The sequence below is a fragment of the Boleophthalmus pectinirostris genome, unplaced genomic scaffold (assembly GCF_026225935.1).
Source record: "Boleophthalmus pectinirostris isolate CB_2022bp ecotype Guang Dong unplaced genomic scaffold, ASM2622593v1 HiC_scaffold_7, whole genome shotgun sequence".
Taxonomy (NCBI): domain Eukaryota; kingdom Metazoa; phylum Chordata; class Actinopteri; order Gobiiformes; family Gobiidae; genus Boleophthalmus; species Boleophthalmus pectinirostris.
This window is the reverse complement of record NW_026571473.1, coordinates 17,787,361-18,075,718: the sequence shown is the minus strand read 5'-3', so window position 1 is coordinate 18,075,718 and position 288,358 is coordinate 17,787,361. Positions and strand designations below refer to the sequence as shown.

The window sequence follows — 288,358 nt, the reverse complement described above, 5'->3', positions numbered from 1 at the left end:
AAGCAATAACTTCTCCAAGACAAGCAGGTAGCGGACCCTCTATCAAAAAAGTTGCATAATGCATTTTTAACCTTAAAAGTAGAAGAACTTGCTACACCATGGGGAGTCTCACAACATCTGACACAACTTTGGATTCAAATTCACAATGGGCAACGCAGTAGCCCAGGTAAATGTTTTTTTTTTTTGCTGAACATTACTAAAACTTTGTGTAGCAATTCAGTTCACTTTCTCTGTGGGAAGCAGCACAGTCAAAGTGTTTTGGATGCTCAAATTTATGACAGCTACTTTAGCACTGTAACCTGTTCAATTCTCTGAGGTCACAAAACAATGGCTCTTCACCAGGTTTTACAGTTTGTACCTGAACGTCACATTGTGCATTGTGTTGTTCACCTCTCTGTGTGACACAGAGCTGAATGTAACCAAAAATAACATTAGGGACGCTAGAAGTAGATGGTGTATTATGTGTGACTTCAAAACAAAAGTATCAAAGCAGAAACAGGTAAGCTAGGAATATTGCTCAATTCAGATACTCTAAAATGATTTAAAGATGTGATGTTTAGTTTACTTTTCCTTGTTTAAGCCAGAATGAATTTATTGTATTAACTGAGATATGGCTCAAAGTTTCCACTGTCTGGTGCAATAATTGGTGAAACAATGTCTAGACTCAAGAAAGGTTAAAGTAAGAGAATGCACTAGAACACCACATGCCCTCAGATGCCCCACATTACAGTAGTATCTGTCAGAATCCTCCCAGAACAATAAAGCAGCAGTGGACAGACAGCCCCAGCATCAGAGCCCTGGCAAATTACAGGCCTCAGCCTCATCTTCCTCCTCCAGGACCTACTCTCTCATCTCCAGCACCAGGAGAACAATCTGCAGGGTAATTAGCCTGTACCAACACACACTTACACCGAGAAGGAGGACGTTTGGCTTGATTAAATTATTAAACCACACAAACAACTAAACAAAAGCAGCATCAAAGAGGCACTGCGGCTCTCCTTCAAATGCTCCTCACTGTACCCTAAACACACAATGCAGGAAAACGTGTTCTCCCAAGCCACCAGTTGGCATAATTAGCTAAATGTGTGCATTTGTGTGTGTTTGCTGTGATTGGACCTTCCTCCCACTGCTATCTGAAATAACCAAGTGTTTAATGACAGTGATGCCAGGGAACCCTCGCCTCGCTCCCTAACACGTAAGCGCATACTGTACACACATGCATGCACACACACAAACATGCACACACAGACATGCACATTTAACAATGCTCTAATTACAACATTTAGAGCTCCCCCTTGCCTTCTGCCTTCATGACTGAAAATCTGTGAATCTGAATTGAATTTAACCCAAGTTGAGGGCTGCGCTGGCATGAAAAGACTATTTGATTAGTGCGGCAGTTGTTTCATTTGTGCTGCAGCAGATTGCACGGCCTCTCTATCTACTGTGCAATCTGTATTCATTACTTTGTGCAAAAGGATGATCCATGTCTCCTCACCAGCATCATCTCTGTGCAGATGTGACAGCAGCAGGTCCTCACATTTACATGGAAAACTCAGGCAGGACACTCTAACACAGGTTACATCTGCAAAACAATAGATTTCAGAAATAAACCAAACCAACCAAACCAAAACAATAAATAACTGCACATGTTCACTGTCTGTTTTCTCTTTCTTAGGCTTACCATAATGATTATAGTATATATTGGCCACTGATCATTGATCAGTCAGGATGTCCTATCAAATGTCTTGGCACAAACAAAAATGCATCAATCAATCATTCAATCAATCAATGTATGTAGAATAACTCATCCCCCACAGTGGCACCCATAAGCACTTCTGACAACAGGATGAAGTCAAAGCTCGAGTTGCTCACTTCTGTCAATGTAATGTGCTCAATTGCAACAGAAAATAAAAAAAAAAGTATTCTTGTATACACTTGACTTAGTTTGGGTATATCATTTATATCCACCCTTCAGAACCTTTAAGATTAGAAATCACTCAACTCAAAGTCAGTTCAATTTGAATACAGACGTTCTAAATAGCTAATAAAAAGTCTCTCTGCTTTATTTCAAAACATGCCCTTGGGTCTGAGCTTCCCTTTTTAAGTGAATCAAGCTAAAAATAAGGCAATGAATTTTGATAAGGAACCTTGCGTCAGCAGAGATAACCCAGGGAAAACTCATTTTGCTATCAGGAGGACAATTTGAAAATTCATTCAGTGCTGTTGTCATATTCTTTTGTCCACGTCATTACAGTGTGATCTGTGGAGCATCAGTTCTGACAATGACTTCCCCTTAACAGCGAAAAGGTCACTGGTGATACCCTAACCTCACACTCATGTCAGGGCATCTTTTCAATATTGCTTTAGTATTTCCAGAAGTTTCTGACTTGATTTCAAAGTATGAACCTTAAACTTTTCGGTCCAATGCAAAGCGTTTGAAGTGCAATAATCCTTTTGGCAGAGTTACACAGACATGTCTTTAAGTGTGGGGAACACTAGTTTCTTAGGAAATGCCAGTCTACACACGTGGGACACTTGCCTATCTACCTTACAGCATGAAGCAGAGCCACAGAGGAATAAAAGGCAGTACTTCACTCAAACTGCAGACTGTGACACAGTCGGACACACATTTACATACATGTTGGAGCATGTTGCTGTGTGTCGTGACGTATGGATGGACCAGATAAGAGAGGTGGATTAGCCTAGCTGCACACACCATGTAGCTCTCCACAGGCAGTCTGCGGGCCCCCAGCACAGAGCAGATGTCTGTCGTGAACACTTCTGGCAAAGCTACGTCACCAATGATTAAGGCGCCATCATACAGCAGCGCTCCAAAGCCCTGCCTGTCCTGCTCCTCTCAGCAGTGAAGGACACAACATGGTGCCACGGCAACCCACAAGGGTCCAAGCAGAGGAAGACCACACTTTATCAGGCCAGTTATTTTTTTATGATGGTTAATAATAACAATCCAGTCTGATTTTTTGATGATCTATTGTGGCAAGTAGTAGTAAATATACTCCAAGTGCTCTGTATCTGCTAGCATTTGTCAGTATACAGAAGTGTTAAATGCAGATGGACATTTAAATGGGTAGCCTCAGTAGGCTTCAAGGCTGAACTGAGCATAATTAAGTAATCAACCAAGCACAAGTAAATCTTATCATAGGGATTCACTGAGAGTTACACAAATCTAGTTTATCTTACTTTTTCATACTTTTTAAGGTGTGCAATGAACTAACTGTGCAATTATAAAACATCTGAGTAAGTAAGAACTCAGTACTTCTACAGGAGAAAATGTACCACCCCTCTGGATGATGAAGTTATGTCCATTATAGAACAGAATCCATGGCTGATGGAGCCACAAACTCAGATAAGCGCCAATAATAGAGACTGGCATTGATGTTAAACATGACAACCAGTAGCCCACTTCCCAGAAGAGCAGTCATTGTGCTGTATTTAGACGAGGAGAGGAGGCTGCATGAAGCAAGCTTTTCTGGTAAGTGCAGCCCCTGGACCTTGTGCTGAGCCCTGACTGTCTCTTTGTACAAAGAAATCGATGTGGATCACATCCATTACAGCATTTTGGCCTGCTCTGTTGGACTCCGCTTCACTTTATCCTTCAGCGCTACATCCCCAAAAAGAGACATCACAATATTAATATGTATCTTTCAGTGTGATAAGTAAATTATACATTTAGAAATGTCACACCATTAAACGTGTCTGAAGGCCTTTTAACTCAATTAGCTCACATTATGTTATATTACCGACAAGGAATGTTTGAATCATAATATTGTTCTCTTTGTGTCATAAATGTATTCAACTGAACAGAAAATGTGCAAAGAAAGTACAAAGTCTTCACAAGCTTCATCATTGGTTTGACACTTGTTTAGACATTTTGTGTAGTTAATAATAACCACCTACAAGATGTAGGATAAAAAGAAATAGTACTAATTTAGTTCACTATTTACTAATCACATGACATGTTCCTGGTAAGAACATGAGGACTTGAGGACTTTTTACCATTCAAACAAGTGAATTGTTAACTGCTATGGTAAAAGTCCCAATTTGTCATTGTTCTAAAACCCATCAATACTGTGGCACTAGATAACCACAATATACTTTATTTACCCTCATAGTGGAAACATGCCTCATAAAGTTTAGTTTTCAACCAGTTTCAACTAGTTTTTTTTCCAGACCAGACCTGGCTGATGTTACACACCACATTCTGTACAGTGTCTTAATAAAAACACACATTATTTGTGTTCTGACTTAGAAAATGTGTTGCTGTATCTTGGAACACAGGTGGTCCACATGGACCTGCCATGTGAGGTAAAACATAACTTTGCACCATCAATGACAATTAAAACCACGTTCATAGTGGAAAGGTTCTACCATTCTGATACAGTTTATTGAACAAATTACACAATGCGTGTCTGCAGTGTGAAGCTTTGAGACAGAGACTGAGCTTGGATGTAGAGCACTGGCTGGCTCCTCTTCAGAGCTGATCATACAGCGTGAGCACTGTGCTCAGTGCTATCCCTGGACAGGAGAGGTGCACAAATCAGCCCTGCAGCAGTGGCTGGAGTTGAAGGCACTTGCACAAGGTTTTACTGCCTGTCTTCCACCAATGGCTCCCCGAAGGCTCCTATGATAATAGCTCACAGCCGTGCCCTTCACGGAGCCTGACATCAAGCACAGCCCTTCAGCAGAATGGAATGGCATATCAACTTACCCAATGGGGTGTCATATCAACTCATGCACCGATTCTGCTCATAACAGACACACGCTGAAAGGAGATACACAGGGTAGGACTTACATGTAGAATTCACTGCACAAACCGTGAACAACTTTTACAGAGCTATTTTATTTCATATGTTGTTTTTTTGGTCTATTTTACTCCCAAAGATGTCACAACAACAAAAAATAGAGGTGAAAATGTTTTTGTTACCTTGGATGACTTTGCCCTGCTGCCATTCCTTGAAATTTATAGAAAAATAACAGATATCAAACTTCTATACTGCATAGATTCTCCAGTTTATTCTGTATCATGTACCAAATACAACATTAGATAGGTTAGATTAGATACAAGTATGTTCACCAGCTCTTTGAGTCAAGCCATTAGCCAAAACACAGCAAATAATAAAACACATTTAAAGAGACATTCATCCAACTAGCCATCCATCATAACCGGTGCCACTGTGAAGCCAATTTCCACAAAGCTGCTAAGCTGATTGAGGCCAACCAAATCTGTTTCACCAGCTTACATTCCTTCAAAATAGCCATCTCACTTCCAATATCACGGGCTTTTACTGTTCCCCATTCCCCTGGCTCAGACTAAGAGTTAGCAAGGCTTAGCTGGATGAAACACTCCAGCAGCCCGGCCCCCCTGGAACCTGCAGATATCTCTATAGCACATTCTCTCTTACATAGCTACACACACAGCCTTTATTTACTATTACCCTGCACTGTTTAATTTCTCTGCACTTTTGGTCTACATATTACAAGCATTAGGACGCTAACTAAAGATTTATGTGGAATCAGATGATTGCAGACACAAACTTAATTGAGCCACTTGCAGGCACCTTGAATATAACCACAAGACTATGCACTGAGTACATTACACTTCCATAGCTGATGAAGAAGGGTACTGGAGGAAAACCAGGTGTGAGAGGGAGCCTCCAGAAGAGTGTTCAGAGGAGCAATAAACTGTGTTAATCAGAAAAATGGTGCATGTGTTTTAATATTTTTTTGTTGTCTATCTCATTCTCTGCCCAGCAGTCACTTTTTCTCATACATTTTGTGTTATTTTGCAACAACAGCAAATATCCTGTTGGCCTGAAATGCTGCCTGCTGCTTGTGGACTATCTGGCCCTGGGATCGATCCGGCTTCAAGCCTAGGCCTCCCATTCATCTCACAGCCATAAAATGTGATTAGTGCTGACTACAGCACTGCAGGGAGATGGGCAGATAGGCTCCGATAGCCTCTGATAGGCAGTGGCTGTACAGGACACTACAGCAACAGCAGCAATAGTATGCTCCACAGGCATCCTCTCACTGTGCCTTTGGCTTTCATCTTATCTGTGCGGGGTTCTATCAGACATTGTGCTTCTGTCATTGGCTGCCTGTGTCTGAAAGTTGTTGTTTTTTTCATATAGAGTATGCACTTTATAGCACATAAGTGCCATGTGACATGCAATTGTTGTCTTTTTACAAAATGTACCAAATGTGTGTGATGTCAAATAACTTGACTTGGTAGATAGAGATAGATCAATAAAAATCTTCAGCTAATATTTTGTTTGGGCCAAACAATTGCCTATGGTATGCATATTATTATTATTTTATTTAGTGCAAGGGGGTACTGCACAACATCTGATTACGAGGCTTTCCTGTCCAGTTTGTTGTAAAACAGGGTTGTGGAATTATATCATTTGGGGAATATACTCGGGCCAATAAAAAAAAAAAAATCATTAGAGCTTACCAGCCATCCTTTTTTCTGGACTTTAAACAACGGGTCATGAAAAAACAACAGTGCAGGTTGTTTGTAGACAAAAGTCACTGAGCTGACCTGTGTTTCTCGGACATTCTCCACAGTGAAGTTGAACCAGACTCTGAAGCGTGGGTTGCAGGTGTCAGGCCGAATGAAGAGGTCGAACTCAAAATCACTGATGTAATCCACATGACCCAGATTTCCTGCACAAAAGGATACAACATTCATTCAACATTATGAACAATACAAGAACATTTTATAAAAACTGCAATCCACTGTCCAGTCTTAAAGGATATTGCCAACATAAACATATTTTATAGTAAGTTTGTTTCAAGTGTCTAAGTTCTGACATACCACCCACCAATATCTGAGTATGCCAACCTCAAGACGAATACATCACATAAGAAGAAAGAGAGTGTGGTTGTAAATATAATTAGTCCATTGGGAACAGTGTCTATGCATCTGATTCCCTGCTGTCTATAGGCTGTCTAAGATGACTTGGTAACACATGACAAGCATGCCAAATATAACTTTCAAACACACAACAGTATCCATACAGATTGAGTAAAACATGAGAGAGAAGCATGACCATAAAAATGTGTTTACACTGAATGATAGTTCCAAAATACAGAAAATAACCCTATAACCCTAACCCTAACCAACATTCCAGCATAGAAATTGTCCATAAATATATAAAAGCAAGATACAGTACAACTTCACAAACCTAATATGGTGTGCAGTAGTTTTAGTAGCAGAATGCACACTGATTGCAATGTGATAATGCTTTGAAGGGAGAGTGACTAAGCATGGAGAGCAAAGGGCGGGCTCAGAGAGTCAAAACTGAAAAGCTACATTTTAATGCATTTTTTCTGTGAAAATAGCATTTTAATTACGAAGTGTGTAATACCCCCTATTTGAACAATAGAGAAACCAGATAAGTAGAAACTTCTCTCATTATCATATAAAGGCATTGTCTTTGAGACTAAACCTGCACAGTTCAGCTGCATGCTTTGGTTTTGTGCTGTGGTGTGGGTGGCAGCAGACAGCAGCCATGGGCAGCTGCATTATTGAGCCTAATGCTAAAGCTTGACGTGAGACATGGCTGCTGCCTCAAGGTTAGAATTACATGTGGGGAGCACAGAGCTGCAGCGCTGTGACATGTCATTGATCCATGCTTTAATTTTATGATGGCTAACTCCAGATTCCAACTTGACCCTTTTAATCAATCTGATATCTTACTGGTTTTTAAATATAAAAATGTTCAGTGTTCTGTGATACCTCCGTTAGCACTTTTGGAAACATAGTCTTGTTCTGCTGTAATTTGTTATTTTGCTACAGGTGTAAAAACCTGAATAAAACCCAATTGTTCACAAGTTTACTCTTTGTGTTTTTCTGACTCTAACAGAAGAGGAACACCAGAATGTTGGTGTGAAAATGGGAATCAGTCTGCTTCATTACACAGGACCACAGGCAAGTAAACAGGGCGCAAACAGGAGCCTAGTGGACAATTCTCAAATGTGTGTGTGTGTGCGTGTGTGTGTGTGTGTGTGAGTATGTGAGAGAGAGAGAAGGAAAAGGAGAGCGTCTGGAGGAACCTGGCTAATGTAATCCCATTACAGGGGTACAAGGGGGAGCAGTCACACTGCTCAGGCCACACAATGAGAAGCTGTGTAGCTGCTGGCTCTGCTCTGACTCTGTTCTAACTCTGCTCTGGCTCTGCTCTGACTCTGCTTTGGCTCTGCTCTGGCTCTGCTCTGACTCTGCTCTGACTCTGCTCTGGCTCTGCTCTGACTCTGCTCTGACTCTGCTCTGACTCTGCTTTGGCTCTGCTCTGGCTCTGCTCTGACTCTGCTCTGACTCTGCGGCTCAGCTCTGGCTCTGGCTCTTGCTCTGGCTCTGCTCTGACTCTGCTCTGGCTCTGGCTTTGCTCTGACTCTGCTCTGACTCTGCTCTGGCTCTGGCTCTGCTCTGGCTCTGCTCTGATCCTGGCTCTGCGGCTCAGCTCTGGCTCTGGCTCTTGCTCTGGTCTGACTCTGGCTCTGGCTCTGCTCTGACTCTGCTCTGGCTTTGCTCTGACTCTGCTCTGAGCCTGCTCTGGCTCTGGCTTTGCTCTGACTCTGCTCTAACTCTGCTCTGGCTCTGCTCTGACTCTGCTCTGGCTCTTGCTCTGGTCTGACTCTGGCTCTGCTCTGACTCTGCTCTGGCTCTGGCTCTGGCTTTGCTCTGGTCTGACTCTGGCTCTGCTCTGACTCTGCTCTGGCTCTGCTCTGGCTGTGCTGTGACCCTGGCTCTTCTCTGATCTGCTCTGACTTTGTTTTGTCTCTGCTCTAACTCTGCTCTAACTCTGCTCTGCCTCTGCTCTGCCTCTGCTCTGCCTCTGCTCTGCCTCTGACTCTGCCTCTGCCTCTGCTCTGACTCTGCTCTGGCTCTGGCTCTGGCTCTGCTCTGGCTCTACTCTGACTCTGCTCTAGCTCGTCTCTGGCTCTTCTCTGGATGATGTGCTGATCCATGCAGAAACGCCTGAGGTGACTGCATTTACACAGGGTGCTTTTACTATAGTACTTAGCTGTTAGTTTTTGTTTTTTGTTTTTTGTTTTCAAAAAGCTCCAATCTGTAAATATGTGTATACACACTGTTTACAATTATTATTATTATTTTTTGTCTTATATTACCAATAATTGCTAACAAACCTCACAATTATAACCAGCCAAGACTGCATGACTCCTTACTTGATGAAGACAGGGCTAGATGTGTGTTTAGCCAGCAGACACTAGATTAAAAGAGTGCAGAACTACAGGGGGAGAGCAGCTAGGCACCTTTTTAAACTTATTTTTGCTGTGTTCTATTTCATTATTGGAAAACACATCAGTTTTCCCCGCGGCTGCTCTGCGGTGAGAGCAGGATTCCTGGACACAGAGGAGAGGGACTGATAAAGGTAGAATTGATTCCCGCCAGCAGCCATAGTAGAGGGGTCTGAGCTGAGACCAGCAGCTAAACATCTCTCTCTGTTTTCCTCTTTCTCACCATTTCCACCTCTCTCTTTTTTTTTGTTTCTCTCTCTCCATTTCTCCTTCTCCCCTTTCTAACTTGGTTTCCCTCACTGTGTGTGTGATACCCCCCCCCCCCCCCCCCAGCCTCTGTCTCTCCTGATGTCGTATCACTTCATCTGTGGTGGGCCAGATTAAAGAGGTCACTGAGTTTTGCACAAACTAACGACTAAGAGGTACTAGAGTGCACATAGTGCTAGCCGCTCACGGTGCAATTTTGTTTTAACAATCAGTGTAGGCTAATGTGGAGAGAGTAACACTACTGAGTAAGAGTACAATACTGAATAAACTGAATATAATGAAACAGGATAAGATGAGACAATCAGAGCAAACAATAAAGGAGAAATTATTTTGTTATGAGTCCATCTATGCTCCAGTGAGCCCTTGTTTCAATAGAGATGAACAGTCTGGGCCTGAGGACTCAAGTGAAATAGTGACAGCAGATATCACATGATGAACCACAGTGCCTGCACATTCAGAGGAGAACACATTTCAGTTAGTCTTTTAAAATAGTATTTTTGCCCCCTGAAAGGTCCTGGGGCTGCACTGTGCTATGCTGATATAATTGCCGATATATTTAGTGATGTAAAAATTCATTGTAAATCTTGAATTGTTTAAAAAAAACTTAGGTTTGGCTTTGGTGGATTTTAAATTGGGTTTATTTAGTCAACATTTATTGTTATTCTGCCTCTTTACGTCATATTTACGGACAGAAGGTCAGCCTAATGGCATTTTTGCATCACATTCTAGTTACTAGTGATCGGTATTCCTGCTCTTTTTAGAGAACTGGCTCTTTTGGCTCGGCTCACTAAAAGCAGCTGGCTCTTTCGGCTCCCAAGCAACTCTTCAGATTGTTTTGTAGCAAGCAGGACTAAACCAGAACTGAACCAGGACTGAGTGTCGGGACTCAGCGTCTCTCTCCCTCAAGGCCAAGATTAGTCCTGGTTTATTTATTTTATGCTGAACTACAGCCAAATATTCACGTTTTTTTCTATCCTATGCTCACGCATATTTCTGGAAATTTTGTTTTCAGCCGCTGCCGCTGTCAAACTACCATGAGTCTGCAAGCGGTGCGAAGAGAAAAAAAGTGAGAGAAAGAGCCGGCTCTAAGAGCCGCTTCATTTGCGACCGACCCATCACTACTAGGTAGTAAAGAAACTACCGCTATTAGCCTTTAGCCGTAAATGCGTGCGCCCGCGGTAATTAATTATATGCATAAATGTGGATCATTCACACCTCTGTTCACAGCTCATTTACATATCGATGCAGGTACAGTAACAAATATACGGCCAATATAGTCACTTTACAATAGGCCAATAGAAAACAGCCTGTATATGTGCGGGAGCTACAGCAGCTAATCGCTACCCAAAACTAGCTTCAAAGTCCACGTATTTCCAACACTCACCGCTCACACAGGCTCCTCCTTACGGTGGTGTATTGCTCTCACTCCCCAAAAAATATTTCGGCTCAGTATCACGTAATTACGTGAAAAGTTTCACGTTATAATGTGATATTTTTCACGTTATAACGTGAAATTATCACGTTATTTCATGATATGAAATTATCACGTTATTTCATGATGTGGTATTTTCACGTTATAACGTGAAATTATCACGTTATAACGTGAAACTTTTCACGTAATTACGTGATACTGAGCCAAAATATTGCCAAAATATTTTTTGGGGAGTGAGAGCAATACACCACCGTAACCGTAAGACTCAAACCGATTTTCCAGAAAAAGAAAATAAGTGTTGCGCACGGCTGCAGGTGCAAACAAGAACACGTGAATGAAGTGACTGTGGGGGTGTGTTCAGTGACAGTACGGACACACACACAGACAAATGATTCCACAGATAAATACTGATGCAGAGCCACATATTAGGACATTTATCTGTCTGTAAATATCACAGACATATCGACATATCGGCCAATAGCCGATATGTCTCCAGGAGCCCATATTGGCTGATAATATCGGTGAGTGTGGGAACCACTGTACAGGATGAAACATCCAAGCCCCTTGAGTACATCAAGGACAAGGCCCCGATAGATGACGTGCTCAGAGAATGTCTCAGACAGTGGAGTTCAGAGGAAGAGGTGCTGGAGGGACCATCATGGCAGGATAAGCCCCTACATAGGGCATACCACCAGAACATAACTGAAGTGACTGATATCAAGAAATCCTACCAATGGCTTGAAATGGCTGGTCTGAAGGACAGCACAGAGGCACTGATTCTGGCTGCTCAGGAAAGGCCCTGGGCACTCAAGCAATAGAGGCCCAGATCTACCACATCAGACAAGACCCACGGTGTAGGCTGTGCAAAGAGGCTCCTGAGACAGTTCAGCACATAAGTGCGGGGTGTAAGATGCTGGCAGGGAAAGCATACATGCGACATAACCACGTGGCGGGCATAGTGTACAGAAACATCTGTGCAGAGTACGGGCTGGAGACCCCAGGATCAAGGTGGGAAACACCTCCAAAGTTTGTGGAGAATGACCGAGCCAAGATCCTGTGGGACTTTCAGATACAGACTGACAGGATGATGATGGCGAACCAACCAGACATAATGGTGGTGGGTAAACAACAGAGCAGAGCCATGGTGGTGGACATCGCAATACCAAGCGATGGTAATATCAGGAAACGAGAAACTAGAGGCTAGTGGCTACAGCAGATACCGGGAAAAACAATGGACATCTCAGTCCAGATGAAAGTGAGAGAGACCAATCACTGTGGAAGGTGAGACACATGGTGAAAACAGGTGAAACACATTAATATTATATATGTGTATATACATATATATATATATATATACACACACACACACACACACATATATATCAAATAGAAAGGTCGGAGCTCCACTAAAGCGACAAGTGATCTTTGCTGTTCTATAGTGCATTTTGTGCTCAGTGGCAGCATTTTTTCTCCTTATTCTCCTGTCCTCTGTCCTCTCAGGTTGGTGCAGAAGTAATCTGTTCAGGGCTCTGGTGCTGCAGGAGCAGCGTCTGGAGCAAGCAGAGATAAAAGTGTAAAGCTAAGGAGTCCTTGGCAAAGCCTGAGGCACACAGAAGGTCAACAGGCACACTAAGAAGGTGCATTATCGTCGTGGTAACATGTTATTGAAGAGCCCGCAGTACTGTTTATTTACAGTTATTGCTCCCTCTGGGCGCACACTTCAACGCCTGGGGCTGATTGCTCTGTAATGAGTTTAGGAACACAGGGAGCCACTGTGAGAAAGGAGCAGAAACAAGAGAGGAAAGAATCTGCGGCCAGAAACCAGTGGGTCAGCAAGGACAGGAAAGAGAACACTGGAGTACACAACAGACCAAGGCGCTTATTCTAGTGAGTGTGTTTGACCAAGCAAGCAAATCACTTCAAATAGGACAGCACCGGTTTAAACGAGCTAAAGCCCTGTGCAACAAAGCAGTAAATGCTCCTGACCAGGACTCAGCAGCATCTCATTATGAAAGAGGAACATGCTCTGCTCCAGGGGCACTTTCACCTGTGGAGTTCAACAATCAGTGTTTCGGCCCTTGGTCTTCATCAGGCGCATTGGATTCCTGTGGAGTCTAGAACAATAATGTGATTTATAAAAGTGCTGTGTGTTAAAATATAAATAATTCAGATTAAAAGGTTTTCTTGTTTCTTAATACTTTTGAAGCCCAAGTACAAACTTTCTTGTGGAATTTCTCTAAATGGTGTCTTTTTTTTTAAATATTCAAATTCTGCTACTACTGGTGCAATAAATTCAGAGGAGGATGAAGACTGAATTTTACAGTTTGAAACAATGCAGATGAACCCAATGAGGAGCAGCTTTTGAGTCCAGAGGAGCTACTAGCAAATGCAGCAGCACATGTTACAAGCTCCTGAAAGAGCAGAGAGAGGCAGCTCTCAACGCCATTCAGGGACCTGGCACAACATCAATGTATTTCTCAGCAATCATTTTGTAAGGCACCCCACCAAGAGATATTAAGTAATACATGGAGCTCAGTCTGTAAAAAATGTGTAAAAATAAAAGTATAAAACTGATCCCATTATTTGAAAAAAAAAAAAACCTAACTAATCCCTTTCATACCGGGGGATATGGAATATTTAAATCATAATTTGACAAATTTGAACACAGACAGTCTTTTGAGATGGGATTCTCTGTCTAAGCAGGAGTGTAAGGATGGTGCCAAATTTGGGTGGAACATAAATATAAATGCTGCTGCGGCATCATTTACACCCAATTTGTTTTCATTTTAGAAAATAAAATTATAGAACAGATTAGCGGAAATGTAGTGTTAACCATTAAATATTAACTATTATTATGTAACCTAACTGTATCTTGTCTTTATAAAACTAGTTACAGATAATTCTGATTGTACAAAATAACATTGTAATACACATAAGATTGAATTGTTGTTGAACATATTTCCCATACACACCTACAGCACTTATGTATACTATTTGAAATATCTATAGACCCTCCTGATGACTGATAGAGCCCCCAAGGAGTGAATTTCAGTGGTGTTTACTGTGAGCGGCAGCAGACCTACTAGACAGCTGCTTGGAATCCCACCAAATACATCTGATCAAAATCCCTCCTCCTGTCAGTATCTCAGCCTTCACTGTGGAAGTATATTCTGTACAAGAATTTGTGCTATCAAACAAACCTTGGCACATCAATGAAGCTCATCTCGAAGAGAGCTTTTCAAAATAAATCAGCAGAATAAATACAGACAGCTAGCAAAACACAACTAGTAAAGCATTACAAATCCGGCCTATTTTCCCAAAATGCATGATCTGGGATGACAAATGAAACGCCAACTCCAAAAGTGTTGATGTCGCTGGGAATAGGATGGATTCCTGGATGAATCAGTCAGAGTCTGTGTGGAAGTGCCATTTGTGTAAAACTGAAAGTTTGGTGTTTTTTTTTTTAACACTCTCGTCACAATGCTAGAGGCGGGCCCAGAGCCAGAGAGAAGCCATGTTCCAGAGTACATTTAGAACACCAAATAGCCCTGAGCAACAAATTTAAAAATATCAACAAAGTCAAACCTGTTTATGTGACATCATGAAGTAAACAACAGTGCCATTTGATTTCATTTCTACAATATTTGTCCATCAACCTTTTCCAGACCTGATACAATTCCCAATCGAACACTTTCATTACTGACCATTTCTCAGAGCAGCTAACATTTAGTGACATTTGGAGAAGATGAGATGCCGACAGGGTCTCCTGGCATTATATCAGCCATCAACAATTTACTTTACAAAACGCTGAGATTGTTTGTGCAGGTTTCTGCTGAGGGAGGTATCTACAAAACAGTGCAAGTTAGCTGTACGTTTGCTAAGTGATTAGACAGTAGCACAGGCCAGAATAGATAATAAGAAGCTGCTTAAATAGTTTTATAATGGTTGGATATAGGATCAGGATGTACAGGTTAATTTTATGGCAGTATTCACAGTGCTATTTTATCAGTTAAAACACTATAGATTAGTGGCTTGCCCACAAGCTTCTTGACATATCAAAACTCATTTGTATCAAAAGTATCAGTTCACAAAAAACAACAAAACCGGGTCCTTCCTAAATAGTTCTTGAACTACGTCAAAGCTTGTATAAGTCCACACGATAATGTTAAAAAACTATTTCAATATCGGTAATGAGCCTTTTCCGTGGTATAAAAAATGAGAACATTTTTGTATTGTGACTTATCTTTTTTCACACCCTTATTTTCAGTGTACCATCAATCAAACACAATCCTGAATGGTTGGTAATTGCACAGTTAGACCCCAAAAATTTTTGGTACAGTTTGTTACTTAGTAGATTTTTACATGAATAAAGCAGACATAATTTAAGCAAACTAGAAGAACTAAATGTCAATTTCAAGCTGCACCATTTAACAATCATTTTTGTCAAAAACTCCACCACAAGCTGCAAAAAGCTTCTGGTGTGATATATGAAAACGGATATAAAAACCTGTAATAATGCCTGCAGAAAACAAAAGATATGAGATGACAATAATAAAAACCACAATAATAATAAAGAGTAATCTCTTATGGATACAAATGGCCTATAAATAACATAAATCAAAAGCAATGTTCTTGCCAACAGTCTCCAGACAACACAAATTTATCTCCATAGTGCATGGCTGTCTCAAAAGAAGGAGAGAAGAGAAGAAAAGTGCTAAAAGGGAAAACTGGAGAGGCCATTTAGTGATTTGAGCAGTGAAGCTGCTCCACTGCCAAGGACATGTAAGAGAGACAGAGAGAGCCAGAGTGCCTCTCAATACATCAGACGTCAGGAGAGCCCCCTCACACTCACACCAATGCATCTTCTTTTGGAAATCGTCAGCGCAGCCGCTCTCAAGTTGGTGAGCAATACAAAACAACAAAGAGGTGGACACAATCGGAGGCAGCAGACTGTGCAATTGCCAGCACATTGATAAAGTTAATGCATTTAAGGATATTTAGGAGAATCTGAGCTAGCTCTGGTGTCATGTCAAGTCTGAAAGTTTAGAGAAAATAAAAGAGAGATTTTATACATTATTTTTTACATTACACTCATTTACAGGAAAACACAAACCTATGCAGTAAAATCTTCATGAAAGGTGCACTGTGGAACATTGTGTTATTTATCCTCATTACTTATCCTCTGTCAGCCACTTCTGGGTTGATTTATTTTTCTCTTAATCTCCACAATAGAGAATAGCTTCATTAATTATCATTACCCCAGAGTAAGGTAAAGCCCACAAAGGGCACATACTGTACAAGGAGCTCAGACCAATTCTGTCTCTTCAGGTATAAGTGTCCTTATGAAGACTTGAAATGTTCTATGTTTATCTGTTGTTTCTAATAGGAGAGCAGAGTGGCAGGTGGCAAGAGCTTATCCTCACAGCTGTGCTATAGGTGGACATATCATGGATGTTATTACTCAGTGCCTCCCATACAGCATATTACCATATTTATTTATTAGGTATAGGTTCAGTAAAAATTACTGTCACTGTCATTCACCACTGAAAGAGAAGACAGATGGTACTATAGGTAGTGCCCTATGAGGAGGACATGCACACAAAAGAATTTGGGATTTAGTGGAAAATGTCAATAGTTGGAGTGTATGACGAAACAAATGTGACAAGACAAGATAAGAATGCCATTTGGATTTCACTCCAGAAACAATTAGGCTTCCCTTATCTCTTTCATGGATCTCTGCCTCCTGACACAACACACAACAATAGACCATGACTTAGTGTTTACAGATTAGCCAAATCTTCTGTTCACCACAATGATTATATGCACTGTGCTAAGTAGCATAAAAATCATATAAATGAGAGTCAGAGTACATTTGCATTTCATTGAGGGTTAAAAAGAGCAGCACGATTGTCACAAAAATCATGCAACACATTAAACTAAAGCATTGAAATAGTTAAGAAAATAAGCTAGAAAAAAATGCCAACTTAACAGTTTCAATCCAACCTCAATACACTGAAGAAAGGTACTTTAATGTGCCAGAGGGCCTATGTGTCAGAGGACCTTTAGCCAGTATTCTAACTGTGAAAAAATCTGAAGACCACCACTGACTTGTTCGGTGTAGAGCTGACAATAAAGTGAATTAAGCCTCATCTAAATGCAAATGAGGCTTCAGGGCTTTGGCAAACACATTACATTACCACTGTCTATTTTAATAAACCAATTATATTGTAGTCTGTACTGCACCATACAACAAAATAAATGCTGGGGTACACAAAACATACATAGGGTAGAAACTGGTGTTAAGCAAGCAACCAAATTGAAGGAAATGAAGCAGGGCTTTAAAGCAAAATTTTAAATGAATGCCTCTTTACAAAATAGTGCCCTGCTGTGTAATCACTTTTGGATGACTAACATATAAAGCTGCTGTCACAAAACACCATTCCAATAGCTTTGAGGAATGTTCATTTGTACAACATGCAATGCATAGGATCAAAGCTCCACAGTCTCCAATTTTATTTCTGTCACTGATACTGCTAACCCTCATACAAACCTAATACATGGAAAACTGTCCATAAGCCTATAGACCATTCCTTCAACATATGCAAAATACATACTGGACATTTATATTCTTGAGTTTACCTATTGCAACTATCTGGTTATGGTAAATGCATTCATTGTATATGAACCTGTCTCTCAACAGAATTAAATACATGTTGTACATAAAAGTGCTCTGCATTCATTTAACATTGGATGCCAAATGTGCCTTCATATCTCCTTGCTAACTTTAGTAAAGCATTTACTGGAAAGAGATTAATATCAGTTTCATAAATCATTCAGAGGATACATCCGGAGCCAGAGATACTGGTATGTTAGCTGATCTCCATGTGGGGCTCAGGGCCCATTAATCAATGTCTGTGCTTCTCTAGCTTTTTTTTTTATCAGAACAGAAACTATAATTTCCAACACGGTCTTATAATGATGCACAAGTATTTGCATGATTTAAAGTAAAAAGCAAACATATCACCTGTTGTTCAGCCAATCCCACATTACCACATTCAGTGAGAGCGCTATGTGCAGAAGGCACATATATTTGAGGGCAAAAACAAAGGAGCAATTGCACTGAAAGGCTTGTATTACATATACATCTTCACTTGTGGTACTCACCACTCTCAAAGCAAGCATCAAAAATCAGATGACCTTTCCGTGGCGATCCCGAGAAACCAGGAGGGCTCACTGTCAGCTTGTTGACATTCCCCACCAAAGCATCCTCTGCTCCAGTGTCACTGCCTGAAGAAAAAACAAGAATATACTTAAAATGGAATACACATAATAATGGCTGCAGTTTCACTCAAAATCTGTTTTTGGAGTTAAAATATAATTAAAATGAAATATAAAGAGCAAAATCATCTGATTTCTTTTTAATCATTGTTTCTCTGGTCATAGTCCTTTTGATTACTCACATGAAATTGTGCAGCTAAGAAAACAGATATTGATCAAATTTTAGTGATGTAATCGCGGTCAGTGATGCTGATAAAAAAGATGCATTATGCATTTTGACGTATTATTGGTGCATAATTAATAATCATTTTCATTAACATTCACCTGAAATATTTTTTTTTTAAAATAAATCGTTCTTGGTCAGGGACTTGTCTGTGCACATAGAAAATCTAGACCTCCAGCAACTAATTTTTGCGCAACTTCTATTCAGGTGGGACAGCTGCCTAATCCAGGTAATTATTGAGCTATAGCTAGCACTCGCCAACATCCTCTCTAACCTGCACCACACGATCTCTTCTAATAGACAGGCATGAACATGGTAAAATAAGTGCATGGCGTCTCTTTTATTTGGACAAAGGCGACGGCAGTGGCTCTGGTGTTAGATCATAAACAAACCTGCTGAAATTAGGTTGTTTACATGCAGCTAACCTAGCTAGAGTGGATAGCATATAGCATTAACAGCATCAGTATCATGCACAGAAATATCTAAACAGGGATGCTACTTATGTTGGAAAGCAGGGCGATGTTAGCTCAATTTAGCCAAAAATAAAGCTATTTAGGCTGAGTTATTACACACCAGTGTCGCCGTCTCGAACAGGGTTCTCCTCCATCTTCTTCCTCTGAGCTAAAGCAGCCGACGCTCTCCCCGCGTTGCCAAGACAACAGAGGAAGAGCATGCAGCGGTGAAGTCCTCTCCATCAGCACAGCGCCCTCCGATACACGGCTCTTTCAGGCAAAACCGGTTGGTAAGTTATTTTTCAGGGACAGAAGTTTAATATTTTTATTACAAGAAGGATTTAAAGAAAAAAAAAAAAGTAACCTATCTATGATATATAGCCTAAGCACATGCCTAAACAGCACCCACGTGTTTAATTTGACATATTAGCAACACAGCTAGCTTTTGTTTAAATTATCAATATAGGAGGCTATATATTTATATCGATTCATTCATTAATTTCTATTGGCTATACCGGCCTTGTCCTATGGCAACAATACCTGTGAAACATGAGTAATGAAGAAAACATGATTCAGGGTTACACATTGATTAGAGGGGGATTTCTAGACAATTGGAGCATAGATGTCATCAAGGCCAATCAAGCCTCAGTTGATTCCTTTCCCATCACTTTGGCTGCACCTGATTAAGTACATAAAATGAGAGCAGCAGTCTGAAAACATACTGGCTCATTCTAATTTTCAGCTTATAACCTGTGTAGCAACACTAAATGAATCAGGGCTGAGAAAGACCAATGACTTTTTTTTTTCTGTGTGTGTGTGTGATCTGTATCTGATGGTGAGCATCAACAGGCTGGTGAACAGATAGGTCAGGCTGATTATTTTTCTAATGACAAGGAGAGGAGATAGAGTCACTGTGTAAAATCTCCTTAAAATTGAAGAGCTGTCTGTCTGCCACACTTTATTTAACAAAACAATGAAAGCACATATTTTTTCTCAGTGAATCTATCTGAACTGATGATAAGCCGCATTGTATGAGAAATGTTCATACAGACATTATAACAAAAATTGGCTAACTAACAAAACACCATATTGCATGTTTTAGAGACCACGCATAGTGTTAGTAATTGAAAATGAATTTGAATGCAGTAAATTAGAGCTGTTGTTTTTATAAGTTGATAGTTCACTCTCACTCACTGTCTATAAGTCTGTCACAGATCTTAGAAAAGAGCAGCAATGATTTGATGAACACATTAATATAGTGATAGTGTACACTATAGTCTCACATTTTGATGATCTAATCATACCAACACAGATAACTTTCTTTGGAGGACAAATGCGGAACACATCAAAAGCTCCTGGGGAAACTGTGGCTTTGACATTGCAAAGGAATTTCTTTCTTTCAGTCTTCTCTGTAACTGCAAAATGATCATGTAAACCAGCATTTGTGGCTAGACAACAGGATACCAAGAAAAAAATGTAACGAATATGTCTGTATTTGAAAAATAAATGTTATTTGTTTGGGGTTTTTTGTCTTCTAAAGTTACAGGAAAAATCACTTTTGCTGTGACCATCCAAGAACGTCCACACATGGAGCTCATCATCAGTGTAAGGGGGAAGTCAAGCACAAATCAAAGTGTAAGTATACAGAGAGCTGGAGCTGAAGGGTGAGACAGGCTGGTGCGAGGAACAGGGGCCGTACACACAGAATCACTATGGTGACAGCATTCAGGGGCTCAGGGGAGAGCGTGGGTCAGAGAGGAAGCTTTGAGAAGCAGCTGACTGAGGAATCAGAGCTCACTCTGCATCATTCATCTGACAGCTCCCCTCAGGCTTCAGCACAGCTCTCCCCAGAGACAACTATCCTGAACAGGGAGGAGGAGGCCCGCAACTGCATATGGAAAAAAGCTAGCACTTAAATAATCGACAGCTATATACTAAGTTAATGAAAAGTTCAGTTGTTGAACTAAACATAATTGAACTACTGTGTGTTTTTTCCCTTATGTATAGAAACTATACCAGAAATATATTTTATAATACAGTGGGATCAATAATAGCTTTGTCTTTTATCCTATCTTTGTCTCTAAATGTGTCACTTCCTGTGTGTCTCTCTCCCTCCCTACGCTCCACTCTGCTGGACACTGTCCATCTGAGCAGATGGTCCAGTGTCAATAGGCTGCTATTAGCTGGTGGTTTCTTCCATTCTGATCCAAGAGCAAAAAAGCACATTCAAATCAGTGAGAATAAATACACATTAATAGATTTTGACAAATGCAAGATAAAATCAGATTTGTGGTTTACACATATCTACACATAGCAATGACATAGTGTTAATGGGAGTCACCTACACTTGACAGTAATGTGGTGAATCACTTCCTTGGCACAAGCTGACTTCTCTCTGTTTACTTAGTGCAGCCGGGATCTCCTGCCTCAACAGTGAGTGGCTGCTTCGTCATCACAGTGCCACACCCTGCTGAGGAGCACAGTGAAGGACCTGACCTTCATGTCCACAGTCAGTTACTTCTCCCAGAAACTCTTCACCTAAACCTGTATTATGCATTCTCACGGTATCTCCTTTCATCAGGTGATTTTACACATAACTTAAGCACATAAAAAAAATGTTTTAGGCTTTAAAACCACAACTTTTTTTGATAGATCATCCAATTAACAGATAATGTATTACATTCTGTGTGTTTCTCATCAAAAAATCAATAAAGGAGTGGCACAAAGAAGGTATGGATGTATGAGGTGGCAATATCTTTGCAGTTGTTAGAACAGTCTTCCCACCTTGTGGTCGCTTGGCGAACTGTAGCTGCATAGATGCGTGAGCACTTGGACGACGGCGAGTTGAGCGAGAGAGAGAGTGATGTGGGGAGCGATGGAGTGAGAGAGGGAGGAAAGAGCCAGGAGGAGTGATGCAGAAGAGAGAGAGAAAGAGCTAAAGGGAGGGCAGTTTAAACTAACTGCTATGTTTTGGGACAGGCTAATCTGCTAGCGAGCAGTGTGAGGATCGGAGCGTATTGTGTGAGCCAGTGTGCGGAGGACAGATAAGGGAGCCAGCCAGCCCAAGCCACCGCCTGCCTGAGTGCCTGTTTTAATGTGCTGACTCTGAGGAGATTAAAAACAACATATTGACTCCTTAGACGTGCGCGGAGAGCGGGCAGACGCCACCACAGCCACAGCCCACAGCGGTGAACCTAGCAGACAAGGGGCAGACAGAATAGGACTGAACAAAATTACCATTCAGAAAATTAAAAAAAACAATACAGGATTTTTTCTTCCCCTATTTTTCAATTGATTTAATTTTTCTTTCTTTCTTTTTTCGTTGCTGGGACTGACTCCGCAACTGCCAAGAGATAAACGCCGGAAGGAGGCAAAGAACTAAAGAGAAACTGATCATTTCAAAAACAGGACTGAACCACCCAAATCACTGAATATGTTTGAAATAAGCCGAACACTCAACGCCGCCTTGTTGAGCAATGAGGTAAAGACACTTGCTTTTGCTTATCTCCTCTTTCTCATGCCACCTCTGTACATCTGCTGCCAACCATTCTGTCATGTGTGATGTTGTGTGCTGTCCGTGTGTCCGTGCTACTCTGTGTGCCCGTAGCCACTAGACACTTATATTTGTAAAAAGAAGATGAAGTGAACTCAGGAGGCAAGAAACCAAACCAACTACTATGCTTCTCACGTGCATCCTCATGAATTTAAAATTAGACTTTGTCCCCTTTTGTAACTACCTGTGTGCCAGGAAAAGTGCCTTCTTGGGAATACCTGGAGTGTCTTGAGTGCAAGTTTGCATTACATTATTACTACAAATGTATTTAGTAAAAACTGTTACATTCTGCTTTGTTTAAGTACCTCTTTGGAGTCCTTCACTATCCCTTCTTCCTTTCTACATGCTCTTTCCTCCCGGATCTTTCCATTTCTGAGTACACGTGTGTGAGTGTGTGTGTGTGTGTGTGTGTGTGTGTCTGTGTGTGTGTGAGAGCAGCATCTCAAAACACTGGCATTCTATGGACAGTAGCTCTTAAAACATACTCCCTCCCTTTATTTCAGTGGCTTCTTTATTGAACATCTCTTTAAATTGGCTTCAGTTCACTTCTAGTAAATCTAATGATATTCCCATAAATGAGCAAAGGCAGACTAAATGTAAAACACAGCACATATGGGAAAAGTAGGCAGACAGTGTGCATGAGGAAAAATGGCAAAAGGGCAGAAAAAGACAAATCGATGTGGAGCTGGAGCTTGTATTCCCAGTGGATAGTATTAGTAAATATTTACATTGTTATGTTTGTTCAATTATGAACGCCTACTCTGTATTTAGTATCTGCCAGTCAGACTGATATCAGGGGAATGAGGGCAGCCTGTGAACCAGTTTGTGCACATTTGTGAGTTTTCTATTTAGCTTTCAAACTAAATTAAATGTTGGATTTTGTATTAACCAAAAATTATAAAACACAGTTTTAAGAATGTATATTATGAACAACATAGTTATAGCAAAAGTATTTAGAATTTTAATTCATAGAGGTTATTTCCTTCACAGTAAAAACTTTCAGGTCATCATTACCCATTTTCTTCCTGTGTAAATGACCATTTATACAAGAACACCCTGAGCATTTTGGGGAAAGCCAAAATCCCTGCCCCGCTGCATTAAGGCAACACGGAGCGGTGGGTGTCTAATGGGCTGTAGGCTTGTGCATTGGTTCAGCTGTCTTCACACTGGCTCAGATCCACACCCTAGAGCCCCCCGGAAGCCTCCACATCCCCCTGTCATGTGCTCACTGTACCCAAGGGTGCCCCAACAACTCTATGCAAATGTGCGGATAAGGACTGAAATATGTCCACCAGGAGTCGGGCTTTAAAAGTCTGTTTTGATTTGAGCTTTTGAATTTGTTCAGCGTGTTGTTGTCATTGCAGAACACATAAAATGAATGTTTGCCTTATTCAGATTCGCAGCCATCCTTATCAATGATTTGCTAAAAGCCAGTGGGCTATGAATTATTTGTTGCAACCAAAGGAGCCAATTACCTGATTTTATTACATAAATATGATTACCATTTGAAAATATTTGATGAGAGAATAATTTTATTTAAAATTATAATTTAACCAGATTCTTTCAGTCACTCTAATTTCTCTACAGTTTATGCTATTTGAAAACAGAGAAGCAAATGTGTATTTACAAATGAAAATGGAAACTGGCTTTAGCAGAGTCATTCTGCCCAGTTTCTGGTGGTTGTAGTTGCCCATGTGATGGAGCTGGTCATGGAGCATGCCGTGTGGTGTGTAGGCGAGTGTGTATGTCCTGGTCATATGCTTGTGTGAGCACTGGAGAGGCTGCTGCTGCTGTGTGTGCATGATTACCCTGGTTAAGAAAGAGCATCGTTATAGTGATTAATGGTGCCTTCATTAAGCTCAGCCAGATCATTTGCATACATTAGATAAATGCGCTGGAAGATTCAGTTGGCTTCAGATTGTTGAAGCTTAAAATACTGTGTTTTTACCAAATTTTAAACTTGAACAACCAAATGTATCTAAAAGTTTTGTAGATAAGTATAAACGTTGATATATTATAAATAGTAAACCTATCTGAACTTCTCTTACAGTTAACTGGCAAAAATAAAATATTTTTAACAGTTATGTATGTATGTGAATGTCTTTTTGGTGGTGGTCAGTATGACATGGAATCTCATTTGTGCTCATTTGGCTACAAGCTGCTGGACACCAAAGAGCCTCCACCAAATTAAATTCAGAATCCATCAGAGCTGAGCCACACATAGAATATTTGCAATTAATAAAATTTTAGCCAGCGTTCCTCTTTAGACTGCAGTGTTAGTTTACAGCACTGAGATGGCCAAGCATGCACAGAGAGTGCATTTCAAATTATATTGTGCAAAGGGAATAAAATTTTTATCTCAAAAAAGCTGCATTGCGCTATGCTTCAGATCTGAATGTTGTTAATTTGTAGAAAGCTTCACTGATTACCAACTGCAGGCAGCTGCCGTTCTCCATGTGACACGCGCCTTTGTTTAACAACTCCAGTCAATTCTGTTCAAACATTAAAAAACACAGTTGCATCTCAAAGTTAGGTTCATCTCAACAAACAAAGGAGATTTGTTTTTGTGTATGTGTGGGAATAGCCGGTGCAGCAGCGTATCAGGAGCCAGCAGATAGTTGGAGGTCATCTCTATTTCATAACAATGATTAGCTCCCTTCCATCTGCCGCTCCCCACATTTCCTCGCTTTCCTTGATTGCGGCGTTCTCAATATCCAGGAAATTAGTTCATTTTTGCTCCACAAGCCTTAGCGCTGTCACTGAGATACAAACAGGTGCAGACAACCAAAGTGTACCACACCAGGGAAAATGGTGTATAATGGAAGAAAGAGAGAGGGAGCAGAAAGCCAACTGGCATGTACAATAGAAGCTGATTAATTGGACATTGCCATGTATTTGGATTGTGTTGAATAATACTGTATTGCTAATTTGCTATTAAAAACAATATCAAGTCTTTCCCCCTCCATATTGTTTTTGGCACATGTCACACGTACGTGTGGCATGAAAATCACATCAGACAAAAACCTTGTCATTTGTTATGAATATCGGTTTTGACAGCTTTCATTGAGGAGCATACATATACACCATCACACCAGCTATATTTATAAATCTGCACTGTGCTATATTATGGTATTTTCATGTAACATCATATGGAGTTTGGCTTGGGCATGTGTGTACATCATGTCGTGTTTGCTCTGGATATGAGCACATGCAGTGTGTCAGTGGCAGTGAACACAGAGAGGCTAAGAGACACTGCAAGGGGGGCCTGAAGGGTTCACATTTGTTGGAATAGCTCGGTGCTTGCATGTGTGTGCGCATGTGCGTGTGTGTCGGCCACTGGTGCTGCAGGGAGGGCCTAGTGATCAGCAGCTGAGCCTCTGTCCCGCTGGGAGCCATCACTGCAGAATGGAGCAGGTGTCTACGCACACACACACACACTAACACACATACACACCACTGTAAACCCCACCAGTGTTTTTATACACATCCAGCCCGCTCATTTAGACCGACTGCAGGGTGCCTTTCTATGTGGATTTCATTGGATGTTTGCGGGCTTTTGATCATTACCTATTTTTCATACCCACTGAGTCAAATAGGAACACATATCTGAAGTGCAGCTATAAACAATAGTGTTGTAGCCCTCACCATAGTAACATGCCCAGTCTGACGCCAGCCTTTAGCATTTGAATATTTTGACCTAGAAGTAATGATCCTAAATTCTACAGCAACACATTTTAAAATACATATTCTGTCTTTTTAAGAAACCCACTCTTTTATTGTTTGACAAAGCACCGATGTGAAATATTTGATCCTTGATATGGACAGTACTATGAAATAAAATTTTATCTTGTTCTAGTTACAGTATAGTGTGGACAGCTCATATGGTACATTACTGTACAAAGTATGCAACGAAAGAGAAAAAAAAATTGCTATAATAGCACATATGGCACATATTCAGAGCAATATTATACAGTACTATGCAATTTTGTATTTATTTGCAATGGCAATTTTAAAGTCATTTTAATTTACTTCTAGTTTTGCTGTCCCAGGTTAGTACAAGAATTTAAGGAGACAGGTAACTAACTAACCAAACTTAACAATTACAGGTTTCTGCTTGAAAGGATGAACAGAAAATTCCTACACTGACAAGAGAAAAGCAAATAATAGCAGTGAAGAATCAATTTATGAAGTCATATTACAAGCTCTTTAAACAATGTTAACTGTCATTTCAGGTTGACATTATCAGCAAATGGTAGGCTGAGATGTTACGCAACACAATAACCGGCAGATAGACTAAATTAATTAGAAAAGTGACAGTGATATGAAATTGTACAACAGATATGTCAGCCTGGTACAAGCTGACAAAAGAGGTATTAGTGAGTGCAAGCCCCTGTCTGACCTGCAATAATCCAATCAGACGCCTCGGCTCAGTCTTCTCTCACAATACACACAAATGATCACAATGTTTATTAAATAAACAGCATTGTATTTTAATTTATCCACACATGACATAGACATACTGGAGCAAAGGCAAGAAGGTAAAAATAGGTTGCTGTAATTTAAGAATGCAATGTCAACTCTCGTAAGCGGCCATTATTTTCAAGAACAACATTTGGACAAACAGTACGATCTTTTCCAATCTCTTTCAGAACGGATGGTTCCTGTTCCAATGAGCTTTTATTGATTCACTAATTGCTGTGGATGAGGCAAAGTATCAGCTGCCCCCAATAATAAATGATGTATGACTGAATGTAGTCATTCAAGATGTAGCCTTTTGGCTAATTCCAGAATTTGTCAAATAACTTAAATCTTACTTGATAATTTTTTATGCAAAATTTTAATCTATATTTTCATAAATTTATTATATGTGCTTTTTAAATGTATATACATATGGAGCTTTTTTTTTTTGCATTTTGTTCTTAGTATCTTCATAGTATTTTTTAAAAAAAAAATATATATATATATATATACTATAAATAAATTAGTAATAAAGTAATAAAATTAAACTCTTATATCTGTGCACAAAAAGAAAAAAAAACTAAGGAAACTTTAAGCTGATTATCAATGCCATTTTACAAAATATAAGTATAATGTAATATTTATGTCCCAATTGGACACGCTCATAAGGCATGCATTTTTAATGCTAAAATAAACCTGGGGATACCCTGTGTATAGTGCAAGAAAATCCATGTTCTTGCTAAGCTAAAGAGGCAGACGAAAAGAGTCTGATTTCTTTGAACAAACCAGGGTTGAACTGCAGCATCATCACCAGAGTTTAACTCTCATTAATAATACATGTAGTCTAACAGGATTTCCATTTAAATTTATTAGCATCAGTACATTAGCGACAAGACCATAAAGAAAAGCTCATAGCTCAGTGTGTTTGCCGAGGAAACATTTATCCTCGGCTAGTTTAATTTAGTGTGACATTATGAACTGTAAACCAACACAACACATTTATTCATTGGGGTTTATATGCTGGCATTATTATTACTCTTCTCAATCAGCTAATGCTTCATTTGCACAAAGTAAGTGGAACGTGTCTGTGAGCGTGTAGGCATTTAGACTGGAACCCGTCCGAGCTGTCTCTTGTTTGCATTGCCCGCACGCTTCTCTTGGAGCATGGGGAAAAGGGCGCTTAAGCATGAAGTGACATTTCCAGAGCTAGATTTGTGCTTTGTGGGCTCGTGTTTTTGTGTCCACAGCGCCGCGGGCCAGTGCTGTGAAGAAATCTGTCTTGTTTTCCGAAAAGGTTATTCTTTATCAAAAGCCGTAGTGCCGATCTCTCTGCTGATGCTGTTTTGAAACATTATTATCACTGATAGCAGCTTAGTGACAATATTCACTTGAGGTCAGCACAAGAAAAAAGATGTGTTGTTCAAGAGTATAGTGTGTGCACAAAGCAATAATGTGAATAAAAGCTTTCTGAGATGAGCAGCAGTGGAAGGCATCTCGAGTGCTTGTGTTTGTGTGAGGTAGTGATTAAAGCCTCGAGCAGATGGACCACAGTGGTTTCCCTGTGTGTTGCATGTACCCGACTGGGATCAAACGGTAAAAAAGGCTCCTGTCCCCACACCCAAGCCCTCCCTACTACACCGTGGTCATTCTAGGGCGACACTCTACATAAGTATCACATTGTAAACTTGCATATCATTGAAGGACAACATGCTATGCTAGCCAGCAGTAATTTTTACATCAATGCCAAATGTCAGCTAGCTCACTTGTTGGAAGTCCTGCCCTTGCTCCTGTCGGGCATCACCTGTCGCTTGGTCACTGTTGTTTTTGCATGTACTATGCCCACTAAACAGTGTCACGACAAAGACGTAATCTCTTATTTGTTGTTATGTTTGAAATGTGTCTGTCAACTAATCTCCCCCATATTGTTACAGCAATAATAGCCCACACCTTTCACATTTTTGTGCAGAATCTTGGATTACATAAACAACTACTAATAACTACAAACTACTAATAACTAGCCTTAGAAAGCATGAAGAAATACTTAATTCATAATGAGCTAATGATTTATTCATAGTTTTTAAAGAATGATTAAGGCTTGCTTACTCATTAAGGAGCTACGAGTAGAGTATTTAAGTAATTCTCCTAGGCCCTATTTGAACCCTCCTTATGGTTAGCTGTAAGATTCTGTCAAGTGCTCAGCCCACCACCCTACATCACCGCACAGTGAGGGCTGTTTTTCATGCTTTATTTATGCTAATTTAAGTGCAATTATTATTATTATTATTATTATTATTATTATTACTTATTTTCGACTGCTGCAGTCTTTTCCGAAAGTATGGAATACAAACATCGGAACTGTTGGGCTACTCAAGTTGAATGTCACCCCAAGCTGAGGCCTACACTGTTGGTCCAAATGGACACTAATCCGCTGCTGTCCTGTTGAGAATACACACTTGATGCCAGAGCATGTGCCAGCCTGCGGAGCCAGTGCAGAGCTAAGCCTCTCTGGGCACCTCCACAAACCTTTGCCCACTGTTTCAAAGACCACCGCTATCCCTGGCAAATTCAACATCTTTTCTTACTAAATGAACAGTGTGTAGTTTCAGACAGTCGGGGGCTTTTAGTTAGAACAGTAATAGCTCACTAAACAAACACAGGTGAACTAACCTGTTGCGGCATAGCAGTGGTGCCTCTTTCAATGCAAAGGTCAAAGGTGAAACTAAACATTCCAATAATTGTTTTGCTTAGAATATCAGTATCATTAGGAAGAGAACAGTATTTGTATAATTTGTGTTTTCTTTTACGTTTGCTGTCTGGGTTGTTTGCGCGGTAATGGATCAGGCATGCAGTGCTTACTCCACACAGTGAGCCCTGTCACATCTCTGCAGCATGCGAAGCGTGAGCTACAGCAAACATCTCGGAGTTCAAGTGAGAGAAAGTGGCTGTGACAAATGCACCACCAACTTGTTCTGGGATCAGCGTGAAGAATTCATTTGTGATCTAAGCAGTTCAGGCTGGGGTTTAGATGACTGACGCTCATGCCCACTGACATTCAAGAAGAATATAGAAGTGGAGAGCAACGACAGCTGTTAGAAGACTACCAAAGCAAATCGTATATATTTAGTGAGTCAAGTTAATGCAGTCTTTGAATGTTGTAAAACACTACTGGATTGAAAAACAGACACCAAACAGAGATCTCCACACCAGAATATGGAATTCCTTTAACAAAACATATGCCAAAAATAAATGTTTCTATTTATTTCACTTTTACATTTCTGTGCTCTCCATAAATGTCACTGATATTCCAGCAGTTATTTACCTCATGGATTACAGTTAACCTTCGAAACCATTTAGTCCTCTTGTGTTCATATAAAATATACTTATAGCATTCGTGGTCCTCTTCTCTCAATGTTTCTTCTTGAGGTATTGTTAAGTCAACTGCTCCAAGCATCCATTACAAAATCGTAAGCATACTGAGCCACTCTGCTTTTGAAGAAAAGAAAATGTATTATTTGATTAAAACTACAACTGAAACGCAGGTGCTGCTGTGCCTTGGACTGTGAAATTACCCCCAAATCAGTATCCACTTTGTGTGTGACATTGATTCATGCAAATAAACCCTCTGATCTTAACAATAAAAGCAAACAGTAAATCACAGGTCTAAAGCATCCCATTGTCCGGATGCAGTCACATTGTGTTAATAGCTGTCTCTGTCTGAGAGCCAGTGCTGTGTCTGACTTTGTCTCTGGGCAGAAATGCAGCAGCATTTGGAGTTGCTGTGATTCTCATTTGTTTGATTGTTACCGGCACAGACTGGATACCTGCCAGGAAGAAGGCGATCATCAGTCTGAGTAGCACAGCAAGATGCTACTACTGCCAGAACTTCAATAGAGCAACTAAATCTATCCTTCAAGGGCGAATCAAAAAGAGCCTAAGTAAGCTGCAGCATGCTGAGCAGCAAGCTTTACCCTATTAGATATATTGGTGCTTCCACTGCAAACTTCTGGGTGGAAATTGAAGTGCATTGTATTGTTTCTGTCACATTTTGTCTCTCTTTATGCGCCTGTGTCAATCAGGCATAACATTTAGTGCCATCATTTACAACTATAATGCGCTGTGTATTATTATAAAATGGAGGCCCTTCTTTTGTCCACTTCACAAACCACTGCAGGCCAGAGCTGCACTTTTGAAGATATTCTCCCTCACTGCTCTGAACAGTATAACCAAGCCCTCCAACTCGCTTCAGCCACTCTAAGAAATATTGACTTTTAACTGATAAAGATACCACTAAAACAGGTTCATTTTCTCCTGTTAATCGAGGTATTTTCTTCATGCACTTTGATGCAACACTTCGCTTGGCATCTTCACTTCACCCTTTAAATAGAAGTCTTATTATGCAGAGTGAAACATAAGGCAGGTGTTGAAACTGGCAGTTAACAAGAATCAAACTGAGAGCACCCACAATTATCACTGTCTGCATGCTGCATATTCAAGTCTTCCATGCAGCATATGTCAGACCATGCCTGCTTTTTCACACTTCACTATTTCAATAATAAATGGGAACAAACTTAACTGTCAGCTGAATACTTTAAACTGAAAACTGTAATTTGGACCAAGAATATGCAACAGAACTTTGCTCAAAATAAGGACTAAATGACATCCCATATGTGTAGAAGAATACAGAGAGAGTTAAATTGTTTTTTGCCTGCCCTAGGCTTACTGCTGCTGCAAGATTTTAGTCTCACTGTCTCGTGTGTGTGTGTGTGTGCGTGCGTGCGTGCGTGCGTGTGTGCGTGTGTGTGTGTGTGTATGTGTGTGTGCGTGTGTGTGTGTGTGTGCGTGCGTGCGTGGGTGTGTGCGTGTGTGTGTGTGTGTATGTGTGTGTGCGTGTGTGTGTGTGTAGAGTTCAAAATCATGTTACACTATAGCAATAGGTATCAAGCCCTGGTTGGATACATTGGCATGGAAACGTTTATTGTGCTGTCTTTGTGATTATGCTTGAATGAGTGATCTAATATTCTCATTTTGATGTTTGCCTTTTTTGTTATCTCACTTTTAATAGTAAATGCATTCACCCTACTATTTTATACTTGTTAATGGAACATGCCCTCAGACTGTAGCTGCTATGGGAAGGTGTGTGCATGTGTTTGAGGAGGCAAGAGCTCCCTCTTCTTGTCTGTCTGCGATAGGAGCTACTCACAAAGCAAAGCAGCCTGAGGCTCAATTGCTGCTAGGCAAATTGAATTAAGATTACCATGATGTTTATGTAAAATAATCAAAATAAAATAAGCTTTTTGAATTGTAAATTTTAGTGAAATACAAAAAGTTAATATTTGCTCTTGTTTTATTAATTACACATTAATATTCAAAGAGAAATTAGGTAAGGCGTGACATGAATTCAAAATTTGGTAATTATGAAAAACTAGCCTACTGTAACTGGAATTTGGAATTCTAGCTAGTTTTGTTGATTTTGTAGGCTACTGGCCAGGATAGAGTAACATATTTTGTGTTTATTTATTTATTCATTAAATGTTAAAGATAGCCCACGTTTTTTTTTTTTTTTTTTTTTTTTTTTCACACAATAAAGTGAGGTCACAGTTCCCCTCTGTGAGCACCTGCTTCGGTCCACGGGAGTATGATGGACCGTCTCCGCCTGCGTCCGCCCGTGCCCCGCCCATCTTCCCCTCCTTGGCCAATAGGAGCTCGCAGCAGGGATGACTGGTCCTGGTGTGCGCGGAGATTTTGGGGCGTTTGTGAATCTAATGATTTCACTTAGGGTTTCTTTATCACAAACAGTATTTGTTTTAGAGGGCCTCGGCTCGTCACGTTCATACTACGTTGTTTTTATGTTTTTCTCCTCGCTTCCATTTCGCTGTCAGTCTGTCCGATTTTCCGCGCTCACTTGACCGGTTTTGCACTTTGTCCGCTTCCAGAATCGCTACTGACAAACTACGATAGCCTCATACAAGAATGGTCATGGTGAGTAAAAAGCGTGCGATTTCGACTGAAAAACCAACACGAGCTGCTGTGTCTTTTGTTGTGCTTCATTTGGTTGCCGGGCCCCGCACTAAGCATGCCTCTTCAGACGGGTCGTCCCTTCATAATACAGTCTGTGGTGGCAGGTTCCCGAGTGTGACTGTCACCTGCACTTAGAGCAGTGGATATTGAAGCTATATGTATACAATGGAATACGCTGGACACTAACTTCCGCAGGGTTTTGTATTCCAGCGCCTAGCCCAAATTTAAGATGCAACTGAATGGACAGGTGTGTTCATGAAAGTTAGGTCTCTTGTTGCTTTGCATTGGCAGCCTGTCCTATAGGGCAAATACCTAAGCTATCTTGTAAAGATATTTTTTTACTATTTATATTCGTTTCATATAAATGGGAGCATTCATGTTTTATTCCATGGTTACATACTTTTATTATGTATATATTTTTATAAAGTGCCCATTATTCATTATGAATAATTTGTGTTTGAGTGTAAGAAAATCTGAAGTTGGGTAGTAAAAAGTACACAGCTGTAGATGTAGCTGAGATTTTTATTTTTATTTTTTTATGAGTCCAGAAAGAGCTAATTTATATACACAGTGCTGCACAGGCATCCTATTACCATAGTGCCTGAGGCTGCAATCACTCTCCATACTGGGGTCCACGCTCGGCCGGCTCACTCAAGCACACACCTCAGCAGCCATTGATTGCTTTGCTGGGATTCAGAAAGCCTTTTCACTGCCAAAGCAGGCTGAAGCTGGCGTGTGCCGACCAGGGCTCGGAGCCAGCCGGAGAGCGAAGGTGTTAACACTCAGGGAGGGGGAGGTGAAGCCGGGGGCTGATGAGCAAGCCAAAAAGCCAATCACAGCCTGAGCAGCAGCATTGGGGGGGGGGAGTGGGCGGGCTCTGACCTTCCAGCTGAGCAGCGCACTGGGCGGGTGGCTGTGCGGAGCAGGGAGGAGGGGTGCAGGGAGGAGAGACACACTGCAGCCCAGCATTCTCTCATCCTCACCATTCTCCTCTCAGCATCTGTGGAAGAAGGCGATGCTCGCTCCGTACGCTTCTAGCACCACGCTGCTCTTGGCTCACTAACACTGAAGGAGGAGTAAAGGTAGCCCCAAAGCACGGAGCAGGCAGGGTTCTTCAAACCAGGACTATCAGAGCTGTTCTGTGAGGAGAGTGAGGCAGAGCTGAGACCACGACCGGCGTCTCCCAAATGGAGTGGAATGGGTTTAAGATGGTAAGGAGAGCTGCACTACTCAGAGCACATGGGAACACATATGCATGCAGTACCTAGTGTATGCTACTATTCAATAGTAGTATCTGTAGATTTGAATGTAAAGTTAATTTTTCCAGCTGTATGAGTATGAACAGTTATAGATTGTACAGTGCATTTAATGGCTAAAAGGAGTAAATCATCCATAGTAAAGCAAAGGTGTGAGCATAGGTAAGGAGCTGGAATGTGCAGAGTAAAAGAGAGCTAAGGGTTAAACTGGGAAACAGCACCCATTTTATGATGAAGTCAGAAATGTACGTGTCTACCCCTTTTTATCGGCTTGCACCACTCGTAAATATTCACCTGTCTGCTGCAGCAAAGAAGGAATTGAGAGTTGTGGATGAAAATAGACTTGATCATGTTTTTTTTGGTGAAGGGTAGAAGTAGCACATTTGTATTGGGAGTAGACACGTTTGTGTGCCATGCTTGTTGTGGAGGTGTGTGCTGTGGAGGTGGTGAATTGATTACTACGCTGTGCATTTAAAAGGATGAGTTACAAGAACCTTGTCTGCCTAAGCTCTCTTTTTTACATTCATACTAACTTAATATTATTGTGGTGCAGCAAAGTGCTCTCCTACAGAAGCCATTCATTTCCTTTTCATTTAAGGTCTGCTTTTGTTGCAAATATCGCAACACATTTTCAGACCATAAATTCACCATTTATGTTGTCTCAAAGCTTTCATCTATCTTCATGCTTCTCTGGCCATCCCAAAGGACTGACTCACCAGTATTCATCATTCGTAGACCAGTAAATGTTTGCTTGTAGGCTTTAGTTCACTGGCTCTAATCAAAATGCTAATTGAAATGAAAGGCGATTCCTCAGCGTTAGTTGGTTATACAGTTTTCTGTGTACTAGCTAAAAAAAATACATTTTGCACATCTTTCCCAATGATTTTATGTGCCAGCACCAGGTATGATTAAACAGAGAAGGCTGCATCTGAAAGCAACATCTACTATGTCAAGAAAAATTTAATCTACAGTAGATGCAACTGGCTGCTTGTTAGTAGATAGACAAACATGCTGTGGCCCCACAAGACGGCCAAGAGGAAAAGGAATTTAACAATTGGACAATGCTATTGATATCGATGAGAACCAGTGGCCCTGGACAGGAGGCAGGCCTGTTTAATTTGACATAAATACATACACAGCAGTGCCTATAATACCCTGAGGCAGAACACCACACGCCCCAAGGTTACATGTCAATGCTAATATGAAGGGTCGGAAAGGAATTTATTACCAACAGGGTACCATCTCAATGACTGGATTTCTCATGTATGAGGGGCTACTGGACAAGTTTATAATTGGAGATTCAGTTTTGAAATTGCCTGCTTCTAGGTGTCCCCATGGAGAGTGCTGTGTTTGTCTACATTAGTCTCAGAGTGACGCGTGTCCAGATGCAGAGTGACATGGTTAACTAAAGGCTGATTAAACCAAAGCTAAATGGATGAAGAGAAGAAGGCAGAGTCAGAAGTGGTACTGACAGGGGAACAATAGACCGCTAATCTGCTTTACTCTGCTGCTGTATGATACAACATATCTCCTTAAGATTTTCAGATGAGAAGAATGTATTGCATATTAGCTAATTAAATGTCTTTTCCTGAATTTTGATTGTTACAACTAAGTGATATGGGTGGGTCTATGAGTCCTATGTCCGTCAATATAGAAGCATGTGGTTTTGGGCAGAGTTCAGACTTTTGAGGAAGAAATTTTAGTTTTTTATTTAGTCTGTATCTTTTATGTTCATGGAATTAATATGCAGAGCCATATTTATTTATATTGATTCAGTGCTTCATTGTTGAATGCAGCTCTGTTGAATGCAGCAAATAGGTATGTCGGAACAATACACTTGTTCCGACATACCTATTTGCCATCTATTTACCAACTCTGAATGACGTATATTTAATTCATTAAGTGTACATTTTCAAAGGAGCTGGCTTTAGGGACCTTTGAAAACAGTACAAAGCTCATTAGTACACAACATGAACTGTGGGAAAGTTGTAGTCTTGGAAAAACTGATACCGTTTTGGCTTATTGTCCCCTCTTTGAATGTCTAGTTAATTTCTTAGCTAATTATCTTGAAAACTGTACATTAAACGCCAGCAGACGGTGCTAGGCCTACAAGTCACTCAGTGTAAAAAGTTTGTAAAAAATTTAAACAAAGCTAGTGGTAAACTGACTAAGAAGAGAAAGTGAGATTATTAGAGCTTTGAAGCTGAAGTGATCAGAAAAAGTGAAGATGTTTGGTAGGGCTGCCAAAAGTAATTGGAAAAATCGGGACTTGTCAACTACTAAAGTAATCATAATTGTATTTATTGCTATCGTCATAATACTATGCAGACTCTAAAACATATGCCAAAAGACCTTTTACAACATCAGCATTAGTAAATCATAATGTCATGAAAAGAATCATTTATTATTTTCATTAATATAACATTATTTGTGATTATTCTCCATCTGAAAGCTTTCAAGCTCCATATTTCAATTTGGTTGTTTGGTTGAAAAAGGTTAGAAAAATGTAAATGTACAATAATGTGACTGGTCGACTGATCAGAACAAGTATTGCTGACTAGTTGAATACTGAGACAGCTGTTATTTGCCCTCATGTATGCACTGAGAAATCCCAGAGGAGTTTTGTTGATTAGGACATGCTGACAGAGAGTAATCCTGGGAGACATTTTGAGCTCTGAGGGGGAGTACAAATGTAAGATTTTTGAAATATGGGCAAATGAAACAAAGCCCAATGAATGTTTTCTGATGAGGACAAGACATAAGTTATATGATTAAAAGCTCATTTACAATATATATATATATATATATATATATATATATATATATATATGTGCATGGTGTACATGTACAACATCTATACACTGACTTATCTGGATTATCTGGACAGTTATCATACAGTTCCAATATTGTACAATAATTTACCTGGCCACTGGAAAAAGTCCTGGACATCTGATCTAATATGATGATATTTTCACACTTCATATAGCATTCATGTAATACCGAACTAATGCACGTCAAAACATATTATCCATAGAATGTGAATTTAACAGTATCTGCTTTCCATTATGAAAAGTCATTTACATTTACTCTACTACTTTATACGAATTTCTCTTTTACTGTATTATAGCTTTTTTAGTATTATTCTACGTATACAGACTGACAGACTGGAAGAATTATTCTACTTAAACATGACACACAAGACTGTAACATTTATCTAATGTGTTTCTTCATTATTTCTTGTTTGATTTAGTTACTAGTGATGTTATAATAATGCTCCCAAGGCATGTTTTCTGTAAATACATTTGGATTCCTTTATCTCATTTGTGCTTGTATAAACATTATTAAATATTGCATTGTCTTTAAATGTCTTTACCACTTAAACAAAGGGAGGATGGAGACAGCTAATGAGCCAAAAGCCTGTTTGAATAAGATGCTTCTGTAACTATCTTTGTCCCAATTAGCACGCTTTGGTGTTTTAAATATTCCTTTTGTGTGGTGCCTAAACACACATGAAGACTCACAAAACGGTCACGTTGAAAATTTAATAGGCTTCCACAGCGATTTCCTTCATTTATTTAAGAGATTTCTTCTTTTTCTGTTCCTCTTTTTGCGTAATGCTAGAAATGGGAGAGTGGCTGTTTGTTAGACCTAATTCCTCTGGCAGCGGCTCAAACTGCTACAGACAGACACATAATCAGCTGGGGAGTGTTAGCGCCTCAGCCCGCTAGCATACACACGACCGAAGCCCTTGTTGTGCATTGCCGCTTTTCAGAATAAATATCCCGATGGAAAATACAGTGGGAGGAAAAGAGCCATTCATGTGCACAGAGCTTTGTTGGGTTAAAGAAACAAGAAGAAGAAGAAGCCAGTTGTTAGCTCGCGTTTCGTTTCATTCTATCCCAACCGTCTTCCTCAATCATCTCTCTCGCTCTGCTCTGTCTGTGTGTTTTAGTATTCGTACAGATGTTTGGATTTGAGTGGCAGTTTCTCCAGAGACGAGGCACAAGACTTGTCTCATCTGCATTTTGCATCACCAGGAAAAAAGGAGGAGAATGGCAAGCGGGTAGACAGGCAGTGTATGTGTGTGTGTGTCTGTGTTTGTGTGTGTTTGTCTGTTGTTTAACTCAGCTTAACTGGGCCCCGTGCTGTCGACGTGTGATGTTTCAAAAGGACATTTCAAGGTCATGTTTTCGACAGGGCTCACCACTTCTTGCCTATCAAACATTGTTATAATTCTGTAGTTGGATGAATTACAGAATCAAACTCACAACAGATCATGCTCCAATAGGATTTGTTGTGCTCGGTAATAGACACAATGGAGCCTGCAAACATTCAACCTGACGTCTCTTGCTGTATTTCTTCAAGAGAAATACTTAACCAAAAACACTGAAGCGAAAAGGGATAGAAGGACAGATAAATGTTCTTCATACGTTATTTTCTGGTGGTTTCCCTAAGGCACAGACACAAGTAGTTTGCTGAGATGGGTCCTGCAAAAAAGAGAAATCAGATCTTCTAACATCACTCAACCACACAGGGAAATCACACAATCCACAGACATACAGAGATCCGATGTTTATAAAAGTCATATAGCAGGAGGTGATAGACTTAACCTGAGCCTCATGAATTATTAGAGGGAATATGGCAGCAAGGGAGATAGCAGCCAACAATCTCTGTCTTCGGTTAGAGGCTGTTTGACTTAGTGCATCCCAAGAGCTAACAGCCACTGGCAGTTATCAGGCCACAGCTTGAGATGGTAATTCAGATAATGTTGGTGTTTGTCCCAGGCAGAAATATGGATTTACACAGTCAAAGCATATTTCCTCCAATCCACGGGAATACTGGCCATTCTATACAAAAAGAAGATGGCACTGTAATATCCAGGGCTTATGGTGTCAGATAAGCGTCAGCAGCAGGCATAAATGGTACCTGTGATGTGGATTCTGTGTTGTTTGTGCAGAAGAGACACAAAATGGACCGTGTGTGATCTCAAATGCTCCGTTCTCCTGCTGACACACCCTGGGTTTCCATGGCCATCATCTGCTATCATGTTTTTTTTTGTTTGTTTGTTTTTTAATATTTATAATCATAATAATTCTTCAAGTGCTGTTTTCGCTAGAACCAGGCAATACAGCTGATACAGTTGATATGTTTTATGCCATAAAATCACAAAGTAAGCCATACAAACTATCTGTGATAGCATATACAGTTTAAGTTATACTTAAAGGTACACTGCATAACATTTCTAGTGGAGGGTCTGCCACCTGCTTGTCTCCATGGAAATGTTAGGGCTTTGTCTAGAATCTTCCACAGTATAGATCAAACCTACCTATCACTAGAGGGGCAAGGAGATTACAGCACTTGACTATTTTACAAATCAGATCTGTGGAGAATCACCCCTATTCATCTAAAGAATAGTTTTGAGCAATAGAAACATGTGTTAAAAATAAATATATATGGATATGTTCAAAGTCATACAATGGAATATTCCAGGGAAAGCAAAAACATCTCCATGGAGACAAGCAGGTAGCATACCGTCCACCAGAGAAGTTGCACAGTACATCTAACAAATAAACAATGACAAAACACACTGACGAAACAAAATAAAAATAAATATGAATTAGTGGTCTGGCATGGGCATGGACACAACTATTATTATAATATATTGATAAAGTACTGACATATAAAATCACACATTATTTTGCATCCTTTTTTCTTTGTTTCCCCTATAGTGCACATGCCACTGTATATGGGTGGAAATATCCTGTGGCTATTTTGAATGAGTCTCTGCCACCATAGCGCAGTCGGGAGAATAAACTGCTCGTTTGAATGCACGCCACACTTAATGTCTGTGCGTGTGTGCCCGGGGCCATGACTGTTACATCTGATGGTATAACACATTTAGGCTCTTCTCCTCCTGCTGCATTCACACTGAGTACACCAGTCTTAAGTTTCGCACAGATCAGACTTTTTGAGCAGATGGGATCAACATAAATTCCGAAGTCATATTCTGAAATGACATGCGTAACACAACTTAATCGTGTTTACCAAATAACAAAATCTTTTAGCGACTGAGATGGCAGCTTGTTTTACAGATCCAATATGTTTCGGTAGATCTTGTTAACAGCACGATTCATCCAACTAAATGTTAGATTAGCTCTTTTTTAGGTAGACACATACAAATGATTTAAATAAAAGCGTAATTATTTAAGTCTGTTTGTTTTTACAGTATTGTGAGAACTACTGTTATATTACTTCTAATACTATGAATACCATTACTGTACTGGCTACACCTGTACTTCTAGAAATACTCAAAACCTTTTCAGTTGCACTTCATAATAACTACTTCTTAATTAATTAATTACTGCATTTATATAGTGCCTTTCAAGGCACCCAAAGTGCTTTACAGTTCATTGATAGTGGTAAGCTACTATTGTAGCCACAGCTGCCCTGGGGGAGGCTGACTGAAGCGAGGCTGCCAATCTGCGGCATCGGCCCCTCCAACCACCACCTTCACTCACGCAGACACCACTTTCATACCAGGAAATGCAGGTGAAGTGTCTTGCCTAAGGACACAATGACAGGTTTTGCCACTGGCGCCTCAACTGTGGCACCTGGGATTCCCAGTGGTCTCCCATCCAATTATTAACCAGGCCCGGCCCTGCTTAGCTTCTGAGATCTGAGGGGATCAGGTTTTGACAATCTGTAATGGCCACAATTTAATTAATGAATGAATTAATTAGTCCTAATAAAGAGTGAGGAAGGACTTTGTTCATAATTCACTTTTTTAAGGAACTAAGGAATTATTCAAATTTTTAAGGAATTATTCAGGCTCATTTCTACTTAATTAAAGGCTTAGGAGTTTGGGAAGGTATTAAGTATTTATTAAGCCTGAATTATTCGTAATAAACTATTTCTTCTATAACTTTCTTCCTGTTTATTAAGTCTAATTAGATGTAGTATTTATTATGTGTTACCAACTTTTCTTATTATTTATTTTTACAATTAGTACATTTCTGTTACTGTTGGTGTTATGGTTTAACAGCATAATATATTGCGTCCTTTTTTCAGGTCAGAAGCATAAATATGTCTTTAAACTCTTTTAACATTTTATGTGCAGCACCATTAGTCATTACGGCAGATGACAGGGCATTGTTCTTTTCAGAATTTGATTACACAAACTCCAGTCCAATCAATAACCACATTAGGTCTAGGCACACAGACCCTTGGCAGTAGGACGACTTCTCCACCATAACCGCAGTCTGCTGTTGTGTGTGATCAGCTTGGTGACTTTGCTGGAGGCACATACACACTGTTACATACGCAGTTACACAGGGAGGTGCAGCTGATGGGGAAGCAGTGATTAGATTAGCCAGAGCAGCCTCCTGTTCTCTTCTTCCTGCTTTTCTGTGTAAATGCTTCGCAGTAGGTCCAGTTTTTATGGCTTGAGGCTGTTTGCAGTTTTTAAATACCAACAAAGCCAATATTTCTAAACTAAACAACTTTAATAAGAGCTTTTCTCATATTTGGTTGATTTGGGATTTGATAACTAAGATCCAAAGATTTACACAATCTTAGGTGGTGATTGAAAAAGGACTCTAAATTTCTGCTCAACATTCTGGTATCTTGCGCAACAGTTACTGTCATACTGTACCATGTTTCCCATAGATTTTGCTGAGACCAGGGTGCCTCAATTAATGTTGCATATATATAATCCTTAAGCAGTCTTTTTGCCCAGTATAGCCATGATGTTTATGATATAGGAATTGGGCATGGGAGAATTTTAGAATATAAGGTACTATAGCCTCTTTTATTTATGAGAAACATTACTGTACTTGGCTGTGCATTATATGTAATTCACCTTTGTTCAGCGATATACATACTAAGTAAAGAATACTGCTGAATTGACTTTTCAAGACCTTATATGTAACACCTTTATGTGCCAAGCAGGTCATATCCCAGCGCGTGCATATGCAAAAGCAGTGAGGTGTAGTAGAGGTTCAAACTAAAGATAGCACAGAACCATGCAGCTGCCTAGCCACACTGACCTACACTATTTTCCTAAAGATCTTTGCTCTTGACACTTGCTGCTGACTCAGATAAATGGGATTCTCTGCTTTCTAGCCTCCATGTTTTTAATGCCCCTTTGCATTATTCCAGTACAGATTAAACAATATTTTGGAAAATAATAATTGTTTTATTTAATACATTTGCTCAAATAGGCAAAGGTTGAATCTTGCTGTTGATGAGGAGTTGGCAGTTGGCAATGCAGCAGCGGGGGAAGCCCTTTGTAAAGTTGGTCGTACTTAGCTGATGTGCTGTGTTGGACTGGTGGTAGAATAATAAGGGTGAAGGTCCTGGGGCAGGAGAGTCCTTGTGGCCCTGTGGGGGACCTGGAGGAGCTGTGATGAGGGCCAGAGAGGACAGGCTGAGGGACAGACCTGACAGAGGCCAAGGCTTCTCTTCCAAAACCCAATCCCCACGCCCCGGGCTCCAGCCAAACAGCCAGGCAGGTGTCCAGCTGATCTCACTCTGCCACTAGGGACACACTGCAGTGACACCCGCTGAAGCTGCACAAGTGTCATGTCCACACTGAAGATGCTCACCAATTTTCTGCCTGTCTGGTGCAGAGCTGGGGCTCGGCCAGTGGGAAAATGGACCCAGTGTATACAAATATATGAGAGTCATTGGCTTTGCAACATGTTCAGAAGTGGTGATCTTGACCTGATCATCTGACTGTGATAACTGTAATGTTGATTTAGAGCAGGGGTTCTTAACCTTTTTGACACTAAGGCCCAATTTTTCCAGTGCAGAGGGGCCCGGGTCCCATTAAATAATAACATTGTATAGGAACTAAAATTTGAGGAGGTCCAGTTAGAGAAAATCTGCTCAAGCAGAGGTCCAGGACATCATAATGTCTAACTTGTGTTATGATTGTGACACAGAAGTAGCCTACATTTATCAGTGTCTGAATGTATAAACAATAGACGAATCAACAAAAATACAAATTAAAAAAATTTCAACAAAATCTATTGTTAACACTGAAACACACTGTAGGCCTACATTAGGTACGGGGTTGCAGATTAAAATTAATTACAGAAAATAAATGAAATGGCTAAATTGTGCAACTTAAAACAAAGTGCTTAATTTCAGGGGGAAAAAAAATAGCAGCTTGAGTTTCCCTTTTTCTTTAGCTATCACATCTCGACTTAACAGTCTTAATACATTTTTCAACAGATTCTCAATACCTCTATTCTCTGTGTTTGTGTTCAGAGCTGTGATCGATTGAATGCACAGATTTGAATGGCTCAGCAGCGTCACGACTGGTTTGTATGTTCCTTGGTCTAAACTGAATAGGCCCTATTCAATTGATTCAACTTATAAAATGAACTGCATTTAATCTAGTGTGAGAAATGCTGCAGTCAGAATAGATTCACACCAGAGTCCTGACCCAGCGGGAGCAGCTCTGGTTCAGGCCGGGCTCAGATGAATTTGAGCGGGGAGTGGTGTGCTGAGGACGGACCGCGCTCAGAACAACATATAACGAACCAAACTGGATTCATGCTTCTGTCCGGATGCTTTGCATCACCTTGGAACCAAGCACAGTCGGCGGCACAGAGGACAGAAGCAGCACGCCCAGACCGGTAGTCCACAGTGCATTCTCACTTTCCCAGCACGGAACCAGCATGCAAAGGACGGCATGGAACTGCTCAGACCCAATCCACTGCGTTCTGGTCTTGCTCGTCCCCGTCTGGAACCAGCACATGGAGGACAGAGCCTCTGGACCTACCTGACCAATGCGCTCAGAGGACGGCACAAGACCAAGGATCGAACCCCCAATCCCATCCTGAGGGGCTGCGCGCGACGGCGATTGCTCCTTGTGTCTTTATCACTGTTAATTGAACTCAGAGCTTCTGCTCCGGCCTGATGTGCGGTGAGTTGCGTACTTAGTTCTACATGCTGGTTTTTTGTGAGTTCATGGTGATAACTTGAGATGAGGACAGCTCACGGTGTCGATACATTTCATAATTAAAGGTACCTCTGTTCTCATGGGTAAAAGAAGTACAGAGTACATCGGGCTGACCCTGTCCGGGTCTATGAGATGGCGTCTGGGTCCGGACTCGGAACGCGGTCTGCCAGTTAGCAATCCTGACATAATCTCGCGGCCCAGTGGTGCAAAACTGAAAGGTTTTTAGGTCAAGTTTGGGCCACAGCTCTATGGTTAAGAATCACAGATTTAGAGTATACCTGCATCTTTTTCATATTATATACTTTTTGAAATTGCAAATCATTTAACATTTAAGCAATTTGGAAGTTAATCTTTAAAACTACTTTAAAGACCTGAGAGTGCCTATTCTATCCTTATCACTTGCTGCTCACCTGGTCTGCTTTGCGTCTTCCCAGCAACCACCCAGTTCACATCAATCGGTTTACCCACTCAAAATATTATCGCATTTTTGGAGAGCAGGTCCTGAGCCAATTGAGAAAGTGCTTACATACTACTTGCCTAAACGGTCTGAAACATGTATTATTCCACGTCACACTGAGAATAGGTGGAGAGGGAAAGAAGAGGAGAGGAATCCATTTGGTAAAGTAGATGCAGATCGATGGGACTGGAGGCAGGCAGGCCAGAGAGCAGTAGAGGCCTCAGTACGTGTGTGTGTGTGTGTGTGCATGTGTGCGTGTGTGTGAGAGACCAGATTATTTTTCCAATTGATCCAACCCAGCATCCATCTGACCTACAGGACGTTCTAAGTCATGGAAGATGCCAGTGGAAGTAAAGAGATGGAGATGGAAAGAATAACAAAAAGGAGAGGGAGAAAAATAGAAATCAGTAGAGCAGAAAGTTTCATAGGAAAATCTAGTTGGTTCAAAAACGAGATTATAGATATCGTCAGGACAGGTCTAAGTCTAAATTCACTTTTGGAGAGATATCGCCTTTAGTGTCAAAATGATGATGTAAATCTGAAAAACTTGACAACTTGAAAGCATTGTTAAGTATAACGTACAGTGTATAATGTACATTGTTGTGTAATGATTGCATTTAAAGTATATGATTGCATTGTATTGTCCTATAGCCTCTAAGGTACTCCTTACCACTTGTGTCTAGATAGTGCTGCTATCTAGATTATGCTACAATGTGATGCTTGCACTGTATTTGTCCCTATAAATACATATTATAATACAAATGTACTGTTGCTCGTCATGTAAAATGTGGGGACCTACATCGATCACAAAACTGAATGAATAATTTAAATATTTAATTGAAGTGAAAAAGTAATTTGCTTTGGTCCACGTTAATAAAACATAATTTAAATTAAACTCACTGTAGAGAAAGACAGTAGAAATGCTCAAAAATCACTAAGAGAGGACTGTCTAAAGAATAGATAATATATAATATATACAGACAGGCTTTACAGTACAAGTTGTATTTTGAGGAGTGATAGAAGTAAAACAAATACATTGTGTACGTTTAACCTTCTTGCTTGAGGCAGCACACTGTACAAACCAGACAGCTCCAACCAGGAGCCTGAGGAGACAGGAAGCACTTTTGAGCCATCAAATATTAATGGCCTTATAGAGTGTATTGATTATATAATAACTTTTCCCAGCATCAGAGCTCTGACTGAAATGTATTCCCTGAATAATTGAAACAGTATCCATGAGCGCTTTCTCATCTCAGTGCTGCCTGAATGTAATAACGGTGCATCTTTTTCAATGTTTTTTTTTTTAGACTTTATCTGATAATGTGAGTTCATGTGAAGAATGCTCTAATGAAGGACATGTAACCTCTGTGTGTGTTTTCATGTGTGTGCATACATGTGTGTGCATGTATTCTTGTGTGTGCATGCGTGTGTGCGCGCGCACGTGCGTGTGTGCATGTGTGGTCGTTAGAATGGTTGAGTATTAACCTATGACATGGATATTGTTTTACAGATTATAATTTGACACATGTATGTTACTGCGGCTGAATTAACACTTCATACACATCTGCTTGTGCTTCTGTCACCACATTTGAACCACACTGTCTGCGCTCCCTTCAATATAGTAATGATATAGTATGTGTAATTATGAAAAGAGGTGGAAATGCTTTTGATGATTCACCTCAGCCTAACTCTTCCTTTTCAGGGCAATTGACCGTCTCCTACCTTCAAAATAACATAACTTTGTTTTAGCTGATCCATATAAATGTGTATTATATAGATCGAGGACACAAAGAAATTTGATAATTAAATAACACTTACCTATTCGTCTAACATGAGTGACATAGGAGATTTGTGTAAGTTACCTGAACATCATCAGCAACTGCAGCATCTAACTTTGTGTCTGCCCAGTCTCCATAGTTTACAGTTTGAAAAGCTCCTGAAATATAGCACATTTTTTATATATTTTTATTGTTTTCCCTATAAAAATCTGATAAAAATTGAATAAGAATGCTAGCTTGTATTAAACTATAGCCCCTCTACCAGAAGGCAATGTTCTAATTCACTCAACTTCTTCATATGAGACAGAAACTCTATTTTGTCTGTAAGGCGGACCACCCTTCATCTGTATCTTCTTTTCCTCTCCTCCCTGACAGAACACTCTCATTTAGCCCTACATTATGCATTCGCTCCTAAGTTTACACGACACATTGACAACAGAACATGTACAGGCGCCCTCCCCTCCCTGTCTCTCTGCGAGCTATCGAGAGTGTCTTCCCTATTACTCAGGCCTTGCTTTTTCCACCTCCTCTCTTCCTCCCATCAGATCCGTCTCACTGTCTCTCTGGAGGAGTAAATGAAGGCAGAGGTCAGCTCTCCTCTTTCCCCCCTCTCCTACTAAATTGGCTGCTTGTAGCTTCCATAGATAGCTGCGGGCTGGAGAGCTAGTGAACAGGCTTTCTGCTCATTTGTGGCCTTCTATTTCTTCAACTACGGGCTTGTTTACCCACCGCGAGCAAGAGGGAAGCCCTTATTAGAAGCTCTGCCAAGGTCGCTGCAGTAGTCACACAGAGATCACACTTTTCACTCTCATTCTATAGCTCTATCTGGGCTATTAGCTTCCATGACTTGTTCCACCTGTGTTTTAGTCTGAAGAGTATAAATGATCAGAGCTTCACCCCCCCCCTCCTCCTGCCCCCCGATACCCTCCCTACCGTAACAGTATAACAGTCTAACCTAACCCTGTGCAGTGGTGTGTGATGCTGATGGCGACTGTGCTCCATAGGGCTCGACAGAGACACAGTGGCGTCAGGCAGAGCTCCCGCAGCTCCAGGGCTGGGCAGAGAAAGGATTGCTGACACAGCCAAAGATGGTAAGGAGACTGTTACTGCCAAAACCAACACAACCAATAAGTACAAAGTCATGTGATCTCATATTGCATTGTTTTCACTGGGGATGCTGCTGCTGCTGCTACTGGAGGAGACAGTAATGGAGGTGGACATATAGGTGTGGACAGGAGGAGATTTAGTAAAGAATTACTTTAACTTTTTTAGTAAATGCATCACTTAAAACTGCTGACATTGTCTACTTACATAATAAAGACAAAACAATGTTAGTGCTTCAATGCTTCCTTTAACCTAGTTCTTTGTTTTTGAGAATTGTACTAGAATTGTAATTTTGAAATACTGCAATTATTAATATTTGCACACATTTTTCTATATTTTTTCAGCTCAGTTTTACACTTAATAATATATACTGCTTAAGCAACTATCCAACACTAGGGTTATATTCCAAAAACGTTATAACAAAATGTAATGTTCATACAACTGATAAATGACATTATGTTTACCAGTAGTGATATCAAGGAGTGAACTAAAGGTTCAGGGCAGAATAAAGGGATAGTTTGGACATTACCGGACACATGCTCACACATAAAGCCTCTAGTAAGGTAAACTGCCTGAGCTACATGCTCTGAGCTGCAGTCGCACTGTAGTGGATAAAATGAAGTGCAGCAGAAGAGGCGGTTGTATCCAGTCAGCAGGAGCTGCACTGAGCTGTGTCCACAGCACTGGGCTCCACAGTGGGGGAGCAGGACAGCTCGAGTGTGCACTACCCTCGTGAAGTGGACTGCTGAGAAGCACAAATGCTGTTGGGCAGGGACAAGGAGAGGAAGATAATTGGCCGCTGGGACTCGGCAGGTCCCTGTTAATTAGAGGCAGCCATTTTGGTGTAAAAACTCCACTGAAAATGTCCCATGGAGTTGAAAGTCGCTCTGACAGAATGGAGCTCAGCAGGGAATGTAAACAGATTTAATAAGGCTCTTTCCAATCAAGTCTGTTAGCGCTAGATACTGTGTGCTTCAGAGTCGCAGTTGTGCAGTGGTGACCAAGCAGGTTGGATACTGTCTGAAGAAGTATTTGCATGCAGCTCTCATCTGGAGAGCTTTTAGACATCTGCATGTTTGTTTTCTCTCACAACCGTGCACCATTGTTGGCCTGTGCTAAAGTGTGTGCTTGTCCACATTAAAAGCGTGTGCAGAACTGTGTGTAAATGAGAAGATAGAGAGAGATGCAGCGCAGACATGCTGATCTTTCTGCTCCTATGAAAAAGAGAGGAGCAGAAAAGAGAATAAGAAGCACTACCACCTTATTTAGAACTGGAAAGCAGGACAAAGGCTGGTGCCTACACATGCGAACACTCAGCTACACTATTAAGAATATTAAAAACATTGTGCTTTTCACCATCTTTTACTGTAGGTATTTTACAGTAGTTGTATTAGACTTACTAGAATTGCTTTGTAAACAGGTCTCTGTAGAGCTTTTACAGTATGCAGATGTTTTTTATAAGTGAAAGTTAGTTTTAGTGACAGACAAAATAAGATAACATAGTATGTGTATGAATGTGCTGCTTGTACTTAGTCGTGCCTCTTGTAGAGTGCAGTGAGTTGGGATGTGTGCACATTTGTTAAAAATAGACACAGCTGAATGGCTGAACAGGGAAAAGGCAGAGACCTGACTAATGACTTTAAATTTTTGATTGGAGTGGATTAAAGAATATTTGCACGTCAGTTAGGGTTTCACATGAAGTCATGGTTTGGATTACAGCTTGAATAATTACTAATCTAGTTATGTGACTGTTTTTTTTTTCTAATTATGAGTTGAATTGATTGATTGGATAGTACATAGGGTCTCTATTTCTCCATATGGTTTTACATCAGTCATGTGAGAGCTTGGGACGCAAAGTGTAAAAAGTACACGATGCAGAGTTCTAAACAGGATCTCGCTGTCCCATCTGAGGTCCTGTTTATGCTCAAGGACCACTTTCTCTCTCTCTCTCTCTCTCTCTCTCTCTCTCTCTCTCTCTCTCTCTCTCTCTCTCTCTCTCTCTCTCTCTCTCTCTCTCTCTCTCTCTCTCTCTCTCTCTCTCTCTCTCTCTCTCTCTCTCTCTCTCTCTCTCTCTCTCTCTCTCTCTCTCTCTCTCTCTCTCTCTCTCTCTCTCTCTCTCTCTCTCTCTCTCTCTCTCTCTCTCTCTTTACTACTATTTTACTACTATACTAACTAATGTATTGTAACACATTATGGCCTTTGTTTATAGAATAGTTGATGTGTAAAAGTTATGGAATTAATGCTATGGAGGCTGCATCTGCTGTCCGAATGTAAAATAATAACTTATAAACCAGAACTAGGAAAATCTATTGCCAAGGGTTTTGGTAAAAATTTGTAAAATGTGTAGTCTGACCTGTCATATACGTTTTAAGATTGCACTGCAATACAGAAAGGTATTTTATTTTTTACTTTATTTGTAGTTTTCAGTAGTTTTCTAATAGTATAGGATATGTAGCTAAGGAACAAGAAAACAGAACAAAACAAACATTATATTAAATACCAGGTTGATCAGTTATCATGAAATAGGTATTCGATTTATCCCAGAGGGTGTCACACGCAGAAGGGTGTGTGGCCTGTGTTTTATATGTTTTTTATTATTTATTCTTAGCACATCATGTTCCTCAATAACAAATATACATGTTTTCTCCAGCATACTACGTCAAAACAAATCCATTCATTTTTATCAAGGTTTTATGCAAAATATTGCACTTTCCTGTTTTTATTCGAACAAAGAACAAGATTCTCAAATATGTGCATATCAGCAGAGTGCTCAGAAAATCAAAGTGCAACCTGCTCCCCTCCTCCATGATGTATTTTCTCACTTTTATCTCAAAAATGTTTTATTCTCTGAGATGTTTTGCATACCAAGTGTCTCTGTGTCACAGCAGCAGCATCAGCAGCAGTTGCCAGCTGAAACGCTGCCCACCACAGTTACTGACCTCTCCTTCTGACATTAGCAGCCATTAGCCATTAGACTAGATTACTCTCTTAATGTCCTCATAAATATTTAGCTGTTTGTCCCTCTTGTGTCAAGTGATTGGTCTATTATTTACTGCATGCTCATTGTGTTCAGTTTGTGATCCCATGATATGAATAAATGTCAAAAACAAAAATCAAACTTTCTGAAATAATGATTTTTTTTTGTTTTCATAATATAGCAGCATATTATGGTAAAAAAATGCATTTTTAAAGTAGTTTATTTTGTGCTTCAGATCATCAGTAACATGGAGGCTCCAGTAACAAACGGCCCGAGTGGAGGAGGTAACACGGCCAACGGTCCGACCTCCAACAGCCGCGGCTGCCCCTCGCCCATGCAGACTGGCTCCTCTAATGACGACAGCAAGACCAACCTCATTGTCAACTACCTGCCCCAGAACATGACCCAAGAGGAGTTCCGCAGCCTCTTTGGATCCATCGGAGAGATTGAATCCTGCAAGCTAGTCCGCGACAAGATCACAGGTAAGAAGAAGGACTAACATCGCTCCAAAAGCTTGCCAAATCAAATGAATTATTTACAAGAATTCTTTCTCTAAGGTAGAGGCCCAAGTTCCCTGGAACATTTAGTCTCACTTGTTTTACATTCATGAAAAAATTTCCCAGAATGTGCAACATGGCATTTTATATAATCCCTAGAAGTATCCCAAGTGCTAGAAGTCAGCAAAGTGCACCCTGTTCTCTAGAGGTGTTTAAATTAAGCAGCACTTGGCTGCGCTAATCATGGCTGTAGCCTGGGTGTAGTGGTGTTGTGTGGGTGGCCATACAGCAGATGGATGGGAGGGGGGGCAACTCTGTGATAATGCTCCATAATGGCTTTCATTTTAGATCCTACTTACTGACACTCTTCTCCAGATAATCTCATTAAAGAGCAGCGGGCAGGCAGAGGCAGCTGAGAGCACCAAGCTTTTCTCACACGGCACAAGAGTAAACAAACACATGCTGCACATAGGAGAGCTAATGTAATGCTGTTTACACAGCATCAGAAATATCAACCAAAAGTGCTTCAACACCCAGGCTCATAGTCACCAACTGTGGCCACAGCTCCAGTTACATTACACTGCAAAGAACAAACATGTAGTATGGTACATGTAGTATGGTCCAAATTCAAATTAAAACCAGAATATTAGTCAGGAATAAACTATGGTTAGTTTTGTAATGCTAATGTATGAAATTGAATATTTTATTTGCTTTAAATTTTTACTCGTTGCAAAAAAATATAGACAGATAAGACAGTCATTTCTTTCACTAATCTGTTAGCTGTTCTCATAGTGGAGTTGGTTGCATGGTTATTTTGGGGGTCCTAGTATGAAAAGTTTAGGAACTCCTAATATAATTTTTGTAGTCATCTTTTACTCTGTGTGCAGACAGTGTAAAATATTAGCCTTGTAGGGCTGCAATGATTATTAATAATTGTAATTATTAAATTGTTTATTATTTAATCTTTAAGATTGAAAACTATGCAGCGGAGGAGTGAAATTAACAGTTTAGGCGGTGGCATTTGGATTCTCTGTTCTGTTCTATACAGTCTCTTAGATGAGGTGTGTTACAGTGCAAAAGGTTGTTAATATAAATATAAACAAAAGTCATTTATCACTTTGCTGCTGTGGAGTTTACCCATTTGGCTGTCCCATGGGTGCAATTTCCCTGCGAAACTAATTGGTTCACAAGGGAATGTCAAGAACACCCATACCTTCCAAAATACTCTCATTTAAACCTAGAGTACAGAAGATAAGTTAAAGTAAACACAATACAAATAGTAATTTGACTTTAAAGTAAAACCCAAACATATTTGAAGCAGAGACAGTACTTTGTATTGTCTTTGCATCTCATCGTCATTGCGTTGACTAACCAGAGTATACTGACTGACAGGTGTGAGCCCCTACCCCTCTCTATGGAAGGAGACAGACAGGTCCGGAGTCTCGTCTGAGCTTCCACTTCCTGCTCCTGTCAGCTCCAATGACGCCGTGAAGGTGAAGCGGGTGCATGCAGTCTGTCACCCAGTCTGACTTCAGCCACCTCTGGGTGTCTTCTCTGCCCCACAAGCAGAGCCTTCCTTCCTCCTGCTGTTGCACAACTAAATGTAGCTCTGCTCTCATAACACACTGGGGACACACAGGTTAATCTTTTATTGAAGACTCTCTCACACGCAACTAGACGCTGCCCACACACTTTTGCATAAGCCCTGGGCCTTCACCTGCGAATGCTTCTGTCAGTCCCTGCTTTCGCTTGCACAGATATCATCAGAGTTTTGTTGTTGGAATTAAGTGCCTATAGTGTAGGTGTCTTTACATCCAGCCTGCTCTATTCCAGGCACAGTAAGCAGGACGAGTTCTCAAGGACATCAGCGCTTTGTGACTGTATATGCTGCAAATAGATCCTTTTACATCAATTTGTTTAGTCAAGCATCTACTGAACACACACACGCTACACTGCACAAAAGCTATCATAGTTTAGTTATGCACAAATACTATTAAAAAAGGCATAGATAAGCTATGTATAAATAGAAATGTATTGAATGGTCATGGTTATTTTTTTGGGTTCATGTTTTTAGCATAAGCTGCATTTAATCAGGAGATATGAAGCCATTTGTTTTTCCTATGAAAAAGAGGTAATGCAAAAAGATTTTTGTAAGGTTTGTAATGGTAAAGTAACACAAATTTATTGTGGTGGGCTGTGAATTTCTTTTTACTGGAAGCCTGCTCTTTGCATTTTCAGGTGGGTTCATTGAAAGATGATTTAGATGCTGTGGCATGAAAATATTTTCCTGCTTGTTTAAGTAAGAATGTTCCCCACACACATTTAAGCAGCTTTTTTCTGTTGTTCACAAATTATTAAATTTAAAAGCATAAAAGTGACCTTTATGACAGAGTAGTCATATTGACACAGGCATTTGTATGGACAGCTCATGTCACTTCTGTGTGTTCAGTTGGTTCATGCAATCTGGGAGAGCCATGCAAATCATAGTGACAAGGTAGCAAGCCAAGCAGATGTGGTCTATAAAAAATAGATGGAGCATGATGTCAGGCTTGGAGTGGTTTTGCCTCGACAGGAGCTTGTGTACCATATAAATGTCCTATGTGAGTTTCCGTATTTCATAAGGACAACTTTACACCTCACTCGTACATTACGTCTTCTCCACTTTGGGCCTAAAAGCCTGGGCTTCTGCAGCATGTACGTGCCATTAAGGTCATTGTTGTGCTTGGGCTGGTTGGGAACATCGAGTGAACCCACAAGCCCCACATACATCAAATATGCATCTAACCCTGAGTTGCAAGGACAAGTGGGCGGGGCCTTGTTTTCTATATAGTTCAGTCAGTAATAAACTATGCTTCACCATCCTTTAAGATGTCAATAACTGGAAATATTCTTAAATTACCAAAACTCCAAATTGAAGTTTATTTCTTCCAGTCTGTTTTGAAATCCATCTGGTTAATCAACTCATAAAATCCTTGGTTTATTACTGACTGCTGCTAAAATGTATTTTTTGACAACACCAAAAAAGAATAGTTTGTTTAGTGAAGCATTTTCACACCCCACTAAAGGTTTGCACAAAAGTGTACCTGAAAGAAAAAAAAGCTTTTACCTAGCTTTCATCTTTAATCACTGTGAGTCTGGTGCATTTTGTTCCTAACATTTATGTGAACCTGAATTGAACTGAAGGCAACACAGCACGTGAACAAAGCTGACAGAGGTGGAGATGGAAAAAGGATTTGACATATGCAGTGCCAGGTATTAGGAGAGCTGCCAGCCTCAGAAGTGCACACATAGATGGGCATACATTAAAGTTTCAATGTCCCAGGTCTCAAATGTCCTGACACACTACATGGCCCAAGATGTCCACAGAGATTTCTACCCCGAATGACCTCTCCTTAGATTCTTCTTGCCATTCCACAGTGAATGCCCTTTACACAGAGCGCAGAGGCTGTGACCGTCCCAAATGATGGGGGCCATACCTCCGAAGGCAGTGTATGCCTCCGGGCCCGCACCCGCCCTCTGACCTACTGTTCTTAAGGGTGTACCTGAGCCCAAGCAGCCGAATGAGGCAGGGAGCAGAAACTTGTCTTTGTGTAGCCAACAGGACTTCAAACTGATGGAGCAATGGGGCGGATTTTTTTCAATAGTATGGACTCTTCCAGTGATCTTTACCATGATATGTGATGGATTTATAGATGTTTTAATATAACTGTTTGTCCTGTTATTGCTTATTGATTTTAGTTAATCCCCATTTAACCATACTTTTAGTTTCTAATGCTGTTTGATTGTATTTGGGTTTAGGTTGCCAAAACAATACTGTCTATTATATAAATCATTAACATTAACACACCACTAAACATCTCTATTAGAAATAAATATACAACACATAGTAATTATGTTTTGGTAATATTCAGTGTTGTATGTTATATTATGCTCTTAGCTCCTGGTCTATTTTCTCCGCTGCACCAGACAAGGGGGGCAGCCCACACAGTAGGCCGCAGTCCACTGGCCTGAAGGCCCAGCAGCCACCATCATGAGGGGGTGTTTCCATACATGAGGATGTGCACTTGTCCCTGGGCTTATGTGGGCTACTGTGTGAGTATTAGATGAAGCAGGCCTTGGGAACAGAGAGTGGGAGCCTCCAGAGTGCAACTGTGGCTGCTACCTTGGCAACACAGGACAGAGATGATCTGAATGAGTGAGTGGGAGAGGGAGCTGCACTGGATGCATGTGTTTATGAATTTTGTTATTTGGGCAAACACATAATGCACATTGACTGTACTCCCAGTGCTTGTGGAAGAGTGTTCTTGCCATGTTATAACATTTTTGACTCTCTGTGTGGTCTAAGTGACGTGTATTGTGACATGAAGCCAGTAGGGCACCTTTCTAAATGTTGGCCCATCAAAAATAGAACTACCTGAAGTCAGTGCAGCAGCAGTAGCAGCAAGGGGCAGAATGAGAACAGCACAAGAGCACACATACACTATGTCACATTTATTTTGACAAATTGAAATATTTTCCCTAGCCATTTCCTATTCTTAAAATGTCACTAAATTTAAGTCGGACCAACAGGTTTGCCAGTTTTTCTCGGAAACAGGAGAGGTACGTTGGAAGTGTCACTGACTCATAGCTCTGAATATCCTCTTCTCATGCACCCAAGTTCTCACATTTTCCTACAGAAACTAGACAGTAAAGGTTTCCTACAAACTGATGAAGTAGTTATTGTAAAGCAATCATATTAATGAACATAATATAATGGTGTAAATGTGCTGAAGTCTTGCTCTAGGGCACATTAGTAGGAGAAGAAATCTGTCCAAGTTAGTCACAAACGATTCTGATCTCATGAGAATGTGCGGGTACTTTTGTTCTGTTTGTTTGAAACGTATTTCACAATGATGTTATAGTAATACAGTCCTAATGGGATTTTCAAATACACACAATCAATGTAAACAACAAAAGTCAGGTCAATGTGTTTTTGCTACCTGTGAGATCAAAGTACCTATCTGTGCTTTGCCTGATAAAAGAACAAGGGGCTTTCATGTCTCTAGTGCAGGTCTCTTTGTACAATCATTCACTATAATGACGTACATACTGTGGCCATATGGGCTTTTCACAGCACACAAAGCATATACACTAAATAACAATAGTTAGCAATATACTGTAAAATCTTGTACTGTTTAGATATGAATGACGTAGAGTGGAAGCAGCAGGCAGGACCCCCTCATGACGTAGGCTCTCCTCACACAGTGGGCAATCCGCTGCTCCATAGGAAACAAACAGTGGCTTAGTCATAACACCTCACATGCCAAAAACAAGGCTAGTGCGAACCACGCACTAGGAATAGCAACAATATGTTCTCAAACAACAGACTCAGACTTCAAGACATAGAAATGAATTTAAATGATTATGAGCTTTTGCTTTCTTCACAGGAGACATTTATTTCTAAACTAGATATCCTTTCTTGACTCAATCCGTCCATCTTTGGGACAAGCACTAAAACTACACAGGCTAGTGACCCCCCATCGCTTTAGATATTCAACAGAACAAAACGCTACATCTTTTGATATTTGCGGAGCACACTTTTCCTACAATTCCCAAACGGGCCATTTCTCGCAGAAGGCCTATTATTTTATTAAGTCTATCTTCAAAGCGTCTTGGTGCAGTTATGAATGCTGTGTGAACACTGTCTCTACAAGCTGCCAAAGGATTCAAAGGCAAATGAATATCTAACCTCATTAAAAGATCATTATGGAGAGCAATGCATCATTTAAGTTCTCGGTTTTAATTGTCATTATATATATGTAAGTTAATGTATCCATTAGGCTAATTGATCAGCACAAGGATAGTTTTCTGTCAGCTACAACCTCATTAGACTCTATTTATCATTTGTTTTAATGGCTCTTGTGTTGACCCAGATGCTGTATTGTGTGTTTTTTTCTTTCTTTTAGCAGCCTTGTAAATAGCTAATCATATCTTTAAACCTATTTTCAGCACTGTATCCCAAATTAATCTATAAAAACACACTTAAGCTTTAAAAAAGACCAAACCATTAAGTTTGTGTATTTAAATATTTTCATGGTTTTAAGTGTTTAAACAACACATTTTTATTTCTCACAATTTTAGTAACATAGTGTATCAATTTTCTTCAGTTTTCAGTGCATTTTTTATAGAACCTCCTACATAATAACACAGTGAATACAGCACTGCCACCTCTGTAAGCTCCACTTTTACTCCTGTTTTTGTTTGTGTGTGGTTCAGTGATTGAGTTATTGCATGTTTACCGTGCCTGTGTTTGCATCTGGCAGTATGGTGCGTTGGCGTGGTATACAGCATGTGAATGGGAGGAGGTAGGACAGGTTCCCGGTGACTCCCCACAGTGTTTGGCTCAATGGTATGCTGGAAGAGGTGGGAGGAAAGGCCCACGTGGAGCTCCCCTGATGCTGAAGGCAGATGTCTCACCTAGGGACCAATGCCAAGATCTCAGTCTAGTCCTCAATCATCAAACCCTGTAGACGCTAGGCCCTGCCAAAAGGAGTCAATACAAGGCTGCTAGCCAAAGGGAAAGCTAATAATTGTGGATACTGTTGTCTACTGAGCCTATACAGACACATTACATTGTGCGGTTTGTCTTCTTTAAAGGTGTATTACGTAACATTATTGTTGTAGGCCACCTGCTTTTCTACATGGAGATGTTACTGCTTTGCATGGAATATTCCTCACTATAGCATTAAACTTCAATGGACAAAAGCAGGTGGAACTATGCCAAGCCAACTTACAGGTCAGATTTGTGGAAAGGCGTCCCCATTCACAGAAGATTACATTTTTTGAACAATATAAACATTTGTAATTAAATGAGTGATGTATGGTTAATGTCATACTGTGGAATGTTCCAGGCAAAGCAATAACATCTCTAAGGAGACAAGCAGATGGTAAACCCTACAGTAGAAAAGTTGAATAGTGCTCCTTAAATTTTTCTTCCATACACATCAAATTACAATGTATGTTTTTATTGTAATTTTATTGTAGGATTTGCATCAAATGCTTTTTTTGGACACCGTGGCCTTCCTTGATTGGAATTAGCATGCCAAGCATCTCTTTACATCTGAATACACTACTAAAATCAAGTCACATTTCCACTATATTCAAATGTGCTGGTGTGAGCGTTGTACATAAACACATCATTTACATTTACGGCCATAAGTGCCCTGAAATACATTATGTTGAGGTTGTAGTTCAGTGCTGACTCATGTTTTTATGCCCGCTCGAGTGGCACCCACACATGCACATAGACATTTACAGCAGATAATCGACCTGCTCTGGGGACGCCTTCTCTGTCAGACACTGCTGCCTTTGGCCCTATTTGGCCCAGAATGCTAATGTCGCTGCAGCATTAACATAAGCCAGTCCATACAGAGATCAGCGATTCCCTTAACTCATTGCTTACAGCTAACCTTCTGTGTCTTTATTGCATAGTCCAGTTTGGAAATTTAGACATAATGGTAATAAAAGTTAAAATTTGAACATTTAAAACAGCACTCATGGTCATTCAATGTAATCCTTTTCAAAGTGTCCTTGAATGTCAAAATGCAGTGATAAATTATAAGGAATGTCTTAACATCTACTTTTAATACATAAGCCTAGGGTTTTTTTTTGTGTTTTTTTTTAACAAACAATGTCCATTCAGCATCAAACCCTAATAAAACCACATAAGTGAGTATTACTATATATATATATATATATATATATATATATATATATATATATATAATAATAGCTTGTTAATTTCGGTCTTTTGTCCAGTTGACAGAATTCAGCTGGGGCCCTACCTGGACAACTGAGGGATTAAACACAGACATTGTCAGTGATAATTCTATAAAATCTATAAATGATGATTGTAGGTTTTTACTGTATTAGAATATGGTTTCAGCTCACTGTTTTAAATATGTCATTGTACTCATCTGAACATTGTCTCCAAGTGCCTTTGCTCTGTTGTGGTCTTCACTTTTCCTTAACTCCTGACAACAAGAAACATTCTGAAAAGTGTGTGTTGTTATATTTAAACGTCCTGACTTACCCCCTGGTGTCAAAGTGGAGTTAGAGGAGAAGAGCAGTAAAGAACAAAGACGGGTAGTTAAAAATAGCAGTCTTCTCTGCAACGTCAGGTTTTTAATTAACAATAGGAAGTGCCTGATAATCCAGGGTAAATCCAGAGTGCATCAGCTGTTTGAAGTTAGGGCTACGACTCCCACTGGTACTGTCTGTGTGGTCTGAAATCCTACATTTCCTTTTTCCCTAAAAGTGTGATTCATAACTCGTGATTCACTTTGTGTCTGACTTACGGCTGTCGGGTTGTATTAGAGTGAACATATATCTAATTGTGATTTCTCTGACAGAATTTGTGATTTATGTTTTGTAAGAGGATTCTATTCAAGTTCACATTTAAACATGTCCAGAAGAACTGATAAAAAGACTGAAATATGAATTGCAAAATTAAAGCAAGATCAAATTTTTGAACATATTTGTTCAGATCTAAACTACAGGGTTAGCGTTTTTTATGTAGAGTAAAACCAGATATTTTGTTGTATGTGGGGGAAATATGGTACTTGCTACTCATTCTGTTAGGACCCCTCTAAAGGCTGGGGACCCTGGGGGCTGGACACATCAGCTCACAGGGGTGTGTCTGTTGGATGGAGCTCTACTGGAAACACTTTGTTGTGGTTGAGTTAGCATCAAGCTCAAAGACACTGGACCGACAAGTGTTGCTATATCTTAACTATAATTTAGAGGATGATTTGACTATCTTTATTCGTACTGAAAATGTAACTTATTGTCATTTTTAGGACAACAGGGAATATCTGTTATTATAATATATAGTGCACAATCCGGGATGTAAGAATTTTATAGTTCTACAGGATTATTTGAAAGACAATATTGTTTTATTTTTTGTTATTTATTGTTGGTAAAACACAATATATTCTTACAAATTACCTCTGTGGCCAGGGTGAAGAAGTTGGTGAAGTAAATTTGCACATGAATTGAAACAGCAGGTGGCAGATACAAATTTGAGACTGTGATTTAAATAATGTTATTCTGTTGATTCTCGTCTAATAAAATGTTTTATTTTTTTCTTTGTGTTGTTTCAGGACAGAGCCTGGGCTACGGCTTTGTCAATTACATTGACCCAAAGGATGCAGAGAAAGCCATCAACACGTTAAATGGACTCAGACTTCAAACCAAAACGATCAAGGTATCTCATCTCCCACAGCATAACAGATTAACCACATGCACTGTCAATCACCAGACAGACAATAAAACATGAATACTTTGGATAAATAAACAATTGGAGGTCATAACAAGCTTCAAATGTATTTTCTCAGTCTATCTAATCGAAAACTGTTGAAAACCTGCTGCGGGGTGGTTAGGATTAGCATACATGATGCTCAGAAATGCAGACCATGTAATTCAAAGAGACATTATAAGGCCTTTGAATGTAGCCGTTATGCTAATTGCAAATGTCAAATTGGAAAAGGTAAAATTGTATAAATACATGTGAGTGAAAAGGAAGAGACTTGTCCATCACTGCACATTTTCCACAACAGTCAGTTCTCTTATTACTTTTAAATAGCATGACTAATACCCAGCCTCGGTGGAGGGGAGAGATAGGGTATCTGAGTCAAACATGTCTAAATGAATGCCTTCAGGTTTCTCTTTTAAATCAGCCCATCTCTGTGCTCTGCTCACTCTCTGTAAAACTGTTATTGCCTTAAACATGACTAGTAGCCTCAGTAATCTGCTGTGTGCTGGTAATCCAGGATTCAGAGCGCTGTCATCTCATTTAATCTGATCTAATCTAATCTAATAGGATGGGATTAGCCAAGAGCTGTGAAAGGGGAATCCCTAAGGGAGCAACACACTCTGTCGGACGTCTGCATAATCCAATGCTACATATTTTTTTTGAATTACTGACCTCGTACAATCCAAAAGAAATGGTTATCTTGAGTGTTTAGCTAGATGTTAGCATTATGAGGTATATAATATACAGCAGAAGACCTTTAAGACTTTTTTTTACATAATCTAACAATGAGAAATGGCTATATTTGAACTAAATGCAGCTTTCAAGAAAAATGTTTACCATGTGACATTTGCTGTGTCTATGATTCTTAAGAATTATCCCTTTTGTCATTAGAAATTATAAATATGCACCAAACAGATCTCAGTGTTAGGCCACGTGGGCTATTGAACCTCCCTAAATTCAAAAGCATATATTCCTACAAATCCTATTAAAGTTAACTACAAAAAAGTTGCAAAAATTACCTTGAATAAGGTACACCACTGTTAACACATAACTCAGTAAACAGGTATCATGTATAATCATAGATTCAATAGGCTCGATTCATGCTTACAAGTAGACATTTGGAAACATGTGAATGACAACTTCCAGTGTAGTAGTTACCGACACTGGGTATGTGATAAAACCACGGATTCTGCAGCAGCGGTCTTCACAACCTGCCTAAGCTTTTCATGGGGGACATCTTCGCGTCTTCGATGTCACAGCTGGTTGTAACTGTTGATCTGCTGAACATAAAGGAACACGACAATTACATTGTCTCAGCCATTTTCTCAGTTTACCCAGATTGTGTCAGAGTTACTAGGAAAAAGTAAACAAAGTAAAACAAAGGAAGTCATCCACATGTTTCCAAACATCTGCCAGTTTTCTGACTTAAGCGTGACTAGAGCCTATTGATACTAAATACTGTGGCAAGGTACTGTTCTGTAATGATGACACAAGACTCCACACCTCTCAGTTTAACACCTCACTTCCGCCTTACCACCACCTCCTCTCTCCTCTCCTTTTGACAACAACCTCCATCATCCCAAGGGGTAACAAGGTCAATTAAAAGCAGTCATTCTAAAATTAAACTTTAGGTCACACTCTGCACGCTGCACACACTCTTGGGAATATTTTCTGTGTGTAATGTCTGTAGAAGTGCTGCAGGTTTACCACTATGACACCTCAGATTTTATCGGGTTAGACGCTAATACTTTTTCATATTGAGGTGTGAGGAGAGGGGGAGGGTGCCAGGAGCTCACTGACACAGATGCACATAATCAGAGATGCATTTATACAGCGCCTGCTCACTAACACTTTCATCTTCACACTTACAGTTGGAGAACTTTTCCCCAACGCACACACAATAGCACTGGAAGCTGAGGAGGTGTTGATGGATTAGGCATCTGGACTTGGCTGACAAGGAGAGAAAAGGAGGAGAGGAGAGACAGAAGTGTGGGGGGTGGAAGTCAGGCAACCAAACGAGGAAAAATGGAAAAACAGCAGGATTTGGGAAAACCTCAAACACTGATGCTTATAGGGACATATTTCTGTTTAGATACTCATTTGAAGAAGATACATATATTATGCTTTTTCTAGTAAAACTATGTCACTGTTTTACATGTATTTATTGAAAAATGCAATATTGATCTAAAATGGCTTAGTAATAGAAATGGGACCATTGACCACTGAGCACTCTAATCTTAAATGCAGGATAGTACAGGATAATGCCAACATGTTTAAATCAATTCAAATACAACTTTGAGTAAACTAGGGAACACTACTGTAATATGGTTAAAAGGTCATAATAGTAGAATATACAGAATATGTCTCCTTTAGTAATGGTGTCTAAAAATGACAGGTCAATTTCCAATGTATTTGTTCTAGGATAATTCTTGCTCTTCATAGTTCTTACCTGCTGCCTTTATTTGTTCAGGCAATGGACTGGCCTAAGTCTTAGAACATAATCTTGTGCAGTCAAAAAATATGCAAAAATTAAACACCCTTGCTCAGAGCTTCTTGGAATGTTGATTGATTTAAGTTTTTATTTTGAATATATATATATATATATATATATATATATATATATATATATAAACAAGTGGGAGCATAGTAAACCTGTCCTCTCTAGTGTTGGTGCATCTATACAGGTGTTTCAGGTATGGTGTAGCAGCCATTTCCTGTGTGATTACTGCTACACAACAAGGCTAGAATTTACTTCATTTGTGTGGTGTTGATTGCATGTATGTTACTGTCAGGAGCTTTGCAATAAAACCATAACAAATGACTTACCTCTAATGGCATGAAATGGAACACAAAGAAAGAAAGTATTCAATAAAACCATGGTAAAAAAGAAAGAAATAACACAGCTTAATAGCTTACATAATATAGTGAAATTACTAATCTTGTCATGACTAATGCAGGCTTCCTCCAATAGAAGCTGTGTGTCCCTTTTTAATGCAGATCAAGAAAAGTTTCTAAAAGTTACAAACGTGAGTTACACGTTTTGACATGGTTCTGGTGTCTTTCATCCCAGTCTCCCTTTAAGTCACACACCTGTGGTTCCCAGTCTTCTCTGAGTCTCGCACAAATGACTCTAGAGCTACAGATCTGTGCTATTTTGAGATGAGGATAATTAAGGACACATTAGAAACATGCACATGATGTAAGGCATGTTAATGAGGAGTTAACTATAAGGCTTTGTTTCTTTGTAAATTCCTGTATCTGTGTGTGTGTTGTAGGTGTCTTACGCACGGCCCAGCTCAGCCTCTATCCGTGATGCTAACCTGTATGTGAGCGGCCTGCCCAAGACCATGACCCAGAAGGAGCTGGAGCAGCTCTTCTCTCAGTACGGACGCATCATCACATCCCGCATCCTGGTGGACCAGGTCACAGGTATCCATGGGGCAGGGTCTCCTCTCTCTCTCTGCACATGCACACACACACAACACTCACATACACGCACACACACGCTTACGCTTACATAGTAGACTGTATACTTATAACACAAACAGTCGGTCAGTCTGCAGTGTGCCGAAGCACAAATGTGTGTTTAACGATGAGTTGTACAAGAAATTCCACGCTTTCCGTTGCGTTCGGGACAAGTGTGAGTCCATGTGCACAGTGGGAAAAAGTTTTACCAGGTGAGAGTCGTGCAATGTCGATGACGAGTCCCCACCTCCCTCCCCCCGTACGCTGTCCTGGTTTTGACAAACGCAAATCTGGTCACACTAACCTGTATTCCACTGAGTCGTGTCTTTTAATCCAACAGAAGTTGACCGCATCAGCGACACAAGAGCTGTAGTTTTATCTTCGCTTTGTTTATGCAAATTAGCGATGCGGTTTTAAGTTTCGTTTCTGTGAGTTGCGCAAAACTGAATTAAACACATTATAACGTCAAACGGATTGATGTGGCTCTAGAGTCGTTACGGTTTATATGTGGTAAAGTTGAATTTATTTATGCAGATTAGTAGTGCAGATAGTAATAATAATGATGATCATTTTAATATAAAAACGTTAATGATTAATCGATAATCGACGATTGATTAAGAAAATTTCATCAAATGCCCATCCCTAGTTCAAAGTTCAGTTCACACATTTCAAAATGAACTGGTTTGTTCATAGTTCATAATTGTTTATAGTTAATAGTTTGTCCATAGTAAAAAACATTTTTCCTGTGAAATTTTACGTTGCTGTGAGCTATTATTTTTCAATATCATTGCCAAAGCTAATATAGAACCACAGACAGCAATTATTTTATGAGTTTTAACAATGAAACTATTTGTTAGATTTGAATCCTTATCCAACCAGGATGCATTAGCATTTAGGGAACAGCATTTTCCCATTGTTGCTGTCCATACAGTCCACACTAGTAGCAGCTGCAGCTTTCACCCCACAGTACAGACAGATTATTTGTTTATCAACCATAGACTGTATATATGTTATCAACACAGCAGATGCACAGTGCGAGTGCAGAAAACTCCACTGTCTGTGTGGTTAACATGAAGTTGTAGAGTTGTAGAGTTAGCTAGCACTGTTGTCAGTGCACTAAAACAGTTTTATCACCATATCACCATCTGCTGAAATCCTATAAGACACTGACATGATACCAGACAGGACAGCGGCTCTTTCTGATGGAGACATGCGCAGCAGAGTGCCAAATGGATAATCCCTCTATATTCTTTTTAGTTTTGACACAACGACGCATGCGGCGATGCGACGCTGGTGGCTAGTGTTGTTGCCAGATTTAATGTTTTTGCGCTATATATTAAGGGCTCTTTTCAGTGTGTTTCGCCAGGTTTTCACCTGGAACACTTAAGAAATCTGGCACCCTACAGAACGAAGTAGATAGCGCATGCCATTCACAGACACTAGAATGAACGCTTTCACAGTTCATTCATCAGGTAGTAATACAATGCGTTCAGTTCATGTTTGCCCAAAATATGAACACGTTCATGAACTATCAGGTACAACACTGATGTATACTCTATTTGTGATGTTTTTCTGCAGGTCAGGGCCTACTTTCTCCCCCTGTTTGCTGGAATGCTTTTCTTTCTACTTCTGGAAACACAGAATCTCAGACTATAATAGTCGCCACTCCTGTAACAGTTCTGGCTCACACAGCACAGTATTACTAATTGACAACACATACTAAACTCAAGACTGAATAAAACACCAATTAGACGTTCTATTGTTTAAATGAGGTATTGTTAAATGAGCTAATTGTTTCTTTTGATGTACTCAAATTACACAAAATACTTTCAGTTAAATTATGGCTCCGTGTTTACTTGTGTCTCCACATATAATCTATATGTGTTTGCACATTGAGGTCTCCCAGTGTTTATTGACTTGAGTGACCACTGTAGTCTTGAGCACAAGCTGTGGTGCTGTACTAAAACAATTATTACACGAGAGCCACAAGCTGTGTAATGTACATGCTCAATTACACCTTCCACTCCATCCAAAACACAGGCCTGAGTCACATCAGTCCATTGTTCTGCTCAAGGAGCCCACAGCGCGCCTCTTAGATCCATTTCAGGCTGCTGTCTGAGCCTCTAGGCTGCAACCTGCTCCAATGTTGTGTGCAATGTGTTCTGATGAGGCAGAAACACACATGCCCGCTGTAAAGCACGCTCATTTGCCTAAGCAGAGTAAATGACTGCTGGCAGTGAGGTGCATGGTATCTGTGTAAGAGCCAAGGAGAAGAGGAGACAAAGGCGCTGAATCGAGGTGGCAGGAGCCGAGAAAACAAAGAGAAAGCCCTAACCGAAGCGTCGATAAGCTCAGACGTGGGAAGACAGTCAAATGAGAAGAGGGAGGAGGCACAGAAGGCCAGGGAACAGGGCAAGACTGGAACATATAGGATTTTGCCCTCATCAGCACTCATATACAGTGTGCTTGCATGTCTCCAGCCTGTTTGCACTAGCAGATGTGTCATATACCACCATTCGATGGCCACCCAGGAGACTCCTGACCAAGCAACATGGCAACCCAACTCTCAGCAAAGCCATCCAAAACACACTGTTCTGAGCACAAACACACGCTCGTCTCACACTCTGTGCTCTGGCCACATGCAATGAATAAAACATAACAACACATGCTGCAGCGGTCGCAGCAGCCACAGCCCTCATGCATTCGACTCGGCTCCACTCACAATGGATCATTCAAAGTGCACGGCAGGTCTCACAAGTGTGGCCACAGCAACTCTCACTGTGGGCAATGTTATTATTCAAACCCAGGTGTGTTATAGGGATTTGCATTTTCAGGGTTTGAAGTAGTGATGAGCGATTCAAAAAAATTAATATAGCAATTTTTTTAAAACCAGATAGTAATTTTGATGTTATGTATGTCATGTAGACTTCCTCCTAGCTTTATTTTGCCTTCAAGAGATAAATAAAGTAATCTTCTTTTACTGAATGTTCACACTTCATTGTGATTGGTTAAATCCATCTGTCATTCACTCAGAGCATGATAGGATAGAAGTTGACCAGTAGGAGGAGTGAGGGAGGAACAGCGCTTGTGTTTGAGCATAGAATTTTTTTTTTTATTAGTGAATTAGGATATGACAATTTCACCAACATAACATATAGTCACAGGGATACTGACCTACCCCAAGGTGTTTATTTCCTAATTTAAGTTATAATAGCAACCTCCATAATGAAGTTGTTTCATAAGAGGTGGTCTTCAGGTGGTCTTCAGTCTATGCCAACACAATAGTATGTATACTCACCATGAGGATAATGTGGGAGAGGAGGAGAGGTTGAGCGGGTGTCCCCAGACCCCTGAGGTTAAGGATCAGCAGGAGAAATGTTAATGATTAATTAGATGTTGGAATATGTGGTGATTAAAAACATGGCTGACTCTGAGAGCAGTGCGCGAGCCTCATATTTCTAACTGTACCATAGCGCACACAACACACACTCCCACACTCTCACCGCTATTAGGAGAGAAATGGGCTGCAAATTAAAACTCTCCTGTGATTGCAAAAGTGTAAGTACAGAACAAGGGAAGAGAGCAGAGGCCCACGGAGAGACAGAGATAGATTTGTGCTGTGTGCTCCACAAAGCCCTGGTTCAATAAGTAATGCAGAGCCCAGGGAATCGGCCGCACTGTCCAGCCCCTCGCCAGGCTGCAGTCACTGTCTGGAAATAGCTGCTTGGAGAAAGAAAATGTACCAAACATCTCATATTTGATTTACATTTATGGTTTTTAGTCTTATTTTGATTATGTTTTACTGCCTTTTAAGTGTTTATACTCGCAAAAAATATGTTACTATGTTTACTAAATTGAAAAGCATTGCAATAGCCAAGACCACCACCAGGATTAGTGCCTCATCTTTTAATTATTGGCAGTAAATATCTACATTATGACACCTGTTACTGTTTGTACAATACACTATATCAAGCAGCATTAGGCTTATTTTTCATCAAAGTTGTTTTGTTAGATATAGTATACGTAGATGGAATTATCAGTGGTGAGCATTTATCATACGTTGTAAGCAGTGGTGAACTAAACAAATAACTCATTTGTATGGGGCTTGCTGGTCATATATGTATTATTGTAGTGCCTGGTTAATGTTCAGTCTATTAAAGACTCTATATTATGCTATTTTCTGATCTATGTTATACTGTTGTTTCCTCATCACAAACATACCTGGAGTTATATTTGCTCATGTTTAACACATAAACCTTGCTTATTTAAACAGAAAACACTCCACCTTGTGATGTGGTAAACTCTGTACACCTTCACTAGAATAATTTGACGATTTTGATTGTTTCAGCCCTGGAATTTCTAGTAACTACTGAACAAAAGCTAAAAGGTAGCTGTTAACTTGAAAAATACCATTAAATCACATCACATAGTGGAGCAGAGTATTTTGACCTTTGGAGATGTAGACAGTCTAATAATAAAAGCTTAATAAAACGTGTGAATGAAACACAACTTCAAGTATGATTTTGATGAGCAACAACATTATAACATGACTTAAAACTCACAAGAGTCAATTAAGCCTAATATAGAGCCTTTAAACACAGTAGTTCCATTTTGCTGGAGTCAGTGCCTGGAAATTGCAAAAGTAGAAAATGTTCAAATGTTCGTGTTTATTAGTAGCTTCTTAGAGTGGTGTTCATAAATAATGGAATTCAAGCTGCCGGTGTGACATTGTAGAAATCTGTCGACATCAGTGATTCATTAGCGCTGCTGTGTATTTATTCATTCATTGACGTACACAACTCTGATTCAGATGCAATACAAAGCAGGGGGAGATCGGAAAAGATCCCACACACAATGTAGAAAGACAAGAGTATCCACATGAAGTTGCTGATGTAATTGATGTTGTTGGCTGACCAATGGCAGATGGGAAAGCTCGTCTCCAGATCCCACTAGGCTAAATTGGGAACGCCAAGTCTGTTGTGTCCGACCTCCTCATCAACAGCATGCTCTCTCCAGTCACTCTGGTGCTCAAAAAGACAAGAAAAACTCAGCTGTTAGCATAAATCAAGCCAAAATCCCCCCCAGAAGTGCCAAATTGTCCCGAAGACTCAACTTGACAAAGGAAACACTCCATTCTCTGTACTCTCTATTCCTTCTGAATAAATCCGATTGTATGTGGTAGCTATGTTTTGAATCCAAATACTACAGAATTTTTATTTTAAGGATTACAACTTCTTAATCAGAGTCTGGCACCAAGTTATCTGAACACTGATCTGCTCATTTGAATACTTGTGACTTGATGACCAGTTTCAGCAGTTTCGGCGTAATTGAAATCAACATGGACACCCGAGAGGCAACATGAGATAACAAAACAGGAATGGTTTTGTAAGTGGTTGCTGCTGACAGATATTTTTTCATTTAGGTTATAAAAAATAAAATTTGCCCATTTGAGTGTTTAGCTCTCTTGTTTAGACTGTTGTCTGTGTGGGCGACTCAGTCCTGTAATTGAATTATTTTCTTCCCTTTTAGGTGAATTAACAAAATAAGCAATTAAAGTTCAGTGTTTGTTTTTATTGGTAAACATGGTTCTTATATGTTAAAGTGGCCATCAAGAACAGGCTTATTAGCAGCTGTAAACATCTACATCTCAGTGCACATCATCATTGCACTACCAGCATGAGAGAATATGCAGGCAGTTATAAATGATACTAATAACTGGCTTCATGGTGTCCCGGAATAAATCGAACAAAAAACCTCTGGGGCATAATGTTTTGAACCTTGTAGTGCTGCCAAGCTGGACGCCAGACTGAGCCGTGATTCAGTTTCAACAATATGGACTAGTCTGTTGCAAAATGTCCATATTTTGATTTTGGGATCACTTTACATTCATCCATCAGTATGCTATCCAGTTAGTAACCTTGGACAAATTTCAGTTGTGAAGAATTTCTAGATAACGTGCAGAATGTAAGCAAAAAACAAAATGCTGAACTTCCTTTCTTATTTACATGTGCAACAGAGCGCTTAATATTCCACACTTCTTCATCTACCACTAGGGAAGACTTTAGTTTAAATAGATAATATCCCAAATGTGCTTTGAATTTTCAGCTAGCTATTCCTGCTATTACCTCCCACCCCTGTCTCTGAATAAAGGTCAATAGTTGAGCGATCAATACGTGCAAATATCTTGGATCCACTCTCTGGTCTGGTGCCAGCGCTGCTCTGTGTGCAAATTTAATTGCAGCTTAGTGAGTGTAAGGATGGCTGCTGTGAAAACGCTGAGGCTGCGTTTCCTTCATGTGGGATGGAAGAACACAGCAGGGAAGGTTCTCATGGTAACTCTTTAATGCGTCATATAACTGTGGATAGAAATGTCAGGAGTTGTATTACACTGAAATCCAGCTAACGCAATTGACATTATGTACAGTTCCACACATAGGTAAAAGCTTCCCCTGGGATAATTACTACATATTAATCCACCAGGTGAGACCAGGTGACAAGATTTTTTCATCCAGGATTTTTTTTTTCACCGATGAGAATGTCAAGACTCAAACTGTGAAAAAGTATTACAGCAAAGTCAAGAAAAATAAAACACTTAAATTCTGTTTTACTATCCCATAAGAAAGTAACTACCACACTGCATTACTCATCCCAATTGTGCATTACCATTGCAATCATAGCTCCAAACTCTACGTTTGCCAGATCATTTGGTAAGGACGTCACAAAACAAGCAGCTGTTGTTGCCTGTATTTTTAGATGTAGGAAATTGGCTGTGTGAGTAAAAAGACTAGTCCCTGGGAAGCTGTAAGCCACTAATCTCATGTGTGCACACAAGCTTTTCAATTTAAAAGTATCTGATTAAACACACATTTGGCCTGATGTGTGCAGAAGACTGTAGGGACTTCAACAATTTAGGCAAAAAATATTTCATTTTACTAGGTACAAGCTGTAGAGCTCTCAGTAGAATAGCAAGTTATGAAAGTTAATTGAAAAACAAAATATACTTCAGTTTTAGACAAAGCAATATTTGATGTGTACCACACAGGTTGACTGTAAAACATGGCTGACAAGAGTAAAATTCTAGCTCTAGTACTTCCATATGGTACGTGTAAAAGTACAGATGTTGTCATGATGCTAAAATTTCTAAATCAATTTCAATACTAAGGGAAAGATTTGATATTATTTAATATTACCTTGTGGATTTATTCCAGCTCTGATATGAATCGAGACCAGCTCTTCAGAAAATGTAAAATTTTCTGCTTTTTTTTAAGTATCAATTCTTTCTCAAATGATTCTAGTTTTGAAGCTAGTATTATTATCGCTTAGTATAAACTGTAGATATTGATACTTTTGAGAACCCTAATTACATTGTTAACAAAACATGTTATAGCACGATAACACTTATATTTTCTGCTTTAAACCTTTGGTCTGTGTTATCTTGGGCTTGGAAACATCAAAGCCATATCAACTCCAAGGTCAGAAAAACACCTCTCTTCTTACCGTGGTGGACACTCAAGACTCCTCAATTCACTGCATGGCTCCTGCCCTGAGTTTTAGTTCCACCAAATCATTAATGTAAGCACGGTGAGCTCATGAATTTCAACAACACTGACTTTTCCCTCAAATGAGTTCCCCTTTTTTCTCTCTATACAGTTCCCTCCGTCTGCTGGCTTGAATAATAAACGCTTCCCTTCATAGCTGTAGTGAATCTCATTTGTAAGAACGGTCAAGGTAAGACTAGAGGAGAGGTGACCGCAGCCTTGGCTTGTGCTATCATCTCCTGTCTCGCCACTTCTATAGCTGTAATCTTTTAGTTGCTAGAGATATGCACATCCAAACACTCACCCACACACAAATATAGCAGACAGATGGTTGGATCTGGGCTTTGACAGAGGCTAAAGCACAGGGCACCTAGCGCTCTTCAAAGTCTCCTCCACTCTCCTCTCATCGTCGTTTCAAATGCCATATGTAGCCACGCACACTAATGTTCCTTAAAACAAGGACATGGCTCTTTTCAGCTTTGTTCAAGTCTCTTTAATTAGCAAATGGCACAAAGAGAGTGTTTTCATTTTGCCTTTGCGCTGCTATGAAAGGGAGTGGAGTCAGCGTGTACAGTTGGCAGCTATAAATGATCCTCCAAAATACATAAAGCAAAGGAGATTTAAGTGAATTACGCGTGGTTACTGCTGCATGGGAGATGATAAAGTAGGTCTGCACAATAGAATGGAAAAAAACTGAGAAATGCAATGAGAAAGAATGGCCAAAGCAAAGCATAATTATGTTTTGACATTAAAGATTCACTGCATAACATTTCTAGCGGAGGGTTCAGCACCTGCTTGTCTCCATGGAAATGTTATTGCTTTGTCTAGAATGTTCCACAGTATAGATTAAACCTATCATGAGGGATACAAGCAGGTTACAGCACTACACTACATTAATTTCAGATGTGTGGAGAATTGCCTCTATTCACTGAAGAAACTATTGTATTTTTGAGCAATAGGAACACCCAAAATTAAATATGGATATGTTTAATGTCATACCATGGAACATTCCAGACAAAGAAATAACACGCTCCATATATCCATGGAGATAAGCAGGTGCACCTTTAAATTAACAAAAGAAAAAATAAATAAATACAACTGGTGATGGATACATTGGGCATCAGCTGTGTATAGAAAACACACAAATAAAAACAATGATATTAAGGTGTGGTACTTTAAACTATTTTTTTTTAGACATTCTTGTATGAATGAGGTGTGTGAATGAAGATCAGATAGGGCATTGGGGGCACGTATCAGCAGCCTCACTTTTTTCCGTCTGCCCCAGGGCTTATCATAAGGAGGAAGTCATCTTTTGTGCATACCTAGCTTAAATATTTCTCTTATTTTACAAAGTTTTTGATTCAGCACTGCCAACAACAACTCTGCGATGCATTGTGTGAATCCCATATACCAGATGGTGTAATAGCCTGCAGTCAGTTCCCTCACCTTGCTAAGCTGACTTCTTCTCACTCGTGTTTGGCGAAATGATAGTGACTTTTAGTGCAAAAGAAAGAGGTGCTTTGTTCGGGGCAGGGGCACACCAGAATAGCTCCTAGTTTGCTTTCATCATCCTCCCTCCTAACATCCTCCACTCTGGCTTTGTCCTTTCCTTCTCTACTCCTCCACTCTTCTCTTTCCTTCACTTCAGACCCTACCCCCTCCCCATGTTATTAGTAAGGCAGCCAATGTGCCCGTCTGTGTGTGCTAGCTGCAGATAAGCGCAGGTAGGGAGAGTTACATAAGCCTGCGTTGATTACTGTGGAGGAGAGGCACTGGCAGAGGGGCGAGCGAGCCGGAGACGAGGGACAGGAGTGAGGGAGACAGATTGCTGTACCTTACTAAGTACAATGTGCTCTAATGCTGGCTGTTTGGCTGGCTGGTGCTTGATAAGTAACCCTGGCTTCTGGGGCGGCAGCAGAGGACAGTCATTAAGTTGGAATGACAGCTCGCCTTGTAAATGGCATCCTGTTTTTTGTTTTCATGTTGAACGAATAAAATATGCTCTTGTCAGGTCTGCTTCATTAATATGGCCGATATTGGCATCATACGGAGCTTTCATTATTTTTTTCAGCATGTGGTTGTTTGCATAAATTAGGAGCGTGGAACAGTCTAGGAAAGGTGCCATGTATTAATTGTTTTTATGATGTGTCAAAAAATTCATTTAACTAATAATTGAAGACCGCTGAGCACCGTGTTCAATAGACTCCAATGCTGTAAATTATTTCTTCAGGGCCCTAGCTTCTTGAAATATTCAGAGAATTTAATATATGATTAATTTTTTTATTTTTTACTACACATTTATTGAAGTTTTAAACCCAACACCAAATTGCTAAAACACTTAAAGCTTCAGCAAAAAAACAGACTATACTAAAAGCATGTTGGTTTTTGTTTTTATTTTTTGCACTGAAAACTCTAGAATTACATGTGTCTTTACTGTGAGCAGGCTTGCATCTCCACAGACCAGACTTGTGGCCTGGGGTGGATCTCCATCTGCTTGTCTCAATGGAAATATTTTGGCTATAATATTCCATGGTCATAGATAGACTGATATTAAGATATTTATTTCCAAGAATGGTCAAAATTTGTTGTAACTTTCTATTCCAATAGAATTATGCAGGTACTATTCCATTTCCAGAAAGTTACATGATGTTGCTTTAGGTACATTCAATAATTCTTTAACTATTTTTTTAGCAATAATGACATTATTTAGCATCAATCAGAATTTTCACCTTTTTATTTCTTTGCTATCATAAGCGGATAAAGGGTTAAAAGGTCTGTCTTCTTAGTGTTGTCTCCACTCACCCTGAGGCACAAATGATGATTGTTTATCGTCAAACAGCGCAGGAGGTGATGGGGTCAACCATCACCTCAGCCCTCTTATCTACTTACTCTATGACTCCACAAAGCTAAGGGCGCCTGATCCAACTGCCGAGCTGATACATCTCTGTCTCGAATGCCTTTCACTCAGGAGCACTCTGGTCACGGCCATCTCTACTGCTCTTTCACACCTCTTTCTCAACAGTCTGCCTCTCCAAAGCTCCGTTATGTGCATGCTCCAGCCTGCATCTGTATGCCAAGCACCCATCCAGGGGCCCTCCAGCCAGATACCAGCTTAGGAGACGCTCAAGGCCAAACAAGTGTGTGGATTAAAGGACGAATACATCCCTCTCCCTTTCCTTTATGTTGTCTCCATGGAGGAAGTGAACAGACAACTCTCCCACCCTTAACCTACTGTTGAGGTGCCATTTAGCAAGGCTCTTGAGTTTGAAGAGCAATACCGCCAAGGCTCTTGAAGTCATTACTAATTAGCAAGGCAGTTATAGGTGCAAAAAAAAAAGAAAAGTGTGCAGTATAAGTCCGCCATAGTTCACCCTTGTTTTCCACCTATAACTGTTCATGCGTTACAATTGCAGTAACAAATTACACTTGCTGCTGTGTGTTGCATAGAACCCAGCTGTATTATTTTGATTTTTTCGTGTGAGAAGCTAATTAGACTGTACAGTAACAGTGATGGCGTGAGGCGAAGCGAGAGGTGGGATTGGGAAAAGCAAAGCAGAAAGGTAAAAATGGGACTAAAACAGAGCCATTTACTTTGAATAGCAGTTAATGAGAAGCTCCAGCAGCCACAGACACATGCTGCTGCTCTGCTGTGTGCACCGCAGAGGCGCGTGTAGACTACTGAAAGTGATTAAACCAACTATAATCATTTTGGATTGGTCTTTTTGTAGTGTGTTTAACTTTTTACGTTAAGTCATTCAGAAATATCAGCGTTTTGTGTAGTAATGGTAAATGTACAGCTGTACCCGTCCCAAAGTTGTTGTTTTATATTGTAGCACATTGGTGTCCTACAATACAAGTTCACTGAGCCCATCAACTGAAAAATCCCCCCAAAATCTGTATATATTTATTTCTTCTTAATTATCTCCGACCAATAGATTCCCAAATTTTTTGTTGGCCATGCCTGCATTTTTTGCCAGAATCATTTGCTTTCAAAGAATTAGTTCACACTGGTGCTTAGGCAGAATGTAAAACTCCTGATCCTGCTCATTTTCCAGAGTAAAAAGAAAAGAGCAGTGAGAAGTGGTCAAGGTGCTTTTTAAAATCAAAATTCAGGAAGTGCACGCATCATGAGACAAGCCAGCAGCAAGAGTGAAAAAGAGATGGAGAGAGCCCTGGCATGTACAAAAATGTGGAATAACAATAAGGAGAGCTTTTTATGTGTGAGGAAGACTGCACAGAATGATGCTCACACAAAATTCCCTTTTTTTTCTCCATGGCTTCTTTTCTTCAGTGCAGCGCACAGAGATGCCTGTGTGCACACAGTATTATGTAAATAGTCTCTTCACCAGAGTGCCGCTGTCACCGAGCGAGCATCCTCTGGGCTATCGAGGCAGCCTCATTAAAACAAGGCACCACATCCATTAATAGATAACACACACACATACATACACATACACACATACACGTATACAGTCAGCTACATGCAGCGCACTCACTCCAATAAAAGACCTCCCAGGAAGAGTGTCTTTAAATGCTTCTCTCAGGTGGCAGTCAAAAAATATCACCAAGAAAACCACTCAAATGTCAGTGTTCAGCATGCATGAAGAGAAAGGACTGGTCTGCTTCAGAAACAGACAATTCAAGCCTGCTACTGTAGAGACTTTGGGGCTGTGTGTGGCTCTGCATCATTATCATAGTCTGTCATAGTCATAGACTGTAAAGGGGAGTTAAAAGTTTGATGCTAGTTTATCATTCATCTAGATGCCCATGTGAAAGAGACTACTATTTCACTCTATTTCACAGGTGCAGCACTTTGTAAAAAGCTCTGTTTGTAAACTGTGCTATAACAGAGTGGCCTGAATATATATAACTTTGTCAAGGCCTTCACCACCTCTATTCTGATGTTATCTGTGATATACCTTCCATCACAATCTTAACTCATTTGTTGAGGATGTTTTTAAGCCCACAGTTATACCTGTCATGTCATTCAACAGTCTTCATAATGCCTGCGTCTGTGTTGTGATTCAACCCCGTAAAGTAAAGGGAGCTTGTTTGTTTGTGATGTGCTGGCCCCTCAGGTGGTTCCCGAGGTGTGGGCTTCATTCGCTTTGACAAGAGGATAGAAGCAGAGGAGGCCATCAAGGGTCTGAACGGACAGAAGCCGTCCGGAGCTGCCGAGCCCATCACTGTCAAGTTCGCCAATAACCCAAGCCAGAAGACCAGCCAGGCTCTTCTGTCACAGCTGTACCAGTCCCCAAACCGCAGATACCCAGGCCCCCTGCACCACCAGGCCCAGCGCTTCAGGTCAGTGTCTTGCAGACACCACTACATGGGAGGGAACAACTGTGACCAAAATGTTTTATTTGTGTATTTGAATATATTCCCACCCTTTTAGGAGAAAATCTTGTTTTTTGAACTTGTAAAATGATTGCACCACAATTGACTTTTAAATGTTGTTTGCCAGAAATGCCACTGAATCACAGACCTTTCAGCCAAGTGCACATGATTCTAGAGAAAATATGACGCAACAAAGTGAAACAAGTGTAAAAGACTATATTAGTCAATATTACACTGACAAAAATAAATCTACCATAGAAATGTATATATCACATATATCCAGAACTTAAACCAATGAGTTAAAAGGTTGGGAATTGTCTTATTATTAGCTTTTATGTTCCTTTCTCTGTACTATGCATTCATTGAGGTGGTAGAATGTCCCCTACAGAAAACAGGTGCTTTGCTGCACCTGGCACAGGTGTGCGTCATACTCAAGCCCAGCCCTCATCAAACAGGAAGTGTTCAGAAGAGACTGTGGGGTTCTGTTCTTCACTGTGTTACATTTCACTCCATTTCATCATGCTCATAGTGGCTCCATTCTCTGATGACTCGAGCAAAAACATGCATTTATACGTCTACAGAATAATATTAGGCAAACAAGCTTCATGTCTTCACAAAAGGGCTGTTGTTAAATTGTCAATTTGTAAATTATCAAACCAAGTTTATTATTATTACTGTGTACATTTTGCACTATGGTCAATTATTTAAGACATTAAATATTTTTAAAGTTTTAAAGTTAGTTTATGCTGCATTATTGCATATATCTTCCTGTCCTCTCAGAGTTGTGCATGCACCTTTCTCTCTCTCCTTCAGGAGGAGTAAGCTCATCATGCTGTTTACTCTCAATCAAAGTCAAAGCTTAGAAAGTATTTTTCCTTGTGGAGCAGCCTCCCTGGTGTGACACCGCTGTAGCATGGCTGTGTGTCTGTGATACGCCAAGCCAATTTACAGGCTCTGCAGGAGCGCTGTCGCTTCTCATCACAGCTCACATCCATAGGACACTTCCTCAGTGTTCCCCTGCTCCCAGGATGCCCTGCTTAAACCTGCACTCACTTTTGGAAGTCACAGATGTGCCTGATGCACCCGCTTCCTTCTGTAACTGTCCAGAAGCAAGTTCACAGTGGAGCAGAGGACACTCACACATCTGATATGTCCTCTCAACAATGTCATATATAGGGCAGGTTTTTAAGGCTGCACAAGAAACACATTTGTATCAACATTCAAATAGAGAGAATAAAATCCTCCTACAGTTCTAATTATACCCATCCTGTGTGACTTAATCATGTGGGCCTGCTGTAACTCTAATTAATGTATAATGTGCTTGTACGGTCCCTCTCCAAGACAGCAAACATAATCGACACCAATAATACACCAAGCCCTAGATACCCACTCGTTTCCGATTCTCTGCTGTTAACTAATGATACTAATTAGCAAATTAGCCTTATTATATCCAGGGCAAGGGCCAATTTTAATTGAAGTCATTTTTGTCAAAAAAAGAAGACAAAAGCCTCCATTCCTACATTGTGTAATATGAAGGTACAAAAGCCCTATTGTTTGTGTGGAGCTTGGAGAGGCGGTGTGGAGAGCTGGCAGGTGAGCGTGCATCAGAGCCTCAGTGTGCCTCAGTGTGCCTCAGTGTGCCTCAGTGGGAATGGGTACATGAGAGGGGCCAATGGGACAGGAGCACAGCAGCAGGTTGTTTTGTTGTAGCCCCTGGGCCCGGCAGCCAGCAGATATCTTTCCAATTGACTCATTTACCTACAGATCTGCAGCTTGTTCTGCTCCTTCCACTGTCATGGACTAATTAAAGCACCAGTAGCCCTCTAATCATAATGTTTAGACATGTGTGTCCATCGACTCATACTATAACCATGAACAGGCAAACCAGGTTACTCACTAGGTGCAAGCTAATGATTTTGAATGTTGTGTAGCACTATTATGGACTTAGGTACATCTTACTATTTGCCTTTAAAACTTAATGTAAAAACACAACAAACACCACCAAGAATGTTATCCTGTAAGTCACCTCCAAATCTGTAGGATTCTCAAAATGAATGGCACGTCAGTAGCCAGCTGTTGGCTCAGTTAGCTGTGGCCCTGGTCCATTAAGCCAGAGAAGTTAATAAGACATAAGACAGGCCAGACCCGCGTGAGTAATGAAGGTCATTGAGTCACTGAGCCCACTGCGTCCGCACAAGAAGGCCAATCTTTCAAACTGCCCACATAAACTATCCTAAAAACATGCAGTATTGCTCTAGCTAAACGTGGAAATGTATTGAGTCTGGTTTATTTGCTTGGATGTAGAGTGTCAGACATTTCACTAAATATGCCTGCTTCAGACCCAGATTCATAGTGGCTTGCTAAATGTTGTACTTAGTTTAATTGTTGAGTTGGGTTGCCTCATCAACATACCAGTCCCCATCCTGTGTCTTACTCACTCACCATTATTCAAATACCAGCCATTACACTGACAGAACTCTGACGAAGGGCATTTCCCTCTTCTCCGTCATCTCAGATGTTCTCAATTTGTTAATTACTTAATTGAGTTAACAAATTACTAAGCACTACGTGTCTCCCTTTAACCTTTTATTGTTTATCACATTATCTCTGTGGTGACCGTATACCAGTGTAGTGTGTTATGGCTGTATTTAAACAGAAGATTTGTGCAGACATAAATTATATTATGGCTAGTATACTGTCTGACTAAGAATCAAGAGTAGCATTGGAAATAACGAGCGAGTGAGGCACTGCAATTCAAGTGTGCCTTGATGATTTTCCTGCAATATAACTGAGCTAGAACAATATCGATGAATAGTTTGGGAAATCTGACCGTAGTGACTGTGTGGTGCACGACACAGTGCCAACTACAATGAAGATAATTTTCAGTAATGGGCCAGTTATGTGTGTTTGTTTGCTGTGGAGTGAGGAAGACCATGTAGTTCCTAAAGGGACTAAAACATTAGTTCCATTGAGTGACGCGAACCATCTGCCCACCATTAACCCCAGAACCCTCCTTCTCTTTACAGGCTGGACAATTTGCTTAATATGGCCTATGGCGTAAAGAGGTAATTAAAACTTCACCCAATGCCAGATGTCCATGTTGACTCAATGATTTTTCAATATTGTTTTCTTTGGTTGTGGTTATTATTTAGTTTGTGTTGCCTTGTATTTTTGCAGTCTCTTGTTTGATTTGTTTGGTTTTGCCTCTTCAGCTTGAGTTGGTTTCTGACTCATTTTAGGTATAAAAAGAGAACATAATCTCTTTATTTTCACTGGTGATGAATTTGCTTTGTTTTGATTATAGTGGTGGTGTTGTGTGTTCGGAACAACTTCTTGGTTGTAGTTCTTATTTTGAGGTGTATTTATCTGGATTTAGGGTCTCCGGCCTTGTCACATTTAACCAATTTGAGAAAACCTATTTTAAATATGTCAGACTTATAACACAATACAAGTTCAGTTAAGGTTTGAGATGTATGCAAGCAGATATTTGAGACATAATCAACATTACTGACATAATATTATCAAAATGACAAATTCCCCTAAATGTGTTGGCAGCAGCCGCTTCAAAGCCGTGGCATTTGGCTGGGACATTGACAAGGCTGGATGATCCTGAATCCTGCTGGAAACAGGAAACTGTTTCACTGCAGACAGCTCCAGCTTTGCTCGGCACTGCTCTGCTCCAGCTCCTCCCGCTCACCTCCATGTTTCATTTTGCTTTGGGCTGCCATAGGTGTTACATAAGCCCTAGTAGACAGTCTGCAGACAGAAACTTCATATACTGACAGTGTGAAAGGGCATGTTACAAGCACAAGGGTCACTCAGTTCCTTCTTAACACCCTAAACAAGCAACTTCTGGTGTTGTCTTTGTCATACGCTTGAACATTGCTCATCATTGTGTGAGTTTCTTCAACAGTGTTTTCGGAGCACTTTTTATTGCCTATCACCTTATTAATTTCCTGTTTCCTGGGTTATTATAGACAGAAACAAAAGGTGTAAAAGCTGAAAATGGTTGGGTTTTGAAAGGAAGAATAGCTATCTGGTCAGCCACACTGTTGCTATGCAACCTCAGGGCCTGTGTGTAACATTGGTTAGTGTCCGGACCCTCTCTGATGGGTACAGCCACATGCATTTACCCAGTGCTCGCACTCGCATATAGAGACAATCATCCTCACAGTATTGCTAACCTCCAAAGCGCCCCTGCGTACTCGCATGCCCCCCACTCTCTGCTCGTGCATACCAATGTACCCAGCGGGGTCCACCATACACAGTTGAGCATGTCAGACAGGTCCTGATATGATGAGGCAAGAAAGACTCCCACACGATAAAGAAAATATTTTATTCATCTTACTATGTTGCAAAACAGGTTGCCACAGACAATGAACCAAAGATAACCTCAAACTATTTATTTGCAAACAGTCTGCAGTGGACCCAGAAAATGCCACCAGATGTGCTTTTATTATGCCTGCATTAAATTGTGTTTAGACCCACAGGAAATACAGTCATTTTTTGTGACTTAACTCATGATAAAGCTCCCCACACGTTGAAATTGAAAGCCCTTGAAGCCAATGTCACCAGGCCTGTTCTTGTCTAATAGTCCTGGTACCACACAAAGCCAGCAGCAGCCTGTGCATGACCAAAGTCACACAGGAAGGTCGTAGTGACTGCTGGCCATATATAGTCATTGGAGGAAAGGGGAGGGCGGGGCCTGAGCAGTGAGCAGTGCTATTGATCGGTGCCACGAGTAGAAAACAGAAAAGGCTGCAGACTGCACGAGGAGTGGGAGGAATACACTTTGTACCTTAATGCCACTGGGCTGTAAAGTGCTTCCATTTTCCTTTTAGCTCGTTCTCTGTGCCCTTCACCTCCTTCCCTTATGAAAGCTGCACTCTTCCAGACAACTGCAGCAAAGCGGAAATCTCAATTAAAACACAGCCAATAATGCCCTTATTTGTTTCTTGGTGAGATGTGGCATAAGAAATGAACCTTTTTATCTCATTTACCTTTTTATTTAAAAGTGGGGGATATTTTCCACTTTTCTCAGTCGCTTTGAGCAGAAAAGCAATTAAAGGAAGTCAACTGAGGACCAAAATCTCATCTGAAGAAAAGCAGCAGATTATGAAGTGAATGAGAGCAGATTTAGCAGGATGGTGCATGATCTCTGATGATTTCTTCCACCAACTGCTTAATTCATCAGTTTCCTGCAATTTAGCCCTTAAAAGAGCCACTCAAGGACACACAAAAAAGACAAAAAAGTGCCGTCTCCATCTCCTTGAGCAGAAACACAGCTCAGCACATTGTCGTCAGTCGCAACAGGAGGCCTTTGAGGAGTGAGGGGATCAGGCAGGATTTGAGAGCTCACATAGGCACATATACACTGGGCTGCATCTCCAGCATACATGCACTGAGCAAACAGCTGTGCATGCCTTCTAACTCATTTATTATTTGCTTTGGAGATCAGTGTCTGTGCTTGGACTACTAAATGCAAATAGTTTAAATCAGGCCTTTAGGCGAGGCATTTGAGATGCAGACAAAGCTACTGCAGCCAGCAGCTAACAACTGAAGGTACAGTCCTACATCAACAAAGTAGAATATGACTGAAGTTAAACAAACTCTCTTCATGTATGCATTCACTTTTATTTAGTACATCTACAGTATATTGTAAAAACAGATGCACAATGTGCCATATTTTCATTGGCGCTTTAATTTTTCTTTATACAGTATGGCATGTACCAGTAATTTGCTAAAACAATTTATTTTTGCTTCTAGCATGTCCCCTTTTTATATCAGATGAACTTCCTAATACATATCCTCCATTTATTTGGTCATTCGGGCTTGGGACTGACACCAAAAATACAGTTTAATAAAAAATGTTCTAGTATAGTAAAGTATTCTATAGTTTGATGTAGGACTGTGGGTAGGTTACTTGGTGGTTGTAGCCTTTGTTTTACATGTCTGATGGACCATATTGTCTTATTTCTCTTCTCTCACAGGTTCTCCCCCATCACTATCGACAGCATGACCAGCCTGGTGGGCATGAACATCCCAGGCCACACAGGGACGGGCTGGTGCATCTTTGTCTACAACCTGTCCCCAGACTCAGACGAGAGTGTCCTGTGGCAGCTCTTCGGCCCATTCGGCGCTGTCAACAATGTCAAAGTGATCCGTGACTTCAACACCAACAAGTGCAAAGGCTTCGGCTTCGTAACCATGACGAATTATGACGAGGCGGCCATGGCCATCGCCAGTCTCAACGGCTACAGGTTGGGTGACCGCGTCTTGCAAGTCTCCTTCAAGACTAACAAGACACACAAGTCCTGAACTCTGAGCGGAGCGAGCAGTGACCCCACCACCAGGGGTCAAAATTGCCCCTCGACCTCCACCCTTCCCTTAGGCCCTTCCACGACCACACTATAACAGCCATCCAACAGCTAACTCCAACGGGAACAACACAACCAACAAACCAACCAATTGAACTCTACTTCTATGGCTTATACTATAACTTTGGACCTATAAGCCAATGTTGCCTAAGTATTACAAAAATGATGAAAATGTTCATAAGTTTTTGGAAGCTCCTGTTATAACGCAGGCTTCTCTTTGTTGTATATTCTGTTCGTTGTGGTTGTTCTTGATGATTTCTCTTCAGTGTAAACAGTAGCAAACCCCCATTCCCTAATTTCAGAGAAGAGAATGTCCTTTTTAGATTGAAACCTTTTCTCTGTCCTGATTCAGGATGTGTTTTTCTTTTGTAACTCCGGATCCACTGTCGTTAGTACTCTGACCTCCCTGACGGTGAGCGGGAGGGGGCTCTTTTATAAATTAGTGAACCATCTCTCATTTTTATTGTGTATTGAAACTTCCCCTTACCGAGGACGGGACAGTGCCATCCCGCTTACTCTAATGTAGAAAAATAAATTTATAACATGTCTTTGTTTTGTATCGCAAACAAAACATAGTCTTTCCTCACGGGTTCAGGGAGATGGGGCGCGGGGGGATGGGTTAGCTTTCCTGATGACACGTTCAGTAATTTAAGAAGAATATAACACTGTTGCCAAAGAGAAGATCTCTTTGCTTGGAAAAAAAAACGTGTTTAGAAAAAAGATAAAAATAAAGAGAAATAAGATCTATTTTTATAAATGATAATTAAAAGAATAATATTGAAGAATTTTTACAAGAATCTGGATTTGAAAAAGAGAAAAATATTTTGACTGGCTAACTATGGGGGGCTGGGCGGGAGGGGGCGGGCGGGGGACACCACCTTGTCTTGTCGTTCTGCTATGGTACTTTATAGGACAAACGCTCAGTTCGTTTTTTGGGGACTCAAAGATGGCAGTGATTTTTTAGACGGAAGGTTTTGTGAAAAGGGGAGGTGAACCAGAGGCAGGTGATTTTGGTATTTTTCATGTACTAGTGCGTAATTATTCAACAGCGACACCCAAAAGGGAAGGGAGAGGGGTCTTATACAGAGGCCTAACCATCCTATAGTCCAGAGCCCAAAGCAAGAAGACTTTGTCCACTTGTTTTCCTGTTTGTCATCAGTCGGTAGAGAATCTCAGTAAATACATTTAGATGTTTCTCATTGGGAAGGCATATTATACACACATTTGTTTTCTGGTTTCTGTGTTTAAAAGTTACATTTGAAAAGAAACTTCCTTTTAGCGATCAATGGTAGGTGCTATACTACATTATTCACATATCTTAGATATCCAACTTTGTTGTTCTATGTGTTGTTTAAAGAAAAAATACTTCAATGTTGGCATTGAATTGAGCTGCTGTTCTTTGTTGAGTATTCATTTTATTGTGGGCCCAAATCTGGTGAGACCATATCTTTGCTAAGAACCAGATGATTGCGCAGGGCCGTGTAGAATCACTGAACTATACTTTGAGTTTTTCTGTTTGGCTTGCTGACATTTTGGTTTGTTGCTAAGCGTGAAACGTTTGTCTAAACTTCTTGATGATTAGCTAGTTCTGTTAGTCTAGATATTTGTTTCCTTAAAGGATCTATGACAACTGTGTCTTTCTTTGCTGTGTACAAATAGATGATATATATAAATATATATAGTCTACATTTGTTTTACAATATCTACTATCTGAGTTGTCACTGTTCTTTCCTTTGAGCTTGTCTTTTTCATATGACAACTTATTATGAAGTGGTGGTTCAGTTACTTAGAAAAACTTGTGAGGAACTGTTCAATTGTTGTCATGTTGCTTGTGGAGAAAAAAAAGTTTTGGATCGACTTTTGAGTTTACTTCCGCGGCAAAAGAAACAAAAGCTTCAACTATAACTGTACTTGTTGATTTCGGATTAAAAAATATTTATTTTTCTATTTATTTGTATTTATTCTCTATTTATGACTTGATTAATTTATGTGTGTATATTTATGTATTTATTTGGTTCATTGTCTGTGTATTGCGTATTCTGGTACAGGGAGGGGGGCGTTTCTGAGCAAAAGGGAACAAAGCGACTAGTGGAGAGGCTCTTCCAGTAGTCCACTGCACTGAGAGAACTTTTAGTACGTTTGTGCTTTGTACCAATATATCAAAATGACCATATAAAAAATCTAAAAGTCAAGAAAACTGAAAAAAATGTCTGGAGGGTTGGGGGACGCTCTTCCCTTATTATTAGAAACAGTTACTCGCTATGCATAACCTAGTTAATAGTTCAATTTGCTATTGCTTTTTTCTTGTCTTGTTAAAATGATATCTTAAGATCTTTTTTCAATAAAGTTTAGTCTTAATAGAATGTTATACAGTTGTTCTGGTTCAATATAACCTGTGATAAGTTTGTGTAGTTCAAAAAGCCACTTCGTCCACACCCTCCCTCCACTTACTACCGCTTTGTGATGAAACCTTATGCAAAAATGTGGGTCTGAAAGCATTCTTTTTCAGTTTTCTATCTTTTCATTGAGCTCTGTTGAACACTTTATAGGAGCTAAAGCCCATTGTGATATGAGGGTCATTCATTGCACTGGACTAAGGTCGATCAAAGCATATTTTTGAAAAATGTCGTCATCATGTTTTCAAATGACCTACCAACAAATATTTAAATTGTACCATTGCACACCAACTGTTCTTTACAGCAGTTGCTGCTCAAATATAGAAGGTATGAAAAAGAATTGTACCAATTCTATATTTTATATACTCTAATATGATATATATTATATATTTTGAATGGTATAGGTAATGGAATGGTTCCAGGAGTTAATACAGAATTGGTTTGTTGTTAAGACTTGAAAACATGAGGAGGTGTGCAGAGCATCTGGAACACTTCCACTCTCACCTCAGTCATGTGACACTTTAACCATAGACTCATCTGTACCAGATCTGAATCCATCACCACAAACCAGACCCCTTCATGCCCCGCTGTCGCCGGGAGCTGAATTATGCAACGACCCCAGTAGAATGTTCTTTGTTGTGGGTGTTTCCTCCACTGTATGACCTCTGACCTCTTGTGCGTGCCTGTTGTGTGCTCCATACAATCACATATACTGTGTACACAGGTGGTATATGTGCGTCTCTTCCACATGTGTGACTGTGTTTCTGGGCGTCTGAACTCGGGGCTGTGTCACCTGACTCTAGGCCGCCCCCTATGGCTCACATCTCCCTGTAGCGCCTTATAGTGGCAGTGTGCCAGTAAGAACAAGCAGCCTGTAGTGGAGGAGGGAAGGTGAACAGAGGAACTCGGCTCCTTTATCCTTATTGTCAGTTTTCAGTTTATCCTCCTGAGATGTGTTTGTTTACTATCTGAAAAATCTATAAACAAAGCGTTAAAAACAAAAAAGAGATTTAAAAAAAGTTGTCGGGCTTCTAGACCACAGCTCGCTCTATCTCTCCTGCTTATGTTATTACTTAAGAATTATCGATGATGATGATTATTATTATTATTGCTATTATTCTTAGTATTCTTATTCTTCTTATTATTATATCCAATTACTGCGATGAATGACTTCATGTTATCCTTGCTAGTTTAGGTCATTTCTGAAACTGGAAACAAAAATAAAAATCTTGCTGTAAATGTTTGTTTTTTCTTTTTCATAAAACTGTTGTGTTTGAATTATTTGTACTTTTGAATGTTGGGACAATAAAATGAGGTGTTAAGAGCTTGGATGTTTCTTGTGTTCCTTTAAATTTTGACAAAAGCTTTGATATTAGTTTTATACAAGCAAAATTTAGAGTAAGTTTTTATTTTAAATGTTCTTCACATAAACGGATACAAGCTGAAGAGGTTTGCACATGTGAAAGTCTTCAAGGAGTCTACCACTTGATTAACATAATGAAGGAGGTGCAGTAGTAATATCACACCGCTGAATGTCTGTAGAGCCATTATTTGCACAGCACTAGTGCAACAGTAAGTCACCACTGTAACATTGACCTTTCAGAAGCCTACACAGAAAGCAGACAGAGACGAGTTCTTCTAATGTCTGTACAAAAACACTTGTACAATAGTACATCAAACTGTTTTACTAAGGGGAAGACAAACAGTATCACAGTTTTCTTAGACCCAGATCACATCTTTATTTTATTTTTCTATCACGATTCATGTTAACTCTAAAATTTATTTAAAGGGCTATCTAAAGTCACCTGCTTCTTCTGAAAGTTCACATTTCATTCCCCCTGTCACTCAAAAGATTCCTGAGGCCAGTAGGAGGTGAGGGAAAAGGTCTCGTGTAACATAGAGCTGCATTCAAGAGAAGTTTTACCAGAAAAGTACAGCATCAATGAGATCACAATCAAATTTTATTTTTATCACCTATTGGCCAGCCCAGTTCTCAAAAGTATTCTAAATTAAACAAAACACAGTGAAAATTGACAAATGCAGTAAGCAGCTTATCATAGTGAATGAGGTTTCACCCTGCAAATCTGTACCATACAAACTTAATACCCACATGTGTAGTGATAACATAAACAGTAACATATTGTGGTATTTGTTGAGCTAATTTTGAAGTTGCCCTAAAATGCTCAAAAAAAGTCAGACTATGTGGAAGGCGGTCTTGTGAAAGGAGTTGTTGGGCTGACTGTGCTCACACCTTATGTGTCACCAGGTGTAAACATATGATTGTTCCTCTCACTTTCTATATAAACCACTTCTCGACGGTCTGGTGAGAGCTGATCACACCCGCCACTCCGTGTGAATATCGGTTTCCTGCTGCGCCGCCACCAAGACTGAAGCTCTGCCAAATACAAGCACCAGGCTCAGTCACAAATACAGGAACATTTCAGAGGAAAAGTGTCCTCTTCGTCAGCTTAAAGATCACATATCATGCTTTCAACTGTGTAGCATTAAAGCAGTACATACGTAGTTCACCATTATACATTTTTTTAATAAGCTCTGTGGACAGCTAGCTGGCTCACTTCATCTCAATGCATTTGCTTACTTTTTAGCATGTTGTTAGAGATGTCAACCTGCAGCTCCCTGCTCATTGTTTTATCTTTAAATATTTATTAATAAATGTTTGCATGACTCAGCAAAACCACATGGAGATAAAAACTGGACAGGAAGTATCAATGCCAACAGTGAGGCTGATGGGTGCTGTTTTGCACAAAGCCTATTGTAATGCTTAATATTGTTTTAAAATGGCTTAGTAATAGAAACTGGTCAATTGACGTGTTTTTATTATTGAAAAATGTCAGACATCTGATCTCTACATATACACATCAGATGTCTGAATTTTAAAAATTATTGTAAGTAAGTACAAAGCACTTGGCAAAGATAGAGGGTAGGTAAGCCTCAAATACAGGATATAGGATTACTCAAACATGCAGTAAAACTAATGTTGAGGGAGTACAGTTATGATATGTTTAAAAGCTCATAAAGTCAGTTTTGACCCCTTTAAAGATAGGAACAGTCGCTGGCCTCCAGACAGGACACCTCCTCAACCCCCTTCTCTGCTTTTACTGGGAATTATTTATGGAGCTGCACTCTCATGATTACATGAGCCATTTAATTTTCTTATTCCAATCCACTTTTCAGACTGAATGAACACAGCATAAATTATCAACTTTTGGATACTACATAGAATGTATGAAGTATAAAAAAACATTTTAGAGATTATTTAAAAGTTATTAAAGGCCTGACTAAAATGATCCCCAATCTAAACTGAACCCTGTGGAGTACAGACAAATGGCTGGGCTCTTTGTGGAGCTGAGGCTCTGTAGTTTTGTCCTCTCTCTGATCTACTCTCATTATAAGTGAGAACAAGCTCTGCACTGAGGAAAATCAGATCTCAAATCCTGCCTAGATTATTTTTGGTAAATATAAGGAGAGGTATAGCTGGTGTCTGGTAGGATCACCTGATAGACAGTAGATTGATTATACCTAAGATAAAGTAAAGATGAAGATATAGATGCTACTGATATGCCTTTGTCAAAATTATTAAAAGCCCATATTATACTAAAATAAATCTAAAGATGAAGATATAGATGCTACTTATATGCCTTTGTCAAAATTATTAAAAGCCCATATTATACTTTTTACTGATCTATGTTATAATGTTTCCTGATCACAAACATACCTTGAATTTTGTTTTGTTTCATTCACACATGTTTAGCACACAAACCCTGCATATTTAGGATGAGTTCTTGTCTCCAACCGAAACACTCTAATGTCATGTGGTAATACAGGAAGTGCCACACTTTGTTTTTAAAGGGATAGTTCAGAATTTTGGACATACGGTCTCATTTCCTTGTGAGCCAGAGTACTGTAGATATGTAGAGACACTTTTTGAAATAATCAATCCAGTCCTTGTATTTGCAGAGTTTGTTGGTGCTAGGCTAGCGCAAGTCAATGGCCACTGTTAGCCTGCCACTACAAAAAAGTCTTACCCACTCCACAGTGCACCTGATGCAAACCTATTATTACCTCAGACTGTCCATGTGAATGTCTGTGTCATAATTTTAGAAGTAAAACTAACCTTGTATCGCATGAATCGTCACATGTTGAGGGACTATTTTCTTATCAGCAGCGGAGTTTTACTCTGTTCTAGTTGGTTGTGGTGATATGAATGTGGCCATAACTGGAACAGGCTTCTTCCTGTGCTCTATGTGTCACTATGGCAGCTGCAGGTAAACAAACTATTACAGAGCCAGTTGGTGCTAGGTGATATCAGTCCTTCGCTGCTGAACTTTCTGTTGCTCAGACATAAATCCTTCAAATGCAATGTTGGTTTTACTTCTAAAATTATTCTATCGACACAGACATTTTCATCAACAGTCTGGTGTAATAATAGATTTGCTCTGGGTGTTTTGTGGAGTGGGTAAGACTGTTTTTAGTGGCAGGTTAACAGTGGCCATTGACTTGCGCTAGCCTAGCACCAGCAACCTCTCCAAATACAAGGACTGGATGGATTATTTCAAAAAGTGTCTCCACACATCTACAGTACTCTGGCTCACTAGAAAATGAGGCCCTCTTTTCTTCCGAACTGTACCTTTAAACTCCATTCACTTTCACTAGAAGCATTTGGATAATTCCAGTCCTGGAGTTGCTTTACTGAACTAAAGGTAAAAGATAGCTGTTCGCTTGAAAACTACCACTACATGACATCACAAGGTGGAACAGAGCATTTTGAGCTTTGGAGATGTAGACAGACTAATAAGAAATGCTTATTCAAATGTGTAAATGAAACAACACAAAACTCCAGGCATGTTTTTGAGGAAGTAACAACATTCTAACATGGCTGAAAGTTCACAATTTTTCACAGTTCACAGTTTTTCTTAATATAGGGCCTTTAAATACAAACCATCTTAATTTTTTATTGCAGAAGAACTTAGGACTTTGTTCATTTAAGACAAATTGTTTCCAGATCAGAGCACACTGTTATAGCTGTAGCAGAGTTCACAGACGTTTGCCTCTCTCTTTAGAGCTTAAGCAAGCTCTGCAGCAGTAATAATAATGTTATACAAGATTTTTATTTTTCGGTTCCAAGTGGACAGTGGAAAGCTCCATATGTGACCAGCCACTTTCGGAGCTTTGGCTGTGTCCAGCGAGTCAGGGAGAGATTCCAGATCAGTAATAGTGATTGGCGCAGCGGGCAGTGTGCAAATGCAGAGGTATTGTTTGTGTGTGTTTGTTGATAGTGCTGGCCGTCTGGCTGTTGTTTTTGTAACACTGATGGTTGTGATAATGACGGCGGTGGCAACAGCTCGCAGGATTAGATGACATATTGGCCACTTCTCTCAGGCAAAAGGAGCCATATTGTTTACGTGCAGAGTTGGTGATTGGCAAAAAAAGGTTTAAAATTACACTTAGCGGTCTGAAAAACAGCACACAAAAAGAGTAAAAACACTATTAGCTAAGGTGTGTAAATTCTAGAGTATAAGATGCTCAGGGGAACTAACTCCAGGATTATTATGGTGCTTGTCAAAATAATGTAACAATGCTTATCCAGTTCGGGGGCTCCTTAACCCTCCTCTTTTTAAATAGTTTCAGGGAAGGTCTATGTGAGGCTGCATGGGCCAGTAAACCCATAGATCCTCAAATATATTATATGCCATGGTAACACATCTGGAGGAATCACTAACAATAATGCACTAGTCTTATATAGCACTTTTCCAGATACTCAAAGTCGCTTTACAGTTTCATGCCTTATTCATTCACTCCAGAGGTGGTACGCTACTGTTGTTGCCACAGCTGCTTTGGGGTAGACTGATGGATGCAAAACTGTCAGTAGACCTGTCACAATAAATACTATATTGACTTATTATTCAATATATGGCAGATGGAATAATTTAATTTTGGAGTCAATAATGTGTACTTTTTGTTTTCATTGAATTCTATGACTCATTACAGATGCAAACTAAGTCTTAGTGTAAGTGTTTCTTTCTGCTAATTATTTATTGCAGCTTGTGATCTTTTTAACAATACTGCACCTTTAGAATAGTTTTTGTGGTTTAAATCTGCTCTTGGGTGATTGTGTCAGTGCCTAAATTACTTCAATATTATCATTTATCATCTATATTTACTTCAGCAATATATGGTACTTCAAAATTTGTTATCATGACAGGTCTAGCTGCCAGTCTACGCCATCGGCCCTTTCTACAGCTTTCCAATTACATTTTTGTCCATAACAAAATCTTCCATTTCAGAGATGGTGAAATAAATCAGATTAATCATGCTAAAATCACTAAGAAACCCCTGTGTATTTTGAGTTTGTTGTTTCCTTCCTTGCAGGCTCTTGAGTATTGCTCTTTTCCACACTGCGCTGCTGTTGCTCCCTCCCTGGGATAGTAGAGTAATTTCCTATGAGTGAAGACAATAGCTATACATATATTCCAAGATCATAGATTGTATTCTAAAACAGAAGGCAACAGATTGATCACTTGATCCAATAGTGCTGCAATTTTGGTTTAAGAAATTCTATTGCTACTGCCCATCTAAACCCTGCCCCCATGCCGTGATTGGTCCAGCAAGATTGAGCAGGAAGAGATGAAAACATTTCCTGACCAACCAGACTATAATGAAACATATGTATGTATATTTTAAGTCTTCATCAAATTACATTTTTGGCTGGACAGAAAAAATATAGTAGCCATTTACTTGAGATTTGATTGTCTTTTGGTTAAACTATTAAATATTTAATCAGTGTCGATGCATTTTTTACCTTTATTGATGCCTCCAAGCAGACTTCCTTCTTAAAATTTACTGCAATCCCAGAGCTGCAGTGTGACTGGAGGAGGGCTTTACACAGAACGTTTTGTTATGGATGAATACATAATTATTTGTCCATAACAAAAATATTCCATTTTAGATTAACCATGTTATAAGTACCTACTATGAAAACCCTGTGTATTCTGAGTTTAATAAGATCTGTGTGTTGTTTCTATCCTTGCATATTCTGGAGCATTGCTGCTGTGGCTTCCTCCCTGTTTTTTCCTGGATGCTTCCTTTGGCTAGGCTCCGGCTCTCACTGCGGCGGAGGCTCTTCTCTGTTATGTTGCTGTTATGTTACTGTGCTGTGATGGTGGCTCTGACAGTGAGAGCATTTTGGCCATTGCAAACAGCAGGCACCAGAACCCCTCCTGTTTATTCACACACAATCGGCCCAAAGCTTTTTCTCTATTCCACCAAATGCACCAAAAAAACGCCACCGCCATCACAACACTGGCATTGGAGATGGCGTGTTTTGTTTTCTGTTATTTCGCAGAATTCACAAGGCTTGTTCGTGCAGCTGTGCTTGGCGTGCTAGTTTGACACAAGTTTGTCCTGATTTAGTCTGTGATGATAATCTGTAGCCATCCAAAGACTGTGGTTGTGTGTAGGCATGTGTGAGTCTACATATGTGTGGGTGGGTTGGTTTTAGCTGTGCAGGCCCAGGATCCAACCATCTGTTACGGAGGGGCCACCCGCTTCAGAGGACAATCTTCTCCCACCAGCCGCTCCTCCTGATTGAGGATGCTCACAAGGCCAGTCCAACAGCTCTGTGTCCCACGCCAGCCACACATTCACACAAACAATGAACGCGCCTGCCACTGTGATAACAGCCCAGACAGAGGCACATGGGGACTCTAGGGCCGTAGGACTCTAGGGCTTTAGGGGTGTAGGGCTGTAGAGCTTTAGAGCTGTAGAGCTGTAGAGCTGTGGGGCTGTAGGTCTGTAGGACTCTAGAGCTTTAGGGCTGTAGGGCTGTAGAACTGTATGGCTGTAGAGCTGTGGGGCTGTAGGGCTGTAGAGCTGTAGAGCTGTAGAGCTGTGAGACTGTAGGGCTGTAGAACTGTGGGGCTGTAGAGCTGTAGGGCTGTAGAGCTATAGAGCTGTGGGGCTGTAGGGCTGTAGAGCTGTGGGGCTGTAGGGCTGTAGGTCTGGAGGGCTGTAGGGCTGTTGGGCTGTAGAGCTATAGAGCTGTAAACCTGTGGGGTTGTAGGGCTGTGAGGCTGTGGGGCTGTGGGGCTGTAAAGCTGCAGGGTTGCAGGGTTGCAGGGCTATGGGGCTGTAGCCTGACCAGAAACATGACTTTCTCTGTTTGTATGTATTCTGAGAAAGTCAATCTAGCACTGCTTTGATAGAATGTTATTTCAGGTTGGTATAATAGAAATTAGGGATAGTATTGATTAATTTCCTGTGACTGAAGACAATAGTTATAGATTATAAACTAAGATCATAGATTGTGTTGTAAACACAGAAATGGGCAAAAGATTGATCACTTGATGCAATAGTGCTGCAATTTTGGTTTAACAAATTCTATTACCCCGCCCCCATGCTGTGATTGGTCCATCAAGACTGAGACGAAAACCCCAGATGTTAATGAAACATATGTATCTATATTTTAAGTTTTCATCAAGTTACATTTTTGGTTAGACAGAAAAAATCACAGTAGCCATTTATATGAGAATAGTGGTTTGGTTGTATCCATGGTATTTTTTTTTTTTTACTTATTAATGCCTCCAAGCAAACCCCTTCTTACAATTTCCTGTAGTCCCAGATCTGCAGTGTGTGACTGGAGGAGGACTTTATACAGAGTGTCAGAATATACAGGGCAGAACAACAAACATGAAATGGATGGAGTGGAGCAGAAGTGGCAGCAGCTGTCAGACTCAACTGGAGGGAAGGGAAGCACTACCACCTACGACCTTCAACCAAATCACATGTACACACTGTCTCCATTTATTTTGGAGGAAGAAACAAGAAACAGTGCACTCAGATCGAAGAATTCATATTTCATATTCTAAGTGTTAAAATTGGAATTAATATTATAAAAGAAGTGAAAAATAAAAGAAGTGATAAAGTGGTTGATGGCTCACTGATCACTTCAAAGTAACTTGTGTGGGCAGCACATTATTTTGTCAACATCCTTCATATCTCACTGGAGAAAATTGTCTGTTGGTGCGTGAGCTGTTTCTTAAATGTTTAACTTTATAGGGAACCTAAAATAATTACCTCTGAATAGAAACAATCAGCAGTTTTAGGCGTGCAGTCTAAACATGTATGGTAAAGCTATTATCTGATTTCAACACAACAGGTCTTTTAGAAGTAATATCTATATGTCATATATATTTTTGTGTGTGCTTGTTTTATAACATTGTTTGCACTGCAGTGATGCAGTCGCGGTATCGGACCGTTGTGTTGAAGAGGGAGCTGAGCCGAGAGGCAAAGCTCTCGATTTACCGGACAATCTTTTTTCCTCCCCTCACCTATGGTCCTGAGCTTTGGGTAATGACTGAAATGACAAGACTGCTGATACAAGAAATGAGTTTCCTCCGCAGGGTGGCTGGGCGCTCCCTTAGAGATAGGGTGAGTAGAGCCGCTGCTCCTCCACGTCAAGAGGAGCCAGCTGAGGTGGCTCAAGCATCTGTTCCAGATGCCTCCTGGGTGTCTTCCTTCCGGAGGTGTTCCGGGCATGTCCCACCAGGGAAGACCCAGGACACGCTGGAGGGACTATGTTTCTTGGCTGTCCTGGGAATGCCTTGGGGTCCCCCCTGGAGAAGCTGGAGGACATGTCTGCAGTGAAGGAAGTCTGGGAGTCCCGCTTAGACTGCTGCCCCCAAGAAAATGGATGGATGGATGTTTACTGTGCTGTTTACATCTTGTATCATTATGATGATATCACAATACATAACTGACATAAGCATCTTGGCTTTATTTCATTTACACTTTATTCAATAACAATACAGAAAAAAAATTCAGACTCATCAGTGGCATTTGTAAATTCTGACTTTGAGAACATTTGTAAGACTGTAAATGATGAGAACATTTAAAAAGAACCTGCATCCTTTGTTCTTCTATTTTTTATCTGAGTGAGGCTATTATACAAGAGATCAATTTTTGTAATTTTGTATCACAATTAAATTATCCACAGTAAGTAATGGGCAAAGAAAGACATATAAAACATTTATGGAGCATGTTGTGAGCTATATGAGAAATTAAGTAAAATACCTACCAACGTACAGAAGGTTGGTAGAATATATATATTTAAAGGTGCGCTGTGTAACTTTCCAGGTGGAGGGTCCATCACCATGGAGATGCTGTTACTTTGCCTGGAATTGTTCACTGTATGATACTGAAAATATCTATTTGCATGGAGATGAGCAAGAAGCCAATTTACAGGTCTGGTTACAGTACAATGCATATTTTTCAAGGCATTGTTCTATTAAAATAAATAAATAAAAATTCAATTTGAATTATAAGCAAGTTTAATCCTGTACCATATCACCATGGACACACCAAAAATAATACATGCACCTTAAAGTTAATGTATATCAATATATCTTTTGCTCTCCTGGACAGATGAAAACAGACAAGAAATAGTAACATAATTAAGACATCCATAGAGATCATGTCTTAAATTCATATTTCGGTAAATCTTCTCCTGAGTCTTTGTCTGCTGTGTTTTTGTAAAAGGCCCAGGTTCTGCTGCTGACACATTTGACAATTAGTGAATGGTGGCCTGGGCAGGAGAGGCCTGCCTGTGGACCCCTCTCACTGTGGGTCAATTAGAGCAGGACTAAGTAGTGCACTTAACCGATGGAGCACACTAAACTCTGTGACCCTCCTGATTGCTCTGTGTGTCCACTAACTGTATAATGGGCTGAGAGTGCCGGACTCCTCATCCACCATAAGTGCTGACCATTAAAAGTTAGATGCACCATATCTAAGTCCATGTGATCTATGAGAGACCTAATAGCCACTCAAAATTTAGATTCATTCACAGTCAGAGCACAGCAGTGCTCTTCATAGTGGTAATAGATTTTATAAATTGTAGATCAGCAAAACGTGAAGCATTTTCTCCAGCCATCCTGTCCCTTTCATATCCTAATCTATCACATTTGAGCAGTTTATTGGTTTTTCATGGAGTTTATCGGCATCCTACAAGATCAGCGAAAAGTTACAGACATTATACCAAGTGGAGATGTCTGGAAACACAAATAGTTGAAAATAGATTCAAATCGGGCTTCTCCTTCTGCATTTATAATACATATCTACTCAGCACCAAACTGGCCCGTCCTGTGCAATGAAATGGGATGCAGGGATCAGCTCTTCTGTCCCATCTCGGCGCACTCAAATTCCTTAAACACATTGGGAGAGACACGGCTCCCTCAGCAGTCTACCTTACACAGACCAGCTCAGCTCCTGCCCTCACTGTAGTGCTGTTATATTGAACCAGCCACTGATTCACTGACCTTCTTGCTGCCTCATGCCTTGCTAATGTAATCTAGTGGTTTTGCTGCTGCTGCTGGCTCGTGTCCCTCACCGATCTCTCATTCTGCACAGGCTCAGGCTTTTTTTCTTTAAGCACAGTCAGGAGCTCACACTATCACTTAGCTGCACTTCAGTTTACTGTATCATGACGTTCTTTCTTGCAAAGGTCTTTTTATTAAACAAAGTGTTAATGAAGTGTACAATTGTGTAACTTTTCTTTTTCAAATAACAAAATAACCTCACCAAACACAGACCACCTGCCGAACAGAAATGAGATATACATAAAAGATAATAAATAAATAAATAAGAAATAAATAAATACATTCATGAATTAAAAGCTGTGTAAAAATAAATAAAATAACAATTGTTTTTTAGTGCAACAATTTGTATTGAAGTTTGATCAGAAACCAAATCTCATCCTTTGCAATTCTTTCTATATTACACCTGATTTCAGGTTTCTGGGGATGTGTACCACAACTCTGCCTCCATCTTTTCAGTCTTTTTACTCATGTGGTCCAAATGTACAGTTAGTTTGAATAATCAAGTCCATATGTGATGTACAACTCTTCCATGAGGTGTATAGGAATATAAAGAGTAATTGCAGGTGGGGTTTTGCATGCATGGCATCCTTGTGCAATGGCCACCGTTGCTAGGAGATGGTGATTCCAGTGTGTGGAGGGGACCTGATATTAGGGAGAGCAAATTGACCACAGGAGGCTTTAATCTGGTGTGAAACAGCAGCTGGAGCACACACACAGTATATAACATCTGCAGGCAGGTCAAGAGCCTCGACCATCACATAGAAGTCTTAGGTCACAAATACTGTCACAGGGACATCTGTTGACACACATGTTTTTAAAGACGTAGACATTCAAAATGAAAATGATGTTATATTTTAGATAGGCAGCAGATGGTAGTTTTTGAGATTATGTCTGAGATTTTAGTTGGAGACCTCTCTGGTTTTAAACTAAACTGATAGCAAATCCTATCTCAAATTATGGAGCCTACTAAAAAGAAAAAAAAATCGTTATTTGTTTATGTATTTGAGCACCATTTTCTATATACTGCAGTAAGTGTGTTGTCATTTGTCAGTAGGTAGAAGTTAAAAAACATACATTGTGCTACTCCTCATTCCAGAATTTAGTATCGAGCTGCTATGTGTACTGTAGAATGTAATTAGAATTTAGAATTTATAGAAATAAAAAATAGAGAGAGAAACATGTGACAACATGTATGATATAGTAAATGATTCACAAAAGCACACAGCAAACAATATAATCTAACAATATTCAGTTCAATTAAATTAAGTTCTCATGATTTACATATTTTTAACATGAATAATTTGTTCTTTTAAATTCATTAAAGTAACCTTGTGTTAGATGGTTAGCCCTATCTTGCAATAGCATCTAAAGAATTCCAGGTCAGGAGCATAAATATAGGCTACATAATCTAACAGAAGTGGGACCTGTTTTCCTACACCTGCCATGAAACAGATTGTAAAGCAAAATTGGTTTAAGATTGTGGTCAAGACCCACTTCATTACAAACTTTCTCAAATCATTAACATCATACCGTAACATAAAAGTAAACAGAACAAAAGCACTCTATTCATAATGGTAAAAAAGAATGACATTACTCAAGTTCTGCCTTAGCAGATAATACACCAGGAGGCTGTAGGCTCCTCCTCCTGTGCCCCAGACGCAGACAGCTCTTTGATAATGCCTTTAACGTATTCCTGTTCCATCTTTTGAATTTATCACAATTATGGTGTGTTTGGCCATTTTCTCCATGTCGACATTATCTCCGAGTCTCTTAAATGAACCTGTAATGTTATCTGATTTAATTGCCTGTGCAGCTGATTCTGCTTTGAGCAATAACCCATTCACCCCAGAGGTATATCAATCCTAATGTATCTATTAAAGTCTGTCTATGGCATTATTATGATTAGTCACTTTGTTTTTGTCGCTCAGAATCACTGGATCTAAACAGGAACAGAGAATCCTGACATGGTTTTCTCTTCAGTGCTTGTTCATAAGGGCTGGAAGAGCGTCCTTTGGGACGTTTCACAGATGGTATCAAGTAGTGTTTAATCTGACTGCAAACAATGCCTCACAATATTCACCAGAAAACTAAAATAACTGATGAGAAAGTAGAAAGTGAAGGAATTCCCAAAAAGACATGTTTTTTTTAAATGATGTCTCTACAGGCTGTTTATTTGTGTGTAGTAACCACACATGCCACTGTGCCCTTTCACCTGAAGACAATAACTGGACCTACAACCCCACCCAGTGGTCAGGTGTGTAATATCCACATGTCTTTTAACTGTACATTTTCACTTTATCACAACATTTCTTCCTTAATAATACATGACTGGTTAAAAGGACACACTCAACAATAAGTGTAGAAATTAACCAAATTTATAAAAATAATATAAAATAACTGGTTTGCAAACCAGTCTACTTTACTGTAATCATCTGACTAGTGGATAGGTTTATCTAAGTCTCAGTCTTTGACCTTATTTATTTATTTATTTATCATTCAACAGTTTCTATAATACATATCAACTATTAACTACAAACCCACACTCTAAAGTTCAGGGCAACATTGGCTCCGGCTACAACCTATCTACTTTCTACTTCGAGGTTTGATTTATCAAATCAATATGGGACTTTCCATTACAAACTAAAACGTATAAGTGCCACCACAGGAACTGTATGTAAAATTTAGAGTTTACATTTCATAAACTTGACCCTTCTGTGTCCCAAGATACAAGGTGAATATGCAGATTAAATATAGTTTTATAATTCTAACAATGCTAATGCAGATGTAATTTTTATTACAACAATTTTGCACATGAAATTTGGTTGGTTTTAATGTTTTAAAAAGGATCTTTCTGATCTGAATTGTAATTACCCATGGCCCCAGCATTTGCAACATTAAAAAGTGCTAGTGCAGCCTCTGACGCTCACAGAGTGAACTCTGGAGGTCCTGAGCTTTCACATTAGGTAAAGCCTGTTTATATTCTGAGAAAAAACTTGTATGTAGGTTCAGTTGTGACTGTACATTTTTCAGAACAGTAAGAGCAAAGGCTACATGCAGTTCCTTTAAGCATGTTATAATAATAATTTATCTTTGGTCCTAGCGCTACATCTAGAAGCTATAGACTTTATGACTGTGCAGCTGCAGTTCAACAGTCTTCCTGTGCATATCCAGCCTGCTTTAGGCTGAGTAATTACTGCTATATACAGTACTAGGCCATTTAAAAGACTGCTGCAACCCGAACAGATCCTACTCAGCAACTTAAGAGCAGCAAGAGCGTCAAAGAGCAATCACACCAACCACTGGGTTTAAGAATACAACATGACGTGTCTGTGTAAACTGCAACTGCAAATTATGCTCTTCACCAGCTGCACAAACAGGACCTCCTCACAACATAGAACTCATGATTCACAAAACATAAATAAATTACAAAATACTTTTATACAACATGCTTCATATGACAAATCTCCAGGATATATATTAAAAAGTATGTGATAGGTTCTCACACTAAATGCCTCTTGGGGTACATTTGTTTTGTTTTGTTTATTGATTTTGATTATAACAAATGCCCTTCCTTCTCTATCAATTTATCCAAGCTTGGCACTGCCACAAGGAGCATACTAACCTGTAATTACTTATGGAAGAATTCAAATCAGTAGTTCAAATAATCAGACTTAATTATAACATATGCGGTGCAGTCACCAACACATGGAGTTTGTTCCTGTTATCATCAGTCAACACTTGGATTTGGCCAATCTAAAGCACATCACAATCATATGTTGAGTAATATGTTGAAAACTCACTAGCACATGTTTTTACTTCAACTTTACATTATAACTAAAGCAAACGCTCAGGCCAAATGGCTTACAAGGAGAAAATAATTTGTGTAAGTGACCACTGGGTCACTTACAGTAGGTCACTGGGCAATAGAAGGTGTCCTGGGGGGTCTCCAAGGCCAAACATGTGCACACATCAACAGATATGGTGAAATGAAAGTGTGCATCTTGGTGGGACTGGGGTCATTATTGTTCTAATGGGGCCATATGGTCACCAAACAAACACAACTTTTCTCTTCCTCTACTCATAATAAGGTCATGAAGATGATGCCTTCATGGGGCAGAGGAGAACAAAAACAGCTAGAGGTGGTTGTATGCACCAGGGTCAATAACCCAAAGGAAAAGCATTGTGGAGACACACACAGTAAGGTTCAGTGCTGCAATAGAGGCAGGGATTTAAGAGAGCATTTTAACAGTTAAATATGATATACTATTTCAGGCCTATGAGAGAAAACATTAAATGAATATCTACAGCAAAGAATCTAATACACAGAATGAGTTCATTGAAACAACAATGTTTGCTTTAGCTGTTAGTTTGTTTAGAGTCTATGTAGGGATCACACAGGCATCTCAGTAACTATGTCTATGGGAACACACAAAAAATAACTTATCTGTACCTACACATAAGAGGATTTGAGTTAAACTGCCAAAGCAAAACTGTGATATGACACTGAAGAACACTTGCAAAACTGCAGTTCTTAAGTTACTCGTGGTCTATCCGTATTGATCCACTGAAGGAACAGGTGTGATCCAACAACACTGAATGCATTTGGGGAGTGTATGCGGTATAGTGAAATATAGTTTCCATTATAAAGGTGTCAAAGTACAATAAATCTGCTTGTTGTTTTATAGGCCAGTATGTATCAGAATGTTACACATGATCTCTATGTATCTTGCTGAAGATTTTCTTGTAATTTCTGACAGGGTTTACAACAGTCCAATGTGGCTCTTGTTTAAACACTTCATTTAATTCTGTCTAATGCAGTCCAGATTTGCATTTTCTCACTCTGAGCTTTAGCTGTTTAACTGTTGACCAGCTGCTGTGTTTTTGATGTTCATTTCCTCTTCTGGGTACCAATTAGGCCACAAAGCCTGAGCCGAGTGAGCACATGCTGTAGGTGTGTGAACGCAGAACAACAACATACAGGACTCCACTGTCAACAGGCTCTTCCTCTGCCCATCTGTTAACAAGACTATTATATCTTCTCAACAAATAAACTAAATAATGTTGTTATAAATATAATATATGTACTGTATTTGTCATAAGAGAATATATTTGATCCATGTGAAGCCATATATTCACCTGAATTATATCTTTCATGAACTATTGTAGAAATTATCCATAACAGCTAAGTTATATGGTAGAATAACACAGAATAACAATCAGAAAAATGCATTGTCTGTCATGGCAATACAAATATATGAGGGGGGAAAAAAGTAAAAATAGGGGACAGCAAAACAGATTTCAGCAGAAACCATGTGCAAAGCACTAAACTCAACTAGAAATAATTCTGTCTGACAGGTAACCAATGAGCTATATTCCTCTGTAGAGAAAATACAGAGAGATCATTGTGGAATTGCAAGGGGTAGTTGATGGGCACAGGGCACTGAAGTATTTGATAGATGACAGCAGTTGGTCCAGAACCCCTGTGCAGGAGGTTATTGAGCTGCATATTACAACTTTATTTGATATTACACACATTGACCGCTATTGTACTGCATAATGTCATGTAGAGGATGACTACTATACCAACAGCGCCGCGGCTATGGGGACTGAACGGCTTATATTTATAGAGAGGTGTTCTGTTCAAACATATGTTTCCTTTAACAGAGTTGTCATTGTCAAGGCACACTCGGTGGGACAGCAATGCTACATTTAGATTACATATAAAACAGTACAAGCATTTTAGATTGTTATATTTTTTTTACTATAAGGAAAATGCACATTAGCTTCTGTACATGTGTATATGACCGATTGTTTGTTAGAGTTAGAATGGCCGTAATTATATAATGATCATTAAAATGCCCGTAGGGACCAAAGGGTTATAAAAGAAAAATAGGATTATTCATTCTAACACAGCATACAGATCATGTGTATCAAAGCAGAGGCCTACACTCAGCAGATGAGTACAGGAGATGCATATGACAATAATGAAGCTGTGACAGGTGGAGATGATGGAGCAAATCTGTGTTGCAGAGGCGTACTTTTCCCAGCACGCACCTCTTCTCTACTAATAATGCTCTCAGTCTTTCAGTTGCTTTAGTTCAAGCACTTAAGTGAACTATTTACATATTCCCACAGGACAAGAAATGTTTAGAGAGCTGCAACACATGTTCTCTGATTTTCTCTTCGTTTTCTGAAAAGTCAGTTTGAGACTGCTTTGATTGAATGTAATTTTAAGGCACAACAGAGACATAATCTATAAGAGGAATATAAAGTACAGTTGCCATTTTGTCTGTTTTTATTTATGTTGTGCCTTGAAACCCCACTTCATCTAAACCTAAGGATATTAGTTAAGTTTACTTGAGTTTCAGCTTTTGTATATTTGAAATCACTGTATATTGCATAACAGTTTTCCGGTCTAAATATTGGCTCAACATATGTCTATTTTCTTCCCAAAGATGCATCGACAGGATGGAGTAACAGCATCAAAAGTGGACATCTAAATGAGATTCTTGGCATATGTTTGTGCCCACTCACTGAAAAATCAAACTTGAAACACTGTGACAGCATGACATCCAAAAGCCTTTTTCTGAAAATGATGGCATCTCTCCAAGGACACTCTCCGTCTTTCCTCTGAATCTCAGTTCATCCATCCAGCCTTGGTGACTGTGGGCAGGGGTCACTCAGTGTCTCGCGTGCCCTGTGGCAGCTCCATGAATTATGTATTAGGCATTTCTATGTGGATAATGTGCTAAAAAGTGCCCCCTGTCTGCCCTTGTTATTCGAAACTCTCTCACGATGAATGATGACAGACACCGGGCTGCCAAATGTCCCGTGCAGGACACCGTAGGCATTTTTGTGCTAACAGGAGGGGAACAACATCTGGCTGCTGAATGCTATGCTGATTCGTCAATCTTAGCAATGCATTTGGTCTTATAGTTATAGCCGTCAGCTGTTTCCTAAAAGTACCGAAGGCTTATGTTAAATGCAATGTCAATCATGAAGTATAAATACTGCCAATAATGACTTTTTCAACTTAGCTTGGCGAAAAGTAAAACAAGTGTGGCCAGTTCTACTGATGACTACAGTTTGAATCATGACCTATGGTGGATCGTTTTCTTGATCAGTGACAAATATGATGAATGCTTGACCACTGGACTGCTTTCAATACTTGAGGGAAAATCGTAAAAACAAATACATTTGCACAATTATTATTATTACTGTTTTATTTGGTTTATTCCTTGTAACTGACCTTGAGTGAAATACAAAGATATAGTTATTATTCTTGTTTGTTTAGATTTAGGAAAAGCTTTCCATTTTTAGAAAAGTTATCTCATCATGTATTGATTCACCAATCAGCATTGACCCATCCCATCACCTCTGCAACAATGAGCCACACAATCACTGCATTTGAATCTGAGGGTTGAGCATTGTTTTAAATTTGAATATATGCGTCAAATACCCATAAAAGAATAGGTCTGTTCTTTGTTATTTAGAGTGGACCAGCATTGTTCAGATGCTCAGATCACTTCGTCAGCCTTGTCTCCACCATGACATCTCTTATCCATCTTGTGTGGAGTGACCTTGGTTTGAACAATGAGAACGATCAAGCTTTTATGTGACATATGACATTGAGATTTATAAGGCAACTGAAAAGTGGTTCTCAAACTGGAAATGATCAAATCCTCTTTAACACTGGCCACCACAAAACTTGACTTTGACTATGAAAAACTAAACACACATATTAAAAGATTTATCTGGAATCTGGACACTTTCAAATGCAAATTAAACAAGTAATGAAAGTTGTGGAGGAAAACACACTTTTCATATACTGTTTCAAAGACAATATTTTAGAGCCCTACAAATGTTTACTCTTTTTCTCAACACAAGTTTTACTATTTCTTGAAAGTCTCTCCCTGCTCTTCAACCCTCTTATACACTTACATGTCAATGAATAAATAGATGCACTTTTGTTTTTAAAGCATTTTGATCCCAAAGAGTTGGCGTTGTCTACAGATGTGAGCATTACTGTGTGTCTGTACTTCACTGATGATGCACCAGCACCAGAGCACAGCAGCATCAGCAGTTTATTGGCTTCGTCTGTGGCTGATTTCATGGTCCTGAATGTTAAAGAGGCCCTTCCTTCCCCTGTGACTGTTCTGAGCTGTGTCAGAGCTGGTGCGTGGAATTCAGAACACACACTTCATTTACAAACATGTGAATCTGGTCACTGGTGAATCCCCCAGTTCAGATGGGTGTGACTGACAGGTGGATTAGCCAATAAGAGGTGCATGGTCCATTTGTGTCAAAACAAATATGGACACTTACAAAGAAAGCAGCCAAGCAAAGAAATGTGAAAAATCTATCACAAGGGACTGAAATGTTGTGAATTTCTGTGGAATCAGTGTGTGAAGCACTAAATTCTGTTCATCTGAGGTGAGTTACATTTGATTTAGGTTGTAAATGATGAGTGACCAATGAGCTCCTTTGTTTCACATGCATCACTGAAAGAACAAAATCTGAGTGGATGATCAGAATTAGTTCTGGCTCCAAGATATAACAGAGAGCGTGAGGACCAGACTGATCTCTGTGTATTAAAAATACAGACAGATGTGATTCTGGATTTGTCAGGCAATAAAAGCTGTGAGGCTCTGACAGACAGGGAGTATATGGGGACTGTAGGGATTTAGAGAGGGGGTGGTTCAGCGAGACATAGGTCAAATGTTTCAGGCTTTATGGTAAAAGTAAATAACATTCAAGCTAAAAAGACATAGGCCTTTTTAAGCACAGCAGGCAAATGGACTTCCAAATCCACTTTCATATAGTAAGAAGCTATTTCTATTTTATTTATATTCGTATTTCTTTCTTTTCTTTCTTCATAAGTCGTAAATAGATTATAGTTTGTTAAGTATATTTTAAAATGCTAAACATTAGTAATTTAGTGACCTGATTTCCCTCCTGCTTTTTAAATATCAGCACTGTTGACTTTCTGAATAATCCCAGTGCCACTATGTAATGCATTCAGTCAAACCTCTTTTACTTTATCCCAGATATACTTAACATATCCACAGATTATTACACAAAATACACAAAATGTCTCTAATGATCTCTCATCCTTTGTGTACTGTGAAACTTTTCAGACAAAGCAATAACATCTCCATGTGGGCTCCTGGTGGGGGGATGGTGCTTGGGCCTCATCTCTCCCCTGAACTCTGTGACAGTTCCTGGTGGCGGTGGATGACTCTCTGCTCCTGGTGTAGACGGCTCCTCTGATGGTGCTTTCTCAACTGTTTTGCCTGTATTCAGCCTCACATTCTACTCGGTGTAGTTTTGTGTGTGTGTGTCTGTGTGCATGCGTGCGTGTGTGTGTCTGTGTGCGTGCGTGCTTGTGTGTGAGTGTGTGTGCATGTGTGTGTGTGTCTGTTTGAGTTGTTTGGTTATGTGGGGTCAGGCAGCTGTGGGGGTTGGGTTGGTGGGTGGGCGGAAGGAAATGTGGGATTGTTTTTAATCACAGTAAACCACTTTGTGTTACATATTGTATGAAAAACACTTTATAAATAAAGTTTGATTTGATTTGATTTGAGAAAAGCATTTGACACATTTTAAATACATACAGAAGACATCAAATATATGAAGCAAGATATGTGAAATTACTCAGCATAGTTAAATAACTGTACTAAATATTTTTCGATAAAGCAAATAGTGGCTAATTGGATGATTGGAGTTATTTAACATTTTTTATTTGCTCCATAATTCCATAGATCTTACTTCATATATTTGAAGTCTTCTATATCAAATGTAGAAAGAAATTAATTAACATATAGAAGAAAAAAAAACACTGACTGGATGAGAGGGTGAGTCGAAACTTTTGACTGGTAGTATATATCAATGCATATTTGAAGAATATTACTGAACAATTATTTTTTATCAGTAATGATGATTAAAAATTTACAATAACATTTAGTCAACAGCTGACATAGTGCTGGCCTAAGACTGGATAAACAGGGAAGAATTCAAGTGAAGCCAGATCCTAACTGTACTGCTAACATTAAATATCGTTTGTTGCTATGCTTGTTACTGATGCCGAACTTTGAATTTCCTTCGGGATCATTAAAGTATCTATTTATCTAAAATTCATTTAAAGCGTGTTCCTCTGTCTCCTTCCACCTCTCATCACTCCATCTATCAGAGCATTTCTTTATCTGCGTGGAACATTTTGCAATGACGAGCACCCAGCACAACGCCACGCTCAGTCGAGCCAGTTCTGTAGAAATACGTGATGGAGTGCTCTGCTCAGCAACCTGGCAGGGACGTGAACAAATTGATTTTCTGACAGATTAAAAAAGATGAAACCAGCCATAAAAACAAGCAGGAAAGTGCCTAATGGACCATATGTGCACAATAAGCCTTCATATGTATTCTTTTGCTGCCTCTCGCTGACCTATCCATCATATTTACACTGACAGGGCGGAGGGCACACTAACGCCGTTGTCCTGACACCAACGTTATGTCCTTGGAGAGGTTTGCCCCACAGTGTACCAAAAAGTGCTCTAATGCTTATCAAGGACTGGTAAATCACTGCCTGACTGCTCTGATGTCTACTTAAAAACAGATGTCCGGGTTTTACATCAACCAGAGTGTTCAAAACAATGTGTTAAAGGCATGGAGATGTCAGAAGATGGCTATTCTGTGTGATTAAAAGCACATCAATAAAACTGGCAAGAACGTTGTTGTAAAACGTCGAAAGCTTTTTGACCTTTTTTTTATAATGACAAAAAATAATAAGGGACAGATGTTGTTCCTTGGAGATCAAATACAGCACATTGCTTTAAAGCTTTGGTGGTTGCAGCATACAGATCGCTGTGTTACTTTTACTCTTATGTTTAAAATGTGTGCCTGTGTGTTTAGTTCATTCCAGTCACAGCAAAAGGGGCTTCACGTGTAAAATCTGCCAAATCATGAGCAGCTGGTTTGCTGACACGAAATATTGTTGGGTTTCAGATGACATCACAACATTTTATAGGTCAATATTATTTAATACGCATTAATATTGTTAGCACAGCCTACTGGATCTCTGTTATAATCATAGACAGTGTAAAGAAGTGGGAGCGGGAGTGTGACGTCACCCATAGCATTCAGCTCCAGTCAAAAGACGTTCACAAGGCCAGCAGTTATATGGGCAAATTTGGAGCCAAATTCCATATTATTCCATATATTCCAAAGAATTTTTTTTACAGACAAAAGATAGACAGACAGACAGATAGATAGATAGACAGGGTCTGACTGGTCCGACAGGGTCAGCAGATCTGTGTCAGGGCAGTCTGAGGAGAAGAAAAGCCGTAAGTGTCCCTCGTCTGTGTCCACAGCAGTGTCCAGGTGAACGGAACAGGAAAGGATTCTTGCTTCACTCTAGTGATTAGGTTGGTGATTAAATGGGCATTTCCTCTGGAAGGTATCAGAGGCTTTCCTCTGCAAAGTCCTCTGCTACATTTTAAGACCAAAATGACGAAGCTCAGTGCAGCAGCTACAAAGATAGAGGCAACATTTTTCAATGTAAAGTCAACTGGAACAAGAGTCGATAGAGCTGGAAGAGTGCCTGTGCTCACTTCCTATTTGGAATGTGAGCACTGGTGGGTTAGCCATGTCCATTTATATGTACAGTCTATGCCCATCATCACTTTCTAGAATCCGAAAAACCACTAATGATCATCAACTCCCTGATTTAGGTCCTGTTTTGAATCTCATGCAGCGTGGGGAGTACTGTGGAGTTTGCATGTTCTCCCCGTTTCCCCTGCCACTACAAAAATGCACAATAGGGTCCCCGCCAGTTAAGTAAAAAAATAATCAAACTAAGAAAATGGTCAGCTCAAAATGGTGTGGTCCAGTTTAAATCTTCATTCCCATGCCTCTTACAATACATGGGTTCTGACAGCAAGGCCAATCGGAAAATGCTGAGGGACATAGGAGCCAATCTTCTCCAGTCCAAAAGCACCAGAGCATATAGCCAGAGCAGGAGAGCAGAACAACTTTGTGTACTTCTGGTGCTAGAAAGTGCATATAGCGCCTGCATATAATCCTGCCACACTTTCACAGTTTTACTCTTATTCTTATTCATTCACTCCGTCTGCAACTCCCTCCTCACTGACTCTCACATACTTAACTCCTATGAGGGCAGATGGGGATAGTTCTCTATTCTGACATGCCTTTATACAGACTTGAAGAAATCTTAAAACTTCATTGGATCAGACTAAACTGAAAAAAGTTTAACTATTAAACAAAAACTGTATGCAAACTGCATGTTTCTGTGTTTTCTAGTTCACACACAATCATCAGATTTGTTTTTAATCATGTCAGGACTCAAATTGCAACTAAACAAAAACAACTAAATTATGAGAAATATTATGATCCTTATTGTTCACACATGTATCACACATGGTTATTAAAGGTCCTATATTACACAAAATTTTGTCTTGTAAGCTTTAAGCCATGTTAGAATGCTGTTACCTCAGCACAAACATACCAGGAGTTGTGTTTTGTTTCATTCACACATGTTTGAGTACAGTGGTCCCTCATTTATCGTGGGGCTTAAAAATAACAAAGCAGTCAGCTTTATATTTTACAATTATTATATATGTTTTAAGGCTGTAAAACCCCTCACCACACAATTAATACATTTTTCTCAAACAGGACAATTATCTTTCATCCTTCTTAAAATTTATAGCTGCTGTCGTCCTTATGTTATTTTCCTGCTTCTTTATGTAATGAACCGATGATGAATTTATTCCATAATGGAGCCCTGCAGCACAGTCCTGCACGGGTTCATTTTTGGAGACCCACACCCGCGCACTACAGCACCACACTCACACCGGACCCGTTTACATTCCACCTGTTACCTGCCCATGCCCCTGATAAAAGCATTCTAACTGAAGCCTTTATCAGAATACAAACTGAAAAGTTAAGACTTCATAAAATAAAACAGTTACGCTTTCTTCTGTACGAATACGAATTCACAGATGCAACTTTACTGTCATCACTTCACAGGAATTATTTACTGAGCAGGAGGAACACTGATCAAGATGCCAGACTTTTGCGCCGCACACGCCATGGACTGAACCAGGATTAACCCAGGACTAATCAAGGACTGATTCCAGGACTCAACCAGGAGGACTAAACCAGGACTAAAACAGGACTAAACCAGGACTACACCAGAACTGAACCAGGACTCACTGTCAGAAAGGGCGCGCAGGTGTGCCCATGTAGACTGTTGGGTGAGTGCAGGCGAAAGGACGGGTGGAGGGCTTGGGGTTCTCTCACTTAAATCCATGATTAGTCCTGCTTTAGACCTTGTTTAGACCTGGTTTAGACCTGGTTTAGACCTGGTGTAGTCCTGGTTTATTCCTGATTTAGTCTTGACCCGCCTGTGTGTAATTACTACCTGCCCACATAACCGCCCGTAAAATTCCAGAACATTAAAACCCGCCCATTTCAGCAACTACTTGCCCTTACCCATCTGGTACCCGCGGGTACCTGACCTGGTGCAGGACTCTGGTCTACAGTCCCTTAGCCAATCAGGACGCAGGGAGAGGAATGTAATGCGTGTTCATACTCTGTAAAAAAATTAAATAAAATAAAAACGCATGCAAAATTGAACTAAAAAAAATCTATAAAACAACAAGGCCACGAAAGGTGAACCAAGTTATAGTGAGGGACGACTGTAGCCCTTCATTATTATCTGTTTACATCTTCAAAGCTAAAATGCTCTCTTCTACCCTGTGATGTCATGTAGTGGTATTTTTCAAGTTAACAGTCATCTGTTACCTAATCTTCTTTTAATTCAGTAGAGATGGGTAATTCCAGGTCGGAAATTTTCCAAATGATACATCTTAAAGTGTATGGAGCTTAAAGCAGTGGAGCACTTCCTGTATTATCCTATGACATCACAAGGAGAGAAGAACTCAGCCTAAATATGGACAGAATTTGTGTGTAAAACATGTGCAAATGAAACAAAATACAACTCCAGATATGTTTTTGATGAGGATAATATAACAGATCAGAAAAGAGCGCACTATGGGCTCTATTTTCATACAGTGAATATAAGGTCACACTTACAGTACAACATGTCTTTGGGAGCGTTTGGTTTTCCACGTCCTTTAAATCTGGCTCCCCTACACACTAAATCTGTTTGTATGGGTTTTGCTTTGAATCCCGCTCCAGTTCTCAGCAGTTCTGGGCAAATCATTAAAAGAGGCTCATTTTAGTATGCAACGCTTGAGGGGCATTAGTCTTGTGTATACTGTAGTGTACAGTAAAGATGCCTGCTGATCCTTATACACACTATGTCAAAGATACACTATGTTTTCTATAAGCCCTGTTGTGTCATCACCATGCAGCGCACTGCTGGCATTCAGCCTATCACAATGCAGCAGCCCATTTCCTGGTGCGTTAGTTCCTGTCCTCATGTTGATGTTTCACTTTCCACAAAATTGTTTGTTGTGTGAAGGCAAATGGTTTGAATATGTTTTTAAAATATGAGGGTAATTTTCCCAAACACCTCTGTGGCTATTGACTCTAAGACGGATTTAAAGTCATTAGGGTTTTGTGCGGTGAGCTCGTTCTGGCAGCCACACATCAAAACAATGTAATAGGATTTTCTGACATTTTCCTTTGAAGTAGTAATTAGTGCAGGTAAATATGATACATGTAAAGTGAAAGAGGCAGAACCAGTTACATTATGAAGGCTTCTCCAATATGGTGTGAAGCAATTTCACTATTTAAGAAGGTCATTGGATTCTTGGTTGTTAAGCCTCTGTAAAACTAACCTTATCATATATTATCTGTGGTCAATATGACAGAAATTTCTGTATTGTATAAGAAACCAGGGAACCACTTTTGAGCCCTGACTTTGATGAGGCCATGAAAGAGCACTGAAAGAAATCTGTCCAGGCAATTTAGATAAAAAATAATGACATTGCTCTGCAGAAATCGCCAGCCCAAGCCTTCAGGGGCCCTAAAATTTGCAGAGGGCCTTCTCATCACGGTCATTCTCTGCTTTATTAACTGTTGATTCACATTAACATGATCTGTGATCACATTCACTAACAGTGTTTGTATTGCCAATATAAAACAGAAGTACAGTAAAAAAGAAAATGTAAGGGCTAAGAGTGCTAGTAGCCACAAGATCTACAAATCTTGGACAGGGGGGTGTGGGTGTCCTCCCCCAGATTTTTTTATGTAATTTTTTTCCATTTTGTGATTCATTTTAAAGTTATCCAATTGGCTAAAACACAATGCAACAATTGTTTCATCATTTGATTTAATGTTAGGGAAATGCAGAAAAAACAGAAAATAAAAACAGCCTAGTAATACGTCTAGAGTTTCATATCCCAAAGTTGATTCTTGGTGAATCATAACAAACTGTAAAGTACAGTAAGCCATAATAAGGTGTTCACAGAGCCACACCCAGAGCCACAGTGAACTCCTGTTCTCTCATCACACGCTGCCAAACAGGGAGTTGCCCATACACCCACAGTATTAGTGACAGAGATCCACAGCAGCAGGATTCTCCTCTGGGTGCTGCGTCCAAGGTGAGCATGCGAGGAGTTGGGAGGAAGAGATAGCTGAGCGAAGCTATTAAAATACAGGCAGGAATTTCCCTTATCTCTCCTGTGAAGGCAGCTCGCACCGCTTTGTGCTATTATGGAGATAAAATGCACCGAGGTTTGGAATGAGGCAGAAAAGGAGGGAGGACGTGGGGAGGGCAAGGAGGAAGAACGTCAGATTTATGGAGCTAGGGAAGCTTAAGGTTATTAAATCGGAAGATTACTCGACTGCGAAATTGTTGAACTTTTTACAGGAAGTTGAGGGACTTAAGTCGGTATTAAGCATCACAGCATTGGGATACCAGCAGTATAGCCTATATTATTCACAGTTTATTTTTGTTCCTTTTCTCTATCTTTTGTTTTCACTCTTTTATTCCTCTGTTGTTTCATCTGCAGTTTTACAACACCTGACATGATATAAGGAAGATGCATAATTCCTTCATAAGAACCAGCAGAAAGGCAGAAAGCAGACCTATGGGTTCCTATTGGCACCATCCACAGGCTGAGGGAATTTTCCCATCCAAAACATTTGTCACTGTCACTTTAGGACACAGACATTGGAGGGAAGATTTTAACAGATGCGTAAACAAAACTTCATGCACCTCTTTTTCCACACAACAGGCAAATAAATATACCTGTTTTATAGATGTCCAAATACAAACCCATCCCTGCCATATAGTCCCCTGATGTTCCTGATACATTTTTATAAATTAGACTATACTTAATGACCATGTACAGTCATACATAGTTGGCTACTTAATCTCCACACTGATTCCACACAACCATACAACTCACAGACAGTCACATACAGTGTCTCACCCACATGTGTGCACACACTCACACACACACACATGCACACACACACACGCACACACACACACATGCACACACACGCACACATGCACACACGCACGCACGGACACACATGCGCGTGCGCACACACACATTCACACATTGGAATACATAAGGCTAAGTACAGATGGATGAGGCTGAGTACAGACAAACAAATAGAAGAAGAATCATCATAAGAGCCATCTAGCCCAGGAGCAGAGAGTGTAATGTTATTACACCTTCACAATCTTCTGAAGTAGGACTCTTTTCATTCTACTTAGTCATAGCTGCCCTGGGATTGTTAAATGGCCTCTGCATCCTCTTCAATATAAGTCACATAATAGATTCACACATGTAAGGTGGGGGAAGTGCCTTGTCTAAGAACACAAATGACAGTAGAGTATGCAGCCAACCTTTCAGGAAAGTACTCACTGAGCTATTGCCATCTCATTCGTTTTTATGAGCATTTCAGTTTATCTTGCACCCCATTTAGATAATATCTTCTTCACTTGATACAGCATACAGTATCATTAGGGAAACTAGACCAACAGTGCACATTTGTCAACACACTGCTGCACTTTGAATCCACAGCAACTTGGAGCCAACATCACGTTTTTATTATGAAATCCTGTAACACTCGCTGTTGTCTCTGTCTTAACTGCTCGTTTGCACAAGTTGGTGTCTCTCCTCACTGACTGCATCCACTGTAGGCAGAACGCGTGCACCCCCAGCTGTGATCTGAGGACTGGGAAACTCTTTTAAGCACTGCTACATTTATTTGTCTTATCATGGTGAATTTGTTTGTTTGGGAAGTGCACGTCGTTATGTATTCTAGCCCTCATCTCATGTATGATAGATGTGTTAAGCTCCGGCTCCACTGCTGCAGTGTTGATTGTATTTGCAGTAAACAGTGGGAATATTACAGACATCATGTCTGCTCTTTGATGGGCACTGCTTGTTTGTCAACACAAAGAAAAGCAGCCCTCTTGTGCTTGACTAGATAATTCTGCAGTGTGGTGGAACAGAGAGAAACTTCATTAACCTCAGTGTCGTGTAGATGTGCATGTGTAATGTGCTTGAAAGGAACCTCTTAACGCACTAAACACTAAGTTGCTAAACGTCAGGCTTTATCATACTCTATAAATAAATGGTGAGAGGGTCTATCTGCAAGACACAAGAAATGAAAAACAAATCCAATGGACTCAGTCTGCATGTTGACATTAAGCTTCAGCTTGTAAGTGCTAAACAATTCTCTGTATTAAGTTTAAGTTTTCTGTAATCATATTTACACAATGAAACTAGTACAATGTGTCAAGGTGTACTCCATTGTCCTCACTGGAAAAATTGGCCTATATATTTGACCAATTCTTCATTGCCACTGGGGCACCCAGTTAGAAACAGTGGGAGCCACAGTGCCACAGCTAGGTTTGGTCAGGCCCATTGTGGTTGGCATATTTTACCAATGCATGGTGGATGTTTTGGATTGGTGCTGGAAACTGAAGTTCCCGGTCTTGGGATCTTCAAGCAGTGAGTACAGAATTACAGATACTCACCCAGTCACCGTTTAGCTAGATGAGAGGTCTAATTATTTTTGGTTAATTTTTTATGGGTTTATTGAAATAATTTGATCATTTGATACTTTAAAGGGCAATTCAGCTGCCTTTATATTACTCTGTGCTGTATATGCGTTTGTAGTGTTTATATGTTTGCCCACTAACCAACAGTCAAAGTTTGATTCCCAATAATGGCATTGCATATTTACTTTAGTTGTGTTTTGGCCAGGATTTTTGATCGAACACCCAGTTTTTGGATTATAGCAAATGAAAACCAAGGGGGCAAATATGTTTTGAGGGGAATTTGCTGCTGCTGTGTAGTGGGACTCTCTCGTACTTAGGACAGCATTTAATAGTTTCAAGACAAATAATGTCTTTTGGCGCGCAGAGTGTCAGAAGTGCCATCAGTGGAGGCACCAGCGTACGCTGTGAGCTGGGCAGCGCTCGGCACAACATTCATTTTCTCTGTATCTGACTCCAGCACACGCGGCTCTGCGGCCAGCCGCCTCCTTCTGCTCCTTTATCACTCTGCGATATTCGCGGGCCGCAGAGCCAGAGCAGGAAACGCACAAACACACGCGTCCACACAGGGCACATGAAAGGCACGGCCACGGTGACACAGACACAAATGTGAGACAGCACCGATTTTCTGCTGTACATCACACATTCACATAGATACACTCTATAAATATGAAAGACAGGCCTATAGCCTATTATGAGTACTGCTGTACCGTTATGTGTCCCAATGACTGTAAACAAAGTAGGCTAACTCAATATAATGTGAGCTGCAAAATCAGCATATAGTGGAAAATGTGCTAACTTGATACAGCTCTAAAAACAATAAAAGGAACGTAATTCATTTAGCAAGATTATTTCCAACTGACATAATAATACAAGTAACGAGTTATTTCAAAACGTGGGTTCAGAAGAATAATAGGCCAACTTCAGTAGCCTACCAATGAGTAGACCTGAAATGTTAAACTAAAAACGGTATGCTGTTGCTTCTATACTAACCTACATGAGCGCTATGTTTACTCTAAACACTATTGAGACACATGTAACAGCGTTAATAAACTCACCCTTCAATAAACGTCGGTGCGTCTGCGCTAAACGGCATTTCAGAAAGAGGTATATATTGTTCAATAGCTCCCTCTAGTGGCCACTACAGTGCTGCACTCCAATGCGCCTGTATCCTCTTCTCACCTAAATCACTGATTCCGAGTATATCCGCCTACTCCTCACTACAGGCCAGTGTCCTCTACACCCCGATCCATCTCTGTCCCTCTGATCAATAATCAATCTGCAGGGGCCGAGACCAGGGGCCCTGCTTCATCTATCTCCATCCCTCTCCCTCTCTCTTCCTCTGCAGTCAGGCCCTCAGCTTGTATAGATCATCATTTGGAGGGTGTAATTGCTGGTCAGAGAGAGGGGCAGACGGGGGTGTCAATAATGTTTCCTCAGTTCAAATGTGCCCACTGCCTGACCCACATTCTCACAGTTCCTTCTCTGCTCTCACTGCACACTCTATCTCCTACAACACAACATTGTAACTCATGTTCTTGTTCTGTAGCCTATTCTGTCTTAGTAAAATGTAGAACTGGTTTGCAGTTGGAGTTATCTTCCATACATAAGTTATACAAACAACATAAACATAGACATAAAATCATATTTCATAAGGCTTCTAAAACTTCTGAACTTCTAAAACTAAACTACTAAAACCAAAACTACTAAAATTTCACAGATGAGAATAAAAGAATAACACATATAAAGAATTTACAGCTTATTTTGCCAAGTTCAATGGTCGCACATTTCGTACACATGCACATCAGTTTTATTAAAGGAGACATATTATGAAAAATCAATTATGAGCTTTTGCAGAAATGTTCTGCAATTTATTCAGCTTTAATTTGGCTTTATTTTTTTTATCAAGTACGAAAAATAACATTACCCAACTGGTACATTTATTTACTTCTTAATTAAAGATAAGAGCCAGTATATACTTCCCCTTGAGAGAGGTCTAAGTGGTCAAAGTATTAGCCCCCGCACATACTACAATAGTCACAGAGATATGCTAATAAATTCTGAACACAGTTAAAATGATGCTGGTCTGTGCCATTACCCTGTTCATGCTGTTCCTCATCAGTGCTTTCTGCTGAAACGTACAATTTGCAATATGCAGTTAATGAGTTGTTGAAGGCAAAGAATGAACTCCATTCCAGACATAATTGTGTAAGTTTTCCCAAGGGCAAATATGTATGTGTGGTGTACCCCAGCTGTGTGTGTGTGCATCGCACATTTAGATGAGTGCAGCAATGTCGAAAAAAGGAATCTTAATTTGATGACTCCCATTTGAAGCAAGTTAGGAGGCAGAATGCTGCAAAAATGAGCAACGTAATATGTTAAACATCACCAGTAAATAAGAATACTATTGTACAAGAAAAAAATAGCTCCACCAACCATTAACACCTGACAGAGAAGTCCTGTGACTATGGAGGAATTCAGGCAAGATATTTACTTAATTTGGCCAATCTGAGTACTGTATTCTGAATACTTCAAAGCCAAAATTACATGATGAAGTACTGCCATGTATTGCTTTTGATTTAGGAAAGAAGTTGTATTCTGAATTCCACCACAACTGTACTGGAATACAGTTGCTCAAAATTAGTATTCAGAATACACATTTTCTGTACAGTATTATATTATGTATCCAGTTATTTCACTGGACATGGGTTAGCCAGAGCCTCTCCAATAGTTTACAGGGGTTGTTTTTCTTCTGTAGGTTTATGTGTAATCCCTCAGTCCTTCAGTCGCCCAGGTATGATCTACAGTAAAAGAAAAAATTCAAATCATATCAACTGGACAATGGTTGCAGAGTGAAGATGTTAGGAAAATCTTAGAGTTCAGAAATGTCTATATATGATTTTCTATATATGAATAGAAGGATAGAACATTAAATAATGCACAATATCTGATATTTTTAAAGGACAAACCACACAAAATTCATATCTGAATGATCGGGGCAAGAAATGCAAATGTAAATTTTTTAATATGGTCAAAATAAACCTTTTGTCCCTAGTAAACTCACAGTAACTCAAGCACTCAAATAAAAGCACTGTTACACACTGTAAAATATAATACATAGGAATAGTATGGAGTCTTAAAACTACTCTCAAAATTAAAGGCGCACTGTAACTTTTAGTGGAGGATCTACACTTGCTTGTCTCCATGGAGATGTTATTACTTTTCCTGAAATGTTCCAAAATATTTGGCATTAAACTTGTCTACCTGGCATTGTTTTGAAACGTACATTTCTAAAGGACTTATAGGCTTCCACAGTAGTAGTACACTTAAAGGCATATACCAACGTTTCCCAAACTTTTTTTCTGGGGACCCATGGTTTAAAAGTCACAAACCTTCGCAACCCAAGTCAATACTCAAAATAGTCAAATCATACACATATACAAAACATGCAGATACATGCAGATTGTGACAAGGTGACCCAAAATAAATCTCTTGCGACCCACCTGACTGTTGTGACCCAGTCTTTGGGAAACAATGGCGTACACAGTCGTACTACACTTACAGGTGTACAGAGTAGTACTACACTTACAGGTGTACACAGTAGTACTACACTTACAGGTGTACACAGTAGTACTACTTATAGGCGTACACAGTAGTACTACACTTATAGGTGTACACAGTAGTACTACTTATAGGCATATACAGTAGTACTACACTTATAGGTGTACACAGTAATACTACACCTATAGGTGTACACAGTAGTACTACACCTATAGGTGTATACAGTAGTACTACACTTATAGGCCTACGCAGTAGTATTACACTTATAGGCGTACAGAGTAGTACTACTTATAGGCATATACAGCAATACTACACTTATAGGTGTACACAGTAGTACTACACCTATAGGTATACACAGTAGTACTACTTACAGGCGCACACAGTGGTACTACTTACAGGCGTTCACAATAGTACTACACGTATAGGCTTCCACAGTAGTACTACACCTATGGGCGTACAGAGTAGCACTACTTATAGGTGTACACAATAGTGCTACACTTATAGGCGTACGCAGTAGTACTACTTATATGCGTACACAATAGTACCACACTTATAGGCTTCCACAGTAGTACTACACTTATGGGCGTACAGAGTAGCACTACTTATAGGTGTACACAATAGTGCTACACTTATAGGCGTACGCAGTAGCACTACTTATAGGCGTACACAATAGTACTACACTTATAGGCGTACATAGTAGTACTACTTATATGCGTACACAATAGTACTACACTTATAGGCGTACACAGTAGCACTACACTTATAGGTGTACACAGTAGTACTACATTTATAGGTGTACACAGTGGTACTATTTATAGGCGTACACAGTAGTATTACACTTATAGGTGTACACAGTAATACTACACCTATAGGTGTACACAGTAGTACTACACCTATAGGTGTAATACAGTAGTACTACACTTATAGGCCTACGCAGTAGTATTACACTTATAGGCGTACAGAGTAGTACTACTTATAGGCATATACAGCAATACTACACTTATAGGTGTACACAGTAGTACTACACCTATAGGTATACACAGTAGTACTACTTACAGGCGCACACAGTGCTACTACTTACAGGCGTTCACAATATAGTACTACACGTATACGCTTCCACAGTAGTACTACACCTATGGGCGTACAGAGTAGCACTACTTATAGGTGTACACAATAGTGCTACACTTATAGGCGTACGCAGTAGTACTACTTATATGCGTACACAATAGTACCACACTTATAGGCTTCCACAGTAGTACTACACTTATGGGCGTACAGAGTAGCACTACTTATAGGTGTACACAATAGTGCTACACTTATAGGCGTACGCAGTAGCACTACTTATAGGCGTACACAATAGTACTACACTTATAGGCGTACATAGTAGTACTACTTATATGCGTACACAATAGTACTACACTTATAGGCGTACACAGTAGCACTACACTTATAGGTGTACACAGTAGTACTACATTTATAGGTGTACACAGTGGTACTATTTATAGGCGTACACAGTAGTATTACACTTATAGGTGTACACAGTAATACTACACCTATAGGTGTACACAGTAGTACTACACCTATAGGTGTATACAGTAGTACTACACTTATAGGCCTACGCAGTAGTATTACACTTATAGGCGTACAGAGTAGTACTACTTATAGGCATATACAGCAATACTACACTTATAGGTGTACACAGTAGTACTACACCTATAGGTATACACAGTAGTACTACTTACAGGCGCACACAGTGGTACTACTTACAGGCGTTCACAATAGTACTACACGTATAGGCTTCCACAGTAGTACTACACCTATGGGCGTACAGAGTAGCACTACTTATAGGTGTACACAATAGTGCTACACTTATAGGCGTACGCAGTAGTACTACTTATATGCGTACACAATAGTACCACACTTATAGGCTTCCACAGTAGTACTACACTTATGGGCGTACAGAGTAGCACTACTTATAGGTGTACACAATAGTGCTACACTTATAGGCGTACGCAGTAGCACTACTTATAGGCGTACACAATAGTACTACACTTATAGGCGTACATAGTAGTACTACTTATATGCGTACACAATAGTACTACACTTATAGGCGTACACAGTAGCACTACACTTATAGGTGTACACAGTAGTACTACATTTATAGGTGTACACAGTGGTACTATTTATAGGCGTACACAGTAGTATTACACTTATAGGTGTACACAGTAATACTACACCTATAGGTGTACAAAGCAGTACCACACTTATAGGTGTACATAGTAGTACAACACCTATAGGTGTACACAATAGTACTACTTACAGGCGCACACAGTAGTACTACTTATAGACATTCACAGTAGTACTACACTTACAGGCATACACGGTAGTACTACACTTTGTTGAGACTCAAGCCCTTGGCTTTCAGAGTAAGGGCACCTGTTTTTCAAAATTTTCAGTGGAATGCACACGTCAGAAATGGAAAGAAAAAAAATCTAAATTTTTTGTGTATTTTTGCTTAAAACAAAAGGTAACTGTGGCTTCAAGCAAGTAGTCTAAAAGTTTACACAAATCCTATCAGCTCTATTAGCGCGCCCCGAGTGAAAAAGGTACGATACAACACTGTCATCTAGTGGTATATCAGCCATAGTACAGACAGTTGATGTGATTTGGATGTGATTTCCCCTCATATTCTTTCATGTATTGGTAGCCTACAGGCCTATGCATCTCAAGTTTATATTTTATATATCTTGTGTTCGTTTGTTACTACTTGTGCACAATAGCGCTGGAGTCATGACAGGGATGTTTAAAGTCATGAGTGGTCATAGAGTGTTTGTCCCACAAGGGGCGCCATAGCTCTTTGTCAGATTCAGTTTGCGCCGTGTTGGAGGAGTATTGCAGGTTAGGGCCTGTTTAAAACAATTACATTGGATAAGCTGTAGAAAATGGAGACGCACTGATTGATATTATTGGCGCAGTTGAAATGTTTAGCGCAAGGGGAATGTTGTTCATCTGGACTTATGAACTATGTGGAAAAAAAATTGTAGGCCTATGCAGCTATTGTGGCGCTTTCATATGAAAATGATTAGCTATAGGCCTATATATCTAGACTATTTCAAATAACAATAAAGGCCAAGTTTAACAATGGCCTACCCTCACCCAGAAATGTTTCTTCAACAAGGAAGAAAAATATTGGTTTACCCGAACCTGAGCGTGTTGCGTGTTTTTCTTGTTAATGTTGACTATGCATCTCTGTCTCTGTCTCTCTCTCTTTTTTTTTTTTTTTTACAATGAAAATGGGATTAAACCATATATTTAAAAATGTGTCTATTTTTTACAAAAGACAATTTATTTGCTTATAGTTATGAATTAATTATTTATTCAGACTAATTATTTTTAGGCCTGTTTTAAGGGTTTTAAGGATAATCAATATAATGTCAATACGCCGCAATACAGTTATTTTTTTCTATCTGTAAAATAGCCTAAATAAAGCGCGTTTAAACTGTTACAAAGTTGTCAGTTTAAAGTAAGTTTTATTTAGAGCAAAACTCGGCTATCGCTGACAAAAGAGGGGTAAATATATCTATGGCCTATAACTCTATAACCTGAATTAAGACAAACACGTGCCATATTAATTTAATGTTGCCATTAGGCCCACTATGGCATTTTCCCTAATTTGAAAAAAAAAAAAAAAAAAATACATAAATAATAATAATAATAATAATAATAATAATAATAATAATAATAATAACGTTTAGCCTATAATTTTTAAAATAACATTTATTTTAGTGATTCAATACAATGTGACAGCAAAGCTTCAACATCTGAAGAACACCAGACAGCATTCAGCACTTTGTCACAACATTTTAAAATGACCCAACGACATACGAAAAGCCAGAGCATTTCGCTTTAGCAAATCTATTATATAAGCTATATAATACAGCCAGGCATTTGGGAATAAACTAAAACTGAAGAAATAAAACGGAGGAATGGCAGCCAGTCACACATCATTATTTCGTTTCACAACAGCAGTCTCTTATAGGGTTAACATTCGGGAGCTACACGTTTAATAATAACTTAAGCCTCAGAGTGGCCACATTCAGAGAGAAGGGAATGTTCAAATGAACGATAAATCCTGCAGATTCACATGAAAACTGTAATAAATGCATAGCCTCCGAGTGGCTTATTGGTGTTTACTCTTCACTTCGCCAGCTTGCAGGATTTGGCATCGTTCAGATTTTATTGACAAATGCGCTGAAATGGAATGTCTTTCAGAAATAACTAGAACAAAACAAAATTATATCAGTAAGGTGGGTTTGTCCATTTGAACAATGTCACTATCGGGCGGATATTCCTATTATTTACAGCTGTAAGTGGCAAATACACATTACACACGTTGCCAGAGCATTTAACACTACAGTTCACATGACAAGTGTCAATGAGGTGCGTGCAGGCCTTTCACTGTTTGTCCGGTGTGTTGTTGACCAGGGGACCATATAGCCCGCTGTAGCCCTGCTCCTTGTGTAATACTGTCCTGTCTCTGATCAGGTCACTGAAAGCATAGTCCATGGGAGGTCTGAAGCCAAGAGTGGGCACGAGACCTGTAGTGGAGTAGGGGGCCATGAAGGCGAGCCCGCGGCTGTGCGCAGAGTACGCGAGGCGCAGCGGGTTGAGTCCCAGGGGTGTGCCCAGCGGGTAAGTGCTGGGGTCAGCGCCAAAATGCGGTGCGTTGGGTTGAAGTGGGGAAAAGGCCGAGCGGGTACTGAGCGTCATGGCCCCGGGCAGCATGGGTCTAGTGGGTGCAGTGGGTGTAGCGGAGGATGGAGGAGGCTGTGCGCTCTGCAGCGCTTTATCTGCTGCCCATGGTTCTTCGGGGCCCGTCTTGTTGTTAAGTATCTGCTCGATTGCTTGCACCACGTCTCGCCCACAGCCCTGCAGGACCAACTCTAGTACGCTGCGCTTATGGCTAGGAAATACGCGCGTCAAGATGTCAATTGCGTTCATGTGTCGCGAGGCTGCAGATGCAGAGGGCTCGTGCTCGTCCTTGTCCGTGTCAGAGCCAGAGTCGGAGCCCAAGGAGCTGATGGAGCCGGCGGTGTCCTCGCTATCTTTCACCGGTTTGGACACCGGAGAACTAATGAGAGACTCGCTGTCCCCGTTCTCTGAGCCCGAGCCCGCGTGGCGCCCATCCGGAGAAGACATACCTGGCGCAGGGTCACTGTCATTGCACGCGCCTTTGCCCCCACTTTGAGGCGGAGTGGAAGGACCCGATAGCTGGCTCTTCGGAAAAAGTTCATACTTCTGAAGACTTGATTCTGAAATGTCAAAGGGGAGAAGTTAAAGTGGATTGGAGAGAATACATTAACAAGACATTAAGACAAAATGTTGCGTCGAAATACAAAATAATACATAACCAACCACTGAATCGTTGTCAAATGATTAACTGTGTGATTCTATTGCAAAGGCTATTCTTTCAGAACTGTAGATTATTTGTTGACAAGAGCAGGCGGTGATTACCTGAGCTGCTTTCGTTGCTCACAGAGCTAAACACCTCGTAGTTTGGTCGAGGGGGGATGATGCCATTTGCCGCGGCCAGCGCTAGTCCTTCCGCGGTGCCGTAGAGCAGCTGAAGTTCTCTGGCCTCGTTTTCCTCCTGCGCCTGCTGCCGCCTCAGGGCCACCTGTGCTGCCATGACGCGCTGCCGCTCCGCAATCAGTGTGCACTTGGCACACATACAGTCTTTCCAGCGGCAGTAGCGTTTGTGGCCCTTCAGTGCGGACACCACGCCGTGGTTCCGGCAGCGTGCGCACTTTGGGGTGCGCGGGTATTTGTCAGCGGCGCGAAGTAGAAGCGGCGGGCCGCGCAGCAGGTTGCTGGCCATGGACACTGGGATGGAGGTCGCTCCAGGGTGCACCTGTGAGGCAGAGGAGACTGTGGGAAGCTCCGGTCTCAAATCCATGGCTGACGTCTTTCGATTAAGCCTATCTGTGAGGTTTACGCACAATAAAATAGCAGAGGTAGAAAGTATAAGATGTGCGTTGGCGAATGGATCACATCTGGTCCGCACTGGTCATGGCACAGAGCAGGTTTGTTCAGATGTTGAAAATCTAAGATCGATCAAACGACTGGAAACTGTCCAAAAAGAGCAGGGTGGTGTGCATACACGCGCGCTATAGCCAAAGAGGATCCGCACTGAGCCGGAGTCGGTCCGAGGAGCAGCTCCTTCTTCAAGTGAAGTTTGGAGTGTCCGCGAGCTGAGGTTGTTACACGGTGCAGCCTGAGACACTAACTTCCTCCAGAGATTGTCAGTGGATACAGATCCCCTGCTCCCTCTCTATTGTTGCTCCTACGTTTTCATTAGACAAATTTGACAACAATGTGGCGTCTGTCATTGGCCGACGGAACGGAGGAACCTGATTGGCTTGTCTATTTCTACTGTGTCCACCTGAGTTCTCCTCCAAATATCAAGTGTTAAGATTGTGAAGGGAGGTCCCCGAAAGCTCAAATCGATGCTCTGTAGCCCATTTCTAAAATATATGAGGGACTTTAACAAACAATGTTATTTCATTAGCTTTTTATTTTTATTTACTCTTTGGCATAAAAGTGTATACGCATGCAGGGCTGTTTAGAACAGATTGGAAATAGTGAATTAAACGTATTATGAACTCGTACAAACACGGTCATCTAATGTCATAATAGTTCAGGGTCAGCTTTTTTCAAAATACTCTGGTGCATGAAAACATCGTGGAAGGTAAGTATAATTCTTTCTGTTGTTTTGAGCGAACTGTCACGGCTTATCCACGCGCGCCAATGTTGAACGGTTGTTTTCTGCGTTTACATTATCGCAAGAAAAGTCTTTTATGTTATAGTAAATTATAATTCAGTTATTTAGAAGAAAGTTGTGGATTTATTTAAACGGACTATATACCGTAACAAACACCGGGTTCTGCTGTGAAAACAGTTTTCATTCTTTAAGACGAACAGACGAACCTCTTGTTGCCGTAAGCGTTAATAATACCGCCAGGTTTTTACACTCTGACAGTTTTATAGGCCAAATTAACGCTTGATGTTTGCTCGTTAAAAATAGACGGGCGACAAGCAGTGTCAACATTTGGCCAAACTGAAGGCACCACTTTTATGTGTTTTCACCCCTTTTCTACTTTTGAAAAACGCAGAATGACTTAAACTTTTTGGTAAGCTTGTGTTTTCTTTGTTAACCACTTTTGAGCGAACCAAGTGAGAACCAACTGTGGATAACATGACTTGTTTTATTATTAAGTATTGTATGTATGTATGTATGTATGTATGTATGTATTATTATTATTATTATTATTATTATTATTATTATTATTATTATTATTATTATTATGTTCAGTCCTTCCACTTTATCCAAACAGGTTTTATTCTGTAGCCTGATGAGACAGCTGATGGACAGGGACTTCAGAGGCGGCATCTCGCGCGCACGGCGGCGGTGGGTGCGTGCAGCCGTCCTCTCTCCTCCCAGCCTCATTGTTTACTTTCTCAATCACTCGAAGCAAATGCCATCTGTTTCCCTCACCACTGTCATCCGCACCTTAATTACCTCGCCAACCAGCTAAAAGACGCGATATTAAAACTACATCTTTTGACATTCAGAGTAATTATGAGCACAAGCGGACGTCTCGTGCGAGTGAAACCGGTGACAAAGTGCTAGTTACAAACATACGTGCGTCTACTTCCACTTGAGTCAGGCGGGATGGGCGCACTCCACTCTCATTACAGGAGACATTTTGATTGTGTTTGTGGAGTGCAGGTATAGAGCCAAAGTAAAGAAAGGAAGACTACAGTTAATTAAAAACACAGCATCCCTTCTCGTCTCACATTTAGCTGAATCTTTGTTCTATTAAAACAAACCAATGGCAGATCAAATACAGATTATAATTTATAAAGGCAGCAATTACTTATTCCTGATCATTTATCGGAAATATATATTTCGTAAATTACTTAGCCTATTCCCCAGTACGCACGATCATTATTCCCCAGAACCAATTAAAACTGTCCCACGCGCAATTAACCGTGACGGTGCGCACGTGAATCCAACATTCTTTTACGCACTTCATTAGGCCTATGCATCATAAACTATGAGTACCTTTGATTCCTTTGATGTCGGCTACAGACCAGTGAGTTTTTACACCCTTTTAAGAAGACAACAATGGCCATGCTTGACCCTACATATGTAGCAGCATGTTTCCGCTGCCCTGCAGCCCCAGCGCGCCATTCTAGCGGCCTCTCCCACTGTCTGAGCCCCGCCTGCAGCCCGCCGGAGCCCGGGTCCCCTCCCGCGCTCTCCCGCCGCAGAGCCACAGGTTAGAGTAGCACTTCGACAAGGAGCCGAGGAGAAAAGCAACGCACGGGCCTTTTCACACAACTATTTACACGCTTGACGGGTGCACCAATAGGGCACTTCACACAGGGAATAGGTTTAGCATTACTGTGATGCGAAAACACATGTTTTATAATTGCTGTCCATATAGTTAGGCTACGGTAGGCTCAATAAAAATATATATGATAATATATATGATACGAAACAACTTTTTTAGGCTGTATGCCTAAAAAATTTGCATTTTATGTTTAGTTTTATTATTATTATTATTATGATTATGATTATGATTATGATTATGATTATTATTAGTTTGAAACGGAGGCTATTTGTTACTTAATGTTAATTTAAAAATAATATTAACTTGAGTAAATTAGGATAAGATACATGCCATAAAGCAAAGGCTGCAGGGTAAATTTCTGGATGCGTCAAAGAAGCCAAGTTCGCCCTTAACAGTAAATTGGGGGTAACCCTGAAACGGCGTATGAATATTTTAAAGATGTGATAGGCCTCTCCGCTAAAGCCGTTGTTGGCCTGCACTCAGCGTCCCTGTCTCACAAACTAAAATACCGCTTTTTTGCCCCCGAGGTACGTTGGCAGGGATTATCTTTGTTTAATGAATGGGCTACAAGTATTCATCAACACGATGAGATTATTGGGATGCCTCGCTCTCCTTCTGCAGGGCCCTAAATCCAATGTGAACACATTACACACACACTACACACCGCGCAGCCAATTAAAACGCGCTCTGCCCAAATCTATCCCTCCACATCTGCCTCCTTTTCTCCAGCAAACGAAAGGCGCAGAAAAGAAGCAAGCTCATGAATAGGCGCTCATTGAGATCACAGATGGAGTATGGCTTTCTTTTTGCGAGAAATTTGAGAAACACCATTGTCCTCAATCAAAACTCAATGTGTTCGCCCACAATAGCTCCGGCTTTGAGCTCGGCCGCTTCAATTGGCCTTGTTTTTGAAACTTGAAGTGTTCTGTACAAAGACTTGGCCCTCCTAGATGTCACCACCATCATAGCTTTGCCTCACTGCCCGAGTGTGCGGATGACTTAGAAAGGGGAAAAAACACAATTAATATGAAGCAGTAATTACTCCCCTTCACGCCTCTGCGCCCATTCAGAACCCCACTGGCCCATTTATTGCTTTGGGCCCATCCCACGCGGCTCATAATCCGAATGCTACAGGTTTTAGAAGGCACCAGGTCTCAAATAGAGAAAATTGACAAATACAACTAATTATGGCAGCTCTGTTAAAACGTTGTTTTTGTGTTTGTTGTTTTTCTAGTATGACACGCTTTAGCAACAATTAGATGTACACATTCCAGACATTCGGACAGCCACAGAAACAGGGTTTTTTTTTTTTTTTTTTTTTTTTTTTTTTTTGCCAAATGTAATTACAAGGTGCTGCGCATTACGCACGGGTAGTTGATCGCGATGGAAACATCTGCCTTTCACTTAAAGATGAGCAATAGCATGTAAAATAAAAATAGGGAGAAATTCATTAGACTACTTTAGCCTGTAGTTAAATAGGTAAACTATTATAAAATTCCAAATCGGCAACTTCAACGCACAATCAAGGTTGCGCAGGGTACGCACGTCTATGAATCTCTTTTCAAAACTCATGTCATTTAAGGCCTACTCACTTCCACCCCCCGCCAAAATAAATTCATATATTAAATGTAGTTATAGTTGCCTTAATCATTTTTGAGGGGCATGTTTTTACATTTTTTGGTCTCTGGTCTAAATTTGGCCTGCAGGATTTTTTTTTATTGCGTTGAAATAAATCAGTATAATAATAATAATAATAATAATAATAATAATAATAATAATAATAATAATAATAATAATAATAATAATATCATTATTTATTATTCACAAATTGTATGACTAATTATTAATTCACGTTTCTCCTCTGCCAATTTGTCGTCAATGGCAGCCAGAAAAAGTTGGCCATGTTTTTTAAATCCGAGGCACTGAATATAATTCTAGATATGCAGGAATTTTTATTTATTTACTTTTTTTTTTTTGTTAGTAAAAGTTAACAAAATGTCCATAACTTGCACTACCTTTTAATGGGCCCATATAAAAGCAAGATTTGATGTAACACAGAAGTCCAAATACTGTTTTTACCCTGATTAAAAGTCACTATTGTCTCATTCACAAATAGTACTGTGAATGGGTCTGCATAGCCTGAGAGAAAGTGCCCTGCCATTGTGCCCATCCCAACAGTTTTAAGCCTCGTAGATTCTGTTTCTTTGGGCACTCTGAGAAAGTAAACTGGGGCTGACCCTCCAGGTTAGCAGAGTCTGGGGATGTTGGAGGAGATGCTTTAGTGGAGCAGCCTTCACTTCAAAAGGAGGGAGGACTGTGTCAGGAATTCAGTGAGCTGCATTCTTGACCCCGGCGGGAGCTGGTTAAACATCATGGACGCCTTTTTCTTTTGTCACCCAAGAATCAAGACAGAAAAACCTGATGCCCCTCCACTGGATCTGTGCATGTGTGTGAGGGGAGACGCAGTAAGCACATTAGCACACAAACACTTTCTCATCTTCCTCTGACACATCACAGGACCACTGCTGATTAAGACATCTAGCTGGAGGACAGAAGTGACACATGCTAAAAAGGAAGGAAGAAGGAAAGTAGGTATCAACTTTTACACATATACTGAACTACAAGCACATTTTAACCCAAGTAAGAGTAAGACTTTACTCTTTACACAAATAGAAGTACAAAATTTTGCTCAGAGAAATTACTCAAGAGTAAAAAAGTACTCCAATACTCATGAGTAAAAGTAAGAGTAACCAACTGACTAACTGACTTTATAATTCAAAGTTAATGTAATTTCAAAGGACCAAACTATAAATACGACTCAAATGGTGTATTTCCAAAGTATGGGCAGCAAAAATGGCAAAAAAGACAGTTTTTGAGTTGCAATAGAGATGGACTGGATTTAACAGTGGTACATGAGCCTTGGAACTGCAGCATTGTGCTTGCATGGTAAATGTATGGTAAATATAATTTTCTACATTAAATAGTCAGGTGTATTGAGAACCAAACTCCAGGTCAAAACACATTAAAATGACAAGTGTGAAATATCATTTTGTGTCTTGGGCGTTTCCAGCATCGTCATCATCACTGTAGGACAAGCCTGAGCACATAGAGGTGGAAAAGCTGCGTGGAAGAAACAGTAATGTCACACTTGAGAGGAGCTCCACAGAGTTCAGTGAGGCCTAAAGCAGATAAGATGTGACAGAAGATAGTAATGCACCTGCCTGTCTATTGGCCCACAGTTATACACAGGGTCTAACCACCCTCGCCCGGAGCTGTACCAAACACAGCATCCAACTGCACTCTGCCATCAGCCATATAACACTGACATTTCCCATATGGTTCAGTTTTAAGAGGGTCCTGGTCACAAAATAAGAATGTAGAACGAGGGTAACCAGAAATTCAGAAAAAGACAATGATAATTCAGGTGAAAATGTATTGAGAAGAGCTATGAAATTAGAATTGAGATAGAGATTCAATCAGATAATGGGCATGTTTTGTGATAAATGGCACAGACTGTGTTGATGGTTCAAGAAATTCATTTTGAAAGCGTTTGTTTTATTTATTTTTAATGAGACAGAATAAAAAAATCTAATCGATTTGTGATAGATCAAGATGAAATTTTTTTTGTCATTTCTTATATTGCCCAGCCCCAATGAGAGGTGTAATCAGAATAAGAGGCTTGTCTGATTCACTGTAGTTTATACACTATTACTTGAATGTGGAGACAAGAATGACCCTTAAATATGTAAAATCTTTGAGGGCACGCAAATGGACTCAAGACAAAGCTGAAAAAAGGCTGTTACTGATGACTTCTCTTGGAATTATGTAATAATAATAAAAAAGACATGTTTAATTTTACCCTAAAAAAAGAAGGGAAAATACACAAAAATGTCATTAATCATCGATAATTACAAACATAACTAAAATGATGGTGCACCAATATAAATGAACATCTAGCAACATGACTTTGGGTCCATAAGTTAATTTAAAATAAATGTTATTCTGTACAAGGAATTTCCATTTCTGCTGGAGTTGTCCGTGCCCCAGGTTTAAACTTTGCCTTTAGTTGATAGAGGAGCCGTGCTACAGATGGAGGTTTAAGCCCTGTGATCTCTGTGAAGACTGGAGCTGAGCTGTTGTTTGGTGGATAATAGCAGGTGGTGTGTGAAGGAGAGACTTAAGGCATTAATTAGTTAAGAGAAGTAAAAGGAGTACGTTAAAGGTCTGCGCGAACAGGCAGATGTGAAGAAAATGTACTTTTATATTCAAAATAAAGCTGATAGAGATAGTTAGAAATGAACTCAAAATATTATAGAGTAAATTATGTTGCCTTTCATCAAAATGGTACCAGTAAAACCCTAAATGACAGACTAATGGGTACTCTGTTCATAAGTGTTAGAAAAGATTTGGGGGCAACACAGTTTGTTGTCAATATTCATATACTTTATATAATGTAAATCCAACTAAAACTAATACAGCATCAAACTTAAAAAGGATCAAAAGAATTGGAGCGAAAAGAAAACAGAACTAATTGTTTTGGAGAAGCTGATGAAATCAAGACAGTGCGGTCCAGAGCAACACTGCAGAATTCACGCCCGTTTTTTTTCTTTGTGGCAAACATGGGCAGAAGGGTGTGGGCTGGAGGATGAAATCTGGAAAAGATCGAAACCCTTAACACAAGTGCAGAAGATACACGCATCACCTCTTTTGGACAGCGTCTCTTCTTAATTTATTTATTTTTTATTTAGGATTTTGTAAATTCCAAACACAAAAAACAGGTTTTTATAAAAGCAGCCTTGGTGTATTCTTGAATTATTTTTCCTATATGACAACTGTGAGTCCACTCAGTTTCTCAATGCTCTGTGCTCCGGTTTCCATCATAAGGTTGTCATTTAATGTGAGTTGAGGAGGATAGAGGAGATCAGGGAGGTGAAGTGTTTGGCTGTGTGCTTGTGGTACTGCCCGAGCTCCACTCAGGCTGTCCTGTAGCATGGCCAGACCCAGGGCTAGCCTCTTTGCACTCTGTCACTGGATGTGCATGCCGATGCGAGGTGGGTCTTTGGGGTGAGAGGAGGAGAGAGAGTGGCAGGGCCCATGCTCAGTGACTAGTGTGTGTGGAGCCAGTCCAGTCCAGTGTCTCTGTCCTACTCTTTAGCCTCCAGAAACAGTGTCTCCTGTGGGAACAACTTGGCCTCCACCAGTGTCGAGGCAGGATCCAACTGTGTAATCTGCAACAAGAAGAAACAAGGATAAATAAATCATAAAAACAATATCAGACTGGCAAAAATGCATTTTATTATTGCCATTTAAAGTATTTAGATTCAAACCTATGTCAGGTGTACCAACAACCAACACAACACAATTATAATTTAACACTAATTATATATTACTAATTATAACTTAACACTAGTAATTTTTATCAGTGTTTCTGTGTAGCCATTAGCTAATGGGCTCTGGGAATGGAAACATGTCACTGTTGGACACTTATGTGACACAGAAGCTGAACTATTGTTAAGAGCATAGGAATAATGCAGTGCCACCCACATTGGAGCTGATTGCATTAACAAACATTTAGGTCGTCTGACCTATGTTTTTTCAGAACAGGACAATCTGTGTGGTTGGCTGTAGCAGACAGCGCTACAGTGGGCCCCTGAGCTTATGTGACCTAATCGCAGCAGGCTTGAGTTACAGGGGCCTCCTCACACCTGGGCAGACGCTGCTGTGTGACACTGAGCCTGTGCAGGGCTTATCTATGACGGCTGCACAGCCTCTGATTAGAAGCAGTCAGATAATTAACCTTCCTGTACCTGCTGCAAAGGTCAGAGTGCAAGCTAAAGGACAAACAGGTTTCTTCCACAACAAGGAAAGTGATATGTCCAAGAAAAAAACAATGTATACAGAGTTCTGATGTGTCTCCCAACCAAACAAAACATCTCGATTTATTGCTGTATACAAGTGAATGTTTTTTTTTCTATTTGATTTTTCTTATTAGATGACCATTCATATGGACTGAAAAGGCAGAGCTTATGATGGCCTGTTTGCCAATCCTTAGGTGGTGCCTATAATTAAAACAATCTACACATTTAAACTTGTGCTAACTACACCGCTCCAGGTTTAAAGGCAGGGTGAGAAAAGACCAGAGGAGCAGAGTAAATTAGGAGTGGGTGCCTGTGACAGATCAGCATCAGGCACCTCTCGTCTCCCATGGGAGTTTGGAAATGTCACACCATGTACACACCAGTGGTCTTTGACTCCCTGTCTTTATGTCCCCGTCCTCATTTCAACGTGTCATTTAAACTCTTGACTTCTCAGCGGGTCGCTGTGAGCTCAGTATGGGCAGGGAGGGGCTGTTACATCAACCTTGCACCCCTCACCTAGGCGACTGCCTCGGAGCACGGCAGGGAGCCAAGCGCCTTGAAGAGACAGGAAAATGGTGTTTGCCTCAAACATATTCTATCCCTATGGAAAGCACAAGGCTGCTGCCTCCTGCTCCCACCTCAGGAGCTGCACATGGCCGATGGCACCATGCTAATGAAGCCGACAGGCTGTGGTGACACCATGGCATCAGGTAGAATAAATGAGGCTTTGGGGTGGAGCAGGTGTGTGTGCGCGCTCCGTCATTGGGAGTCTGAGCTCGCAGTGCACAATCTGCACCAGGGAGTGCGACAGGGGCTGAGCAGCATCTGACTCGGAAAAAGAAAGTAGGGAAACAAGATGCCACACTGACACAAGAGACGGGCACCATCGGTGATTGTTTACATTGTTATCCAATTAACAGACCATAAGTACGAAGGCATCTGTCAACAAACAAAGCTGTTGTTTTTCCTCTGCTCTGCAGAAGCATAAGCCATTTCCCCCTCCAGTCGCTGCCGTGCATACATACATAGAGCCATACATTCAAAAGACAGACTAGATTTTAACTTTAGTCAATTATATGCTATATTGATTTACAATTGTGGGAAATATGAAAGGGAAAGAGCCAAACCTTATAATTATTCTTTTGCTTAAATTTTTTGTAAATATAAAAAGAACCCTCCAAACAGGTCCTAATGTACAGAATAAAACACATTGTAGTTGAAAGCCGAGTCTGAACAGCGACACATAACAATCACGGAGTTCCACAGCGAGTCTAATTTTAAAACTGGAACCAAACAAAAAGACAGATGGTGTTTCTAGGCACTGTTTGATAGTTTATCTTTCTTTCATTTTGAAAAATTGTATGACATAAAACATTCTGCTAATATCACCCCCATGTATTTGGCATTATTGGACAGCAGACTTCAGTAAACTAAAAACCAAATAATTAGTACTTTGTGTAAATTTTAAAATAAATATTAAATTGAAGATGAATAGCAGTTGGGAAGGCCACACTAAGGCAATACACGGCAATGAAAGAAAAGAAAAGCAAAATAAACACTGCGCCTTGAGATGTCCGTTTCCAACACAATCAGCGCGCAGCTGAAATAACGCATTTTTAATGAAGCCATTACAGGCCCGACTATGTTAATTAAAACCAAATAACTTGTCTGTTTTAAACTAGTGTTGTCAAGTGTTTATTTGGCCAATTACAAAAGCAGTGGGAGATCATTATCCGCTGCCAGGAGTGTTGACAGCACGTTGAGTCGGGGCGTGAACAGAAAAGAACAGAGCCCAATACGCCACTTCAAAGGAACAAGCCCACGATCACTGGACAAGGAGGGGCGGAGGAGCCAGTGTGAAAACGAGCATGAAACAGAGAAAGCAGGGCATGTATGTTTTTATATTGACCACTGAAGGTATAAATAATGAGCCATTCTTATTGGGGATGACATAAAGAAGGAGCTGGACCAGTGCAGCAGCTGAGGCAGCAGAGAAGAGGGAAAATCAGACAGAGGGAGGGAAAGGCAACTGGTCCTCTGAGAATAGCTACAGGAACACCTGCAGAAGATACTGACACAAGAGTGCATTAAGTGGAAAATAAAACATCTGTCATTTCTATCCAAATTCTGAGATAAAATTAAAACAGACTAAGAAATAATATAAAGAATGTCAAAAGGAAATTCCAATGACAAAATATACCATTGATAATAAATAAGTGGTTTAAATCTCAAATACAGTTATCAAAACAAGGACTGGCCTTTTCCAGATGTAAAATCTATCTGAGCTCAGCACATGGCCTCCTCTGTGCAGCTGTTTATTTTTCCTCCATCTCAGGTTTTCACTAAGAATTATTTAGGCTACAGGGCTTTGGTGCTGGCGGAAGAATTAAGAGAAGGTGAAAGGGGGTACAGTATTACAGAGACCAGAATATGCCACTGAGACAGTCCACAAATGTCTAGAAACAAAAAATCACTTGGCCCACAGTCTAAACATGCTCTCTGCAAACTGATGTAAGATTCCCAGCTTAAAACACTTTGTGTTCCATAAAACTCAGAGAAAGAGAAAAGCAAAAACTGAAACACTAAAAGACTCCTCAAACTTGCAGAAACACAGCAAGGGTTAGTTTCCTGAGCACGGCTAAGCCCAGAACAAATGATGCCAGTGTAAGGCCTGCTGTAGAGCTGAAGACATAAGCCACTGATACCAAATGCTGATACACATTCCGTCCAAAAACACAGACTAATAGGCATTTACTGGCAAAGCTACAGGAAGGTGGGAAATGCATGAGTCACAGACATCTGATCTTCCATGTTATTGCATAAATGATTAATTAGTCATTTACAAACACTCCTAAACCAAGAATTATCAGATGATAAGAGCCAGTCATTAAAATAACCTTTCCCCCGCTCCATTCCAAAAGTGCAGTTTAATTGTAAATATCAGCAGAGCTGTGACTGAATGAGATGTAGTTAAAGAGAGCTCCCTACAGTGAAAGAGTGACAGTGCACACAGTGCAGGAGAAGGCGCATTACAAATGCAATAGTGGTCTAGAGTGGATCCTCTGATCCTGGCAGAGCAACAGTGGAGCGTCTGGCTGGATGGAGGGTTCCTCTGCTCCTCTCATTTAATTACGACACAGAGCTGCAGGATTAGACAGGGGCCTGTGTTCACAGCCTTGCACTGGCACTTCCACTCAGCTCCTTTCCTCCTGTCTTTCCCTAAAGCTCTCCTCTTTCTGTTTTTTGGAATTCTCTGCCATCATCTTCAATTTAATATCTTTCTCGCTTGTCTCTCAATCCTTTTCTTTTTCAGACTGTTTCTCTAATTAAATCTTTCTTTGTTTAGGCTTTTATCTCCTCTGTTCCTCTCCTCTTCTCTCCCCTTCTAATCCCTCCGTCCTGTTTTTGCCCGAATTTCATCTGCGATGCAGACACATCTTTATCTGTGTCTCAAACACATGTTTACTCTTGATTATAAAGAGACAACTGTGAATCCTTTAAGTGACAAAGTTGTGAGTGGGGCATGTGTTTGCCTGAAAATATTTGTGCATGTGTTGAAGTGTGTGATTGTGACGAAATGAAAAGTGTGAGCTATGCGTTAATGTGCGGGTGGGAGGGAGGCGTTTGTGCCCCTCTGGTCTCTATGGACAACCATGGCACGCTGCCTGGGCAAGCCTTCGCGCACACACCATACACCTCTGAAAGCACCTCTCCTCATGTGCGAGGTTTGATGAATGGAAATCACATTTTGTTTCCAGCAGCATGGCTAATTAAATGGGTGGTGCTCATTAGCTCACTGCTACCCAACGCAGTGGCCAAGCCCTCTAATGACTGTTTGTAGCAGGCTGCGAGAAGCAGCAGAACCATAGAGAATATGCTGTTAGTGCTGACAACTGTATCCTAATACAGCCAGAGTACAGTATTCACAAAGGGCCCACGCTAATTAATATGTCCCAAATTATACATCTGCACAACTGTTGGTTTAAATTGCATAGGCAGAACCCTAATAAGGACATGTGGACCTAACTAATAAATCATGTCCAATAGTAACTACATGTACTGGGAGAACTAAGGTCTAAATTGAGTGATTAGAGTGGTCAAATGTGTCTCTTTTTGTGATGTTCTTCTGACCTTGTCTATACAAGATACAGTGTCCCATGTCTGGGCACAACACAGCGATGTGGTGATTTCCAGTACTCACATTTCTACGAGGGAAGGTGGTGAGCAGCTTGAACTCATCTGAGGGGTAACCCTTCGAGGCCACAAAGTCGAAAAGGACCTGCAGTTTACAGCTGCCAAGGAAGCGCCTCTCCACAAACTCTCCGCTGGGAGTGCGGATCCTCAGTTTACTGATCTGTTCTCCTGAATCCTCCTCAGGCTCCGGCGGTAGGGTCTGCTCCAGTGACAAACGAATAGCCTGAAAGAGTCACACAAACACAGTCAGGTTTAATGTTTACATACAGCTGCTTGGGGCAGGTGTCTACACTGGTGTTAGTTTACATCAGTTGGCCAATGTGTCCGAGACACAAAGAATATACATTGAGCACCCATGTAAATTATTGTAAATTTTTTGTGGATGGAATCTTTGCATTTGAGTGAAAGTCACTGGATTATAGTTGAACTATTCTAGTTCGGAAGTGCTTAGAACACCACATTTAGTTGTTTTTTTTAAGTTACTGGTAAATCCATAATGTAGACTGAGACAAAATGCAGTCACTTTCCACATGAAGCTAATCAGCTCTCCTGTCGTACAGCTACACTTCTCTGCTCCCAAGAGCTCCTTTCTGTTGCCCCTCACCACCTCTGCCTCCTTGTTGTTCTTGTTTGGCCAGGCAGAGAGCATATGCTGTGACAACACGCCCCGGCTTTATTTACACACCATAATGCAATTATATTTCATAAGAGTGTACAACAGTAGCTCATTAGCAGCTTCTGGTGTTGGGTGGGCAGGGTTGGGCGCGTGCCGCACCGCCAGGCGCTCCCTCAGGTGTAAGAGCTGATGCTGACTGAGTTAAAGGGTTCTCCTGGGACCTGCTAACACACACTTAAATGAGTGAGGAGCGTGTGTGTGGTGACGGACACACAACCACCAACACAAGCATAAACACCAACAGCAGAGAAGCAGCGTCACTAAAGAAACCACAGGACACGCGTCTGGTACCACCTCAGACCAGGCCCGTCCTCACTGCATCTACACGCCTGCTTCTTAATCTCAAATCTACCAACCACAACAAGCAAACAGATGAGGAGTGGGAGAGGGTACACCTGCATGCAGAGACCCCCAGAGGAGGGTCCCTTAAACAGGCACATGCACGCTGCCTGGCCCGATCCCCACCCCAATCTACCCGCTTCTCCTTTAATCTCAGTCTCCTGCACGAAGGCACCAAATCACACGAAGCATTCCCTGTTGCACTGTCTGTTCTCTAGTGGCAACCCATGTTTGTTTTGAGTCTGAAGTTTCACCCATAGACAAGGTTACCACACTGTGACTTACACAGTTAATGTAATAAAAAGAGACAGCTTTGTATGTTTCAACAACAGAAAATCCCAAATGTAAAAATCAGCTTTTCTCTATACCTTGTGCTAGGGACACTCAAACATTTGAGGACCTTGTAATTTTTTAAATAGCTGCCTGAAAATTCTCATATGACACTGTACTAAATACTTAACACATAATTGAACAATTTTAGTATTTCACTCTTCAATTCAAATCATGTTTAGAATATGACGGGAGAAAACTTGAAAGTGATTCATCTCTGATTACAGTCTAAAAAAAAATATTGTTTGCCCTCCCCTGGCAACTGTGGGAAGTGTGAGCAAGCTGAAATAAGGCTAAAAACAGTAGGTGTTTGAAAAGCTGTTTCATAGTCTAGGCAATCTGAGCGCCAGAATGGTCAAAAGAGACATTGAAGCACTAAATACACGGAGAAGAAGCAGGACTCCACTTTAGAGGGGGTATTATGCAAAATCGAGTTTTTAGAGGTTTCCACCATGTTATAAAGTTGATCCCTCATCAAAACATGCCTGAAGAGGTTTAATATGTCATCCATGCATATTTGAGGAATCTTACCATCTCTCCTGGGCACTGTTCGAACTCTCCTCACTGAGAGTATGATCCTGTCCTCAGAGACTCAGAGCCCCTAAGACTACCCATCACCCATACTCTTACAGGAATTTTATATACATATTTTAGAAAGTATGATTCAAAACAATCAAGTAAAACTAAACAAATGTGATGTTTACCTAGCAGGATGCACACAGATTGTAATGTGATAGCAATCTGAAGGGGGAGTGACTTAGTGCAAGGAGCAGGGACTCAAAGAGTCAAAAACAAAATTGAAACATATTAAAAACATTTAATTAAATTGATTTTTGTTTTTTTGTTTTTATGTTGTTTTCGGCTAACAGCATTTTCAAAAGCTAGATATATTATGTGTTAGCACATAGAAATATAAATCTCCCTTTTTAACAATCGTGACTGAAACAAACAACTACAGCAGTTATGCTGATTGATGAGGTAACAACATTACCACAAGGATAAACCGTTTTCAAAAGTTAATAATGTGTGACCTTTAGACGAGTAAAATACAAAGATAAAGTCAGTTTACAGTTTGGTCAGTGACCAACAGTGAACATAATTAAGGAGGCTGGCCTGGGCTCTTTGTTGTTGTGTTTAACTTAAGTGACAAATCACCTGTACCCAACCAGTCACCCAATACCTCACTGCCCCAGGGCCTCTGCTGTTGAGCAAACAACAATCACTGAGCACTGTATTACTATAGACTATATTACAACATTGGGCCCATCCTTGTAGACAATAATTGTGTTGTATTTGCGTGACAGTGTGTCTGCCTATAGGAGCATGTGTTTGCCCCTCGCTTCACATACAATTGTGTTCCAAGTCAATGTGTGTGTTTGCTTAGGTTGTGTGCGCCGGTGCTAAGCCTATGATCCTGAATTGCCGCAGTCTTTTGTCCATTTCAATATGAGGCATATGTTTTACATGGGCCCAAAGCAGTTAAAGTGAACAATAACTGTGTTTGGAGGTGACATACTGTACTGAGGCTCACTGTAATTAGAAGACTCAAACTGCTTTGTGCCCTTTCACCCACACCCCGCACGGCGTACGAGCCAATGATTGGCAGACCTCACCAAAACCACAATCTAATTATTCTCATTATTGCGAAGTGACAGCAAGATATTAAATATATTATTATTACAAAGCAAACAGAGACAGAGACAATTTCCTAGTATTGGTGAAAATAAAACCGTAATTAGAAAATACCATGTAATTGATTGGTGCTTTGTAAGTGTATGTTACTCACCTCCTTCTCTTCCTCCTGTTCCTTTTTCATTCGCTCAAGACGCACTTGTTCAGCTTCTTCTCTTTCCTGGGCTTCTCTCTGAAACACCACACACCAGAAAACACCTTATTAAGAAGAGCAGATATCCTGCTAGGTGCAAGTGTGTATGCTACAAGGTGAAGAGTGAGACATTCAAAAAGACTCAGCAATCAGTTTAACCTTGCTGGTAGGGAATGGGCCAACGTACAGCGGACTTTTCATTTCCATTTAATAAAGTACAAATGACGGTGTCCAACTTCAGCAGTGATTGCTGGTTGAGGCCTTGTTTGTGGAGGTAAACAATTTACCAAATGTGTATGTATATGTAATCTACCCAAATGCAACAAAAAAAAAAAGAATGTAACAAGCTAATATGAATATAATGTTTTGGTTAGGAGGAAGATATTGGAATATATTTTTTATGATTCAAAATTGATTTAGTATGAATCAGCATTATCTCTGATACCTTCTTGCGGTCAGCTTCTAGTGACAAGCGGTAGGCTTCATCCTGCTCCCTCTTCACCATCTCTCTTGCCTCTCGTTCATCCTGGGACAGAGAACAAAACCTGTGAGCTGTGTTGTGTGGTTAAAGACACAAACATCAGGTATGAAAGAGCCATAGCAGAATTCATTGAGTTAGGGCTGTCATTAGGCAAACTGGGGTGCTTTTATGCATCCTCATCTCAGTTTCACCCTCCCTCTCTGGCTCATTCATTTGCGCCACTCTCTTCCTGTTTGTACAGAGGAAAGGGGAGAGCCAGCCTTTTTCTTTCTACCTGCTGTGGCTACAAAATGTTGTACAAAGACAGCAACTAAATACGAGTGTCCATTGTGTTACCACTGCACAGCCATTAGTTTTGTATTTTGTGAAGGCCCATGCTGTGTGTGTCTGGCCGGATACACCAAAGAAAGCTCATTGTGTGGACCAGAGCGCTTACCGTGGTGCGGCTAAAGCTATAGCTGCCGCAAAAGGACAGTGTGTATTGTTGTATTGTATTGAATCAAAAAAGCAAAGGATACATTTGTGCTTTTAAAGGATGACCGCTGAAAGGAAACAGTAAAAGAATAGCGGCTGGACAAAGGCATCAAAAGTGATGCATTCAATGACCCGACTTAAGTCACGCTATTAGGTCAGAATTTTAAATAAATGTGAGTTTAAATGAAGAAACAACAGATTTGTCTACTATATAATACTTTAGGATTTATTTAGAGAAGAGTATGTACCATGTGGAGGCACAGAAGGGACTTTTTTACATCTATATATTTTGGATGGGTATCAAGATGCGGAGTCTGTAAGAAGTTTTGACTAACTTTCAATTTAGTGTCCAGAGGTCAGCACAACAAGCTGTTTTATTTTAGAATTTGCTTAAAATAACAATTGTATTACAGTTTAACATACTTTTAACTTGCTACATTGCCACTAGGGATTATTCTTGGCCACTGAAGCACTATCAATGTATTGTTACATAGGGCAGCTCATTTAAAACACATGTATATATGCATCTACACTAGCATAACCAGAGACTTTCATGATAAATGCTATAGTCAGCTGACTACAAGCACTCAACACAAAACACAACAGGAGCAACCGTGGAGGGATGACTTTAAAAGCAGGCGGTCCAGCTGCTCTGCTTCAGACAGACACAAAAGTCACTGCTGAAGAAGAATGTCTGGGATGGCTCAGTGTTTGAGTACATGTCTGAGCTTCTGTGAGGTGAAGTGGAAAACTGACAATGGCGTAAACAAGTCCGTGGGAATACAGTAATCCAGTTAGGCATTGCCCAAGAGCTGGTGGGACTCCATCAATGCAATGTTGTTAAATATATGTGATGTTCATCTAGTTTTAGACAGCAGTTATGGCAATATTTCTCACAGATTTGATACAGACAATGGTTTATTTTAATGACTATATGTATCTATAAAACATTCATAACCATAAATATAACACCAGTATTTTATTTGTGGAGAGTGTGGCACACCTTTGACAGCTTGTCACACATGATTATTTAACAATGACATTGATTACTGTTGCAATAAAATTAACAGTTGACGTGACAGTAGTCATTAAGACACCTGAGAAAGAGAAAGCCTCAGGCTGTGTGAGGGCCCCACCTAAAATCACATGCTACGTCTCTCACCAGTTAGTTAATAGTTGGCATGCTAAGAAACAGTTAACCCTAATGCTCTATGACATGTGTCAGAATAGATACTCTGCACTAACAGCACTGCACTAAGAAAAGTAATTTGTGTGGGGACAAATAAGGACAAAATGTTTAAGAGATTGAACACTCTCAGTCACAGGAATGGAATCTGGCTAAAGCTCAAATATATTTTAAAAATGTTAATGGAAACTAAGGGGCATTTCTCAGTAAGTGCAGTAATTCATTAAAATAGCATGAAGCTGAACTGCACTGGAAGTTAGAGCTTGTTTGATGTTGCTGAGTAAATATATACTTTAAGAAATGGTTTAGTTCCCTAGTAAACAGTAACAAAGAGTGCTATTGGGAGGTTACCGACTCTTACATCAAAGACTGGCAGAGTGGCTTGTGTCCCTTTACAAAGCCTATAGTTGGCACAGCACTGGGAAAAGTAAATGTGAACAGAGTGAGACGGTTAAGTATTCACTGCTCGTCTTTTGCATAAGCCACAGTGTAACAATGTCGCCTGATGTGCCCTGGCATGTTGTGGGTTATGCTCTCAGGAGGAAGTAAAGATGGACTGAAAATATATCTGCTGGTTTAACTGGTTTAGAACAAATAAAATGCAAAATGTGCATTTGGTGATTTTATAGAGTTAAGCCCCAAATGATTGAAACCCCAAGCATTGCTTTCATAAGTTATTAATCTATTAAGTGTAATATTACCTCATCTTTGATATCCTCTTGCTGTTGTGCTGTGAAGATTTCCATGGCTCCCATTAATCTCATCATAAGCTCATCGACTGTTGTATTGCCTGTAAAAACATGGAAATTTAATATTTTGTAACCTGTTCAAATCATGCAGTGGCTAATTACCTTGAATAACATTTAGAACTTCGTTGGATGTGCGTTTTCCCATGACTATAAGAAGCAATGGGAACTGGTCTGTTTTATATGTCCGCACAGTCTGAGTTACCACGCTGCCAAAGTGCCGTGTACACATGGTGAGTAGTCTGCAAGACACAAATAACACACTTTTATTCCATCAAACTCACTTTTTGTTTAGCTGAATATTTCTATATCCTTTAACATTTCATTGGCATTTGGGAAAAAGAGGCAATATACTACAGCTTTTCTGATTTGAAGCGCAAAGAGAAATACACACAACTTGTGGCATTAAGGACTTTAAAACCAATTCTGCATTTTCATATTCCATCAGAGTGACATGCTTTTTCAATGGAGCAGCAGAGGAATTAGTATTCCTCACCAGACGCTCAGAATTGATAGGGCAAGAGAGGATTTCTTATTCCATTACAAAGACAGAACTTTTTAAATTAACATTTCAGGAAGGGAAAAGGGTAGCAGGCAGACGGGGCCCAGCCAAGCTCCCTGTAAATGTCATAATATTAATGAATTGCTATAGACTGAATGCAAATATAGATTAGCTTTTTCTTCTGCCTTTTAATAAGATCTACTTTAATAACTGGCTGGTAAAATAGAGAAGTGGAAGGAGGGACGGCAGGTCAGAGGCAGGCAACCGATGAAGTGATGCCATGTGAGAAGGGCTGTAACTCATTAAAACGGGAATGCAAGGGCAATACAGACAATTCAAACTAGAAAACTTTTAGATACTTAAATACAAATAAATACATGCAATAAATAAATAATATATGCAAAACAATAAATACAACATGTAAAATAAAGGAAATACATTTTGAAATCAAACTACACCATTTCCCAAAGGACGAACTTTGAGTGACCCATAACCTACAAGGGGCACCCTAAATTCTTGGGATCATTTGGACCGTTCTTGTTCTTCAACAGGACCAGCGCAACAATAGTTCACAGGGAAATCCTAACCTGTAATGAAAGGCCACTAAACAATAGTCCCCAACCTAAGGAGTAACCCAATCTGAAATAGCCCATGAAGCACATAGTAACCAGCTATGGTCCTAACTATACCAAATCCTAAGTGGCACAAAAATGGCAATGCCTTTTTTCTGAAATACAAGAAGTGAAATAAGTACATGATAAATGTGAATGACATCTCATTCAGCCATAATTTAACAAGCTGAAAAATGTAGTTCAGAATGTATTAGACTGTGGCCTTTAAAAACCTTAAGGCAAAACGCATGTAGACAAACCACCTGCAAGAATTTTGCAACTACTTTGAGTGTGCATCATTTACTAAAGTGATTGACAGCTAGCAATTTCACACTACCTCTCCTTCACACCTGCTGCACACTCAAACAAGACAAATAGTTAATGTTGCCCTGAACTGTCACATTGCATTTGTTCAATTCAAAATTATGTCAAGAGTGCACTGGTTAGACATGACATTTGCTCCAATGAGCAGGTGATGACTCAGACCTGTGCAGCACTGCAGGGAATGTATTCATAAGCACCTGTCCCAGGGCAGGTATGGAGCGCACAGTGTCATATACACTTTGTCTCACAGCAGATATGGACATGTTTGGCACTAAAATGTGTTTTTAATCAGTTTAACCATCAGATAAGAGAATGTCAGGTTGTCAAATCAAGTGTACACAAACTGAAAACACTTACACAATCTTTACATCAGTTCTAGACTCATGCCTTATATCAGAGCACTGAAAGTACCTAAGTAAATACCAAAGTACAATAACACTTACTACTATTAAAGAATTAATTCTAACTTTAAAAAAAATGTGTCACACACTGATGGTGGGTAAAGGAAGTGTACTCAAATATAAGTCTGATTGTTACAGACTCATGGAGACACCTTATATGCAGTGTGAGACTGGTGCCAATCACAGTCACTGTGGATCAACAGAGAGCGTGAGAATGTTCAGGATTGGTGGGTGAGAGACAGAGAGAGCAGTGAGCGTGCACATTGGCATGCAAGCGTTAGCAAAGCTGTGACTAGCTGTGTGCGATGAAAAGCTCCAGATGTTGCTAGCCTTTTAATGTGAAATAAAAAGCTCAGCTGGGGCAAAAAGCAAAGGAGGCCAAGAGAGAAAAGAAATTGGAATAAAGGAAGGAACGTTTTTAAGAGACTTAATAGAGGGGTAAGGTCAGGGCGCAAACGTGTCCCCAGTGGCTGCTAGCAGAGTACAGGCTTAAATCCGCCTTGGGCACATGGACACAGAGGGAAGACTATGAACGGAGATTACCAAACACATCTAATAAAGTTGTGTTGCACCGACTTGCCATTTACAAAATATTGTTGTCAGATAAAAATAAAGACATAGAGCCTTCTCCCAACTGACTATTCAGACAGTTGAATAAAGATGGCCTCATCATGGGCCTCACCGTGCAAACATGGTTCCTTTTGTCAGCATGGAACCTCTGAGCTTTCTCAATAATAGTTAAAGAGAGAATGAGAGACAGGGATACAACATGTCAGCTAAGCACCGCAATGCCCACAATTAACAAATGTCTAGAGAACCATTTCTGAGATATGGTTTACACAATTGCAGACTGTAAATGAGTCTTTTTATACAGGCAGACTTCTAATAACTAATAAAAAACAAAACAAACTTATAACAGCTTTAACACATAGCATATTTAGTTTGACGGCCGCAGTGTAAACAGAAGCTGCTCCAACACATTTACTTACCTAGCATACAATATGCACCTGACTATTTATGCAAACACGCCAATCCTTCTTATAATAAATGACACATGAATAAAATATATAAGGATTATGGACGCTTTCGGAGACGCTCTAGGGTTAATATAATGCTCTATAAAAGCAGATCAAAAGATATTCAACACAGATTACAGTACAGTAGCTGAAATACAAAAGTAATTAGTAAAATGTACTCCGAATGGTATCTTTTGTATGTAAAAAGATGCTAAAAACTTTAACAGACAAGATATTATTATTATAAAACTTTTTTTTTCTGTGTACCTGGCTTTGTTAGCTTCTTTAGTGACATCCCAAGCCCATGTGATAAAGTTCTGGCTCAAGTAGGAAACAATAGAATCAGCACACATCATCTGAGAGCAGAAGACGTTACTGAGAACACTGTCGTCATTGTGGAGGTAGATCGCCAGCAGCTTTCTCTGAGGAAAGACACAGAAATACAAGTGAGTAAAGGGTACCATTGATTTTCTATGGACAATTTCTGTCTGGGGCCCCAAAGGCCACTACACAGGCTTATTGCTTACTGAAGTTAATTTAGTGTTTAGGAGAACAGTAAAAGGGGGTGGAGGTTAGAAAAGAGTGTTAGAAAATGTTCCTGGACTCCAAATGACAGTAAGAATTAACTACAGTTTCAGTTAGTGTTGAGAAACATCTTTGGTCCCAAAAGTGTGTTAAAGATTTTTTATTTACTCTGAAAAATGAATAAATATGCAATGCTGTAATAACTGCAGTATTACCATATTGTGATATTAATGTGTGTTGTATCAACTCATTAGTGACCCCTGAGTATTTTTTGGCATAGCTCAAAAATAAGACTAGACTTGACTACTTTAGTTTGGATTACCTTGATTTATTTTGGCTATTGTTGCTTTTTGTTAGGAAAAACAGATTTGAGTAGTACCGTTAATGAAGACTGAAGCTGATGTGTGTCTGGACCTACAGTGTGAGACTTCTCTGTGGCGTGTCTGTGAAGTCATGTTCACATTACACGACCATAAAACCACATATGAGACCTTCAGTGCAGCGCCTGCCTGACTCCCGCTGACCAATGTAAGGCCAGAACTGGGCAAAAAAACAAATACCACGCAAAATCAAATGGTGAGGGGTGTAAACAAAACTTCTCTGTGAAGCCGAGGCCGATATGGAGAAAACAAAACAGACAAATCACTCTATTTATTTTACACCAAATGCCAGGAGCCTGTTCAGGTTAGTAGCGGCAGGGCCAGACAATATTGACGAAGCTCCAAATCCAAGGATATTGACACCATCATATAAGCCTGGCACAATCTCCGCACTGACAATCTAATTAAAAAGCAAACACACCCACAAACATAAAAGGTTCCAAAGGACATTGTTGGAAATAATGCTCTCTAAATTACATGTCACTTCTCCTGTTATAAAAGAACAAAGAGGGACAGAAAAAAAATCGCAGGCTTCAGTCCGTTCATTTTCATCCATGGCTGTGAAGGAGGAGTCAAAGTTTCTCAGGAGCCCATAATCTAGGCTACATATGCCAGAAGCAGAAAAAAAAACTATGCAGGGTGTAAAAAGTAAAGGGAAGTTGAAAATAGAAGTTGTACTATACTGTGGCCTGTGTGGAATGGGAATGGGAGAGCACTGCTGTGTTTGCTCAACGATTAGTGCTTTAGAATAATCTCCAGGGCTCCTAGAACGAAGGAGCTGGGGACTCATTCTTCGGGCCAATTCAACGGCCTGAAAAGATTAAACACTCACGCTGAGAAGACAAGCAAATTCTGTCAGGAAAGGAATGAGCGCGAGGGGAAACGGGAAAAAAAAAAATCCAGAAACACGCTTAATGCAGGCATCCAAACACACACGGAAAGATTGGTCTGAGGTAAAGGGCTCAGACTCGTACACATGCATGCTCAATTAGCACAAGTGTAAAGATTAATCAGCCCGGGCATTTGGGCCAGCTGAACTCCTTCATCTTCAAGTTAAATTGTCCATACGCCTTGGTTCTAGCTCCTCTTTCAAGTTGAGTCCTTTGTGAGGCCTGTCTTAGTGGGGAGGAGCAAATCCCACATTTCAGCCAAATTACTAGGTCCAACCTGAGCAAGACAGTAACCCCGCAGTTCCTCCACACACCTGTTCACCTGCTGTGAACAAATAATAAATCAAGTCAAAATATAATCAATATTATACATAACTAGAAAAGGCCATGAAATACATTGGCCTGTTTTTTTTATGACAATTACATATTATTTTAACACCTGGTTTGACAAAGAAAGGAGGAACAAATATATCAGCTGCTAAAATAAAAAAAAGCATGCTTATTAGGACTTGGCATAGATTTTACTGTTGGTCAAAATGCACTACCTGTGCTATAAAAACAATTATATTTTAGACATTTGTAATTATGAAAGAACGTTTAACAACACACATACATGCACAAAGTGAATTTTTTTTTTTTTTTGCATAGTCGCAAAGCAAGCAATTATCTTATACTATGACTGTGGCCATGTCATAGAAATGAAAATGCATATCATCTATGGACACATTTAATATATTTAGTTTCAAGGAGTATCTGCTTCCCATAGTACTTTTAAAGTCCAGTCTTACTTTTACCAGAGCTCCTCTAATGTGTCACATATGGAAACACAGGGGACTGCTGGGATAGTTGTCCATGTAGTGATTGTTCTACAGATGGCAGGCTCAGTCTACAAAAGCAAACACTTCAAAATGAAGAGCTCAAATGGCTGATCTAATGACCTCGCGCACATAGTGGGAAAACACATTCAGATCGATGACCAACCACAGAGCCTGCTCCCACCCACCACCGGAAACGCATTATCCCCACATCTAAATGATAATTAAACTACCCAACTGTTATTTATAGGCATCCCATCAAGCCATAAACATAAAGACAACAAGTAAATAGTTCAATTGTCTAGCCAGATCATTTAAGCACATAAATATATTTCTAAAAATTAACTAGGAAGCTTGTTTTGTCTGAATTGATTTATTTCTAATCCTTCTGATATTAACTTTGCTGTGATTACTTAAGGGCCAGTCAACAATCCATGGGAGAGTGTTGCTTGTCATTTGCAGTCATAAATCTGCAAGCTTTAAGTCTATCTATATGCCATATGCCAGGCTGGCCCGTCCGTGCTCTTTCCTCTTGACTCTGGAGGGCTGCCGTGGGTGTTAAAGCGGATACTTGGCGGCGATAAATCCCTCAAGTCCCTTCTCGAGTGAGGCTATGAATTTTGATGTGTCTTTGTGTGTGGCGGACAGGAGAGCAGAGGAGAGCAGGGCTAGAGTGATTAACCACTGCGTTGATGGGGATTTAGCCAGGATCGTGGTTAGTGATGGGTGGCCTATCTCTCTGTATGCTCCGGCTAACCACTGATCCCCAAGAGGGTTCAGATCAGCTCAGCTCTGGAGCCCAAAGCATTTTCATTAAGGATGGATTGAGTCTATCTCCACAGTCCCCCAACACACACCTTCAGAAACACTTCATCAAATGTAGTGTTTTGCTTAGTGATTAGCCTCTCTCAGGCTTTAAGAGAGTGAGACCAACTTCTCAGTTTTAAGACACGCCAAATAGTCTTTCCTTCAGTCAAATCTTCTGTATTCCACTATCATTTTAATGAAGCAGGCTGTTTAACAATAGGGACACCAAACAAAAATCCTATCCAAAAAAGAGCTGAGAGAGTAATGGCTAGAAGGATGGAAAAGGGCCGGTATAATGGTGGACATATGCTACTGTGTTATGAAAGCGTTGACGGCAGCATGTTTTGGCCTGTAGTCTAGTGTGCCTGTGACAAAACAGGACAAACACAGAACAGATCAAATAGCTTCTGTTTTCATGCAAAATTCTCTAAAGCCACCCTAACCACTGCACAGTTGGCGGGCTAAGTCACACTCGCCCACAAAACGCTAACTACAGAGAAAAAGAATACTATTTTGCACGAGCGCAGCCTGAAGTACAGTGGCACAGTAGAGAGTGTAACACCAGAGAAGCACTGGCCATATTGCAATGGCTTAGGAGAAGAGATCATCTGGGAACAAGGCAAAACGCCAAGGTTTTGTAGTTTTTTTTCATGCTTCGGTTTATTTTTGACTATAAAACTTTATTACTTGCTTTTACATGCATTATCCTAAAGTGCTTCCTTTAGTCATTAAGCTATAACAGAACTAAATTAACTCTTACTTCTACTTTTTAAATCTTTCTTTATCACTGTCTCAAAAACAAGTTGCAGATCAATACAGACATCCCGAAATGGACAGTAATCCCAAAGAGACGTGTGGAATATATAATAATGTATAAATAATGTCATGTCAAGATTAATCAGGGGTTATAAAAAATGTGAAGGAATAAAAAAAGGTAGATAATTTTTGCTACTTTTTCATTAATCACAGTAAAAGTTTTTAATATTCTGTGGTTTAGTGTATTAAAATAATAATCTGATGGCCACAGATTGGAGAGCTCTATACTCATCTCCACCACTTAACAAGATATTTGCTGCTTTGTGTAAAATGACACTGATCTACCTGTGTGACGCACATCACATGAGCAACAACTACAAATAGCCAGCACAAGAACTTTTGGTGAGGCAGTTTGTCACAAACGCAATTATTTCCAATTGCACTGAGTGTTCAATCCACTTTCCTGAGCTAGAGATCTAGGGGATGCAGTGTGGAAGTCAGGAGAATGTATGTGAAACCAATATGTTGCTTAATGGAGTAAATATTTTATTGTCTAATTTTAAAAATTGTACCATGGTGGCATTACCCAAAGACCCAGTAAAAGATTAATCATCAAACCATATTACTCACGTCTCTGGCTTTGCCATAGAAGGCCTCTTGAGATGCTGCTTCCAAAGACCCAATGAAAAACATGGGGTGGTTCTCTCCATACCTGTACACAAACGATTAACATGAATTTTGCTGTATGCAGCTATACAAACTGTTTCAGAATACAATTTCAAAACTCACCTTGAAGAAAATTCAGCAGTAAAGTGCAGTAAGGCATCAGCTTCATTTTCACTGTTTTCTGGCACTAAGGAACACAATAAAATCAATTCAGGTGTGAAGCCTGACAGAGTAGATACTGGCTCATCTGCAACACATACTCATAGGTGATTTTCGACTACTCGACGAGCCCATTCCAAACATTTCTGAGTCGTCGACTCCAAACTCTGAGGCATCCTCAAAGTCATCGCCCTCACTGTCGCTGATCATATGGACATCTGCACACTACACAAACCAGAGATACTTACTATAAGGACTCCAATATGGTACAATGAAGAACTTTGTGTGGTCATACCTCTTCTGTTGGCTCCTGAGGATTGGCTGGTGATGACCTCCGACAAACACTGAGGTGATGGCAAGGATAACTAATACCCGAAACAGCTAGTGTCATCTAAAAGCACAAAAACAAAACGTTATTTTAATAGTTTTTAAACAAACTAAATTTTAAGGAATTCTAAAAGTGTGGCCTTTAGACTTTTGCCTTGTATTTTAGAACTTTATTTTCACAGATAATTGTTTGGATTACACTTCAGGCAACAGGCTTAGAAATAAAAAATTTTTTTTAGCTTGGCTGTAGTCAACATAATGGCAGTAAATGGAGTTTTATTAGTAAGGGCAATTATCAGATCTCTTAAAGTGTACTGTGACCTCTCCAAACATAGTAACTCCAACATGCAGGAATGAAACATTTTATATACAAATTTTAAATACTCTTTATAAGATGATAGTGTATGGCAAAAACAACAGACTAATGAGCTCCCAAATCCAAAGGCAAGAAGAAATTCCTGTATTCAGTGGGGACTCATTATAGACGATGCATCTTTGTCTAAACCAAAAGGGATACCCACAACACATCTATCACTCTTTGTGCTTTTTGGTGTAAATTAACCCTTCCTCACATCCAAACACATTATATTATTATACAACTTGTCCAGATGTTACAGTCCAAGTCTGAGAGAACATTCTCTTTTCTACAGATAATGCTTAGGTAACAGACAGACCTGACACCCTCTGCTGGCAACAGTGGGGGAATCATGAAGGAAAAGGAGCAGTGCTGTTGATAAATTTTGATAATAAACTTTTTGTCCAAATGTCAAGTATAGCACTAAATCAAATTGACCGGGCATCCTAGTTTCAACAAAGAATTGAAACTTGAAACTAAAAAAAAGTACTTAGTAAGACTGGATGCTGGGTATATTCAGTTTCTTTAAAATTACATAAACTATGTTATAATGAACTGTGTTGCATAATTTGAACTGAATGAAATCTAGGCTGCTGTTGTAAATAATTTCTGTAGCTATATGTACAGATCATTTATGTGCAATATATCTATGTCAAGATTTTTTTGTTAAAACTGAAATTTTGAAACTTGTAAAAACACATACAGTACTTTAAAAAAGTACTTGCCCCCTTACCATTTTCTTACTTTTTTTGCACCTTTGACCTCTTATCCACTTCAGATCAAGCAAAAAAGTAATTGCCCCCTAAACCTAATAACTGGTTGAACCACCCTTAGCAGCAATAACTGCAGTCAAGTGTTTGCGATAACTGGCAATGAGTCTTTCACATCACCGTGGAGGAATTTTGGCCCACTCTTCTTTGCAGAATTGTTTTAAATCAGCCACATTGGAGGGTTCCCGAACATGAACTGCCTTTTTAAGATCATGCCACAGCATCTCAATTGGGTTCAGGTCTGGACTTTGACCAATCCTCTCCAAAACCCTCATTTTGTTTTGTTTTTTTAATCCATTCAGAGGTGGACTTGCTCTTGTGCTTTGTTATATATAATATATAAATGTAAATATAATAATAATCATCACAATTACCTTATCATTTAACAAGGGGGCAGTTACTTTTTCACACATGATCACGTAGGTTTGAATAGTATTTTCCCTTAAATAAAATTATCACAGAAAAACTGCATTTTATGTTTACTTGGGCTTTCTTTGTTTAATACTTAAATTTGCTTGATGATCTGAAACAGTTAAGTGTCACACACATGCAAAAAAGTAAGAAAGGGGGCAAATACTTTCTCACAGCACTGTAGGCTACATTACTTACTATCTAGTCATATATTAAAGTATTTGTAGTTGCAATCAAAGCATAGAAACCAGATGCAAATAGTTTTCTGGGAGAATGAACTTGTGAACAAGAGCAACGAGGCAGCCTTGGTGAGATAAGCAGTGAAGCCTCTTGTCCCCTGCAGAGGTCCTATGATCTGCTCCATTGTCAGGTGCTATGGCACACAATGAGCAGCTGGACATGCTTGAATCAGGAGACGATTACATGCAATGGCAATTGGTTTTGAATAGGACTACATGGAGAGTTACTTCTTTTCTCTCCTTAATAGTGATCCTTCATGTTGGCTTTCACTTCTTTAGCAAGAGAGAACAGTGTAACCACTAGACCTTGTCAACAACATAGACTAGACCAAGTCCTACTGTGCGCTATACACTGATAAGAAGCAAATGATCTGACAAGCAGTATATGAAGGCCTATCTCTTCACGCTCAGTATTGTGCATATTGTTAGAAATTGTGACAAACCCAATGGACCAGAAGAAGCCTCACACAATTGCAGAAACCCTGAATGCAGTCTGTTCATTTACATGGCTTTTTATACATTGGAAAACAATAACCAAAATTAACAAAAAACGTAAATGGACCAACTGAGGAGGAGTAATTTAATCGTTTACTGAGCCTGTAAGTGAGTAGACTTAAAGTGAAATGGGTTATTATATTGACCACTGTGTTTTCAATTCCCATCACCTCAATAATGAAATGGAAGATATGAGGAAAGCGGTTTCTCCCCAGATAAATCAAAAATGAATAACATCCAGCTGAGGCCCCACCACGTGTTGTCTTTAGCAAAGAAAACGGCTCAGATATAGCAGTGGCCAGACTGATCTGCAGTGTTGAAACTATACAAACTCAGGATAATGTCCCTGAAGGGGCCACAGGCCATCTTTGGACACAGCGACTTATAAGAGTGCATAATATCTCCCTTACAGTCCACACTAAACGTCTTAGGATGGAAATCAAAATGAGAATACTCAGTATTACAAAAAACGTCAAGTCTCACAAGAAGCCCATTTATCAGTTTTATCACTCCAGTCTTCTGTTCAGTTGCACAAGTGTCAGGCTCCCTGCTCATAGCAAACTCTTCCTCCCTAATTTTTTGTCCAATTAAATCAACCATTTTACTAAAATATCTACAATATAATGTAAATTCAGAATGAAATCTACTCTTTAAGAACCTTTAAAACAGCATCAGTGCAGAGCTCTGATTTGTAAGTAATTTACTAACAACCCCACCCATTGAAAAAACACATCTTTCTACAAGAAGAATAAAATTAGTACATAATAATGCAGAATTCAAGCAACAGGTTCCTTGCATTGAAAGCCACTTTCATTTTTTTCCTACAAACACTAGGCTTACTACTAGATTTGACTTTTTACTATATGAATACATAAGCCGAATGCTTTTCTCCTCACACGCAATTCGAGTGGCAATCAACTTGAGAATCAATAGGAGAGAAGAGCCCCATAAAGCCCTTCTGCGCCAAAGCTGAATGAGGGGCTTTGGGCTAAGAGCCTAATAAGTGTATAAATAAAGTTGATCACTTCCCTTGTCAGTGCCGGGCTGAAGGGTTTGGGCTGACATGGATGCAAGTGGGGAAGGTGAAAAAGAGAGAGGACTGGTTGAGTGCCTCTCAATCCTCTTCTTTGCTTTGACCCCACGGCTTTTCCTGATGTTGAGGTACACAAGTGCAGCTTGGTGGCTCAGCGGTAAAACGTGGAAACAAGGCTGAAGCGCCGCAGGGCACAGGGGGTGGGGAGTGAGGTTAACCCCCCTCCAAAGACCCGCTCCCACATTTCCAGAGAAAAGCATTGGCCTCTCTTTTTGGATTCTTTTAATTAACACTTGCATTGAGGCTTCAAGCATTCAGGAGCCGATACAGGGAAGGAATTCTCTGTTCATGACCCCACCACCTTTCTCTTCAAGTCTTTATACTCTTTTCCACACTCCTTTTTTTTCTTCCATCACTCCCTTCTTTCCTTTTTGTTTCTGTTTTTCTCCTTCCTTGTGTCGGTACTGTTTGGATTAGCTGACTGGCTGTGAGTGTGAGATAATTACTACTGGAACCTTCAAGAAATATAACCAAAACTCAATTATATAAAGGGTCTCATAAGCACTCCGTAAGAAGCCTAATTTTGATCATTCTTTGTTTCAGCTATAATTTATAAGCTGCAAGTGCTGTCTCATATCCTTTTACCTGTACATGAGATGCAAACAACTAAACTAAAACAGAAAAAAAACACGCGATAATACTTGGAGAGGGTAATGAGCCTGAAGTTATGTTTTTATAGAAATTTGGATGAGTGGAAATATCAAACACAGTCCACTATAAAGTCATGGTTCTCCTACCAGTTAAGCAAGTGCATATCAGTGGCCAGTGGGGAATTAGATGGAGGATGTGGTTTGCAAGACAAGCCACCATAATGGCTATGCAGCACAAATACATTAGCAAACAGCAAGAAACACTGCATAAATGTCAGCAATTACTGGTTGAGAGGAAAACTGCATGTAGAAGAGTGCGGGAAATGGGATCTAATAAAGATCTTCCGTGACCTGTCAATCACTTCTACAGGTGTGGGGGTTTCACTGCCGATCAAAATGTCTTCAGCTCTGTGCCGGGTCAGAGGGTGGGATACCAGTGAAGAAGACTCAAGAATTTAGAGGAATTTGAAAAACAATGTCAAATGTTGTCATTTGTAAATGATTCAAACATATATATATTTTTACCAGCGTAAATATTACAACCTGTGATTTAAATGAGACAGAGAAGGAATTATTAGTCAAACTCATTTGGAGGTTAAATCTAACAGGGTAATAGACCAAATCACTTTCCAGCCTTTTCTTATTTTGATATCCCATCCATCGCATGCATTTCCGTGTTTAGTGGTAAAAAACAAAAGTATATATAACATAAAATGTAATCAGAAATCAATATTTATCAAATGATATGTTTATATATTTTTCATATCATCCTATGTTAAATGTGAATCAGCTTTATGCCCAATCAGGTAATTAAATCTAACTAAAGACACTCACTCACAAAAATGTGGGTTGAGTTACACCTGTTTTCACTGTAGGGAGAACTGATTTCCCATCATCAAAGACCTCTGTTAACAATACCAAAAATTCAAGTAACTCCTTTACACACAAGAAATAATATAACTGACCATTCCACAATTGTATCTCACAATCAGGATTTGCTTCAGTCTATCTTGATTTCAGCATAATGAACAACTGATGTGCACAAGCAGGAAAGTTACTCACTAACGATAAACAAGTTTAGAAGTAATCGATTCCAGTAAGCAGACTGAGGTGCAGAGCCGTAGGTAATCTGGGGTCTCTCCCTGCCATGTTTATTGGCACAAACCCCAGGAGATGCAATGGGGCTAATGAGCTAGACACTAACACTGGCTCCCTACCCAACCACTAGGCCGGCCAAGCCATGGGCTTTCTCTGTTAATACCTTCAGACGTTTCAATAAGAGAGCTATGGCCCCAGCGCAGGCCATTATTACACTTCTGTCTCACTGCTTTTTAATATCTCTCATCCACAATACACCTACGCCACTGAAGTGTGTTAGCCAGGTGCTGACCAGGCCTGTGATGCCACAATGAGGAGCAATCTGTTTACCATTCAAGGCCATAGAATCCTATACCACAGGGTAAACCAAGCTCTATGGCCACAAGGAATGTAGAGTTATAAGCAGAATGGAAATACAAAGCCCATTTACAATATCTGCATGTAAAATAACATTAACTGGTGCTGAGCCAAATGTTTACCCTTACATCATAACGTTTGGGAAATAATTTAATCACACTCTGTTCTTTTGAAAAACCAGGCACCACATAAAATATTACAAGTGAAAATGTGAGAACATTTTTACACTGAAAATGACAAAAAAAAAAAGGACAAAACATAACCAGCTCCCGCACAGACCAATAAGGAAAACGTTAGCTCAGAGTTAAAACAAGAATGTGTGCAAAAAAGCTCCACAGTGTTGCCTGATACACCATACTATACAATTAGTATGGGAACACATATGCTGTCAAAGAAAGACCAGGACAAAAGGGGTCAGGGGTTCCCCTGGGTTCAGTATGAGGACTGCTTCAGATCAGCTTGACTGTGTTTAGGATGAATGTGTGGGAAGAGCGACCCTGGGACGAGAGAGGTCACAGGGACTCAATGATGAGAGCTTTAATGTCCACAGATATCGCCTTCTTCTGCTTTGACATCTTAATTAGCTCCAACAGCTTACTTCCATGCTTTTCACACATTTGGTCAGTAACAGAAGATTCACATACAAAAAAACAATATAAAGTCACTGTTTTTTGCCAGTATGACAATAATTTTAACAAACATCATGCATCTGACTGAAAGCTGTCTACAAATGAATAATTCTAAGCGAAAATGAAGTAAATTATTCTTGTGTGGTGTAATTGTTGAAATAGAAGAGTTGTTCTTACAGAGTCATCAGATGCAGACGCTGGCCATCCTTCCCATTGTTGATGTCGAACTGGGATGTTTGTCAAGTCTGAAATGTTTCTCTTCACCTGTAAACAAAAATAAAAATTTAAATAATATATTATTTTTGTTACTATGTAAATGGCTGACTGGATTATATCAAATATCGTGACTGGAGGATGAAAAAAACGTTTAATTAAGGCCAGAATTCTCCAGATGCCAGACTAAAGCCTACCAAAAACAGGCCACACTCTGAAATGGACAGAATTTCTCTTCGGTCATTCATGCACAGATGCATTACTTAATAACATTCCCCTCATTTAAACAGTTAGGAGCCAGCAGCTCCAGTCCTGTCGAGCGCAGCATTACACTCTTCAGTGGGTTGTTGGTTTAAAGCCTCAATGCCAGGCTGATGTGCGCCAGCCGAGGCTGATCAAAGCTCTGTCGCGTCTGAGTGCTGGCGGCCGTGGATCTAGTGCATTTATTCTGCTGAATTCTCGCCTTCAGGCGTCCACGGCTGGACACTGATGCTGAAAAAACTATCCATTGTACATGTGTAGATCCCCCCACACAGGACAAATCCTGCCTTTGTAAAAAGAGCTAAGAAGAGATAGATCCTTGAGCATAGCAGGACTGTTGGTCATGGACGTGGAAACTTTAAGAACGCTACAAACAAAGTCAAAGCCAATGTCAAACACAAAGCAGCAAACCAGTGGAAAACAGTGTCATGCAGGCAGAAGAGAACTCAATTCATTTGAATATATATAATTATATGTACTATAGATAATGAGGTTGTATTAAAGAATATTTATGTACCCAAATTGAGAAACAAATGTGCTCTAGAAACTAGTCAAATAAATAATTTAAGTCGAACCTGGCAAGCGAAAAAGCAATTCAAAGAACAAACAAACTGAGAAAAACTGAAATAATAAAAAGTGGCACAGACCACTGGTTGTCTTTCTATTGTAAATCCCACGGTATACTAGTGAGAGCCAGCCCTTATGAAGAGGAGCTATGGCCAAGAGAGCAGACTGGGGTCAGAGCGGGTGGCCAGTGTTATTACAGAGTGTAATATCGCTGTTTGACCAGCCGCACTACAGGGATTTGACTGACCGGCTGGCTGGCCCATGAATAGAGCACAAGAGGCAAGAAATGAGAGGCATAAACACTAGTAATGAACAGTCTGCAGTCAGAGGTTAAAGAAGCATCACAGAAACAACAAACTTAACACCCACCTCAGAGAGAGAAAGGTGGGAAGGACAATAAAATGTACCTGGCAAAAGACAAACTAAACGCACCGAAGAAGGAAAACACAGCTACATAGGCCAGCACCCTGAAGCTATCATGAATCATATAGGCCATTCTCAGCTGAAAATGCAGTGTGACTAGAAGCAAAAACATTAACACAAAATATATTTTAAAAAGTATATATAAACTTAATATACAGATTTCAAAGAGTGGATAATTACATCTGGCCTTCCAAACCTATACAGATGGCACTGTCCTATGCTGCCCCCTGTCTGTCAAGTGAAAAACACCTACATTACCTTCTTGCTAACACTGAATTATACAGAATAATTATAAAAACAGAATAAGAACCCCAACCCCAACCCCCCCCCCCAAAAAAAAAAATACAAAAAATATGTGATTTGTTTTATTTGTTTTTAAATGTATTGCAAGTAAAAAAAAACAATGATATTTTTGATAACAGTAAAGATACAGAAATGTTTTTCTATACTGGCAGCATGGCATGTGATACTCAACATAAGAAGTATCCTGAACTGCTGTGAGAGTTCCAAGAAAAATGAATGACATAGTCAATGTAAATTCCAATTGCCTGTAATCCCTTACTGGAGGCAAATCAAAGAGAAGTAAAGGTTTCCGTTAAAGAGTCACAAGTTCTCTCTCTCTTTCTTTCTGTCCATTAAGCACCAGATGCCCTTCTTTGAGTCCTGTTCGATATGGCCTTTTTTCTCAGCAGTACTGCACTGTATTGGTCCCTGTATCGCCCAGCTGCGAGGCAGAGCACAGGGCCTGGGGGGCAACAGAAGAGGAAAATCCCCAGGACAACTGGTCTGGTCACGGACATCTCAGGCCCAGCGGCTCTGTCTATTCTACCCACTACTTGCCTGGCAAACATTTGCTCTGCAGCTTATGTGAGGAGCTAGCCAGCAACTTACCCCCTCACTCTTGTCTGTTAATGCCAATCAGGGTCTGCACAGCACTGTGCATCAGAGATTGAGAAGAAAGAAGTTAAGATGGAGAATAGAAGGATGGAAAGGGAGGAGCGAGGGCAGCTTTAAGAGAGCCACAAGGCAAAGCTAGAGCCTTAGGCAAAGACAAACAAGAAGACAGGACTCTATGCCTATTGATATGCACAAGCAGGGACCATCCACTGGTCTACAGCAGAGACAAAGGGAGAAAAGGCAAAGAAAGATGCTCAGCAATCGAGTCCATATGTGTCTGTGACTGGACACAGTGGCTGGCTCAATATGGTGTTACTTCTTTGTTGCTTTCACAGCCAGTTTATAGTCAGTCCCGTGCCTCTTACAGTTAACATGCTTTTAAAAATCACATACATATTTAAAAATTATGAAATTGCTGTAGAAAATAACATAATTTTTGGCACAATATTGGTCATATCAGTGTTAAAAGATCATTGTTTGAATACATATTTCTATACTATGCTTTACCCCTCTGCACTGAGAGGTTAATAACAGGATAGGTGTAAATAGCTGTCCTGATCCCGCAATATATTAGGCATATGATGAGTGTGCTTGATGCAGGTTAAAATTCTGGGCCTCATTTAAACTGCATGAGGTCTTTGGAAGCCTAAAGACAAGCATGCGTAAGGAAAAGACCGAAACATGAAGGGCTGTTTAAAGCCTTATTGTCCCTTCTCTGTCCCCTACGGCCTGTTACAGCACCCCCACCAAGCCAACAGTCCTTCGCCTCCTTTCTGCATCCAGTGTCCCCTCCCACATGGCAGGGACACCTCCCCAGTGTTTGTAATCCCAGGAGAAACACTTAAGGTTCACAGCGGGTGTTCATCAAAACCATCTGCCTGAGACGAGAGTGAGAGAGAAGGCAAAGGAGGCAGAGGCAAGGACCGAGGAGCTTGCCTGTTCTGGTACAGATGTTGGTCAAACTAATACGATCAATTAACACCATTACACGCTCTGCAAGCAGCCTTTTTATCATCATCATAGCATCATCAACACTCACACTGAGAAGCCCCACCACAATGGCCCTTTTTGGAAAGCTAGTTATAACCAGATGTGGAGAGCAAATTGCTGCTACTATTATATTTTCATCATTAAGCAATTATAATGACAGAATTTATATATAAATACATTAAAAACTTGTCTGTTAACATTTATCTGGGGAAAATAAAAACACAAACACAAAAATAAAATAAGGCTAAAGTATAACTTCATATGTAATAAACAGAGCCACAACTTCCAGCCAAAACGTGTGTGAATGTTTAGAGGTACAGCTGAAGTATTGTGTTTATACCCATTAATACACTGAGAAACAGTTCAATCTAAAACTCACTGTAGAAGTGAACACTGTAGTTGTGTCCTTAGGCAAGGCACTTTTCTCACCTTGCTTAATATGAATGCAGTGTGAGCTTTGAGTTTTGAAAGGTGGATTTTAAATTCAGTGCATTTTTATATTTTTTCTGTAACTCAGTACTCAAGTTTTATTTGATTTTTGTACTCTTTGAGTAATTTTGTACTCACTTTGAGTAATTTCCCTACCAAGACATAAAAAAAATACTTGACAGAACCAGAGGTCACATGCCCTTAGAGAGGTTTTTTTTGCCTCTCCACTGACAGGACGCTTCCTGCTGTGAATAATATATGATGCTAGTTTGTGTTTTCCAGTGAAGAGGGTTAACAAGGAAAAAAATAAATGCATAATTACAAGTTGTTGAAAATTACCGAAGGGAGGGGGAGACGCTTACATAAACAAGTATTACAAAGATGGAGATGACTTACAGAAGACTTCCAATGAAAAACTAAATCTTTAATAAGCTACAGAATGTACTGGATAGGCAGTGTCTTCCTAGCTTCATAACTAAATCAAACAGTCACTCATTTACACTGCGTCCCAGTCTGTATAAAGTCAGGAGAATTGGAGAATGACACAGACTCCGGGAGTGAAGAGAAGAGGGGGGTGTACTGAGGCGCAGCTGTGAGAGTAATTATGTGCTCAGAAATGTGATCATTTGTGATGAATAATGAATTGATGCCTAAGATAAACTAGCACTGTTAGGCAAAAAGGACGGCTGCCGTTTTATGGGATATAAAACAACTGTAAGTGAATGATCAGTGAATATTTGGTGGGCTGTTATATGAAGTAGTAGGTTGAGGTCATACCTCCTGTATGGTTCTGGAGCCGGGGAAGTTCAGGCTGTAGTCTCTCTGTGCCTCACGATGACTGATGACCAAGAGAAAGTTCTGGTTTAATGAATCTTGTAGAGCACTGTATAAAATGACAAATGAAAAGGCAAGTATAAATTAATACATACAACAAATCATATAATGAAATCACAAAAAGGGACATCAAGTACTTTAGCAATTAAAATAACCATGTCTGATAACAGACAGGCTGAAACTTGTTAAGATGTTGTATCCTGCGGGTAGAGAGAGGGGAGCGCTCCTCTGGGGCCCTATCGCCCACTTCATTGATTGTGTCTTAACAAGCCTGGCCAGAGCAGTGCTTAACACAGCAGGCTACCACAGCCATGACCACCTGCACTGGAACAGCATGATGCCTATCAGAACATTCTCAGTGCTAACAAACCTGAGGAAAAATGTCCCTAATAATAATGAATTAATCACAAATAAAAAAAAAAAAATCTCTCATCAAAAATATCTGCATAGGAATTTTTTTTCTCTTAACCTCAACCTTTAAGCTGTCATATTTTATTTATCGAAATGTAAAAATCACAAATGGTAAAATACAAGAATACAAATTTTACATAACACTGGAATCACTGGGGATAATTTGGAGGAGACAACTTTTGGATGCTTTATTTACAATAAGCTGTGAGGTTAAGTAGCGTTTTGAGAAAACTCTTGGTTTGTGAGACTGAATATCAATAGGAGGCTTAGGGGCCGAAGCAGCCACTTAATCAGGGCTCAGAACCCAAGGAGAGCAGGAACAGTGGAGAGAACCAGAGGGATGGGGGTATTAATATGTAGCACACATATTAATTATGCAATCACACTCTTAATCTGCGCAGATCTGGACGAGCTTATGTTAACAGAAGCTCAAATTTACTGTAATGACAGCATATTTACATTGACTAAAACTACGAAATCAATATGTAAATGTAATGTTTGTTGTAGCTAACTGAAGAAGATTGGAAATGTGTGGAGAGGAAAGGCTGGATGCATATGTAATGGGCTGAGTGGCAGAAGAAGAATGATGTGTGAGAGCAGAAAGGGTAAGGACACATAAATAAAGATCTATCTAATATCATGATTATGTTTGGACACAGTCCTGAGTTACTGCTTGCAGGAAACAGGCTTCTAACTCAACAATGGTAAGAGTAAACTGAATGGAAGAGCTACACTGTCCTGTGAAATCATCAGTCATACGGCTATGCAGGTGAGATACACTTCACCACTTAATACTAAATACTATAGCCAGCATGACATTATATAGCTTGATAAAAACAAAAAATGAAAAACTATGCAGGAAGAATTTATATTCCATACATCTGGACTGGTCAGCCACACCTTACTGGAATGATGGGGTTAACAAGAAAGAATGTCATTTAACTTTAAGGGCAAAGAAAATTGAGCTTTTTGGAGGGGAAGAGAACAGGCTAAACAGATTGGTTTCATTCTGAGGTAAGTCTGTCGCCTAAGCTGCAAGTCCCCACGGCGCAGAGCAGACTCTAGACCTTATTAAACTAGCAGTGCCAGACACAAGCGCACACACAATGTGACATGTGCCTGCTAAACACAAATACCCATACACATTGTTCCCAGTGCAACACCATAGTCACCAAAAACAACCCAGTAAGGGCTAAATATGCATAAGCAGCTCCACACAAGGTTCTCTTACCTCCGCCACATTTTGCACCCACAACACAGCAGAAAGAAGCGAAAGCGTTCATGAGCTGCCTTGTTTTGGTCTGCCATCTTTATAATCATCCTATGTCTTTCCTTATCTATTAACCTTGCTTTAGCCTAAGTGCTAGTTAGCATCAGGAAGCTACAGCAATGGCTGACACAGTGATATCCAAGACATGGGAAAGAGATAACAACACAAAAGCTAATGAATAATTTTGCTATTTCAAATTAAGTTTAAATTAGAATAACCTTTCGTTGGCAAACATGCTTGCCCTGAGCGAGTGAGGAGAGCAAATGAAGAAAAAAACTGACTGCATTGAAATATTCATCAGGACCTTATCATTTATGCAAGGGATTAGGTCCTCCTCAACACCCGCTTGTATTCACAGGCAGTCATCAATATGGCCACAGACTAAAGTCTTTGGCTTAAAACCCTGTGATTGAACATCAGTATTTGTACTGTAAGAATATTTTCTCAGAGTCATTAAATTTTCTGTAGTAGTAGTAGTAGTAGTAGTAGTAGTAGTAGTAGTAGTAGTAGTAGTAGTAGTAGTAGTAGTAGTAGTAGTAGTAGTAGTAGTAGTAGTAGTAGTAGTAGTAGTAATAGGGATAAAATGCCTATTTAATCTGTTGACTTTGTTTCTTGTGCAGTAGAAGCCAGATCTGAGAGAGCAATGTCAAGATGGGGATGTCAAGATGATTTAGTTAATCAATAATTGTGATTATTCAGATCAAAATATTTATACATTATATTTTTATATTTATATTTTCTGATCATGACAATAAAAAAAATATATAAAATAAAACAACCTTGTGTATTTTATAAGCAAATTTAAATAATTTTTATTCAGTAAATGGTCCAGAAACCTAAACCTAAATGCAAAGTGATTATTTTGTTTGTCTGTGTCACATAACATAAAATGAAGGATTTCACTGTTCCATCATGCTGCCAATAATGATCTGTAGTTTCTTCTTACAATAATCATTCAATTTCAGATACAAATAATCAGAATCATGGCCATTTATATTATATAAATGTGAAATCTCAGTATAATTACTTAAAAACATTACCATGTAAAATTATACTGTGCATTTAAAAGCAATTATTTTTTACTACAGCATAAGGATATAATTACTAAAGCTTAAATCAATGTTATGTGAGCATGATTGGATAAAAATGAATTCAATTAAAGTTAAGTATAACTTGGTAAATAAAAGAAATTACATTAGCATGCGTTAATCTAGATATATGGAGTGTTTATTTATGTTGCAGCCTGGTAGCTTGTCTGGTCCCTCGACAGAAGCCTGTACCCCCCATTATTGTGAAGATATGTGTGACCCATCTTAACACCTTACACCAAAACAGAAATGCACACTTATTGAAATAACACATAACACACTGCAAATTCAAAGGAGACCACCCACTGTATTTAGACCAAAATTTCCCCCCAAAAAATAGCAGGCAGAGAATAATGAGGTCCTAACACCTAAAATGATATCGATAGCACTTGATGAAAATGGCTGTGTCGCTGCTAAAAGACACAGCAGGAAGTGACGGAGTGAGGAGACAGTAAGAGCGGGTGGAGAGACGCTGGGCAGATGAGGGCCATTAGCTGCCAACACAATATCACGACCACTTATTGCCCGGCAAAGCAGCCCACCACCACTGGACTCAACAGTAAATGTGTGGTGCCCATTTTAGGACTAGGCAACTAATGCAATTTATTTGAATAAAGAACTACTTGTTTGCAGATGGTAATAACTGGCTTTTTTTTTACTGACCGGTCTACAGCCAGTTATCCTAAAAGCATGTGGTTTGGATTGACATTCAGACGTTAGAGAAATAAAATTGAGAATTTTGTGTGCTAAATGGCACTTAAGTTAATTTGTCTTAGTTTGTGAACATTAACATTAAATATATCAAATTTAATGGGTAATTGAGAGAGATAAAAATGAGGGGGAACAGGCCATAACTTAACATACCACCCCCATCAAGTTTAACTGAAAACATGTTTAGTATGAGAGACATGAGGCAAGCACAGAATAAATAATTATAAAATCTACATGAATCTTCAGTGAATATAAAGAATAAATGATTAAAGAATGTTGAAGAAAATCATACATTTATTGAAATTGGTGTATAATTTTAAATATTTGTAATTAATAATAATTAAATAATTCTAGAAAATAATTAAATAATTCTAGAAAATAAATAAACTATTCCTCTGTGCACCTATTTGATTTAATACATATAGCAGTTGTGCATTCCAAGTCCCACAAAACTCATAAAGCCAGTGTTGTTTGGGCCCCTGTAACTTAATTTTAAACTTGAAATTGTACCGACTGCCATTTTAACCCATTTTTTAGAATAAAGGAATATGATTTGCAGCAGATTAACCATGAATTAGAAAATAAATTAAATGTAAATGAGTAGAGATCAAAACAGCTGAGTAATAACTACAACAGCTGCTGCTGTATTGGCTCACATAACAAAGGGCATTATTATTTACACATTGTACAGAGAATGTTATGGAGGATGCTCTTTTCAAAATGTCACAACAGAAATGTGAGAAAATGAAAATGTACCAGGTCAGTAGTCTCATAGACATCACAATGAAGAAGTGTCTGAGTCCAGTCTACTGAAGGCAACCACTTACATTTAATCACCTGCTGCCACCTGATGTTCACAACACATCATTACACTCACAAGCCAACAGTTGGTATTGTTGTTATTGGTTGAAAAGGGTATGTGATAAATAGAATAAATATAACTGTGGCTTTGAGGCTGTGGCTGTTACCTGTTTGTACTGGTACTGGCTGCAGGAGCAATGTCAGGGGTCAGGACATAGAGGCTGTTGTTCTTGGGCAGGTGTAAACTCCTCAACACGGTCTAATACAGAAACACAGATTTTAATTTTAACTTTCAGATGTAATGTTAGATGAATACTGTTACAATATTTAACTTACACTGTCAGATACATCCCCACTTTTCCAGCCTTTCAGTTGCATTTTAGACACTGGTATCCCAAGTTCTGACTCAAGAATCTGTTTGATGTCACCTGTAAGTTACAGGAAAAATATAGCATAACATAGCACAAACTTTTCAATTCTACTACCAATGTGAATGCATCTGCATTGGAAAGGTTCAGATTATTTGGCTCACCGACTGTACTAGCTTCCTCTACAACAAGCTCCACAGAGCGCTGCCGGTACTCCACCCGAAAGTGGAGCATTCGAGACTGCCGTTCTACAATGTGTCGTGAGGAGACATTGAGGGGACAAAATGCTGAGGCAGACGATGGAGGAGAGGATGAAGACGAAGAGGAGGAGGGTGGTGGTGGTGGCACAGCTCCTCTAGCTTCTGCTTCTGCGGCTTCTGATTGGCTGACAGGTCCAAAAATGTTGGCTTGACTTGCCTGACTGGAATAAGTACTGTAAAATATAAACAACAAAATGTTTACATGTTTGATCTTAGAGGGCCTAGTTTTGTAATGACCAAAACATTACTACTGGAAGAAAATTCTCTATAAGCCTCACAAAGAAAGGACAGGACATAACTTGCAGCTTCATCATTGAACAGAGGCAAGTGCTCAACCAACGTCTAATAACGTCCAACAGGCGTAAACTTAGGCACCAAAAATACTCTTAAATCATAAAAATATATGTATTTTTAAAAAGTTCATCACAGCATTCTAATCTTTATAGTATTACACTGACCTGGAGGTCAGGTCAGAATTCTATGGTAGAATTTGCTATTTAACTGTCAGATTGACCTGGTTTAACATCTGTAATTACTGGGCCTACCCACATGAAACAAATACTGTCACAAAGTTGTTTAAAGATAATGGATATTAGGTTTTCACATTAGCTTCACAGAGCGGTCATTATACAACACCAAAGTCATCTATCAGTTTGTCAAGCATTTAAAGGCATAAGATTCTTGATATGGTATGGTATGGTATGTTTGAGCCAATCCCTAACAAATATATAAGGTTTGACATTTATGGATAAAAAAATGTGGATAATACTTCCAAAAACAGTGAATTTCCAATAGAGTTTCCAAAGTGTGCACTGGCTTAACATTAGGTTAACTGAAAACTCTGAGACGTGACAACACAATCCCCATCTCTATATGAATGTTACTAACTATAACTTTCTAATAACAAAATGCTTTGACAAAAGTGGACAGTAGTGATGCATTTTTGTCTACTTTTGGCTTAGTTTTCAATTGGCATCAGCTAAAACCACATCATCGGAGTCTGTTTACTGGGCAATGGTGACACATACCAGTGCCAGGCACTTAGTAAATGTGTTAGCTGTTGGTAATGCTGCCAGGCAGCCTCCATTCATGCCAATCTGTACCCTTATAAATGCCCAGAGATATTCTCATGACCCAAAACGACTTCACAGTGCAGAAGCTTGAACTCAAATTAATTGAAGAATGAAACAAAATAATGGTTTGATACACATCTCCAGAACTTAAGGCTTGTCTCAAGGGAGGGCAATCATTTGACAAACTTTTGGTAAGACACAAAAAATGTAAGTAAGATTGTTGAAGATGTTAGAAAAAAAAAAAAAGAAAGTGGAGAAAAACAAAAGAAAAATATGAAGCAGGCAAGTTATTTATATTTCATATATCTTAATTCATACCATGTGGCCATACCGACTTGTTGTGGCCATACCGGCTTGTCAAAGCCTGATTCTGTCAGATCTCAGAAGCTAAGCAAGGCCAGGCCTAGTTAGTACTTGGATGGGAGACCACTGGGAAAATCAGGTGCCACAGTGAGGTGTTGTGTCCATAGGCAAGGCACTTCACACACATTGCCTAGTATGAAAGTGGTGTGTGCGTTGAGTGATGGTGGTGGTTGGAGGGGCTGATAGCGCAGATTGACAGCCTCACTTCCGTCAGTCTGCCCCAGGGCAGCTGTGGCTACAATAGTAGCTTACCACCACCAGGTATGGAGTGAATGACTAATGCTCTGTAAACCGTCTTTGAGGGTCCAAAAAAGTGTTATATAAAACTGATGCATTATTATTATTATTATTATTATTAAACAGAAAGGGGATTTCAATACAGTAAATTTAAAGCCATAATTTGAATTAAAATATAAAGAGCCATTTGCACTGAACCGACAGACAACTGGTGCAGGCAATCATTTTCACAGCTATTGGTTTAGGCATCTCACTTATGGTTAGGTAACACCATATCTGTGCTTCAAGAACAAGATTTCCCTGCCCCACCAATCTACTACTGCATCATTGAACAGTGAATTTAGTTTTTCTCAAAGACCAACTGTAACTTAGATGTTCTAGCAGACCTGCATCATACTGGCATAACAGGGACATGCCAGAGGAGAAAGAAGGGCTCCTTCACGAGAATAACACAGCTTCAGGATGTGCAGAGGTGTCAAAAACCAAATGGCTGTGTGGAAATTGCGCATCTTCCTGCAAACAAGGGCCCTCACCTGTGGGCTAATGACTGGGCCTTTCATAAAGTTCTTTGAGATTGAAATGTTCTCATGAAATAATCCATTAGTTTGGAAGTACTGTAGGTGCCATAAGAAACTGATAAGAATTTTATGCAGATGCCTCATGGAGGTCCTGCCTTCAAGGCAGTAGAGAATGTCTGTCCACTGATCCAAACTTAGGAGTTTCAATGTCCTTAGGCAAGACATTTAACAGTGTCTGCATTGGGTGAGTGGTTCCTTGATCTAAAGTGCTCAATAGAGACTGAATTCTATAAAATAGGACAATTAACCATAAGTCTCTTAGCAATTCAATAACATTGGTACATGTTATTTTTCATTTAATTCAATACTTATTTAATTAAAATAACATTACCTTTGCAAAATTCCATTTTCTTGTGGTATCACTCCATTGATTGCTGCCTGTAATAAGAGTAAAAAAATTAAAGTATTTCGTTTTTGAGGAAAGAAACGGAAGCACTTTGTGTTTTCTCTCAACTGGGAATAATTTTTAAGATTTCTTGGTTTTCTGTTCTGTTGTTGTGATGCTTTTCCTAATCAGCTTTAAATATTTCCAATGACGTTCCGCCTTTCAAGAGCCATTCCAGATTGATAAATGTGTAGAACTCAAATTAGTGCTACACACATATCAATCTGCCATTAGCCAAGTTATGGATAATAATTTTGAGAACCAAAACACAAAATGTTAAATATCTGTTATATTTATTGAATAAATCTATGTTATAATTGTTACTGGACAATTTGATTGTGCTATTTACTTGGATTAGAAAATTCTACATATACTATACCAAGTAAGCTGGGTAAAAAAAATATGACAGGAAAATACACACACTGATCATAACAATGGCCAACTCAGACAAAGCCTTTGTTTAAATCCAACTCGATTGTTGTTGAAATGCAGGTGTCATCAGAAGTTATTTTTGCCTAGTAAGTTAAAAAAAATACAATTACAAGCTCGAAGTTACCACTGCACTCATCTACGGAATATTCTGCATTGTTAGTTGAAGAACTTTCTATGAGAAACATCACAACAGTTCACATGTGCATGAGATTCTAAAATTTCACTCAGTCTTGCACTGTTTGCATTGAGCTATGAAATTATTACTGATCAAACCCCAAGCACTTACCACTAAGTCCCAGTTATTAAGCTCTAATAGTGTGATTGCCTCTGCAATGTTGTCAATCCCAGTGCAAGCCTGCAAAAATAAGACATAAACATTAAAGGTACTGCTGTGTGCACTTGTCCAGATTCAAAAACAACTACACAATCTTAGAGGTTGCAATATATCACATCAGAGAGCCTTTTTGGATTATTGCATCCTAGTTCAAATTTATGATCTGGGAACCCAAATTGAGGAACTCTTTCTGTTGTTTGATGAGATTGTCAGTTTGAAATCCAAAACAAACTGTAATAGTGAGTTAAGGCTATAACTAACAATTATTTTAATAGTCAACTAGTCAGCAGTCATTTTAAAATGTGTTAACTAATCAAAGCATTTTCATTTTCATTTCTACTATGCACTGAGATTAGTTAAACTAATTTCAAACCCAAATTAGGTTGAAATAAGGTGACTATACACTTCTAGATAAGACAGAATTGTTTATTATTTTTGACATTTAGATTTAGTAATTATTATAATTTTGGAATGTGTTTTAAACTCTATTGTCCAGTTAATGATTACAGTTAAAAGTGTTAAAAGTGAACACATATATGTTACATGTGAACATGATACACAGTTGCCCAGTCGACTGGATTATTTCCATTAATCATTGCAGACCTACTTGAAATAATTCCTCAAATCCAAGAACATAGCAATGTTTATGAAATATTTCAGAAAAATCCGGATACAGTACATTTCATATTGCAAAAACAGTAATTGCTATACCAGACAGTAGTATTCAAAAAGATAAACTAGGAATTGTCTTCTTCTGGTTTATCTTACACATTTTGAACAGAAAACGTTATTTCCAGTTAGAACAAGTCTAGTCATATTTGCGACAGAAAAAAAATACAGGTTTCTGTCTCTCAAGGACTGATTCCTTGATATCCCAGTCATGTAAACAACTTGAGAAGTCTTTTTCCGCTGTATCTTGAATAAGTAAATACGATATACGACACAAATCCCATGTTTTGTACTTTAAAAAGCTGTTGTAACTGTAAATAAAACCTACTGTTAGATTACTGTTAGAATAATCTGATGACCTACAGTACAGTACAATTTTCGTTTAGCAAGCTGTCAGTATGTTAGCTTCGAGGGGTTAGCTACCCCCGGCTCATGTCTGCTGATACGGTGCATCAGGTTCGTCTGTTCTGCTTAGCAGAACTTTGTTTTGATTGTTGTTGAAATCGGTTTACTACACCCACTCTTAACTATATATGCATTGGGAAACAGACCTGAAAGTCAGCCAAAATCATTTCCCTGTCCATGTTGCTATCGCCGCTTTCGGAGGCCATGGCAATGACTGGCTAAATACAATCCGTCCACTGCTTCACGTCGTTTCTTGCCTCACAGAGGGGCACAACTCTTAAAATACTTCCCTATAACGTGTTGACAAGACAGGGTTGACAGACCAAACACTATATAGATATCTAAACGGTGTACGCACAATTAAAATGTACAAATCTACAAAAGTAACGTTATAGTCTTCAGTTATCTCGTATCATTATTGTGAACGATTCCATTGCTTTACGGCTGGCGTAAAGAAGGAACAAATGTTGTAAAACGATGTCGTGAACCGCTTAGTTTACTTTTGTTTTGAGAGACCTTTATGGGCCAATAAAACCACAATTGCTGCATGACAAATTAATAAACTATTGTGTAATTATAATTAGTGGATATCCTTTCTTTTCTCAAAAAACTAGCTTGAACCCTTGTATTCTAAAAAAAAGACTGATATAAAATAATGAACAAGAACTTATATGCACTGTAGTCTAGAGTTACTGCTTAATTAATTCAAACCTTATAGATTTACTGTGCAAACATGTGCAAACTACATTATTACAATATTATTACTCATTTTGTACATAATCTATGCCAGTTGGATGCAGTTTTCCTTGGTCAGGTTTCTAAATAATAGCTATAGTCTAATTCTGCATAGGCTCATTACTTACAAATAGTTTAGCGATAATTTGCCTTGCGGATGTACTCCAGCAGCAGCTTTTGCTTGAAAATACTGTCAAACGTGTTTGTTCTCATTTCTACCGCTAAGCGGCGCTATTATAACGGGAATGGCTGTCAGATGCGTGGTTAGGCCACGGCTTCGACAGTATCATTTTAGCAAAAGCCATCCAAGCCGACGAGCCCGCCTATTGTCAGCTTTTATCCAATCAATGTCTCCAGACTCATTTTGGTAAGACTTTCAAAAATGTATGAAGAGGGACAGGCTCCACTTCCTACATTAACCAACGCAGTCATTAGTTTTGATTGTTCGTCTTAAATAGACCAGATGTCTGCATTTTTAAGGCACACTCGGGACACTGTATGATACGAGCGCCTTTTTTGCGTTCATAGCTGTATGGGAGTATGGTAGGTATCATTATTTTTTATTCCAATGTCGTATCAAGTCGTAGACTTATTCTTCTTTAGAGCTTGGATTACTTTAGAAGTCTAGAGGACACCAATCTTTATAGAGAGCTATTAGGTTGATAGTAAGCTATTATGCTGATGAGTCCGCCTACATAATGGGCCTGGGTCATAGGGCTAAGTAGCCTAAGTTTGAGTTGGTCCGTGTTAAGGTATTCTGGATAGGTCTGTGCGTCTTATATAAGTTTAAGGCTATGTACGGTGTCACAACTGCGTTGGATATTTGCATGTTTTGGAATCTAAATTGAAAAACTCAGCTCCTAAGACGAGTTTGGATAGCAACAGTCAGTTTACTCTAAGGCCAATGCAGTTAATGGAATTTTAATTGAGATTCAGTCATTTATGATCGTCTGTAATAGCCTATGTGTAGGTTGCCTGGCTTTCATTCTACTTTTTACTTGTTAGGTTTGGTTGGCCAGGCAAGTAATCTTTTTAATCGAGGTCCACAGTCAATCTTGTGAGTATAAAGCCTGTGGTTTGAAGCAGAGTTTAGACTTTGGTGGAATACATAGGACTATTTTAGATAAAAAATATGTCTTGTTTACATTTAGGAAATTGATAATTTGAAACCTATTTTTGAAGACAAAATAAAATAAAGTGATCAATTGTGATCAATGAGGAAGAAAATAAATAATTATTTATACTAATTGCACAGCCTTAATAGCTCAAGACCATAGAAGACCATATATGCTCAAGACAGTCCAGGTAAGGAAATGTGAAGAATTCTTTATTATCTTATTTCTTGAACTCACAACAGGCTAACCTAGTAGACCCAGTAGATGGGTAGGCTATAACTGTATATTAAGTAGTAATAGCTGTAGGCCTAAGAAACTTCTGTTAGTTTGCTTATATCTCAGATTTTGATTGAAAGGCATTGTTGCCTTTTGTGTTAGGTAGCATTTCTAAAATAACACAGTTAGATTAATTCCCAGTCCTTTGGGTTAGAAAACATGATAGGCCCATCTGAGAGCATGTGACAGACTGAGGGAGGTCCTCACAACTGCCACTCTGCAATAGCCTATTCCTCCATTTTACCCGTTTCTGCTAAACACCACACCTTAACCTTTGTGACTTTATCTTTTCCCACAAATGGAACAAAAATCTCTTGCAGATGAGCTTTGCAATGCCTCTGCCAAAGGAAATCTTTATGAAGTCTTGTTGTGTCTTAAAAGAGGGGCAGCAATAAATGGACTAAACAGCTACAACAGAACTGCACTACAGGTCAGTAAATGTAATTTTTTCCAGAGTGAAGGCTATTATATGTACAGCCTACATTCGACTGAAATTTGCAATTCTAAAATATTAAAGGCTGGCCTACTCTGCTTTACCATGTGCTCTTAACTTCCTCATTATCCATTTTGGTAACTATAGGCCCCAAATGTAGGTTTTAAAATATAAAGAAAAACAAAGCAAATTATGGAAAGTCTCTGTGGCATTTTTTTTATAAACTAAATGTTAACAACAAAAAACGTGGCAACCCAAAAACTGATGGGTCTTAACTAACTCATTTTATAAGTAAAGCATCTATAGGCCTATTTATCTGGATAGGTAATATTGCTGTCTGATATGTATTAAATATATATTTTACTTTGTCTCTATAAGTTGCAGTTGGAAAAAAATTAATTGATACATTTTATAATCCTTTATTTATTACCAGCTGTTTTAATTTATTTTTAAATGCCATATGGGTCTCGGTGTCCCATTTTGCACTTACTTTGGGAAGAAGTCTAACTGTGTTATTGATGCTTAATAATAATAATAATAATAATTATTAATAATTATTATTATTATTATTATTATTATTATTATTGTTGTTGTTATTATTATTATTATTATTATTATTGTTATTATTATTATTATTTGTTGTTGTTGTTCCAATAAGATTCAACATTTATTTTATTAAAAGGCCTACATTTTTCATTTTTGCATAGGCTACTCAGATTAGACCAGCTGAATCTGAATCTCTGCAGAGTAGGCGTGGTGCTGCGCTTGAGGCCTCTTTCTTTTTATCTGCGCTTCACTTATTTAGGCCTTTTGTCTTCGTGCAGGTGGCGATGTTGGGAAACTCAAAATTGGTCGGAGCACTTCTCGACCGAGGGGCAGATCCCACTGTGCGCGACCCCATCTTCGGCCTCACTGTATTACATGACGCTGCGCGTGAGGGCTTTGAGGACACTGTGCGCGTGCTGCTGGACCACGGTGCAGACGTGAACGTGACAGATGATAGAGGCTACCTCCCGCTGCATTTGGCTGACATGTACGGTCACAAAAGTGTTGTCAAGCTGTTAAACAGACGCACTGCGCTTCCACAAAGCACGGATGGGTAGGGACTCACAGCGACATAACTGGCTCAGATAGGCCCTAGGCCCATAGCCTAACAGTGACGACCCCGCTTCATTCAACCGCAAATGATACTACGACAACATTTAGCTATAGATGTATATACTATATAGAGTCGCAAAATCGTACACAAAACAGATTAACTATAGGACCCTTTTCTTGTCCCGAATGGGTAATGATTGCAGCTACAATATACGATTCAATCCTGGGCTTATTAGGCCTACATAACAGGCTTCTAACAACTACCTTTACCTTTTTTTATTGTGTTGATTTTAATGTGACCCTCTTTGGTCACCTTAATGGTAAATGGTTCTATAAATAAAGTTTGATTGATTCATTTACCTTTTCAGTGACAAGTGACTCTAGCGTTGCCTGGGATCCAGAACACGCACTTCATACAATGACAGGCAGAAAGTAAATAGCCTAAATGTCCTGTTTATTTTAATGATTAAAAGTATGGCTGATAGGCTACAATACGCATAAGCATGTGTGCAACGCGGTTTTATGAGCAGTGCTTAGCAAATTGATCTATAGAAATAGGAAAAGGTAAGACATTTTTGTAACACAATTTAAATGACACCCCAATACTTGTGCAAAGTGAATAAGCCTAAAGAAGCAATAACCCGTTAAATATGAACCAGTAAGTGTTCGACCCAGCAAACACTTAACGTAATTTATAACGTTTTTAAAACTTTAGATTTCCGTCTCCAGTCTCCACGGCCTGTGGCTCAGCGCCCAGAGGGTGGAGCCCTGTTGGGATAGGCCGGAGAGGAGCGGTAGGAGGGCTTACTGTATTCCTTTATATAAACATTTGGCCTGTTATTTCTCAAACGACTGTCATATCATTGGGAAAGGCAATAATAACAAGGCTAACAACTCATAAGTGCTATGTAACTATTTACCATGCATGTAACACGAATAAATCAATACACTTTGTGCTGCATTGTTAATTTATTTTTGTCTGTTGTACATATCATACATATACCATATTTACACTTAAAAGTAAACAAGCATTCAAAACACACAACTCTACATTCATTCAATCCTACTTTGACAAAAAAAAAAAAAAAAATCTCAAAAATTTGGATTTAAGGGGATATTTAATAGTTCCTTTGTTTTCCAATCTACCAAGGAAGAAAGCTGCATTTCAATTGTAATATATTTGTATATAATGCAAATTCCAATCTTGAAATTATGGCAGCTGTCATTAGGTTGCATTTACAAATAATATAAGGCCAAGGAAGCTCCACCAGTGATGGAGAAACAGGAAATAATTTGCTGAGGAAATTTGAGTACTGTGCAAAAGTGAAAGGTGTTGGCATCCACCTCAAATATTCACAAACTCGGTCACACAACAATACAGAAAGCTCACACACTCACAACAGTAACCACTACAGGGTTTCTACCATTTAAGGTCACACTCACTGCAGAGCACTCATGGCATGATTACTTGTATCAGTTCTTACCAACATGCCAAAGTGGACTGGCAGAAGAAATACGGTATTACGACAATTATACTTTGTGCTTTTGTTGTAAAGTGGACAATAAACAGAACAGAAAGTTTAAAGCGAGAAGTTAAAAATGTTTAGAAACTTTAAGACAGATAAACAACCAATGTGACCTGACTTTTACAGCACTGATAATGTCGCTTGTTCTAATATTTTATAAATGGCAAAGACACAAAGTAAAAGCAAATGCATCAAAAGTAAGGAAATTATGGGTTTGTCTCCAAATTTCTTTTTTCCTTGGCAGTCATTTTCCACCTAATTATTCCCAGATTTGTTTAGTGAAAATGTTGATTTAAATGATGATTTTGCATAGGAAATAAAATGCATAATAACAACGCAAAGCCCAATAAAAAAGATTGTTAAAAGTTGTTGGGTAAAGATGATTGTTTGATTTTTTTATCCAAAAAAATCTATGCATATAAAGGGAGACAAAAGATACAAGGCAGATTGGCTCCCACAGCCTATTTCACTAAGGGTAATTTAAGACTTCGCACTACTATTATTTTACAACTGTACTGTATGTCTTAGCAGCCATTGGTTGGCCTTGTATAACTTAAGGTGACAAAGAAATATCGGTGAAAGAAAATTTTGATTTTCTTTTCCCAAAATCTAAGTGGAAATTTTGCAAGTGCTTAAAGTTTACAGCATAAATAGTTTTACTCAGAGCACCTCTTGGAAATAAACCATAACAGTAAATGCATACCCTTTACGTGGTGTAGTCCCTCATATGTACGGTATAAGTGCATGTAAATTGTTGTGACTTTTTTAAAATGCTTTTGCCACTACTCTGCAAAAACATCTTAGGCTTTAAGATACACACCACAATATTACCAAAACTAAAGCACTCACTCATCTGCATCTACTGTGTTTGTGTTGCTGGTAAACACAAGAAAGCCCTTATGCTGATTTACAAATACAAACTAAACATTTCACAAATCAACAAACTAATTATAAAGACAGCAAGAGGCAGTCCATGCGCTGGTAACACAGAGGCCTGCACAAAGGTTTGGTTGTGTCTCCATAGCCCATCAGTGGTCAAATATTTGCATCGAAAGCAAGCTGTTAGACGCCCAGCCAGGCCTCTGTGCACATCATATAACAAGCAACTGCAAAATCAGGTATGCTTCAAATGAACCAGATATCATGTTAGTTTTATAAATAATTAAATACTAAGAGCAATGGATGGAGGAATATGTGCTACTGTGTGATTGTGTGGTTTAAATTTAAGTACAAAACAATACAAGTCTAGAATAAAACAGCATTTTCTTCATCTCATTTCTTCATCTGACAGATCCTTCTGAATCTAATCCTAATGTTAAATCCTGTCCAGCAGGTCAACGAAGGAACATGGAGCATGTCCACATACACAGTCACCAAGAGAAATAAGCACCCTAAAATTAGACCTACTTTGAAAAGTCCACTTCACAGCTAAAAGATCCACATTATGAAAGTGGGTGGAATGCGTGTGTAGTTTAATGTTGTGTCCTGACGAGCCACTGATACAGTAAAGGCTGGCACACAGTGTGGCCAAGTGGGTCAGTTGGTCTCATAGGAGGACAGCAGAGCGGCGTCCACAGGCTCCATACAGGAAGGGCAGGTAAAAGACCTCATCAGCCAGTCATCTATACAGTCCATGTGATAAATGTGCATGCAGGGCAGGAACCGAATCGGGTCTCCATACACAAAGTCCATCATACAAATCACACACCTGTGCAGAAGAGACACTCATTAGACAGTAATGATATACATTTAAACACAATGCTTTACATCTTATAGTTCAAACTCTCAGCCTTGGCATTTCCTTCAGTATAATAGTATAATTCCACTAGAACTCACAGTATTGTATACTGAAGACTAGCATAGGACACTGCCAGGCACAGTTAATTTATGTCAAGTTAAAAAGAAATGTTTTATAAGACAGGATATCAGGATCTTAAGCCATGAATGTCAATTAATATATGTGAATATAACATAATTGCTCAGAACAATAGATGGATAGATAAAACCTTTATTGATAACTTGAAGGGGAAATTCAGGTATCGCACCCTATCCCAGGGGCACCTTTAAGAAAAACAATATAGCATAAACATGAGAGAAGGAGGAAAAAAAAAAAGACACAAACTCCAGATCATGCTCCTGTGGGGAGCATAATGTTGGGTCAGGACACAAAAAAATACCTCCGTAACATAAGCACATGATCAAACACAGTACAACATGACGACTTACAAGGGGAGGGGGTGTGCATAATTAGGCAAGTTGTATTTATAAGAATTAATTTTATAACTACAAACTACGACAGTGCCCTCAGTCAATCCAAAATGTTAATAATCCTCAAATCTGAACCTGAAAAAAATATAAATAAAATATAAATATCTATGATCAGTATAGCCACCCTTCTTCTCAATGGTCATAAGCTTTCCTTTCATGGAATACATAGTGGAGTACTTAAAAATAAAATCGTGGTCCTCTTGAAAGATGCAAACATCATCCTGCACCGCTTGAGGAAAGTGTCTTCTAAAAACTCAGTAGTTTTTGGAATTCATGTTTGTCCATCTTCAACCCAAAAATGTCCAACAAGCTCATCTTTAATAATACCAGCCCTTACCAGTACCCTAATCCTACCCTCCACCTTACTGGTGTCTGAGTCGAAGTGAAGATCTGTGCCCATTACTGATCCAGCCACGAGTCCATCCATCTAGTCTGTCAAGAGTCACAGAATAAAACCTTTGAAAAATCTGTCTTCAGATATTTCTTGGCCCATACTCGACATTTCAGCTTATGTTTCTTGTTCAGTAATGGTCGGGTTTCAGCCTACCTTACCTTGGCCATGTCTCTGAGCACTGAACACTCTGTACTTCCAGGCACTCCGGGTAGGTTGCAGTTCTGGAATATTACAGAGCTGAAGTACAATGGTTCCCTGGTAGCTTCATGTTTGATTCTTCTCAAATATCTTGCAGTTAATTTGTGTCTTTTTTCTCAACACATTTCTTGCGACATTGTTGACTATTTGCAACAAAACATTTGATGATTTTGCGATCATTTCCAAATTTCTTTGTAATATGAAGAGCACTGCATCCCTCTGAAAGACTTTTTTACACTTTTTGACTTTTCAGAGTAAGTTCAATCTCTTTTTAGGCCTGTTTTGCTTGAGGAAAAGAAGCTGCCCACCCTCCCTCTTTAGACAAATACACATCACATGGTATGCTCAAATCCAATAAGAATTCAAGTTTATACAGTCTGGAGTTGAAGAATATGCATAAAAATCATGATATGGTTAAAATACTCATTTGCCTAATCATTGTCCACACAGTGTAGATAAAAGAATATATTAACTGTATATTAACTGCAAGAATCTAGTCTTTATAACATACTGACACAGTAGGACAGAAATGACAAAGCCTTTATACTCACTCTCGAATCTTTTTCTCAGAGCTGTCCCGTCCGGGGTCATACACGCCTTTCGGGAGGTGCTGGATGAGGCCGATGCGCTGGGCAATGCGAACCTGCTCCTCTTCAGTCAGTTGTGTGGCCAGTCGAGCCTGGCTGGGTGTCGGATGATACACAGGTACGTGGATTTGCTCCTGTATAAAAAGGAACACACAAAAACATTAACATAAAATGGACAAGTAAGTGAACACCACACCTACAGTCATACAATATGAGGCTTTCTGCTATTATAGTCCATATTGGACAGAAGACTACGATCATGAATAGAGATGCCTTAATAATTCAGTTAATCGGTTACGTCATCTCGGTATACTTCAAAAAAGAACACCTAAATGTGAAGTGCTTTTTATTTGTATAAGTCACATTAATGTAACTTTATAATTTAGAAAGGTTGATTTTTACAAAGCTGGTTGCAAACAAACAGCAATGTATTAGACAATGTGGATAAAATTGAAATAAAGAATCCAGTGTCCACCTGGTCATGTCAGTAATTGGGAGTAATCGTTAAATCGTGACATTTCTTCTCACAATAATCGTAACATACTGACTTCTTGGTTGTCTAGGAACAACTTTTGTAATTTGTTATAAATTGTGGCATTTCTACAAGGCAAAAATATAACTTTAAATATTTAAAAACTAAAACTGCTTATAATGCTATACAATACACTAAATCACTTCTTCAATATAAAGATAGAAATAAAAGGCTAACCATCCCTTTTTCAACACGCACAAGTCAAAATCCTAGAACATTCACGAGCAATAACGAAAGGGGCAAAACTAACTTTTGAAAGTGAAACTAAAACCACTTAAAAAAGAAAAAAGTCAATGTAAAGAAACCAAAATTATTAAACTGACTAAGATAGTTGCAATATTAAGATCTGAATGAGTCAAGGGTACAACTACTAAATCACAGCTTACCTGACTATATAGATGTAAATGCAAAATAATTCTGCTTTTAAATTAATTATTGTGCATTTTACTGTAATTTCTTAAACAATAAAAGCAATTATTAAGTATAATTCAGTAGACTAGATTTATAGTGTCACACAACATTGACACCGGTCTAACCAGGCAATCTTTCTAAGTACTTCCTTCCTCTTTTTGCTTTATACACTACACTACAACAGGAGCCTGTCATGGTTAAGCACACTCTTATTAGACCCCAACTGTTTTATTGGCATTCATGCAAGTCCTGAAAAAGGATTTCTCTAACTGTTAAAAATAAGATATTAATTTACTACATTTGAACGTAGAAACCTTAAGCCTTTGTTAGATATTTCATTTGAATTTGCTCCTAAGTATGTAACACAGCTGGGCTACTAAAGCTTTGGATCAGCTGAATAGCTCCACCCCTGACAGCCACTGCCCTTGCTGGTGCCTATGGAGGGAAATAAAGGCTCTCTACGACTATAACAAGTTTCCAATTGTGAATCGTGCATTGGTCAGCAGTGCAATTGTCAACGTCTCTTTTTTTGCCATGCATTGCTCTACAGCAAGTGCTCATTTCGTAATCCCAGAGTGACCACAGGCCGGGGCCAGTGCCAGAGACAGTGCATGTGTGGACACTAACAGACAGTACATTGGCAGGAGGCCAGTGACTTCCTATACTGCACAACAGTTAGGTGTTTTCAATTTCATAGAGTTAACCTAGCCCTGAGTCAATCACCATGGTAACTCACTCTGAACCTAACATTGTACATAGCAGGTTTTATTCCTCTAACCCAAAGTTTAACCTGAGTCTGCTCCTGAAGGAGAGCTCTGATTGGTCAGTTCACATTCCCACTCCCAGAAGTATAGGATGGTATACCCTTTGTTTCAATTAGTAATTTATAACTGGGCTTCAAAATTGTATTGTAAAATCTACAGATAAAAACAGACTTAACATAATTTAGTTGCCAACACATGACATGACAGCCTCTCTTGATTAAAGAATGAGGTGAAAAACAGCTGTCAGAACTATGTGGGGTCAGTGACACACAGGTGTGCCTACATGACTACAATAGAAGAATAAGTGAAATGATTTAAACAATCTTACTTTACTAGGAGAATGTGAGAGAAAAGTGGACCTTTGAACACAACAAAGAGGATTAGCCATGAAAGTACAGGGTCAGTGTGTTTCAGCCTATGTTGATCCTGTACATAGCTGATCTCTTGCATAACAAACAAAAAATAATTAACAGAACAATTTAACAACAGCATGTATTTGTTCTTATAAAACCAACACATATTTTCTAGGTAGACAATTTGGACTTAATACTACACCTGATACATCATTGTACATGTGTAAATATATGTAGGTGGCACACAAATATTTAGTTTTTATTCTTTAAAATAGAAAACTACCTATCATTTATTAGGCTGGATTCATGTGGTCCTTGGAGCTCATCAATAAAATCAACTTGAACCTCCACCTTAAGTTGCTATATTATCAGGAGCTTCATGCTCAGCCAGGCACAGTCCAAAGGAGCAATGTTGGGCCATGCTCCCGTGTTCAAGCACAAGGGTGTCCATCAGTGCATGTGGCACCAGACACCGTAGGTTGAAAGTTGATGATCAACTTTGTCATTGTGTCATCTGACCTTCGACCGTGTGTCTTGGACACTCGGGTGAAGAGAGGGGCAGAGCTGTCATCCAACCACCACTGGTGGTGAGTGGTGTCCGATGGCAGAGGAGGAAGTCAGAAAGACCTGGCAAGCCCAACTGTATCATGAGGGTCTGCTGATAGAGCGATCTGTCAGGAGAACCTTCAGCTCACACCTCCGGGAAGCTGGAAAGCTTCTTCCAGACCCTGGGGGAGGCTAGGGAGATGTGGAGTCTGAGTGGACCATGTTCTCAGCCTCTATTTTCTATGCCGCTCGGGGCACTGAAGCCCGATAGTCGATCCTCTGATGCAGGAGCAGTAGTTTTTGTCCTAGAAGAGGAAACACTGGACTAGCTCCATACCCTTCACCACGTGTTTGAGGGTTCATGGAAGTAGTGTGCTTGGTACTATGGGGTCTGGCACCCTTTGCCAAGGATTGATCAGCCCTTGGAGCAGGAGGCAGTACGTCAGACCAGTTCCAAGACCTGTTTTTAAGATCGCGTATACAAGTGGTTGAGTTTCCTCCGCAAGGTGTATGAGTGCTCCGTTAGAGTTAGGGTCACACAGGAGGAGCTTGGAGTAGAGCCACTGCTCCTCCACATAGAGAGAAGCCAGGTGAGGTGGCTTGAGCATTCGGTCATGTTGTGCTCGATTCTGTCCCCTAAACTTCTAAACTTTTATTCAAAGAGCTAAATTGTGTAAAATAGACAAATAAGCTAATTTTCTGCTCCTCAAAGTGGGTGACGTCAAGTGCGACCTGGGTCAGACGTTTTTGGCCCGAGTTCTCTACTCGTTTTTCTGACTTGTGCTTGTACATTTTCCTGATTTCACATTAATTGTTATCAACTTCACAGTTCCGACCTGTTAACACGCATTTAGTAAACCCGCCCGGAGATGGTCAGATGCAGTTTGTTGAGTCAAATTTAGGTTACCTCATAAGGGGGCGGCGGCTCCTGGTCTGGGTCGGCACCGTCCCCGTAGCTGGCCCGGTCCGACTGAGACTCGTGAAGTAAAGAGATGTCATCGGAGGTGGGAGATTTCAGACAGTTTCCCATCTCCTTCCTCGGCCGAGAAACGATGTTCCTTGGCGGTACACGGTACTCTGTAGTTTCAGAGGCCACTTAGTGGTGCGTCGCGGCGCGGTCAAGCGTCAACGCCGCGGGCGTCAGACGCCAGAGTTCAACAATCTAAACTTTCGGCGAAATCCGCCGCGCGTCAACGAGTTTCAAGCGTCTGCCTCAAATGAAGACGCGTCCAACTAGAGGCGTTTTGTGTGATTGTGACGCCGCGATCTGAACGCAGCATGAGACGAGATGTCCATCCGCAGCCAACCCTCCCCTCCTCCTTACCCCGAAGACGAGAGAGCTGCTTAGTAAAACAACATCCTCGACAAACAGCTAGCCACACAAAGACCTAGCTTACTGCTAACACAGCTAACATCGGCAGCAACTTGGCTATCAGGAATAAAACGTAAACAATCAGAGACAAGTGTAGATCTTTAGGATATAGGAGCTGAGGTGAGTCTCCGTCAAAATGACAAAGCGAGCTGCAGGTTTTGCAGAAGGTTTTACAGACTAGCCCCTCTGTCTGTCAGGGACTTTCCAGTGCAGAGTGCAGCAGCTGCTGGGCAACGACAAAGGAGGTGATGTAGTAGCGACACGAAGCCCCGCCCCACCACAACAAGGACCAATCAGAAGCCATAAAATCAAGGAAATGCCTACGTTCAGCCAATCACATTCATGCTGACGTTCTGTTTGCTAAAAACATAAACACAAAGCGAAATCCATAAAAAATGAGGCTTTAGTGTTGCACTTTTCCTTATTTCACGATCAGTTAGAGCAGGAAATGTAGCAGTTCTTATTTAGCACTTATCGTTTTCATTATGTTTATAAGTAAATTATAATAGCATATCAAAACAGTCTTTTGACATGCTGCTCACAGTATGTTTGGCTTTTTTTTTTGTGAGCAGAGAACATGCAGAGCAAAGATCAGTGCTTGCGAATGATGTTGAATGTGACTGTACGTGGATTAAAGCACAACACCTACTGTTTTGAATTAGTTGGTGGGGTTTTCATATTATATCAGCCAACTTAAATGGTTTAGAAACATTCACCTATGTTAAGGAATACCATTATGTTCTGTGGGAGAAGACACGATTGAATATGTGGAACATAATCTAGAATGCCACTATATTTTGCTCGTTGGAGTTTTTTTTTTTTTTTTTTTTTTTTTTTACAAATGGAGACTAGGGAGACCATATAAAAAGAAACAGATAAGAGAATTTGAAAAAATCTGAAATAGCTTTTGAGCATATGCTAAGACATTTGACACAATAGTCTATTTCCACAAGCACAAATAATAATAATTACATTTTGGGTAAAACGGAAGTACATATCTATACACAGATTGTTGCAGAGACAGTAACTGTTGTCATCAAATGGTCTTTTCCAGTCTGTATCCACAGCACAGACTGAAGCTGCTAAACATGAATGTTGAAGGTGAAGTACTGATGGAGGCACAAAGCAGGAGGAGAAAAAGGAGTAGACTGCCTTTCTGAAAGACACATTCTTCTGTCCTCTTAAAATAGGACAACATCATAAAACTGCAATTTACATTATACAGTATATACATAATGTATGTATAAGCACAACTCTCACTAGTGGATGCTGATAAACAAAGAGCAGTGCAAAACAAAGTTATGTTCTGAAAAGTCTTTCCTAAAAATGATTTAATGATTTGTAACTTAATTTAATAAACACAATGTATTTTTATGCAAAGGTGACACATGTAAACTATGGTAACATGATCATGTTGTGTATTTTCCACTGCCTGTATTTTTATCTTCAATATTATCTTAAATAAATCTTAACTTAAATTATTGGTGTCCACTATAGACATTTAGTTGACCGCAGAAGTTGGTTGAATTAGACTACATCATTACAGATGTGGTTCTTTGCATAAATAAACCTTGTAACTGGTTTAAATACAAGCACAAAAATTGCCTATTGCCTATACTGTCTATATCAGTGATTCCCAACTTAAGGGTTTAACCCCCAAAGACAGCATTAAAGTTTTAGTGTCTGTTTTAAAAAGTCCAAAGTTTCAACTACACTACAAAAATTACAATAAAGAATGGGGAATTAAAATTGCAACAAAAATATTTAGTTGTGAATTTGAACATGTGCAATACTGTGTCATTTTAATGCAGCATTAATATAAGGAATTCTTCTTATCACAGAAAACACATGATATGAATAAGATTCAACATTTCTGCTCACTAACACTGACTGTCAAGATTTCACAGACTTTTCCAGATTACTCTAGGTTATTGTAAAATGTTTTTGTTCCAAGCATTGTTTGAACCAATGATATTCCTATAAAGAGCTTTATTTAGAATACAGTTGGTTCTCTGACAGCACAATGATATTTTGTATTTTCTCAAACCCCCCAGGATGTCACAAAAGTTGGGAACCACTGATCTATACCATAACATATGGCTAAGTGAAGCTAATATCAGAGCAATGTGGCAATGTGCTGTAAATGCATCAAAGCTGCATAAAGCTTTGTAGATAGTACAACAGGCCTGACATAATTCCTTGTCCTAATGTCTCTTGTGATAAAGATGCACATGTCAGAAGTCACTTTCTGATCTAGAGCACCCCCCACTGTCTATTATGGGCTACAAATCCCATGAGTTCCATTTTCCATAATGCCCCTAGCTTTTTGCAAAGCAGCTTGAATACGGAAGTGTGTCCGTGACTCCATTGAGTAGTTTTTGTAATTTTGCCTGAAAAAGAAAAAAATATTATACAAGTAAATGATAAACAAATAATCATGACTATTTTTAATAACCACAAACAAGCAACACTCACTTAGCTGTTTCTAAGAGTTTGATGGCTTCATTATTTCTACCTTGCTCTAAACAAAGCAGACCGTGCTCCAGCAGGGCATTTGGAACCAGGTAATGGTCATACTTTATTTGAGACTCACTGCAGATTAAAAATACAGAAGAAAGCAAATAAGATTATGAAATGCCACTATCTCAAGATCTCACAAGGCAATACTAAACACAATGAGTTCAACTGTTTTAAAATTGCAGGTGTTTGTTGCACAATAAAAAAAAAAGAAAGAAAGAAACAGGAAGTGGCTTACTTGCAGAGGACAAGGGTAAAGTAATGTTCTGCTTCCTCCTGATGACCCAGGTGCTTTAGACACAATCCTTTCAGGAGGCTTAGTAAACACTGATCATCTATAGTGAACTCAGTTCCTGTTTTTAATGAATGTAATTGAGTTTGATTAAAATGATTAAAACACAGTAAAAGTTAGGCACTGTGTAAATTGTGCTCACTTGGGCTGCTTTCAAGTTTAGCGTGTGCCTCATGCAGTGTTTTCAACATTCCTTCAGTCAAGTCCTTGTGTTTTCCAATGACTGTGTAGCCATTCCAGATGTACATCATCTCCTATAAGCATCAGACACCAGTCAGCAAGCACCAGTCAACTGCATTTGTACTTGTGAAATGATAAACCATAAGCCAAAGCCAAACATCATATACAAATAAAGCGCATTGCATAACATCAATTTTACTGACCAGGGGTGCAGCAGGAAGAGGAACAGGGTTTTCTGCAAGGTAACGACGAGCTTTCCTAATGGCAAACTTCTCTGTTGGTAATGACTTCCCAGCTATTTTTTGCTTCAAGTTTGGAACCTGTCTAAAATCCCAATATTAAACCATGTTAGCAAAAAGTGTAATATGCACATTTATACCAGTAGTACGGTAGATTATATAAGGAAAATTCAGGTAGTGCACACTTAGTTCCAAATAGTTATTGTGGTGATAGCTTTTATTCAGCTGTAATTTTACCTAAACAAAGCAACTTCAGTCTCTCCAAAAGTGAGGCAATCCTCCTCACTCAGCATACTGAGGTAGGCAGCCTTCATGAAGGCATAGGTGGCCTAAGTAAAGACAAAGAAGTTAAAGTTAAAACATGCATATGTATTACGTCACACCATTTGGACATGTGGTGACCACCTGTTGCTTTTTTGGTTGTTCTGCACACATTTAAGCTCTTATACCACTTATTTATGAATTTTAGAGTGTTTCATTTGAATTGCACAAAATGGTGAAATTTTTTTACTTTATTGTTCTCATAGTGAAATTTGTATTCTGTAAATGGCCCATTTAATGTGCCAATGACATGTTGGACTACTCATTCTACTAAAGCACAATTAAGTGCATTAAATTTAAGATTTAGTTAAAAATTGTATAATTATTTTCCCACTTTGGCAATTTTTTAGTTTTAAAATTGTACTTCCTGGTTGGAAATCTTAACATCACGATTTGGAAACTGTTACTGTTGCATAGGAACCATGCTATACAGTGATCTAAAACTCATTATGTACACAGAAATTATTATTTAACAAATAAATTGTGTGTGTGATGTCATCCATATGGAACTGTCTAAGAGAGAACTCTTTACTTTCTATAATTTTCAACATATTTTTCAACTTTTCTTCACAAATTTCTTCATCAAAACCTGCCATATGCATTTTAATGCTATTGGGACAACATGTTAGGAGCAGGAGATCCAGATCCTGAGCTAGGCTTACACTACTATTACCTATTGAGCATGTTTTGGGTTCTTGGATCAACCAAACTTGACTTACCTTGGACCAACAGTTTTCTTTACTGAGAAGGTCAGCATAGAAATAAGCCATCTTCCAGTGTCTCTTGTATGTAAAGCACCACATGAGCTCCCAATAGCACATGTGGTGAAACTGCTTCCATTGTTGCTGAGCTTCACAGCACTCCTCAAAACGCTTAATAGCCTGAGATTTAAGGAAAAAAAGAGAGCTGAAAACTGTGAGTAAAATTAACACATTCACTAAGAACATGGTTGTTTTTACTTACAGCATCCAGGTTGCCTTTAATCTCCTCTATTCGACCAGCAAAGAACAGAATATTGACCCCTATAAAAAAAACACACACTTTTTATATTAATACTTTATTGATACACAAAAAATGTAAATGGCAATAATAAATTCAAAGTAAGTAGCAAAAATAGCAAGAGACTGATGTCAAATAAGGCATAATTATATAAATTCATATGTACAAGTAAAAATAAAATCTAGAAATATAGTCATACAAATAAATCTCAGCTATAAATAAGTGGTCATAAGGAGAAACAGTACAGCAAAAGAACTGTATACAGTAAAAGAAAAGTATAAACCTCAGCCATATTGAAAAAATAATTTAAAATGTTAAATATTTAAGTGTACATACCTTTGGATATTTTTCAAGATATGGCTGCAACAGTTTTTCTGCATCTTCAACATCCCCTTCTCCAGTTCCTAAAAAGGATAATAATATTAGCTGTTGTGGCTGACTGTATTGACTGCCATGAAGTGTGACATTTCCCACCTAATATGAAGCTCATAAAGGTGTGATAGCAGAGAAGCAGCATGTTGCACAAGAAAGACCTAAAGGTGTTTTCTGAAGAGCCTTCCTGAAGCTGTTGGAGACCAAACTCCTGCATGAAGACACCAAGCATGTTTATAGGACAACAATTACACAAGTTCAAAGAGATTCATTTCAGTCTTCCAATGTTATATCCAAATAACAATCACTCAACTCCTCAATGATTGTAGCAACTCACTGGACAGTTTGGACTAATAAGGTCTTAGAAGTACATCACTGCTTTTGATAGTGTGTAGTCACAATATACACCTATTAAAACTACTATTACTAATGTCTTTGAATATTTCAATATGAAAGTTTAAATCATATAAAACATATTTCTGAATAAATAAATAAAATACAGCTAATCACAGAAGCTAATGATGAGCCCTGGGAGGTGTATTTAATCAAAACAATCTTAATTTACCTAAAAATGTAAATACACATATAATACACCTATTACTATGAGAATAATTGAGGAGTATTTGCATTATCAAAGTTAAAATCACATATTTCTGGTACCATATTTCTTCTCACCTTGTTACCTGAAAAACCAACAAACTCCAAAAGCTTTAGAGTCCGTGTGGGTAACATAGAAATCATCTGTAAAAAAGTGAAACCCAGTCAAAATGAAACCTAACTTGAGATAAACAGAACTTAGCTTGCATTCAAAGAACAGATCAAATCTTGACAATTGTAACATTAATGTGCCTTTCTATGGGAATTTGAAAATATATATTTACTCACTATATTATAGAATGAAATATAGCCAGCATTTAACTTACCAAGTTAAATGCCCCAACACCAAGTTTAACACCTCCCTCAAAATGGCCGTGGTTGTCTGCCTGAGTGTATCCAGTGGATTGCAGGACTGTATGAAGCTCCCTGAGAAAAAAAAAACAAAAAACAATAATAATAATAATAATAATAATAATAAATCAACACAAATAAACACAAAATAAATCACACAAAATTGCTCTAAAAAGTCAAGTACTTTACAGCAAGAGGTCAGAGTCTTACTTGTATGTCTGGTAGCTGTTTCTCACTTTAATTCCACCTTTAATAAAACTGATCATGTTTTCATCCTACACAATAACAGTGAATATGATTATTATTAATTTCATGTTTTTTCCTAATGTAAAAGCTGTGAATTGTTACTGACCTGAAGAAAGGTGAGTGCTGCCCTCTGGAGGAGACATTCAGCATAGCACACCTCTGCATGGAGTTCCTCTATGATTGAAATTATACACAATGGTCACACATTTAAAAAACAGGGATACACAACCTCTGCTGTTCACACTGTTCAACATCGCCACTTACAGATTATGTACAGAGGAAATACCTTTACTTACCCTCTGTGAAGGTCTTAGAAAAACTAGATTTTTTGCGATGCCTAAAATACAAAACAATAAATAAATACGTAAATAATATAAAAGAATTTATGACTAATGGTCGGCAGTGCATCAGTCAATATTTCTATACCATTTCCTTTTTTTGGTAACATGCAGCTTTAGCATAATGCTACTGACAAATGATGAGTGTGCATTAAATAATTGGATTAACAGTTTTTATCAATGTCTCAGTATTCCCTTTTGCAAATTTCATTTGGCAAATTAATTTTAATTGTGTATTCTTATTATGGTGAAAATACTAATTGGATTACTGTACATTAAAGGTCCTATATTATGTAAAAATGACTCTTCTGAGCTTTAAGCCACATTATAATGTTGTTAACTCCTCAAAAACATACACCTCAAAAACCAACACCTGGGGAGGTGGTTTGTTTCATTCACACATTTTTGAGTAACTCTGAATTATTGGGCTGTCCATCTCCAAAATTCAAAATGCTTTTTTCCACCTTGTGATGCTATAAAGCGGCAGTTTTCAAGTTAACAACTCCTTTTACCAAATCATTCTAATGAAGGTGCATGGAGTTTAAAAACACATTGGAGCACTCCCTGTATTACCACATGACATTACAAGGTGGAACCGAGTGTTTTCTGATTGAGAAAATAACTCTAATATGCCTAAATATGCAGGATTTGTGGTTAAACATGTATGAATGAAACAATACACAGCACCTGGTATGTTTCTGATGAGGAAATAACATTATAACGGTGATCCGAAAACAGCGTAAAATGGGCCCCTTTTACTATGGGACAACTGAAAATGCACAGAAAGGTTTAAGATGTCACCTTTGGCAGATAGCCTGAGCCTCCTTCATGGTGTTTCCAGCAGTAAGGATGTGCTGAGGGTCAAATGTCATCATGGCTTGCATTTCTAGGATTGTGGCATAGGTCAGAGAGTGGTACATGCTGTCTTTGGTTCTGCATAAATGAAAACCACAATTAGTTAGAATATAATATGGTATGCATTGCTGCAGACATATATGAGGAATACAATGCCAACAAATGACCTTGTAAACATTGTCCCAATAACAATAGACCTTTACATCAGGACTAAGCAGGTGTGACTTTGAACTTGAAAGCAAAACCACTCCTCTACAGTTGACTAATAACTCAGTAGGTGTGTTTCATAAGTATTTTCTGAAAGTTTCAAAAGCAGCGTCCTGACTTGGTGTCCCAGATTGTGCTCACTTGTTCTCATACTTAATAAACATGTTCTTCTGGTTACACAACATTATTAAAGCTTCATGCTATTTTTAAAAGAGAAATAAACACCACAAACACAGATGTACACCTCAGATTTGTAAAATCTGGATTTGGAAAACTCCTTAAAATGTGGTAATTTTACAACATAATAAAACTGCTTTTAATTTGTACAGTGACCCACAAGGAGAAACTATAAAAGAAATATGAAACACAGATTTCTCTGTCTATGCTTTGGGTTGGGTGTCTGTACGCTGTGTGCTCAAGAAATAACATAAAATAGAGTTCTACACTTTCTGACTTCAGTATGTGGTCTTGACAGGATTTTCCATGATGCAGGGGTGGAGTTATATGCACATGTTTAAACACACCTGCCCTCACCTCTTCACCTACACTCACACACACACACAAAAAAAAGAAAAAAATATAAAAAATAAAATACAGCTAATCATAGAAATGATTCATGAGCCCTGGGAAGTATATTTAATCAAAACAATCTTAATTTGCATTACCTGAACATACATACACACATATATTACACTTATTACAGTGAGAATAATAGAGGATTACTTGATGAAGGCATCATGTTTGAACAAAGGGCTGGTATATAAAACTACGCCTATTAGGTACGACTAAGAAACTCATTTCCATGAAGCAAGTTTGTGGAGTAAAGTGAAAAGGCTTTGTCCAGAACAACGTCACAAACAGTTACTCAAGCTCAGGCACTGGGAGCAAAGATGACACTATAGCTCACAGTTTATTACATAATAATATAAAGCCTAAGGCTAACTATATTATATGTGAAGATACAGTGAGTTTCACTGTGTGTGAACTGTACATGCCATTGTCATTGTAAAATTCACTTTGAATTGACCTAGACTGGCACATCTAGAACCAATTCATACAACTCTAACTTGAGATAACTTGAGATATTGATTTGATTTATCAGATAAAAAATAACATGATACAATGCCAACATGCAGCATTATCATCACGTATTTGTTTCAAAGAAGAAAGAATAAAGAAAAGTATTAACGTGTGGAGGCAGGGTTTAATATCAAACTGGAGGAAAAGTCAATAGGAGTTTTTACCTTTCCAAACTGACGCTATTTAAATTCATTTAACAATAACAACAACAAAAAAGTCAGTAGCTTTTTCAGACAAATGAGAATACAGCATTAAATATAATAATAAATATCTTGTATTAATGTTTTGCTTTTTTTGATGCATGAAATTGATGGGCCCACTTGTACCTGGATCGGAGTCTTTCCTGGGCCTCCTCAAATTCATTTCTAAGGAATAGATCCAGGGCAGCCATGCAGTCCTCCAGCGCCAGAGAAAGGTCTGACCGAGAACACCTGCACACACAGGAAAACAACAGGTCAATGTCTATACAGTCTATTTAATAGCGTTCTCTGTTACACCTCTCTCAAGAATAAGCTAAAAAGCTGACACATAACAATTAAAATTCACTACAGCCTGCAAGAAAGCCAGATCATACTATCCATACTATAATAAATACAAACTGACAACACAAGTTTAATTATTCTATTGGAAAAAAACTCCCAAAAAAACAAAAAAAAACCCACTTTGTTGTTTTGCCCTCTTCAAGCCATATGACCCTCACGTGACAGGGTATACGTGCCAGTCCTTGTGTTCTCATCACTCCCCTGGATGACAAGCTTTTGTTTTGTAAGCCTGTTTTGCTTTTTGGTGCAACAATTTGAGAAACTCAATGTTCTCAATAAGATTAATGGGGTAAAGAATAGATTTGGTTGATAGTCAGATACTAAAGACAGACATTGGGGTATATTTTCACATTAACTGACTTATTTTTATTCAGTCATTGTTTGTGCAATTGTGCTTGTTAAAAATGTATGGACATACAAGCTCTTCATTTCCTGTTGCTACTAATCTAACCAAATAAACAACAAAAGTCTAGCCTAAATCTGTGTATCACTAAAGAAAAGAGCTGGCTCTCCAAGTGTCATATAACAGGACAACCCCGGGTGTAAACTAGGGCTTAACCATTTCAAAAATTGGACTATGTCCTTTCCATTGTAGGTCTAAACAAAAAATAAACCAAAGGAGGATAAAACAGTGGTCTAAATTAGGCTAACCCACATACTGAAGAGTCCAAGTAACACCTGAACCACAGTTTGAGAAACACTGGCCTTGTTTATTCCATGTTTATAATGATAAATTGATTAAAAAATAAATAAATTATGGAAGACATTAAAATCCATCACTGCCTGGTCCATGTATATTTCAGCTGTAGTCAAATAAAAATAAAGGAATGGATGGAGTAATCAAGTATTTCTTTTTTATCATTATTATTTTTAAGTCTATTTTAAGCCTATATTGTTTGCCTGACGAAGGCCTAGTGCCGAAACGTTGCACAGTTTGTCCTAATAAATTTCACAGTTTGCAAGTAAGACGGTGTGCGGGATTTTTCTGTATGTTCTGGGGCTGCTCCCTCTCCTCCAACGCACCCGTCTCTAGTAGTTGATGTGCGAGGCTCTCATTCTCTCAAGCCTATATTGTGCAAAATAAAATTGACTCTACTGAGCTGTAAGCCATGTTACAAACTTAGAGTTGCGTTTTGATCATTCACACGTTTGAGTAACTCTTTATTACTAGTCTTTCTACATCTCTAAAGCTCAGAATGCTCTATTTCACCATGTGATGTCATAAACCGCTAGTTTTCAAGTTAACCGTTACTTTTTACCTTTAGTCCAGTAGAAATGGGCAATTACAGGATTGAAATCATCCAAATGATTCTAGTGAAGGTGTATGGAGTTTAAAAATGCATTGGGGCATTTCCTGTATGACCACATGACATCACAAGGTTGAACAGAGTGTCTTCATTTTGAGGGAAGAACTAAACTTAAATATGCATGATTTGTGTGAACATGTGTGAATGAAACAAAATACAACTCCAGGAATGATAGACAAATGGCCAAAAGGTTTTACCCAAGCAAGGATATTAACTAAGTAAAAAGTATGGTGTGAAAAAATACTAATAGTCTAATAGTCTAATAGTAGTAGGCTACATTTCTTCAACCAAGCACTCAGGTTGATGTAATTCACTAGTACCCAACTCATGTTGTTGTGACATATACACGGTATAATATTCACTTGACATTTGGAAACACAGTAGGTAGACATCATTACACACACACACGCACGCATACATGCACACACACACCCATGCACACACGCACACACACTGGCTTTCTATGCTTCTTGGGGACATTACATTGACTTATTTATTATTTATTTCCCTGTAGACTGATTCTAACCTTAACCATAGTCACTGCTTTCCTAATCGTAACATAACCCATATCTGAACTGCTATTGATCTAATGATAAAGGATTTACGTCATATGGCCTGATTTTTATCCTCATAGTGAGACAGGTCCACGTGAACAGAGTGTTAGTCCCCACAATGTTATAAATGTCCACCCACGCTGACGCAGCTCCAGCTAATGACATGCGGGTGACTGCTGTGTTCACCATATGACCTGCAGCCAGTTCTGCTTCCTGATAACAACAGGGACTCAGGCCACTGTCAGTCCACTGGGCAAACCACTAAAGAAGAGCTCTTCACACACTAATCATGCCGTGTCATGACTACAACTAATTGTGCTAAACCACTTTTGTTCAGACTAAGATCTATAAAAGGTAAAATAAAGCACATTAAATTGAGTATGTTTTCAGATGTAAAACATAACAAATGGTATGTCTAGTTCTGCAAATGTTAATGTCATTGATTTCAAGGATATTGCAGCGAAGTCACATGTACAGCAGTCCCTCAGTGGTTAGGGAGGGAATCTGACCACTCTTGAGACTCTGTTTTTCAAGAGACCAATGGAGCGATTTATATCACCAACTATTAAACAAATAATTAACTGGATTGGCTTATAACACTATTTATTAATTAATCACATCTTTGGCACATTATAGAAGCTTTTCTAACCTATAATCTTAAAAGATATCTAAGAAGAGTAAGAACGTAAGAAAGTAACAGTGCCTATTACAGATCAGGAGAGGAGAACTGTATTGAATTGTGATCTATAATGAAGGGGAATTAAAAGCAACAATGGAGGTTGTCTATTAGGGTCAGGATGCACATACCACAAATTGTCAAGCCAAGCTACTTAATTTAAAGTCAGCAAGTCTGAATTGTGGCATTGGTTTCACACAAGAGATACTCCACAGAGATGAGTATTGTCACTGAAGCAAATGCACACACACACAGAGATGCATAAAGCCTTAGAGAGCACACAACCAGCACAGATATATGGACCATTAGCTATGTTTACATGCACATGAAAACCTGAACTTTATCTGATTTCTGGAGTTCTCTGATTATTGTTATATAGTTATATTTGATGTGAGTAGTCTAATGTCTTTCTGATTGCTCACAGGTTTTGACAAGGGCAAAGAATGCAAAATAGTATTATTAAAGATTGAAAGAGTTAAAATTTAAAATTCTTTGTACATAATCCATTAATTAACTGATATGTGTTTCTTGCGCTTATAAGCAAAGAACAAAGATCATATCTAATTTTTGGGTAATCTGATTATTCCAGTTATCTGCTTTTTACTGGCCATGTAAATGGACCCACTGTAGGGCTCACGGGTGACGAAGCATTAGTTTACGCACACTTCCGTACACAGCTTTGAGTCAATGATGTAACAAGATTTAGCTATAATAGCAAACATGTTCATAATGGGCCTGAACAAGTTTGTCCACATGCCTTAAGTGTCAGTAATAGCAAGGCAGGAATACAATGAATCCATAACAAACTGAGCATGCTGGAATAAACAAAGGCATATATACAGTAGTTAGGTGTCTTACCCATTGGTTAGAGTCTCTTCCTCTCCTGACATTTTCATCTGGCTAGTGTGGTGATGTGCAAGTGTGACACAGAGAGAAACACAGTAAAGATAAGGAGAAAATAGCAGAAGTTAATGCAGCCTTTCTTTTAACAGCGCAGTGTAATGATCCGGATCTCTGTCTATGTAGCAGCAGCAACTACAGCAGCAGCAGCAAGAAGCAAGAGTGAGGGAGAGAGAGAGGGAGAGGAGGAGGTAGCAGCAAATACATCGTGTCTTAATAAGATCGGGATGACTATCACACATGGGTGGGGAAACACATAAGAGTCTCTGTGTCCCACCTCTTCCGATCATCAGCCCCTCAAACCATAAACTCAAGCCCGCCTCCCAAAAAGCCATAGGCGGGGCTTAAATCATCACATATGCCCTGAGGTTAGAAAGTAATAAGCCAAAAATAAGTCTGGGAAAGACATATATCATCTTTGTTTCTCCTCACAGATTTTTTATTTAGCTGAGATATATTTGGATTACTGTATTTCTATATCTTATTTTTCATGTACATATACATTTTATATAATTATGCCTTGTTTGACACCAGTCTCTTGCTATTTTTGCTACTTATTTTGAATTTATTATTATAATTCATATTTTTGCTCTTTATTATAATATATTGTGATGTGTTAGCCACTATGTCTAAATAATTTCCCTTGTGCATCAATAAAGTTTATCTAAGTCTAAGTCTTGTATTATACCTTAGACACAAATAGTACACATGGAATTCAGTCAATATAAAAGAGTATAGAAATGGTTTACTCATAGTTGTATTTTGAGTATTCATGTAGGATTGAGTAATCCTGCATTGGCCTCCTGTATTGTCCTCTTGTGGTTTGAGTGCTCAGAAAATATTTGTTTTTGCCCACCCCCTACCTCCAACCACTGCTCTACTTGCATGAGTGCGATTATTCAAAGCATCCAGGCTCAAGATCTTACATATTGAGTTTTAAAAAGATTTTAAAAAAACAAAAAAACGAATAAAAATCCACTGCATGCTCTGGTGAAATACTACTAGACAGAGTATTTCAGTTGTGCACTTTTGAGTCAATGGGCTGTTTTTTGTTTTTGTTTTGTTTTTGATGATTTATATTCATACTTCACAATTAACAAAATGTAAAATAATCATCTACATAATGCTATAGTTTAATACAATATCAGACAGTAACGGTAAACATGAGGCTGTGTAAGAGATACATATATGATAATAGCATGTAATACAAAGTAGAAATTACATTTTTTTTATTTATAGCGTGCTGTTCTAAAAGGCAAACACACTCTAGTCAGTTTTCCAATTAGGGACACATTTGTTTATTGTGAATGTTTCAAAGTGTCATGCATACACAGAGTCACAAACACTGTTAGTTACAGTGCTAGTACCATCATGTGACTGACCGTATACAAAACAAGGACTTAGATAATCCTGTAACTTATAGGTTTATTTGGGACAGGCCATATGACAGTTAAGTTAAATATTAGAGTCACTGTAAAGTTTAATTCAAGCTCCAGACTCTTGTATTTGTAAGGATATTTTTTCTGTGGGACACAGTGGGAGGAGAAGCATAATCCAATTTGGTACACTGCTGTCCTTGTTGGGGATAATTTTGTTTGAGTCATCAGATACAGCAACTCGTCATATCCTAGAAAACACTCTTTAATCTCTTTAGTATAACAAACACAATGAGAAATAAGGCAGTCATTTTTAACACTGAGCTGTGGTTAATCAAAATGCTTTCTGAAGTGTTAAAGACATTACTTTTTTCTTGTCTGTGTAGAGAGAATGACTGTACAGTTTATTAATCGTCAAAGTAAAAAAATTCAGAGCTATTTATTACCCTCATTTACACTGTTAATATAAAATGGTGCTATAAGCTCATACAAGTCAATTGTACATATGTCTCTAAAAACAGACAAATTATATGAGGTTTAACATTTTGCTAGTCTAAATGTATAGAATATATTTTCATTTTCATTCTATGTATACAAAATCTAGAACCATTATCACTAATTGTCATGCACATTTACAAGAAGGGTAAAGGGTCTTGCCCAAAGACACATAGACAACCATCATCATAGTTTCTGCAACCCTACTATGTAGGTGGACAATAAATCAGTACCTGTATAATGTCTAATAACACATAACTTCCCATTATGGGAGTTACAAATAAATAACTAAATAAAAGAAGTTGATGTCCTCTTATTATTTTAGTGATGTTAACATGACTTTTAGATATGTACAGAGTGAGGGAACATAGTGTCTTACCCATTGACTGTATTGGTTGATACCAGAGCATCTTGATTATCCGGGAGCTGTAACCTGAAACACAGAGACAAAATATGGGTCTGTTAAAAGAAAAGGCCCATCTCAGGAGGCACCAAACAGCTGAAAGCACAGCTATTGTTAGAGGAACATGATCGTGAGAGCCATACAAACTTACACAATATATAGTGGAGACTCCCATTGATAATGCTGACATTATTTTTGCAGATAACAATCACTTTTTTTGTATGAGAAATTAAATACAAAAACATATACCTGAAGTCTGTGATGATAGGATCCATATCTGGACTGTTTATAACTGCCAACCTGAACCAGAAAGTAAAAGAGAACAGAAGTCACATGACACAGCAACTTGTGCACGCGTCATTACAAGTATAAATGTGAAAATTATTTTGTTTTCTCTGTAGACTATTTAAAAAAAGAGTAAAAAGTGTACAAGGCACAATGCTATCATACCGGCTCGGGGAGTTACGGCCTTCAGTGATGTCTTGAGCTTCTTTGGCATCCCTAATAAGAGGTCAGAGGTCATTGTGACAAGTTAATGTAAAGACACATCTCATGAAGGTGAGAAGAAGACAGTGGAAAATGGGCAGCGGACATTAACATTTATATAATTCAGTAGTTAAAAATAGGAAGAAAAATAGGAGAGGAAGAAAAAGAAGATAAAATAATGTGGAAATAGAATTCAAAATAGAATGATAAAAATTGAAGACCCATGATGTACTAATAATGTGCTGATTATGAGGCTACATTAGACCTGTTATTGCAAGTAATTACACTAGTAATTATACTAGTAATTACACTAGTATATAAGTATAGCGCAACACTGGTTGACAGTCCAGCGCTGATTTTAATGGCTGTCAAGTACTTACTTGTTCGCGTCTCTTTTCTTTACGCTACGTCTCCAGTTGATAAAACTCATTCCACCGCGTTGTTCTCGGGTAAAAAGGCGCAAAAACCCGGTTAGAGACTGTCACTTTACACCACGGGCATAGAAAAAGACAGTCAGTCAAACTAGCAGCACAAACTAAGATTACATTGAGACGAATAAGCAGAAAGAGCCGGTCCTTCCTCCTTCCTGACGCGCGAAGGTGTGTTGCGCTCATCTCCATAACAATGACTTTCCAATTTAAATGTACAGGAATGTAGACGCTGTGTGCGACTTCTACAAGGCCCTAAAGCCCGACAATTCAGATTACAAGAGCCAACTGATACGTACACCTCCAAGGCTACGTCCACACGACAACGCTCCTGGATTTTTTTCTTTGCTGGTTGAAAAAAAAAATCGCGTCCACATAAGTGCCGGATCAGTAAATATTCAGTCCACACGACAAAGGAGCACTGAGTGAAAACGATGTAATACATCTGCCACACCTGTATATGGCACTGTTAACAATGATAATAATTTTAATGATGCATATCTCATCACCATTAAACTTTAAGGTAATTTAGCCTATTTTAGATGTATCCCAGAAATATTGCCGTTTCGTTTTGCAAAAGTTAAACGTAAGTCACAGAAAAACCCATATATTCCATTGATTCATGTCCTTTAGTCCGACAGAAGCTGAAGCACATCAGCTGAACCAAATCAGTGCACAATAGCGAGCTGTTTTATAAACACGTAGTTTATGCTAATTAGCCATACGGTTTTAAGTTTCGTTTCTGTAAAACGTAAACAAATATGTACAAAGCTGTGTGGATAGGGAAGGCTTGCTGATACTGAAACAACGTGTCTGGATGGACGCAGATCGTTTCTGATACGGCAATATGCGGATTTGTAGCGCTAACAGCAGGAGCGGCTCCGTAGGTTACACCTGTCCCATTTTGGCAACGCTTTTGTGGTCTGTGGAGGCTAGTTCAAGGGGCTACAGACTTCGCTGCATCAGAGGACCCTGGCGATGACGGGATCGTGACGTCATCGTTTTTCAAAAGCTGCGGTTTGCTCTTCCACACGAAAACGCGACGCCGGCGTTCTTAGTTTTCTCCACTCTGGTTCTCGATCACGATCACGGGTTCACGATCCCGTCATCGCCAGGGTCCAGCGAAGGCTGCAGCCCTCGAACCAGCCTCCACAGACCGCAAGAGCGTTGCCAAAATGGGACAGGTGTAGCCTATGGAGCTGCTCCTATCACCCAGCAACCGAGACACGCACTAATGCGAATACGGATCAGTAGCAAAGACTACGTTTATACTGAAAGGAATCCGCGTATCACCGTATCAGAAACAATCTGCGTCCATCCAGACAGTTGTTTCTGTATCCGCAAGCCTGCCCTGTCCACCCAGCTTTGTACATATTTGTTTACGTTTTACAGAAACGAAACTTAAAACCGCATGGCTAATTAGCATCAACTATGCGCTCAAAAACAGCTTGCTGTTGTGCGCTGATGCGGTTCAGCTTCTGTCGGACTAAAGGACACTACTCAGTGGAATATATGGCAGTGGAATATATGGGTTCTTTCTGTGACTTGTTTAACTTTTGCAAAACAAAACGGCTATATTTCTGGGATACATCTAAAATAGGCTAAATTACCTTAAAGTTTAATGGTGATGAGATATGCATTATTAAATATTACTATCATCAACAGCGCCACATACAGGTGTGGCAGATGTGCTCCGTTGTTGTGTGGACCTGAATATTTACTGATCTGGCATGTGTGTGGAGGCAAATCTTTTTCAACCCGCAAAAAAAAAAATCCAGGAGCGTTGTCGTGTGGACGTAGCCTTAGAGTGTTTTTGTATTTCATGCCTCAGGATACAAAGCTAACACAAGTTAGTTAACACAAAATAAGATAATAAAAACAGAGTTGAGACCTGTTGCAAACTATTGGTTTAATATTTATTTACTGTCATTTAGCATTACATAATCTGACGAAATTTGATCATTTCTCTTACATGTTAGAAAATACAAAATAAAACAATTTTAAAAAGCCTTTATGGATAAGCCTAAATTTAAGTGGTTCTGATTTCTATTAAGACAATCTACAAAAGAAATAAAAGCAGAAAGGCCATAAAATGCAGTATGAAAAGAGTCATGGACAGGCATGCATCATTTCATCAGAAAAATGGGGCCAAGGCATTCCCTTCAAAAACTTTCACAGTGCAGCACTAGACATACATTGGTAACCTTAAAGTTGTGCAAATGAATTCCAAGGTTGAACATTTGGCTTAATGCTGACTATTGTAGAGTAAAATATAATTTATAAGAAAAATTATACCTTAACCAGAATACGTGACTGAAATCTGTGAACTACCCCACAAGAATGTCATAACTGCGGTATCATATCTGTATGTTAAAAGGGACTGCAGTATTCCACAATAGATAAACAAATTAAAAAATGATCTGCATTTACCAACACGTGGCAGCACAAAATATAAAAAAATGCAAAATATAAATGACATACTTTGAAGCCTTGTCCATATTTGAAATATTACATGCAATTTACATAGAAAAGGCCCTCTAGTTAAAGGTGTAAAAATGAACATACACATTCTTTAGTTGCATGTAGGACTTAAATCTGTACAGGTTGTTTTTTAATGACCGAATGAAAAAAGTTATGTAACATTTCTAACTCTTATTTTGTCTAGAGGTCAAATGTACATAGTAGACTAGAAATAAGGTAGAAAAAATATTTTAATAAAGTGTAGCATTAAGATTAGTGTAAAACTAGAGAGGCTTGTGATAAAGGCCATTTAAATGTTTAAATAAATACATTCGGACAAAGTAATGAGGAAACAATGCAACCTCTCCAAATCCATATTCACTGCATGGCTTTTCAACTACCCATCCTTTAAAACCAAATACACCACTGTGGTCTGCTGCTCTGGATGAAAAGCGTTGAAAAACAATACTGCGTTGAAACTGGACAGACAACAGTCATGGAAGATAGATGATGCATTTGTTCCCATACAGTCTCTTCATGGGGTCCGCTGTTGAATTAGTCCATTATATAATCCCCACTTTGCTTTGGTGCTTTCTGCTCAGGGCCGGGCTGTGCTGTGCTGTGCCCTCCTGGGACAGTGAAGAGGAGTGGGGTTCTGGAGAGGGACGATGGGATACTCACGACAGTTCAGACTTGCTGAGTGCGATGGCTAGTTCCAGGTCTTCTTGTTCCTGTTGTGTTAGCCTTGCGAGACGCTCCTTTTCCTCCCTTTCGCTCTCGCGCTTTGCCCACTCGATCATGTCTTCTTCTGTTGGATACTGCCCAGTGATTTTATAGATCCAGAGAGATCAAGGCACAGGCATATGAAAGGCAAGGGAGAAAAGAGACAACACAAATAGAAGACATATATAGTTACAAGATTCGAGATTAAATCAATTCCAGATAAATTTAAAAATGAATATGATTAATAAGAATGTAACACAGGCTTTGTTATTTTAAGAAATTTATGATTTTTTTTGTTGTTGTTTTGATTAAGTGTATGCCACCAGCAGGATGTAAGCAGTTGGAGACCAATGACATGCCCCAAAATCTGAAAAGAGTAAATTATATTGTAGACATAAAATTCACAATGGAAATTAGAGCATAGCTAGCCGTATCTACAACAGCATGCATAATGACCACACAATCTGCGACGGGAAAGGACATGCACTCCTAACTACAGGGAAACATCTAAATGCTTATAGAAGTAAGTGAAATAGGAAAGCTAATAACAGCACTGCGAAAACATGCCATGACTAAAAGAACGAACACATAAAACTGTAAATCTGCTCTTTCAAAAGCAAAAATATAGAAGCCGGAGAAAGAGCCCTTGATTTAACTCTTTATTGAGACTTGACAGAGAGGTGGAGACAAGAGAGGGTACAGGTTTCTCAGTAACACACATGACAAGACAAGGGCTAAGACTGGTGATGATGGTGATGATGGAAAAGGCAGACAGATGGACAGCGATACAGGAGTTCATATGGAGAAAAATGAATCAGCATGACAGAATGTAGACAGAGTATAGTACTGCATGTGGTAATGAGCAGCAGCTTCAACAAAACAAGGACATGCACATGCAAGTCAAATAATATTGAATATGTCCCTATTAAAGCTGCTTAAAAATATTTTATCCCAGCTGCAAATACAGTACATATTTGTTACAATTGTGTGGTTGAATAATACCAAAATATAAGCTGTTTTCATTTACATTTACTGCCAAGGGTATACTGCATCTCAAACTTGATAATTCATAATTTGTGTAATTTCTTAAAAAGATACAGGGTTGATTAAATATCATTCTGGAAAATTGTACTTTGTTCCAAGTAATAGATACACAAACAGTACATGGAAAAATATAAAGTTACAAAAGGCTAGTTTAGTTCATTGTGAGAAGTGAGTAGTTTCGGCTTTCAACGGATGGCAGTAAATTGAGAGCTATATATGAAAACTGTGAGTTTGGTGTTTGGTAAAGAAATGTAGAGGAGAGGGCGTGATTACTCTGAGTCAAGTGATGCTGAGGAAGTAGGGGAGTGGGAGGTGCTCACTTTATCAAAGCTGGCAAAACGGTCAGCGTCTCGAACGTTGTGACGAGGAGGGGAAGAGGGGGCGAAGGGGTCAGCTAACGGATCCTTGGCAGGCAGGGAAGAGGAGGAGGAGGAAGAGGAGAAGTCGCTCGAAGACTGTGGGAGGAAATGCCCTCGTCGATGGAAAGAGTCTGAAGACTCTGTTCTGGAGATGGAAGATCTCTTACCTGAGCACAAGCACCAGGATGTGAAATTCAAGTACATTACACAGACCTGCTGTGAATGTATGAAATAAAGATCTCATCTATACTGACCTGGGGGCGGGGGAGGAGGTCGCGTTGGTGTGCCAGTTTTAGGAGGAAGAGCTGGGGGCACATCGGTGCTGTCCTCTTGGAATATATTCTTGTTGTTAATGCCAAAATCTTCACCGTTAGACTAAAGAAAATATAACAGTACTATAATACCGAAATTACAGACAGACAAATGAGCAACTGAATTTCAAATTATACCTTGGCCAAGGCACTAAAGTCTGCAAAACCACCTCCAAAAGACTCATTACCAAATACAGCTGCAAAAGGATCTGTAAACAGACAAATTACAAGAAATGACCAAGTGTAATATGCATTATGGTCAACAGGTGGTACCAAATCATACCTGGGTCAGAACAAGTGCTTACTGAAGTACCACCTGGAGCAAAGGGGTCATTGGCTGTCGCAGTATCCTTCTGAAATATGTAAGAATATAAATCAACAACACAACTAGTGCACCAGATTAAGGCCTCCAGTTAAATCTGAAGTAACGTTACCTCATTATTACATGTCATCACCATCTCATACATATCCACTTACCACAGTCAAATCAGAAGTACGTGGGGAAGAGCTGAAGGGGTCAGACTTGCCGTCGTGAGACCCAAAAGGATCTGCGTCTTTAAGGGCGTTCACTTTCCCTCCAAACAGGTCGGGGTCAGGGTCACTGTTCTCTGTGGAGCTAAATGGATCTGGGGTTGTCATGGTTGGATTTGTCGGTTTTGAGCTGAAGGGGTCTGAACTAGCAGGAGGGGGGACTGGTACATCACTTTTCTTTGCAGCAAACAGGTCTGGTTCTGGTGCATTGGTATCAGACGTAAATGGGTCAGCTGATCCAGAGAAAGGGTCTCCCGAGGCAAATGGGACACTTGAGGACTGAGTAAAGAATGAGTCTGCAGCAAAAGGATCCGTGCCTTTAAACGGGTCTCCTCCAAACGGATCTACATTTAAACAAGAAGGAGATGATGAGAAGATGATGAACAGTTAAAAACATTTTTGTTTCAAAAAGCATATATATAATTGGTGATCTGTGTTTTTATTATTTTATGTGATTTTAAACTGACTGGAGCACTTAGAGATTTGTTTTTTCAAATGTAAAGTGCAACATCTATCCATCCATCCATTTTCTTCCATTCATCCGGGGCTGGGTCATGAGGGCAGCAGCCTAATCCTATCTGATGTCAGTTAATCATTTCAAAATATATTATGATCTACTTTATTTTGCCTCCAGTTGCCTCAGTTCTAGAATTTAGAAAATTCTGATGCCTTGGGATTTTAAAGGGCCTTTCCTACAAATACCAAATTACCTGCAACATCTGCTTTTCCAAATGGATCATCTTTGAAAGGATCATCTACAGAAAAATGAAACAAATTTGAATGTTGGATAATGTAAAAAGAACTACACACAAAAAAAATGACACCAACGGTCAGTAAAGGGGTCTGATCCAAAGAAGTCCATCTCAGGCAGAGGAGGTGGGTTAGTTTGTGGTGGTGCAGTACCCTGGGGCAGTGGAGGGGGCGTGGTCTGGGGTGGAGCTGTACTCTCGGGCAGAGGAGGGGATGTGGCCTGTGGTGGGGGGGCAGTGCTGGTGGGCAGTGGTGAAGAGGCTGTTGGTACAGTCTCTGGAGCATCTGAATCTTCTTTGCTCTCTGGCTCAGAGGGTTCATCCTAGGGAAAAAATGTAATCTTTAAAATGAGATTCAATACAAGCAAATGTTATGTAAAAAGTATTGTATAATATAACATGTACATTTGTTGTTACTGTTGGTGAACTGGCTTTGGGCAAATCATCATCTTCAACTACTTCAAGTGAGACCTCAGGCGTAGAACTACTTTGTTCCTGAACATTTAAACGTGTGTTTAATCCATAGTTTAAAAAACAGCTTTTATATACATGTATAGTGTTACCTTTTCTGTATCCCAGGGTTTTGCAAGGCTTGCGAGACTTGAAAAATTATTGTATATATCTGATGAGGCTAGACTGGTGTAGAGATCATCTAATGGATCTGGTTTACTCTTTTCTTCTTCTGGACTAGATTCCTCTTTACTTTCTTCTTCCACTGCTTCACTGACTTCAGTTGGATCTGCCATAATATTAGAGTTAACCACTGGTGACTCCACCTTCAGGTCCTTGGGCTGGTCATCCTCCAGTAGGTCCTTGTGAAAAGGATCTGCCTGATGCATGTCTGCTGTGGGGCCAGCTCCATTCACCAACACTGGCACTGGAGAGCTATCTTCAAGAGCTCTCTTCCAACTGAGCTGAGCAGTGACTGAGCGCTCCTCCATCTGAAGGTCATTCAGTTTCTGCTGAACCTAACAAATGATACCAATTGAGATGGCTAAACTTATGCACAGATTTTAATCTTCAGACACAAACGGACCTGTCCCACTTGTGTGAAAGAGTCCCTCACAGACTCCTGCAAAGGCGTCAGCTGCTCTTTAGCTGCCTGGACCTTCTCCTGTAGCTTTCGACTTTCTTCCTGCAGAGCAAGAAGTTCCTCTCTAGCCTGAACCAGCTCCTCTTCAAACTGGCAGATCCTCAGCTCCTGCTCCTCATGCTCAGACTGCAGTGAAGAGATCTAGAAAAATGAAATTTCAATGCGGCCAATAGATACTTGGTAAGGGCTTAAGTAAGAGAGAATAGAGACAAATACCAATTGGTGCTCCTGGCTTGTTTGCTGGCGAATATGAGACAACTGCTCCTCCAGGGACAACTTCTGCTGGTCTAGCTCCTCCAGTGCCTCTTGGACCTTCTGCCGCTGTGTTTGGAGTCGTGTCAATTCTTCTGTCTCCTTGGCAATCTCATCTTGTAAGTCCTACACACCCAAAGCAAAATTTGTAATGGCCGATGACTTAACCATCTGCTTATTAGATTTTTCCTCCAATGTTTTTTAATACAAATCACAACTGCACTCTGTATTTAGATAGAAGCAGCAATTAACACAAGTTTCACATTATAATGAAATATAAATTTATTTTTAATAAAGATACATTTAAAAAAATAAAATCTTACCTGAACCTCACTTGTTCGCTGTCTGATAGCTTCCTCTTTTTCCTTGATTTCCTCCTCCACTGTGCTCTTCTCTCTGAATGTCCAACAAAAAAGACAGGTGTATTTAGCCAATTCAGGCAGCAAAGGCAAAGCTAGTAATCCTAACCTAACATCCCTGAACAAGTCACAGCTCCCTCTCCTTTTTGAAATTAAAATAATGCACATTTATAGAAAACACTATATGTTCCAGTTTCACTCCCCTTACTTGGACTTGGATCTTAGCAGCAATGGGAAAAACAGTCACTGAAGCAACATGAAACAGAAATGTTCTGAATGAGTCTGGTGATACTTCAAGAACTTAAAAACTATGCAGGATTTCAAACTATAATTTTTGTGTGTGTGTATATGTGTGTGTGTGTGTGTGTGTGTGTGACATCCATAAGAATCTTAAGGATATTAGAAATTTGAAAGTTAGTAAGTCCATACCTTTGTAATTCAACAATCTCATTACTGAGAGAATCCAACTCTTTGATAGCGGAGAAGTCAGCTGCCAAATTATTCTGAAATAAAAGGATATAAAAAAATGTGGTGACATTTGAAAATGGTGAATAAACATTTAAGCATGAAGAGCATAATAAGGGACTTCTTGAGTCTATCTACAACGGCTATAGTCGATTAAATAAATTGCTGGTCAAATACTGACATGCACTGAGCACTGATTGACTAAAAGCGGATGTGGCTTAGTGCTTGCAAAAGCTTACTGTGGATTCTCCTTTCTGCTGATCTATGTAAATAAATCCTTATAACCCTAATGAAATAAATTTGTAAACAAATTAAAGGACTAAACCAGTAGTACCTGTTTTATATTCTGCCTGTCTGAGGGAGGGATCATCTCTGGAGACAGACTCTGGGGAGGCTCCAAACCTTTTGTCAGTTTCTGGTTGATCAGATGAAGCGCCAATGCAAACTGTTCTCGCGTCAGTTTTCCTACATCGCCAATGTCGCACAGTTCCCTGTGAACACAGACAGACATCAGCTTTACATAAGAGCAATGATTTTCACCTCAGGCAGTCCCTGTTGTTGACTGCACTGGGCATAAGCTCAGTCATTATTGAAGAGCAAGCATCAGCTTAACACCCATGCAATGGCCAATAGTCAATACTGTTTGATTGCTTTGGAGGCTGCGTTGGAGGGGTATTCAAATCTCTGTCAACAACAACAATGCATGAATTTATTAATACATTTTATGAAGTGTTTACCTAATATGACCTTGCAGGTAAAACAATAAGAGCATCTGATATTATAAGATATGTATAATGACAAAACATACCAAATTCGAGCCAGTGTGGCAGATGGCAGCCCTGTCTTCAAAAATATATCTCTAACTTCCGGTCCAGACACTAGTCCATCCATATCAGAATCTGTTTTTGTGAACAGTTCATCGTACTTTGCTTTGTCTGCTGGAGACACCACCCACTGAAAGAGGAAAAGTTTAGATTAGTTACTGAATCAAACATGGAAGCCCACCAATTCACCTACCTTCCCAATTCCTCGTCCCTTCTTTTTTTTAAACACACAAGGAACTCGTAAATTTGCAATCATTATAAAGTTGTGCAGCTCTATTTAAAGTAATCCCAAATGGTGCAGAGCTGTACTCACAGGAGCGGCTGCTGGAGTTTGGACAGGAGATGGGGCAGGAGCTGACACTGGGACAGGTTTAGGGGGGTGGGGCAGAGTCTTGGAATGGGAGGAGCTTCTGTCTTTAGCCGAGGGCGGTGATGGCAGCAGAGGCATCACAGGGGGCACAGAGGGCTTTTTTCTCTTTGAGGGTGGTACTAGGGGAGGTGGGAGGGACATAGGAACTGGCTCGCCTTCTAACGCTCTGTACACTAGATACATTGCCTGGAGGAGGGCACAAGACAACAAAATAACAAAAAACAAACAAAAAAAAGTTACCAGCAAAGTATCCTGTGGTCAACTTCGAAAGAGCTTTGCAAATATCTGACACATAAAAGGAAGTGTGAAGAATACATTGTAGGTCCAAAATTTAAATTAAAACAAACAGTGCATGGTGATTAATGAAATACCAAAACAAGTCATTCTTACCACAGAAAATTCATCCCTGTCCAACATGCCGTCTCTGTCGATGTCACTAAGCTCCCAAACCTATCAAACAGTAGATATAACACAGTCAAGCAGGGTTGGGCGGTATCCAAATTTTGATACCGTGATACCATCTCAGGATTTTACCAGGGTATACGGTATTAGCGTATTACCAAAACATCAGCGTTTACGTGTGTAACCTCGCAAAACCACAGCCGCGCATCAAAGCGAGAGCGGCTCCACCGGGAGCTGCAGCAGGACGTACATGCGCAGCACTGCCTCTGTGTTTGTCAATGGGAAAGACGATCAAACTTGACTGAGCATGTTTAGCCGCTCGTATCAGGTCCACAGTGAAACTAACAGCTGAACAGACTTATATTTACCTTCTGCACAGGCTGACCATGGCAAACGCCAAGATTTCAAAAGTACATTTTAAAGCACTAATTAACAGTATTTCTGGACCTGGACTCACAGTCAGCCGCAACATCCTCTGTCAGAAAAAAAAAAAACATATATTCCCCTGAAAAAACATATATTCCACTGAGTCGTGTCCTTTGGTCCGACAAAAGTTGAACTGCATCAGCAGCACAAGAAGGGAGCTGTTTTTATCAGCGCTAACAGATCATGCAAATTAGCCATGTGGTTATAAGTTTCATTTCTGTAAAACGTAAAGAAATGTGCACCTGAAGCTAAAATGTTGCCAAACTGCAGAAGTTCTAGTATTTTTGGGAGGGACCAACTCTCTTGCAGCCAGACTTGCCATCTTGTCTTGGTCTCCCTTTTGAGCGTCACGTGACAGCGGAACAAAACTAATTGAACGTCATCTCCCCAAGAACCATTATAGACACTAATAGATTTAAATCGTGATCACATTAAATTGAAAATACAACCACATATTAATTTGTGCTGAGTAAACAAATTTAGATATCAGTAAATTATAAGATTATATTAGGTCCTTGTGGGCTGCAGATTTTTTTTATGACATAATGAAACTGATACTGTTGCTATTTTTGATACCGCAATATACTGTAATACCGTATTACCACCCAACCCTACAGTCAAGCATTCAAAGTTTCATAGAGTAGAATTTTTGTTCTTCTGATTTTGCTGTAAATCCTTAATTCTATGTTGAACGGAGACTCACCCTTCCCAGGATGTCTACAGGCAGTTTGGAGTTAAGCAGCACAGGCTTCACTTTATCTCCAGTTAGCATCCCTGATACAGGGCCGAGGCTGTCGAAGATGGCGTCAAACTTCATCTTCTCCTCAGGCTACCAAAAATAAATACATTGTAATAGGATTGAAGAAAGTTGGAAATGTCCACTAGACATTATAGAATAACAACAAGAATATATATACTGCTAAAAAAAAAAAATTAAAGGAACACTTTGAAAACACATCAGATCTTAATGTGAGAAAAAAAATATGTTAGCTATCTATACCCATATGGACAGGGCAATATCTTACCAACAAAACGATGCCACCTCCTTTAATTGAAATAAAATTAAAAAGTCTACATCTACAGAGGGCTTTATTTTATAGACACCCTGAAAATAAAACTGATATAATGATGTGGCAGGCTAGTCCATTTTGCCAAAATTTAATTCCTGCAACTCAAAATGCTTCTCAGTATCTTCTGTGGCCCCCACCTGCTTGTATGCATGTTTGACAATGTTATAGCACACTCCTGATGAGATGACGGATGGTGTCTTATGGGATGTCCTCCCAGATCTGTGTAAGGGCGTCACTGAGCTCGTGTAGGGTCTGAGGAGCAACCTCGCGGTGTCATAATGTCCCAGAGGCAAACATAATATCCCAGAGGTGTTCTCTCGGATTAGGTGATCGTGAGGGCCATTGAACTGTATCAATTCCTTCATCCTCAAGCTACTGCCTGCATGCTCTTGTCACATGAGGCCAGGCATTGTTGTGCATCAGTAGGAACTCAGGACCTACTGCACCAGCACAGGGTTTGACAATGGGTTGAAGGACTGCCGTTTTCTAGCCGGTAGAGGTCTGTGTGTCCCTCCATGGATATGCCTCCCCAGACCATTAGTGACCCACCACCAAACCGCTCATGCTGAACCATGTTAGAGGCAGCATAGTGTCCTCCTTGTCTTCTTCTTCTAGACTCTTTCATGTCTATCACAGGTGCCCAGGGTGAAAATGCTCTCATCTGTGAAAAGGACAGGCCACCAGTGGCAGACTTGCCAATTATGGTGTTGTCTAGCAAATGCCAACCAACCTCCGTGGTGCTGGGTGGTGAGTACAGGGCCCACTACAGGGCGTCAGTCTCAAGCCACCCTCTGATTGATTGACAGAGACATTCACACCAGTGGTCTGCTGGAGGTTATTCTCTAAAGCAGTGCTCGAGCTGTTCCTCCTTGCACAAAGGAGCAGATATGGGTAATGCTGGTTGTTTGAGGACCTTCTACTGCCCTTTCCAGCTCTCCGAAAGTATCTCCTCCATGTTCTGGAGATTATGAGATTCTGGAGATTAAATCTCTTTGCAATGTCACATCTGGATGTGCCATCCTTGAGAAGTAGCACAATCTGTGCAACTTCTGTGAAGTTAGGGAATCGCCTCGTACTCCCAGTAGTGATAATCATTCTAGCCAAAAACCAGCCAACAAAGACCAAGAGGGAGAAACTTAAAATGGCCTCCATATCCAAAACCAGTTTTATGTGTTGTCTCATTGTTGCCACTCTAGTGCACCTGTTGTTCATTTCCATTAAAAGAGGAGTGTGTCTAATATATTTGTGTATATATTTTATATATTTATATTTATTTAACAAAAAAACGTATTGAATTTTTGAAGTGGCTCACCTTCACTACCCAGGGATAATCACCAGGCACTCCTCCAGCTAACAGTGGGCTACTTGTGTCGTGCTAAACATAAAAATATATTTATACTTTGCCTCAAAATTTGTCAACACTTAGCCATTAGCATCTCAGTTTCATTATTCAAATGTACTCACAAATTTAGGGGGAGGAACAGCCACATTAAGGCTCTTGAGTGCCACCTCCAGGCCATTCTGGGCACAGGCTACTAAGCGTAAAGCTACAAAGAATTGCTAGAACAGAAAGAACACACAGAATTACAAGAAACCGCAAAGTGTCTGTGTCTTTGAGCATGTAATCTAAAGATACCTGTTTATTAAGGGCCCCCTTGCGTTCAGAGTCTGCCAAATCCCAAATCTAATGAGACAAACACAGATTAAGACACTAAATGAGATATAATAAATAGTAATGAGTTTATATGCTCACCTTCCCTAAAACTAGGTCTGCTAAGCCTGACCTCTTCAGGAAAACAGCAGCATCAGGTGCTACCACTCGGCCACTGTTTGTTGGATCCACCTGCACACAAGCACCATGTAAATGTGTTAAATCTATTCCATAGCACCTTATATGAACAATGTCTTCTATCATGTGAAAAGTAAAAAAAATTCACAAATCTCCACTGATGTGTTCCCAAATACACCCACTAAATATAAAAAGTCCAGATGATTATTTCCTAATAAACAAAATGTAAACTCAAATTGGCCGTATTAAGTGTTTTAGGACTCCAGGAAACCATGTTAAGGGCCATCACCTGAGAAAACATGCAAGTAGATCTCTTCGAGAGTGCACCGACTACCACACAAAGCCATTTTAGTGCTGTGGGCGACTTGGACTGACCAGTAGTTATGAAGGTTTTTTTTCCTGGATAGGTTTGATGAGCTCAGGAAAAACAATCCATTTTAACTGTAAAGGCTAGTATTATTAATTCATGGAGGTACTACTTGCTTTACAGGACATGAACTGCAGGAGAGAAAACAGATCTCAACAACTCTACAGGCAGTAACAGGCTCTAAATTATCAATTTTACACTCAGTAATGTTTACCACATACGAGTACAAACAGGGGATTTACAATGATATAAACAGTTAGTTTTGTTGGCATTGTGTTCACTGTCATGAAGAGAAAATTGTCATAGGCTATGCACTGGATACAGAGTTAGTAAGACATACATACCTGTCTGTAATATTTGTCATAGATGGGATTGCCACTGGAGAGCTGTAGGAAACAAGAAATTCTTATATATTGGAAAATAAACACTTGGTCAATAATATTTTTATAATTTTTTCAAGTGTAAAGAAAAAACTTATTTAACTTTAATAACCATAAAGGTTTGGTTCACAGCTGCATTTCATTACCCGGACGCTACCCAGTCACTATCCTGTTTCCTCTTTAAAGAACATCTCAGTTGACTAAACAGGAAATAAATCAGCATTTCCTGTAGTATGTTCTTGAGCTATAGATTTAACAGCACAGATACACTGAATAAGAATAGGAGTGGACACTATTATTTGCACAGTGAATTATAGAGGGCAGCTATTGAGCAATGTGTAATGCCGTATTGTTATGTCAACCTGAAAATAATTACACAGAGAAAAACAAAACTTTCTGCTAGTTTGGATACAGCAGTCCTTGGTGTAGTAATAGTCACAACTTTAATTTCATTTTTAAACAAACTAAAAGGAGAGATAGTATTGGTCTAACGGCCAACTCTGTCAACTGTCAATTTATAGGAAGATAACTGCACAAACACTTATCTCACAGAGTGGACTATTGTGACTATGGCAGTTGGTGGTTCACCCCAGCACAGTGCTCATTGTACTGTGAAACTATAACGCCTGACAGGGCAGTGTCCCGAGCAACATGGATTCATATAGTATAAGGTTATGATGTCAATGTGTGCTACTGCTGCTGCTGGACAGCTCACTTCTGTTGTTATAGGCAACAGTGGCTCAGGTAACAGGTCTCTGACTAAAGTTGCTTAATACCACTAAATCACTCATTTATTTTGCAAACACACACATGCAGCTGCTATGGTGAAGGAAGTTACAAGTACACAGTTTCTGTCCGTCTTCCACTTCCTCTTCTAACTGTCCAATAAAGTTGCAAATCATTAGATAGATTTGCTATGCTCCGTGCAAAAAACAAAAACAGACAGCATCTTTAAAGGTCAGAGGCACTGTCACTTGTTTGTGTCGAGCAATAGCGCCAAATGTTAGTGACCAAACACTGGCAAACAACAAGCTGAAAAGCAACAGAGGCATTTCCACCGCAGTGTTGCACTAATAAACTCAAATTCACTGAATGAATACAGGTGAAATGTTGGCACAGATCACCAGCGTAGACATGACAGCAGAGCCATAACATAATCACACATGGGATCTCTTATTACCATTTCACTACACAGCAAACGAGGAGCACACGGCAAGGCACGGAACAGACACTAAACCAGACCGCCGGCGAGAGGAACTCCACGGCTTTAAACAGTGGTCACTTGTCAAAATATAGTGTATAATAGTGTGTCTGAAACAGGCTAATGTCCCACACAAACTAGCTGTTAGCTAGCATGCTAGCTAGCTACGCCCTTACGCAGTCCGAAGAGATTAGACAGAAACTTTTCCCAGTCACAGAAGGACTTGAGTGAAAAGGGGACAGAGAGCAGGGGTAGGCCCCGTGCGCTTAGGCCCTGTCCATCCAACATTAAAAATAACTTCACGCTACACAGACTAGCAGTACAGAGCTCGTGAAATGGTTAGATTTGAGTTATAAGCCAGTGTTACCTGAGTAAGAGACAGAGCGGCAGCCATAGTGTTTCTGTTTCCCACTGGCTCCAGGCTGCGCCGCTGCTGCTGCACACAGAGGCCGTTCCGAAACACGGCACTGGATCTGACCTGGACTCAGCCCAGCAGGAACGAACTACTGCTGTGTGATCCCAAACCACACCACGAAAACTACACCACAGGGGTCACATCGTGCAGACTTACAACATAAAATAGTGCTGTAAAGTAGTTCACAGTAACCCGTATCGTTTACTCTGAAGATTAGCTGGTCCGCAAAATACAACACCTCAAATGACATCTTTCCGGTTGTTTTTATTGAGTCTTTTAGTACACAGCAGTCTGAAATTACCCCTTCAATTACTATTAGTACAAAATGTGGATTTACAAAAAATCTATGTTATGCAACAGTGATAGAGTGAGGACAAGAAATCAAGTACATGGATGGAAGCTTTGCTGCTACTGGGGTGAACTTGCATTTTAGCTTGAGTACATTATTTTAAAACACACAATACAAAGTGGAGTAGTGGTAACTAGACAGTACAAACAAACTAGCAAATAAATTCACCCTCAGTAATGTATTACCACAGAATCACAAAGAAAACAGTATAAACAGCATGGTTTTACAACAGTGTTACCATGCCACAAAGTATAATTTAAAAACAAAAACATGAACGGATTTGAGACAAAATTAAAATACAAGGCAAATAGAAAAAAAGCAAACACATGAGGTATAAAACAAAAACAAAAAAACATGTGCATTTCACAGATGTGTATGTCACCATACATACAAAATAAATCTGATAGATATAACATTTTCAGCCAGCCAATTCATCCTTGAAGTCAATAATAATAATAATAATAATAATAATAATAATCCTTTTTCAACTTCCCTGGCATTGTAAACAACTAAAAAAATCAAATCCCACCCACATCAGGGGTCCATCACAATTGTCCCACCTGCACCTGCAGAATGGCTACGTGACACAGGCAATTAGGTTCTCTCTGCAGTAGTTCCTACAGTTTATAATTCATCTTTGAGTGGAGAATCTGTGCTGTCTTCCTCCTCTTCCTCATCTTCATCTTCATCCCTCTCCTCCTCTTCTTCTTCCTCTTCCTCCTCCTCTTCCTCCTTCTCCTCATCTTCCTCTGCTGCCTCCTTTGCCTCTTCACGCTTCTTCTTATCCTCCTCTTCACGCATCTTCCTCTCTTCCTCCTCCTGTTTTTCCTTCATTTTCTTCTCTGCATCCTAAGACCAAAAAAGGCAATTATGCATACTTTCAAATTATTGAAAATTAAAAATATGGAATTTAACTTCCCGTTTATGGGCAACATTTCACCTTTCAGAATACTTATTTTGTATTTAATTCTTAATTGCTATGGCAACACTGCTAAATTGTCATGACTATGAAACACATAGATATGTGTAATTTAAAAACAGTAAAGCTGTATATGCAAAGACTTGACTTACCCTTGTTTTATCCCATGTTTCAGTGCCCACTTCCTCTGCCAGTTTAGGATCATTAGTAATCAGAAAGTTGTCAAAGATGGTCCCCGACTTAACCTGCAAAACATTATTCAATCTTGTATAAAAAATATCACACTAAATGTATTCATTTTATTAACAATGAAAAAAATCAACAGCTAATAAATGTATAGTTTTTAATGCATTTTTGACAGCATTGTTTTATACCTGCCATAAGTCAAGTCCAATCACACCAATGCTGTCATACTTGTAGATCTCAGGGTCAGCTGTATACTCTGGGTTGTCAACCTCTGGGTGAATCCATTTGCCCTTGTATGCTGGGTTGTCAATCTCCCTGGGTTTCCACTCACCCTACAGACAGCCACCGAAGACCAAGGAATTAATTAAAGCAAACTGCTCAGTTAATCAATAAATCATTTGAAAATGGATGCCTTAATCAATACAAGTTAATCATTTACTTTATAATCAGGGTTGGTGACCATAGGTGGCTCCCATTCTCCATCCATTTCATCATCCCAGTCATCAGGTTTTTTGGCATCTGGGTCAGGGATATTCTCAGGTTTGTCCCAATCCTGACAAATGTAACAAAAACAGGTGATGTGAGGGGCGGCAGTAGCTCAGTTGGTAGAGCATTCGCCCACTGATCTGGTGGTTTGATTCCAGCTCTCGACATGAACATCACAGGTTGAGCGGTCAGATCCACTGACCCACAGGTTGGCTGGTGTGATTCCAGCTCCCACAGATGAATGCTGCTGTTGTGTCCTTGGGCAAGACACTTAACCCACTTTGCCCACAGTGTCTGCGTACACGTGTGTGTGAATGGGTGAGTGGTTCCTTGTTGTAAAGTGCTTTGAGTGCCTTAGAAAAATGTGACCATTTATATATTTAAAGAATGGACAGTATCCTGGCAGTTGCACAAATTGAAAGTTCCACATTTACTAACCTCAGGTTTCTTATCATCAGGGTCGGGAATCTTTTCCCTGTCATCCCAGTCCTCAGGTTTCTTGGCGTCAGGATCCTTGATCTTTTTGGGAGGCAGGAAGTCCCAGTCATCCTCAAGACTGCCAGACTCTGCCTTCTTATTGTCAATTTTGATCACATAGGTGTTGTCAGGGTTTACGATCAGTGTATAAAGGTGGGTATATTCATCATCCTAGGAGAAAGAAAATGGTACTCTTAAGGAAGAATATTCTTTCTAGTTCTTGTGCTACAATTGTAGTATATAACAATATTTTAAGACAGTATAATTAATCCATTAGAAATTAGGTTTGGAGGTATCAGCAACCATATGTTCATTGAAAACATACAGATTATAAAATATTTATCTTTGTATGCTTTGGCAAACAGAATGTTGATTACTTGGTTTTGGATTTAGCACATTACCTTACATCTGATATCTTTGTTTATGAGATGATTCTTCCCTTTGTAGTTGAATATGACATGCACTTTCTTTGTACCAGGACCACAAATATCAGGACCTAAGTAAAGGTAATGAAAGTTTATTTGATAAGCCACAAAACAGCATTTGTACAAACAATGTATATGACTATCATAATACAGTACTTTATTATTAATAGCAATTGCAATTACATCTTACCAAACATGATGTTGTAAGTAGAGTCTCCATGCATTTCCTCCTGGTTAAGGCCAGAGGGGAACAGTTTGATGTAGCCTCCACCACAGTCAATGCTCTGCTCGTGTTTTACAGTGAATTGAATGACAAGAGGCTGGCCCTTGTTACTGAAGTCATCGAAACGTGATGACAAGGCATAAAACCGAGCGTCCTGGCTTGTCTGTAAACCTATGGAATAAGGACAGAGAAGAAAATCATAATTTTATATTTTTTAATGTATATATAATATAATATAATATAATATACACACACACATATATATATATATATATATATATATATATATATATATATATATATACGTTTATTATTCTTAATTTCAAAGCTTTCATGAGTTATTAGCAGTTTATAACTGATTTTCTTGTGAAAATGGACATCGAAGAACACTAGAATGAGGCGTGTAACTTGAATTTTAAGATGATGCTCACCCTTATCCTTCTCTGCATCACCATAAAATTTCCCTGCAGTCAGTACAAACTTCCCATAGTCACTCTTGTGTTTGGATTCCACCCAGCGACTCTTCCAAGCATCTACACAGCAAGATTGAGTTAGATCCACAGTTTAATCACAGGACACATGCTGCTGCTGCTACTGCCGCTACTGCTGCTTTTCAAGGTTCTTGCAGTTCAGCACAGATGGTTTAGGTCGAGCTGCAGAAGCAAGCCCTTAAGAGGAGGCTAAAGACATCATGTATTTTGGTGGGGGTTTCTCTGGGTTTGATATAAATGACCGAAGGGGGAGAAAAAGAAAAAAAAAAAAAAAAAGAGTAGGGGGATGGGGTGCTAGACATGGCATGAGAGCTGAAGAGCTCTCATGTATATAAAAAGAGAGAACTGTTGAAATGTACTAGATAAATTATATATAACAGCAAAACATAATAATCATTTACACCTTCGGGATCCCATGTTTTAATCAAAGACCAACACGACAGATGTAAGCTGTGGCTTATTGATCAATGCACATTCATTGAAACAATGGTTGATACTAAAACACACATTGATGCACATTGATGTATAGCTATATTTTTGGTGCAAGGAACTTACCCCCATCCTCAAATTGCTCTCGGAAATAGACGGTGGATTCAGATAGAACAGATGCGGCCGACACGGCCAGCAAAATTAGCGACAGGGTCGTCATCGGAATAAATTGGAGTACCCTAACGACTGAAAAAAAAACAAAAAACTACTCCTCACAAAAGGGCAGGCAGGTTTAATAACAGTACTCATAAAGGAGTGGTGTTGACTGGAAGCGCCTTTCTTTTACAGTAGCGGAGATGCTGAGACACCGCCACTGCTCTCCTGTCGGCTCAGAACAGATGTCTGATTTTGATTGGCTCACGGCCCTACAGTGTAATACGGAAGCGCAGCACATGTTAGCCAATCAAATGCAAGATCTGGAGACAAGCACTTTCTAGGGCCAATCACAAAAGATCTTTCGTAGCGAAGCAGTAAGGAGATCTTCATGTATTTTGATGTGTTTTCAAAGCGCTTACGGTGAAAAAAAAAAGTTTTTTTCTTTATTTCCATTCACTCTTGACAAAATTAATTCTTTCTAACTGAGTATCTTGACACAGTCCATACACAAAATAAAATAAAAGCCAACTCTTACCTTTAAAATAAATAGAATCAGTACAAGAACATAAAACACGTTCACACACAATTTCTATGTACTAATAACAGTGTTTGTGAAAAAAATATGGTACAAATATGTCAATTATATTAACTCAAAACAAAGACATGTAACATGCTGTATGACACAAGAAAGGTTCCCTCGACAATAAAGTCTTCAAACAAAATACAATCAAAATACTTAACGGAGGTTAAAAGCATCTAAGCCATCTTGGGTCATGAAGTTTCTAGTATGACCTTAGAACATTTTAGATATGTCAAATATTTTACACAATATAAATAATTACAATGTAACAGGAATTTGTTTGTGTTTTATATTCTGTAATGAGCAATGAGAAACAAAAAATAAAATAAAATAAAATAACAATAATGTGGCAATACAAAAGCAATCAAAAATTCTCCTTCCAAAACCTTGCAGCACGCCGCTCTGTCTTTCTGTCTAGGCCTACTCCTCAAGGGATATTCTCTTTTTGCCTACACTCATTATTGCACAATGAGTGATTTTCTTCTTAACACACATACTGTGTGTATTCCACTCTTAGTAGGACCTGAATCGTAGACACCAGTGGTGTCATAGAGGTATTATATAATGCACAAACACAAGAGGACATACCTTCCTTTGACAGCAGGTAAGTCTCCTCTCTGCTTTTTAACACCATGCCTTTTTCTATGGTAGAAAAAAGTTAATTCGCTGCGGTATAGATTTGCAACCCTGTGCTGAAAAAAGTCTCTCTTCCTTTGGTACATATAACATGGCTTTAGCAACTTCATCCAGTGTGTCTTCATCAGCGTCAAGGCCTCGAGCTGCAAAGGCATCCCTTGCACAAAGCTTGATGTGGCGATACTCCAAAGGAAGGAACGGCACATAGAAATCAATCAAATGCCCAGACATTAGCTCGCTCTGAGCAAAACCACCTAAAAGGAAGACAGTTAGTAATTAGTAATAAAGAATGAAAAGGATTAGATCTGGTTGTCATGTACGTACCCTCAGACTCTATTGTTTCAGCTCGAAGCCGGTGCTCCAGGTCTTCCATCCCAATGTCTTCTCGATTTTGTCCAGAATGCCAAAAGTCCAGAGCAACATCATTTATTGCTGCACCACCGATATTACTGTGAAGACATCAATCTATCATTTCAGCAAGAGACTTTTACTTGTTTCGTATGAAGTTATGACAAGTGCTGGGTGACAAATCAAAAATGGCAACCCTCTTTGCAAGGAAGTTAAGACTGAATGTGTAGTAGTCTGAATAAAGTACAGAAATTGTCCACAATCAATTCTTGAATAGGTTATGCTGCGGTTAATTGGACGTTGCCCATTATATATAATAAAATATTACTTTTAAAAGACAAACCAACCTGAGAAAGAGGAATATCGCTCTGCGGTAACTCACGCCATCCACATTGTCATAATGATCCATAAAGGGTTTAATGGCATCAATCAACCCCGGATGAAGTTTCTCGGCTTCATCAAAGATAAACAAAGTTTGAGGACAGCGGAGCACCATGTCTCTTATCGCCTCTCGCAGTTGGCCCTAGAAAGAAAGTGCCAAGAAAATTTTACTCTGTTTTATTGGCATTGTTTTAATTTCTTTAAATTAATATTTGAAATACTCTTAAACACTGTAGCAAATTACAAATCGATGGGTATTTTATGTGATGCCAGCAGTCTATATCTTATCAGTTGGAGGTTATGCCACAGTAGTTAAAGTCTAGTCTCATTTGTGTAATAAAATAGTCAACACTGTTGAAATCTAAACAATCATTGAAAATTGCATTGCAAAACCACTATAACCTTTAACCTGAATTGCAAATGGGTAAAGTAGTTAAATAAGAAAAAAAGACATAGTTGGCAAGTCCAATAAACTAAGTCCAAGCCAAATATGTGATGTTGCAGTTCAGTAGGAGCATGATCCTGGCCAAGTCCTACCTTGTACGTGTCCACGAGTCTAGCATGGGGAAAGTGGAATGGGGCGATGAACAGTCGGACACACTCACTCTTCACCCCATCCCGGTAAAGGTTGTCTGCAATCATTCTAGCCACAAAGTTCTTGCCTGTACCAGACCAGCCATGGAATGAAAGAGTGAGTGGCTTATTGGAGTCTGGATTGTTGATAAATCCTTGGATGGCTTTAAGAACCACTGACTGGGCCAGATGTTGTCCATGAAGCTGAGTTTGAAGGTCTTTAGACAAACCTGTGTGAAGAAAAGAATTCTTAGAAAGCCAGTAGTAATTATGCTTACATGTGGACAGAGATGCGTTGTACTAATTTACTAATTTAAAAGTAATTAAAAGAACTTCTGAGTAATAGTCAAATGCCAAACTTTTACTTGTGTAATACATTTGACAGTGTAACAGTAGTTTGAGTGCTCTTCTCACTGTAATGAATTCTGTAAGTTGCAAAAGCATATATATATATATATATATATATATATATATATATATATATATATATATATATATATATATATATATATATACCTAATACAATATGCTGTGCATTGTTTTGTCTTTCCTGTTACATTAATTTCAAATTATATAGTATAGTATAATTTTTATGTATGAAGCGTGCACGTCAAATGTTAGAGGACCGTACCTGTTACATTGTTAGTTATCCTGCAGTCTCCAGATTCACAGCACTGCCCCAAGCTACAGTACCACTGATGAAGCAGGTTGACGTAGTCCTGGGGGAAACTTGCCCACAGGTCCCTTGATGGCACTGCGAAAAAATACATATACAAAGATAGCGAGATTGTAACGTTAGCCAGGTGGGCTACTCTAAAATATGGGGTAGTAATCCTAAAAAAGTGCAAGCGATACAATTTAGCAGTCTTACCTTGCTGTGTAGCATCATCTTGATTTGGCTGACACTCCCCCTCCCATATATTGCAATAAAAATAATTAAAATAATAAGTGGAAACATTAGAAATGCTATCAAAATTGAAGAAGTCCGCATTTGCAGTCCGAATACAGACCAAATGCAACAGAAGTACCAAATTCATGAGAGCAAGTGGTCTGACACGGTCCCGATGCTACTAAACAGCGTCCGGTGTCTCCTCATTTAGGCACTAGTCTGCCCCGGCCATCGCACACCCGCTTTCATGATCGGCATTTCATAATTCGAGGCGGAGAATGGATAATATATTACATTAAACACACAAACCACATATTCGAGTTTAAAGCCGTATTCATTTGTGTGCAGTTTCGCTCGTTCAAGGAGGAGGGGGAGGGGGGGAAAGGACACATCACTTCCGGTAGCGGAGCGCTTCGAAGACTTGTGTAAAATATTACCATTTTACAGTATATATATATAGATTAAAATAACTGGTGGCTCAACTAATCAGTTCATTGACACCTCCTTGTTTTTTATTAATGCAACGTGTAGTAGTTTCTCTACACCAAAGAAGCAAGTCAGTTATTGAAACCAAAGGGAGTTCACTTTAAGGACACAAAAGTTAAACTCACAGCGCTTTTAATGAAATAAATGCAATTGAAACAGTTACATTAACCACTTTATTGAATAGCAACTATATTGATCAAACATTTATTTTTTAAATAGTAATTTGACAGTTTCCACTTCAATAAAGACAGGTTTCTGGACAGGAATCCACCATCTGTAGAATTAAGAAAACATTTTAAAAACAGAACCAACCAAATTGTCCCCTTGAGTAGAGTACATGACCTCAGACAAGTTGGAAGTGCATAATCAAAGCAATTCATCTGGCAGAATCGTAACATCACTGGTCAAACATGTATGACGGCCTTTCAAGCCAGAATACGTACCAGAATTAACCTGAGTAGGTACCAACTGAAAAAGACAAACCCTGTGAGTATGGAACAGATAGATTTCAAACAAATTTCTATAATATTAATGGGTTGCTCAGTGAGTAAACTTGTCCACAGTAGCTTTCAGGTCAGACATTTGTCATACATCACTGAACCCACAACTTTACACTTTCATATTGAAATGTTCACATTGAAACTTACCATTAAAGGAGGGCCTTGGCAGCAGCACTGCGAAAGAAATATAAATTAATACCAATCACCAAACATGGTTTAAGTTCTAAAACCACCAAGAGATCAGAAACCACAAGTCTCCTCAACCAGATCAGCGACCTGATTCATAATCATCAGCTCTCAAATAAAAAAGTAGGATAATTCCATATGATTCTTACCAGAGTTGATCTTCTGGTGGATAAAGACATGCTTCAAGGCCTGACAAAACACAATACTTCAGTTTTTTTCATGTGCACTTTAAAAACCTTAAGTTTCAATTCATGACCAAGTCAGCTAGAGCTAATAAACACTCCATCGTTGTGTCAGGCTTTACCATTTTATCATCACAAGGTTGTACAGGATCAAGCATCCCAGGATAAATTTAGCACTCACCTGTACCACAGCGACTCAAGCCAACAGTACATCCAGATTGCTTGGGACCAAGGGCTGGAACCTGTGGTAAAATTGGAAACTATTAGCACACTCCAGAATGAACACTGAAAGACAAATTATAGTTAATGCATCAGATAAGAGCGAAAGACATCGTTCTTCACAGAAAATCTGCTGAACTATGCAGTCATCACTGCATCAACTGTATTTGAGAGGGGAATTTAAACTAAACTTACATCAAGAGCCAGTCATTCCTAGACACCATCTGAAATAATAATAATGAAGTTGACACCCACATTTATATCTATATAATTTAACAGTAAAAAACTAAAATACATCAGATAGGAGCGAAAGACATCGTTCTTCACAGAAGGTCTGCTGAACTATGCAGTCATCATTGTATCAGTTTGAGACGAGCAGGGGTATGGGAAAATAAATAAAGTACTAACCAAGACAAATGCCAGAGGCAGGTTCTGGGGGAAAAAAAACAAAAACAAATCAGTTCAACTCTTTCCAAGGTTTTAGTTCACAAGTACCATAATGTTCATGCATCAGATAGGAGCGAAAGACATTGTTCTTCACAGAAAATCTGCTGAACTATGCAGTCATCACTGCAGCAGGCCAAAAATACATCCCAATATGGCAATAAACTTACCTTCAAAGCCACAACGCAGTCAACCTGCAAAAGAGGACAAATTAGTACAAACCCAAAACCGCCAATCTGGACAGACTTGTGCTTTTGACATCTGGGAAAAAGTAAACTTTATAACATGCCAGAATTAACATGACCTCAGACAAGTTGGAACAGTAAAGTGTATAATCAAACGCAATTCCTCTGGCAGAATCTTCACATCACTACAAAGCATATGATGGCCCTTCATAGCAGAGCTACTCACCAGAACCAAATCAGGTATCAATCAAATCCTAAAAAAAAAAAAAAAAAAAGCAAAAGCTTGCATTAAAAATAAGGATACTCTAGTAAGAGCACTGACAATTTACCATTAAGTACATGCATCAGATAGGAGCGAAAGATATTGTTCTTCATAGAAAATCTGCTGAACTATGCAGTCATCACTACATGACCAAAAAAAAAAAAAAAAAAAATAAAATACAATGACCTTACCTTCAAGGAAAGCATTGCATTTGACCTGCAAGAGGAGAATAAATTAGTACAAATTCAAATTTGATCATTTGAGTCAAATAAAGTTTAATGGCTCAGAAAGAAAAATCCTCTTTCACATATTTTCAGAGAGATTCCCAATGATAAACAATCATCATACTCAGCATTATTATTAGTTTTGTGGAAAACTGCAGTTTCCTTACCTCAGGGGGCGCATCGTAGAGTTTGGATTTAAAAGGCATTTCATCCACCCCCAGCAGCCTGAAACAGCAGTCACCCATTAAACATGCATTGTAAAGATCATTTTAGAAAGTAACTAGCAGAGAAGCCTCAGATTTGACAATGGTGGTTGTCAGATTCGTCATCCATTGTGTCAAGAGTAGCAAATAGGGTCATCAGAGGCAAGCAAAAAGTCAATACTGCGGTCAATGTCAAAGTCAATTTTATGAACCTTGACACTTTAACAGCACCAGTCTTGACAATTTGCCCACAAATTATTTACCTGTGTAAAGATCTGTTCATTCATCTCAAAAATCAATGATTCATCAGCTGGCATCTCGACCCTAAACACAATCATTATTAAGCATAGCTCCACTAAAATAAAAATGCAGTATGTAGATACATGTCTCAGTGGGTAAAGTTGTCAGAAATCTCTTCTGTCCACTACTCTTAATATTACATCATCGACTGAAGAAAAATGTGCAGTTGTAAAACGCACCCACCTGCTGACAGTCTGTTGAGTATTCCGTCCCCACTGCAGCCTGAAAGGAAAAGAGATTTGTCACTACGGTTCGCGCAATATTTAAGATCAAAATTGGATGCATGTAAAGCCTCGTGTATCAGAAATGATCACATCACAGTTACTCAGATGTCCCTATGAAATTTCATCATTAACAACGAGGTTTAAATGCCGATCATTTAAAAACAGCTTTAAAACGATGACGTTACAGCCTGAGAAGATAAACATTGTTTAAGAATACAGAAGTCTAACTGACTTGGTGTGGCTAACTAGCAGCTAAAGCTAGCAGCTAAAGCTAGCAGCAGCAACACGTGGTGCTGGGCCTGCTTTTTGCAATAACAGCTACATTACAAGAAGCAAGGTTTAGGTCAACAGAGCAGTACAGAAAACAAATAACGTTAAGTTACTAAAGTGACAGAAAAAAAACAGACATTTAAATACTCCACCAAAAAAGTTGTATGACGCTGGCCTTCATAACTCCATGTATTTCGGGAGTGAATGAGGCAGATCAGTCGACGCTCAGCCTATTTATACCGAAATGGCGCATTGGTTTGTGGGACATGTGTCACTAGCGCCCCTCCTGCACAAACAAAGTAGTGCACAGCGGTTAGATTAAAAGTCTCCGAGACTCGGAACAAATTGTGATTTTTCAATATCTAAAAACAAAAATCACATTATTGAAATAGCCATGTCTCAATTTAAAATAAAGCAGAATCAACAACTAGAAGAATATAAAAAATATTAGATATAAGTTATGAAAAAAGTGTGAAATAAAATATGAAAGGCCACCGTACATATAATTGAAATTGTGACATAAAAATACGTCAAGACTACAACATAATTACAATTTTGCTGAAAATGATTTATTTTTGTTTCTCATCCACATATAATTGCATTTGTATTGAAACATGTGTATAAAAGAATGAATAATGGGTCAATTGAGGATAAAGTATTGCAATAAGCATGTAGAACAATGCCAATCAATGATAAAAACAAAAAGTCATTAAAATAATTGTAGACTGTAGTGAGAGTTGTTGAGCAGCACTTTTAAAACACCACAGTGCTTCTGAAGATGTCATCTTTCAAAACTGCCAGGGATTATGGGAGATTCTACACTCACATGAGTGTGACTGACATAGGTCAGTCTGCCTCCAAATTAATAAGAGAAAATGGGCTTCCTTTCTCTGTGTCTTTGGATTGGCCTTTATTTTATTTTATTATTTTTTTTGGCATAGTTGACACTACACTTGTTTGACACAATGTAATTGCATCTAGCCCTCATCTCCATAACAGCATGCTCTAGCTTTGGAATCAACACAAAGTTTTATGTGGTAAAGGCAAAAATTAAATAAAACTGAAACACAAGATGAAAAACTGGAATGATTTATAAAGATGCAAAGCCACGTCGATGTCATTGTTTGTTACACTACTGCCCAAAAGCAATGAAAATAAAAAATAATATATATTTATACTATATATCCATCAATATTTATCTATATAACAGCTGTAACTGGTTGCAGGCAAGTAGTGACATTCTCCAGGCCCTTTAAGATTCAGTCAGTTCCAATGTTATAAGGCCATCAGAAATTTTGAGGGACCAGCAGCTTTCTCTCCAGTCACCATATTCCCTGAGATGTAGATCACGGATTTATTTAAGGTTTATTTCATCTGAATATTACCAACCACACCTCTGTCCCGCTTCTTTAAAAGTGCAGGAAAATAGGACCTGCAGGTTTGTCCCATGAAGCTGAGAGGGGCTGTGAAGTTGAAGAATGAGAGCTGTTATGTTGCTCCATCTCTGCTGCAGTCGTGATGTTGACCGGTCTCTCTGATGGTGAACTGAGATTGCCAAAAGAGGCTTATTACTAATATTATGGTTGCATCCATGTCATTCACCTCCATACGTTTTACAGTCAAATGCAAAACTGTATACATTTTATCGTCAGTTTTGTCCAAGGTTTAGAAAACAATAGTTTTTTATGCCAGAGTTCTTATGAAGCCTCTGCTATATGTGCATCAATGTATGCATAAGTACAGGAGAGTCTTTAATGCCTCTGATCAGTTATTCTCTTCAGTAGAGGCTCATCGTAGACCCAGCACTCCCCGTCTTCATGGAATAACTAAAGACATATAATAAAAGGTTAATAGGAGTTTATTTTTTAAAATATATTTTCAACACACTTACTCTGGTCTCCCATTGTTGCTCATTCTCTTTTCGTTCTCTGGCTTCTGCTCTTTGTTTCTCCTCCAAACGATGTTTAGCTTCTGTCGCTGCATCGATGTCTTTCAGCTTCAAGTTTTGAGTCACATCTTTCCACAGTCTGACAAAGATTAAGATATAAAAACAATTAATCTTAACAAACTGAAAATATCACAATAAAATTTGGTATTTTTAAAAATGACTCACTTTCTCGATTCATACTCTAGCTGATCTTCTAGCTTTCTGACTTTCTTCTTGATTATACCCATCTTTTTGGTGTCAATAAAAACAGTGTTCTCCTTTAAAATTAAATAAAGTGGTTAAACATGAACAGAACAGGTGCTATAATAAAGGCCATTTGAAGTTAACATATACTGTATAAGAACCAGCAACACATTTGACTTTTATTTAACTAGGAATAAATTTAATTTTTTAGATTTTGAGATCACAAAATACATACTCCAGTTGCCCACTTGGCATACATGACTCCATTCCATTCCCCTTCAATGGAACAGAAAGACTTCTTATCATTTGGTGGGCTGCAAACAGACACCGTGTTATAATGTAGTTATCACATCTAGATATTTCCTTACACTTGATATTTCATTATTTTACAAGATCTCAGCCGTGATCCTGTGCTTTTTGCCTCCGTAGAATGGTTTTGTGTGAAATACAATGTTGGCACTGTATCCTGATTTAGAGCATGAGATGTTGCACTCTCCACCCAGCTCCACCCAAGGCACTGTCAAGATTGATCTGGACACAAATGTTATGTTAATCAAAGTGTTAAGAAAGTCACGGAACAAATTAATCCAAGTTACACACCTGCCATATCCATTTGGAAAGGTAAGAATGTAATGTTCATCATGCTCCAAACATGAAACACAACCTAGAATGATAAAATTAATTAGAAAAACATATGCCATACAACTTTAAATAATAAATAAACATTTTACACACCTTGACCAATATTGTGAACACCAATGGACATGCCAAGGAACTTAGATTTGGTCCAGATGTGAGCATTGAACTGGATCTGCCTATTTAAACACTCGGCATAAAAAGCAGAAACTAAAAGAGAGGAAAAACAAATATTAGTGTACTGTACGTTACCAATCAACAGTGAATTTAAAGCTCCAAAAATGGTCAAAAACACAAAGAGCACTCACTAGGAGGGTGGTGAGAGACCTGCTCTGCTACAAAACACACACTGTTAGAGGAAGCCCATGGGACAGGCCCATCTGAGACAGTCTCCTGCAAAAAGAAAGAAGAGAAGGTATTTACCAGAATATTGAAGAATTTAAACTGAAAGCACCATTGTATTTTTTCCCTACCATTTGTGTGGAAATCTCTTCAGTTGTCTCATTTGGCAGATCCCAATGGCAATAGAAGACCTCTCCTAAAATTGGATTGTAAGGTTTTTTGGCCACTGAGCCTTTCCTTCCTGCATGGAATGCTGACAGGTACCATTTTACAACTTGAACCATGCGCTCTCTGGGTTCTGGCTGCTCAGCAATACTAAAACAAATATGAATATACTTTATGTATTTAATGTATTTCCTTGTTTAAACTTGATAAATGATTGAGAATTTCATGATTTTACCTTACAAACAGGTCAGGATGTGCAAAAAAGTCTGCATACATTTCTAATAAAGATCTCCTTTCTAGAATAAAGGTAGGCAAGACTACCTATAAAACAAAACGGAAGCAAATATGAGGGCTCTGCAAAATCTACTGTAGTTTAATCTTGCATATCTTCAGACGAGATACCTTTGTGAGGTCCATGCCCAGTCGAACTTGAGAAAGCAAGTGCATAATGACACTCTTGTGCTCCTCCACAGACTCACCCTCACCATCATCATCGCGATCATCGTGGCTATCAAACTGGTCTGAAGACAGAACATAAACAGCTTCAAAGGCTGTTTTGACTACACTGCAGGTACATTTACATGGCCAAAAACACATCAGACACAAAGAATAGTCACACAACCAAATAATTAGATCTGAGTTGTGTGTTTACATGCACACAATAAATCTTACTTCTTCCCACTCCATTTTGTGCATCAACCTTTCATTTGTATTCATTTAATTGAGTCTTAGAATCAAATAGTACCGATTGCATTAATCTGTGTACCACTTTGTCTGTTCTGCCATGACATAGCTTGAAATAAAGATTATTATAAACAAAATACAACTGATAATCAAAACGACTTTGTGGCATGTTTCTATTAATGAGTGGATATAGTAGTATTTGGACGATAAAACACAATTCATTTTTCAATCTTTAACATTTTCCGTTTAATTTTTGTCTTTTTTGCACAATTACTCTTGTCAGTGTGTAAATGATCGGAAAGAATTCGGATTACTCATATCAAATGAAACTGTTTACGTGACATTTAAACAATCTGAGTTGAAGTCCAGATAAGAATCAGAGTTTAGGTGTGCATGTAAACACAGCCAGTGTTGAAGGCTAGGCCATTAAGATGCTGACTTTTATGTCAGTAAAGAGGTTTGTTAAGTGCTCATTAACCTGCTTCTGTGGTGCCATTGGACATTGATGAGTTGAGGGACTCTGTGGTGTTGGGTCGTTTTAATGCTGTGTCTTCATTGGTATTGGGAGAAGCAGCTTGAGGCCCTGAGGGACTGGGGACAAAACCAAGTAAAAGGAAAACAAGTCACGGACCATCTTTCTATGTTTTATGCGAAAGGCTAAGCTTTGGTAAGCCTGTCACGAGAGCAAATTTTGAAGCATGATATATTCCTAGAGATATACTGTGTTAAACAATAATACTGAAATTACTTTATGCCACTGACAAAAAACAGGCTAATCCCAGTAAACTAACTTTTAAAAAATACAGTATCATTAAAAGCCATGAGCTGCCACAAATAAATAGCAGAATTAACTACAGTCCCTGACAAAAGTCTTGTCGCTTATCCATTTTGTAGAAACAATAGCTTATAACCTGACTTTATATTAATCGACTGGTTTTAGAAATGTCTCATATGAAAGCTAAAACCCTCCCAAATTATGCTCAATATACTAAAATAAATTTGCTTCACTGAAGAAAGATTGATCATTTAATGAACCGTCACCTTATCGTGGTGGAGGGGTTTGAGTGCCCGAATGATCCCGGGAGCTATGTTGTCGGGGGCTTCATGCCCCTGGTAGGGTCACCCAAGGCAAACAGGTCCGGGGGGACGGGTCAGACGAAGAACGGTTCAGAAGCCCCTATGATGAGTGTACGAGCAAGGCCAGTTACGTCGCCCGGATTGGCGTCACCGGGGCCTCACCCTGGAGCCAGGCCTGGGGTGGGTGCTCGCCAGCGAGCGCCTGGTGGCCGAGCCTCCCCCCACGGGGCTCGGCCGGGCTCAGCCCGAAGGAGCGACGTGGGGCCGTCCTCACGTGGGCCCACCACCCGCAGGAGGATCCATATGGGGCCGGTGCAGAGAGATCGACGGCGGGGGGCCTCGGCGACCGGATCTCCGGACATGGAGACTAGCTCTGGGGACATGGAATGTCACCTCGCTGGGGGGGAAGGAGCCTGAGCTTGTGCGGGAGGTTGAGCGTTACCGACTAGATATAGTCGGCCTCACCTCCACGCACAGTTTGGGCTCTGGAACCCAACTCCTTGAGAGGGGCTGGACTCTCCATTTCTCTGGCGTTGGCCGCGGGGAGCGGCGGCGGGCTGGTGTGGGCCTGCTCATTGCCCCACAGCTCAGTCGCTGTGTGTTGGAGTTCACCCCGGTGAACGAGAGGGTCGCGTCCCTGCGCCTTCGGGTCGGGGACAGGTCTCTCACTGTGGTGTCGGCCTACGGGCCGAACAGCAGTGCTGAGTACCCGGCCTTCTTGGAGTCCTTGGGAGGGGTACTAGACAGTGCACCGACCGGGGACTCCGTTGTTCTCCTGGGGGACTTCAACGCCCACGTGGGCAACGACAGTGACACTTGGAGAGGGGTGATTGGGAGGAACGGCCTCCCCGAGTGGTGTTTTGTTATTGGACTTCTGTGCTAGTCACAGTTTGTCCATAACGAACACCATGTTCGAGCACAAGGGTGTCCATAAGTGCACGTGGCACCAGGACACCCTAGGCCGGAGGTCGATGATCGACTTTGTCGTCGTGTCATCTGATCTCCGGCCGCGTGTCTTGGACACTCGGGTGAAGAGAGGGGCTGAGCTGTCAACTGATCACCACCTGGTCGTGAGTTGGGTTCGCTGGCGGAGGAGGAAGCCGGAAAGACCTGGCAGGCCCAAGCGTGTAGTGAGGGTCTGTTGGGAACGTCTGGCGGAGCCCTCTGTCAGAGGGACCTTCAACTCGCACCTCCGGGAGGACTTCTCCCGGATTCCGGGGGAGGCTGGAGATATGGAGTCCGAGTGGGCTTCATTCTCGGCCTCTATTGTCAATGCAGCTGCTCGGAGCTGTGGGCGTAAGGTCTGTGGTGCCTGTCGCGGCGGCAACCCCAGAACCCGGTGGTGGACACCGGAAGTAAGGGATGCTGTCAAGCTGAAGGAGTCCTATCGGGCCTTGCTGGCTCGGGGGACTCCTGAGGCAGCTGACGGGTACCGGCGGGCCAAGCGTGCTGCAGCCCGTGTGGTCGCGGAGGCAAAAACTCGGAGCTGGGAGGAGTTCGGGGAGGCCATGGAGAAGGACTATCGGACGGCCTCAAAGAGATTCTGGCAAACCGTCCGGCGCCTCAGGAGGGGAAAGCAGTTCTTCACCAACACTGTTTACAGTGCGGGGGGAGAGCTGTTGACCTCGACTGGGGACGTTGTCCGGCGGTGGAAGGAATACTTTGAGGATCTCCTCAATCCCACCGTCACGTCCTCCGAGGAGGAGGCCGAGGCTGGGGACTCGGAGGCGGACTCGTCCATCACCCTGGCCGAAGTCACTGAGGTGGTTGGCAAGCTCCTTGGTGGCAAGGCTCCGGGGTTGGATGAGATCCGTCCTGAGTACCTGAAGTCTCTGGATGTTGTGGGGCTGTCTTGGCTGACACGCCTCTTCAACATCGCGTGGCGGTCGGGGACAGTACCTCTGGACTGGCAAACCGGGGTGGTGGTCCCTCTGTATAAGAAGGGGGACCGGAGGGTGTGTTCCAACTATAGGGGGATCACACTTCTCAGCCTTCCCGGTAAGGTCTATGCCAGGGTACTGGAGAGGAGAATCCGGCCGATAGTCGAACCTCGGATTCAGGAGGAGCAGTGTGGTTTTCGTCCTGGCCGTGGAACACTGGACCAGCTCTACACTCTCCATAGGGTGCTCGAGGGTTCATGGGAGTTTGCCCAACCAGTCCACATGTGTTTTGTGGATCTGGAGAAGGCATTCGACCGTGTCCCTCGTGGTGTCCTGTGGGGGGTGCTCTGGGAGTATGGGGTCCGGGGCCCTTTGCTAAAGGCTGTCCGGTCCCTGTATGACCGGAGCAGGAGCTGTGTTCGCATTGCCGGCAGTAAGTCAGACCTGTTCCCGGTGCATGTTGGACTCCGCCAGGGCTGCCCTTTGTCACCGGTTCTGTTCATTGTATTTATGGACAGAATTTCTAGGCGCAGTCAGGGGCCGGAGGGGGTCCGGTTTGGGGACCACAGGATTTCATCTCTGCTGTTTGCGGACGATGTTGTCCTGTTGGCTTCATCGAACCAGGACCTGCAATGTGCACTGGGGCGGTTTGCAGCCGAGTGTGAAGCGGCTGGGATGAAGATCAGCTCTTCCAAGTCCGAGGCCATGGTTCTCGACCGGAAAAAGGTGGTTTGCCCTCTCCGGGTGGGTGGGGAGTCTTTGCCTCAAGTGGAGGAGTTCAAGTATCTCGGGGTCTTGTTCACGAGTGAGGGAAGGACGGAACGTGAGATTGACAGGCGGATCGGTGCAGCTTCGGCAGTGATGCGGTCGCTGTATCGGACCGTTGTGGTGAAGAGGGAGCTGAGTCGAAAGGCGAAGCTCTCGATTTACCGGTCAGTCTTCGTTCCTACTCTCACCTATGGTCATGAGCTCTGGGTAGTGACCGAAAGGACGAGATCGCGGATACAAGCGTTCGAAATGAGTTTCCTCCGCAGGGTGGCTGGGCGCTCCCTTAGAGATAGGGTGAGGAGCTCAGTCACACGGGAGGAGCTCGGAGTAGAGCCGCTGCTCCTTCACGTCGAGAGGAGCCAGTTGAGGTGGCTCGGGCATCTGTTCCGGATGCCTCCTGGGCGCCTCCCTCGGGAGGTGTTCCGGGCATGTCCCGCCGGGAGGAGGCCCCGGGGAAGACCCAGGACACGCTGGAGGGACTATGTCTCTCGGCTGGCCTGGGAACGCCTCGGGGTCCCCCCGGAGGAGCTGGAGGACGTGTCTGGGGTGAAGGAAGTCTGGGAGTCCCTGCTTAGGCTGCTCCCCCCGCGACCCGGCCTCGGATAAGCGGACGAAAATGGATGGATGGATGGATGAACACAGAAAGGCCAGATTTTGGCAAGACAAAAGTTTTGTCGCCTACATAAAATTGAACAAATAATTTACTTCAAATACAAAAATATGTTGCATAACGTCAGTGAATTAAGTAGTGGTGCTGTGAGATCCATATTTAATATCTTGTATGACTTCCATGAGCTTGAAGGACTGCATCCACGCATTTTGACAATGATTCATACAATTTGTTGATGAAGTCATCAGGAATAGCAAAGAAAGCGTCTTACATGCCTCCCAGAGTTCATCAAGATTCTTTGGTTTTGCCTTCCATGCTTCCTCTTTCATTCTACCCCAGACATGCTCAATAATGTTCATGTCTGGTGACTGGACTGGCCAGTCCTGGAGCACCTTGATCTTCTTCGCCTTGAGAAACTTTGATGTAGAGATAGAAGTATGCGATGGAGCACCATCCTGCTGCAAAATTTGACCCCTTTTATGGTTGGGAATGTAAGAGGTAGCTAATACTTCTTGATATTTTAGGCTATTGATATTGCCTTCCACCCTGCAAATGTCTCGCACACCCCCATACTGATGTAACCCCAGACTATGATTTTTTCCGCCACCAAACTTAACTGTTTTCTGGATGAATCTTGGATCCATGCGGGCTCCAGTAGGTCTCCTGCAATATTTGCGGCAGCTGTGATGTAATTCAACCGAGGATTCATCTGAGAAATCCACCTTCTGCCACTTTTCCAGTGTCCATCCTTTTAGCAGGCTGTGGGCCTTGGCAAATGCCACAAGGTTTTTTAATTGCCTTTTGTTTAGTGCTGGTTTCTGTGCACTGATTTGACCATGGAGGCCATTTCGAGACAGAATTCTACAAACTGTTCTGGTTGACACAGGGACTTGAGGTGACCAGGCCTGGTGAAGCTCTGCTGCAGTGGAAAAGGGGCTGGCTTTGGATTTTCGAATCAACATACGGTCCTCCCGAGCAGTTGTCTTGCGGGGTCTGCCGGACCTGGGCTTGTCAAAAACATCTCCAGTCATTTCAGATCTTTTTCTTATTCTTTGTACTTGACGCTGAGACACATTGAAGGTGTCAGCCACCTCAGCAGTGGATCTGGTCTTCAGCCTCTTGATAATTAACGCTTTGGTCTCAGGGTGGATCTTAGACATGTTGTCAGAGGTCAAGTTGCAGTTCATGTGAAGGTCTGGTGTGTTGGGGTTCTTTTTATACATAACACCCACTAATTGACTGATCAGTAACTGATCACAGGTGAGGCTGTAATCTAGGATTGGGTGCATCATATGACAAGGCGACAAGACTTTTGTCTTGCCAAAATCTGACCTTTCTGAGTTCATTGAATGATCAATCTTTCTTCAGTGAAGCGAATTTATTTTAGTATATTGAGCATAATTTGAGAGGGTTATAGCTTTCATATGAGACATTTCTAAAACCAATCGATTAATTTAAAGTCAGGTTATAAGCTTTTGTTTCTACAAAATGGATAAGCGACAAGACTTTTGTCAGTGACTGTAATAAGTAGCCATAGAAGTTAGTCTTACATTAAGTCTTACATTAATACATAAAAATGGCAAAATCTCCCCACTATTGCAAAGAAATTGTACACATGACACATACTGAACAGTAAGTGGATATAGTAATTCTCCTAACAGGTCTAGGTTTTGGGCCAAAGCATTCACTGAGTGTGCGCATGGTTTTCAAAGTTTTACTTACTCTATGCAGTGTTTTGGTGAGGTGCTGCTCTGATAAAACTCGTCAGCATCATAAAACTCGTCTTCACTAGAAGAATAGGAGAAGTCTGGCACTGAATGTGAGGGTAAAGGGATGTGAGCCGGGGAGGTAACGCCGCTGCTTGGGACTGAAGGGCCACTCCCTAAACAAACACACATACATTTTGATAAAGTTGTAGGAAAAATATGCATGCAGACTATAAACTTTTAGGAAAGGCATTGAAATACTATGGTGTTTAAGTGCATGTTTTAGTGTGACTGCGTACAGACGCATTAAGCTGTCACAGTGATGGCCTCTTCTGCAGAACATATTGACTGTATACTTGAGTGTGCTGCAGGCCTCTATGTGCAAAGTGCAGCATTTTAATCCTGCTGAATCAGCACTGACAGAGAAGGGCCTTTAGTCACTCAGCTTTCACTTGCTTTTAAACTCTGCTATGTAATTCATTTTGTGTTAATAAATAACAGAATAAATATTGCAGTGTAGACAGTAAAAGAGGTATTACTTTTGCAGTGCACTATAAAATCCAGCTTGCAAGATAATATAATAAAGCTCATGTGGAAAGCTCAAAAAATAATCCTAGCTAGTTTCTTTAAGATTTTAGATGTAATAAACATTAAAAGCAAATATGATCAATAATAATAAAAATGTGTTTAAAAGCTAAATATAAGGAGCTTTAACCTGTGCTGTTAGGAGTAGGCGTCTGCAAACTGCCCATCACTGTAACGGATCCAACAGGTAACGTTGAGGGTCGTTGGTCTGATTTACACACCTGAGCATCTTGAGCAAAAAGGAAAAGTGTGTGAGTAAGCACTGAAGCTGCAAAACAAGTCAGCACCATTAAAAGTACAGCACAAAGAAATGCTGAGTCAGACTGAACTGTTTTTGACACAGACAGCAGACCCTTAATGCGTAATCTTCACCACGGCTTATATATTATTAGCCTACGGTCAAGTTTCACATATGCGCAGGTGAGACTGTAAAACATAGTCATCTACTTTCTTTGTCCGCTTGTTGTTTTTTTTAACAGATGGACAGACAAAAACTACTCATTCTCTTTATTCTATATTCTGTATTATGTGCATTGCAAAGATTAAACACTAGGGGGAGCAACTGTTGGCTTTCAGGACACATAAACAGTGGTCTATCCATAGGTTTTAGAATGATGAAACATCAGGACCTTATTGCCATAGTAAAATATTATATCTTTTGAATTGTGAAAAGCCCTCAAAATATCACCTATAACAGGAAGCTGAATCCCATGAATAAGCATAAATGCACTATCGTGTTTTGTAAGTGAGCAGAGGAGGGTACCAGAGGGGAGCGCTGCCTGTGTTGGCATTGTGGTGTTGACTACAGGGGCGTCCAGAGGAGGCTGGTAGATCCCATCCACAGGGTTGATGGTGCTCTAAAGAGAGAACAGAAATAACAGTGCTATTAATGAAGTGGCAGAGCACAACACAAGCGTCTCTAAACTCAAACTGACCTACACTAATATACCGCACAGTTTCGATTATAGATCATCTTACAACAAGGACACTATAACAGGATATATGCACCACACATATGGAAGACCAATTTTTTTACTGTAGGATTATCTGATATTATTGGGTTAATTAATATGCCATAAATGCCACTGCATCAACCGCATCAAGCATTGAAGTTTTATTTTATTAACTGCAGTGGGTGGCAGGCTAAATTGGAAATGCACTGATATTGTTCGACCCTTGATTTCTCTGCAGACAACACCTACAGGGACTTGGCCATTGTCAGCTCTAACCAGCTTCTCTAGCATTTTGAGCCAGTGTACATTTGCATTCAGAGACTCACACAGGACGGCCTTTAGGCACAGTATAATGAGGTTAGTGGCACCAATGACCCAGTGAAAGGGAAAGCAGCCAACAATACAAACTAAAGGAAAATCCATCGACCTCTTAGCCAACAACATGCCCTGGGGTTTTAGTCCCATCTGAAATTAGATGTGTCGATATGATGCACTTTAAACCAGCCTTATAGGGGCTAGTCTTCTGGAAAATGGTAGAATGTGTCAATTTACATCACCCAAAACAGGAATAGACAAACTATGAGTCCATTTAGGTTTTCCTTTAAAGTCTGCAGAAGTTTACCTTTGTTTATGCTATTATGAGATTTGTCAAATGGTAAACTGAAGCTTGAAGAGTGAATGTTTCTAGTTTCTTTGCCATGGACCCTACCTGGAGGACTAGGGCTTGACACATTTTGTTGAAGCTATAATCTACCATAGTAGGAACTTAGGCCATACATATGACTTGGCTTCCTCTGTCCAAAAGCAGCATCCTGTAACAACATTCTGTGTTTACATTTTCGCCTGTGTGTCTCATAAATTTAACCTTATCCGAAATTCATTGTGTAACTGAATACAAACCCATTTCCAAGCATCCTCACTGGCTCAGTTTATGTCAGTATTGATTCTGCTTCTCACTTCCAGATCTTATATTTCTCTCCAATGCCACATTGAATGGAGCCTCCTCATATGACCTGATAATGTTTATATTTAGTTGTATGTAGCGACTCTGCCACAAGGATATATATGAACCACTAGATTATAACTGATAATGTCCCCACAATGCACATGTATGAGATCTTATATCTTTCCTGTTCAATCAGATGCCAGTTTCATCTACATATGACACAAGGCCCTAACCACAGCCTTTTGCAGAAAATACAGTCATGAATAGGTCACACAGTGGAAAGAGCAGAAGGGAAAAAAAATATTCATTTACCAATATTGATTGTTCATTTACCAATAAATATACAGACTTTTTACATGCAGCAACAAAGGAGCAAACCAATCATGGCACAAGATCTTTCAGGAGATACTACAGATTTGTAGTGTACATGATTGTTGTACAGAAAATACAGCAATCACCAAAAGGTTTGACAGAGTCAATCAAACACACTGCTAGACTTTCAAAGCAGGGAGCTGCACTTACACTAGTCGCAGATGCTACAGCATAAGGGCATTTCTAAGCCAAGAGGACATTATAAGCAACATAAAGCTTATAAAAGCATGCACCATTAAATGTACATACAGAGCTTAGGTTGTAGAATAAACATAATACTGTAGGTAATGATGATGAGATTAAGTCACCGCCACTTCAGATCCACAAGCTGTTAAAGACCGTCTTGCCAATGGCATTCTCTGGCTTCATAGCGCATAGCATTTTATAGGCCATGTGCCACACACGTGACGATGATACAAGCACGACTATTTGGCTGGTACCAATTCAAATATTATGTTTCAGTGGCGGAGTGACACACGTGCTTCATTCAACTATGCAGCCTAAGTATCATACCACTCCTAACCTAGTATAATGGTCTCAGGGGCCCCTTTTCCATTAGTGCTCTGGGTTTGAATGGAAGTGAATTGAACTGAAGCGTGGGGCTTTTTGTGTACACAAAATATTATTCTAATAACTGAAAGAAAGACAATGCATTGTTAATTTAAGCATGCAAGCAACACAGAATAAATTGTTAGTAAACTGTACAAAAGTCTCTGACAAAAAGGAGAAGATAGTCCCTGACCAACCCAAGTAAGAAAAAGGTGTTCATAGACAGACCATTGCAGACCTGAGTAAGAAAGAGCATAGAGCATAGAGAAAGAGCCTGCATAAAGCTTGAATGTATTTTATAGCATGCACTAGAGATTTGTACTTCACTACAGTAAGGAGTAAATTAAGCAGGAAAAGAAAGTTAGCAGTTTGTTTGATTACATTTTTGTGATGGACAGAGGATGTCAAACTTACTATAAGTCCGTTTGCGTGTTGTTGTTCGTTACTTTGGTCCTTAAAATTTTAAGAAGACAATGTTAGACTACCTGTGTAGTATTTGTACTAAAGATAAAAAAGATCAAAGCCACTGGTGCAGAGCAAACTGGACATTTAGAAATGTAACTGTAATCAGTTCCAGTTCTTCAGCATGCACTTGTCCTGTCATCACATCACAGTGCGATATTTATCATAATTTAGGAGGTAACATTAAGGTTCAGTTTTGATTAGTCAAATGTAAACACTGTTGGCTAATGTGTGCAATTTCTATTAAACTCAAATTTACTGAAACTCTCACCTTGGCAAACACAGGAAGGTGATTGCTCACATATTTTCACAGACAAATTGGATCATGTGATGAAATGAGAACAGGACTACACCCTTATCAACCACCAACCCTGCCAGAAGCTGCGAGCAATGTACCACCCAGAAACACACAGTGCTCTGGTCCTCAAGAACAAGGGCAATAGTGAAATGAAAGATAGAATATGAAAAGACTACACTACACAGCATTACCTTGGCAATTTGCAGCAATACTATACAGTGCTTGATGGATTCTACCATACTCTGAAAGAGGAAGAGAGAAAGAGTTAAAACATACAAAACAAATTCCTCATAATAATAGGCATATTTCAATGTACTTCCAAGATTTTACTTACACACGTAGTTTCCTTTAAATTTTCTATTTTCTAGAAAAAAAAAGAAAAAAGCACAGTTAATTGTTAATTTAAAATCTAATACAAAGATAAAAAAGTGTGATACAAATTCTGCATAAAGTTGTTGTTTATTATTATGCTGTTCATTAAAAAGAATGTGGTTCGGAGCAGGCTTCATCAGAGGAATAAATCTGTCTCTTTGTGTTAGACAGGTTAAAGGATATTTCTCATAATTTTTTTCTTAAAAAGTAAAAGTAAAATTGAAAATTGAAAAATTGTGACTGATCATAATAAGGGAAAAAGTGTCTTTATATATGTTTTGTCATCTGACCCCTATGACTAATGTAACTTTTTCACAGCTATTATCAATGCTCTGTATTTAGCTCAAATGACAGTAAATGTGGTGGACAGAGAGCAGAGACTCAAGGACAGGGCCCTGCTGCCGCTACTCACTCTGCGTGATTCATCCTCTTTGCAGTCCTTGATCTTCTCATCAAACAGCTGTGTGGACACGACAGAACAGCAGATACAATGAAATGGACCACTCTGTGTTCACTCAACATTACATCAGAAAAAGGATGACAACATGGATAAATAGCAACACTGAAATAAAACCTTTTGAATCTCATGAAGCGATTTAAATTTAGCAGATGAAACACTAACAACACCAGTGACGTCAATACCTTTAACTGGTCAATCAAAATTTGGAGATAGGCATCGGCTTCAGCTAGCTTCTTGTCAAAGTCCTGGACACTGGGAACAAATCCTGTCTCTGCCTCCTGTATGTGACAAAATAGACAATACAGGTCAATAGAGCAATGCTTGACAGATAATAATGAGGTGGTTTATATAGGGTTTAACGGACTAAACAAGCAACAATCCTGACTATTTTTTAAAGAACTCTCAGTCAACTCTCTATTAACTGGTCATTTTACTTAACACAACAAAGCAGGAACAGTCTGTAACAATCTTTTCATTACATAATGTCTATTAAAAGGCAACAGTTGAATCGACACGGCAAGCTTTGATCTCAGCTGTCTGTGTTCAGCCAAATTGCCAGAACAATCAACTTTGGCTGTGAAATAAATCAGAAAGAGGAACAGGCATTGTTTCCACAGCAAGACTTCCTCGAACGTACAACAACAATCTTGAATGCATGATAAAGACGTGCAGTGTTTGAATCATCACATTTAACAGTCAGCCTTCAGTAAAGCTAAACTGAAAACACAATTATTAAATGATACAGAAATTAGTAAACCAGACCGTATTGAGCGTTTTTGTTTTGCTGCCCTGGGTCCCGATTTGAAGCTTCGAGGTTTTAGGCTGTTTTGTTCGGCTAACAGACATTCTCAGAGGAAAGTGCAGGAAAGCCATCAACATTCACACACTATCAGCAGCTGCCCCTTTTTTTTGCTCTTATAAACCTGCTAACTTTACAGAGAACAAAGTCTGTGTTAACTCAGCAAGTATTTAGTTACAGTTATAAGTAAGCTTCCTCAAAGGACCAAAGGTGGTTTCACATTTAGCAAGCCAACAGTCTATGGGTGACCAGATTGCAGCCTGTTTAAAAAAACAACTTCTATGATGATCTTCCCTTACATGTTGGAACATATGACCGAAACATGAAACCAACGTGTGACAAGAGGCTGTTTTTTTTCTCTGCAAAGATCACCTCATGTTATGGCAACACTTGATAGAGAAATGTGGAGCAGATATGTACAAAGTCAGAAGTAGCTTGGTTTAACACATCTCTTAGTACAAGTGTATTGTTAATATTATTCTGTGGCCAGCACTGTTACCATACATCTTATACATAGTAGGAATATTTCAGATCAGCTTGTAAATTCTCACATATGGGCAACCACAAAGCACCCCCACCCTTTTTGTCTCTCCTTGTCGTGTGACCCAGTTTTAAAATGCTGTGGCCCTGACAACAAACAGCAGTCTTTTTTGTGTCCCTGTGGTGCAATCAAGCATTTGTTTGAGAGTGAGAGATGTACTCACTGCTCGCGCCGCTCCAATGTACATGCTGCATTAAAGTCCGCACATGTCCCCAGTAAGCCCATGGAGTCAGCCTCTCTCTTCTGTGACTATCTACCACCGCTAGTCAAGTCAGCATTTTTCTCACCCAAAAAATCTACTTATTTAAATTTGTAAATTGTTTCAAATCTTCAGCTATGAATGTGGAAAGCCTTTAGCAGCAGTTATCAGATGAGCATTTGGTAGGAGGCAGACACAGCTAAGAGTTAATTCAGGACCCTCCCCTGATAGGAAAATCACACTTCCTCTCATGCAGGCACAGCGCAAAAAACACAAAGCAGCAGGAGGAGGAGGAGGCAATAATGGCTTAAGTGACTGGCTGAAGCGGCACAAGCAGATGTTTGGTTGTTCCAGCAAGATGTTTTTTCATTGGCTGGAGCCACATCACATGACATAATGACCAGAGAAGGCTATACTGTGATTATGAGGGAACAGAGTCTAACGGGATTTGTTAGCAACGTGCGGAGAGCTAAGAGGAAAAACGGGAGGGGCAGGGGCGTCAAGGCTGTTGTTGGTGGCGAGACGTGTGAGTGAGTGGTAGGAGGGGGAGAGGCCACAGGCTTTTTAACACAGGAGGGAGGGGTGCAAAGACTGGTCCAAGAAAATACTAGATGCAGGAAAAGGCTGGAAAAAGGTCCTCAGACTGTGCTGTATTACAGCAAAAACTTCACCCTACCAATCAGTTCAGGTTAGCGTAATTATGTCGATTCATCGCTAAAAAGTAAAGGTAGATGTCTAGTGGGGTGAATACGATCCAATACATTTTTGTCAAGTTTATAAATAAAGTATTAATGATACTATAATGCTGTTGTATATTATGACTGTTATTTAAAGGTGCACTATGTAACTTTTCTTGTAAAGGGTCCACTACTTACTTTTCTCCACATAAATATTATTGCTTTGCCTGGAATGTTCCACATTATGGGATTAAACGTATCCATGTCCAAGGAGACAAGCCGGTAAAGTTACAAAAAATATATGTTTTTCAGGGTAATTTTGAGCAATAGAAACACCCAAATGAAATATATGCAGGATAGACAAGTTTAATATGTTACTGTGGAACATTAGAAGTGACGCAATAGCATTTCTATGGAGAAAAGTTACATAAATAACAGCCATAGCCCCAATTAAACACATCAGTTTTACTCATCTTATCCTTGTCACCTGGTAAACTGCTTCTTAACATCAAAACTTGATATGAAAATAAGTGGGGACAAACTAGAGTTAACCAAACTGAAAAAGGCATGTGTGTGATGACCTACCCGGAGCTGGAGGGTGTGACGGAGGATCGTTCCCTCTAAGGCGTGGATCCACTTTTCCCGCTCATCTGCATCTCGAGCTGGGGACACAAGCACAGAACCACACCCGTGAGACGAGCTTTCTACACAAACACCATCTATAACAAAGTGCTTACATAAAATGACAATAAACTGACAGGGTACAATGGAAAGACACCTGGCTGAGGAAATTACCCAACAAAAACTGCAAGTCCACTAGCAAACCGCATAAGCAACCTACGTATACTTTTAAACAAAACAGTAATTGCCCACTCTAAGAATATAATTTGTGTTATACCAGTAGCAGTAAATAGACTTGAATAAATATATAAAGTACAGCTGGTGTCTTGTATTGTTTCATCACTTGGTTTAGAGCAGTTTTAGTGGAGTTCAAGCCATCCAATAAATGAAATCTGGAACATTTTGGGGGTTAATATTTAATGTATGCACCTTTTCTTGATTTTCTGTAGCTGAACATTTGAGCTGTGTGTCATCACATCTCAGAGAACTTTCAGGTCAGAGGAGTTTAAGATGCTAAATGCTAAATACAGCACTCATTCAAGAGTACTCTCAAAAATATAGTGTAGCTGTTTGTTTACCATTTTATATTGTTTTGCCAGGTTATCTCTAAAGACATTTTACATCTTTGATCAGTAACGTAAATTCTACTGTATCTATTATAACATCTACAACTCATTAATTATAGTAACAATGCGAGTGTTAGTGCCATTTTTATTTATTGAAGCTGTTTATAATGATATTGTTAATTTAAAAAAGTTGAATTGAATAATCCTGGTTAAGGCCATCTATATCATCATCATTCATCATTATATTTTCTTAACAATATAATAACAAATTAATGTTTATATTGGGTTAATCTTTAGTAGTAGATGCAAACCAGAGCTACAGTACAAAACTTTTTAAAAGAGCCCAAGCAAAGGCCAAACCACTCAGCTGCTCTCTCTCACTTCCCACTGAAGAACAGACAGGACAGGCCAGATTACTGCAGCTAATGCTGTTTGTTGTGTCATGAATGGAGACAGAGGCTGCTTTAGAGCTACTTAACTTAACAGGTCCAGGTGAAATTATGTTAAAAGGTTTTTCTCACTAACAGTAAGTAGACTGGTAGGGATGGCCGATAAATACAAAAATAATGCAATAAAAAAAGAGAGCTTTATCTCAATATTCTAATTTAGCTCCAAAACAATAATCGCAATATTATATTTTTTTTAGATATCGGCCACCTCATAAACTGGTAACAATTACAACCTTAAAATATAAGAAATATAACTGGTTGTCTTGAACAGTAAAAGATAAAACAGTTACAACAGAGAGTGTACTGACCTTGAACATAAAACTGTCGTTTAAAGTCGTATCTTAGCTGATATAACAGATATCAATGAAAGGCATCTCCCATAAAAAAAACAACAACAACAACACACACACATTTATATACTGGTGAAAAAAAACACTAAATAACTAAGGAGGCATTTGATATCTTCTGTATCTGAAGTCGAAACTTAGTTGTCAACTCGGTCAACAGTTGTGGAGAACTTTGCAGTAACCCAATTAGAAACATGTGGAGCTGTAACTGTCCCTCATGACTTTCTAGTTGGTTGAGATTTTGTTTTATCAAAAGTGTCACAAGTCAGTCTGATCCAAGGACTGTTTTATAAGTTACTGCATACCATTTGGGTTTTTCTACTACAAATGTAATCTCTTGGGTGTACCCCAATGTGCTCTAATGGTAAACAAAATTTTAATAATGGTCACTTAATATATATGATTTTTATAAAGTCACATATTGGAAAAATGTCTACAAATATGGCAACGGCGGGAGCATGAGCCTGTCCAATGCTGCTGGCCAGTCGACAGGATAGGAGTCAAAACACTGATGGAGAGAGCAGAGAAGAACAAGCAAAAGAGGGAAGCTAAAGGGCTATCAGGCTGCTCTGATGCACCGCCGGGGGAGAGGCTACGATGAATAATAGATGCTTCTCTAAATAGAAAAGAAAGCACAGATATGCACTAGACACACGGAACTGTTAGCAGTTAGCAGTACAGTTCAAAATACAGTTAAACTATCCTTCAGCAGAAACTGAATGTAAAAAGCATAACTATGGCTTTCACAACGGTTTAATCTGTTCTCACAAAATCCAAGCAATAAGCAGTAAAGGTCATAGCTGTTTCAAAGGATTCTTTAACTAAAATGTACAACATTTTTTTCCACTACCAAATGACCCCAAAATCATGATAATTTCCCAGAGACCAGGATAACACAATCAAAGAGGGATAATTTTACTGGAACACCTAAATCTGTGTCTCAACATCCCATGCATCATCAGAAATCCAAGCTAGCAGCTGCAGTAGCTCAAATCTCTTGTTCAGCATAAATTACTGCTAATATACTGCAGCTGAAAATGCAAGTCACTCATAAAATAAGAAAAAATTTGTATGACAAATACATTACTGCAATTGTATACGGTTTTAAACTATAGTCAAAAGTCACAGAAATAAATACTAATATTAGCACTTTGGTCTGAGTATACATTGTGAGAAAGGAAGCAAACCTAAGACCTACACATCCTATTTACAATTGTGAACCAGCTGTGACCCTCAACAAACCACTATATCTGGAGATCTGCACACCGCATCCAGCTCCACCCAAATCGCACATCCCAGAAGATAAACACTACCACACTCAGCTGCCCAGTCCAGAGCGGGCACACATGCGGACTGCAGGACATGCGCTTTCTCCTTACCCTTGCGTTTGTAGAACCACAGCATACAGCTTCGGAACACAGACATGGGACAAGGCATGGAAGAGGTGAGAGGAGCCAGGGGCCCATGGACTGTGGTTGGTGACCCCCCAAAAAGGGGTAAAGCTCGATGGTGTTAAGGGGAAATGGACACAAACGCAAGGACAGACATGGAATAAAGACAAATAGATGCTTGGTAAAGAGTCAAGACCTGATGTAGCGCTAGAATAAAAAAGGATGTCAGCGGAGTGGACTGAGCAGCTCCTTGTCAGCGAGGAAGAAGGGGTGGCAGGGCGGGAGGGGGGTGAAGCTGGAGGTAGAAGCCATGGAACAACCAGTCCCCATAGAGTGAGTGGTTGTGCAAGCGGCAGCGTGTAGCGAAAGACGAATGGCAGAAGAGACCTGAGCTCAGCCTCCAGCTCAGCACTATTTCTTTATTATTCCCAGAGGCTCTAGTGCAGACACACACAAACAGCAGCAATCTTCCTGCTTAGCCACAGTCAGGGGAAAATCTTACATGGTCCTTTTAAAACAGCCAGTATAAATTAATCTACAAAAACATCCCCCGGTCCAACTTCATGGAGCTTGGAAAAGGTCCAGAGGAAAGCAGAAAACACTCGAAGGCAAAACAGCATACTACAGCATTGTGTAAATGTTCATGCGCTTCCTGGCATTGGAGCAGACCAATCCGGGACTTAAAAGGCGGGAGGAAGAGTCAGCAAGGGAGGGAGGGATGGATGTAGAGAGAGTGAGAGAGGGAGTGAGAGAAAGAGATGGATGGTAGAAAGAAAGCCTGCAGCAAGAGGCCAACCAGCAAAAATAAAACAAGTTGGGGATTTTACCTTGAAAATGGAAGGTCTTTTGGTCCACAGTGATAGTGAATGTGCTGTCGTCCTCGTCATCAATGCCAATGACAGCACCCTGGGGAGAAGAACAGGGGATGAGGTGGTGAGACACGTCATTCTACACTGCCTCTGCCCAACACCAACTCACTGTACACTATAACAAATACCAATACTGAAGCTTATCTCAGCCTCACACTCCCCCTCTCAAAAGACTCTCCAATGAAGATATCCAGGTGGCCTCTCAAGCACATGCAGTATATGTGCAGGCTTTTGGAGCACAGGACAGACATAGGCAGGTCCAGGGGGTGGGGTTTGGGGAAAAGGAGGAGGAAAAAAGCAGGATGGGTGGAGATGTGCACACAAGCAACTAGAAGCTACCAGAGAAAGTGCCTATACTACTTCTTGTGGAATAACAACATTTTAAAAAGGTTTACTACATGTTTCTTAGTTATTAGTCCATAAAAGGCATTCTCTTTGTCTCCTGCTGTCTGGCATTGATAAGGTATATAAGAATGTGTTCATTTTCTGAAATACTTTGTGTTCCATGAAGTAAACATGTTCGAACAATGTGTTGATTTTAGTGGTAAGTGTAATAACGACTTATTCACAATCAAAAATACATGTTACAAGATGTAAAAATAGTTTCTCTTTATTTACTTTTTGATTCTGAAGCTGCTGATCCAATCAGAGGCTGAATGAGCTCAAACTGCAGATGGGCCCCATATACCACATGAGGCAGCCCACCTACACAGTGGTGCATGTATGATGTACTACAGTTTGAAAAATACATATCCTATATGCAGTATGATCTTTACATTATATAAAACAGACAGTATGAAAGTGGTTTCTATGAAAGTTCAGTTTAACTTGGATTTTGAATAAAACAGGTTATAATGCTGCCATCTAGTGATCATTATAGCACACTGGAAATACAAAGTACAGAGATGCCATCCATGGTGTGTTAAAGGATTTAGAATCAATCCACTACAGTTTACAAGCAAAAATAAAGCTTACCCGGAGTCGTACACAGCCTCTTCTGGATCCTCGCATCATCTTATCTTTTGACTGTAAAACAAAAACAGTTATAGTCAGTGATCTGTTTATTCACACCCAAGAAATCTTCACTCTGACATTAAACCCAGTGTAGCCTATGTGCAAAAAGAATGACTTTCACAAAACTAAATTGGTGTGTTTTTGTGTTCTAATTTCTGAAAACATTCTAGAAACCTAAAAATTAATTGTTTATCTAAATCTTTGGTGCCCACAGTAGAGCCCGTGGGTCAAGCTTGGCCCTCCAGTGTGTTTAATTTGGCCGATAAAGGGGCTGTGAGATTTTGATTCAATTTTGTATGGAAAAGACTGTCAGAAGGAGGACAGTCCTATCTATTTCCTAATATTTAAAGTTACTTGAATCATACATTTCATTGCAGAAAAACATTAGGTTCGGCCTCAACTCCAGGAAAAAGGGCACACCTGATCTAAACATTGTGCAAAGGCAATTGAAACAATGAAAAATACCTAATAGCAAATTTTGACCAGCATTGTCGATTGAAAAGATTTGTACTTCATGCATGTTTCCGAGTGCGTAAGTTTAGCCTCGATTACAATACTATATATATTTTTTTGTATTTTTAACCTGCTCCACTGCTTTGTTCAATGCCATTAAACATCTCCATAGCAAAGAGACAAGCACCACCACCAAGACAAGTTCCAGGGTCAGATCTGTAGAGAGGTGACCCCACCTCATAGTAAGAATACATGTTTGAGGGCTTTTTCAGGGCTTTTTTTTAAAGGAAAAAAACACCTGTAAATGGTCAAGTGCAAGGTAGAAAAGTCGAGTATCGCACTAAGAAACATTTCAGGCAAAAACGATCACCCCGCTCCCCAACATCTTGACACTTGACACTTGAACACTATAACTTGTTTGTTAGATGTTCGTAAAATGTACTTATTATACTTTTTTGTGTGAATGCTAAAAATAAAACACAGATCGTCATATAGCACCGGGTATTAGTTTGTGTAGTCATTTAGCATTTAGTTAACAAGTGATGTTGAGGAGAGTATGGTTCTATATTACTCTGGCAATGTTTATGCAAAAATACCAACATTAATTCGTAATTTTCATAAAGTCGCCACTGAATCATCTGTATTGACTGTTTTTATAGCTAACAGGCTAACATAGCGGAAGTAAACCTAATTAGATACATTTGATTGGCTTAACTGTCTCCAAGGGCTGCAGTTATTGGTGGAGCTGTGAAACATTTGCGCAAAGACACGCCCTTGTGTGCCAGCTGAGACTCCCAACTCCTGACAAATTCAAGGCCGATCCTGTTAGCGCTGGACAAGTACATCTCACTTCTAGCTTTACAGTTTATTATCAACAAAACAGAGGGAAACATACCGTATAGTATGAGAGCAGCCCAGCATTGTAGTCTAAAACAAACCAACGGTATTGCCAGCCTTTCATAACGTTAGTCCACTTGCTAAGCGGCCCCTCCATGATGGACGCCATCTTTACCACAGCCAAGAGTGGGCGGAGTCGGATATGGGCTGGTCCTACGTCAAACACGTAATAAAATCAATACGTTTTCATTTTAGACACAAATTCACATGGTAAACGCAAATCAGTTCACTAAACTGAACATGTGAAGGTTAATGTGTAAGTTAATATTTATAAAATTGTGATTTTTATAGCAATTTCCCGTTATTAATTCTTCTTTGATTTATTTATTAAATTTGATGTGTGTACTATGTAGTCTAGTTCCCTTTTGATTTCAGGATTTTTTAATAATAAAAATGGCAAAACGACACAATCATAATCAATAGTTTTATTATTTACAATAAGCTTCACACTTATAAACAGAACTTCACAGTAATGTGAGCTTTAAATAAAAACACAAAAAATATAATCTGTACAATACAAAATTTGTGAAAATCTGCCATTTTATCCCTGTTGAGATTCACATGTCACATTGTGTGTGTCCGTCTTGGATTACATTGCACTCATAAATCTGAAGAAGTGGCCTTTGGTATAATGATTTGTACACACATTCTCCAGATATCCTCTCAGAACAAAGGCATGCACATGAAAATAAACTGGAAATAAAATCTCAGATAATTTCTTCTAGTTTCTTATACAAGATCTTGATGGTATGTTTTAACAAAATGTGATTCTGAAATGTATTTTAATTGTAAAATAAAAGAAAATCTGAAACAAAAACAAGTAACAACGTACACTTTCGACAAGAATAAAATGATGTAGTAATAAACGAGCAGCTTAGATTTAGTGTTTGAACAGAAAACATCGAAGGCCACAATAAAAATGGGAAAATGGCTTTAGAAACTAGAAACTCAACATTTGTAGACAAAGTGCACCATTGGGTTTCAAGTTGGCAGCTGTACAGAAATGTTCTTGGTCTTTAGATCACAATCTCAGGGCAAAAGTTACTATGAATGCTGAAAATAGTGTACATTTTTTTGCTGTGATTGTGTTTGGTACACAAATTAACAATTTGAAAAGGCACCATGAATTCTATTGTAAATTGACCATCACAGTGAAGAAAATCAGTATATTGAGATTAGAAGACTCATTCACATGAGAATGTGTGGACCTGCATTGTTTAAATAGAACTATTCAGATGCAATATGTGTCATGGTCTATTCGAAGACTTTTCCAGTGTACATCAAAACAAGAGCTCCAACATAGATAACATTAATTTGATGGGAGGTGTGGTTTGTGTGCACAGATAGCCATAACTGTACATGTGTATTTTTTTATGCATTAAAAAACTTTCGCAGAGTTATGTAAGGTGACATTAGGCCAATAAAATAAATAAAAGTCAATCTTATAATTTATATTAAAGACACATGCACATGAAGAACTGACCTGGAAAATACATTCATAAAGCATATTTAGATCTGGATGTGTGGGCCTTAGTCTTGTACTACATTAAGCTCTCATCGGTATAACCATACATTAAACTTTTTCATCCATATGAAATAAATCATAAACCAATTTCTTTCAAATAAATCTGTAAATTTAAAATAATAATTTAAAATTCAAGTTCATACATACACATTATCCAAGAATTTCTTGGAACCACAACAATATACATTTTGCTCATGTGCTGAAGACATACTGCAGTTAATTTGTGGAGAAATCAGTACTGTGAGATAGGTCTCTGTCTGTGGTTCTAATTAGAGAATGAGGCACTGAGGCCATAACAAGGCCACAGACAAATTGTCCATATAAAAAGGACACTTAATGGATAAACCTCCCACAGAACCCTGTGCTCTTTTGCCCCAAAATGACTATAGGTCCCATTAGACAAAGTAAATGCTGAGTGCAAGTATTAGTAGACAGATGAGTTTTCTTACAGTACAGAATTTTACCCATTTATGTGGCACTTGAAACTGGATGATTTTCATAATACATTCTCCATATTGTCCTCTGGCTGACTGGATGTCATGTTTCTAATCAAGCGCACAAAAACTTCTCTGTGAACATTTTAAATATGATCTGCTCCAAATCAAAGGAAATTAACTCTAAGTGAAAACCAGTTTCCTCATAATCTGGGTAAGACACTGTACTCTGACATTCAGTCACACCAAAACACATGAGATCTGTCAAACCTTTCTCACAGAGCAGCTCTTATTGTGTGGACATAGCTTTTTTCCCCAAGTGTTGACAACATTGAAAGAGAATGTGAGATTTCAAGCAACAGTTGACAATTACTTAATGGTGAGACAAGTATCACTGTAGTATGTACAAACCAAGTGTTATTACTGGCATTTAAAGCAGATTACTGTAAACAAATAGAAAGAAAAATGTTGTACTGATTTCCCAGAGGTACATTGTGTGTTTTCAAATGTTGTCTGTTGGCTTGTATGAGCTGATTACATTACAGTCCTTGTGACTACCTCTGTACCACATCACTAATCTCTTTAATACAGCTGTGCAGGTTGTCCAGTACAGTGTTGGGCCCTACGTTATTCAAACCTCCACATCCAGACGAAGAGGCCCTCAGTTCTTGCAGGCTAAGCTCTAGCTTGCCCACTGCCTCTCGAAAGGCAAATTTGTTTCTCATTTGAGGAATGCAGTCTACATAACCTGAGCAGTAGTCTAGCAGCTGATGACCAGCATCCAGCACCTGGCCACTAGAGGGGCTTTCAGAGCTGGCATTCAAGGCGCTGCTCAGACACTCTGCACACTCCAGTAGTGCCTCGCGGCTGACCCGCTCCGGTGGGACCCTCTCTGCTTGTTGCCTGGTTCGTCGCAGTGCTACTTTGGATGAGGCTGTGGTGGTAGCTCCATTTGCCATTTTGGTGGGGGTAGTGTTGGTGGTACTTGGCACTTGTGGTGGTGGCACTGACGGTCTACCCGTCGTTGCTCCTCCAGAAGTTCGGACTGATCTTTGACTTTTTAAGGTGTCTCCATTCATTTCAACAGGAGCTGCCCCCATCTGCTCTTCCCCCTCTGCGCTGTTGGAGTGCTGCAAACTGCGCAGAGTGGGGGGTGGAGGGGGAGCACACTTGGGTTTGACCAGCCGAGGTCTGTCTCTTTCTGCCTGCTCAGACAGCAGTTTGAAACGGTTCCCCTGAGAGTCTAGACCGACAAGGTGCACATCTGCCGGGCTGTGCTTCAGTGTGGGGGATATTAATACTGGTACTTTGTGATTGTGAGTAGGTGCACTTGTTGAGTTTGATAAAGAACTTAAATTAGAAGCCTTAGAAGGAGATGACCAGCTCTGCTGCCGATCTACCCCTGCTCCAATGTTCTCTCTTCCCTCTCTAACCCTGGACAAAGTATCAGAGTCGCCCACCTCCCCTCCGGCTGCAGGTGCTCTTAGTCCTATTGCAGTACTCCTTGGTAGTAGCTTGGCTTTGGGCCTATCTCTGATTTGAGCGGTGCCCTCATCTAGTCTCTTCAGCAAAGTTTCTGATGGCCGTGCAGCACCATTCTCAGGCTGAGACGTTGTCGAGGCAGTTCTTTCCAGAGGTGGTTTTGCACTGCGGTTCCTAGGTAAAGTCAAGGCCATTCGCTCCAAATCAGGCAGCCCAGCTGACATAGAGGACGTAGAATTGGACCTAGGAAAGGGTTTAGGCCCTCCTACTAGACTAGTCCCCTCTTCTGATGATGTGGGCTTCCCTGTCCTTAAACCCAGGGTCTTTTTAATAAGTCTAGGAGTAAAAAATCCTGCTAAACCACTCCAACTGCTAACACTGGAAATGTGTGAATTAAGCCCTGCTCCAGAGGGTTTTTGTCCAAAAGCAGCGCCACAGCAGCGGGACTGTGTTGGTTCAACATGGGAGTGAGAAGGAGAGGCCGAGAAGCCACTGAGACTGTCCGACTGGGGCAGGGGAGGAGGAGCACTAAAATCAGCTGTGGGCTCATACTTCTTATGAGGCTGAGTCTCCATTTCTCTGAAAGAACTGCTCCTTTTAGGTGGGGTGGGAAGGTTCTGTTGTAGCTGAGATGAAGGGGAGGAGGAGACAGTTTTTTTCCTGATGAAGGAGCTAAAAAATCCTCCCTTGCGATCCCGAGTAAATGTGCCAATTTCTGGTCCATCCTCCAAGAGGTTGTTGGGAGATTTGTCCCTAGGCTGCTGTTTTCTTGGTAACGCGGGAGAGCTGCTTCCTCTACCGTCACTTCCCAAAATGGCAGAAGCCCAGCCTGTAACACAAAGCATGGACTTGTTTTAGTAATCGGAAAGCTCTTCAAAATAACATTTAATGGGTGTTGACAAATAAAAGTAAAAAAGAACTATCTATAAATACAGAATTGCTACATGCTTTATCATATATTTATATCTTAAAATGGACACACAGGTGCTTCCTGACATGTGTAAATAAAAACTTGACACTAAATAACTATTTGGTGGACATTATTTTAGAAAAATCATATTTCCATTTCATGGTGTATCTTTTAAACGAATCATGAAGATGTTTTGAAAATAATAAACATATATTTCTTTGTTTTCTTGTTTACTGAAAGTATATCTTTTAATGTAAGAGTAAATTTGCTTAATTGGAGATCCATTTATAGATAATAGTTTATATTCATGGGTTTTCAGCTTCCTTTTTATTGGTGACCTTTTGAAGACTTTCGATTGTTCAAAATGAAATATTTATTTTTGAATTGTTCATTTTTATGGCAACACTGCAAATTTTTCATTTTTATTGTAATATGTTTTTCTGAAACCTATAGACATGTTAAGTTATGAGAAATTACATACAGATTAACAGGTTAATTTAACACATTCAAAGAGAAAAAACTAATATACAAATATGTACACACACAGACAATAAACACAAACAAAACAAAGTTCAAATTTAATAGTGTGGTTATTCAAGTGTTCATTAGTCAAGGAAAAATATAAAACACATACAAAGACAAATCTGACCCGAATTAAATAATTTTAATAAATAACTTTACATTCCTTTAAATATTATTTGTTTTTACATTTTCTTTGATGGAGTGAAAAGTAATATTTGGGATCATTTAAATTTATAAATCTATTATGTCAAAACTATTTGGGGAATTAAGGGAAAATCATGGCTCTTCTCTTCAAACGGCGAGCTTGCCGACGCTGCAGAGTTGACTCTGAATCTGATATGCATGTAGACTCATAGAGGCTGGGGGAGACCATGTGTTTTTCTGTACCTGAGTGGCCTTGGATGCTGAGGTCAGGTCGCCCATCAAGTCCACTCTCTATGTTTTCTTTGTTCTCTGCATGTTTGAGCAGTGTTCGAGATTTGGATGGTAGCAATGGCATGTTGTGACCAAATGTTTGTAATGGTCCACAATGACCAGAGGAAGCAGTTTTACAGAGCTCCTCTGCAACTTCTACAACAGACACATTTTTTAGAAATGTAAGTAATACAGTTGTGATAAATTACTGTGTGAAACTGCAATAGCACCATCACACAAAACTCTACCTTCTGAGATGCTAGAATCGTGAAACATTGTTTCAAAAGCCTGATGGGTTTCTGCAAAAGATGGCCTGTCCAATGGACTCCACTGCCAGCCTGTGAATAGAAAATGTTCTATTAAACCATGTCATAACATTAAAGTTTTCTTTACTTAAACAAATGATAGAATGGACTTACAAGCTCGCATCAGTTCATAGACTTTAGGTGGGCATCCTTCTGGCTGTTCCATGCGATAACCTTTCTCCAGGAGATCATACACCTGAGACAGGTCAATCCCAGGGTATGGTGACATGCCGTAAGTCGCAATTTCCCAAAGTAGCACACCGAATGCTATAAAGGAATAAAACATATGTTAATAAAAATTACCTAGTTAGACCATTATTTGTGCCTTAATTAGAAAAAAAAAAAACTAACCCCAGACATCCGATTTGATGGAGAAGGTGTTGTAGGCCAAGCTTTCCGGTGCAGTCCATTTAATTGGAAACTTTGCCCCAGCATGAGCAGTGTAAGTGTCACCAGTCATCAATCTGCTCAGGCCAAAGTCTGCAACCTTTACAATGTGATTCTCACCCACCAGGCAGTTTCTTGCAGCAAGATCTCTGGAAAATTCAGAAAAAAAGTTAAAAGGAAAAGTAAGACATATTGGGTAAAACACATAGAAGCCATGTACCTGTGAATAAAGTTCTTCTTTTCCAGGTACTCCATGGCAGAGGAGATCTGTGTAGCCATGTAAAGCAGCACCACAGCATTCACTTCGTCCTTGTCACATTCTCTTAAGTAGTCAAGCAGATTCCCATGTGGCATGTACTCTGTGACAATGTAGAATGGAGGCTCCAAAGTACACACTCCTGCTCAAAAATACACAGGTGTTAAAATATTATTCCATTTGTCAATAAACAATGATTGTAAACCGTAATCTTTTTGAATACTGACCAAGAAGTTGAACAAGGTTTGGATGTTTAACCTCCTTCATAACAGCTGCTTCTTTGAGAAACTCTTCAACTTCCATGGTGTCTTCCTGTCACGGAAAAATGAATAAAATCAAGTCCAGGATAACGATGTGTATTTTTTCTACCGTCATTTAAACCTGTAAAGTTACTGCCTGCCTGTAGGTGGCAATATACTACCAATAAATATGAATAATTTCAGAGAGGGGGGAAACAGATGATTAAGAGTAGAATTTTCACTAGGGACCAAGAAAAAAAAAAAAGAGATGCAAACCTTCAGCGTTTTGACTGCAACTGTGAGGTTGTATTTCTTCCACACACCGACATACACTTCTCCATACTGGCCTCCGCCCAGCTTGTGCTTCATGGTGATGTCTGTTCGCTCCATCTCCCATTTATCATGAATGGGAGACACTCCATACACAGTAGGCTTGTTACATTTGGGTGCAGGGTAGTGCAGTGTGGTGACCAGGCCATCAGCTACAGTGGAGTGATGATGGACAAGTTCAGCCAGGGTGGCAAAGCGGCTCTCAGATGTCACATACACCTACAATTGGAGCATATGAAACAATATTTAACAAGAAAGTTAGTCAACAGAGTCCCCACAAAGTCTGAGAGTTTCACCTTTCCATCAGATGCGGTGTTGATGCGATAGTGGTAGACTCTTCCCTCATAACGAAGAGAAATGGAGAGCTGTCCAGGACTGCTTTCACTTTCTCGGACAAGGAAACTGCCATTGATTAGTGATGATAGAAGATACTCGGCTGCACTGCGAGACACAGGCCCATGGTACCAGCTGTGCTTCTCCAGGCTGTTGACGGGGGTGATATAGTTGGATGGCACCCAGCCTTGGCCATTCTTTGAGCGCACTTCACTCCATTCACCATTCTGGTTGTAGCCCAGCACTCGCAGCTTCTCACCTGAGCACAGACAGAAAATCAAAGGATTGTGTCACCTGTGTGCTCAAATGCGCTTCTGCAGCATAACAGTGTTAAACCTGTAAACATTACACTGTCACAGTGCATTAAATAAAAGAAACCAAACTCACAGTAGGAAAGCTCAGTGAGTCATGGTTTAGACATGATCCACTGAAACTACATGAAAAGCATTTCAACAATGAAGGAGTTGGATGAACCGGGATAAGAAGGGCCAATCCAGGCAAGTAGTGACTAGTATCTTAACTGTCTGACGTCAAAGATAAGCAGCAACACAATGAGTAAGAGAGGAGTGGTGAGGGAAGGTGGATCTCTACAATTACATTAGACCCTGTAAGTTAGGTAGTTATGTAGTTAGCAATCAATGGATATTCAAGTGCATTTAACAGTCTAAAAATGCCTCACACCTTAATAGCATATTCAGGTAACTAAACAATATCTAAAAGCTGTATCATGAAACAAGGCAATGCATTAAAAACAATGGTAAATGCACAATGGAAAATGGTTCCACAAACTTAAAATGATTAACTGTAAACAAAACTGTAAGATTAGAGACTATTGTGTAATGATTATGTTTGTAAAATTTGTTGCAGATATTGGAGACATATTTTAAATGACTGTGATGTACCAAAAGGGTATCTTACCTTTAGTGATGCTCAGCGTGTTGTCTCCGCTGGCGACAAAGTCATAGAGTGCTACAAAGAGATTGGGGTCGCTCTCCGCTGCCCCCAGGAGGTTCTCCTTGGAGCTCCATCGCACAGCTTCAGTCAGAGCCGCAGAGTCAAGGCCAAACGGTCGGTGGAGCACTTCTGGAAAGAAAGCAAGATAAAAAATACATAACACCTCTTGTGACTGACTGTCACAAATGTAGTTTGCAAGAGTGTTACAGCGGAGGTCAAAAAACCCTATGTACCTGTTTCTCCAGCTACATTGTTCAGACTGAATCCAGTTTTTAGATTATGGGCACTCAAAGCAGCCCAGTCTTCCTCAAAACTATTGGCCTGTAGGCACCTTAAAAGCATTACTTCAACGTTCTAACGTGGTTAGCGGTACAGCTACACAGATCAGATGGGCCTAGACTCCAGGTCAATGCACTTTGGAAGCGGAGAGCAAATGACTTATAGAGTAATGGCTACAAGGAGGAGGGGCTAAAATATGACAACAATGAGTGAAACGCTCCCCAAACATTGTGGTAACTACACACACCCACACTACATAATGGACATGCGCCAGCTGCTGCCATAGACACTGATTGCATGTCTGAACAACTGTAGTCGAGTGGGAAACAGCATTAGAAAAGGAGAACAAAACTCAGATTGTACAATGTAAAATACTAAAATGTTGAACTACAAAAGGAGCTCCATTAAAATTGCCCCAACATTAAACATAAACAAGCTGAATTTGGGGAGTCATGATTCACTCTTGCGTAAATACATAAAACGTCCTCACCTTTGTTTTGGAGTAGCATGCACTGCATAGCAGCACTGGCCGTGACCTGGCTAAGCCACAGTTCCCAATACATCCTCTGACAAACTACTATCCAACTATGTATGGAAAAGCTTTTTAAAATCTCCCATGTTAGTCTGCTCTGTCTATTTAGTAGATAAAGTGTTGAATTTTTTTTTTTTAAACCAAAAATAAACGTTGACATGAAAACCTTCCTGAACCCTGAATTTCCTCAGACAAGAATTTAAAAATCCCATGCAATGGTCCAAGCGACTTGTAGTTGTATGTAGTATGTATGAAATGAGCCCCTTCTGAAAGCAGGAGTCCCAAAGTACATGTGTGAAAGGGGAGGAGACCTGACATAAGCCTAAGGACAGCAGGGACACAGTCTGGTGAAAGATGAGATGAATGTAAATGTGTGGTTGTGGGCCACAGCAGATGGCAGTCCTTAGGGAGGACAGGTCTTATTGACCATCGTTTTCTTGTAATCAGGCTACAACTGTTTGAGCCAACTGCCTGAGCAGCTCAGATCACATTTCTGCATATCACACCCACGTCAGGGGAATGTCACAATGTGGCAGTGATTTTATGCCAGAGGTCTCAGGTTCTTGTGAAAATTAAAATTAGTTTAAACCATTGTAATAAGGCACTTGATTTTTTTTACTGAATAATTGTGAAATTACAGGCAACTATTTTAGCTAATAATTGAGAAGTCAAAAACATGTCGCCTGATGACAGAAAATCTTTTATTGCAAAGTTTTTTTTTATAAAACAGTCCCTATTTTATAGGGGGTTAGAGAGCTCATCCACCAACTGAAAATTTGGAGGAGGTTTGAGTCCCGCTTGGACAAGTGCACACAGTCAGTGTATTCAATGACAGTCGTGTGCAACGCTCTGAGCTGAACTTTAGGTTAGTGGGCAAATGCTCTAACTGAGCCACTGTGTACAACCCCAAACCTAATGGCCAATCATTAGTTGAGAAGTCTTGGTGAGGCTTGTGTGCTGAAAGCTTTGATTGAGGGAGCAGTTGGTCTGCATGAGGCATGTCGTATGCTGCCTCCAGTCTGTGCACTGTGACAGTGCAGCACATGTGTGAGGAAGAAACTGGGCCTTTGTTCCTTGGAGATGGAGGGCATGCTACGCTCAACCCCACAACAGTTGGGCAAAGGTGACCGTGGCACATGCTGATGCCAAACTACTGCAGCTGTCATCAGGAGATTCTGTCAGGCAAAGTGTACTGATCACTACAACATACAAGTCTCAGGACGAGGCAGCAGACACACCAGGCGGAGCAAGATGAACTGAAGATATGATGTTCATGGGTGACCTGTTAACTTCTACAACAAAAGTGGCTTAACTGTACAGGGTTTGCTTTATTACATAATAATAAAGTGAGGTTCAACTAAGGCTGCTTGAAGAGAAGTGAAATAATGAGCTAAACATACACAAGTGTATGTAGAAAGTAAAGCAAGATTAAATTACAATTACAATCTGTGAGCAACTTTTCATCTCAAGGAAACATGTACATGTGAATTGACCGCACTTATGAGATCACATTAAGGAACAGTATGCAGCCTGCAACCTTCTCTTACGGTTTTAAAAAATCCCACAACTGCTTTTGCCCACTTTCTCAGTATAGGGACAGGTTTCATGTGAAAGCTCAGAAATTTCAGAATTATATTACTGAGCTGTGCTACTAATGATTGGTTGCTGGTGCTTGGGTTCGGGTTTAGTATTATTGGAAACTATTATCCATGTGCTGTCAGAAGACAGCATGTAGAAGATGATGAGACTAATTTGTCTAATTGTTACATAGACAAGGCTTTTGGCTTAAGCAGAATTTCTTCATTAGATTTATTTAATTACAACATTTCTGCAACATATAAAGAACGCAAAGTGGTGGTGAAATGGAATAGATAATTCTTCTTGCGAGAGCATCACCTGTTCATTCACGCCAAAGTAAACATAATTAAGGCTCCGCGTCATGACCGAGGCAACCCTGTATGACTAAGACATTCCATAGACACAAACTGATGGAAAAGCTTGTGAATGGCCTCTGCCCCACCTCTTGACAGTTAATGCTGGTAATGGGCTCTCTTAAGTGCTTCTGCACTTCTGCCATCTTAAGTTGTGCCAAAATCAATGCTACTGTGTCAATCAAGTGTTAAGTCAGTGAAGGCTTCCAGTACGGCTGCTTGGAGAAATTTAATCTTGGTTATTATGTAACATCAATAGTTAACCTGTAGAGGCAGAAATTTTGTGTCATTGTTGTTCTTTGTAATTTTTTTGTGAATCATGTTAAATCCATTGCAGATTTGAGAAGAGGCTTTGTTCCAGATTTTGAGGGGCATAAGGAGTGCGCATATCATTTAGAAGAGGTAAATTCATAGCATTTTCAGTTACTCAGTTTTACTAACTGAATGCAGTAATAATGGTAATCCCTAAACACACTTTGAAAATTGACACAGAGGGAAAAATATATAACAATGTTTAGAACTGCTTAACTCTTAGAGGGGAGAGATATATTTTTAAAAAATACATTCTTGCTTAGGAGACATGTAAAATCGGTCGAACATAACATAAAAAATAGCAAGAGATTTTTTTTAAATCTAACATTTCTCTCCCACTATTTTTTTTAAATAAAACTGTCAACAGAATAATTCCCAACAAAAATATTTACTTTCATCAAATAATAACCCACCCCAAGTAAACAGAGAAAGAGGCTGAAAACACCATTACTTAGAAAACAGACAATGAATAGCACCTAATGCAAGACCCAAAGATCCCTGAGGATTTCACAATGAAAGCTTGTCATGGCACAAGAGACGAGGAAACTGACCGCTGCTCAAAGGAATGCTACAGAGCAGAAGACGTGCAGGTGAATGATGAGACACTCCTCAACACAAGAGCTGGTTTACTTTAGATTAAAGCCTAAGGCTAATCCTGCTGTCTGATGAGCTGGTGTGTGTGTATGTGTTTATATATATATATATATTCTGAATTTCATTATACTATTGTATAATGACAATAAAGGCTTTTAATTCTATGTATATACTTATATGTGTACATGTGTGGGTATGTGTATACTTGTATGTGTGTGTGTATGTGTATACTTGTATGTGTGTGTATGTGTGTTTGTATGTCAGCAACGGGGTGGTTAAGCTGCCCTGGGGTGTAAATTTAAGCTGCTTTACAATGACTCAGTGTAATCATCAGACTGAAGCCAAAAGATTTTATCTCGATAATGTCCTAGATAACCAGGCAGAACATTAGGGTATTCAATTTTGTATTTAAGTTATATTATCTATTGTATATAAACTGTAATATTTGGTTTATTAGTCATTAGACTAATATAGACAACTAGAATAGAGATTTAATTAGTAAGAAATACACTAAGTCCTTTGTAGAGACATCAGCACTACAGGGTGCCTCATCCTGGTGAAGATACTAAAAAACTGGGCCGCTGTCTCCTGACTTTCTACACAAACAAAGATGACCAACAAGGGAGGCTTTTGTAATTTACAGATAATATGCAATTGAGTCCAATCAACAAAGTCAACTTTGCAGTGGAAATGCAAGCAGCACAGAGTGGATCCTGGAAACAACCCAATGCCACACAAGTCTGGCACTGGCATCATTCTGCTCTTACTGCACCACATGTGGTGCCATCACAGGAGCTTTTGGCTGAGCACATTTTAAGGGTGAGGGCAGCAGACAATGCATCCATCTGCACAGCCAATCACTGAGGGTATACATTAATCCTAGCCTTTAATGAAGGAAAAGCCCAGGCCATAGTCCTGCCATTGGAACGTCAATTTAAGGAATTTTCATGTCAGTGGGAGGAGGCACTTTAATTGATAACATTTTATATTGCCTTTGTAAAAATGTGATAACATTTTATGTAAAAATCGTGATTTATATGTGTAAAATACATAATTATATTTCCTACAATACATAATGGCTGAGAAAATTATGAAACATTTGCCTGATGGGATTACTTTTGATGTGAAAAATAGGATTTGTTCATTTAATATGGCACTCGGGGTTTTATGTCTAGATTCATGGCACAGGAGCTGTGCCATGGCTCCTCCTGGTGGTTAGGTGCAGTCACTGGGATAACTGACTGCATCCTGTTGACCATTATCACCACAGTAAGCATCAAAATCTGGATAAATGGTGCTAGGTTTGATCACACGACACAGCCTCCATAGCTTGTATTATCAAACACAGGGCACAGATAAGTGGATGTGTCTTTAATCTCATTTACCTGAAGATGCAAATCAGCTTATGATGTTAGATGAGTGTCTCATTTTAAGCAACATTAACAGCTTCAACATCTATGAGTGTACGACTGACTACTGTTGCCAAAATCTGGCTAATCTTATGATCTGCCCCAATTTCAATGATCATCTGATTATCTTAAAAATAGCCTGTGTGTCACTATCTCTGTAGTGATAGGTTCTCACATTTTAAAAGGTAAAAGAATAGTGGTGTAACAATATCCAAGTCTTACGATACGATATTGTCACGGTATGAACTTCACGGTATGATATTTATTGCGATATTTTATGGAGGCTAACAAAACTGTTGCTATGTTACTTTTTCCTCTTAAAATGCCTTGACAAGACTTAATCCAAAGAACTAAGACTTAAAAGTGCTTAGAACTGCTATTTCTTCTTGTAGTCTACTCTGAAATGGAGCAAAGGATCATGGTGTATGTAGCTCCCTGTGTGTTTTTTTTTATTTTATTTTTTTATTGCTGTACTATAACTCCTAATTTAAGCAAAGAGACTTGTAATTCCATATATTGTGATGGTCCATGATATTATTGTGAGAACTTTGACGATATAATATGACAATATTTCGGTTATTGTTACAACTCTATAAAAGAAGAATACTGCAAAAATCAGTAGGTCTAAAATGATAAAACGGTTGCCAATTTGACAAGATACCTGCTGTACCAACTAGTCACAAAAGAAACCATTTTATGGGTGACCATCTGTGTTGAACTGAGGTTTCTGCATATTTTCAGGTTAGCTTAAATTTTATTTACAACTCTGTTCTTTCTGAATAGTATTGGTAGCGGGATAAATATTCAGACTCCAAAGTACAGAAAAGAGGAAGACAAGTGTTGCCACAGCAAACTAGAGCTGACTTGTTGTGATTTTTCTTTGTCTTGGAATAAAGAATTCAGCAGTAACAGTGGCAGTTATGAAGGAATTCCCAAATTTAAGGGTGAATACAATATTTGGTAATATTAACAATCATATACTCAACCAAAGTATACCAAAGCAAAGCAAATTAACATTTCCCTTACAATTATATTCCATGTTCTCCATCAAAAAGAGCTGAAATAAGTCATTATTAATGTTGTTCAGACATTTACTGAGACAAAACCCCTCAAATAGAACTACCGAGATTTATAAATCACAGAAGTTCATTAACTCAAATTGTGTAAATACTATTAATGGTATCTCTGGGTTTCAGAATGAGGAAAAACTAGGACAGTTGTCAGCCAATTTAAAACAAAATTTAAAACAAACATCCAAGAATACATTTTTAATATTATATATTTTGAATGGGGAAAAGTTCTCCAAATGCTGCATAAAAGAGGAAGTGAAATCCATGAATACCCATAGCAAGCCTGTCAAAGCAGCATGTAAAAACAGACAAAAAAAAAAAGCAGGCATGTGCGGGCAGACATCTCACCATCTCTGTCATCTATTGAAGATGTTTTGCAGAGTTGAGCCGATAACAGGAATGCAAAGGCAATACCAGAAACACAACAGCAAAGCAACAGTAACATTTCCTTTGCCACAGTGCAGCCTTGGGCTTTAGGAGTGCACACACTGTCAGACAGAGGATGCAAGTGGGCATGTAAAAACCTCTAGATATTGTAATGTGAGCATTTGATTCTATAGTGACTTAATAGGGTGGAAATGCTATCTAATGACCCAAGGCAAGTGTTGCTGCTTACCAAAGCATGTAGGCTATAATACAAACGGAACTATGACTTCCTTCCTTTAAAAATCCCTGTCATCCATTTTGGAGCATCTAACACAATTCTTATCAAATTAGAACAAAGAGAACGGAAGATGTTATAATTGACCCAAATTTGAAAACTGATAAATCATAGGATGTAACTTTAAATGTGGTTGTCCTTTCCGGGCAAGTTGTCAAGAGAAGAGGACTGTGTTAGCAGCTGCTAATCAGCAGTAAACACCAGGGTAAACACACATCAAAATAGCAGAGACTCCAAATCGACAAATCACGGTGGCTCACTTACCTGAATGAAATGTGAAGACATTGATCCCCGGATCTAGTACAGTGCCCACGGCTGACCTGCCCGGGGGTGTCACGGTGTTACTGCCGGGATCTCTGGGTCTCCTCCCGACACCACTACTCCGACTCCCTCTCCCCTGGTGCGGCTGGGACGTGTGGGGCTGCGGTGGCAATCCGGTCGAGGTGCTCTCGCCGACCCGGCCTACCTGCTGTCCCATCCCGACAGATAATGTAAAACCAAAATGCAAATACCCGTTCTGCCTCTGCTTCACATTCCCCAAAAGTAAAGCGGCCTGGCCCAAACAGTCTTGGCGATGATCCCCTCCCCAGTCTCTTCACAGGGCTAACCAGTGCTACTACCTCGTTAGCCTATTAGCCTGTTAGCAGTTCAGAGTGAAACCCACCCACCCTTCCCCGGACAATAAAAGCACAAAGTTTTCGTGGGACTCTTGTTGATTCAATTTGTATACTCCCAACGCTACTGGAGAATTTCTGAACGGTGCCACGCGAATCCTGTTCCCACTAAAGCAAACCTTTAGCAGGGTTTTGGCGTTGTCCGGCCACTACGCGCCCCCTCTGCCGCCGCCATCTTTACCGCAGAGCAGGAGATGTGTTGCACACAAGAGGGGGCTCCACATCCTCCTCCTCCACCGCTCGGTACTCTATGCACATGGATCTATCCATGCAAGGAAGGGACCTAACTACCGCTACACATTAGAGAATATTTTGTTAAAACTGACATTTAGAACCAATGAAAATCAGCATTGTTTGACAACATTTATTTTTCATAGTAATATTAATCCACAGTTAATTTAAATAACTTCATGGCTGAACAGATAAATAAATAGTAACTTCAAAAATACAAAGTATGTAGATCTGCAGTATACATCATTATGAACGTTCTCATTAAGACATAATAAACTAATACATATAGCTCACAACAAAACGTAATGAGATCGTTTAATCAAAATTCTGATATGTCTTGACATTTGTGCATATGTGGTCCATTGGTAGTTAATACACTGCCACCGTGTGGTCATATGTATTTTGAGCAAGAAGAAAATGTGGGTGAAGGTCTTTTTGTCACGCGTCAGGTAACATCTTAAGACAACAATTTATTTCAGACAAACTTTATATTGACACATTATTTTACCATTATATGGAAAGCAAGTTCCATGTGCATGGTAATCCATACAGCATTAGTTCGAAAAAATTCTTTCACCAAATGTAGTCAATATTAAAGCCAATACCATTACAGTCTTTTCACTGTAAATAATAATTTTCTGAATAGTACTTGAAATTAATATTTGTATTTAGCTGCCTTTTCATTATTGCAAAGACAAGAATAAGTAGCCCCATTTATGTGTTTAAGTGTTAGAAACCCATAATATGCATAAATAAAATAAAGAGACCTAGCTAGATTTTTGTGTAACTGTAACTTAAAACAAAGTAAAGCTGTTGATGTTTTAGTTAAACTTTTGATACACTTGATTGGTAGGTGTCTATTCATACATTCATTAATTTCTTGTGCATTATAATAAAACAACCATGTAAGAGTAAGAAAGGCTGGCTGGCATTTACTCAAGAATCCTCAGGGGTAGCAATCCAAACACAGGTTTTAGTCTGCAATTGTACCTCTCTCACAGCTCCAGGATCGCGGCTTTAATAACTCAAAGAAGGCGGGCTGTGAGACAAAACAATTACCAGGGTAAATCATTGTATTACTGTTAGATTACATGCATGACAAAAAGGCAACTGACCTCTTTCAAAGGGCAGTAGATTTGGGCGTACCACTCCTGAGAGTACAGACAGATAATGACACCCTGGCCCAAAAACAAGGAAGTCCACATGATGATGTTCCAGATGGGTCCTTTTCTTTGGTCATGTAGAATAAAGTTAAACATCACTATAAAATAACATGAAAGAAAAGAACAACGCAAGTGATTACTTTTACTGAATATTATAATGTTTAAGATTATCATTCTATTTCTTACTTCCAAAACACATGAAGAGGCAAAACAGTACAGGGTAGAAGAAGCCAAAGCAGACTGCGAGGATGTACTCATGGACCACAGCGGACACTGTGAATACAAAAAGCATGGCTCCTGCTCGAAAACGTTTCTGTGATATCTGGAAAAAAAAAAAAAAAAAACACACACACAAAACATAATAGAAAGTTTGATCCTCTAGATTTTGAGGCTGCTTGTCTTCTATGGATGTTATTTCTTTGCTATGTTTCAGTCCAAACCAATCCACTTTTTTTGTATAGCACATTTAAAAAAAACAACGTTTCCAAAGTTCTGCACAGAAAAAAGTAATAAATAATAAAGTAAAAAAATAATAAAATTAATAGACACAGGGAACCATACAACTCACACTGTGTTAAAAGCCAGAGGATAAAAGTTGGTCTTAAAACAAGAATTACAAAACTCCACTGTCGGGGCTGTTCCGATTTGGGGGGGCAGAGTGTTCCTGAGCCTAAGGCTAGCCACAGAAGGGTCCCCCCAGTGTTAAGTCTTTGGCCCTCAGACCTTAAAGCATGTGACGCAAGGGATTGTAAATCTGAATGAGATTCAAAATACGTTGTGTGGCAAGTCCATTCAAATCTTTAAAACAAACAAGAAAAGTATTTCACAATATGCCATTAAAGCTCTACATCCCTCCACGAAGACATGCAAGACGCACCAGAACAGATTTTTTTTAGGAATAAAAATATCTACCGGTAATTGAATAAATGTAACAGCAACAACAACAAAAATATAACACCATCCTGTGAAACATCCCAGGCAAACCACTGACATCTCCATAAAGACAGGTGGCAGATCCTCCACCAGAAACGTTACATAGAGTACCTTTGAACATTGCATGCTTAAATATTTAGCAAAAGTGCAAAAAAATTTTTTGTAAGGATAGCAAATATTTTGGAATTAAAATCAATACTGTGACCCAAATATAGAAACAAATATTTTACTGACCCACAGAAAGTCACGATACACATAGTAGTAAAGCCAATCATGAACCACCACGTTCCATGTGCGATAGTAATTGGCAAAAGAGGTTGAATTCCACCAGTCCTAGGACACAAAGCAAAGGGGATTATACAAAATTATAAACATAAAAGTGTGAACATATTTCCTGATTGGCAATATACACCTTGTAAAACATTCTGTCAGCAAAACAAAGCATTTCAGCGAAAGCATTCAGCCAGCAATGAAGGAAGGCAAAAAATCCCAAGAACAGAACTAATACTCCTGCAAAAGAATACCTCCACAAGTTAAGTTTATTTTATTTATAAAACATAAAAATGCATATAAATACCACTCCAGATAATTATACCTGGTAGTATTGAATTGAAGACGCATAGAACCATGGCCCGTAGGTCAAAGAACTGTAGACTGATGCTGCGAAATTGAGGAATGCACAGCCGTACAAACACATAATAGGCATAAAACAGACTGCCTAGAACCTGTTGATAAACAAATTAATATTATACCATTATACCATATATATGAGGGATAATGTTATGTTGTACCTGAAGAAACTTTGTGGCCACATAGCCCCATCTTGTCACTGGGTTCCTTTGGAGAAATGTGGTTGGATTTAAACAGTATTTTATCAGTGGTATCAATAGCAATGTTACAGTTAGATTTACCTCGGATATTTGTCTCGATAAATAAGAGTTGGAGCAAATAAGAAATACAGATAATGAGAAACCTGAGGGACCTGTGGGATGGGGCCTAAGAAAATGCACATTTGGAATTAGTTAGTATAAAAGGTGCAAGGTTTATCATTAATGTAACAATCAATTAACATACTCCCTTTATCTTTGGTCCAAGATAACACTTTTGGCACATTTTCTCTAACAAAAGAATGGACTTTCATACTCAAGCGGACCTGCAATTCAGACACATTTAAAAGTACAATACAGTATTTTGTTGTTTAATGATGGTTGATAAAAAGTGAACTACCTGTTCTAAGATAATGATGAAGCGGGACGCAGGAGGCAAATTGTTGATCACAACAACATAAGCAGGCAAAAGTCCCAGACCCAGAGCCTGGTACAGCAAGTACACAAAACCAAACAGCACAGTACAGAGCTTGGGATAACTGTAAGAACCAGTTTGACTCTGGGACCAAAAATAGAACAGTGTGTACGGCACCACAAGGACAGACAAAAACATGCAAATCCATGTGCAGACCACCAAAGGAAACTGTCCGAACGCATAAACAAGTAGGTCAAAATCCAGAACAAGTCTAGGGGAAGAAAAGACACTCAGAACACAGTATTTGTAGCATTAAGGCGAGGAAGTTCAAAAGTTGACTCAACCGCACCTGCCTTTATCCAAGAAATCCACCACTAAAGTACTGAGGATGAAGAGAATGAGCAGGGCAATGAACATGTGGTAAATGGTCCTAATGTGATTGACTTCAAACAATTCACTGAAAAATAAATGAACAAAGAACACATATTCTGTTTTAATCTCCCTAAATCAGAAGTTAAAGTTGCACAATGTAACTTTTCCGGCAGTCTGCTTTTTTTTCTGATCCATGGACATGCTATTGCTTTGTCTTGTATATTTCATGGTATAACTTGAAACTCATTTATTTTTGCATTGTTGGTGTTTTATTACTAGAAATGACCTTGCATCTTGGATTCACCTGCTTGCCTCTGTGGAGGCAGACAGATTTAATGCCATACTGTGGAACATTCCAGGCAAACCTCTCCATGGAAAGACAAGCAAGCAGCATATGGTGGCATATTATTGGATGAAAATTGTTCAACCAAACTTACTCTAAGAGAGACCGCCGACTCACAAATTGTTTTCCTTGTCCATGAGGGGGACGAAAATGCCTAAAAGCAATAGAATAAAATAATCATAATTAATATAAAGATAAAGTGATATACACATGAGTTTTGGTGGTACCGGAGTTTGTTCCTCTCCTTGTCTGATAGGGGCGGGGAGAAGACAGCAGATACTGGTGCAGGCTCTAGACTAGCAGATTCCTCAATGAGACTGTCCATAAAGTCATTGACGTGGCTGTCAAACTGACGCATCAGGTCACTTTTCAGGAACTTAGGGACACAGAAATAAAATATTTACAGATCACAAAGATAAACAAGAAACAAAATGAGATAAGCAAAAATAAAAAATTTATAAAACTAGCAAATGCCATCTTTTTAATTTTGTTTATTTCATCATTAATACAGAAAGTGCAGAGAGGCATATACAACACACAAGATAACAGTTCCCAAATAAATAAAATAAAATAAAAACTCATTGTTGTTAAAAACAAACAAACAAAAAAAACCTCCTACCTCAGCCCTTCTTTTTAGCTGTAGTTTTTTGCTTATTACGTGTTCCACTTCAATTTTTCCTATGTGCAAAATCAAAAAAGAAAAAAACACATAAAAGGTTAATAGTTAGTAGTAACAATAGTGGTTTGACATGATATGGCACACCCATATTTATATAATGACTTGAGAAACAGCACCATTAATTACTAGGCCTACAGTAAGACACTTGGCTAGTCTTAAGGTTTATACTTCAATAAAGCAAGTTTATCAGGTAAATCTAAACTATAAATAGATGTTCTTACCATTTGTTTTCAAGTAGTTTTCACCATTTTGTGGGTGTTCTGTTTGAGATCCACCATCCATGGTGTTGTTGAGGTCAGGAGAACTGGCATTTTAGGAATGGCACGACAGCGGGACCGAAGGACACTTTCTTCCTCAGTGTCCATCCTATGTCAGACCCAAAACAAACAAATGTGAAGTCCAAAAACTGAGAGTCGGCAGCATTAGACATTTACAAAAACCCCGTGTCTGGAAATAAATAAATGATAGGTAAAGGCAGCTGTTATTTTGACTGAGAATAAAGAAGAGGGATCTCAGTGATACACAATGCAAACACTGCCAGTTAAATGAGGCTCACATGACATGAGCAGGATGCTGCCTGTAGCTGTCACTTCTCTGCTAGCCGCTGCCATACCATCTGAAACTAGGATTTTGACATGCTGTCCTCTAAATCACTCTGATTACCCGATTCTGCCGCTTACATTCCACAGATTCTTAGTGACTAGTTCTAGAGCCATCTTAACAAATAAACAACTTGTTTGCGTCTCTCAATAGCCTTCACGCGAACAGACTGGCGCTGGTAGCCTACACAATTTATAACACGTAGCTTACTTCCTTCCTCGGATTTTATTCGTCGTTGTTGTCTGGACTAAAAAGTGCGTCTGTCCTGGGTGATCGTGTGCGATGCGTGCCTAAAATGTGCAGCAGCGACATCAATGTGAGTTTGAGAGCAGCACATATAGACTGTAAGGCTGCACACCTTCTCCATTGTATAAAACTGAGGAGAGCACGCGCCTCGCGCTGATTGGCCTCGTGTCTCTCCTCCTTTTGACGTCACTGGAGAGCGTTGGACTCAAGACCATGGAGCTATTAAAATAACAGCTCAAGACTCACTCATCAACTTTGATCTATTGTGTCTAGTCCTCGAGAAGGTCAATAAAGGAGTAAAGGCTATTGTATATTTTATAATAGGTATTTTACTTAGTCTTATTGTTAACAAATAGAAACTATTTATTGTCACGGATTTGTTTTTTCTTTGCGCTGTACAGGAGCCATTCAGTCCACAAATGGGGCACTGAGGAGTTTTCATGATGCTGGTGCCTTGGATATTACCACAAATTCCGCAGGCTGTTTGATTAGCTTTGCTTCAGTCATTTACTCTGAGGACTTTGGAGAGCTTTGTACATTTGACTCTGCCCGTTTCCTTCATGTTGATGTCATAGGGGACTTCTTTTATTTATAATAAGAGCCATGCAAACTTGGGAACACACTTTGTGGGCCTAGCAAAGTACCTTTAATTTCGGTCGTGTCTTGTTCTAGATACAGTTTTTATGTATGTTTGCTTACCAGAGTCAATGAAATCGAAGCGCTGTAAAATGTTTTATTTCATTTTATTGCATCTGATATAATAACACCAATCACGTGACCTAATAATGAGGTATAATGTGGCATATATTAATTAAATATCTAAATGGCTAGAAATAACATGTTGTATGAATGTATGTGTATGATTAATGAATGATATTTTATACAAAAACAGCAAAACCTTTTGGATGCATATTATTGAATAAATAAATAAACTATAAATAGAAACAGGACAATGATCACAGAAAACACAGAGGACCTAAAAGAACAGTAACATCAGTAACATTAAATAGTGCTTCACTTATTTCAAAACCAACATCTCTGACAGGAAGTAACTCCATGTCACCGTGATGAGGCTCGGTGCTCCCCACCATCCTCACAGCTAACTCAACCTAAAAAGAAAAGAAAATATTTAAAACACAATAAATTATTATTTAAGTATTATACAAGTATGTCTTACCTCACAGCCTCTGCTATTCTCAGTGATAAAGTGTGAACTTATTTCTTGGTCAGTGTTTCCGAGGATGTGAAAGACCCCGTTTAATGAATTAGTCTTGCCACCAGAGGACGGCAGATTTGTGATACAGCTGATGGTCATGTGCTGAAATGATGTGTGGCTGTGCAACCGCAGAAATCTTAACTGCACAACATCCAGTCCTGCATAATCAAACTATTAACACAAATATATTATGCTAGATACAAAGATATGTAATTTAGCAAAATGATAATGATTCTAAGTTACTTTGATTCCACCATGTTGCTGACTCAACCAGCTGACAGATCTATTTATAGACACCTTTTCTGGCCTCCATTGCATGTTTTTCTGAAAATCCAACAAACCAAGAAAAATAATACATTTTGTTAAAACTCTGAAAAGTACAAAAGCTTACAGTATTTAACCTGTGTCCGTAAAGGGTCTAAGCATGTTGTTCCTCCAGCTGTAAAGTTGCAGAACACCTTCAAAGCATCATATGGACAGCCATGGTTTGGGTCTATGAAATAGTAACCTAAAAAATAAATGCATTATTTATCTGCTATCCTAGTATGTTCTGAAAAGTATGACTCATTTTCACCATCAGTTAGATGGGGCTGCACGAGTTCTAATTCAAGGCAGGTTGCAGCTGGATTCTCTTCAGTGCCCAGTGGCCAGATGAGGGATTGATCGTTTATCTGTGACCTCTTGGGTCGTCGCCTGTGAGTCTTCAAAGATGAAGAAAGAGTAAAGGCAGTACTAATGGAACGACAGCACCACATGTACCAACCTTTTTCGGACCTTCAGTCACAGAGCCCTCTGTGGATCTTGTTTTGGGACTCATTCCAAGTCCTTGTTTTGGTTTAGGCTTTTTCAGGGTTTTTTGAGTGAACTTGTGTTTTCCACGAGCTCCGGGTTTTCCCTTTTAAGCATTTGACATAATTAAGATTTTTCTCAGTTGCTCTAAGCCAATTATAAAGTACACAGAAAAGACCAGTTTTAATTGTGCCACATCTTACAGGAGGTCCACGCATTCCCTTTAAACCTTTTGGTCCTTTGTTCCCTTCAGTACCCTTTAGTCCCTGTAACAGGCACCAGTATGTAAAATAAAAAAAAAAAAAAAACGTGTATTTTCAAATTAATGCTTATTATGTAGAATTAAACACTAGAAGCACAACAATGAGGTCTGACCTTGTTTCCACATTGTCCCTTAATTGATAAAAGAAATGAAGACAAAATGAACGCTATATTATACATGACACGCATACTGTATCTAAGAAATTGAAATGAAACATACAGGATGCCCTAGGAGCCCTGGTCGTCCTGGTGGACCGCGTGGCCCTATGTCCCCCTGTGAGCATAGGAGACTCTGAATGCCTTCTGACTTATACACCACCACTATGAATAAATAAACACAGAAACTACCTTTTTTCCTTTTTGACCCTTTGGACCCTTTACCCCCTCAGTACCGGAATTTCCCTGTAGTATAGATAGTAGATATTAGTAAATATTAGTAGAATATTTTAGCAGGAGATACAGCCATACTGATTTCACTTACTTTAAGCCCCTGAGGACCAATGGAGCCTGGTAACCCAGTGCCACCGGTTCTGCCCTGTGGGCAAACAAAGAAGAGGGGGCTTAGGGAGGACAGGATAAAAGATGCTACCCAACCCATTCTTCATAACAATTACACACATACATTATATAATTGCTAGTTACAAGAGCAGGATGAAAAACTGAAGGAGTTGTGCTTCTATTTACAGTAGTATTTTATTTTCTTACCTTTGCACCTTTCACTTTAATTTTTCCTTTTTCACCTCTAAGTCCAGGGAGGCCCTATAATCAAATTAGTTTGCGTCAGGATTAGGATGCACAAACAATATGCAAATCATGCACTATAACATGAAAACATACTTTTGGGCCAACTGGTCCTGGAGGTCCTTGGTCTCCAACTTGTCCATCTTGACCCTGAACAACATATTTAATCATACATGTACAAGTTTTTTTCCCTCTCCTTCCATGAAGATTCTGACTCATTTTCCACCTTAAATCCTTGAACACCAATGTTTCCAGAAATTCCAGGTGATCCAGGTTTGCCCTGAAATCACAAAAAGTATTAGGCCAAAATTTGGATTAGTGTGCCGAGGGCCCAATCTAATTATATTTGCATATAACGTTTATCTGTAATGAGATTTATGATGAAATTGTTATTAATTCTTGTGGTTTTATGGGAATAGAAATCTCAGGATCCCTTCACAGACTAAATTAAACCCCATGGTGGGACACTTTTTGGGCACCCCTGCTTTAGTGACTCAAACGCACTTATGAAAAACCAAAAAATCCATATGAGACTGCACAGACAAACCGGCTTTCCTCCTTTCAATAAAATTTATTTTATTATAGAGAATGGAGCTCACCATTATTCCAGGCACGCCAATTGCCCCACGAGGACCTTTGAAGCCAATGTCACCCTAAAAAGATGCAAGGATTATAAGAGTGTCTGTACAACCAAAACATTAAGGTTTCAGTCCTTTCTTACAGGATCACCTTCATTACCCTCAACACCAAGTAAACCATCCATACCAGCCAGACCCTGGGAGCACGAACATTATAATGTCAAAAATAGTATTAACATTGATTCCGGCTGGACAACTTCAACAGACAATAAGATACTTGCTGGTTTCCCTCGCTGTCCAGTTGATCCCCATTTTCCCTGTGGCCCTGCAGGTCCCTGGAAAACAATATGAAATATCAAATAGATGTTGTACATTTAAGTGACAATAGATTACAATAGCTAGATAGATTACAATTGTAGAAAAACTGATGAATTTAAGGAGCACCTGACTACAAAGATCATGGATAAATTGTTCCTAGGGGGGCTAAACTGTCCGGTGGTCATAGGAGTAATTAATTAATTCATTAATCATTGCATTTATACAGGGCCTTTCAAGATACACAATGCGCTTTACATTTCATTATTCATTCACTCGACACTAAGTGGTGGTAAGCTTCTATTGTAGCCTCAGCTGCCCTGGGGCAGACTGTCAAAAGAAAGGCTACCAATAATATGGGTGAAGTGTCTTGCCAAAGGACACAATAACAGTTTTTGTGACTAACGCCCCACTGTGGCACCTGGAATTCCCAGTGGTCTCCCATCCAAGTACTACCCAGGCCAAGCCCTGCTTAGCTTCTGAGATTTGACGGGATCAGGTTTGACAAGCTGGTATGGCCACATACTAGGACTATTCGTATTTTAATATCTGTCATATTTTAATTCAACTTTTTGTATATTTAGTAAAGAAATTAAAACCACAGTATTAATAATAAATACATGCTTTCATAAACCATGGCGTATCATACAATATCCATTTCACGTATACATCAGATTTTATTTTATTTTTTTACATGTTTTACTCACAACTTTTCCTTGAAACCCTTTCTTTCCTTTCCTTCCAGGCAGCCCACTATTCCCCTTTGGAAGACAGAAAGTTTTGAGTATCTTACAGAATATGTAAATTGTGCAATGCAATGTATTTTCATAATTAATTAAATACAATATTTGTCCTACCTTTGATCCCTGAGATCCTGTGATTCCTGATTGTCCGGGAGGGCCTCTGGGTCCAGTATGCCCCTTAACACCTGTAGGGCCTTTCAATCCCAATATCCCATATTTACCCTATTAAGAAACAAACATCAGATGACACTACAAAGTTTTATAGAAACAAGTTACCTGAACAGAAAGTAAATCAAACAAACTAAACCAGTTAATACTGTGTAAGTGTCTTATTTCTTGTATTACCAAAGTGCCTTGTTTCCCAAACTCTCCTTTTGCTCCCTTTTCCCCTTTAACATCCTAGACAAACCAAAAGCCATACACAGAGTTGTTACATCTTCTGATTATTATTAAGTATATCAGATAACCCTGGAGTGCTTATATTTTACAACCATGTTGCCTTTTCTGCCAAACAATCCTGGTTTACCCTTCTCCCCTTTACTTCCCTGAAGAGTGAAATGAAAGGACAGAGAACATTTAGCACCTAAACAGATTAAATACAAGTTAATACAACTGCAGCTGCATAAAGATAAAACAATACTTACCTTTGGTCCAGACAAACCCTTTTTACCATTAATACCTCTTTCTCCAGGTAATGCCTACAAAACATAACATAGTTATAGTTTCATTTTGATACAAACCACTTGTTCTAATAAGTCATACTGGTGGTGATGGTCCAATTTGTCCAGTAGGTCCCCTTGTTCCAATAGGACCCTGAGTCAAATTAAATATTTTATTTTTTTCATGGACAGCTTTACTTGAAAGATTTGGTCAAAGTAAATAATAACAGTTTAAGTACAGTTGCTCACAGTAATACCGATGGGACCTTTTTGTCCTTTCACACCAGGTGATCCAGTATTGCCCCCTGGGCCAAAGATCCCAGACTTCCCAGGAGAACCTCTTTGACCCTTCTCTCCCTATGTAAACCAAAACCATAACATGACAAGAATTTGTACTCAAATTACCACTATTGTATTTATTTTGTAAATTTCACCTTCAATCCAATTACTCCGTGATTCCCTCTTTCACCTGGTATACCTGTATGACCCTGTTGATCACATCACCATTGATTGTTATTGTGAAGTCATTATAATCAAAAGTATACAGTATAATATTTAGTGACACCAGTACACTTTTTCACACCTGTTTTCCTGGGAATCCTCCCATGCCTAATGGACCTTGGTTTCCTCTCTCTCCCTCTGATCCTTTTGACCCCTTTTGTCCTTTGGGGCCAATATTTCCTTTAATACCCTCAAAATTGCATTTAAAAAATACACTTAGTAATGGAACTCAAAGCCAAGTATTGAAAAAAGCATCAGATGCTTACAAACTCTCCTTTTAGTCCTGTTGGTCCCTCTTGTCCATTCAATCCAGGTAGACCCTGAAATGTTTAAAGTGTTCCAGTTCCATACAATAAAACAACAACAATAAAGCAACAATAGAATGAGTATTATGAAAGCATGAATATTAAATTAAATGCATGCTTGTTATCATCACTAATTAATCTACCTCCTCACCATCGACACCAGAAACTCCCTTTTGTCCAACAGCTCCTATGGATCCCTGAGTAAGTGGACAAAGCAAAACTATATTTAGTTGTTGAAGGTGGTGTGTGTAAATGTACAATATTTTGTGTAATAAACAAGCTGAAGTTTCATACCTTATCTCCTTTCTCACCCGATGGTCCAGGTAACCCCTGAGGTCCGTCTTTTCCCTAAATATACATGTTTAATTTGTTTGTATTTGACAATACATTATACTATTTTATTTACAACAGACTTACTGGATCCCCTTTAATCCCAGTGGGCCCTGCTTGACCTTTCAGGCCCTGGTCCCCTGAGGCACCTCGGGGCCCAACCTCACCCATCACTCCAGTATTCCCCAGCGGTCCCTACAAGTATCAGTGACTTCAATGAATGTTTATCTACATCTGAATAATAAGCACAATGCGCACATTCTTACATTAGGTCCTTGTAATCCCTGAGGGCCAGGCACGCCCATCTTCCCCTATAACACATAAAGGCATGTATGACATGAATACACAGTATGCTGCATGTAAGTGCACATAAAGGGACAGATATACAATAATAACATGTTACTCACAGAAGAACCTTCTTTTCCTGTTGAACCCTTTTCACCTTTTGTGCCCTTGACAAATGAATGCTCAGTTTTCATGTATAAACAAATACAAATCTGTAAAATTCACCTTCAGTCCATCAGTTCCTTTGAGTCCTCTGGACCCTGCTTTGCCTTTAATTCCCTAAAACAAAATCACACCAATCACCTTTGCTGTTTCTCCAGGTGTAATGTTGTATGTAACAGTCTTACTGTTACATACAGCATTACACATTACACCTTTACACCCATTACTTACTCTGACACCTGGTAGTCCAAGAGCCCCTTTATTTCCTCTACTGCCAGATTCACCCTATTGGTCAAAGGTGTAATGTTTTTAATTGTATCACAATAACCATACGTTTTGCAACCATGCTTAATGTGCTTATCTATAAATGAAATAATAAACATGTACTCACACTGCTTCCAACAGACCCCTGAAGACCAGAAGATCCTGTTTTTCCTGCAATCCCCTGAAAGAATTGAATAGGTTACAGACAGGGAAGACTAAGTAAAAAGGCTTCAATTAGATGGACCTACTTTTGCACCTGGTGGTCCATGGTCCCCATTTAAACCGTTAGTACCAGGGAAGCCCTCCGTAACAAGACAGCAGGTATTTATTTACACAGACAGCATAAACGACATGATTAATTTGAACAAAAACTTTATGCACACCAAAGTGTATTCATTGTTCCGATACTTAGATACCTGATACCTACTTGGGATCCAATAGTCCCTTCCAGCCCTTTGTTTCCTGGGTGGCCTTCTTTGCCCTGAAAAATAATAAATATAGACAAATAAATACAATGCATTAATATACATAATAATTTAAAATGTTTATTTAAAAAATTAAGAATACAAAATAATATAATAAAACCTAAATAAATTGCATACAAACCTTTAGGCCTTTAGGTCCAGTCTCTCCCCTAAGACCAGATTTCCCCTACATAATATAATATTTTGTTATATTTTGCTCATTAAAACATATACAAATAGTTCTACAACAAGCTTGGCTGATGTTGAGTTGATGTGAAAAAATATTTTTTAAATATTTTTGATTCAATAACAATTATACTTATAAAATACAGTATGTACAATATAGACAGAAACCTTAATACCAGGCTCTCCTTCAGGACCTCGGTCTCCAGATTTTCCCATCTCTCCCTGAAGCAGACAGAACAGCACTGCTTGTAATAGGTTTGGATCACATAAAAACTGTAATATTAAATTTAATATTATTTTACTCACAAGTGGACCAGGCACTCCAGTGAACCCTAATCGTCCCTCTCTTCCCTTTACAATAAAAAAAACTGTTATTATAAAATGTTTGTTGCTTAAAGGTGCACTATGTGGTTTGGTACTGTCACCTGCCTGTATCCATATTTTTATGCTATTGCTTTACCTTAAATGCTGCACAGTAAGGTATTAATGGATGATCTATCTTGCATTTATTCATCTATGCATTTCTATGGTTCAAAAATACTTTAAAAAAAAAGAACATGAATTCATACTGTGAGCGGTGTTGCCTCTCCACTGATCTGACCTGTGACTTGGCCTGGTGGTGTCACCTGCTTATGTCCATGGAGATATTTTAATGCCATACTGTGGATCATTTAATGTAAAGCAATATGACCTCCACGGAGACAAGCACATGACTCTCCATCAGAAAAGTAACATAGTGCACCTTTACATTTAAATTTCACCAGGAGTGGAAGGCAATACAGGATATGGTACTTCCTTCTTTAAAGGGAAATTCCCTGTACATTTATGTGCAAAAGGCAACAGGCAAACACCACAGAGATCATACAATAATGAACAACAGATTAGTATCAGACATACAGGGCATTTACCTTATCACCTCGAGGCCCAGTCAATCCTTGAAAACCTGTCAGCCCTCTGTCTCCCTGTAAAAGCATATTCCAAAATGTATTTGCAATAAACATGTTACTCTAATGACTCAATCTGATTTACCTTTGGTCCATCAGCCCCTTGTTTTCCTTGCTCTCCAGTACCTCCATCAATCCCCTAATAAAGGAGGATTGGTCAGTATAGGCTATATAAAAAGGCTATATAAAACTTTATCTTACACTGGATCCAGGAAGTCCTGGTGGTCCAACTGGCCCCTGAAGACCCTCGAGTCCTGGGGGTCCTCGAGCTCCTTTTTGCCCGACTTTCCCTGGAGGCCCCAGAGGCCCCTGTAGTTATTTGAGATATACATACATGTTCAAGATTCACAACACTGTTGACTGATTATGTATTTGTTACAGATATGCAAGGAAACTAACCATGTCACCCTTCAAACCTAGACTGCCCTTTTCCCCTTTTGTGGCATCAGGCCCCTGAAAGGAAAATATGCAAAATCCTTGATACTTTGTACAGTGTACAGTGCACATTACAGATCTAGAGTATGCACACAACATTAATCTGAGTTCTTCAAAATAATATTGTCATTAATCTTACGGGATCACCTGAGGGTCCCTGTTTCCCAGGATTTCCTTCTGCTCCCTGAAGTGAGACAGAAATGAATCATCAAACTGCACAGACCAACATCGGACTGAATTAGTTTTATCCTATTTTGATGCAGCTTCTTACAATCAGCCCTGGAGATCCTGGTTCACCAATGTCCCCTTCATCACCTAAAACGCCCTAAAGCACACAACATCATATGTAGTGACTATTTGGTGATTTCTTTTTATGTTGCTGTTTATCATGATGCACTCACTGGGTCTCCTTTGGTCCCAGCTAGTCCAGTAGGCCCTGGTGGCCCCTGTTTTCAAAAGAGTTTCAAAATCAAATGTATAGTTATGTATCCTATTCATACAGTAACTGTGTGCGTCAGACAACATTCATGTAAAATCAAATGTATCATAAACTGTGTACCTGTGGACCACGTATCCCAGGAATGCCAATGACCCCATCAGGACCCACGTCCCCCTAAGAGAGCATTAGTTAGGATACACAATCTAAACACTGGTGTTCTGTTTTATCATGTGTTAGAGAGATTTGTAAACAGTATCACCTTTGGTCCAAGAGTTCCACCAAGACCCAATGCACCCTGTTGACCCTGGCAATTTCAATTGGAAAATTAGCAAGTTTGTGTGTGTGTATGTGTGTATGTGATATATACTTACTCTTGTTCCCTTCACACCGGTAACACCCTTTTGTCCTTTTTGGCCCATTTCTCCCTAAAACATTGTTGGTTAGTTATTATTTTACCAACCTACAGCTAAAGTGTGAAAGTGTGCTAAAGTGAACTTACAGGTAAGCCAGCGAATCCAACATCACCTGGAGATCCAATGCCACCCTAAAACAGAGAGCTGCATGAAGTTCAATCTATTCAGTAGATCTGTACATTTTTATTTGAACTACACTTACAACAGGTCCTGGTGGACCAGGAAAACCAGGAGGGCCCCTGGGTCCAGGAAAACCCTATGAGAAGCTGAAATTACTCATTATTTTTGAAATGTCATTATGAAGTCATTCTTACTTACCATATAACCTGGAATGCCAGTGATGCCAAGTCTCCCTTTATATCCCTATTAGTAACAAATGTATTATTAATACTTATAATAAATGAGATGTAATCTCTAAACAGGAAATTAAACCTTTTGGCCTTTTACTCCTTTATTTCCTTGAAGTCCCACTTCTCCTTGATAACCCTCAAACAAAAACATGGAAATAATTCCAAACAAAAGGTCAACACTAATGCAATGTAAGAGCCTCACTTCAGTGTATATAGTATTAAAACCCAGGCCGGTCTTACCCATTCACCCAGATCCCCTTTAAAGCCTGGTTCTCCACTGAAACCTTTGGCTCCCTGCAGATACACAACCGCATATACGTTTATTATATGCTTATTATGGGAATAATGTAGTAATACAACATAAACGCACCTTCTCCCCTGGTAAGCCTGCAGGACCTGGGTCACCAATAGATCCCAGAGTCCCTTCAGCTCCTGGATGCCCTTGAGGACCGGGAAATCCAGATGGACCTATTTTACCCTGAGGTACAATGTAAACTTCGGTCAGTGTAGTTTGATCAAGTGTAGACTAATTTAATTAACCCGGCTTACAATAACTCCTTGAATGCCTTTTTTTCCTTGTTTGCCAGTGATTCCAGGAGGTCCCTAAATATAAAAAGATATTTCTTTCAGGGCAATGACTTTTTTTGTAACAGCCTTGTATTGTGCAGGTTTGACTTACTTCTGGTCCATCATCCCCAGGAGGACCAGGCATCCCCTGAGAACCTTTGACTTTCTTTACAGGAAGTAAAAATGTTTATTAGTCATTAGTCATTGGTGAAGTTAAAAACTGTATAGTCACCTACCGGCCATGATGAAACAAATTTATTGTAGAATTCTGTTTTCTGTAAATAACATCTACATTTATATACTATTTAAAATTAAATAATATATTGGCATACAAAAATATGTAATTTTGTAAATATAATGTTGTATTATATAATGTAAATATAATGTTATAATGTTGATTATGTATTGCACATACCTTAAAAGTTTCCCATTCTTCTTCAGAGGTTTTAACCACAACTATAGCAGGCATTCCAGAAGGACCAATAGGACCTCTGTATCCTGTCCGGCCTGTCCTGCCCATGATGCCTTCATAACCCTAAAAATAACATTGATCACTTTATATTTCATTAAAATTTACTAAAATAAAATCTGTTACATGGTCCTAAATTTCACCAGGTTTCGGCCAAGAATGACTATTAGAGCTACAGAAAAGGGGTTACTGAAATGTCAAAAGATGAATATAACACATTTCTTAGAGCCTGGACTTTATAAGGATTAAGAGGCTTCTTCCACTCTCACACCAGTGAATTAGTTGGTGGGTAAAAGTGAGCACAGAGCCGTATTAAGCAGAGAAAAACTGAATAATGGCCTCACAAATGTCCTGGAATTATCGAGAAAATGATCTCTCATTCACATCGCCTGTCCTAGTTTACTGTGTTTAATTATTATAATTTTTTTTTATATTTGTATTTTGGTACTTACACATGTATGTTGATATTTGGGTTTTGTTACTACTGGTGTTTTATACTTGGAACAACTATGGTGGCCAAAAAAATACATGTACCTATGTACATGTACTTATTGGTTTTCTAGCATTGGCCAATATTACCACTTTAATAGTCTGTATGTATAGCATCATCAGTGACAAAAATAAAATTAAATGTAACAAACCTTTTCACCCTTTAATCCAGGATCTCCTGGTAATCCAGGAAATCCTGGAGGACCCTAAGAAAACACAAAATAAGATTTTTTATTTATTTTTTTTTAAAGACAATTTGAAATCATCAAATCAACTTCTAACAAATACACAGCATACTGCATGGTCTGCATTCTGACCAGCAGAGGGTGACTGTGTATTGTGTATTGTGTATTGTGTCATCACTTACCACAGCATAGCTACACTCCATCAGCTGTGCTAAAGTTCAACGGCCAACAGACAATTCAATAACATAAATGTGCACAAAACAGTGACAAGAGTGACAATATTAACATACAGGTTTAAAACATACAAAAAACTGAAAAATTACTGGATTCGTTGGTGTTATTGGTTTGTATTAAAAGTATTACAAGTAAACTGAAATACAGCAGTAAAATAAATAGCTAGCTAGCTGTTATTTTGATTTACTAATTATTTTGATACTTTCAGTTTAACACATGGGTCTATGGACAACAGATGGGACTAGTTGGAATTCTCACATCTTTACAATCTTACAGTTTTAGCTTGAAAACTTGATTATTACAGACAACTGTATTCTCAAACTTTTGGGGTTTCATCTTTCATCACTAAACTGAACAATATCGGTATTACAAAATGTTCTAATTGTTATTTTTCTTAAAAAAGTATTGCTATTGCAAAGAGATTAGCAATTTTATGTTTTTATGTAAACACACCCACATTTGAGAGAATACAAGTGCAAATGCATGCATTTGAAATATTCGATACACTTCCTGCTCAACTTGTTTATTTGAAGAGGAAATTACATGACTTATAAAACTTAGTATTAGAATTATACTTTAATAACTGCAAAAAATAAGTGTTAGTAATTTGCTTACTGCAACCATTTTACAGTCCCAGTAGTGTCAATTTTGTCCCAATCGAAAAAATTATTTTAGATCCCTGAAAATGCAATAGGCATCTAAATGACTTCAAATTAAAGACACCTTAATTTTCTCCTGAGATAAACTTATGGCTGCTCATCAGGTACTAGGTACTGAATTTTGGCTCCATCATTGCTTCAACCTCAATTACCCCACTTATTTAGTATTCAGTCCACTGTCCCAGTCTTAACTTATTTTCTTCTCTATATGTTTGTGTTTAGCTGCAAGAATATTGTGAATGAAAAGCAGCTCACCTGTGGACCTCGGAGCCCTACTCTTGAGCTTTGATGTTTGTCTATATCGAGCCATTTATTCACTGTCTCTACAGATGAAGCAGACTCATGCTGTTGCTCCATCTCAGCTTCACTTTCTTGCTTAGTTGCGTTTTGCCCTTTAGTAGGAAGCTCTAATAAAGATGTAGGCTTTGTGTCTGAAAAGTCACTTTTTGATTGTTCATCAAACTCAACAATATTATCCTTATTTAGTCCTTTGCTTGGAGGTGGGATGTTTGTTTTTCCTGCTGCAGAAAAGGTGGTAACACTAGACGAATCTAAGGCAGCTCCTTTGATCAAACTTGGATTTACTTGGACTGGTGCTGGAGCCCTGGTCACAACATTTCCTTTCAATGGTGTAGTGGTTCCTATTGTTTCCTCAAAAAGTTTGTCCACTTGTCTCACAGTTTCAGTAGGTGTAATTATGTCTGAAAAAGTAGAGTTGGTAGCTTTTGTACTCCAAGGTTTTTCAATCAGTCCAAACATTTCAGGTGAGTTCTTCTCAAATAAATATTGGCTGGGATTTGTTGGTTTTTCATGTGCTCTGTGATTTAGGCCTGTCTCTGGGTCGACGGGGATTTCATTAAATTTGTCCTCAGTTTCAGAAATGCGATTTGTTGGTTCTTCATCAGATCCTAAAAATATTTGCTCAGAAGAACTGACTTGACGTAAACTGCCTGAGGGGCTTTCAGTGTTAGATCCAACGGTTGGCTGATCCTCAATAACCTGGGAACAATCAATAAAAATCACTTAAACAACAGTCAAACATTGAAATCATACTTTTGAACTAAATATTTACGCTACGTCACAGTCAAATAAATATTGAGATATAACAATTAACAAAAGCACATGGAAACCAATAGCCTAAATTTATATTGCCTAACTGCCCAAAACAGGTTTCATCATCTCGCTCATACCATATTCTTGTCACTGGGGGCAGAGACGTCCTCATTGTAACTTTCGGAAGCTTTGTACTCTCCAGAAATGAAGGTCATCTGGTGCAAAGTGCCCTAAACAAAATAATAATGATCAAACAAAGGCATTCATAATAAAAAAGATTTAGATTTGGGCAGTTGTGGTGCCTCAATTTACCAAACGGGGGCGCCAAAGTAATTGTATTGCAATTGCTCCAAATCTTTTCCAGCAATTACACAGACTACTCGATTTGTCACATTTAAGTCAATGGTAGTTTAAAAAAATGTACTTAAACTACTGCAACCCTACCATGCACATGCAAGTGTATCCACGTAAGCCAATAATTTGTTGATAATGCCTCTTTTTATGTTGGCTATTACCTAAACTGTGACTCGATTATAAGGCAATAAAGTCACCAATTAATCAATTTAAGCAACTGAATATAATTTACATTTCATAAACACCAAAACAAATTGCTAAAATGTAGGACGACGTGAGAAAATATTTAATTATATTATTAATTTCCAATAGCCTTTATAAATACACGTAAATGATAACAATTAGTTAATAGTGACAATTATTTACACAGATCTTTAAAAGTCTATTACTCCAGCTGTATAGATATAACATGAAGAAACTTACACAGAAGAGGAAGACCAAAGCAGAGCCCCGCATGGTTCTGTTCTGGGATAGTTTGTTTGTGTCCGTGGTTCACCTCACTCACTCCTCCTAAAGGAGCCGTAGCACGTGACCAACACCAGCCCACCTCTGAACAGGCCAGGGTTTGAAAAAAGGTAGCACAATTAATTTATTTCAGTATTTTCCTTGGGTAAAGACACAGTACACTTGCCTTTCCAAACTGTCTCATGTGATTTGAATATAATTCTTTGTTTAGTGGTTTCCAGTGGAGACAACATAAGCTATACATTTGTAAACTTTTATTTGGTATTGAACTTCACACAAGGCTTTCATTCCCCTGTAAAAACTGAAACCTTGCTGAGGAATGTGACAAGAATGAGAGGAGCGGAGGCTACTGTCTGAGCTGAACTTTATGTAGTGAATGTCAGAAGGGGTGTGGGTCTTTATTCTTCATTTATTGAAAGGAACAACAGGGTCAGATCTATGTTCCCACAGAGCTATGTCCTAATTTGTTGGATTGTATGGTTATGGTTAAGGTTAGGACCTGGTTTTGAGATTGTGGTTATGACTGGGGCCAAGATGAGGGTGTGGGTTATAGATTCACTTAAAATTGTTTTAAAATATCTTTTAAGTGTGAAAAAAAACAGGGCTGTGGGGACATAGGCACACTGTTCTTTTTAGCAAGCTTGCCCTTAAAACTTTATTTAAGATTTTATGCACAAACATGGCTCTGATAAGTGCATGTATTACTGGCAATTTTGATAATTCAGGCATTCAATAGAATATGCCTGATGTTCTTTAGGCACAGTGTGCCTAAAGTTGATTTCCAACCTTGCTTATAGAATGCTTGATTATAAACTGTGCCTGTAACACGTATACTTCATAATTGCTTTTTTGTGCAGTGATCTTACAGTTTTAAAACAACAGGTATTCTCCCTGTGGTCCAATAATTATATTGTCATGACCATTCCATTTCAGCATATACATACACATGCTCCAGAGGTGAGGGAGGACCTTCAAACATTGCTTAGCTTCAGAAGGCAAGTAAACTTTCCCTCACAGTGACACTTAACACTTTGATGTAAACTGTTTCACAAAGCTGACACATTCATACAGCATTAGATCATTGTGTCAACAGCCAAAGTCAAGGTTAACCAGACACCAAGAGGTGACCAGAAAACAAGTTCATAGGAAAAGAGTGACTATAGAGTACATGCTTCATTTAAATACAAGGACATTTTTATCAGCTGTTTTGGTGAAATATGAGTTGGAACATCAATACCCCAAACACAAAAGATTAACCTTTAATTATTCTTTCAACAAATACAGTATGTAAACATTATTCTGTCACAGATGCACAGATTCAAGATGTATTTAGCAAATACCTATTCTTTGAACAAAAATGTAATCTTGGATTTAACCTCTTTGGACAAATGTAGGCAGCATAAAGAGAATGGCACTAGGGCTGTTTGATGGGTCATTGGACTATATTCTAACCATTATCAAATTAATTACATCTTTAAATATAGGTTTTCAAAAGTCTTGCTGAAAATGTAGGACAAATGTAACACAGTACAAATCGATTAAAATGAACACTTACTGAATGTTCAGTGGGTTCTCTGTGTCTGATCATGATCATGTACTAGACATTGAGTCAAATGGCACACACGTTCCCTTCACATCTGAAATAATGAGGATGAACACCATGCATGGAGAAAATACTGAGTCTGATCAATAGTGTCTTTGTACTTCCACTCAGAAGAAAGCTTCTGTTATCTTTAAATTCACTTGCATCACGATTAAAGGACATTTTACTCCACCACTTTAGAGAAGGCAACATGACCTGGAGAGGACCCAGCTCTATGTACACAAAGAAAATGGCTTTAATCAGCTGACACTAATAATGGAGGAATAACTGTTACCTGTTTTCTTCATTTATTGTTGTACCATGTGCAGTAGAGATGTTACAGTCTTTTCTCTGCCAGACCTGTAGTTCCTTATTGAATAGGTGACCTTCATATTTTTCTGTATGCACATCACGTCACATCTAACATCAGGAATCACACATAAAC

The 288,358-nt window shown here is 39.5% G+C and overlaps 13 protein-coding genes, 6 non-coding genes and 2 pseudogenes across 35 annotated transcripts in view; 2 read left to right on the top strand and 19 right to left on the bottom strand.

Moving 5' to 3' along the window:
• The window catches only part of agbl4 (AGBL carboxypeptidase 4), a 212,131-nt gene extending 193,039 nt beyond the window's left edge, over positions 1–19,092 (bottom strand). Inside the window, exons 1-3 of the mRNA XM_020924661.2 lie at positions 19,059–19,092; positions 18,149–18,271; positions 6,563–6,687 (exon numbers count right to left, since the gene is read on the bottom strand). Coding sequence (XP_020780320.2) covers positions 6,563–6,687; positions 18,149–18,271; positions 19,059–19,092 — 282 coding nt within the window. The remainder of the gene's footprint in view (positions 1–6,562; positions 6,688–18,148; positions 18,272–19,058) is intronic.
• Positions 19,093–22,351: 3,259 nt separating this feature from the next.
• elavl4 (ELAV like neuron-specific RNA binding protein 4) lies at positions 22,352–83,054 on the top strand. Its single transcript, XM_020924760.2, has 8 exons — positions 22,352–22,418; positions 47,429–47,515; positions 50,741–50,987; positions 60,143–60,246; positions 63,570–63,723; positions 76,376–76,601; positions 79,661–79,699; positions 82,625–83,054. Exons 1-8 carry the CDS (start codon positions 22,371–22,373, stop codon positions 82,950–82,952), a joined length of 1,233 nt encoding a protein of 410 aa, XP_020780419.2. The 5' UTR covers positions 22,352–22,370; the 3' UTR covers positions 82,953–83,054.
• Positions 83,055–122,242: 39,188 nt separating this feature from the next.
• Positions 122,243–125,498, bottom strand: dmrta2 (DMRT-like family A2). Its single transcript, XM_020924846.2, has 2 exons — positions 123,877–125,498; positions 122,243–123,674 (listed from the first exon to the last, which is right to left on the bottom strand). Exons 1-2 carry the CDS (start codon positions 124,316–124,318, stop codon positions 122,818–122,820), a joined length of 1,299 nt encoding a protein of 432 aa, XP_020780505.2. The 5' UTR covers positions 124,319–125,498; the 3' UTR covers positions 122,243–122,817.
• A 5,702-nt stretch (positions 125,499–131,200) lies between these two features.
• On the bottom strand, positions 131,201–171,544 carry faf1 (Fas (TNFRSF6) associated factor 1). The gene is made up of 19 exons (XM_020924766.2): positions 171,250–171,544; positions 169,982–170,050; positions 169,210–169,256; positions 166,532–166,800; positions 166,336–166,427; positions 166,167–166,258; positions 161,662–161,767; positions 157,282–157,368; positions 151,036–151,131; positions 150,842–150,965; positions 150,705–150,768; positions 150,546–150,627; positions 146,010–146,164; positions 142,994–143,130; positions 142,844–142,932; positions 140,447–140,527; positions 139,963–140,040; positions 136,839–137,054; positions 131,201–132,007 (listed from the first exon to the last, which is right to left on the bottom strand). The coding sequence occupies exons 1-19, from the start codon at positions 171,307–171,309 to the stop codon at positions 131,924–131,926; spliced, it is 2,028 nt and encodes a 675-aa protein (XP_020780425.1). The 5' UTR covers positions 171,310–171,544; the 3' UTR covers positions 131,201–131,923.
• LOC129412206 (5S ribosomal RNA) lies at positions 168,037–168,154 on the top strand (annotated as a pseudogene).
• Positions 171,545–175,721: 4,177 nt separating the features above from the next.
• rnf11b (ring finger protein 11b) lies at positions 175,722–183,911 on the bottom strand. Of its 2 annotated transcripts, none has more exons than XM_020924757.2 (3): positions 183,247–183,904; positions 179,698–179,867; positions 175,722–177,994 (listed from the first exon to the last, which is right to left on the bottom strand). In XM_020924757.2, exons 1-3 carry the CDS (start codon positions 183,367–183,369, stop codon positions 177,823–177,825), a joined length of 465 nt encoding a protein of 154 aa, XP_020780416.1. In that variant the 5' UTR covers positions 183,370–183,904; the 3' UTR covers positions 175,722–177,822. The 2 variants fall into 2 exon arrangements, with proteins under 2 accessions (XP_020780416.1, XP_055020561.1); XM_055164586.1 differs by having other exon boundaries at positions 177,857–178,347; positions 183,247–183,911.
• A 348-nt stretch (positions 183,912–184,259) lies between these two features.
• On the bottom strand, positions 184,260–199,656 carry ttc39a (tetratricopeptide repeat domain 39A). 2 transcript variants are annotated; one of them, XM_055164587.1, is made up of 21 exons: positions 199,425–199,656; positions 199,009–199,059; positions 198,808–198,858; positions 198,535–198,588; positions 192,632–192,736; positions 190,965–191,096; positions 190,122–190,162; positions 189,932–189,999; positions 189,790–189,854; positions 189,555–189,654; positions 189,307–189,372; positions 188,734–188,842; positions 188,592–188,663; positions 188,224–188,282; positions 187,980–188,141; positions 187,177–187,268; positions 186,904–187,024; positions 186,663–186,774; positions 186,467–186,581; positions 186,187–186,303; positions 184,261–186,101 (listed from the first exon to the last, which is right to left on the bottom strand). In XM_055164587.1, exons 1-21 carry the CDS (start codon positions 199,472–199,474, stop codon positions 185,987–185,989), a joined length of 1,857 nt encoding a protein of 618 aa, XP_055020562.1. In that variant the 5' UTR covers positions 199,475–199,656; the 3' UTR covers positions 184,261–185,986. The 2 variants fall into 2 exon arrangements, with proteins under 2 accessions (XP_055020563.1, XP_055020562.1); XM_055164588.1 differs by lacking the exons at positions 198,535–198,588; positions 198,808–198,858; positions 199,009–199,059; positions 199,425–199,656 and adding an exon at positions 196,243–196,405 and having other exon boundaries at positions 184,260–186,101.
• Positions 199,657–201,616: 1,960 nt separating this feature from the next.
• eps15 (epidermal growth factor receptor pathway substrate 15) lies at positions 201,617–215,129 on the bottom strand. Of its 4 annotated transcripts, none has more exons than XM_055164854.1 (25): positions 215,015–215,129; positions 213,411–213,452; positions 212,664–212,753; positions 212,547–212,594; positions 212,375–212,470; positions 212,223–212,285; positions 210,544–210,669; positions 209,403–209,462; positions 208,956–209,198; positions 208,627–208,772; positions 208,153–208,309; positions 207,783–207,856; positions 207,318–207,390; positions 206,959–207,120; positions 206,686–206,883; positions 206,213–206,617; positions 206,055–206,144; positions 205,729–205,972; positions 205,611–205,655; positions 204,847–205,244; positions 204,653–204,722; positions 204,508–204,578; positions 204,313–204,433; positions 204,020–204,225; positions 201,617–202,750 (listed from the first exon to the last, which is right to left on the bottom strand). In XM_055164854.1, exons 1-25 carry the CDS (start codon positions 215,039–215,041, stop codon positions 202,610–202,612), a joined length of 3,396 nt encoding a protein of 1,131 aa, XP_055020829.1. In that variant the 5' UTR covers positions 215,042–215,129; the 3' UTR covers positions 201,617–202,609. The 4 variants fall into 4 exon arrangements, with proteins under 4 accessions (XP_055020829.1, XP_055020830.1, XP_055020831.1 ...); XM_055164855.1 differs by having other exon boundaries at positions 206,686–206,868; XM_055164856.1 differs by lacking the exon at positions 215,015–215,129 and adding an exon at positions 213,550–213,628.
• Positions 215,130–215,306: 177 nt separating this feature from the next.
• On the bottom strand, positions 215,307–219,482 carry calr (calreticulin). The gene is made up of 9 exons (XM_020924849.2): positions 219,174–219,482; positions 218,559–218,660; positions 218,095–218,298; positions 217,881–217,975; positions 217,441–217,650; positions 216,956–217,069; positions 216,705–216,848; positions 216,483–216,575; positions 215,307–216,260 (listed from the first exon to the last, which is right to left on the bottom strand). The coding sequence occupies exons 1-9, from the start codon at positions 219,265–219,267 to the stop codon at positions 216,036–216,038; spliced, it is 1,281 nt and encodes a 426-aa protein (XP_020780508.1). The 5' UTR covers positions 219,268–219,482; the 3' UTR covers positions 215,307–216,035.
• Positions 219,483–219,627: 145 nt separating this feature from the next.
• On the bottom strand, positions 219,628–223,107 carry tor3a (torsin family 3, member A). 2 transcript variants are annotated; one of them, XM_020924856.2, is made up of 6 exons: positions 222,593–223,107; positions 222,353–222,475; positions 221,686–221,951; positions 221,115–221,290; positions 220,744–220,868; positions 219,628–220,673 (listed from the first exon to the last, which is right to left on the bottom strand). In XM_020924856.2, the coding sequence occupies exons 1-6, from the start codon at positions 222,756–222,758 to the stop codon at positions 220,426–220,428; spliced, it is 1,104 nt and encodes a 367-aa protein (XP_020780515.1). In that variant the 5' UTR covers positions 222,759–223,107; the 3' UTR covers positions 219,628–220,425. The 2 variants fall into 2 exon arrangements, with proteins under 2 accessions (XP_020780515.1, XP_055020836.1); XM_055164861.1 differs by having other exon boundaries at positions 222,353–223,107.
• Positions 223,108–223,255: 148 nt separating this feature from the next.
• On the bottom strand, positions 223,256–250,240 carry osbpl9 (oxysterol binding protein-like 9). 7 transcript variants are annotated; one of them, XM_055164860.1, is made up of 38 exons: positions 250,113–250,240; positions 248,726–248,776; positions 247,709–247,787; positions 244,093–244,169; positions 241,474–241,569; positions 241,244–241,291; positions 240,794–240,823; positions 240,651–240,701; positions 240,114–240,152; positions 237,643–237,736; positions 237,010–237,108; positions 236,311–236,470; positions 230,732–230,844; positions 229,972–230,090; positions 229,805–229,890; positions 229,536–229,719; positions 229,371–229,455; positions 229,162–229,272; positions 229,027–229,090; positions 228,817–228,957; positions 228,662–228,740; positions 228,409–228,500; positions 228,187–228,322; positions 226,433–228,121; positions 225,985–226,023; positions 225,765–225,825; positions 225,466–225,523; positions 225,266–225,290; positions 225,039–225,066; positions 224,798–224,821; positions 224,592–224,615; positions 224,479–224,525; positions 224,379–224,407; positions 224,146–224,206; positions 223,932–223,971; positions 223,744–223,770; positions 223,540–223,564; positions 223,256–223,370 (listed from the first exon to the last, which is right to left on the bottom strand). In XM_055164860.1, exons 1-24 carry the CDS (start codon positions 250,221–250,223, stop codon positions 228,047–228,049), a joined length of 2,220 nt encoding a protein of 739 aa, XP_055020835.1. In that variant the 5' UTR covers positions 250,224–250,240; the 3' UTR covers positions 223,256–223,370; positions 223,540–223,564; positions 223,744–223,770; positions 223,932–223,971; positions 224,146–224,206; positions 224,379–224,407; positions 224,479–224,525; positions 224,592–224,615; positions 224,798–224,821; positions 225,039–225,066; positions 225,266–225,290; positions 225,466–225,523; positions 225,765–225,825; positions 225,985–226,023; positions 226,433–228,046. The 7 variants fall into 7 exon arrangements, with proteins under 7 accessions (XP_055020835.1, XP_055020834.1, XP_055020833.1 ...); XM_055164859.1 differs by having other exon boundaries at positions 224,479–224,615; XM_055164858.1 differs by lacking the exon at positions 224,479–224,525.
• Positions 223,633–223,697, bottom strand: LOC129412215 (small nucleolar RNA SNORD78). Its single transcript, XR_008633613.1, has one exon. It is a non-coding gene; the product is annotated as a small nucleolar RNA SNORD78 (small nucleolar RNA).
• Positions 224,268–224,344, bottom strand: LOC129412211 (small nucleolar RNA snR60/Z15/Z230/Z193/J17). Its single transcript, XR_008633610.1, has one exon. It is a non-coding gene; the product is annotated as a small nucleolar RNA snR60/Z15/Z230/Z193/J17 (small nucleolar RNA).
• Positions 224,472–224,548, bottom strand: LOC129412209 (small nucleolar RNA snR60/Z15/Z230/Z193/J17). The gene has a single exon (XR_008633608.1). It is a non-coding gene; the product is annotated as a small nucleolar RNA snR60/Z15/Z230/Z193/J17 (small nucleolar RNA).
• LOC129412210 (small nucleolar RNA snR60/Z15/Z230/Z193/J17) lies at positions 224,686–224,762 on the bottom strand. The gene has a single exon (XR_008633609.1). It is a non-coding gene; the product is annotated as a small nucleolar RNA snR60/Z15/Z230/Z193/J17 (small nucleolar RNA).
• Positions 225,149–225,225, bottom strand: LOC129412212 (small nucleolar RNA snR60/Z15/Z230/Z193/J17). Its single transcript, XR_008633611.1, has one exon. It is a non-coding gene; the product is annotated as a small nucleolar RNA snR60/Z15/Z230/Z193/J17 (small nucleolar RNA).
• LOC129412216 (small nucleolar RNA SNORD75) lies at positions 225,886–225,951 on the bottom strand. The gene has a single exon (XR_008633614.1). It is a non-coding gene; the product is annotated as a small nucleolar RNA SNORD75 (small nucleolar RNA).
• A 284-nt stretch (positions 250,241–250,524) lies between the features above and the next one.
• On the bottom strand, positions 250,525–265,860 carry abl2 (c-abl oncogene 2, non-receptor tyrosine kinase). 3 transcript variants are annotated; one of them, XM_055164776.1, is made up of 11 exons: positions 265,258–265,860; positions 258,170–258,334; positions 257,215–257,510; positions 256,865–257,137; positions 256,577–256,661; positions 256,314–256,491; positions 256,058–256,242; positions 255,821–255,973; positions 255,650–255,739; positions 255,375–255,557; positions 250,525–254,384 (listed from the first exon to the last, which is right to left on the bottom strand). In XM_055164776.1, exons 1-11 carry the CDS (start codon positions 265,469–265,471, stop codon positions 252,628–252,630), a joined length of 3,579 nt encoding a protein of 1,192 aa, XP_055020751.1. In that variant the 5' UTR covers positions 265,472–265,860; the 3' UTR covers positions 250,525–252,627. The 3 variants fall into 3 exon arrangements, with proteins under 3 accessions (XP_055020751.1, XP_055020752.1, XP_020780436.2); XM_055164777.1 differs by having other exon boundaries at positions 258,170–258,331; XM_020924777.2 differs by lacking the exon at positions 265,258–265,860 and adding an exon at positions 258,439–258,974.
• Positions 265,861–266,011: 151 nt separating this feature from the next.
• Positions 266,012–271,593, bottom strand: soat1 (sterol O-acyltransferase 1). Of its 3 annotated transcripts, XM_020924842.2 has the most exons (16): positions 271,441–271,593; positions 270,852–270,996; positions 270,571–270,629; positions 270,179–270,327; positions 270,046–270,105; positions 269,586–269,693; positions 269,222–269,507; positions 269,069–269,147; positions 268,906–268,990; positions 268,786–268,831; positions 268,590–268,719; positions 268,407–268,504; positions 268,229–268,327; positions 267,248–267,383; positions 267,014–267,159; positions 266,012–266,937 (listed from the first exon to the last, which is right to left on the bottom strand). In XM_020924842.2, the coding sequence occupies exons 2-16, from the start codon at positions 270,910–270,912 to the stop codon at positions 266,872–266,874; spliced, it is 1,608 nt and encodes a 535-aa protein (XP_020780501.2). In that variant the 5' UTR covers positions 270,913–270,996; positions 271,441–271,593; the 3' UTR covers positions 266,012–266,871. The 3 variants fall into 3 exon arrangements, with proteins under 3 accessions (XP_020780501.2, XP_055020747.1, XP_055020749.1); XM_055164772.1 differs by lacking the exon at positions 266,012–266,937 and having other exon boundaries at positions 267,022–267,159; positions 267,248–267,334; XM_055164774.1 differs by lacking the exons at positions 266,012–266,937; positions 267,014–267,159 and having other exon boundaries at positions 267,254–267,859.
• Positions 271,594–272,432: 839 nt separating this feature from the next.
• On the bottom strand, positions 272,433–285,727 carry LOC110160056 (collagen alpha-1(XXIV) chain-like). The gene is made up of 41 exons (XM_055164781.1): positions 285,650–285,727; positions 285,396–285,458; positions 283,534–283,587; positions 282,839–282,958; positions 282,536–282,589; positions 282,406–282,459; positions 282,227–282,334; positions 282,097–282,150; positions 281,593–281,637; positions 281,465–281,518; positions 281,214–281,267; positions 281,056–281,100; positions 280,926–280,979; positions 280,802–280,867; positions 280,619–280,672; positions 280,421–280,528; positions 280,305–280,358; positions 280,184–280,237; positions 279,053–279,106; positions 278,753–278,806; positions 278,593–278,646; positions 278,425–278,478; positions 278,181–278,225; positions 278,002–278,109; positions 277,879–277,932; positions 277,028–277,135; positions 276,764–276,817; positions 276,608–276,664; positions 276,465–276,518; positions 276,234–276,313; positions 276,084–276,137; positions 275,339–275,396; positions 275,205–275,258; positions 275,083–275,136; positions 274,710–274,763; positions 274,580–274,633; positions 274,448–274,501; positions 274,224–274,277; positions 272,654–272,863; positions 272,540–272,585; positions 272,433–272,452 (listed from the first exon to the last, which is right to left on the bottom strand). Exons 1-41 carry the CDS (start codon positions 285,725–285,727, stop codon positions 272,433–272,435), a joined length of 2,661 nt encoding a protein of 886 aa, XP_055020756.1.
• On the bottom strand, positions 275,786–275,902 carry LOC129412221 (5S ribosomal RNA; annotated as a pseudogene).
• Positions 285,728–288,358: the final 2,631 nt, after the last annotated feature.

Coding starts and splice junctions, on each gene's coding strand:
- elavl4 (XM_020924760.2), top strand. CDS start 22,371: ATGTTTGAAATAAGCCGAACACTCAACGCCGCCTTGTTGAGCAATGAG. Junction 47,516..50,740: donor TGCTGACACAGCCAAAGATG/GTAAGGAGACTG, acceptor TTTGTGCTTCAG/ATCATCAGTAACATGGAGGC. Junction 50,988..60,142: donor AGTCCGCGACAAGATCACAG/GTAAGAAGAAGG, acceptor GTGTTGTTTCAG/GACAGAGCCTGGGCTACGGC.
- dmrta2 (XM_020924846.2), bottom strand. CDS start 124,318: ATGGATTTGAGACCGGAGCTTCCCACAGTCTCCTCTGCCTCACAGGTG. Junction 123,675..123,876: donor GAGCAACGAAAGCAGCTCAG/GTAATCACCGCC, acceptor TTGACATTTCAG/AATCAAGTCTTCAGAAGTAT.
- faf1 (XM_020924766.2), bottom strand. CDS start 171,309: ATGGCCTCCGAAAGCGGCGATAGCAACATGGACAGGGAAATGATTTTG. Junction 170,051..171,249: donor TGATTTTGGCTGACTTTCAG/GTCTGTTTCCCA, acceptor TTATTTTTGCAG/GCTTGCACTGGGATTGACAA. Junction 140,528..142,843: donor AAGAGGATATCAAAGATGAG/GTAATATTACAC, acceptor TCTCTGTCCCAG/GATGAACGAGAGGCAAGAGA.
- rnf11b (XM_020924757.2), bottom strand. CDS start 183,369: ATGGGAAACTGTCTGAAATCTCCCACCTCCGATGACATCTCTTTACTT. Junction 179,868..183,246: donor AGCCGCCGCCCCCTTATGAG/GTAACCTAAATT, acceptor CTTTTTATACAG/GAGCAAATCCACGTACCTGT. Junction 177,995..179,697: donor TCTGAGAAAAAGATTCGAGA/GTGAGTATAAAG, acceptor TCTTCTGCACAG/GTGTGTGATTTGTATGATGG.
- ttc39a (XM_055164587.1), bottom strand. CDS start 199,474: ATGAGTTTTATCAACTGGAGACGTAGCGTAAAGAAAAGAGACGCGAAC. Junction 198,589..198,807: donor CCTATCATCACAGACTTCAG/GTATATGTTTTT, acceptor TCTGTGTTTCAG/GTTACAGCTCCCGGATAATC. Junction 189,373..189,554: donor GTGTTGGGGCATTTAACTTG/GTAAGTTAAATG, acceptor ACTTTTTTACAG/ATGATTTCTATGTTACCCAC.
- eps15 (XM_055164854.1), bottom strand. CDS start 215,041: ATGGCTGCCGCTCTGTCTCTTACTCAG. Junction 206,884..206,958: donor CAAGCCAGGAGCACCAATTG/GTATTTGTCTCT, acceptor TCATTTTTCTAG/ATCTCTTCACTGCAGTCTGA. Junction 204,723..204,846: donor GTACTTCTGATTTGACTGTG/GTAAGTGGATAT, acceptor TACATATTTCAG/AAGGATACTGCGACAGCCAA.
- calr (XM_020924849.2), bottom strand. CDS start 219,267: ATGACGACCCTGTCGCTAATTTTGCTGGCCGTGTCGGCCGCATCTGTT. Junction 217,070..217,440: donor CTGATGATAAGAAACCTGAG/GTTAGTAAATGT, acceptor TACATTTGTCAG/GATTGGGACAAACCTGAGAA. Junction 216,261..216,482: donor AAACATGGGATAAAACAAGG/GTAAGTCAAGTC, acceptor TTTTGGTCTTAG/GATGCAGAGAAGAAAATGAA.
- tor3a (XM_055164861.1), bottom strand. CDS start 222,758: ATGAATTTGGTACTTCTGTTGCATTTGGTCTGTATTCGGACTGCAAAT. Junction 220,869..221,114: donor GCGATATTCCTCTTTCTCAG/GTTGGTTTGTCT, acceptor ATGTCTTCACAG/TAATATCGGTGGTGCAGCAA. Junction 220,674..220,743: donor TGAAACAATAGAGTCTGAGG/GTACGTACATGA, acceptor TCTTCCTTTTAG/GTGGTTTTGCTCAGAGCGAG.
- osbpl9 (XM_055164859.1), bottom strand. CDS start 250,223: ATGGCGTCCATCATGGAGGGGCCGCTTAGCAAGTGGACTAACGTTATG. Junction 236,471..237,009: donor GCCTACTCCTAACAGCACAG/GTTAAAGCTCCT, acceptor GTGTTTGTTTAG/GGAGTGGCCCTTCAGTCCCA. Junction 228,958..229,026: donor TTTCCAAATGGATATGGCAG/GTGTGTAACTTG, acceptor ATTTGTGTCCAG/ATCAATCTTGACAGTGCCTT.
- abl2 (XM_055164776.1), bottom strand. CDS start 265,471: ATGGGACAGCAGGTAGGCCGGGTCGGCGAGAGCACCTCGACCGGATTG. Junction 257,511..258,169: donor CACGCTGAGCATCACTAAAG/GTAAGATACCCT, acceptor GTCTGTGCTCAG/GTGAGAAGCTGCGAGTGCTG. Junction 255,974..256,057: donor CATCAAATCGGATGTCTGGG/GTTAGTTTTTTT, acceptor ATTCCTTTATAG/CATTCGGTGTGCTACTTTGG.
- soat1 (XM_020924842.2), bottom strand. CDS start 270,912: ATGGATGGTGGATCTCAAACAGAACACCCACAAAATGGTGAAAACTAC. Junction 269,508..269,585: donor GATTTCTTGGATAAAGGCAG/GTGCGGTTGAGT, acceptor TTCTTCCCCTAG/ACTTGTTCTGGATTTTGACC. Junction 268,832..268,905: donor TATCGAGACAAATATCCGAG/GTAAATCTAACT, acceptor ATTTCTCCAAAG/GAACCCAGTGACAAGATGGG.
- LOC110160056 (XM_055164781.1), bottom strand. CDS start 285,727: ATGACCTTCATTTCTGGAGAGTACAAAGCTTCCGAAAGTTACAATGAG. Junction 280,359..280,420: donor CAGGACTTCCTGGATCCAGT/GTAAGATAAAGT, acceptor CTCCTTTATTAG/GGGATTGATGGAGGTACTGG. Junction 279,107..280,183: donor CTGGGCCTCGAGGTGATAAG/GTAAATGCCCTG, acceptor ATTATTTTTCAG/GGCAAAGAAGGCCACCCAGG.